Raw genomic sequence first — 255,588 nt, forward strand, 5'->3', positions numbered from 1 at the left:
TAGACTATGTATGTACAATGATATTAATGATATTTCCATATTAGTCATGTTATGAAAGAAGAATCAGATTAATTTATTACAGTTAGATACAGATTTCTTGTTGAAAACTAAAAATAAATCAATTTTTAAAAAAGAAGAATCAAAATAAAAGGGAAAAAACATGAGAAAGAAAAAACAAACAAATAAAAAAAGAAAAAATAGTATACTTTGATTAGCATTCACATTCCATAGTTCTTTCTCTGTATATGAACAGCATTTTCCATCATGAGTCCCTTAGAATTGTCTTAGATCATTGTATTGCTGAGTAGAGCTAAGTCTATCAAAGCTGGTCATCACACAATGTTGCTGTTACTGTGTACAACGTTCTCACAGGACTGTTACGATGATCAAAATGTGAAATTTGCTCTGCTACAAACCTTAGAGTGGTAATTTTAAGGATGTCAGCTGTTATTATCAACTCCAGGTTTATAATATGCTCTGATCTGTTCATACCCATTGTGTGGTTTCCCATTGCCCCTGGGATGTTTCTCAGATTCAGTTCATGGAAGGCTGCAGTATTCCATGACTTGAAGCCATAAAATAGCACTGGAAGATTATTGGTATTAAAAAGATGGTCCTGCATTTCAGAGAGAAGTTTGGGAGGTCATTAAAATGACTGTAATTTCTTCAGGACTATCTACTTTCTTTCTCTAGTTCGTGTTCTTGTTTTTTTCTATTCTGGGTCCTTTTCTCTTCTTTCTCTATGTTATTTCTCATGAATATATTATCAAGTGCCATGGGTTCAATTATCAGCTCTATGCAAATGAGTCATAAATCTATATATCCATCTTTAGTCTCTCTCCTGAGCTCTACATGACCTGTTTGACATCTTCACTTAGATGTTCTGTATACATTGCAAACATTTCCAAAACAAAACTGGTTATCTCCCCCTCAGACTCTCTCTTCTTTCTAACTTTCTTATTTCAGACCTCCAACCTATCAGTGAGTTAGCGGAAGCATGTGAAGACTTTCCTCAGAAGAATGGGCAGATGAGAACAATATGTTCCAATGCCCATGAAGACAGCTGAAAAAGTTGCTGTGGAGTGCTTAGAACTCAGTCAGACATTGAAAACAGCAAAGGCATCCACTGCCTACTGGGTCACTGTCAGTTGTCTTGACTTTTGGCCTACCACTAGGACTTCAGTGACTGGAAGAGAAAGTGAGGCTGATGACCTTGCACAACTCTGCCTCTCTAAAATCTAATTCATATGCAAGTCAAGACATCACCCATCACATCGTGAAGTCATCAGTCCTTTTTAAAATGAAGGATGAACAACAACTTCTATGTAGGCTACCACCATCCTCCCACTCACCCAGATTTGCATCCCTGGAGTCATTCCTAGTTCTCCCTTCATTATTTTTCCTCATAACCCATCAATGACTAAATCCTGCTCTTTCAACCCTCACGACATCTCTTGCATTTATTGTTTTCTTTTCACTCACAGGGCTACCGCCTATGTTTAGGTTCTCCATGACTTTTAGCTGGATGATTGCAAAGGGTTTCTAATTAGTTTCCCCTGCTTGCAGTCTCTCTCTTCACCAACCTGTTCTCTACACAGCTGTGATATTCTTTCTCTTTTTTGCAGATATATATGCGTTGTTCCCTCTTAAACCCATTCCCAATGAGAGTAGGGTTCCAGAACTACCAGTCCTCTTGCCCCATCTCTGTGTCAGTTGTTCCTTATTTGTATAAGATAATTACCCCTTTTAGCCATTCCTAAATAGTTTTCCTTTTCGAAACCATACCATACTTGAGTCTATCACAATCTTTCTTACAGACTACCCAATTACGAATAACAATCTTAGACATATATTTTGCATTTCCTCATATAAAAGGCAAACAGTCTATCCTTATTGAGTCCCTTGTAATTAGTCTTTCGTATGTACTTTATTTTTCTCTTGACTCTTGTATACCAAATCTTCTATTAAGTTCAGGTTTTTGTTGTGTTTTTTTAAACAAAATCTTGAAAGTCTGACAATTCATTAAATATCCATTTTTTTTCCCACTCAGGTTTATGCTTAGCTTTGCTGGGAATGATATTTTTGGTTAGAAGCCCAATTCTTTTGCTCTTTGAGGAGAAAGGGAGAGGTAGAATGCTGTTATTTATCTCACATAAAAGAGGCAAGAAAAAGCTTTTACAGTGAAGGGGACGAGTGAGGGGGAATGAGTGAACCTTGCTCATCAGATTTGGCTTAAGAGGGGAATAACATAATGATAATATTTAATATCATTTTTGGACTTTAATAGGGGCCAGAGCTTGAATTGAGAAGAACCTGGACCTAACAGTTTCTTTGTTCTCTGAAGTAAACTCAGAGAATACCTCTTCCTATGTCAACAAAATCAGATGGGATTGACTTAGCATTCCTTACGAGACCCTTAACCCAAGACACTTCCTTGAATAATGGGATGTTTTCCATATCTTAATATTTTGTGTACATATACTATGTTATGGCAGGTTAATGGTAAAGAAAATACAGATATCTTGGGTAGTAATTTCAATTGAAACTTTGTCAACTCTGTTATCTTATTGTATTTACAACCTATACAATTAAGAAATTCCTTTCTTATGATCTAGTTAATCACTCATGCAGATCATAAATGTGAAGGACACAGACCACCTTGGATTGTCCTAAAACAGATTTAAGCCTGGTCATTCTTAGTCAGTCAGACTTAGTCAGTCAGAATTATTTTCTGGCTTTGTGATCACATAATCACCAGCTTTAAGGGAATATATTGTATGCGTTTAGTCTGTTTGCTTTTCTTAACCAAACTTTCAGGTCAACAATACACACTCAATTGAGTATGGAAATCTAACTTACCGTACAGAAAAGTAGGGGGGAAGGGGAGAAGAGGGGGTAATAGAAGGAAAGACAGATTGGGGGAGGTAATCAGAACAAACACTTTTGAGGAGACAGAGGGTCAAAGGAAAGAATAGAATGAATGGGGGGGGCAGATAGGATGGAGGAAAATAGAATTAGTCTTTCACAATATGACTATTATGGAAGAGATTTGCATAACTACACATGTACAACCTATACCAAATTGCTTGCCCTCTCAATGAGAGTGGAGGGGGGGGAGAAAGGGAGAGAATTAGGAACTCAAAGTTTTAAAAAAAGAATGTTAAAAGTTGTTTTTACATGCAATTGGAAAATAAGATACACAAGCATTGGGGTATGGAAATCTAGCTTACCCTACAGGAAAATAGAAGGGGAAGGGGATAGAGAAGGGGTGGGAGTGATAGAAGGGATGGCAGATTGAGGGAAGGGGTAATCAGAATTCATGCCTTCATGGGGTGGAGGGAGGGGAGAAATGGGGAGAAAATTTGGAACTCAAAATCTTGTGGAAGTGAATGTTGAAAACTAAAATAAACAAATAAATTGAAGTGTGAAAAAAAAAAGTTTTCCTCCAGGATAAAATATTTCTGTGCACATACTGCACCTTGATTAAGGTTGGGGTCTGTGGGTAAAACTCTATTGAAAAGGATTAGACTGACATTTGTGACTGGCAGCTTTTTGATGGCCACACAGATGTAGTTGCCATAGTGTTCCTCAGTGATGTTGGTCATCATCAGGAGGTACTGACCCTAAATACTTTTAATCTCGAGGCCATTAGCACTGTTTATCCTGGTACCATCTCTGTACTGCTCCAAGTCAGGTGCAGGCACTGTGGAAGCCTCACATTTTCTAGAAGCTTGTTGCCTTGTGGTCATTACTCTTGGACTCTGTGATAGTGGGAGGATAGTTCACAGGGACCTTGACTTGTTTGACCTCTGCTGAGGAAATCTCACTGGCAACTTTGCACGCATATTTGTCTGAGTGCTCCCTTGTGAAGCCAAGAATCTCCAGGTACTTTTCTTCTTCAAATTCTCTTCCTTGATTTGGAGAGGGCATGGGGCTGAGACAGTCACCCCACATCGGGTGGCCAGGAATAATGAGGTCCAGGGGCACTTCAATATATTGGGGTGCAAGGTCGTCCCAAAAGAATTTGCTCAGACTGTCTCCAAATCAAGTAAAGGCATTTATTGGTGGTAAAACACAATACAACAGGCCAAGCACAACACACCAAGGAATCTCCTCTGACCCTTAAGGGAGATGCCCATCAAGGGAGACCCCAGCTTAAGGGGAATGCCCTCCACTTAAGGAAGATGCTCCAACAAACTTTTTCAAAAGCAATATTTGTGACATCAAAAGGATTGTTTGCATTTTGCAAAGTGCAGAGCTGCTTACAGAATTTCTAAAAGGATAAAGCTTTATTTGGAGAAACAATGTTGCTACCTGGGAGCTACTTATGTCCTTGAAATTATAAGTGATAAATCATATTCAAAGAAACTGTGGATGGAATGATTTCCCTTGCAGATGGTAAGTGGGAAGGATAATTGCTCAAAGGTTTGAAGACTTTTGTGATTAATTGAGAAACTAAAGATCTTTCTATTTTGCATTGCAAACAAAGCAACAAGTATTTACAATGCTCATTTGATTTACAAATATTTGACACTTTTAACTTAACCCATGTTAGGGAAGATTTGTTCTTTTTCAAAGCTTTAGGTGGCAATGCCATATGAAGAAAAAATTTCAATATAATTGATTATTTTAAATAAATTTTGTGTGTAAGAGAATTGTATTGAATTTTGCACTGATGAAACTCATTCCCAGTCACTACCAGTGTATGTAGGTGTATGAGCACTAGTTAAAAATGTGGCCCCTCATGTAATTTGACACATTTCATGCTTTGTAATCACTTGTACCAAGGAATATGACTGAGGAACTACAGACAGTCTTTCCAAGTTGTGACAAAAGTAATCAACTTTACCAAAAAAATCCAGTCTATTAAAAGGAAAATTCTTTGGAAATTGTATGATAATATTAGAGCATGTGGCTGATGGCCTGCATCCCCACGTGACTTGGTGACAATGGTGAAAAATAAAGACACAGGCAGGCGGGAGAAGAGGGAAAAGATAGGGCAACTCCATTTATTGATCTTGATCCGAGGGTTAGGGTATTTATAGATAGAAACTGCAAGTCTACATGACATTCTACTCATCTCCCATCCTAATAATTTGGCCAGTCTTATTGTCTTAAAGATTGCTAGCCTAGAGGGCGTCTATTTTACATATCCCTTGTATTCTGTAGTTCTCTTATTTATCTCAGTTGGAGACAGCAACCTGGGTGGGTGGGGGGGGGCCTGGAGAGCCATTCTGGATGATAATGAGTACAGTCTCAAAGAACAGTTTCCCCAAAGGTCTATCCTGAACTTGCCAACAGCACTCCATTCTGGCCCTCAACAAGGGCAGAATATAATGCTCTTCTGTTATCCAGTGCAAACCATTTTGAGCCCCGTAAGAACTGAGAAAAACCTAAAACCTGGATTGACCAATCAGGAGAAAGACATTTTTGGCCCACTCTGAGCTTAACCTATCATGATGCCTTGTGTGCTCTGACATAACCAACATGCTTTGCTTTGCTCTCTGAGTGAACCAAAATGCCCCTCCCTCTGTTAGCAGCTATAAGGGAAGATGAAGGTGACCAGGAGAATTCTTCTGTTTATGACTGACCAGAACAGGACACCTTGAACTGAACACTCTCTTGAATAATGAGACGTTTTCTTATTTTAGTATTTTATGGACACTTGTTATGATATATATCTATATCTATAAATATAGTCATGTTAATGATAAAAGAAACACAGGCATCCTACATCTATAATTTCAATTGACATTTTGACATTCTCTTATCCTATTGTATTTACAATCTTTCCAATTAATAAATTCTTTTCTCATATTATGGTTAACATATATGGAGACTATAATTTTGGCTGACATAGGCATCCTGATCCAAGAAGGAAGGGAGGGGTGAGAGGGAATTACTCTGAAGATGTAAGGCCCCCTTTGTCTATCCATCCTTGGCCTCTTTCCCACAATGAACTCCCATGTATATCTCTATATGCATGTTCCACCAGCTTTGAGAGAAACTAACATGCACATGCAATCTAATTTTGTTTGTTCTTCTTACAACAAACTCAGTAATGGTTGACATGAGAAACCTGTTAGGGTATTAGGCTAAAAATTAAAAATAGCTACTTTTCATACTGATATCAAAAGTAAAGGTGAAACATTAATTTTATAACAAAAGTTTCCCTGTGAAATGTTTATTTGGTAGATAATTTTGAAAAAATTGGCTCTCTAAATAAATCAGTGAAAAATCTTCAAATTCATATTATAATCCAGAAAGATAAAGACACAACATTTATCAAAAGTTAGTGCTATGGATACGTTTACTAGATGATAATATTATGTTTCCCAATTTTAAAAAATATCCTATAAATGAAATGGAAGAAATTTTTTTTTTTAAAAAGCAAAGAAAAAAGAAGGAAGTAAAGACTTGCTTATATATCACTTACTGGTCTTATTTGGATTATGAGTAAATAAAGAGTTTATTAAGTGAAGGGATACAACTTTACTATTATTCACAACATCTGTGAAATAAGCTTTTTTGCTATCACTGGTGGAGAAAATATTGATTATGAGCATTACAAGAAATTATTAGTAGATGTATCAGTGATAACTGAGAAACTTTTCACTGGAAAACAAAGCCATTTATTACATTAATGTTATTATGGGTTATTACATAAGTATGACAAATGTAAAGGATTTTTAACAAATATGTGATTATATTTGTTATGTGTTTAAGATATTTTTATGTTATAAAAATAATAAATCCTTAATTTTGACTAATAATGTGAGCTAATAAAATTATTTGTATGATTTTATGAAAGGGTCTTTGTTTAGTCGTTTCAGACTTTTGGTGACCCCATTTAGGTATTTTTGGCAAAGATACTGTAGTGGTTTGCCATTTCCTTCTCCAGCTCATTTTACAGATGAGGAAACTGAGGCAGACAGTGTTAAGTCACGTGCCCACAGTCACCCAGCTAGTAATTGTCTGAGGTTGGAATTCAAATCAGGTCCTCTTGAGTCCAGGCCCAGCATTCTATCCACTGCACCGCCTAACTGCCTCTCCTTCTTTTCTTTATACAGAAAGTATAGTCTCCTATTCTTCTCTTGTGGGGCAGCTAGGCGGTGCAGTGAATAGAGTGCTGTGCCTGAGTTCAAATCTAGTTTCATACAATTGACACTAGCTGGGTAACTGCGGGCAAGTCACTTAACTTCTATTGCCTCTACAAAAAAAGAAAAATGGAGGGGAAGGGGAGCATCTCTATATAAAGATTGGACCAGCTGGCTCAGAAAATAGTGTAAAGTGGAGGTGGGGGCAAAAGAAGGAAGTAAAAGTGGATATATACAAAAGAAATTCAAAATGATCCCTTCTCTCTCATGGCACTAGTAAGTGGGGGGATTAGAATAAGTCTTTTATACCAAGGGGCACTTGTATTTCCCAAGATCATATAAATTGATGAGCAAGAGTTCAAGCTCAAATTCCAGAAGTTCTAAATCCTGGGTTCCCACCAGTCCTTCTGACTTTATGATATAAGCCCCAAGTCTCTGGTGGACAGCAACCTTAGGGGGCTCAAGTCTTACCTAGGGCCTACAAATGCCTTCCAGAACCTCTTTGGAGAAGGTTTCACAACCTCTTGAAAGGGAATTCAGAGATGCCAGTGAGACCTGGCTCCTACACTAACATACAGATAAAGTATCTCCCTTCAAAATCTGGATCTTTATCAAAAGCCCCAGGAGTGGGCAGAGGTCTAGATTCCAAGTCAGAGAGCCCATACCAAACTCTGCCCTTACCTACTGGTCTGTTCTAGAGTAGCTAGGAGGTGGGATGGTGGTGATTAAAGGGTAGATAATCTTTGAAGTCCCTTCCAGCCTCTGATAATCTCTGATACTATGACCTTGAGCAGTCCCTTGGTTTCTCAGTTTCTCTTCTCTGCAAAAACAGTGTGTTGAATTCTATGACTTTTAAAATCATTTCAGGGCAAGTCAGCATATAAAGAACCAGGGATTTCAAATTAGAGGTTGTTGTTGAATTGTTTCAGCCCTGTCCAAATCTGCTTCCTCTTTTTATTGTTTTCTGGGCAAAGTTACTGGAGTGGTTTGCCATTTCCTTCTCTAGCCCATTTTATAGATGGGCAAATGGGGTTAAGTGACTTGCCCAAGGTCACATGGCTAGTAAGTGTCTGAGGTCAGATTTGAACTCAGGAAGATGAATCTTCCTGATTGCAAGCCCAAAGCTCTATTCCCCACCTAGCTGCCCTCAAACTCAGATGACCTGGGTTCAAATCCCTGCAGCCATTTATTACATGGTGGAGTATGGGCAAAATTGGACAATTATCACCTTGTACATCATTCAAAATGCCAGGCTGGAAGAATAAAAAATCAGAATTAAGGTTGCCAAGAGAAATATCAACAATCTCAGATATGTAGAAGATACCACTCTGATAGAAGAAAGTGAAGAAGAATTAGGAAGAGTCTCAATGAGAGTGGAGGAGAGTTTAAAAGCTGGTTTGAAGCTTAACATCCAAGAACCTAAAATCTTGGCACCTGGTCCCATTATTTCCTGGCAAATAGAGAAGAAATGGAAGTAGAGTATGATTTTATATTCTTGGGCTCAAAGATCACAGCAGATAGTGACTGCAGCCATGAAATAAAAAGATACTTGCTCCTTGGAAGGAAAGCTATGGGATATCACACTAAAAAGTAGAGACATCACCTTGCCAACAAAGGTCCATACAGTCAAAGCTATGGTTTTTTCAATAGGAACGTGTGACTGTGAGAGTTGTATTATAAGGGAAGCTGAGTGCCACACAATTGATGCTTTTAAACTGAGGTGTTGGAGAAGACTTTTGAGAGTCCCTTGGACAGCAAGGAGATCAGATCAGTCAAAACTCAAAGAAATTAATTCAGACTATCCACTGGAAAGTCAAATACTGGAGCTAAAGCTTAAATACTTTGACCACATAATGAGAAGACAGAACTTTTTGGAAAAGACTCTGGTATTGGGAAAGATTGAAGGCAAATAGTATCATGGAAACATGAACATGAGCTTGGATAGATTTAGGAGATAGTGGAAGTCAGAAGGACCTGGTATGCTATAGACCATGAAGTCACAAAGAGTTAGACACAACTGGATAACAAGAACAAAAATGAGCAGATGAGAGGCTTGGACTAAATAACCTCTTCAATCCCTTCCAGCTCCAAGGCTATGATTCTTGGTCCCTTCCAGCTATGGCATTCCAAGATTCTGAGATCCTTCCCTTCTTCAGGGTCTGGCCCTGGGTCAACAGCTACCTAAACTCCAGTTGTCCTGCCTCATCACTCCTTCCTTTCCAGTCCCAGGGCTCTGACTCCTGGGGGTAAGAGAGTCCCAGTTTCCTCTTCTATAGATTGGAAGATGTCTCCACAAGACCTTTCTAGGTCTCTATCCTCTAACATGCTTGCCTTCTTTTTAGCTAAAAACGGTCTAAATTGGCCAGGAAAGCCTATTTCATCTTCTGTAGTAAGTCTATCAATCAAACCATCAAGAAAGAATTATTCATTGCCTCTTACATGCCAGGCATTGTGGTGTGCCTGGCATTCCGTCAACCACTGGGGGATACCAAAAGAGGCAAAAGATGGTTCCTACCCTCGAGGAATTTATAATCTAATGGGGAAAACAATATGGAAGTATTTACAAGGCAAGCTATGTCCAGAATAAACAGGAAACAATCAGTAAACATTTATTATCCTCTAGCTTACTGAGTGCCCAGCACAATGCCGATCCATAGGGGGCAAAAATGGACAGCAAACTACATACACATAAAGGAGAAACCGTTTTTCAAACATTTATGAAGCGCCTGCTGTGTGCAAGCACTGTTCTGCGTGCTGGGTATGCAGCAAGGAGGAAAGGACAGCTTCCTGCCCTGGAGCTTACAATATTGATACAGAACACAAGAGAAAAAATGCACACAAAGTTAGCCACATAAAGGAGAAATACAAAAGACAAAAAAGATTTACTGGAATTAAAAGTTAAGGAAGACTTCCTGTAGAAAAGGTCCAACAAGAGGAGCCTAGCAGCTCTCGTCCTTCCCACGTGGCAGCCCAAAGCGACGCCCGTCTCCCTAGCCCTCTCCCGCGATCAGCGTCTGAACTGACCAAGTCCCCGCCTCCGGCGGGGCGGGGCGGGGCGGGGCGGGGCGGGGCGGGGCCGCGCACGCGCGCCACCTGCCTCCCGGGGGCTCCAGCACCGCCGGAGAGCAGGCGGCCCATCCCACCATTCCTTGTTTCCCTCCTCCTCCCTCCCGCTCTCCGCCCCCTCCACCCCCGCCATGCCCCCGCCCCCACCGTGGACTACAAGCCCCAGAATGCCCCGCGGCAGGCTCCTTTCTCCTCCCCTCCCCTAACCGTCCCGTGCCGTTCCTCCGCCCCGCTCGGGGTAGACTGCACAGGCGGCGGCGGTGGCGGCGGGGGCCGTGGGCCAGGTGAGCGCGACTTCCGGAGGAAACGGCCGAGGCGACTGCTGCTGCGGGGCCGAGGAGGTGAGTGAGGCGGGGACTGGGAAGAGATCCCCGGGGGGCTAGAGGAACGGCTCCCGGGCGCTGGCCCGCGCGCCCGGGCCGGGGCCTCGGCCGTTGGTCCTCTGTCCGACTCCGGCTCCGGCTGCGCTCCACACGGCCGCCCCAGCCCCGATCTCACGGGCGCTTTTGTTCGGGCCCCCCGCGGGGTGGGCGCGCGGGAGATCGGGGCCGCGAAGGCACGGTCCGCGGCGGATCCTGTTACGGTAACAGGAGCGGGTCAAAGTCCGGCCACAGAACCCAGCCTGCCGCCCGCTGCAGCCTCCTCCCTCCCACGCCCGCTGGGGTCCCGGGGCCTCGGCCGAGGACGTAACTGTCTGGGGGGCTCCTTTCCCGGGAAGGGAGAGCCCCCGGGGTCGCCTGTCCGGGGGACTTGGAGCCTCAGACCCATCCCTTTGGAGGGGGGCGGGGTGTCGGATCAGGTGGGCCTGGGCCCTTCCTGCTGGACCGTTTGCCCCTTGAGGGGAGGGGAGTCTTCGGCCGCCCCCTCTCACTTTGGTCCCTCCCCAGCGTCTGGCACCTTACACACGCGTGTCTAGCGCCTAGAGTCGTTGACTGACTCATCGATTCTTACCGGGGGTGCGAAATGCAACCCACCCCATGAGGACTTTTGAGGAGAGCTCAGGACTAGGGCCCCTGGAGGATCTGAGGGGAGGTCAGAACTGGAACCCCAGGAGGACCCTGGGAGCATGGGAACATGGACCTGCTGAAGGTTCAAGCTGGAGCCACCGAGTCCACCTTCAGTGATTTATAAGGGAGGGCCAGGCAGCGTTCCCTGTCCTTGGAGGGCAGCCTTCGACTCTTCTCGCCCTGCCAAAACTCCTCCCACCTCCATCCCCACTCCCCCAAACCATTTTCCTTTCCCGTTTTTGTGTAAAACAACAACAAAAAAGTTAAAAGAATGAGGCTGTGAGTTAAAGGCCCTGATTTAGGGAGAAAACAGAAACCCAGTGACTTTAGAAAGCCAAGAAAAGATACCAGTGTGCAGCTTTTAGTTAGGAGGTCAGAAGTTATTTTGAAAGAAGAAAAATGTGAATTCTTATCAGAAATTGGGGAATGCCATATGTTCAAAGGAAATTTGGTCACCTACCTTTAAGGCATTCTTAAATGCCTGGTCAGTCTCTTAGGCAGGATCTTAATAATGAGTGTTGTCAGATTCAGTTTAAGGAGAGGCATTCTAGAGCAACTGATTTCTATCACTTATTTAGTATTTCCAATCCCAGGCCTGGAGAAGTTTTGAGGCTAGCTTACTTTATGTAGCAACAGTAGGTTCCTCTATGTCTTCAGCTTATGTCGGGAAAGCTGAGAGAAGTCAAGTTAAGTCTTATGGCTTGTATCCACTTGCTGGGAACTCTTAATGGAAAAGGGAATTATGTACTGTGGGATCTCTGGACTACATTACAGTTGAGTTGTATAGGATGGGGTTGTTGTTGTTCAGTAGTGTTGGACTCTTCATGACTCCATTTGAGGTTTTCTTGGCACAGATTCTGGAGTGGTTTGGCATTTCTTTCTCCAGCTTATTTTATAGATGAGGAACTAACGCAGAGAGGGTTAAGGGACTTGCCCAGCATCACACAGGTAGTAAGTGTCTGAGGTTGGATTTGAACTCAGGAAGAAGAGTCTTCCTGATTTCAGGATGGACATTCTGTCCACTGTGACACCTAGACCAGGAAGTTAGCTCCTTTCCTCTTCCCATCCCTTACGTCTTTAAGTCTCCCATTTGCCTGCTTTTGACTGTTTTGACCTATCAGCACACCTAATTAGAAAGCCTTTCTGCTCTCCATTCATCTTTCTTGGAGAAGCAACCGCAGAATTAGTTGAGATTTTGGAAATTTTCAAAGGCATATCATGAAGGGATGCTAATGAATGAACAGATCATTGTCGTCCATCAACTGGCAGTGATGATGGTATGGCAGCCACCCTGCTCATCCTGAACTAGAGTTTTTGATGGGGAAAAATCTAATATAAAAGGAAAGATTGCCCATAAAATGAAGAGCGGTTGGGAGAAATTGAAACTTTGTGTCTGTAAAGCCTTATGGGACCGATTTCTGGAACAGCAATGAAAGAATGTTAGGGGTACAGTGCAGTGTGGTATGGTGGAAAGAGTGGTGGTTGACCCTAGAGTCAGAAGACCTGGGTTCAAATCCCGCCTCTGATGCTTGCAAACTCTGTTGCCCGAACTGACTTGAGGTCCTTGAACCTCGTGGGGCTAGATGCCCTTAGAGGTTTCTTCTGCCTTTAATACTGTGTCCTCCACAATTGTTTCTCTTAATTTTCTGCATGTGTCGTGAGGCAATGTTCTTATGTTCAAATGAATACAGTGGCTCCTTATTGACTGAGGAATTAAATAGAAACTTTATCTTAACATTCCAGGGATAATCTGACTCCCCAGTACCTTTCCGGCTTTATCTTCTTGTGCTGTGTATCATATAATCTATATTCAAGCCAACCTGGATGTATTACTGCCCCCCATTCTCTCATAATGCCCTGCATTCCAGTAATGAACTCACAGCCTCTCAGCCTTCCTTCTATTGCCATCTCTGCTTGTTGAAATCCCCTTTCCTTCAAAGTTTGAGTCAGGTGCCACATCATACTTTCCCTATTCCCCACTCCTTCCTTCACTCTTCCTTCCATAGCTGGAACTGATCTCCCTCCTCAAATTTCTAGCGCCTTTCACTAGGTGAACACTTAATAGATGTTTCTTGAATTGTATCGTGATTCCTTTGGACTTAGGCTCAGGGCCAGCCATTCTTTCTGTAATGCTGTTGATTTCAGAAGTTCTGGGGATAAGGGTTCAGACTGCTAATTTTGATGAATATTACTATATTAAAGAGGTACTTATTAACAGATGTGTCAATGAATGCATTTAAAAAGCTATCCACCTTGAAATTCTAGTGGAAAGAACTATAAATCTTTATTTAGCCCCTTTATTCATTGCCATCTATGCTTTTGGTTTTCTGTTTACTGTCTGATGGGGGGCGGGGGGAGAAATACAAAAATACATAGTAGAATATGTTACTATTAGGGAAAAAACGTGGTAAATACAAAGGAGAGGAGGTCCAAAATACTTAGGAGAATTCGCAAAGCCTGCTTCCTTTAATGTTCTTTTTCTGGGCACTTGAAATTAATTCCAGACTAGCAATTAAGATCTGGACCTATGTCAGTGCAGGCCATGATGTGATCAGCAGGAGTAACTTTTCTTTCACCCTTCTTATTTTAAAATTCTCCTTGATAGAATGTGTGACGTGCCTTTGTAAATGAACTGACAAAATTAGTGCCCACTTTTTAATCTGTGGAAGCTCTTTTTAAAAAATGTTATATCCATATGATGGGATTTCTTTTTCAAGTTCAGTGGTGTTCAGCTTGCTTCCACAGGAATTAATTGAGTTATTTTGCGGTTCAGCTGAAACTAGATGAGAGCAATGCATTCTTGTAAGTTAATTGAATAAGTAAAACTACAGCCCTCTTTGGAGACGATACAGGAATGGACAATAACCAGTCATGTGACTAAAGGTAAAAGTCATTTTTCTTCTCTGGACCTCCTCCTCTTCTTTTAAGTATGGGTTGCTTATATGATCCCAGAACTCAGTTTTGTCATCAGATGACCTATTTGACTTTTTAGCCATGGGTAGTTTTTGGTAGTCATTCTTTTCAAATCATCAGGCAGATTTTAAGCTCCTGCTGTGTTCAGGGGCAGCAAGAGTGTACCGCCTGGGAGTCAGTAAGACCTGAGTTCACATGCTGCCTCAGACACCAGCTGGGTAACCCTGGGCAAGTCCCTTCACCCTGTTTGCCTTAGTTTCCTCATCTGACAAACCACTTTGGCAAGAGTTGGACACAACTGAAACTACCGAGCTGAATGGTTTTTAGGGGCGTGTGCCAGTCTTTGGGCAAGATAGAAATAAGCGCCATCCCTGCCTTAATAGCACTTATGTAGTAAGTAGGGACTCTGTGGCGCCAAGCAAGTAAATATCCCATAAAATGGAATTTAAGGGGGAGAGGCAGCATGTTGGCATGTGAGGTTGGAGGAGGGCAGATGAATTCACTTGGTAAGATTATGTTGCTAGTGACATCTTGTTAAACTTGGTCAGCAAGCACAGAATTTATCTCATGAAATAGGACTTTAAGGTATGTAAAGCTTTACTTGTTGATTTGATGATGATGATAATGATTAAGCCCTACCAACTCTCATTTATTTCCCCTTATTTTCCCTCTGTTCTAGCTTAACTGGACTCTTTCTTAGCTATTTGTTGAACTTAGTTTGCCATTTCCCACCTTTATATTTGCTTAGTCCACAAATACTTTCCCTTCCCATCATTCTATCATAATCTTATTGCTTATAGGCTGAGGTCATATAGTAACCCTCCTCTGTGAAGCCTTCCTTGATCCTTGATGTCCTTGCTGAATGTAGCTGTTGTTTCCTCAGATTTTTTTTCCTATGTTATATAGTCCGGATTTTACTTCTGTCCCTATCATGCTTTGCTTAGTCATTTATACCTCTCTGAGTATGTCATTTCCTTACAAGTAGAAAGTAATTTCTTCTTTGAAGGGTTTTTAACACAGTGCTTTGCCCATAGTAAGTGGTTAGCAAATGTTTATGAGTTTAATTTGTCAAAAATGTATACTTATTAACTGTGTTACCCCTAGTTAACTTGACCTCTCTGAGCCTCATTTATAATGAGAATAATAGTCTTAGTTCTCTGGTGGTTCTGTGTGTGACCAATGGGATGCTTCTAGGAGACAGCTGGCTGGGACGTTCTGGTCATAAAATGATACCACATATTTATTTAGCATCTTATGACTTACAGAATGCTATATAAATAAAAACAATACAAGTCTGTCTTCCACTAGCTCATTGTGGTGAAAGCTCTGCCATCAGAGAGAGAGCTCTGGCAAGCTGGACTGAGTTGGGCATGGTATGAGTACGGAGCTTACCCAGTTAAGTAGGGAGAGGCTCATCAACACGGGGTTGGTGACTAGGTGACAAAGTCTTTGGCAGCCAGGAAAGAAAAGGCTCTCCACATTTCTAGGACAACCACTCAAAGCAAATACTCTCTGAATGGTAGATGAGGGCAGCATCTTCACTTGCAGAAAGGTAACATGCTTTGAGTCCTGCATAGAAAAGGACTGATCTGGTCATCAGATTTATATCAGATTGATCACTTTGGGAATGACTTAAATAAAGGTCATAAAGTAGTAGACTTTTGACTGAGAATTTAATATGCTATACATATGTATAGCATATTATATCTTTACTCTTTTGGGTACTTAGTCTTGACTTCCTCCATTTCAGTCCTCCTGGTGTTTCATTATGTGGTGGAAAGTTTGGCTGTGCCAATGGAACCTGAATTTTGGCACATCCTACTAATCTGGAAAGACTTTGAATATGCCTTGGTGATGGACTGACTCAGTGCGTGTTGACTTAAGTTTGGACAGGGCCATAACCAGGTTGGACACAACAATAAATTTTTAGCCTCAGCAATTCTTATAGATAAACTGTAGCAGGGCAGATGCTTTTGTTGGTAGAAGGAGTTGTACTTGATGAAATCATTGGGGTTCATTCCTCAGAGTTGGAAGGGGTTCCAGAGACTCCCATCTGGTCCAGCCTCCTTTGGTTGTTTTTTCAAATGAGAAAACCAAGGCTCAGAAGGATTAAATTTCTTTCCCTGGGTCCCACAGGTAGTAAACATCATAGTGGGTCTTTTGAAACCAGGTCTTCTGACTCCAAGGTCATTGTTCTTTCTATTGTACGATGACATGTTGAGCTATCATTTGGAATCACAGACCATTCAGGGCTAGAAAATCATGACTTTCGGGAGCATATTGGTGCAATACCAGGAAAAGTTTCCCGAGAACGAGAGCAAATAGTCTGGGTCATTTCTTGAGTTAGTGAGTTGCCCTCCCTGGGCGTGTTCAAGCAGAGTCTGCATGATCATCATTTAGACTGAATTCTTCTGCAGAGGAGAATCACGTTCCGCTCTTTCAGATTTGATAATTCTTGGTTTTGCCAGCTAGGAAAGAGTCACAAAAGCATGACTAGGCTGTTTTCATGTGAAGCATGATAGCTGGCGTTTGCCTTGGGGCTTTCAGCCCTCCTGTACATTTGCTCATTTGAACCTCTCTCTTTCACAGTGGAAGAAGCTGGGGCTCAGAGAGTTATGGTCAGTCATACAGCGAGTGTGCTGCAGAGCTGGGTGCTCCTGCTGTTTATTGTGTGACACGGGGAGAAGGCAGCATGTTCTAGTGGAGGGGGTGCTGGATTTGGAGTCGGGAGATCTGTGTTCAGATTCTGGCTCTGCTACTTACTGTCCTTGTAATCTTGAGTAAATCGCTCTTGGCTGTAAAGTGGGGAGGTTGGATTCAGGAATGGGGAACCTGCCTCCTCCAGGCCAAATAAAGCACAACACGATTTGTTCTGTGAAGTTTGGATTCAGTCAAAGGGCCACACTTGAGGACCTAGAGGGCAACATGAGGCCTCAAGTCCCCAGCTTCCTCATCCCTAGTTAGGTGATTTCTAAGGTCCCTTTCAGCTCTAAATCTGTGATTCTGTGATCTATTCCTGTCACATGAGAATAAAAACATTTATATGAATTTGAAAAGGAAAAATACTACTTTAAGAGTATTGAACATTGACCCTGCCTTCCAAAATCAGAAGCCTTTCTTATACCACAGAGGTTTGTTATCAAATCCAAAGGAGAGATGCCTATTTTGAAAAATAGCAAGATACCAATAAACCTGAAAACTGACCTTTGTTGCCTCAGTAGGATTTTTTGTGAGAAATTAAGTGTTATTTTGTCAAAGTTTTTGTTTAGTAATATCAACTTGTGCTATTCAGATTTTCCACAAATTTAACAAAAGCTTAAAAATGCTCATGATCATTAAACATCAATAAGGTTGCTTTGTTAAATCTCTTTGATACCATTCTTATCTATTCTCCCTTTATGGAGAATGACTATCATTCATTCAGACCTGTAGAATGCAAAATTGTCCTGCGTGATTGTCATTTTAGTAAATGAGACTGCCAGAAAAAGTGAGCCACAGATAAAAGAGATTGGTTGAAGGGAAGAGAAAGACAGATTTATAACCAAAAATTTCTGAGGAGCTGTTTAAAGAGGAAGTGAAATTGTGGTGTTTGGTATAGGCAGACAAGGAAGAGACAGTTGGAACAGGACACTCTTCACACTAACACTTTGCGACAAAACTTCTCTGTTACATGTAAAGTGTCAAATGTGAGTTGTGACAGCCTGAGAGTTTTGACTTTTTAACTCAACATCTTCTACTTATTATATTTGACTAAAGAAAATAAAGTGATAGGAGATATACAATAGGGTACCAACAGAAAGTAAGTCTTCTGAATATTGGGCCCCAGTATTCAGTGATAAGTGTGAACATTGAATTTATGTTGAGCCAGCTAGTCAGTTTTGACATTATAATGTTCCTGGGTGCTTCATTTGGGTGCTTACAGAAAATAAAAACTAATCTTGAATCCCAGATCTTGGTAGTGAATGCTTGCATGATTTGTTTAAGGCTCGTTGTTATGTTGTTAAAATATTTAATTTCATTGCATTGGCTGGAAAATAGGACTCAAAAGTATGAATATGAGTGAAGCCAGTCAGTATTTATTAAGCATGTAAAATATGCTTAGTGCAGTGATAGGCTTTATAAGGGGAATATAAACATGGCCATGTGGGGAAAAAAAAAAGGCAGTCTTCTCTCTAAATCCATGCCTTCTGTCTTTGGAGGCGGAGAGCATCATGAGTCCTCTGAAGCGGTGGTTGATCTGAGACCCTCTGTCAGTCACAGTTGTTTATCTTTACAATATTGTTGCTATTGCATTAATTGCTCTCCTTCTGTAGACCAAGAAGTCAACCTTTTTTGGTATTATAGACCCCTTTTGCAGTTTAGGATCCCCTTCTCAGAATACTTTTAAATGTTTCTAAGTACATAAAATAAAACAAAAGGGTTTCAAAAGAAATGAAAGATTAGTGAAAATAAAGATGTGATTTTTTCATACTTTATTTCACAGATTCTCTGAAATCTGTTCTATCCACTGGTTCCAGGTTAAGAGCCCCGGTGTAGAAAGAAAAGAGAGGTTCATGGAAAAAGGCTTGAGGTAGGAGGGGTTGTGACAGGGATGAAGTTTCAACAAAGAAGACTGAGAAGGAATGCTCAGAAAGGTGGTAGACAGTAGGAAACCCAAGAAAGGGCATTGGCACAAAAACACAGGGAGAAGGTAATCACCAGTGACAGATACTGCAGAGAGGTTCAAGATGAGGAGTGAGGAAAGGGGATTAAGTTTGGTAACTTTGGAGAGATCAGGTCTAGTTGAATGATGGGATCTGAAGCCACATTGTACAGTTAGAAGAGAGGAGTGGGAGTGCAGAGTAGGTTTTTCAAAGTTTAGCTGAGAATGGGAGAAGAGATGTTTAGCAGGAACATTGAAACCTAGAAAGTTTTTTTTAAGAATGAGGGAAACATGGCCATGCTTGTAGCTACTCAGAAGGAGTTAGTAAATAAGGAGAGTTTGAAGATAAGAGAGGGGAGGGGGATGATAGAAAGGGCAGTCTGCCCCATCATGATGATAGGGATCAGATCAGATTAGGGTTAGGAGGGACTTTAGAGAATGGCTAGACCCAAACCACCTCTAACTGAAACTCAGCCCAATGGAGGAATTTACCCAAGATTTCACACGCTATGCGGAAGAGCTGTGTGATTTGAGCCTAACTCTTCTGTCTTCGAATTTATTGCTTTTCCCAAATACTGCTCTGCCTCTTAGAATGAAAGCATGTTTTGTGCACATCATCCAGACAACTAAGGAAACAATGTAATAATTGGCCTACATCGTATAGTGCTCTTTAGTAGACTTTATGAATTCCAGAATTCTGACTGAATGGGGAAGTCCTAACAGTGATCTAAAGCATTTGGTAAAGAAATACTTTTTAACTTGTCTGGGCCTCTCTCAAGGCTATGTAAGCTGGGAAAATGTGCGAAGGCAAATGTGCTAGGTAACTGTTCTCTCTTAACCAAAAGAGATTTACGGTGCTATAGTGAAGAGTGTGGTTACTGTTGTTTCTAACTTATGAAATCAGAGTTGTTTTTGTCCCAATCTGGGTGTGAAGCAAACAGTTTTAAAAATTTTGCTGAGTTATTTGCTCAATTTATTACTTCCCAGAGGTAGCAGACTTTTCTTGGCCACAACTCAGTTTCATTGATATGGAATGTTGGGGAAAAGGGGCAGGAGGGAAATGAGGTGTAAAACAACTCCAGGGTGAGTGATGTAGAAAACATTTAGTGGAAACAAAATTTAATCTTACAAAATTTTAGGAAGAAATCTATTATTGTTTGAGATTTTGTAAATAGGAGACAAGTTTGGCACATCAGTTATGGAAATTTGATACTTTTGAATCTCTAAATTCTACAATTTGTGTCGACAATTAGGACTTAATGGATGAGCCTTCTCAATATCCTAGGCTTGTAATGCCAGAAAGGAGTTCTATTTAGGTCTCTGTTTTGCATTTGAAAGGTTTTGCCTTTCACGCTTCTTTGTGATCTTTCACTCTTCTTGTGATCAGTTCTTCAAAATAGATTTCTGTCTAGAGTCATTGACAGTGAGTCCAAAGATTTGAAGTTTTTAGGAGACCCTTTGCCATTCCCTGCAACCCTGGGTAAATCAGTTCACGTCTCTGGGCACCAGTTTCCTTGTCTGTCAGTTGAGTCTATGAGAGGACATTTCCAACCAATTAACAAGTATTTATTTATTTTTTTCTTATTAAACACATTTTCACATTAGTCATGTTGCATAGAATATTAAAACAAATGGTAGAAACCATAAGAAAAACCAAACCAAAACATACCAAAATAGAAAATAGTTTGCTTCATTCTGAGTTCTGACTTTATAGTTCTAACTCTGGATTATGGATGGTATTTTGCATCAAGAGTCCTTTGGAAATGTTTTAGGTCCATGCATTGCTGTGACAGTCTAAATCTGTTATAAACAGTCCTCACACACTGTGGCTTAACAAGTATTTATTAAGCATCTACTATGTGCCAAACACTGTTAGGCACAGGAAGTACTGAAATTCTTTTAAATAGGAGCTCTTGAATTAAACAGTGTTTTTTTTTTTTTTTTTAGGGGAGTGGGAAACAAGGCTAATAAGAAATATTCAAACTACTTAGATCCAAGGTTTCTCTAAATTTTAAAGATGAAACCAAGGGTAGAGTAATATTTTTGAATTACAAGATTCTACTTGTTTCCACAAAGATTTTTGCCTCCATACATTGGGGGTTAAGATGACCTGAGTTTTTTTCTAGCTCTATCAAATATTTTTTGCTCTTGAATTTAAAATAGTTAAACTGCTTAGAATTTTTAAGAGTGATATCCTAGATTTCGGTTGTGGTGTTTCTTGAGAGGAACTGGACCAGCATGAAATGTTTCTACTTTTTATCAGTGAACCACACCTCTTCAGATAGCTATTCATAATACCACTCAATGTTTACCATGTTGGCCATAAGCAATGCAATGTTTAACTAAAGGGAGGTGCTGACTTTTCTTAGAGGGGAAAATTAATACTGTTTTTTATGTTAACTTTCCTGTAGAATGTTAAGCTTCTAACAGTTTTGGTTAGAAGTTTTTTGAAATTTCTAAGTCTAACTTAACTGAATTGACTCTTAAATTAGGAAGTTAAGCTACTTTATTTAAAAGTAAAGGTCTTAATTATGTTAACATATGAGTCTTTATATTGTTCCAGGTTCTTTTATGATCTCTACTCTATGTACATATTTTTAATATAGCAGTAAGCTGCTCCAAACTTGTTTTGTGACCTGGAACTCTGACTTGTAGCTGAAATCTCCCATGTTTTTTCTCCCTCTCTAGAATGTGAGCTCCCTGAGAGCAGATTGATTTACTATTCTCTCTGTATCCTCAGCACTTAACAAAGCACTTTGCACATAGTAGGCCCTAAGTAAATGTTTTTTAATTCATTCATTCTGCAGTTTTGGTTTAGTGTATTTTGGTTAAAAAGGGTTTTCTTTAACCAACCAACTCTAGATGGGAGGGTGTTGGATTGATTTGACATGTATTTTTGAAGTCCCCTAGGGTTAGAATTGGGATTGATTGTAGAATTCCACCTGCTGTGAGCCTCATGCCCCCTTGTCAGCATCAGCTCCCCTCACTTCCCAGGTTTGTTCCAACAATAAAATCAGTGTGTAAAGATGGGCATCTCTTCTAGTTTTCTTTTATGTATATCTCCAAGGGATGTAGTCCAAATTCTTGTCATTTTTAACTGACCCAGATTGACTTTTTAAGACAAGTAACTAAACCTTTTGAGTTTGTCTGTGCCTTTTTAGGGGATATGAATTTGTCACTTAAGAATTTTAAATCTGACTTGTGAAGAAGCTCTTTATAATTTGTCTCATTCATCATGATAGATCAAGGACAAGGTAAAGAAAAATTCTTCTAAACTATAGTTTCCTTTGTTTGCCACCCCTGTACTGATGGTATCATAGTGATGAATATGTCAGACAAATGATTGAGTGATGTTGGTGGACAAGCATTTATTGTATGTTTAGTTGTTGCTAGGATACAAAGAAAGGCAAAAGGGCAGACCTTGCCCTTCAGGAGTACGCTGTTTAATGGGGAAGACAGTGTGTAAATAACAAGGTACATGGCAGAGCTGCACAGAGAAGGTGGTAGTTAACCTTGGAGAAGCAAGCATCAGCACTCGGAGGTGACTGAAGCCGGAAAAGCTGAAGTACAGACGTTTCCTCCCAACACCCCAGGGCACTCTCTCAATCCTCTGCCTTTCTGCCCTTGGGGAGAGTGGACTCAAACTTAAAATAGCTTCTACAAAGTATTCATCCAGCCAGCTTCACTTCAGAATGCAGCACAGCTGATGGATAAATCGGGCTCCATCCTCTTGGCCTTTCTCTGTGTCTCCAGCACAGTGCCTGGAATGGAGGAGTAAACACTTGAAGATATTTTGTTAACTAAGAAATGGAAACTGAAGGCGTTGGTGGCCATAGTTTGGCAAATGAAGAGACAAATTACTTTGGATGAATGTGATGGCATACTCTTGTACTGTAAGAGATGAGGAGGGGGAAAGTTTCAGAGGAAACTGGGAATGCACTTGGGATGTGTCCACAACGTTGAGAAAGGTCCTGGAGGGTAGAGTGTTTCATCTCTGCACCTAGTGCAAGTGTTAATAAAAGCTTTAATGGCTTAAACACTAACTTTTGGAAACACTCTGTATGTGTTTGTTCATTTATTGATGGATTCTCCTTTGTTTGTGATGCATTGCTGTCTACTCCTACCTGTCATCAGCCTCTCCATTGTCTTTTGGGTGACCCTCAGTTTCCCAACTCTGTCCATTTGTACTCTCTCTCAAAGAAAGACAAATTACAGAACATCTCAGTCAGTAGGTCTAACTGTGAATCATTGTCTGGGTTACAGGCATTTTTCCCCTCTTATTTTTTTGTGTGGATAATTAAGCCCAAACTCCAGAAGTGATTGTGAATCTTGTCTAGGACAATCAGCAGTGTTCTGGGGCATGATAGTCAGCTCAGTGTTATCTGTAAACAAGGACACGTGGAGCATCCAGCCATTTCACCTTCCTTACTTGGTATCAGAACTCCTCTATGACAGGGGAGAATACTTTGAGGGAACCTGTCTCTGATTAAAAAGTCTTTTTTTATTTCACTTAATAGTATTTTGTTTTTTCCAATTACATGTAAGGATAGTTTTCAACATTGACTTTCATGAGATTTTGAGTTCCAAATTTTTTTCTCCCTCCTTTCTCTCCCCTTTCCCCAGATTGCGTGTAGTCTGATATAAACTATACATATACAATCATATAAACATATTTCCACATTAGTCATATTGTGAAAGAAGTGATTAAAAGGTCTTGAACACATTTGAGCTATGCAGGCAGCAGGGTGGTATAATAAGAGTACTGGACCTGCTTAGTAAATGTTTATTGACTTGAATTGTATTGTTCAGTGAAAAGAGACTTTAAGTAGTGAAGGTAGAGTAGTGCCACAGTGATTCTGCTCCATTCTTGTTTGGGCCTGAATGAGTTAGTGATGAGAGACTTTGCAGTCCAGCCTGTTCATTATCTGAAGGGAGCATTAGTCCTCTAGAAATTGACTGCAGGCTGGTGATGCTTGTTGGATTATAAGTCTGGATCCCTGAAGTTCACGGTTCCCCCTGAAAAATACTCTGTAATCACATATCAGGCAGCTGGCAGGCTCTGCTGTATTAGAGGAGTTTGCAAAATCCACTTACCCTTTTTTAAGCTATAACTACAGTTGAAGCACATTATTTTCAACAGCTATCAGTTCGAACTGAGATTGGAGTTAACAGGATAGAAGCCCCCAAAATTGAGACATTAAATTACCCTATTGTTATCCTATTCAGAATTTTCCTTTGTAACTAAAATGACTAATTTGGTTGCATGTGGGGAACTGATTCCAAAATTCACTTGTACTCCTCCCTATTAGCATTTTCTCAGGTAACTTATTGAATTTCTTCTTCTCTCCCCCCCTCCTCCCAATGATCCCCTTTCTTTGAGTCTTAACTCAGTGAAAACTTTTTTTGCTTGATGAGTTTTCTTGGGAATAAGAAAAGTGAAGTTTTATTTTTAATCTGTATTTGAGAGGCAACATGATACAGTTCACCGCCCCCTCCCCCCCCATTCAGAGTGTGACCTTAATCTCTCTGTGCCCCAGGCAGCTCTCCTTTCTACTCTCCCCTCACATAACCACTCAGTTGCCAAATTGTCATCCGTCCCCTTCTTTCTAATTTCACATAGCCCAGGTCAGGGTCTCATCACTTTTCTCTCACCTGGACTATTTCACTAACTTCCTAATTGGTTCCTTGCCTTGTGCCTCACCCCATTGCAATCTATTCTCCACACAGTTTCCAAAATGGTTTTTCTAAAGTTCAGCTCTGATCATGTCACTTCCTCTACTTAGTCAACTCAACTCTGGCTTCCTATTACCATCTAGGAACAAATAGAAACTTTTCTATTTGACACTTAAAGACCTTTTTCCCACATGCCTTTCCAACCATACTACTCTTCCTCTCCTTCAAACACACTGAAATCCAGACAGACTGTTTTTCATGCTTTTCTTGTGCTTGGCACTCCACTGTATGTGCTTTGCATGAGCTGTCCCTCCTAGCTAGAATGCATATCCTCCTCACTTGCTTCTTGGAATCTCTAGTTTCCTTTGAGGTTCAGTTCACATGCCCCCCCCCCCCCCACCAATTATATTCTAGCTGTTTTGTACAGATTATATTTCACAGCTACTATACCTTCCCATATTGTCTTCTTCAGTTACATTGCAAGCTCTTAGAGGACAGAGACTTTTCCCACATTTTTGTCTTTGCCCAGCACCCGGCACACAGGATCTGGGACATAGTAGTTACTTAGTAAATATTTTTTGTTGCATTGACAGTGTTCTCTCTGCCAATGAAATAATAAATCTAGTCCCCAAACTGAAAATTTTAAATTTATTGCTAATTTTTATTTTTGCTCAGCAGATACTTCCAAACAAACCATGTTACAATGTACATTCCCAGCCCCCAGTTTACTGATTGTTTATAGAAAGAAGGGATGTGTTTTTTAACTTTTTGTAGGACTAAAAAAGGGACAAGGAGGCATCTAGGTGGCTCAATAGATGGAGCACTGGGCCTGGAGTGAGGAAGGCCGGAGTTCAGATTAAGCCTCAGACACTCACCTGGGCAAATCATTCAACTTCCATTTATCTTAATCCACTGGAGAAGGAAATGGAAACCGCTCTAGTATTTTTCCCAGCAAAACCCCATGAACTGTCCATGGGGTCATGAAGAGTCAGGCAGGATTGAACAACAACATTGTTTTGAGGAATATGGGGTTGGTATCATTGGAGTCAGACTCACAGGAATAAGAGAAGCTGGAAGGGAAAACATTGGACCTATATGGCTGGAACCAGAAGATCTGATTTTATTGTCTTAATTCTGTCATTACTAAGATCTGAACCATTGGGCATGTCACTTGAATAGTTTCCTAATCTGTAAAATGAGAATAATAACATTTATATTACCAACATAAAGGGTGATAATGTAAGGAACCTCTTTAAAGTACTATTAAATGTGAGTTATTATTAATTATCGTTGGGACTTTATTGGTCGTTGAGGCCAAATCCCTCATTTTACAAATGGAGAAACTGAGGCTCAGAGGTTAAATGATCTATTCAAAGTCATATAGCTAGGAATTCAGAATGGTTGGGACTTAGAACTAAGCTGGTGTGGTCTGTTTAAAATTTCCTAGTACAGGACTCCACCTCCCTCTCCCCTATTATATTATTTTCCCAAGATCACTAAAGTTTTGTTTCTTAGCAATAAACTGTTTTCAGTCTTCCAGTTTTAAACTAAAAAAACCTTTTGGGAAAAAAACTGAGCTCTTTATATTTACTCAAGATCTGACATGGTCCTATTCTCAGTTAATCATCAACCAGGCAGCTCAATTTTCCATGCTCATGGAATTGTCTAACATTTTTTCTTGTCCTGGTGCTTAATCTCCCACAACAGCAGTTTTTGGTTAGGTAATGGAAAATCTTTATGATAGTTGTCCTCTGTAAATGCTAAAATTAAAATGCCTTTACTAAATCTACTAATTTGAAGATTTCCCTGTCAGTGAATGAATGCCAAAAGGCTGTTTGAAAGCTTACCCAATGCATTTCTCATCTTCCAGTCCTTGTTGGCATTAGTCTGGTTTTTTTGGTTTGTTTGTTTTTGTTTTGTAACTCGTACATTTTTAGACGTAAGGAGAAGCAAGATTCTTTTTCCTCAGCGGTATCTTAGCGTGGCAGAGAGCAGAAGTAAAGGAAACAAGGCCAAGAGGAATATTAAGAGGGTATCTTTAGGTTGAAGTAACTAGAAAAATGGGACAATTAGATGACACAATGGATAGAGTGCTGGCCTAAAGTCAGGAAGACTCTTCTTCCTGAGTTCAGATCTGTCCTCACACTTATTAGCTGTGTGATCCTGAGTGGATTACTTCACTGTCTCAGTTTCCTCATCTGTAAAATGAGCTGGAAAAGGAAATGGCAAACCACTCCAGTATCTTTGCCAAGAAAACCCTAAAGGGGGTCACGAAGAATTGGACACAACTGAAAAATAACTGAATAAAAACAACTAGAAAAAAGAATTTGCAGCTGTACTGGAAAGAGGAGAGGCAGGTGGTTTCTAGGACTAACTGGGACTTGCCATCCATGTGTACGTCTCCACCTTCTTTTCCTGCCCTAACTCTGCTTTCCACTGGGTGGCAGCAACTTTCCAGTTTTGAGTAACTAAGCAATTCCATTGGTCCTTTGTGGTTCGGGTATCTGGGCTGGTAGGTGGCACAGTCAATAGAGTGCTGGCCCTGGAGTCATGAAGACCTGAGTTTAAATTCAGCCTCAGATATACTCACTAGCTGTGTGACCCCGTTTGCCTCAGTTCCTCATCTGTAAAATGAGCTGGAGAATGAAATGGCAAATACTCCAGTATCTTTGCCAAGAAAACCCTTAATGGGGTCACAGAGAGTCAAACATGACTGAAACAACTCAACACCAAATTTCAGGCATCTGGTCAGATAGTCATGTGTTTGGAGATGTTTTTATTTTTAATATAATAAAATGTGTTGCGTCACATAAATTGAGTTTGGTTGTGGTGAATGATTGGTGAATCTCTATAGTCTGTGTGACAAGATATTTAAATTTTTTGAATTGATATTCATGAATGATATTCGTCTATAGTTTTGTGTTTTGTCCTTCCCTGGTTTAGGTATCAGAGCCATATTTATCTCATACAAGGAATCAGACAGAAATTTGTGTAGTATTGGTACTAATTGGTCTCTAAAAGTTTGATAGAATTCTCCTGTGAATCCATCAGGAAAGACCATGGTTTGGTATCTTTGGTAGTTTCTTTATAGCTAGTTCTTTTTCTGTGTTTGAATAATTTAAGATCTCTATTTAGTCTTCTATAAATTTGGATGTTTTGTATTTTTGAAGGTATTCTGTCTCTTTTAAATTCTTAGTTTTGTTAGTATATAACTGTGCATAATAGAGTAAGGTTTAAAAAATAAGGGTTTTTTATTCATGTCTACTATTTTCTACATCATCTTAGTTATCCCAAATATCCCTTCCACAACTCCTTCCAGAGAGCCATCCTGTGTAAAAAATAGTCCTTTTTAAAGACAAAAAAGAAAAAAAAAGAGGGAAAAAAAATCATCACAACTGATGAATATATTGAAAAAGTCCAAAAACATGTGCAGTGTGTGACATCCTAACTCCATGAAAGGATAGGTTGTGAGTATCTTCTCATATCTCTACATTTGAGCCCTGCTTTGTCTTGATAATTTTGTAAAACTCACTTTTGGCTTTCTGTAAATGTGGGTGGTTCTCTACTTCATTCTGTATCAGTTCATGTAGATCTTTCCATGTTTCTCTGTATTTATCATATACATAGTTTCTTATAGCACAGTAATAATCCATTACATTTATGTACCATGCTTTATTTAGCCATTCCTCAGCTGATGGGTATCTACTTTGTGTCTTATTCTTTGCCATTACAAGATGTGCTGCTATAAATGATTTGATATAAATGAGGTAACTGCCTAATAGGTTCTGATAATTATTTTTATTTCTTCTGGTTATGGTTTTTTTTTTTTTGGTTTCACATTTATATGTTATTTGTCACCCCATCCTTGTGAGTCACTGTTTGATTTTATTTTTAGATCTGTAGTGCCTAGTACAGTCTTTGTACATAAGAGGCCCTTAATAAATTCTTGTTGATTGATTGATAGGGAAACATGAATAATCTAGTTTGACTGGAGAGAAGACTTAAAGAGATGTGTAGTGAAATAAACGTGGCAAAGCAGGTTTTTGTCAGATTCTAGATAGTTTTGAATGCCTGGTTATAGAGTTAATTTTTTATTTGGAAGGCATTTTAGACCGCTGGAGGATTTTGATCAGACTTGTACATTATGGTAGACATGAAGATTAGAGGTAGAAAGAGTAATTATGAGGCTGTCATAGTAAGCTAGGCAAGAGGTTATGAATTCCTTGTATCTTGAGTAGGATATTTGCAGTGAGAGTATAAATGAGGGTTCCCATAGCGAGTGAGGACTAGAGTTGGATTAAGACTTGAGCTTTCTGACCCATAGGGTTTTAAAATTCAACTTCTCTAGTTCACCTTCATTTGTGAATGTGCCACCATCCTTTCCTTGTAGAACAACCATCTTTTAAAACGAAGAAAAAAGGAAGAAGTGTAGTAACTAGTATATATGTATATAACCAGTATATTGTATATCATGTATGACTAATATATATGTTACATATGTACCCGGAGTCTGATAGTATATTTTCATTGTTCTTTTGCCTGTCCACCATACCACACCTATCCTTGAGTTTGCAAGGGAAATAGAAGCAGTTGTCAATATTTTCAGAAGTGTTCCTGTGTCCTGACCTCTAGTTATGTAGTCTTTTCCATAGATCATAACCACTGAGGAGAAGGTAAGTAGATTCTCTTGATATCATCGCCAATTACTGACCCATAGCACTCTGCATATTCTTTCTTGTTATGACTGATTTGTTAAATCTTGCCTTCTTCCAAAAAAAATGTTCATAACTTTATCAAAGACTGTCTCATTGATTGTCAAAGTGTATCTTTGACACTGTCCATATGATTTTTTATTTCCTCTACATACAGGTTCATAATTTTTTCCCAGGTGATTAGATTCTGCCTTTAGAAAATGGCTGACATCACTTTTGGAATATAGGTTGCAGTAAATAATTTATTAAGTGGTGTATGTTACAGTACAGTACACTCAAATGTTTGTTGCCAATCAAGGTGACAGGGTCAGTTTCTCTTGTACCATTGCATAGAGAGAAGAGGTGACAATTAATTAGGACTTAGTATATGCTTTGGGGGCAGTTAGGTGGTGCTGTGGATAGAGTGCCTGGAGTCCCTAAGACTCATCTTCATGAATTCGGTTCTGGCCCCAGATACTAGCATCGTGATCCTGGACAAGTCACTTAACCTTATTTGTCTCAGTTTCCTCATCTGTCAGATGAGCTGGAGAAGGAAGTGGCAAACCACTCCAGTATCTTTGCCAAGAAAACCTCATACGGGGTGATAGAGAGTCAGACCCTACTGAAACAACAGAACAACAACATATGCTTTCACCCTTGCCTTATTGTTCCCATGTCTTTCTGTTAGTTCAGGGTCCTCAATATTAAAAAATTCTAAGAAGAAAATATGCAGGAAAATGAGCGGGACCAAGGACCCTGTGGAGAGGTGGGGAGACCACTGATTTTGCAATCAGGGAGTAGTGTGGATAATGACAACAGTAGTGATAGCTAACATTTATAGAGTGCTTTTAGGTTTTCGGAGTGCTTTATAAATAGTCTCATATGATGTTCATAACAACTCTAGATGCTATTATCATCTTCATTTTACTGATGAGGAAACTGATCCAAAGATAAGTTATGTGACTTGCCCCAGGGTCATGATTTGGAATATCAAGGGAAATGACTAAAAGAAGGAAAGATGAAAGGAGAATAGCACTTTCAGACTTCATGCTATATTATAAAACAGCAGTCATCAAAACTATCACGTATTGATTGAAGAACAGCAAGATAGATCAGTGGAACAGAGTAGACAAGGGAGATTCAGAAGCTATAGAACTCAATAACCTGGTGTTTAATAAAGTAGAAAACATGAGTTACTTTGGGAAGGACTCCTTATTTGATAAAAACTACTGGGAAAACTGGAAGACAGTCTGGCAGAAATTAGGCTTAGACCAATACCTCACACCATACACTGTAAGTGGATATGTGACCTTAATATAAAAGATCATACTATAAAAAAATTATGGGAGAAACAGATCATATACCTCTCATAGCTATGGGTAAGACATATTTTCTTAGCCAAAGGAGATAGAAACGATTAGAAAAGATAACACATAACTTTTGACTAATTGAAACTGAAAAGCTTCTGCCCAGATAACATTTAATGCATCTAGGATAAGAAGGGAAGTGGTCAAATTGGAAAAAAAAAAACTCTTTGCATCAAACTTCTCTGATAAAGATTTGGTATCCAAGAAAAAAATAATTTATAACAAACAGTTCTTGATTTCCATAAGTGAACCATTCTGCTACTATGTAGTAGTTTGTACATAATGCAGATTTGCCCACAGACATGTGGAAGGGAGGCAGAGAGGGAAGAAGGAAAGCCTCTGATGAATATAATGGAATATTGCTGTGCTGTAAGAAATTATGCCTGTGATGAATAGAAGGAAGCATGTAAAGAGCTAAAGGAAATGATGCAAAATGAAGTAAACAGAGTCAAGAAAACAATATGTACAGTGACTAAAACAGTGTAAATTGAAAGAACAATGATAACATCAAAAATTGAAAGTAAATTGAGAAGGAAGGGGTAGTTTTAGGAATGAAGATGATGAATTCAGTTTTGGATACTTGAATTTAAGGTGCTAATTGGACATCCAAGTAAAAATGTCTAGTGGGAAAATGAAGTTGCAGGATTGGCTTTGAGGAAGAATATTAGGGCTAAAGATAATAGTTTTCAGAATCATCTGCATGGGCATAATTGAGTTAGTTGCAGTGGTTAAGATCACTAAAAGAGTGTGTGTGTGTGTGTGTGTGTGTGTGTGTGTGTGTGTGTGTGTATCAGACAATAAGAGGGAAAGATGGAAAAAGGTTGTGTCTTGGACTGAGGGCTCTTTGGTAGACCCTCATTTTGAATGGGGAGGGTGGAGAGAGAAAAAAAGGATGGAAAAGGAAGATAGATGAACCACTGAAGAGGACTGAATGAGAAGCAGCAACTGGTCAGAGATGTGGGAGGAAAACCACGAGAGAAAAGAATCCTGTAATGACAGAATCTGGGAATTGGAAGGAGCCTCACAAACCCTGTAGTAGTGTAACAAGCCAAGGGAGGAGGATGGTATCTAGGCCTTCATATTTAATAACTTAATAAAAGGAATGGTTAGTTTTGAAAGAATGGTTTTCACTGAGTGATATGGATTGGGAAACCTGATTGCAATAGGTTGAGGAAGGAATGAGTGAGTAGAGAGAAAGTAGAAGCCCCAAGTGGATTTTTTTTAAAATAAATTTTATGTGTATGTCTTTCTCCCCCCTCCACTTAACAGTATTTTTTCCAATTACTTGCAAAGACACTTTTCAGCATTTACTTTTATGTAAAATTTTGAGTTCTAGGGGGCGGAGCCAAGATTGCAGAGTCAAGATGGCGGAGTAGAAAGACACACAAAGGCAGGCTCTCCCCACACAGCCCATAAAACACCTGTAGAGAGGGCCTCTCAACAAATTTTGGAGCAGCAGAAGTGGAGAACAACAGAGTGGAGGAGATTTCCAGCCCAGTGTGACCTGAAAGGCTCAAGAGAAATGTCTGTTGCACCGGATGCGGAGTGAAACCCAGCCCAGTCTTCGCCACCTGGCATGGCTCGCGAATAGCCCTCGGGAGTAGAATCCCCAGTCCCAGTGGCAGCTGTTCCCAGATCCCTCAATCCACAGGCGCTGAAGGTCGGTGACAGGGTTTTTTCAGCTGGCTGTGAAGGGAAAAGGGCCTTCCCATAGCTCCGGTCTCAGGCAGTGGCCAGCCGCAGAAGCCACATCAGGCAGGCGGCAGCAGTTCTCACAGCAGCCTGCATCCATTGTTGGATCGGAAAATCCCCTGGGCGCACTGAGGAGCTGAATATTACCTCAGCCCTGTGTAGAGGCCCTGAGGGAGCTGGCAGAACTGGAGGCCAGGTGTCTGTGGAGAGGTGAATGCTAAGGTTCTGGGCATAAAAATCCCTCTGTGTGCCCAGACCAGTACACACTTGATTGTACCACCTTGGAGGAACTGAGATCTCAACAGATTCCCAGAGTATATCCTGCTCTTGACAAAGGACCCAAAAGTCAAGTGACTGGTTGGGAAAATGCCCCAAAAAGGGAAAAAAAATAAGACTAAAGAAGGTTACTTTCTTGGTGAATAGATATCTCCTCTCATCCTTTCTGATGAGGAAGAACAATGCTTACCATCAGGGAAAGACATAAAAGTCAAGACTTCTGTATCCCAAACATCCAAAATAAATATTCAGTGGTCTCAGGCCATGGAAGAGCTCAAAAAGGATTTTGAAAATCAAGTTAGAGAGGTGGAGGAAAAACTGGGAAGATAAATGAAAGAGATGCAAGAAAAGCATGAAAAGCAGGTCAACACCTTGCTAAAGGAGACCCAAAAAAATGCTGAAGAAAATAACACCTTGAAAAATAGGCTAACTCAATTGGCAAAAGAGGTTCAAAAAGCCAGTGAGGAGAAGAATGCTTTCCAAAGCAGAATTAGCCAAATGGAAAAGGAAGTCCAAAAGCTCACTGAAGAAAATAGTTCTTTCAAAATTAGAATGGAACAGATGGAAGCCAATGACTTTATGAGAAACCGAGAACTCACAAAATAAAACCAAAAGAATGAAAAAATGGAAGATAATGTGAAATATCTAATTAAAAAAACAACTGGCCTGGAAAATAGATCCAGGAGAGACAATTTAAAAATTATGGGCCTACCTGAAAGCCATGATCAAAAAAAGAGCCTAGACATCATCTTTAATGAAATTATCAAGGAAAACTGCCTTGATATTCTAGAACCAGGGGGCAAAGTAAATATTCAAGGAATCCACAGAACACCGCCTGAAAGAGATCCAAAAAGAGAAACTCCTAGGAACATTGTGGCCAAATTCCAGAGTTCCCTGGTCAAGGAGAAAATACTGCAAGCAGCTAAAAAGAAACAATTCAAGTATTGTGGAAATGCAATCAGGATAACACAAGATCTAGCAGCTTCGACATTAAGGGATTGAAGGGCATGGAATAGGATATTCCAGAGGTCAAAGGAACTAGGACTAAAACCAAGAATCACCTACCCAGCAAAACTGAATATAATACTTCAGGGGAAAAAATGGTCTTTCAATGAAATAGAGGACTTTCAAGCATTCTTGATGAAAAGACTAGAGCTGAAAAGAAAATTTGACTTTCAAACACAAGAATGAAGAGAAGCATGAAAAGGTAAACAGCAAAGAGAAGTCATAAGGGACTTACTAAAGTTGAACTGTTTACATTCTTACAGGGAAAGACAGTATTTGTAACTCTTGAAACTTTTTTCAGTATCTGGGTAGTTGGTGGGATTACACACACACACACACACACACACATACATACACACAGAGAGCACAGGGTGAATTGAATAGGATGGGATCATATCTTAAAAAAATGAAATTAAGGGGTGAGAGAGATATATTGGGAGGAGAAAGGGAGAAATGGAATGGGGCAAATTATCTCTCACAAAAGAGGCAAGCAAAAGACTTATTAGTGGAGGGAAAAAGGGGGAGGTGAGAGGAAAAACACGAAGCTTACTCATCACATTTGACTAAAAGAAGGAATAAAATGCACACTCATTTTGGTATGAAAACCTATCTTACAATACAGGAAAGTGGGGGATAAGGGGATAAGCAGGGTGGGGGGGATAATGGAAGGGAGGGCAATGGGAGGAGGGAGCAATTTGAAGTCAACACTCTTGGGGAGGGACAGGATCAAAAGAGAGAATAGAAGCAATGCGGGGCAGGGTAGGATGGAGGGAAATATAGTTAGTCTTACACAACATGACTATTATGGAAGTCATTTGCAAAACTACACAGATATGGCCTATATTGAATTGCTTGCCTTCCCAAAGGGAATGGGTGGGGAGGGAGGGATGAAGAGAAGTTGGAACTCAAAGTTTTAGGAACAACTGTTGAGTATTGTTCTTGCAACTAGGAAATAAGAAATACAGGTAGTGGGGTATAGAAATTTATTTTGCCCTACAGGACAAAAAGAGAAGATGGGGATAAGGGAAGGGAGAGATGTTAGAAGAGCGGGCAGATTGGTGATAGTGGTAATTAGAATGCTTGGCGTTTTGAGGTGGGGGGAGGGGAGAAATGGAGAGAAAATTTGGAACCCAAAATTTTGTGAAAATGAATGTTGAAAACTTAAATAAATTTAAATACCAAAATAAATAAATAAATAAATAAATGTTTTAACCTGACACCTTCAATAAAAAAAGATTTTGAGTTCCAAATTTTTTTTCTTCTTTCCTCCCTCCCCTCCTCAAGATGGCAAGCAATCTGATAGAGGTTATATATGTACAGTCACATTAAAACATATTTCTACATTAGTTACGTTGTGAAAGAAAGATCAGAACAAAAGGAAAAACCACTAGAAAAAAAAAACAAAAAAGAGAAAATAGTATTCTACGATCTCCACTCAGACTCCATAGTTCTTTCTCTGGATGTGGAGAGCATTTTCCATCGGGAGCCTTTTGGAATTGTCTTAGATTGTATTGCTGAGAAGAGCACAGTGTTGCTGTTACCGTGTATACTGTTCTCCTTCTTCTGCTCACTTCACTCAGCATCAGTTCGTGTAAATCTTTTTTTTTTTTTAAATGTATCTTACTTTTTTATTTTAATTAATTTATTTAACTTTTAACATTCATTTTAACAAAATTTTGGGTTACAAATTTTCTCCCCTTTTCTCCCCCCCCCAAACACCAAGCATTCTAATTGCCCCTATGCCCAATCTGCTCTCTCTTCTATCATCCCTCTCTGCCCTTGTCTCCATCTTCTCTTTTGTCCTGTAGGGCCAGATAACTTTCTATACCCCTTTACCTGTATTTCTTATTTCCTAGTGGCAAGAACATTTCTTGACAATTGTTCCTAACACTTTGAGTTCCAACTTCTTTAGCTCCCTCCCTCCCCACCCCTTCCCTTTGGAAGGCAAGCAATTCAATATAGGCCAAATCTGTGTAGTTTTGCAAATGACTTCCATAATAGTTGTGTTGTATAAGACTAACTATATTTCCCTCCATCCTATCCTGTCCCCCATGACTTCTATTCTCTTTTGATCCTATCCCTCCCCATGAGTGTCGACCTCAAATTGCTCCCTCCTCCCCATGCCCTCCCTTCCATCATCCCCCCCACCCTGCTTATCCCCTTATCCCCCACTTTCCTGTATTGTAAGATAGGTTTTCATACCAAAATGAGTGTGCATTTTATTCCTTCCTTTAGTGGAATGTGATGAGAGTAAACTTCATGTTTTTCTCTCACCTCCCCTCTTTATCCCTCCACTAATAAGTCTTTTGCTTGCCTCTTTTATGAGAGATAATTTGCCCCATTCTATTTCTCCCTTTCTCCTCCCAATATATTTCTCTCTCACTGCTTGATTTCATTTTTTTAAGATATGATCCCATCCTCTTCAATTCATTCTGTGCACTCTGTCTCTATGTGTGTGTGCATGTGCATGTGCATGTGCATGTGTGTGTGTGTAATCCCACCCAGTACCCAGATACTGAATAGTTTCAAGAGTTACAAATATTGTCTTTCCATGTAGGAATGTAAACAGTTCAACTTTAGTAAGTCCCTTATGACTTCTCTTTGCTATTTACTTTTTCATGCTTCTCTTCATTCTTGTGTTTGAAAGTCAAATTTTCTTTTCAGCTCTGGTCTTTTCATCAAGAATGCTTGAAAATCCTCTATTTCATTGAAGGACCAATTTTTTCCCTGAAGTATTATACTCAGTTTTGCTGGGTAGGTGATTCTTGGTTTTAGTCCTAGTTCCTTGGACTTCTGGAATATCCTATTCCATGCCCTTCGATCCCTTAATGTAGAGGCTGCTAGATCTTGTGTTATCCTGATTGTATTTCCACAATACTTGAATTGTTTCTTTTTAGCTGCTTGCAATATTTTCTCCTTGACCAGGGAACTCTGGAATTTGGCCACAATGTTCCTAGGAGTTTCTCTTTTTGGATCTCTTTCAGGCGGTGATCAGTGGATTCCTTGAATACTTATTTTGCCCTCTGGTTCTAAAATCTCAGGGCAGTTTTCCTTGATAATTTCATTAAAGATGATGCCTAGGCTCTTTTTTTGATCATGGCTTTCAGGTAGGCCCATAATTTTTAAATTGTCTCTCCTGGATCTATTTTCCAGGTCAGTTGTTTTTCCAATGAGATATTTCACATTATCTTCCATTTTTTCATTCTTTTGGTTTGTTTTGTGATTTCTTGGTTTCTCATAAAGTCATTAGCCTCCATCTGTTCCATTCTAATTTTGAAAGAACTGTTTTCTTCAGTGAGCTTTTGAATCTCCTTTTCCATTTGGCTAATTCTGCTTTTGAAAGCATTCTTCTCCTCATTGACTTTTTGAACCTCTTTTGCCAATTAAGTTAGTCTATTTTTCAAGGTGTTATTTCTTCAGCGTTTTTTTGGGTCTCCTTTAGCAGGGTGCTGACCTGCTGTTCATGCTTTGACTTCATGTCTTTCATTTCTCTTCCCAGTTTTTCCTCCACCTCTCTAACTTGATTTTCAAAATTCTTTTTGAGCTCTTCCATGGCCTGAGCCCAGTGGGTGGGCTGGGACACAGAAGCCTTGACTTCTGTGTCTTTGCCTGATGGTAAGCATTGTTCTTCCTCACCAGCAAGGAAGGGAGGAAATGCCTGTTCACCAAGAAAGTAACTTTCTATAGTCTTATTTCTTTTCCCTTTTCTGGGCATTTTCCCAGCCAGTGACTTGACCTCTGAATATTTTCCTCACACCCACCTCGCCTCCTGATCCTCCCAGCCAGCGCTTGGGGTCTGAGATTCAAATGCTGCTCCCCAGCCTCGGGGCTTCGGCAGGGGCAGGGCTGCTATTCAGTGTGAGATTAAGTTCAGGTGCTCAGGTTGGGGCAGGGCCGCCTCTTGGGCTCAGTTCCCTCAGGGGGTTTATGCACAGATCTTCAACAATGGATCCAGGCTCCTGCCTGCTTGGGGAGCCCTGGCCTGCCGCTCCCTCAGCTTCTGCCTCCCGAGGGGGCCTGAGTTATGGGGGCACCCCACTCCCCTCTCGACCCGCCAAAGAGACCCTCTCACCGACCCCCGTCACCTGTGGGTGGAGGGACCTGCGTGGCCACTGGAGATCCCATCCCTGAAGCCTGCTCGGATCTGTTCCTCTCGGTGCCGTGGCAGGGCTGGGCTGGGCTCTGTGTCGGCAGCGCGACAGACCTTTTGCGAGAGGTTTGCAGGTCCCTCTGGAACAGAAATCTCCTTCGTTCCACTGTTCTGTGGCCTCACTGCTCCAGAATTCGCCGTGAGTTACTTTATACAGATGTTCTATGGGTTGTGGGTTCAGACCTATGTGTATGTGCGTCTTTCTACTCCGCCATCTTGGCTCCACCCCTCGTGTAAATCTTTCCAGGTTTTTCTGAAGTCTTCATGTTCTTCATTTCTTATAGCACAGCAATATTGCATTACATTCATATTACCACAACTTGTTCAGCTATTCCAAATTGATAGGCCTCCCCTTGATTTCCAATTTTTTGCCATGTGAATGTCTTTTAAAAAGTTATTTCCACTTTCCATTGTATCTCTCCCTCCCAGACAGCTGTCTTCTATAATGAAGAAAAAAGAGAGGGAAAGAATTCAGCCAATCTCACCTATATATATCATATAATTTATATAGTCTGACATGATATGTAGTGTCCCCAACCTTTTAAAAAAATGGGGAGTTGGGGCTATGTTTTCATCTCTTCTTGGGTCCAAGCTTGCTTCTTATAATTTTGCAGCATCAGATTTTTATTATTTTTGCTTTTCCGTTCAAGTTAGTGTCATCATGGTCCATATTGTTTACTCATTCTGCTTATTTCATCAATTCATATAAGATTTTCCTGTTTCCGTATCTGTCATTTTCACCATTTCTACAGTGGAGTGATAATCCTTTATGTTTACTTAGCACAGTTTATTTAGTTATTCCCAACTGATGGGATATTTTTTTTTTCCAGTTCTTGCTTGCTACAAAAAGTGCTTCTATAAATATTTTGGACATTTTTTTTTGTTATTGATCTGTCTTCATTATATACTTAATACAGTAATCCTTTCTACATCATGACTTTATCCATCATGGTTTCAATATATCATGGATTGGTATAAGAAATTAAATGGGAATTTTGGGGGAGTTTTGTGGAAGCCACAGGCAACACCCAGAGGCTGGTAGATGACACAGAACCTATAACCAAATACTAATCCAAATTTTACAATTAGGTACTGTAAATACCCCAGAAAAGAAAAAGAACAAATTCAGACGACTTCTCTGATACAAATGAAATATTTTACACTGATTTTCTAGTCGGGGATGGGGGGGGGGTGCCGTGCCTGTTACCCCTGGCCACCCAGATGTGAAAGCAATAATTGGAATAGAAGTAGAAGCTCTGGGCCATACTTTTGGGCCATTTGAGTCATTCTTTTTGCATAATTCTAGTAAGTAGCAAATAGATTTCTCTTTTTATGAAAATTGGTCCAAATCACTGATAAGAGAAACGTGAATGAAAACAACCCTGAGATTTTTATTTTATACTGAAAAATTGGCATAGGTGATAAAATGGGAATATAGTTGGTTCTGCATTAGCTGTTGGAGGACAGAGACTAAATACATAGTTGGGAGAGCTGTGAATTGGTACAGAACTTCTGAAAACCAATTAGAATTTTGTAAGAAAATTAATTAGCTCTTCCTGTTCTTTGACCCAGCAGTCCTGCTACTGGATATATATTCAGAGGAGGTCAGTGACAGAAGTTCCATATAGGCAAAAATGTTTATAGCAGTAGTAGAGGTGAGGTCTGAGAAGAGTTGTAGCAAGAAGGAAAGGAACTTGCAGGAGATTAAGATGAGAAAGAATGGGATCAGACAGTTAACTGGGACAGAAATCTTCGCAAGTATAAACTTCTTCTATCCAAAGTGTATAAGGAGCTGATTCAGATTTATAAATCCTAAGAGCCATTTCGCAGTAGATCAAAAGGTCACAAGGTAGGAGCTGGCATTTTTCTTTTTTTTTTTTATTTTTTTATTTTTTTTTTTTTATTAATTTTTTTATTTTTTTAATGTTTAACAATCATTGCCATACAATTGCGATTTTATCCCTCCCCACCCACCCCCCACTACCTCCCTCCCTCCCCACGACTGCATACAATTCTGTATAGATTCTACATATACTTTCCTATTGAGTATATTTTCACTATAGTCATGCTATGTAGTCAGACTAAGATAAATGAAAGAATCCATATAACAAATCAGAACATGATACACAAACAGATACACATACACAAACATGATCTGCTACATTATGTGAGTGACTTCCATATTTCTCTCTCTGAGTGTGGAAGGCATTTTGCCTTGAGGTCCACCATTGGGATTTTTTTTTTTTTCAGAAGTTCTTGTGTTATTACAAAAATCTAAGTCTACCAGAAAAAACTCTCACACACTGTGGTTGTTGCTGTGCATAAAGTTCTCCTGGTTCTGCTCCTTTCACTCAGCATCAGGTCATATAAGTCCTTCCAGGCCTCTCTGAAGTCTTCTTGTTCATCATTTCTTATGGCACAATAGTACTCCATTACATTCATATACCATAATTTATTCAGCCATTCCCCAATTGATGGACATCCCCTTGACTTCCAGTTTTTGGCAACTACATAGAGTGCTGCTATAAATATTTTTGTACATGTGGGACCCTTTCCCATTTTTATGATCTCTTGGGGATATAGTCCTAGTAGCGATATTGCTGGGTCAAAGGGTATGCACATTTCTGTAGCCCTTTGGGCATAGTTCCAAATTGCTCTCCAGAATGGTTGGATGCGCTCACAGGAGCTGGCATTTTTCAAACAGAGAAACAGAAGATATCAACAACCATACGAAAAGAGGCTCTGAATTACTAATAATTAAGAGAAATGCACATTAAAGCAACTTTGAGATTCTGTTTCATACCCATCAGACTGGCTGGCAAAAATGGGAGGAGGAATATGACAAAGGTTGAAGGGATTGTAAGTAGCAAGGGGCCCTCATGCAGTGGTATATCCCTGCCTTTCATACATATTGACTTTGAAAACCGCAGATAAACGTGACCTGTGTCATATTGTATTTTTATTTGCTTTGTTAAACATTTCTCAGTTACATTTTGATCTGATTCTGGCCATGAGTTCTTCACCTTTACACTAGTATAAAATTGGTCCAGCCATTCTAGAAAGCAAATTGGAGCTGTACCCTCAGACTTGGAAGCTTCCCATTCCTCAATCCAATTAGTTAACACAGATTGGAGCTGACCTACCATTCTTAGCTTAAAATATATTCTTCCTTTTGACAGAATGTTCATTCCAGCTAAGTGGCTAGCAGAGGACTGAATTAGGAGCAATGGATATATTTCCAAGAGAGAAAATTTCAGCTTGATGTCAGGAAAAATTTGCCATTAATTAGACCAACCAAAGATGGAAGGGGCTGTCCCTGCAAGCGTCAGTTTCTTCTTTATTGGAATACTCCAAGCAGAGGCTAGATGACCACTTGTTGGGTATTTGGTGAATGGGGCTCTTTCAGGGCGGGATTGGATTGATTAGATGGTCCAAGACTGGAAAGATAAAGATGGAGGAAAGGGCATATTTGGACTTGTGACGGTTAAAAATTGGATGAGCACAACTCTAACCTAAGCCTCAGTTTATTCATTTGTTAAATCAGAGAATTGGACTTAATGCTCTCTAAATCTCTTCATAATCCCCAAATTTGTGATTTATGATGATTTGAAAAGGAGTTCACCATGTCCCTTTTTTGAAGACTTGTTTTTCTGCTCTAGCAGGCTGAAGGTATGAGTTAGTTAAGAATTAAACCCATGAAATACCAACCTGAAGCAGCAAAGACCAAAGTTAAAGTCAGATTATCAGGCAGTATTAGAAATGTAGAGGCCAAAGTCTGAGGAAGAGAGGAGGCAGAGGAGTGGAATGGAATACCGATGGTTAGTGGTAAGGAAGGCCTCTATCCATTATTCCACTTTCGGGTGAAGACAGGCTCTCAACTGATCCCAACTGGAAGGTTATCTTTTACTTGTCCAGCTTATTCCATTGCTAGTGCTGACATTCCTAGTGTCCTCGAATTAGAGAACATCTTTAAAGTTTGGCAAAGACAGTTTTAAGAAAAATAGAAGGAAATGATGCTTCTAGGACAGATAGTAGCAAACTTAGGCACTCCTTACCCAGAGAGGCAGTATGGTCTGAAAACTCTGGTTTTAGAGGGCTTAGATAAATTTGTACAGGTTAATTTCAAAATACTATACTTTTTAAAAAGGGAAGTAAAGTACTTTTTAGATTTACCTCAAAGAAGGCATCTTCTTGATGCCTCTATCAGGTTAAAAACTGGTCTGGATGGATCTGTTGATCAATCAACATTTATGAAGAACAGCTTTATGCCAGGTAGGCACTGTGCCAATTTTGGGGATACAAAAAGAGGTAAAAAACAATCCTTACCCTCAAGTGTATGACCTGATGGAATCTTTAGCCTTATATAACATCTTCAACCTTATTGGCTTTTCATATATATGTAGCAGTTTCTTAATTGTTTTCAGGTGTATAAGGGGAATTCTCATGTTACTTAAAACTTGTAAAATCTTGATTTGAGGGATGAATTGTGTCTTTTTCTTATATCTGAAGTATGCTCTGTTGAAGGCCAGACCTTTTTCATTTTCCTGTTTTGATGGAAAAAGGACCTGGGTTCAGGCGTTCTATGCTACATCTATAAAATGGAGGAGATGGACAGATAATCTCTAAAGATCCTCTAAATCTCTACCCACTAATCCCTTTCTTTTGGGAAGGTTAATCACACATTTTAATAAAATTCAGCAAAGATAAGGGTAAATTATTATGTGTAAAACATTGTTCTAGGAACTTGGAACACATAATACCAGAACAATCTCTATCTTCAAGTGGTAATTCTATTAAGTAGAGTTTACATTTTAAGTAAGGTTGTATTGTCAAATTATACACAAGTGGCCATTGGCCTTGAGTTAGGAAAATATGTTTAAATTTCTGTCTGCTTGCATTCCACAATAAGTGCTAGGTGCCTAAATTCAGTCAGCACTTTCCATGAGTTGTTAAGGTCTAATGAAGGTATGTGACCTTTCAGAAACAATGTGCCAGATTTACATTTATCTGTGTGCTGTGTGGAATACTTTAGGAAAAAAAGCTTTATGAAGTCATGTTCTATAGAATCAGAAGGTTTAGGTTAGTCTAAAACTGCATGGGACTAGAAGTCAGGAGATGCAGGTCCTGAGTCCTGCTCTTCCTCTAACACCCATTTGGACCCATGAGTAAAAATGTCATGAGTAAAAAAATCTCGAGTCTGTTTCCTCATGTGTGGAATCAGAGGTGTGGCTACATGTCATACATTGAGAGCTGGGGAGGATCACAAATATCATTTCATCCAACTCCTTAATTTTATAGATGAGGGAGCAAAGGACCAGAGAAGCAAAAAGCTTTGCCCAAAGTTACAGATGTAGTAAATGATCAAATCTGACTGAAGGACAAAGGACTGTAGATTTAGAATTGAAAAGAGTTCAGACTAACTAGACCAATATTTTTGATTTTACCTGTGAGGAAACTAAGTCTCAGTAAAGTTGGGACCTGCTCCAGGATACACAATAAGAAGGGTCAGAAGTGGGAATTTAAACTCAGGTCCTCTGACACCAAAGACAGTGTTCTTTCTAGTTTGTATAACTAAATCATGTAAATGCTTCAGTGATTCTTCATCATGAAATCATACTTGCCACATTGAATATTGTGCATACCTTTGATCACTCATCCATTTTTTTTCAAATTTAGTTTATTTATTGGCCAAAGACACATGGTGCATTTCAACTACTCGGTGCTGATGAAAGCACATTGATTTGTCATAAGGACATGACCCAGGAGAGATGGACTGAACACTTCCATAGTATTCTCAACAGACCATCATCAATCAGTGCTGAAGCCATTAACCATTTACCTCTGGTTGAAGTCAGTTCCTCTCTAGCCAAATTTCCAACTGAAGAAGAGTTTTTGAATGCCATTAGGCATGCTGATCTTTCACCTGGAAAGTGGTCATCTACCTGACAGCTAGTGTGACTTCAGAAGGGGCTGAGGAAGAGGGGTTATGGTGTGTGCTGCTTGACAACCCTAGGAGAAATGTCAGGCTCAGAACGGACATCTGTACACAATATTTGTCGATCTGACTAAGACCTTTGATACTATTGGTTGTGAGAAAATTTATGAAAAATTATGTCAAAATTTGGTTGCCCAGAGAAGTTTATCAGTGTTATGTTTCACTTTCCTGATGGCATGCTTGCCCAGGTTCTGGATAGTGGACAGTGTTCTTGCACTTTCCCAGACCTCAGTGGAGTAAAACAAGACTGTCTGCTTGCTCCCATGCTTGTTAAAAAGCGTGATGTTTTTGGCCATGTTGTCAGATGCCTTCAGTGAGGACAAACATAGCATCAAACTCGGCTCCTGTATTGATGATAAACTATTTAACTTGATTAAACTTCAGTCTAAGACTAAAGTGGAGGGAGAATTGGTACACGATTTTTTTTTTTTTTGCAGATGATTGTACACTCAGTGTGGCCTCTGAAGCAGAGATGCAACAAAGTATGGATTGATTTTCTGCTGCTTGTGCTAATTTTGGCCTAACAACACCAAGAAAAAACAGGTACTCTACCAACCAGCGCCACACCATGCACATGTGGAACCAGTGGTAATAACAAATGGAGAAGTTTTGAATGCTGTGGATAAATTCAGTTATCTTGGTAATGTACTTTCTAGGGATGTACACATTGATAATGAGGTTGATGACTCATTGTCAGAGCTAGCTCAGTGTTTGGGAGGCTCTGAAGGAAAGTATAGGAGAGGAGATATTAGACTGACTACCAAACTGAAGTTCTGCAGAGTCGTTGTGCTGAGCTCATTGTATGCCTGTGAAACTTGGACAGTTTACCAGTGAAACTTTGAAGTATACCAGTATCATGCCAGGAAACTGAATTGCTTCCATTTGAATTAGCTTAGAAAGACTCTGAAGATCACCTGGCGATAAGATACTAGACTGCCAAACATTCCAACTCTACTAAGGAGAGTGCAACTTTCATGGGCTGGCCACATTGTTCAAATGCTAAACATATGCTTGCCTAAAAGCATACTATTTTATGGAAAACTCACCCATGGCAAGTGCTCATGTGGTGGTCAGAAGAAGTGATACAAGGACACTCTCAAGGTTTCTCTTAAGAACTTTGGAATGGATTGCATGACATAGGAAACATTAGCACAGGACCACCCAGGATAGCATGCCTGCCTCAGAAGGTGCTGTGCTCTATGAGCAAAGCAGAATTGAGTAGCTCAAAAGAAATGTGATGTGCTGATTTAGAGAATCCACCCCAAATGTTCATGCGGACTACTTGTGCCCAACCTGTGGTAGAGCATTGCAAGCTTGTATTGGTCTGATCAGCTTTGGACAATTGGACATACAGTAACTTGACTCTAACATAGTGATAGAGCCTATAAGTAACTATAGATCTGTAAGATTTATTCTTTTCTTCCTCCCCCATCTTAATGACTTGTCACTCCTTCTCTTCTTAACAATAAGATCTATCTGAAAGTGTAAAAGGAAGCCTTAAGAGGTAGCAGTTGACGTCACTGGAGGTGTCAGCAAGTCAAGGACTCCATCCCACAGTGCCAGGAACCTTTCTTGAATTCTCTTGACAATGTGTTCATACCAGTGGATCAGTTTTTTCCTTGTTGTGGCTATCCTTTTATTAAAGGGATTTGTTTTGTGAAGCTTGGATTCAATTAAAGGGCCACACTTGAGGACCTAAAGGACCTATGTGGCCTTGGGGCCACAGGTTTCCCACCCCCAGACTAGCCCATCTCTTTTTTGGGTCATATATTCCTCCAGTAACATACTTTATGTTACTTCATTTTAAATATGTTGCAGCTTGTTGACATGTATTGTGTATGTACCCCCTCCATTTCCCTTTGAGTAATTCTTGAGTTTAGTTCTGCGATCCTTCTATGGAGAATATTCTGTGATTTCCATTTGTATGATGTCACTGTAAGAATATCACTGTTGAAAAGATGGGTCTGAAGTATTGTAGTTGATGTCAACATCATCATCATCATCATCTTTTAGAAACAATGCAGTTTCCAAAAGGTGGTCTTGTGTGCCTTTTCCCTCCTGTTTAATTATGGATTTAGCTCACTATACACGTGCAGTGTTGGTACAAGATAGTTGTACTGATACAAACTGATGAGTTGTCCATCCAACAGCTTTCACAGCACATGGCCTCTATTATCTCAGTAGAATAGGTGGTAACCCTCTTTTGAGAGGGATTACAGAGGAGGTGGTTTAGGAAATAAGAAGAAAGAAAAACCAAAGGAGGAAAAGCCATGAGTCCTGGTTCCCCTTCCTTGGAGGTCTTCAAGCAAAAGCTGAGTCATTATTTGTTGGGAATCCTTTAGAAAAATTTGGATTAAATAGGACTGGAGAAGTCACTTTACCTCCAAGTACCTCTTTCCTTAGCTATAAAAAAAGGAATAATGATATTTAAACTACATGTCTTGTTGTTATTTGTCCTTCATTCTCACAGAAGATCAGTTGGATTTAAGTGAGGCGGGGCTGTGTGAAGTCACCAGCCTCATACTCTCCTCTCCTCTAGAGCCATCTGGATTCAGTGGCAAGATATAGATCAAGATGATTGCCCTGGATTCAGTGGGAGACCTTGGCCTTATTAACATGTAACTCACAGAGTTGTCGTAAACAGACTTTTATCCTTCCCAACTTCCCAACAATACCTTTGGAATTTGCTAATTGTTCTTTGCTTATAGTTTACACATTGAAAGACAAGATTACATATGCTACACAGGTGTAATACAGTCTATGTCTTAAAAATATTTGTAAGCCAAAAGGAATGCTGTGAAGGTAAATAAATATGAACAAAAACTGGATGCAAATGCAGAAATGCATGATGACTGTTGGAAATAAACTCTGCATAGTGAGAGAAGGAGTCCTTCAAGTGAGATCTGAGTTATGTTTGAAAGGCTAGGAAGATTTGGCTTGGTAGATGGAATGAGGGATCTTGTAGCAAAGACTCAAGGTAAAGGGATGGGGCATGTTCTTGAAGATACAAAGGAGAGGAAGTAGGTGGAGGTAAACTGATGGGACTGTTGGGACTGGGTAAGGAAGAAATTTTAAGCCTATGGTTAGTTGAATTATGATTTAAGAGAAGTGTTGAAAGTTCTACATTTTAAGAAGGAAAATAAAATGATCGTGCAGCACTGGGTAAGGTTCTTTTTTTTTTTTTCCACCACTGATAAGTAAGGTGTACTGATAGGATGGAGGTAAAGAGGAGGGAGTGAGAATCAGGGATATATACCTTTTAAGATTAGGATTGTAAACAGACTGGATGTCTCAGAAGTCTTAGTTTTAAGTTATTAAAGCTACTAAAGTTATCGAAGGTTAAAACTGCACCAAGATTTTTGGGACATCATATATATAGACTCAGGACTTAGGGGAAGGAATTGTAAGCAACATCCAGTTGATAAATAAGGGTTGTGGTTTGTTTTGTTTTGTTTTTTTCTTTTTAAGTGATTAAATTGCCTTTATTTAAATGTACAAGGAGTAGTAGAAGTTTAGATTTTGAGAAAACTTAGTATAATACTTTTGTTTGTTTGTTTTAGGAACTAGAGCAGTCCCACTTGTTCCCTCCCATCAAAGCTGGTTAGTCGTGGCATGGAAGATCCTTTTGGTAAGCCCCTCCTGCATTTTGCTATCACTTGTCATCTTTGTTACTAATTTTAGCTTCTGTGTTAATGACAAATTGAAGTTTCTCATCATCATTACAAAACAGTAACTGGAAAGGTGAAACGTAAAACACTTTAGAACAGACTCAAGAAGCAACATGTCATATACCATAAGTAAAAGGAATTAAAAATTCCTTATCTTAATCATCTAGTAACCTCATCTGTACTAGTATTGGGTTAGAAAGTAATCCAGTTCAACTCAGTCAACATTTATTAAGCACTTACTATGTGCCAGGCATTGTGCTGCTAAGTGCTGGGATACAAATATGGGGGGATGGAAGGGAAAGACATCCCAGACATAAAGAAGCTTACAGTTGAATGGAGAAAGATGACACATAAGAGGAAGACCAAAAGGTGGAAGGGAGGCAAGCAGAGACCCACTAAGGGGAAAGGAAAAGTTATCTGGAACATCCTGAGCTGTCCATAAAGTGCAGCTTCTGTCTCCAACCTCCAGCCTCCCATCACAATGGAAAGGCAGCTCAGGGGACTGATGAGAAGCTGCCACTGGCAGAATGTTTTTCAGAAGCAGACCTAAGCATAGAACAAACATTCACCTTGAGCTTTCCCATTTTGCATCATCCTCTGTCTCCAGTACGGTAGAAGATTTCCTTTTTATCTCTGTACCCCAAAGAGGTACAGAGGTACTCCTTTGCATGGAGTAGACACCTCATCTCTTTTGTTGAAGTGAAATGAATTCAGTTTACTCTTTTGTCAGCTCCTTATGCTGTCACTTTAATTCTGCTGGTTGTCAATATGGTTAAGTGATTGTGAATGTAAACAAATGTTACTTTCTGGGTTTTCCTGATTTTTATTTCTAGACAGTAGGATGTATCCTAGAATGCCACAACTGTTGATGTCAATAAGGACCTCCTATATTAAAATGGAAATCACTTGGAAAATGATAACTTCCTAATTCTAAATGGTGAAAGAAGTAGTTACTAAGGAACTGGAAAGAAAACCTCATGTTTTCTTTCTTGATATTTCTGCTGAGGTTACTGGCTGGTTCTGCAGTGACATAAGGGAAGAAAAACCAGGGTTTTGCCATTATTGATGTTAATTTTATGAAGAGCTCACAAGCCCTCACATCTCCCCTACCAAAAGGGTGTGGGGAGGGTGACTATAAATTTATATTCTATTGGTTACTTTGTAACCAATGGAAACTGTGATACCAGAGCCTTTGATGAGATTCTTAGGTAAAATGGAGGATCATTAGGACTTTTCTGTAGAGAATTGGTAATATACAGATCATGAATAGCTTCTACTTTACCTTGAAAGGATAACTGTTTTTAGAAACCATGAAAAGAAATAAAAAGACCTAGAATTCCTGTACTTGATGACTAACATAATTGAATTTCCATAGAAAATTCTTGGGGCTTTGGCAGAATTGGTTCCTGAAGGGGACAGGACTACTGAAACCATCAGCATGTATGTATGTCCCAGGTATGGGACATCAGTCTGACCTTGGGGAGTTGGTCTGATCATTAGTTGGAACACTAGAGGGCAGGCGTTACCTCATTCGTAGAATTAGAGAATAGTGGCCAAGGCAATTGGCCCAGATACTTTAAGGCTAACCTTTCTTTTGGGTGATAAATGTTGGAGAAGTTATCGGAACTGTTGTTTGTTTGCTTCATAAAGTCCCAAACATTTAAACTAGAAATGGCCCAAGTAAATCAGAGTAACACCAAGAATTGTGACTGAAAACTTAATTCTATTTGTTGTTGTGCCCCACTCCCTTAACAAGTGGTGGTTTATGACAACTAGAGAGTTATTGATATAATAGGCAAGAATAATTACTAGGACTGTATTCTAAAGAGATCAGAAAAAGAGAAGGACCAAATGTAAAAAGTATTAATGTAGTGGCAAAGAATTTCAGACTAAGAGGCTGTTCATAGGACTGAATAGATTAAAATTATAATATATATAATTATAATGAAATACAATTGTGCCATCCGAATGATGAAATGATGGTTTCAGAGAATTTCAGTATGAGCTGATTCAGAGTAAAGTTAGCAGAACCAGGTGAACAATTTGTACAGGAACCAAAACGTTGTAAAAAGAACAACTGTGAGAAACTTAAGATATTTATCATAAATGTTGTGATGACCAATCATAATTTGAGAGTAACTGAATTATTCCCTTCCTCACAGAACGTAAAGGGTGCTACATGCATTTACGTGGCTACAATGGGAATTTGTTTTGTTTGACTCGTCATTTTTCTTGTGTTTGGTTTTTCTTCTTTGTTCAGTTTGGGGTGGGGATGGGAGGTGTGAGGAAGAGAATATAAATGTTATTAATTGAAATTTTTTTAATATGCGTGGATTGAAAAATTATTTCAAGTTCAAAGAAATAGCCTGCATTTTGTATAATTTTTAACTTATAATCATATACATTCAATTAATTTTAAAGAAAATACTATCCCACATTTCTAAGACTACCCTTATCATATTCTTATTTCCTTTCCTCTCTGTATGTTGGATTTGCTTGTTTTCCATTTGTTTTTAGAAAGTGTACTTGTATTTAAGGACTCTATTTACAAGGTTGTGTTTTAAGGATAAGGATCTATTCATTAGAACACCTGTTTCCTAGAGGTTAATTATTTTTTAAGGTTGGGAAAAGCATTTTACAAACTATTATGCGGATAAGGGTATTAAAAGGACTTTGTTATACCTCCTAAAAAAGAGATTTTAACTATATAGTTTAACTATACATCACTGATTACACTGTTCCTAACATTTGAATTTTTTTTTTTTACTGTATTCGGAGAATATGTTAACATTGGTTTAATGTGGGGTTACCTGAGGAATATGTATTTCTTACTTTCTTTTGTGTCGCTTCAGAAGTCCATTCACCCATATGTGAATATCATGTAGTTTTCAGTTACTTTTCTTTTAAAATTCCTTTTCTCCCAGTTTCTCACTTGTCTTGACTGGTTCAGACGTTTATATTTCTTTCAGTCTTCATCTCTGTTTTAATCATTCACTATTGTTTTATCAGCTTCTCCTTTTCCAGACTTAATTTTCCTCCCATCCACCTAAAAGAACATAGGAATTACTGTTGTATCCCAATAAAGGAGGTAAAAGGAGACAGTGCAAGATGTTGCAGTGGGTAAAGTTTCTCAGAGTTCCTCAATTTTTAATTTTATTGATGCTTTTAAAAAAAACAGTAGTCACTTTCCAGTAACACCCTCCCACACCCACACGTGTAGAACATTACCTGGTAACAAAGAAGAAAATACGTTGACCATCTTGAATGTGTTACTGGGATCCCACTCATAGTCTGCCACCTCTCAGCTAAGAAATGGGTGGTAATGCAGGCCTGTGGAATCAAGATGATCAAGATGGATCATTTTATTGATCTGAATTCTGATGTGCTTTAGTGTTATTTTCCTATAGTAGTCATTGTGACTTCAGTTCATAAATGTCTTTCCAGTTATCCCGAAATTCTTCATTTGCAGTTGTTTGTTTGTTTGTTTTTCTGGCTCATTAAAATGTTGCAGAGAGGAGAACCGGAAGCAAATTTAGACTTGCTCTTGAGGAAAAGCTTCACATATACAGCTGTCCGGAAATGTCCTGGTTTCCCTTCATTGTAGGTCTTTAAGCAGAGACTCTGCTAGATGATCACTTGTCAGGGATGTTATGGTGGCGTTCACAGATTCATGGATTTAGAGGCAGGGACCTTAGATGCTATTAAATCCAACCCCTTCCTGTTACAGATGAGAAAACTGATGGACAGAGAGCTTGAAGTATTGCCCAGGGTCACACAGCTTGTAAGTGTTTGATGCAGGTGCAAGCTCAAGGCTTCCTGACTCTAAGTACATTGCCACTACACCAAGTGTTGGAGTCGATGGCCATTAAGGTCCTTTCTACCTCTCAAATGCTGACTCTGATGATTTCATTATGCTCATATATTATAACTTATTTAGCTATTCCCCTGCCTTGTTTCTGTTTTTTGTTGCTGCAGAAAGTATGACTATGGATATTTTGGTGATTATGGCATTTTTCCTTCTGTCTTTGACCTCACTGGGTTAGAGGGTTTCTTGGATATCATAATTTTAAAACCCCAAAAAATTGATATAAAAGGTTTCCCTCCCAAATACCAGCTTTCCTTTTTATTCCAGTTGTATTGGTTTATTTGATGTGAGAGATTTTTGCTTTTACGTAATCAATTTTTACAGTTTTGTCTTTTCTTGTTTCCATTCTCCCTTGTTTTATTGTGTGTTTCCCCCAAACCATGGATCTGAAGGTAAGCTCTTCCTGTGTCTCCTGTTTTCTCCTAAGGTGATGTTTTGTGTGTAGGGTGCTTGTCCCATTAGAGCTTCTTCTGGCTCAGTCCAAGGTGCTGCTTGGAACCTCCTTTGGCCAAAGTGCTTCCCCGTTTTCCTAGCAGTTTCTCCTGGAATACTAGGGAGTCCTTTCCTGCCGTTGGTTTTCTCTGCTTCTATCAGTCATCATTGTCTTGTTTGAGGTCTCTTCCCATTCTTGTGTATCTAGCGTTTCCAAATCTCATTGCATTTCTTTTCTCTGGAAAATTAAGACTGTTGTACTTTCAAGAGATTACAACAATTTCTCATTATTTTTCCTCATTATTTTAAGTATAATTTGTGTTCCTTGATATTCTCCAATTTTTCCTTTTATGTGTGGTCTGATTAGCCTACTACAATCTTTGTGATAGGTCACCTTTTTTGGGCCACAGTTTCCTAACCTGGTACATTATCTTTAAGATTCCGTGATTCTAAATCGTGTCATAACTTTTATATTTTTTTCTCAATGTTCAGCTTTATCCTAAACAAATTTGAACAATTTCCTCCAAATAAAACAAATTAGGTAAACAGCCTGACTCCTACTTAACCTCACTCTGGAGAAAATCAGTTTAGATTGCACATAATAGGTAAGCTTCTTGAGCTTAGGAGCACTTCTTAATGGAATTCTATTATGCTATATGGGCACTTATTAAATGCAGTTCAGTTAAGCTAATGTTTATCAAATACCTGCTTTTGTACCAAGATTTTAGTCAAAGCTTATGCATTTACTATATTCTAATTTGTATAATATTTGTGTTTTATCACCTCCCATCCCAAACTCACTAAATTATAGGTTCCTTGAGATTAGGGACTATGTCTTATTTACCTTTCTGCCTGTTTCATTAAAAAAAAAATCTTGTGCTTTCTTTATCTGAATTGTAAACAATTCTTTGATAAAGAGATTTTGTTTCCTTATTGTTGCTCAAGTGCAATTTTGAACTGTCTTGAATGCTCATGGGAAATGAGTTTGTGTTGTTTTGTTTGAAATATGAGATTTAACAATAACACATTCCTTTCCTCCCTCCCCTTCAAGAACAGGGGTGGGGGGATGATTAGGTTAATTAGTTTTGAGATCCTGTTGCTGAGGTAGAGAAATTGTGTACAGCAAAAATCCCTCCCACTTGAAAATAATTAAATTAGGCATTTAAAATTATAAATGCTCAGAGATTAAAAAGATGATTGAGTGAAGATAATCTGGTTCTTTCTCTGAGTCAAAAGTGTGAAGAAAGAGAGCATTCCTGTCATAGGGCAGAAAGGCTCTGATGTGGGAGGTGGGAGTTTTGGGTGTGAGGAATAGTAAGCCAATGTGAATGGATTGTAGGGATTATAAGAAGGCAGGAAAGGGCCAGGCCATGAGTAAATGCCCAGATTCTGTCTTTTTATGTAAAATGTATATGTTAGTTAACATTTGTATAGCATTTATGATAAACCAGAACTGTGCTATGTGCTTTATAATGATTATCTCATCTGATGATCATAGCAACCCAGAGAAGCAGATGCATTATTGTCTCCATTTTACAGATAAGGAAACTTGAAGGAAACAGGTTAAGTGACCAGGTTTGAATTCAGGTCTCAGCCTTTTCAGGGCTGCACATCCAATCCTTGGTATCCACCTGATTCACCCAACCCTCATCTGTGGCTCCAAGAAGCTGTAGCATGCTCATGGGTTGCACCCTTGTAAGCTGTCTCAGCAAACAGGGTAAACCAGATTAAGGGTGACTGACAGGCCTCAAACCCATCAGTGACTTAGGGAGAACGTCTACCCGAAGCACGTGAAGACTTTTCCTGTGAGAATGGGTGGATGAGAACAATTTGTTCAAATGACCCTGAAGTTGGCTGAAGCACTTCGAACTTGGTCAAGACGTCAAAGATAACCAAGACTATCCATTGTGTCCTGGACCATCCCCAGTCATCTTGATTTTTGTCTTACCACTGGACTTCAGTGACTCTGGAAGAGAGAGTGAGGCTGACAACTTTGAAACTTTGCCTCACTTAAATCCAATTCACATATAGGTCAAGACATTACCTTGCGACATCCTTGGGAAGTCACAAGACACCCACCCCTCCCCACAACAACAAACGATGATTAAGCACCTATGTGCCAGACCCTTTGCTAAGTGCTAGGGATACAAAGAAAGGCCAAAGACTCCCCCAGGGAGTTTGCTGTTTATTGAAGGGGAAGACTGCATAGCTAAAGAAAGCCAGAAAGGGGTGAGTTGGGGGGGGGGGGAGAGCAGTGAGAAATGACTAGATTGTAACCTTCTGTCCTTTCTTTAATGGAGGTTTTGGGAGTAACTCTTCACTGCAGCTCAGAGTCATAGGGGTAGAGGGTACTGAGGTTTTAGTACCAAGGTTGAAGAGATCTTACAAGATGATTACTGATTGTTTAACCTCTCTGACTGACTTGACTTCTCTTAGGTTGGGCAGTTCTTGTACAGGCTTAAAAATACTCTCACTTTCATTTAGTTGGTCTTTCATAGATAAAATTGATCCTTGGACCTATGTTACCTTTTCTTAGGCATCAGAATTGGAGTCTAAAAGGCACCATTGAAGTGTAGAAGAAAAAAATTAATACTATACTGTGTATTTTAGGGACATCTGTAAGAAACAATTTTTATTCCTTTAACATTGTTCTAAATCCAAGCATTTTCTGCTTATAGAGAGAAATGTCCAAATTTGCTTAACCATACCACACCTTCCTCCTTTCCGTGCCCTGGGACACATCTCTACTCTAATATTATTTGAGATAAACTTTTATAGGAATCTTGAACATAAATTAAAATACAATGTTGGGCTAACAGAATAGTAGTTATTAATTTATTCCTATTCAGAAGATTCTCTTTAAAGACAGAAAGATCCCCTTCCTTGGGATTAATATCACCATTCATTCTGAGTAACTAAAGAGGATGCTTTCCTTGCTGGGTCCCAGGTCAGTTGCTTCAGGTGATGGGAAACTAGCCTAGAGGTAAGTTTGTTTTTTACTATTTAGGAGGCAAGGCTAAACTTTTGCTCTACTCTTTTTCCTAAGGGAACAATCTGGAAAATGTTTTAGGTTAGAGAAATATTTATTTTTAAAAGTTGCTGGGGAAATTACATTTTTAATATGCTTCTATAATATACACCTATAAATGTAGAGTTCTGCTGACATTTTTCAGTATATTTGTAGACAATATGCTACTTTTAATTCTCATTTCTAATTTTCATTTTGTCTAACTTAGCATTTTTGTCATATTTCATTTTTACATTGTTTTACAATAGCCATTAGGATCTTTGGTGGCACAGTGACTAGAGTGCTGACCTGAAATCAGAAAGATTCTTCAAGTTCAAATCCAGCTTCATACACTAACTCTGTGATTCTGGACAACTCACTTAAGCCTGTTTGCCTCAGTTTCCTCATCTGTAAAATGAGTTGGAGAAGGAAATGGCAAACCACTTTAGTAGCTTTGCCAAGAAAACCCCAAATGGGGTCACCAAGATCTGAACAACAATAGCAGCTGTTGCTCTATTGTCAAGCATGTATAGATTTTTTTTTTATCTGTATTATGTGTCAGTACTTGGGGATGATCAGTGATATTTCAGTATCTTGGTGAAGTTTTTTATTAATAAAGCTTAGAAAGTAGAGGAAGAAAACTAATAACTGGTGGATCTTGGGAAAGGAAAGCCTATGCCACTTGTTACAAGTAGTTTTAGTGAGATGACTGGAAAATTTAGGACCTGGCATTGCACTATCTATTAAAGTCTTTAACATCTATTATTCAGAGTTATGAAAGGTGATAGATAATGCATGCTTGGTTGGGCAAGTCTAGTGATAATACTAATTTAATGTTACATGAACTCAGATATGTCTTGGCATATAGGCAGTGTGTTAGTGTTTTTGTATATCGGGGACATAGATGTGGCTACATATGTCATAACATTATACATACATAAGATAGTATTTCTTATTGCAAGAACTCAATTTTATAATGTATTTAACTGGTGTAGTTAATTTATCATTATCTGTAATAAATACTTATTGACTTAGTTGGAATTGAAGATTTTAGTCAGGGAAGCTTTTCTCCTAGGAAAATATCTTGGCTTTCAGAGACTAATGAAATCCGGGTGTGTGTGTCTGTGTGTCTGTGTGTCTGTGTCTGTGTAAGCAAATCAGTACCTTGCCACTGCACCCAGCCTCATTTAACTTGCATGTTATGGCATCACCTTCCTAATGTCATGATCTATCTGAAATTTTCCTTTTTCTTATATTTCTTAAGAAATCTTTGTACTCCCTTTGAAGAGATCTTTGTACTCCCTTTGAGAATATGGTTTCCAGTAATACTGCCATTTAGTCTTAGTATTATCTTTGTTTATTCATTACTTGTGCTTTGAGTATTTAATTGGATTTTCTTCCTCTTGAATTCCATGAATTCCTCTTGAATTCTTTGGTCTTCTTGAAATGTTTATATTCCTAGTAATTTCTTGACTCTTTTCTCCTTTAATGGGTATTGCCACTCCTCCCTCCCTTTCTGGCCTCCAAATTGAGATGCTTACAGCTTTCATTGCTGTATTTGGAGGGAAATGGCAAATAAAAGAATGTTCAACTGTAGGGTAGATGGAAGAACCTCGAAATCCAAAGTATACAGCCATGGGCAGCTGGCAAGGCCCAGGGATGCTTGGTTTACAACTGTACGTCAGATAATAGTGGGGATCTACAAGGGTATAGAGGCAGGTTAGAGAGTGAAGCCTACAGGGCCTTAGAAGGCAGATGCAGTACTAATGGCTGGAAGTCCAATCACTTCTTTTTACTGATAAACTAAAGTGAAGTGCTTACGTGTGTGATACGTTCTCTTGGACTCAGTTTCCTCATCAATTAAACAGAATTTTCTGATTGATACAAAGTGGTCTCTCCACCTACAGCAGGTGATGCAGGTAGCAAAACTCAAGCTAGCATTTAAATATTCGATTAGTAGAGGATAAGGAATGGTTTGGGGAATGGGAAGAAGAGATGATAGGCGTGTGGTCTAAACTCAAAGAAATTTTGGAGTAACTTGCTTTGATGTTCTGCCCAGCCCATTGAACAAGCATATATTATATGCCTTCCTTGCATATGGCACAACTCCCTTCCATATGCCAGAGTACTCCAAGCACAGCATTTGTTTTTCCTATGGTATCTTTGAAATGGATAAAATGATTCTGGCTTTGCTACAGCCAGGCAGTCACTAGAAAGGTACAGAGTAATGAGGGAAAGCAGATTCAAGTTGGATGTAGTCCAGAGCTGTCAAATCCTTTATCTTAATGGAGTGTGACTGGAGCCAGATTAAAATGTAATTTGGAAATGTTTCACAAGATAAAAATATAATCTAACATAGATAATGTTAATTTGTGGTTTTCCAAGTCAGTATGCACCTGTGTTTCTATTTGCGTTAAACACCTCTGGTGCAATATATAGGATTTGATTGATCAAAATAAACCAATCCTGAGGAATATGAATTGGGAAGAAGCTTATTCCTCTACAGAGTTCTGGATTTTCTAATGAGAAACTTTCTCTGTCATGCCCCAGAATCCACTTCTTCCTGGTAGCTTACTCCAACCTTGAAATTCACACATTGGAAATACATCCTGTATTTGAAGCCTTTCCTTCTGAATTGATGGCTTTTTCCAGAACCCCCATTTAAGGAATGACTGGGCCATCCGTGTCTTCTTCTTCAGGTTGCACTCCAGACTTTATCTACCATTCCCCCAACTTAGTTATCTCCTTTTCAGCTTTTTATTATTTTATTTTATTAGAATATAAACTCCCCGAGGACAAGTACTATCTTTCTGCTTGTATTCCCAGCTCTTAGCACAGTGCCTGGTATGGAGAAAGTGCTTAATATGTTTGTTAACTGACTGACTGAGGAACCAAAAAATACAGAAATCTTAAGATAGAGGTTTCCAAACTTATTTGGCCTACTGCCCCCTTAAAAAAAAAAAATTACCGCTTCCCTGGAAATTTGCTTTCTTTAGCTCTTTAACAGTTAGGTTTTATTTTATTTTTTTTGAAATTTGCATCATTTAAAAAAATATAAAATGTATTTTTTAAATGATGCATCCTAAATTTAATAATTTTTTGTAAATTTGTGGGGTTTTTCCTTGCATTGAAATTTTGATGATGCAGTATTATATCACGTAACCGTATACTGTTGTGAACACTATATGTGAACTCACATATTCCTCCCTGTTCATGCTGGACTTCACAGCAATGTGTTACATGCTAGCATGCCAATACTTGCTTGTTAAGATGTGTTGGTGGACTTGACCACTGATTGGTTATAACTAGCATTTTGTGTGTTTATTTGGAAAACAGTGTAATCACTACAACTTTAACTGTTACACAAAAGGTGAAACATGTTATGAATGTTTTTTTCAAAATTTGCTTCTTTCTTTATGCTTCCAACGCCCCCTTACTATTCAATGCCTCTCAATTGCACCTGAGGCTACTACCGCACTGTCCCCCAGGGGGCAGTATCGCCCACTTTGGGAAGCTATACCTTAAGATATACATAATATAACAATATCCAGTGTTGGACTTTACATTTATCCTTACTGAATTTCTTATTAGGTTAAAAAATTTCTTATATGGTTAAAAAAACATCCTAAGTACAGGATTGGGTAAGGCATATTTAAATTGCAGTTTATCAGAAAAAGACCTGATTTATAGCTTATTATGAATATATGAGCCAGCTGTGTGATTAGTCAAAAAGCTAATGAGATCTTGGATTGCATTATAAAAGAATTGCAGCATGTAGGAATAAGGAGATGATATTGCTTTGAGACTCCATCTTATGATTTTTTTTTAAGGGAGTGGCTAGGATGATGACTTCAGAAACAAATAAAAGGGCCAAAGACAAAACAACTGTTTGTAGTAAGGAAACTGCTTTACTTAAGATGCAAACTGTTTTAGTGGGAACTTTGTGACATAAGTTTGCATTACCACTTTTACAAATGTTTTCCAGCTAGTCTTCCTTATAACAGCATAAAACCATGTCTTATAAGCTGGCAAACTAATTCACTGTGCTTTGGAGATGTGAAATTGATTCAGCCACTTTACAAAACACTTTGGAATTTTGGAGAGGAAAAAAAGTTACTAAATTGTTCAGACATAACTTGTTATTCAATAATTTCACTGTGGGGCTTACTTAATCAAGATTGTTAAAAGCAAGAAAAAAACTTTTTATAGTAAAAATTTTCTCAATAGCCTTAGTTGTAATAGCAAAAGACTAGAAACAAGCCATGTGCCCAACCACTAGGAAGTAGTTGAATAAATTGTGGTGTAAAATCACCTCATCACAGAATTTTAGAGTTGGAAGGTGAATCAATGGTCATCTAGACTAAACTATACCAGGGGAAAAACTCCATTATAACATACTGCAAAGTGATCAGCTCTTCTTTGCTTGAAGACCTCCAAGAAAGGGCAGCCTACTCCCCTCCTAAGGTAGTTCACTGTGCTCTTAGACAGCTATAAATGTGAGGAGGCTTTTTCTAACATGAAGCTTGATTGCCCCTCTCCATACTACCCTGGGTTCTGTTCTCTGAGGCTGAAAAGAATAAATCTAATCTTTCATCCACATAACAGTCCTTCAAGCATAGCTATCACTTGTACCCCTCTTCCAAGCTTCTCTTCTGGTTCCCTTAGCCTATAATCCTACGACATCAGTTTCAAGGCCTTTTATCCTAGTTGTCTTTCATTTCTGTAGCTTATCACATTGTGCCTCAAACTGAACACAACACTATCCTAGCAGACGGGAGATTCTTGATCCACTGATCAAGGATTTAGGAAGGAGGAAGCATTTGGTTTTTGGTTTCTCTTTAAAAGCATTCTTTGACTTAGCATTTTTACTATCCTATCTTCACTGGTGAAACTTGTAGTCAAAACTCAGGCAGGAGAAGGGGAGAAAGTAAAGGGTTTGAAGTCATCTCTAGATAATGGTTGATTAATTCTACAAATGTTCTGTAAGCGTTTCTCTTAAGAGACATAGAAGAACAAAGGCTATTTTGTTTGTTTGTTTTACTTAGTTTTTGTAAATCTGGAAGTATGCACAGCTTCATAAAAAGAATCTGTTTTTTAGAAGGAAATACAGAATTTAGTTTGTAGTAGCAGAGGGAGAAGATTCCTCTCTTGTGAGGATTTTTTGTAAATTCATTACAATATGGTATTTATCTAAAAGATTGGACCTAAAAACTCTAAAATCATAAATCAAAATCTATAACCAAAAAAGATTCTAAGAGAATCTTTGGAATAGAACTCTCTCATCCTATGTGAAGATGCCCAACTTGAAAGCTTTGCTTGACAAACAGGTCTAATAAGACCAGTGAGATCATTATCCTGATGCATTGTGGCCTAAGGAGTAAATGAAGGTTAGAGAATTGCAATTTTTTTCTTAACATTGACTGTTCTTAAATATAACAGTTTGATACCAAATTATATTTAACTTTTTAAACAAAAGTTATTTGGAAATAGTGTGGGGTGATGCAAAAAAATTTTTTTTTAAATTGGAAGATACGTAAGACTCCCTCTCTGATTGTGTTCAAATTACTTGGACCTCTGGACCAGGTTTTTCTCTCTGAACCTTATTTTCCCCACTGTAAAATTAAAAGGTTGGACTACATAACCTGTTGTTGAGTCATTTTGGTTGTTTTTGACTCCTTGTGACCTGGGGTTTTCTTGTCAGAGCTACGGGAGTGGTCTGCCATTTCCTTCTCCAGCTCATTTTACAGATGGAGAAACTGAGGCAAACAGGGTTTAAGTGACTTGTCCAGGGTCACCCAGCTAGGAAGTATCTGAGACCAGATTTGACTTCAGGCCCAGTGCTCTATGCACCATGGCCACATAACCTCTACTTTCCTTTAAAATTCTTATATTTAAATGCATATCTATATACAAATTAGGTATTGGTGAAGAATTTATTTCCCTAAGACTTAACTATGGGAGGAGCCAGGATATCCCCTGCAGGGCACAGTAGAGAATACCCTGGATTCATGGGACCTTAATCCAGGCTCTGCTCTTTATTCCCTGGATGGTCTTGTCAAGTCACTTAGCTTCTCTCTGTTCCTCATCTGTAAAATGAGAAAGTTGAACTCAGTGGCCTTAGAGTGCCAGCTCTAATTCTATAATCATGTCATTTAACTGGCTTTTATCATGTTTTGGCTTTTCTCAAAAACCCAGATGTCTTGTGCCAAACTTGTATTTTTCTCAGGTAAAAACATTTTTCTTTGTAATTCTGCTGGAACTATAATAGCATATAAATACTAAATATTGATTTCCTTGAAAAATTAAACTGACTCTGATCTAGTTAGCCAGGCATACAAAAGATATGTAAGTATCACATCTCCTTTTTCCCCCCTTCTTTCTGAATCTTGATATCTACACTTTGCCAGCAGAGCACAAGCCCTGGCAGATCCTCCTTAAGCTGGAAAGACTGTGAGGTTGGCCTGGTAATAGGCTATATCTATGGTCTGAGGATCAGTCAAGCCAGGGGCTCATCTGCAGGATGGCCACAAATTTTTTGGCCTGCAGTAATTATCAAAGGCTTATAGAGAGTTTGTGATGTTCCTCAGTAGAAGGAGTACCCATACTGACAATTAGAGATTCTTGAAATCGATGAAGAAATTTCAAGAAATAACAAAGTATCTTAGTGTGTTAGATTTTTCTACTTTAAATCTATTACCTTGTTGTTGTTTGTCCTTCATTCTTGCAGAGGACCATGACATCAGGGAGGTGATGCCATGACATGCAAGTGAATTGGGTTTAAGTGAGGGAAGGCTGTACAAGGTCACTTATCTCATTTTCTCCTCTGGAGCCATCTGAGTTCAGTGGTGAGATATAGATCAGGATGACTGGAGATGGCCCTGTTATTCCTTAGTGTAACTCTGAATATATGTTCAGCTTTCCATTGTCCCTGTAACTGTAATGGAAGCTAAGGTCTAGAGAGTCTGAATTCAGTGGATCATCCAAACATCATTTTGGTTTGACTTCAAAATTCATTTGCCCTGTACTTGATCCTAGAGATCTCTGCTTTGAACTCTCATATTTGGGTTGGGGTTATATTGGTATGACATGGATGAGCTACTTATGGATAATAGAGAAGTGTAATTGATGAATCATTTGCAAAACAAGGGCTATTGAAACTTCTAGGTGTGGGTGTTTCTGGTTCCTTTACATTCATTGCCTTTGAGTCACTTGGTAACCATGTGTTCATTACTCAGAAATATTATGTGATAGCTATGTCTTTTTCTCATGTTATTATCAGTTGTATTGAGATCTTATTAGATAAAGTATAAGTGCAGCTAAGTGAAAATATTGTTATTTTAATAATCTTCAGATCTTGAATATATACCTGGTGAATATCTTGTGTTTTTCTATTTTCTTTTTTAAGGTTTCCCTTGATCTCCTCTTGTAATGAGTTTGAGGCCTGCCTGAGGTATGATTTACAGCTGATAAGGACAGTAAAAATCACTTAGTACAATCTTTTCACTTTATAGATGAGGAAACTGAGGCCCAGAGTAGGGAAAGAATTTCTCTGAGGTAATACAGTATTTAGTACTGGAATCTGTATCTCCTGATTCTTAGCACATTGTTTCATATCCATATAGGCTAGAATACAAATGTTTCTTTGAGCTTTTATTCCTGCCTCTCTTAATAATGTAAAGCTACCCAGCAGGTACTGCTTTTGCTATTCACTGTCTTCTCCAGTATATCCTTCACACCATTGTCCTGTGTCTCTTCCTTGTGCACCAGTCTCATCAAATCACTTCTGCTCAGAAACTCTTTCAAGGTGTTCTATTATTGCCTGCTGAGCAAAATCCAAAATTTTTAGTCTAATATTGTAGACACTCCACAATCTGGCATCAACTTGACTTCCCATGTTTACCCCACTGTGGACTTGAACCCAGTTGGATTTGCCCTAACAAAATGCTGCCATCCTTTAGAGACAGCTCAGACAAAGCCTTCCTGCCAATCAGAAGAGATCTCTCTGTCCTAGTACCTTGCATAGTACTTCATTCACAACTCAGTGCACTTGTCTTGTTCTCTTTATATTATATACCCAGAATCTCAGTTGGCAAGCATTTCAGAAGTCATTTAATTTAGTATATAGCAGAAAAAGGGCTAAAGTTGGAATTAGAATTCCAAAGTTAAACTCCGAGCACTTCCATTTAATAGCTGTATGACCTTTAGCAACTTGATCCATTTGGATCCTTCGTTACCTTAAAATGGTGTTAATGATGTCATCCCCTTCACTACTTTCATCTCAGGATTTTGAGTGTCTGCAAGTGCTTTGTGAGCCACAAAGGTCAGCTCTTATTATTGTCATTGTTAGTGGACAGTCTTAAGGAATATTGTGACTCAGGCATCATTACAGAAGATTGGTATTGTCGAAAGCATCCCTTCTCTGCTTATGTGACCTTGGGGAAAGTCCCTTAATATCTCTGAGCCTCACTTTCCTCTTCTAGTAATAAGGAGGTTGAATTACACTCTCCTTTGGGAGCCCTTGTGGCCATAAAATACTATAAGATGTGGGTTCTTAACCTGGGGGGGTTATGAATTTATTTTAAAAAATATTTTGATAACTATTTGAATACAGTTGGTTTCCTTTGTAACCCCATATGGTTTATTTAATATATTCAGAAACATTATTCTGAGAACAGCTTCAAAGGTTTCACCAATTGCAAGAGGGGTTCAGAGCAGAAAAATGCATAAGTGCCCCTGCTCTCAGTCTTGGTGTAATAAAAAAATTATACTGGATTTTCAGGCAGTTATGTTAGTTTGACCTTGCTCATGCCACTTATTTCTTGTGTGACCTGAAGCAAATCCCTTAGCCTCTCCAGGTGTCAGTTTCTTCATCTATTCAGTATTAATATTAGAAGAGATGGTGTCTGTGGTCCCTTACAGCTCTGAATCTGATCTTGTGGCAAGAAATGCATGCTTTTCCTTCCCAATTAAAAAAAATTCTGGTTTTAATATACATCAACAGAAATGAGCTTTTCCAAAAATAACAGTAGAACAGAAAGAGAATTTTAAACATAAAACTCCCAATTTCTGTTATATACAGCTTGCAGAAAAATTCTCTCTTCCAGCCCTACTTTCCAGTTGAATACTTCCAGGAAGGTGATTGTAAGGGAATGCAGGTATCCCTTCTCCATCAAAATGTTAATATGACCCATTACCAATGATGAGGAGGCAAGCCCAGGGACCTGTCTGTCAATCCTCAAGAAGATGCAATCTGGCTAGTTTTTTAAGTGCCACATCCCCCACCTCTGTAGTAGCCACACCTGCTAAAGATCTGGAAAGGAAAATTATCTCCACCAGAGGCCTTGTAATTGTCAAATGGCTCCACATTAGAAATGGCTGTGGTTTTATCTGGGGAAATTACACTAAAGAAGATCTATTGCCAACTACACCCTAAGAACCCTAGAGCCTTTCTTTTGTCTGATTTGCAGTTGAAAGCTTCTCAGTGTGTTGTCTCCATTTAGACTTGGAGCAAAGACTCTCTTACTTTTTCTGTTCAATCCCAATAGCCTAGTACAGTGCTATATTCATTTATTGATTTGTTCATGATGAAGGCAAAATGATTTATCTTTCTTGCCACCTAACACAGAACTCTGCACATAGTAGACCCTTAATTAAATGTCTGGTATGTAACATAGTGCCCAGCACATAGGTGCTTTAGTAGATGCTTGTTAAATGAATCAAAGAATGAGTGTATGGTGCCTTTAATTAAATGTAGAACAGCGGAGGGAGGGTAAGTGGTATGAGCTGATCCATAAAAGCATGTGAGCAACAAGGAGTCAGTTGAAACTATTCTACTGAGGAATATTTAGCATATTTCAACTCTGTACTGGTGTTAGTTTGATTTCTGTTTATATTACTTCTTGGTTAAGTAACAGTGCTCTGTTTTTAACTAGTGACTTGCAAAGTATTTTATTATTTTAGGCCAAAGTTCTTTAATCTCCTTCATAGCCACTCATTCAGTCCATGGAAAGGGTTGGGATTTGTGATTCAGAAGAACAGTTCAGGATTGAGGGAGGCAGCATGGTATAATGGAAATTGCACTGGATCCAGAACCAGAGGACCTGTTTTTGAATTCCAGCTCTGCTTCTTACTACTTCTGAACCTTGAGTAAGTCACTTTTCTTCTCTGATCCTTAGTTTCCTCCTCTATAAAATGAAGGTGTTAGATGAGATATCTAGTTGTAAATCTTTATTTTTGTTTTTTAATCTTAATTGAACAAGCACTAAATATAATGGATCACTTTCATATATACTTTTAGTAGATCAGAAAAAGAGGACTGCACATAAATTGCGGCTCTCCACCATATACAACTTGCTTTTCTTCTGAAATGTATAATAAATTTAATATGTAACTTACAAAGCTGTCCTGCTTGTCTGTGGTTCTTTCTGGCCTTGCTTCTCTTCTGTACAGTACATTTGGGAAAAAAATGTGCCGGTGGCCCTTTTTTCTTTATAGAAGGCTTCCTTTTCCCTGCCCTTCCCATTCCTTCCTACATCCTCATTGGGGCAGAGGAGAGAGAAAAAGAAAACCCTTGTAATAAATATGCATAGTTAAGCAAAACTGATTTCCATGGCTGTGTCTAAAAATGTGTGTTCGGTTTTACAACTTGAGTACATCAGCTCTCTGTCAGAAAATACTGTCATGTGCCATCCTTGGTTCTTTGGAATCATGGTAGGTCACCACACTGAATGTAGTTGTTAATTCTTACAGAGTTGTTTTCATAGTGTTGTTGTTGTACAATCGGTTCTAGTTATGCTCACTTCATCCTGCATCAGTTCATACAGTTCTTCCCAGGCTTCTCTGAAACTTTCCCAGTTCTCATCTCCTACAGCACAGCAGTATTCCCTCACGTGTGTATGGCTTTGATTCTTATAAATTTGAATCAGTTTCTTATTATCGTGGATACGAGATCTTTCTTAGAGGAATTTGGTTAAAGTTTTTTTTACCCCTGAGTTGTTGCGCTTTTTAAGTACATTGATTTGTTTGGAGCAAAATCTTTTTAAATTTTGTTTTCTCTGCTCTTCTCTATGTTTTGTTTGAGCATGAATTCTTGCCTTGTACAGAGTTGTAAGCAGTACTTTCTTCCTTGTTTCCTTGTTTATGGTGGGACTTTTCATATCATGCATTTAAGTCATATATCTGTCTGAGGCTTATTTCAGTATATGGTGTGAAGTGTTTGTCTAATCCTAATTTCTATCAGTTTGCTTTCCAGTTTTATCAGTAGTTTTTGTCAGATACTGTTAGTTTCTGCCCTATTTTCTTTTTCCTATATACTCTTTCACTTGGTAATGCCATCACTTCTCATGGATTCAGTTATCTCTGCTGATGATGATCACATCTCTTTATCCAGCCCCAACCTCTCTGTAGACTTATAATCTCATGTCTCCAGCTATCTATTGGACATCTTAAATTGGATGTCCTTTTGACATCTTAAACTATTTTGAACTAACAACTTAAAATATGTCCAAAACTTAACTCATTTCCCCCAAAAAACTTACCTTACTTCCTGCCTTCCCTGTTACTGTAATGAGTACCATCATCCTTTCAGTTGCCCAACATTCCCAACTCCCGTATCATCCTGGGTACCTTATTGTCTCACTCTGCCCGCCTCCCATGTTCAGTGTGCTCCCACTGCTCAGTTCTATGATCCTGACATTTCTCAGATGCACCGTCTTCTCTTCTCTGACACTGCCAGTTGACCTCTCTGCCTCAGGTGTCTCCTCCTTCCAGTTTATCTTCCATTCATCTTTCAAAGTGATTTTCCCAAAGTTTAGGTCAGACCAGGTCACCTCCTTCTCAATAAACTCTGGTAAGCTCCCTGTCACCTCCAGGATGACATAGAAAAAATCCTGTTTGGCATTAAAAAAGTCCTTTATAACCAGTCTTCTAATACCTTTCTCCCCTTTACATTCTCTACTGTCCATGGACAGTGGCCTCCTGGATTTCTTACACAAGACATTTTATTTCCCACTTCCAAGCGTTTTCAGTGGTTGTCTCCCTTGCCTCGAATTCTGTTCCTTCTCACCTCTGCCTTCTGGCTTCCTTCAAGTGTGAACTAAAATCCTGTCGTTCCCCTTCCCCCCCGCCCTTTTTTTCTAATCCCTTCCTTCTGTTAATTATTTACAATTTATCCTCTGTGTAGCTTGCTTAGTTATTTGCATTTGTATCTCCTATGCTTAGCATAGTGCCTGGCACACAGTGGATACTTAAAAAATATTGATTGATTGACTCAGCAGCTGGAATCTTTAGATTTTTTTAACTTTCATCTTTTAGGAATAGGCATTTTTATTTGCTCCTGTGCCTTGCTTAGTTCCTTCTTTGTAGAATTACTAATATTTGACTTCTTTCTGTCACAGAAAAAGAGATCAATAACAAATTCTTTTGGGTCTTTATAATTTACAGAATGTGTTTATACTGCTTTGAAGCAGGTCTTATCATTTATCCCAATTTTGAAAGTGAGGAAATTGGGAGTCATAGATTATGTGGGCATCCCTATGATATGGAATCTAGCCGGCGTCAGTAAAGGGAATTGATCCCAAGCCACATTGTAGATGAGACCTCAACAAATTGGAACTTATCTGGAGGAGGGCAATGAAGATAGTGAGAACTAGAAACTGTACTTTATAAGGATTGCTTGAAGGAGATGGGGATGAAGAGAAGATTTCTGCGTAATAACTGCCTTCTTTATTTAAAATGACCTCATGTGAAAGAGAGATTTGACTTAGTCTGTGTGGTCCCAGAAAGCAGAAGTAGAAGCAGTTGTTGGAGTTTGCACAGAGGAAGGAAAAATATCCAACAATTAAAGGCATCTCAAAGTGGACTGGGCTGTCTGGGGTGTTAGGGGCCCCCTCATTAGAAGTCATCAAAGGATCAGTAACCATTTGTGGAGTGTATTATACAAGAAATTTCTTGCTTAAGTACAGTGTGAACCAGTTGGCCTCTGAGGTCCTTTCCAGTTCTGTGATTCTATGACTCTTTTTTAGTTTAGTATTCATTCTTCTCTTTTAGGGCTAAGTATAGCATTGTAGTTTGTTTTCAGTTTTTTCTGGAACCAAAGCAATGATTCGACTCCATTAGAATGTAGTGTTGGTAGTGGTATGGCACTGAGCGTATAGGAGGAGAAAGTTCTCCTACAAAGAAAATAAGGAATTATTAGGTGCTTTTAACTATAGTTACAAATTATGGCATGGTTTCTGAGTCAATATTCTTTAAAAATTCCTTTTCTTTGGCGTGATTTGGAAACTTAATAATTTTACACTGCACAATAGTCATCACTTTTTCTCTTGAAATGATTCCAAAGCAGAGTGGTTCTATCACTGAGAAACTAATGACCTCAGTACAAATTTCCTCCCTATCCTGGACCTGTATTTCTTCATCTGCAAAATGAGGGAGCTGGACAAGTTGATCTTTATGTTTAACATAATTTCCACCCTTAGGATATTATACGTCTTGATATGTTATTATATTATATTATATGTAGCATATTATAATGGAAAGACCACATTGAACTTGGCAATCAAACGTTTCATTCTCACTTTTGACATTTACTGTGTGGTAGTAGCCAAAACATATATTATCGATTTAATAGTACCTGTACCGTATACTTCACAGGGTCATTGTGATGTAAACTATAAAACCCTGTAGAAATAAGAATTGTTACTTTGAGATTCCTTCCAGCTCTAATATCGTATGGACTTAGAATTCTACTAAGGTCGGAAGTAGGGATGTGATTGGGTGTATCATCGAGAAACCAGTTTATCTGCTTATTGCCTCTAGTTTGTGATAGAGGAAGTTTCTAATACAGACAAAATATTACACTTCGATTGTATGTTATTGTTGTTATTATCTGAACTGTTGACAATCAAGATGGATTTTAATGTTAGAACAGTGATGTTGAATAATATTGTTTAGCATTGATAATTTAAAAGAATTGAATAATATCAGAGCTAAGAGACTCTAGAGAATCATTGAATCTAAACAACATGTTTTAACTGAGCCCTTGAGAAGCGAATTGATTATCTGAAACACACTCCAATAGATTAGTTTCAGGATCAGGAGTTGTAACTGAGGTCTCCTGAATACAAAGCCCAGGCTCTCTTTACTAAACCAGAGTTCTTTTTTGTCGAGACCTTGATTTTGAGCAAAATTTGTAGATTTAATTTTAATATTTACATCCATATTTTTGCACTTATTACTTCACATTGACAGGGTTTCTCTTTTTATAATATCTTCTTGAAGATAGTCTTATGGGTGTCATATGGCAACTATTATACCTTCCTATAAATTTCCTTCTCTGAAGCAGATGTTAGGGATTTGACCATAGAGGGAAGAACACAGAACTGGGAGTTAAGAGACCTTGTTTAGGGACTATGAGCTAAGATAATTGCCTGACAAGAAACAGACCATCCAGCTCCCACACACACCTTACTCCAACAAAACCCTGAAATTTGTACTTGGCTACATCGTGATCAGCAAAGCCACTGAGTAATTATAGTGTCTTTTTCCACCTCGGCACTTCACAAAAAGTCAGCTAGAAGTCCATAGGAAATAGAAAAGGGAACTGTCGTTAAAACCATTGCCAGATTAGTCATGCAAGCCTTTGGCCTTCCAGCATAACCATAGGCATCCCAGAGGATCCATGTCCTTAGACATCCAGAGTGGAGACCTTCTTCCTCCCCTGAAAGCCTTGGAAAGATTGGAAATTCAAAATGATTCAGAAAGATCTTGGGTATCAGCACAATTTTTAATAAGAACAACATTGTAAGAAAAACAACTTTGAATGACTTAAGAAGTCTGATCAATGCAATGGCAAGCCTTGTCTCAGTGGAGCTACAATGAAACGTTTTACCTACCTCCTAACAGGAAAGATGGTCTGTAATGTGAACAGAGACATGTATTTTTGAACATTGTCTCTATAAATTCTTTTTGTTTGACTGCATGTTACAAGGATTTTTTTTCTCTGTTTTTTAACGGGAAAGAATGTTGCAAATGATGAACAAAAAGATGGCCATTGAAACATTTTTTAAAAACACACAATATAAGGAAGTTCAAAAGGAAGCAAAGACGTAGGACAATTTTGAAAGTAACATGTAGACTATGTCATGCTCTGAAAAAGGAAGCAGTATGAAATGAAGATTCGGAGTATCATACACTTTTTGTGTTGTTTCTATATATGGAAATGACATTTTTACCCAGCTATTTTAGTTTGGAATAAAAAAAAAAATTAAGTTAAAAGAGAAGTGATCTTTCTCCATTTCCTAGTCCTGCATTTTATTACTGACTAGATGTGTAGAATATTGGGGGTTAGAGGAAGAATCTCTTCTATATGAATTGGCACTGTATCCTTGCAGAATATCCTTTCCTTGCTATATCTAAGTAAATCTCATTTTGTTAAGTATTTATTAAGTATTTGTTAAGGTCTTTGAATATCTCACTTTACTCCAACATTGAACCTGAATTATCAGACCAGCTTGAGTCAGGCCTGGCCTGCAATATTTGGTGTAGATGATGACATTTTGGCCCATATCATGGTTGAAATAGATTAATGAAAGGTAAATGCACAGGATGGCTTGATGCCCAGACATGAGAGCTTGTATCCCATGGCAAGAGTCTCTTACTAGTGCCATACTGAGAATCGTCTTATGGAGCCTCAATGTCTCTGTCCCTTAGGATGCTCCATAGACCCCATAGAAGTAGATCCTCCCACACGCCACCATCTTTCCCCAAGGGAAAGTAGAACACTGCTTACCACTAGCTTACTAATTCTATCCACTAAGGCAGTGATACTACCCTTTAACACTAAGAATATAGTCTCTCTCTGCTGAAGTTGCTGGGTCAGTTTACTTTCATTTTCCTTGTATTGGCAATCTAGTCTGGCTTTTCTAGGACTGTTAAGAATACTCAGGGAATGTTTTCCCTGGGCATTATCCTCCTCCACATCAACCTATTTTTGCTTTCACAGGAAAGCAAAGACAAGTAAGAACCAGCAAGCTTTTATTTATTAAGCACTTCCTGCATGACAGGCATTGTTCTTAGTGCTGCAGATAGTGTGAAAACACAAGGGTTGGTCAAGCAACTTACATTTTAATGAGGATGTAGGGTAGGAGGCAGCATGTACATCATTATATACAAGGTACCTAAAGAAAGGGGATATGGAAGGCATCTTAGAGTGGAAGGCATAGCAGCTAGAAGAGAAAATATTCAGAACCGTGATAGTCTCTTACAAGAATGTCAGGCATTATGGGGACAGAATTTCCCAACCCTCTAGTGAATAACTTCATCCATCAGCCTCAATCCAAGAAGCTAACAGCGGCTACCCAGGAACTGATTCTCCATCTACATGAGTCTCTTTGTCAGTTTCTCTGCTGCATATTTATTAAAGCTTTTAGGAGAGGACCTTATTCAAACCTTTGACCTGATTGATGGCATCCAGCTCCATGACACAATGAAATCAAGGTCTATTAGGCCCTGTCTCACAAATTGTACCTGACAGGAGCAGCCAAGAAGCTCACAGCTGGAAAGTCAGCCAGGTGCAGGTCATAGAAATCAATTCTTTGCAAACTGGCTTTGATGTTATAACATTTCCTTTGCACCATGTTGACCAGCTTTAAAGGGTTCCCATGTTATTCATATTCTCCTTAGTCACCACTTGGTTCAAAACTTTCAAGATGAGATTTGTTTCTTATTCAACACAAAGCTGACAATCTTGAGGGTTTTCCCACATAATTTTGATGTGGAGAATGAATCCAAGTAATGATGGGATTGGACTTCACCATATAAAAGCGTTTTATGTTGAAAACACTAGGTGACCTTTCTGATGCAGAGTGAGAGCCTGTCTTCCTTCCTTGAAATCTCTGCCTGAGTCATGAGTTCTCATGTGAGGTAGAATGTCTAGATTGCTCAAGTGCACACTGGGAAGAAGGATGGGAGCTTGCCTTTAGTTGAAATTGCACCGATTGGGCCTGTGGATAGAATTTCCTAGAGCCACTTGGCCTTCCCACAGCCCTGTATCTGGTTTGGAAATGAATGCACCTTTTCCTGTACCAGTTTCTGTATTACATCTTGTAATCTCTTCATCTCCCTGACTTGGGAAGAAACAGGAGAAGGAGCATTATGGGGTGAAGGGGCTGGGAGAATATTTGCAGAACACATAGAAATCTGTGGAGACCATGATGCTAATAAAGTGATCAGACTGCAGGCCAGAGAGGGAAAACTTCAAAAATGCTCAGTCTCAGGATGTACTGAGGTTACTGAAGGAAGTGCAGGATAACAAAACAAGGTTTATTAAGTTGGGCAAAAAGAGTTTTTTGTTTTGTTTTGTGTTTTTAGTTTTATATGCATTTAATAGTTTACCATTTGGTACAATAAGATTTTTAATATGCAGAAATAATATGAGTAAATTTTGTTTTACACAGTCTGAGCACAAACAAATACATTCCTTTACTGATTTTTAAAAAATGGTGTCAGTATCTTCAGTCTGGGGAACTGTTTTCTCTAATTATAACCTCGACATTATTCTTATGAAATCAGTGCTTGCCTTTATGTCAGTGTCTGGATCAACTTCTATTAACTTGAAGATTTGGGAAAAGAGAAGTTTCAAGAAACCACTGGTGAGCATGACTGGAAGAACAACAATGAGCCATGGAAAGAAAGTGTAGCTGCTCCCCTCTTTTGTGCTTCATTTTTTTCTCTGCCCAGAAGAATGATCTCTGGTCCTGAAAAGGATGAAGCAGAAATATCTCAAAAGGCATTCATATTCGTAATGTGTAGAGAGGTGTTAAGAGAGTACCCAGCAGCTCTTAAGCAATTCAGGTAGGCAGGCTGAGCTGGACGACATTCCATGTTACTGAAGAAACTGGCAGTCATGATGTTTATAACTATATGAGCTAAACTTATATTCCTGTGGTAAAATTCTGTACATTACAGTCAGTGTCTAAAGAAGAAGACAGCAGTGACAAAGAACCACCATGACTTAGGATGAAAAATTAACAGAGGTGATTCTGGAGGCTTTCTGACTGTTTTTTGCCAGCATTCCCTTCTACTATGGCGTTTTAAAACATCAGAATTGTTTTTCAGTGTACCCACCCACCCAACCCTCCCTTATAGCAAACAGAAGTTTGAGCAAATCCCAACTAACAAAAGAAATGTCTGACAATGTTGATGCAGTGTCCACAATCACAACTCTCCTTCCACTTTTTGACAAGTTAATTAATATGACTGCAGGAGCTTTTGGCATTGGTTTCTATACCATATTTGTAATTTTTATGGCAGGATTATATTCCAGTGCTTTGTATGCCTCATTTTGTTTAACTGTTGAACTGGTATCCATTAATGGACACCACTTTGTTTCCAGTTTTTTGCAACTACAAAGAATGGTGATGTGAATATTTCATCATATATGTGGTCCTTTTATTTGTCATTGACTTCTTTCTAATATATTCCCAATAATGGATTGGATTGATCAACAGCTTTTCCAGCATAATTTGAAATTGTTTTTTCAGAACTGTTAGACAAATTCATAGATAGCTAATAATGCATTAGTGTTCCTATTTCTCCACCCTCCAACATTCACTATTTTTTTCTCTTATTATCTTTGTTAATTTGATGGATTTAAGTGGTGGAGTCAGGCATTTACAAGTATTTATGTGCCAGAGACTGTGCTAAGTTCTGGGAATGCAAAGAAAGGTAAAAGACAATCTCTGCTCTCAAAGAGTTCATGGTCTAATGAAGCTATTTTATGCTTGTTTCTCTTCTTTCTTCATGTCATGATTGATAACCTTTTAACTTCTTCTCCATGGAAAAGTGGTCACAATTTGTCAGTTCCTTACATATCTTGGGTGTTAGACTTATCAGAAGTATTTGATAAGATTTCACCTCCATCAGTAGTTTCACTTCTTACACTAGTTGTATTGAGTTTGCTAGGATAAAAAGTCTTTTCATCTTTTTGTAATCAAAATTATTTATTATGATTACCTCTATTCTACTGATTATGAATTTTCCCTTTAGCCACAATTTTGAAAAGCACTCTTCCTTCTACTTGCTAATTTTTTAATGAGCCCCTCCTAATTTGGAGCTTATAGTGGTATATTTTAAGATGGTATTTGAAACCTATTTTCTGTCAAACTGCTTTCTGGTTTTCCCAGCAAATTTTTTTCTCAAATAAAATTTTACTGATTTTTTTTTTTTTAATCGCCTAAATTTTCACCTGTATCCTTCCTTTTTCCCCTTCTCAGAGAGCCATTCCTTCTAGCAACAACAGAAGTTGTTATTGAATAGGGAGTTACTCCTGTGTAAATTCTGGTATTGAGTTTCTTGAACATTGGGGCTACTGTATTTGATTGCTTCTGTGTGTTGCTTGTGTAATCTGTAACACTGGTCTACATTTTTATTTAATAAGTAACAACAAACATTTTCTATGAATACTATATTTCAAACTATCCTTTTAGCCGTAATTCTTAGATCATATAATTTTACTTGTTTTTATTTTTTTCCTTGAGATACCAGACCTCTGTTCTTCCAAATGTATTTTGTTCATTTATTTCTGTAAAGTAATCCCTTTCCCTATTATTATTCGACACAGTTCTAGGCATGCTAATTATAACAATAAGATGAAAGGGAAATTAAAGATAGAAACATTGTTAGAAAGGAGGCACAATTTGGAGATAATATGTTTCATGTATTTTTTTTAAAAGGAAATTTTCATTTTCAGTTCCAAATTCTATCCCTTCCGCCTCTCTCCTGCCCCCTGCATTCATTGAGAAGGCAAGAAATGATACTCATTTATATGTACAAAATTATGCAAAACATGTTTCCATAATATAATATGATTTGTTTAGAAAAAAATTTTTAAACATTGTCTAAGGCTTCAGTAAAATAGCGGAATATAAAATAAGTTCATGAAAATCATCACAATTCTATACAAGCCTAACAAAAATAGAAGTAAATAATAGGAATTAGAGCTCCATTGAAAACTACAATTGCATAAAATATCTGGTGATTACCACTTTAGATTTTAATTAATATATCTATAAGATACTATAGAATTAGAGGAAATCATAAATAGATTCATTATTTATTATTAGGTCAAGCCAATATAATAAAAATGACAGTTTTAGTTAAACTAATTCATAGATTCAGTCCTACACATGTATAGCCTGTATTGAAATGCTTGCCTTCTCAGTGGGAATGGGGAGGGAGGGAGGGAGGAAGAGAAGTTGGAATTCAAAGTATTAGAAACGAATGTTGAGAATTATTATTGCATGTAACTGGGAAATAAGAAACACAGGTAATAGAGTATAGAAATTTATCTTGCCCTATAAGAAAAGAGAGAAGATGGAGTTAAGGGAAGGGTGGGGTGTGATAGAAGGGAGGGTATATTGAGGGAAAGGGTAATCAATTTTGTGAAAATGAATGTCGAAATCTAAAAATAAATAAATCCAATAAAACAAAAAAATTAAATAAAAAAATTTAGGCCTATACCAATTAATCTATCAAGGAATTACTTTATAGAACTTAACAAAATAGTAATAAAATTTGTTTGGAAGAGATAATTCTAGAACTTACATTCATTTTCCTAATACTATGCTTATTTGTGTACATGGTGTATACTTCTAGTTAAGCTTCTTGAGCTTGGAGACTGTTTATTTTTGTGTTTGTTTTCCCCAGCATCCAGCAAGGTGCCTTATTAATAGTAGGCACTCAATAAATATTTCTTTAATTGCATTGACTAACCTCACCTCCCTCCCTTCCCCCACCTTTTTTTTTGAACCAGGCTACTAGATGGATTGACCAGGTAACTACTCTAGATGGTATTACCTAGGGATTAGCAAAGCGTTGAGTAGAGTCATGCTAGTCTTCCAGACACAATGTAGAAATATATATTTGGGTTTTATGGTAATGCAGTGAAGATTGGGACTGGTTTGATGACTGGACTCTGTCATTAATGATTTTGATTAGATGTCAGCTTGGAAGAATTGCCACTGGAGTATGTCCCCTGGTGTTCCATGCTCTGCCCAGTGCTATTAAATTTTTTTAGTAAAAATTTGGTTAAAGGCATGTAGGTGACAAGTGTATCAAATTTGCAAATGATATTACCAAGCTAGAAGGGATGGTAGTAAAAGATCTTGCTAGACTTGAAGTTGGGGCAAAATCTAATCTGATGAAATTTGAATAAAGATAATTTCAGAAATAATGGTTTAAAATCCCACCTCTATCACTTCCTTTCTACAATCGAGGTACTCAACCTCTCCAGTCTCAGTTTCCTTATTTGCAAAATGAGTGGGTTGTAATAGCCATTGCCTCTAAGAGCCCTTTCAGCTCTAACTCTGTCATTCTATATTCTTGCACGTAGTTTGAATAAATAACTTCACAAGGATAAAATAGGGATGGCATGGGTAGACAATTAGTGGTCAGAAAAAGATAATGGTGCTTTATTGAGCAGCAAACTCAGTAAGAGTCAATGTTGTGATATGGCAACCAGAAAGCTAATACTAAGAGAGTTTAGGCTGGCTGCATTAGAGATGTACACAATCCTTACTAAATGTCTGGTGATTGATTTGTCATGTTCTTGCTGTTTTCTGCATTGTTCAGATTATATCTGGAGTATTATTTTTACTTCTGGATGCTACAGTTTAGGAGGGACATTAATATGAGGAAAAATGGGTGGATATTTCAAGGAGGCAAATTGGAGGTTCATATTAGGAAGTCCTCACTAACAGAGCTTTTCAAAAGTGCAATAGGATGCCTTAGTAGGCTTGGATTATTCTTTATAGGAAGTCTTCAAGCAGGGACTAGTTGGTCACTTATTGGGCAGGTACTTTTAGAAATTTTTGTTCAAGTATGGGTTGGACTCGATGGTATTTTAGGGCCCTTTCAAATCAGTGATTCATTTGTACAAGGATGAACTCATTATCCCTTCCTCTTGTAACATTTCATGACTATCTGAAGTTTTATTCTATGCTCAAAGACAGAAAATAATTCTGTTATTTGGAACAGAGAGATTCATGGGATAGAGATTGATGGGATCCAGAATTAGATAGATGAATTTTTAGTAGAGATGAAAATTAAGAAATTAAATTTTACCACCAGCTAGAAACATTGGGTATTCACAGGTCGCCTGGTGAATTAATTGACTGAGCTAAAAACTGGAGCCCGTGTTTCTGAGCTCCAAGTGCATTATTCTCACTGCTCTCATAAACTTATTTGCATGCCTTTTTATTCTGAAAATGCCAGCTTTAAGAAAACAGGTACAACAAGCCCCAGGCTTGCCTTCCAGATATAAGTTTGAAGTTGTACTGCTGGCACAACTTCACCTTCCTTCTCTTTAAACTCAAATTACTATGTTGTGAATACCAAAACATATGTGTTACTTCATACCTGTCATTAATGTGGGTGGATAAGATATGAAACCAGCACTGTATACAAATAAGCATGACACCCCTTAGTGTTCTCTAAAGAGCTGTGGTGGTCAGTTTGTCAGAAGTTAGATCATTTTTCCAAGGTAGGCAAAAGATACTGAAGGAGAGATTTTGTTGAATGATTGTTGTGCATATATCACAGTTTGGAGATGTAGTAAAAATAATATTGGATTGGAAGTTGGGGGACCTGGGTTCTAGTCCCAGATCTCCTTATTGACTCTGTGACCCTGAGCAAGACACTTCATCTTTGTGGGGTCTCAGTTTTATTATCTGTAAAATAAGGAAGTCCAAGGCTCTAATATTATGCAATTCTAGTATTAGAGGTTAGGTCGGATGAATATTTGGAAGTAACAAGAATTCTTTGACTCCCATTGTCCATCATTTTTCTTTCTCTGTCAGCTTAATTCTTAGAAGCTGTTCACATAATAACATGCATTCCTTTGTAGGTCTTGATTCATAACCCAAGTATTCACACAATAACTTTCTCTTCTCTGAAAATGATTGTTGTTTGCCTAGTGATGTTATCAGTTACTGAGATTTGATCGTCTTGAGAATGGAACTAGATACCTGTGTCATAAAAACTCTGTAGGACTTTCAGGCTTGGTTAGTTAGAATGACAGCCTCTGGTTACTATATCCCTTCTGCTGACTGGGTAGTCAAGGACAGTCTAGAATCTGAAGCCAACTGGACAGTATATGGGACTGGAAAAGTTGAGTATGGAGAGGGAGACAGGACTGTGCTAAGAGGAGAAGGCTACAGGTCAACACTTTGAAGGTTTGAGAAAGAATTTCCATGCCTTACATGCCAGATTGTTGCTGTTGAGACGTTTCGGTGATGTACAACTTTGCAACCCCATTTTCTTGGCAGAGATACTGAAGTAGTTTGCCATTTCATTCTCTAGCTCATTTTACAGGTGAGGGTAACTGAGGCAGACAGGATTAGTGTCTTGCCCTGGGTCACATAGCTAGTAAGTTCTTTTTTTTTTTTTTTTTTTTTTTTTTTTATTTTTTTTTTATTTTTTTTTTTTTATTAAATTTATTTATTTAACTTTTAACATTCATTTTCACAAAATTTTGGGTTACAAATTTTCTCCCCTTTTATCCCCTCCCCCCCCAAACACCAAGCATTCTAATTGCCCCTATGACCAATCTGCTCTCTCTTCTATCATCCCTCTCTGCCCTTGTCTCCATCTTCTCTTTTGTCCTGTAGGGGCAGATAGCTTTCTATACCCCTTTACCTGTTTTTCTTATTTCCTAGTGGCAAGAACATTACTCGACAGTTGATCCTAACACTTTGAGTTCCAACTTCTCTTCCTCCCTCCCTCCCCACCCCTTCCCTTTGGAAGGCAAGCAATTCAATATAGGCCATATCTGTGTAGTTTTGCAAATGACTTCCATAATAGTTGTGTTGTATAGGACTAACTATATTTCCCTCCATCCTATCCTGTCCCCCATTACTTCTATTCTCTTTTGATCCTATCCCTCCCCATGAGTGTCGACCTCGAATTGCACTCTCCTCCTCATGCCCTGCCTTCTATCATCCCCCCCACCCTGCTTGTCCCCTTATCCCCCACTTTCCTGTATTGTGAGATAGGTTTTCCTACCAAAATGAGTGTGCACTTTATTCTTTTCTTTAGTGGAATGTAATGAGAGTAGACTTCATGTTTTTCCCTCACCTCCCCTCTTTATCCCTCCACTAATGAGTCTTTTGATTGCCTCTTTTATGAAAGATAATTTGCCCCATTCAATTTCTCCCTTTTTCTTCCCAATATTTTTCTCTCTCACTGCTTGATTTCATTTTGTTTTAAAGATATGATCCCAACCTATTCAATTCACTCTGTGCACTCTGTCTCTATGTATGTGAGCGTGTGTGCATGTGTAATCCCACCCAGTACCCAGATACTGAAATGTTTCAAGAGTTACAAATATTGTCTTTCCATGTAGGAATGTAAACAGTTCAGCTTTAGTAAGTCCCTTATGACTTCACTTTGCTGTTCACCTTTTCATGGTTCTCTTCATTCTTGTGTTTGAAAGTCAAATTTTCTTTTCAGCTCTGGTCTTTTCATCAAGAATACTTGAAAATCCTCTATTTCATTGAAAGACCATTTTTTCCCCTGAAGTATTATAGTCAGTTTTGCTGGGTAGGTGATTCTTGGTTTTAGTCCTAGTTCCTTTGACTTCTGGAATATACTGTTCCATGCCCTTCGATCCCTTAATGTAGAGGCTGCTAGATCTTGTGTTATCCTGATTGTATTTCCACAATACTTGAACTGTTTCTCTCTAGCTGCCTGCAGTATTTTCTCCTTGACCTGGGAACTCTGGAATTTGGCCACAATGTTCCTAGGAGTTTCTCTTTTTGGATCTCTTTCAGGCGGTGTTCTGTGGATTCCTTGAATATTTATTTTGCCCTCTGGTTCTAGAATCTCAGGGCAGTTTTCCTTGATAATTTCATGAAGGATGATGTCTAGGCTCTTCTTTTGATCGTGGCTTTCAGGTAGTCCCATAATTTTTAAATTGTCTCTCCTGGATCTATTTTCCAGGTCTGTTGTTTTTCCAATGAGATATTTCACATTATCTTCCATTTTTCCATTCTTCTCTCTTTGTTCTGTGATTTCTTGGTTTTGCATAAAGTCATTAGCCTCCATCTGTGCCATTCTAATTTTGAAAGAACTATTTTCTTCAGTGAGCTTTTGAATCTCCTTTTCCATTTGGCTAATTCTGCTTTTGAAAGCATTCTTCTCCTCATTGGCTTTTTGAACCTCTTTTGCCAATTGAGTTAGGCTAGTTTTTAAGGTGTTAATTTCTTCAACATTTTTTTGGGTCTCCCTTAGCAGGGAGCTGATCTGCTGTTCATGCTTTGACTTCATGTCTCTCATTTCTCTTCCCAGCTTTTCCTCCACCTCTCTAACTTGATTTACAAAATTCTTTTTGAGCTCTTCCATGGCCTGAGCCCATTGTGTGGGCTGGGACACAGAAGCCTTGATTTCTGTGTCTTTGCCTAATGGTAAGCATTGTTCTTCCTCATCAGAAAGGAAGGGAGGAAATGCCTGTTCGCCAAGAAAGTAACCTTCTATAGTCTTATTTCTTTTCCCTTTTCTGGGCATTTTCCCAGCCAGTGACTTGACCTCTGAATATTTTCCTCACACCCACCTCACCTCCTGATCCTCCCAGCCCGTGTTTGTGGTCTGAGATTCAAATGCTGCTTCCAGCCTCAGGGCTTTTGGCGGGGGCAGGGCTGCTATTCAGTATGAGATTATGATCTGGTGCTGAGATCAGGGCGGGGCCACCTCTCAGGCTCAGTTCCCTCAGGGGGTTTATGCACAGACCTTCCACAATGGATTCAGGCTCCCGCCCGCTTGGGGAGCCCCTGTCTGCAGCCGCCTCTCAGCTTCTACCTCCCGGGGGGGGGCCTGAATTATGGGGGCACCCCACTCCCCTCTCGACCCGCCAAAGAGACTCTCTCACCCACCCCTGTCACCTGTGGGTGGAGGGACTTGTGCGGCCGCTGGAGATCCCGTCCCTGAAGCCTGCTCGGATCTGTTTCTCTCGGTGCCGCAGCCGTGGCCGCAGCAGGTCTGGGCTGGGCTTTGTGTCTGCAGCGCGACGGAGCTTTTGCGAGAGGTTTGCAGATCCCTCTGTGGGTGGAGGGACCCGCGTGGCCGCTGGAGATCCTGTCTGTGAAGCCTGCTCGGATCTTTTCCTCTCGGTGCCGCGGCCGCAGCAGGGCTGCACTCAGCTCCCAGTCCCGGCGCCCAGTCCGCAGCGCGAAGGACCCCCCCGCGAGAGGTTTGCAGGTCTCTCTGGAACAGAAATCTCCCTCGCTCCAATGTTCCGTGGCCTCTGGGTGCGGAATTCGCCCTGAGTTACTTCCCTGTAGCCATTCTATGGGTTGTGGGTTCAGAGCTATGTGTATGTGCGTCTTTCTACTCCGCCATCTTGGCTCCGCCCCCGCTAGTAAGTTCTGAGGCCAGATTTGAATTCAGGTCTTTCTGACTGCAGGTCCTACGCTTAAAGGGGAAGTGTTATCAACATATTAACAGTCTGCAACAGTCCCAAAAAACTCAGAGCTAATCATTATAAGATCATAAATTTAGAGCTGCAAGGGAACTTAGAGTTATCGAGGCCACTCCACTCTTATTTTACTGAGGAGGAAACCAAGTCTGAAAGAGGTTAAATGACTCATCAAATGTCACATAGTGAATAGCAGAGCTTGTATTTGAACCTGTCTTTTGGCTGCCAATCTTGTCCTCTTTCCTACCTTTTTTTCCATATTTGAATGCTCATTTGTACAATGATTTTCCAAAGTTTGTTGACCTGAAGGAGTGTTCTTTTATTCCTTTGCACTTTTTGTTTCCTTAGTGAGACAATAATAAATTCAGAAATGACCAGCCCAGCGTCCCTATGTGGGGCTCTTAACTTCTATCTTGGGAAATGATTTTTAAAAAAAAATAGTTGGAAGATATTAACACCCTTAAATATTGGAGGTGTTTCAGATCAAGTACGTGTGATGAAAAAATTACCTTTTACTGGAATTAGTAATGGAACCCGTTTTGAGAGAGAGAGAAAGAAAGGTTCTGCTGAATTTATTTTGATTGTGCTAGTTTTGTTGTAACTTACATTGCTTGAAATCATTGGGAATGTGTTTATAAAGCACTTCTTTGTGACACTTCTAAGTTGTACAAGTATGACTATCTTGTCAGTTACTCACTGGAGTAGGCCGGGCTCGTAAGTGTTGAAGCTAGGAAGCTGAATCCCAGATCCTCTCTTGAATCTTAAGCTCTTCTTAGTACACCATACCATCCATCCTGTTTATAATTATTGTCAGGCCATCCTACTTTACCCTTAGCGCCTCTCATTGAAGCTCCACCTTCTTGGGATACTTTAGGGTAGAAGAAAGTAATATGCAGAATTATAATTACTAAGCACTTATTTCTCTAGGATAATCTAATTTACATCAATAATCCAGTTAATAACAATATAAAATTGAACATATGTAATGTATAATAGCAGAGAATTGAAAATAATTTATAGTAACTATGGAATGGGTTAACAAATGACATTTGAGTGTACTGGAAAGTTTTATCCCAGTAAGACATGGTAAATATGTAGATAATAGAGAAATGTGGAAAAAAATGAAATCATGCTAAAGAATCTGGAAAAAAGATCAGAGTGGAGCATGGAAACAGTTTCGTTTAACCTACATTTGTTTAGCCCCAGCCATGTGCCAGACCATTTAACTTCTTACACAGTTCCAATAAAATTGAAGCCAATAATTCTCATGCTTCTCATTAGCTAGTGGACAGCTAGGCTTTCTCATCTGCTTCTATGCCCTGTGGTCTTCTGGCACCGTCACCTGATTATGTGACCTAATGACCCCTAGCTCTGCCATCTGCTCTGCGACTGATCCCTTCAGCCTTGTGGCCTTTTCCATCCACCCTGCAGCCAAAACTTTTATATGTTTTCTTCTGTTATTGGGATGGTCTTGAGAGCATGCACTTGTCTCTCTTTAAAATTTGTATTTCTAGCACTTAGCATGGGCCTTGGCACATAGTAAATGCTTAATAAATGTTTGCATTCACCCATTCCAGACACTTTAACAAAAACAAAATATTTATCGCCCCTGAGACCTTGCATTGGAGAGGGGTGTGTGTGCGCTAATAACATGGACACAATAAATTCATAAAAATTATACAAAATGTAGGAGAGAACTGTAAACTAAGGAGTTTGGGGAATGACTGAACAAAATATGATATAGGAAAGAAATGATGAAAGGGATAATTCTAGAGAAACCTGGGAAGACTTGTATGAACTGATGCAGGGTCAAATGAGCAGACATTATAAAGACAACTCTAATCAATGCAGGGACCAACCATAATTCCAGAGGTGCCACCGTCCACCTCCTGCCAGAGAGGTGATGGAGTCCCAGTGCAGAATGAGACGTACATACATGTATTTCACACCTTTTTTGACTTGGCTAATGTAGAAATTTGTTTTCTTTGACTGTATCTGGTATGAGTTTTGATTTTTCCCTTTTTCACTTTGGGGCGGGGGGGGGTGGGTGGGACTGGAGCTTGGAGAACAGAGAATCGGCTATAGATAGGTTGCCAAAGAAAAACAAAAAAGGGTCATTGCAGCAGTTTTATAAATTGACAGAAGGGAAATAGATGAATGTCCAGGAGGAATCACAGACAAGAATATTGGCATGTGGGTGAGAGAGTTGGCTATCAAATATTGGTATAGTGGAGACTTTAGAAAAATAAATGCCTCTGTAAGATCTGTGTTACTGTATAAAAGATTTTAACACCATTGGAACAAATGTGATCTGTGTCAAGTTATTAACTCAATAAGAAGTAAAAAAGAAGCCTTTGGCTCGTAGGAAGCATAGCTTTAAGTTACCAGCACATGTGTGCATTAAGCCACCGTCCTAAGGAAACTTAACCTAGAATATCACCAGTGAAAGTACGTTGGGATCTCTTTGTCTAAAGGAGTGAAGCCTAAGAAACTGCTACTAAGATATCCTGAAATGGAGCTGCCAGTATAGAAAGGGTGTTATGATATAGGCAGCGAGGTGGAGCCCTAGTGCGCAGAGCACTGACCCTGGAGTCACATGTTGCAGGTTCAGTTCAGCCTCAGATACTGCCTAGCTATGTGATCCTGTACAAATCATTTAACCTCTTTCAGCCTCAGTTTTCTCATCTGAAAAATGAGGATAATAATAGGCCTTACCTCTCAGGTTTGTTTGTGAGATTCAAATGAAATAAGAGGTGCCTAGCATACAGTAGGCTGTGTGAACGTTAGTCATTGTTATTGTGCCCCATTAGTGTCGACCTGCTGGTTGATAAGTGATAGATCCTCTTTCCCTGCCATGACTAGAACTTTCTGTGAGTAGTGCAATGGAAAAAGCCCTGGACCAAAAAACAAATAAATTAGAAAACAAGGACCACTTGCTGTGTGACAAATGTGGCAAATGACTGACTTACTGTAAGCCTGTTTCCAGATCTGTCAAAAGAAGGTTAGAGTTGGTTCATCTATTATTGTATATTTCCTACAAGTGGTTTCCCAAGAATTTCTCACTTAAGTGCCTCTTGGTGATTGTATTTGATCTGAGAGGTAATAGGGAGCCACTGGAGTTTATTAAGGGAAGGCCTACTTTTGAAGAACCTGGTTCAAACTGGATTCTGTGTTGCCATCTATAAAAAATCAAGTCATTTCAGCCATAGATTCTTCTAAATAAATTTCTCCGGATTTCTCATCAGAAACCCCTTGAACTGTTGGTTTTCAATAGTAATACTTTTGTAATTTATCTTTTCTCTTTGGAAGTTCTGTTGTTAAGTAGTTTCATTGTGTCTGACCCTTCATGACCTCGCTTGGGGTTTTTTTGGCAGAGACACTGTAGTGGTTTGCCATTTCCTTCTCCAGCTCATTTTACAGATGAGGAGACTGAGGCAAATAGGGTTAAGAGACCTGCCCAGGGACACATCTAGTGTCTGAGGCAGGGTTTGAATTCAGAAAGATGAGTCTTCCTTCCAGTGCTCTGTGCATTATGGCACCACCTAGCTGCCGTTTAGATTCCTCATCAATTGAACAAGGTTCAGTTTTCCCCTTGTCTTATCTTATGAGAATAATAAGAGAAAAATATTGCTAGTTTATTTAAAGAGCATCCAGCTTCTGATTTGGCTTCTTGCCCCAAATACCTTTTCTGCCAAATTCTCTGTATACAATTACAGAATTTCAGATTAGGAGATCTAGGAAGGGACCATCTGTTGTTCTAATCATTCCTCAAGACCAGTGGCTCCTTACTTGGCATGTCTTTCTTTTGAAGAGAAACCCGTTACCCTGGAAAGCAGCTACTTCCACTTTGGACATTTGTAAATGCTGAGGAAACTTTTCCCAATATTGAGTGGGAAATCTAGATCTGCTTCTTTGCAGCATCCCTGCTGCTTCTGTACTTTAGGGCCAAGCAGAACAGGACTAATCTTTGTTCCACAGGACAGCCATGTAAGTACTTAAACACACATTTCCTGAGGCTTCTCCAGGCTAAGCATCTCCGGTAATACTGAGTTTCCCAAAATTGTACACCATTTCTGGGATATTGAAAAATGAAGTACCTCACTTGGGGGTGTTGGAGGGGAGTAACACATTTACTCTCCTGCTCACTGATGTTCTCTTTAATATTAGCACATATAATATCTCATGTTAGTATATGTGTTTTTCTTATGGGTTAGACCATAATAATACCCAAGAGTTGTCTCCTTTCCTGTGGGGTTGAAATGGGACATTCCCATTTGTAAACTCTCCTGAAGGAAGTCTTGTTCAGTGCCTCATGGGGAGTAGCAGGAAGGCTCTGTAAGTAGAGTAAAAGCTGCAGCACATCTTACCAAGACGCAAGATTTTGAAATGCCAGTTCAGGGAAAGATTGCCAGATTCCCTTGGAGTTAGAAAATGTGGGTTTGAGTCTTGGTTAAGTGACTCTATGCCTTGGTTTCCTTATCATGTAAAATGTGTATAATACTTAATTATTTGCCTCATAAAGTGGCTTTGAGCAAAGTACTTTGTAAACTGTTGTTATATGAGAAATAGAAGCTTCTATTTTTTCTTTTCACATACCCATTCATATTGATCCAAATCTTGTTCCCCAAATAGATAACACATGTTGCCATGGCTAATAGAAATCTCTTCAGAGCTTCTGTTCAGAAATACTGATTTAAACTACAGGTTACTGGAGCATAACATTTAGTATTTGCAAGTTATCTTTTCTTGAAGGAAGGAGAGATAGAATTCTTGGGGATATTTTAGATTTTGTTGTTTTCATCACTGAACTGCTGGTCCTGGATTCAGGAAGACCTGAGTTCAAATCTGGCCTCAGATATGTACTCACTATCTTACCCTAGGCCAGTCTCCTAACGCCTGTTTGCCTTAGTTTCCTCAATTGTTAATGTTGATAATAACAGCACCTACTTCCCAGGCTGGTTGTGAGGATCAAATGAGATGATATTTGTAAAGCACTGAGCACAGTGCTGGGCACATAGGTGCTGTGTAAATGCTTATTCCCTTCCCTCATTGGACCACAGGATGTTTTCATGCTTGACCTTTCTTCTGACATCTTTAGATTGTCTCAAGTTCAGATGTAGAATACTATCCTAGTTAAACTTCCCGGTGTCGTAGCCATTCATTTACATATTCATGTAAAATGAAGTATCCAGTCCAAAATAATATGGTCCCAAAGCTTTTGGTTTGACACTTCAAGACTTAAATATGATATGGAATATTATTATATTTGTCTTCATAGTTGTGATGCAAAGCGTACAGCAGTTAAATAGCGTTTGCCAATTTATCAGGGAACTATATATTTTAAGAAACATTTCTTCTAAAGATGGACCTATTAACCATAATTGTATCCAGTGAGCTGGTGCTCTGGTGTTCCTAGTACATGAGATAATTCCTATTTACAGGTTTTTGTTCAGTTTTAACTTCTGATTTGTTTTTAGTGCATGCATTAAATATCAATTTCGATATCAGTTACTATGGGCCAGGCACTGTGCTTAGCGCTTTGCTATTATCTCATTGGATGACCTGGCAAGGTAGATGCTGTTTTTAACTCCATTTTACACATGAGGAAACTGAGGCTGACAAAGCTGAAGTGACTTGCCCAGGGTCATACGGCTAGTAAGTGTCTGAAGCCAGATTAGAATGCAGCTCTTCCTGACTCCAGGCCCAGTGCTGTATGTACTTTGCCACAAATGGAATGTTTAAGAAAAAAGTTTTGTTTTCTATTCTGTATGTTAGAAACCTTTCTTAATTCTGTTAATTGCATTCGAATTTGAGTATGTTATTGTGTGGATAAGGACTTGTCTTTGCTCAAGAATGAGCCTTCGTTTTTCAGAGTGTTTTGGTATCCAAGAGTACGCAAGCCTATGATCTTAGCTCTCTTGTATCTTCCCAAACTGTCACTTAGATGAGCGTCTGCTCTAATTAATCACCTGCTCTTCATTACTCTGGTGTTTGTATTGTCTCATCCTTCAGTGAAACATCTTACAAACTACTCCGCTTTACACTCCCAGGTCTGAGCCTTGTGAGTTGCAGCCAAGTCTAATATAATAAAAGGGGGTGGGGGTGATGATAATTCGGGTTATACAGCTCAGCAGCTACGATGTCATTGGCAGGCAGTCTCCTCCCCTTCCTGAATTTCAGCTCTACCCTGCACACAGTGGAATGACAGGCATTCCTGTGTGAGCAGAGCTGGCATGAAGGCATATTTGTGAGCTCTACAAGTGTCCCAGCTGAGGAGAGGAAGAGTGAAAACTCCTGTAAATCAACTGACATTATGTCCTTTCCTGAGATGAGGCAGTAACCTGGCCGCATGGGCTACCCATCTCCTTCTGGCATTGTGAAAGGCGTTTGTTTCTGCCAGGATAGTTTGCTGTTGAGAGCACCATCAGACTAAATCTAACCATGGGGCAAGCTGTCGTCTCTGGACCGGTAAATCCAGCTGCAGTTGGTGAGTAATGAAAGACAAAAGAAATGGAAACAATCCTGACTGAGAGCAAAGCAGATTTGCAGGTGACTCCAAGGATGATCTAGGGGGAATGTGAGAGTTTGACATTTCTCTCGAGATATTAGTAATTTTCTTAAGAATGAATGAAAATTGAGAAGCTGTTTCTCTTCTGTTTGCTTTCTTTGCCATTCATCATTTTCTCGGTAGGAGTTTTCATGTTATCTTGCTGGCTGACGGGTCCATTGGGCCAGACAGGTAATGGGACCATTACTTGAGAGTGCAGTAGACAACACAAGGAGAACCCAAGTATTTGACAGGAGTAGAATACTTAGAAGATAGGTGTGGCATTGAAACAGCTGATAGGCTATGATCTCTATAAAAAGGGATGGGGCACTTTTAAGACAAGGCTAAACTTTTGGAGTCAGGTAAAGTATGTAATATATATATATTTTTAATATGGCAAGCCTTTTCCCCTTTGTTTTCTGTCTTCACCATTTTTTCCATTTTCAAACTCAGTGTTCTAGATTTGAAACACTCTTCCCCTCTGTGAAACCTTGACCACTCTGACATTCGGTGACTGTTGCTCTAGGTTCAAATCTCACAAATGAAATCTGATGCCTTCCTTAGCTCAAAGCTATTTCCTTAGACTTCGGGGCTATTTTTTAAACCCCAGTGGCTGAATGGAGAGGAATGGCTTAACTGGAGGAATTGGTTTTTATTGAATGGTTTGTTTAAGGATTACTAAAAAATAAGCAAGGTGAAGAAATGCCAATAAATCATCTCTTCCTGGTTGTTGGGTTTTGATATTTTTTTTTTATATATAAATAATCTTCTCTGGGATTTTAAAAGTGGTAGAAAAACAGACTGTTCAGTCCTGGATGGCTTTCTGTCAAGACATTGACAATTTAAAGTAGAGAAAGAGAGAGAGTGTGGGGGTGTCTTTGATAATTCTCCCAGTTGTCATTCAGTTTTTTAGTATTAGGGTTTCCAAAGGCAGTGCTTTCATCTGAACGCTTCCAAAGTTTTCACAGGAATGCTTTTCTTGTTTTGCGGAAACTGGTGCACAGAGATCCCCCTGTGAGTCAGAAACAGTTTTTAGAACTGAAGTCAGGACTTGACTCATTCTGTTTCAATCACCAGGGCTGGGTCTATACTAACCTAATAACTCACTTTGGGGCTAGTGAAGTGATTTGTGCTGTAGAAACAGCAGGCTAAACAACCAAGTTTTTCAGTTGAGTTTGGTAAAAACTATGAAAAAAACCCATATAATACCAGGGACTTAGGTCTTTTTATATCATTTGTTAATTTAAAAGTGAAAGAATTTTGGAAAGTTTGGTGCTCTTTCTGTATAGGTGGAAGGTAGTGGGCCTGTGAATGAGTACACAAACCAGTGAATCAAGAGTTACCTAGAAATAAATAAGAAGGATAAAGATGGATATGAATGAAGTGAAAGGAAAGGTCATTAGATACCCTAAGCCAGAGAAAAATGAAGATGATGAGAGCAGTATTAGCTATTGAGTGTTACTTACAACTTTTACTAGCTAGCTACCTAGAAACAAAATCAGCCTTGGGATGTCTTGTGTCCTTCCCCTTGAATCCTAAGTCTCATCACCACTTCCTGGTGTATATGTTGCAGGGGGATCTTTTTGGTGTCTAATGTGGCCTATGCTGCTGAAGGCCTTTCAGAGTCTGTGAAAAGGAATTTTATATAACAAAGTTAATTTTCCTATTCTGATACTTTTCTTTCTGTCAAATGTGATTGACAATTTTACTGTTTGGTTTTTAAGGGAAAGAATATCATGGATATATTGTTTGAAGGTACAGTTTAGAGCTTATATTTGAAGGGAATACTGAATTTCAGGTAGCCTAAGACTCTGCCTTGAAAGTTTCGGTGGGTATGTAAATCACGTTTCTCACTTGTGTGGAGCGCAGTTCTTCTTCCACACTGAAGAAGGCAGTGAGTGTGGTAGTAGATATGATCTCAGTGACTCTTCCAGAGGGCAGATATGGCAAATAAATTAGGAGTTTTCATTAGTTTTCTAATAGATATTAGAGATGAAAAGTAACCTAGTGTAGCACACAGAAGTTAGATGTCATAGTTAGAAGGAACTTTAGAACATGCAGTGATAAAGCACAGGGTGCTAGATAGAGCATTTAGGGGTCTTAAATATCATCTAATTCAGTGATTCCCAACTTTTTCTGTATGGGAAACCCTTTTTGAAAATAAAAAAAAAATTCACAGACATCCTCCATAAGAGAGCTGAAATTGTAATACTCAAAATGCAGTGACACACAGAGATTGCTTCATCACTTGCTTATAGCCCCTGCTTCCTGGGGATTGCATAGGAATAATGAGGACCATTTATCTGCTCTCTTCCTCTCATTTTACAAATGAGGAAATTATGTTTAGGTTTTTTGTTCAAGTTCACCTATAGTGCTCAGCTCTCCTAATTTCTGATATAGAACTTTTGCTCTTTCTACTTCTACAATCATTTATTTCCTCTTACCACATACAAAACACTGAATCATCCTCTGGGCAAGATAGGAAAATTTTAAGATTCCTGCGCATATGCATCACAAAATCTAGCAGGGAAATACAATACCTGTACAAGTAACTATAATGGAAGGTCACATATGTGCATAAGAGGTGACCCGTGAGAACTAGGTGAGGTCCCAAATGGAAAGGATTATTTTGACTCGGGGTGTCAAGGAAGCACTCCGTAGAGGAGATAGCCTTCATGCAGGGCTGAAGGTCCTGAAGGATGGATTAGACAGGCAGAGGTGGAGGGAGAGCATTCCATGAAAAAGAATGTTGGAAATGCAATACTGGTCCAAGTAGATGCCACAAAAAGCAAGTGATGCCCCTGTCTACAGCTTAGTGCAGCTGGAAAGGAGCAGTAGGAGAGAAGCATGAGAAAATAGGTTGCCGCTGGCTTGGCAGTAGATAACACAAATAAATGAGAAGTTGAATAACAATGAAAAAGCTTTACATGACAATTCTAGGATACCGGTGCTGTTCTCAAAGGTGCATCGACTCTTCCCTTCTTGGAGATTAGTAGCGTGTACAATTTAACGTGAAACACCTCTAAAAGTTCTGTCAGAGCAGCCAAGCAGTATAAAGAATGGTCACCCTAAAATGATGAATCTCGAACGCCTACAGCTTTACAACAGATGCTGAGTCCAGAATTAAACCACACCCTTAAACAAAAATTGCCTATGTTAATTCATATTAAAGAGTTACCCTGTAAGTGAAATAGATCTCTACCAGCTCTGCCTACAGATTTGCAGAGATAAATCCAGAGTGAGTAATTCTTTGCACTTCCTGTTCAACAACATAAAAACTCTCTGTACATAGAGAGTCCTTTATTATGTACCATATCAAAGCAGGTATGCTAATTAATACATGTCCTAAAATTAGTCACAAGACCAAAGAATTTTTATAAGCTCTGCCCAGTCAGTCCACACTATCTTTTCTTCCCTACTGGCCCATATTTTTTCCATCCTTTTGCTTTTTCCTTTCATTCTTTCTACCCTCTTCTTTCCTCAGCTTTTCCAACTTCTTTCCAAATTGAAGCAAACCTCTTAAGTTGTCTGAGCCTTCATTTCCTCCTTTTAGGCTCCTGGAATTTAGAATTGAAAGGTACCTTAGGGAAAATCACTCTTAAGTCGGCCCCCTCATTTGACAGCGAAGAAAATTGAGGTTCTGAGAAGGCATCTGATTGCCCAAGGTTACACAGGCCGTAAACAAATCCAGGCTTGGAATCAATTCTGTCTCCACATATTTTGTTTTTTTCACAATGCCATAGTACTTCTCCAGGAGCTCTCTCAATTCCTTATTAGCTTCTGTGAACAAGTATTCCTCATATCAGTACTTTTGATAATCCATACTGAAAAATTTTCTATAGGGGAATTACCAAAGTTTGTGTTTGTTCTCCTGGCCTTACATCCAAGAATGCAGGCATTACCAGAGGACTAGGGAGAGGCTTTCATACACCATGTCTTCTCTTCCCTCTACCACTGGTTTTTGTGCATTCTGTTTTCCTCATGATACTGGAAATTGCACAAGGAGGACAGGGTAGATCTCAACCACCATTCCCCACGTCTTTCTTTAAGCCTGCACTTTCTGGATGCATTCAAATGAACTGAGAGGGGGAATAGGTAACAAATGGAAAAATGTGAGGCAGCAGAATAGAATGGATAGATAGAGGAGCTGAATTCAAATCCTGCATCAGATTAGTAATAGGTGTTGAGAAGAATCCCCACCTCCAAAATGACCACAGTGCATAGCTATTTTCTGAATCATGGGGAAAACCTACAATAGGAGTTCTCTGAGGAAGAGGAAATAGGCATAGTTTTCCTATCTCATCTAGAATCCAGCAGGAAAGAGCATCTCAGAATCTTCTTGTGAGTTCCTTTGACCATCCAGAAAGGATTTCCGGTTCAGCTAGAGCACTGGGATACAATCCCCACCCTGCTCCTGTCACTACAATGACACTAGTCACAGGATGGTAGTTATTGATCTGATATTCTCCTTGCAAAATAAAATTTGGAAAGGTTTTGGACCTCAACGTTTTTTGGTAACTTTCCACTAGTGAATGAATACTCATATCCTTCATCGTGTATAATTTTAAAAAACCTTCATGTAGAATTTTGGTCCCAAAATATATCTCCATCAAATTGTCTGATTTGGGAGTGTTTCCTTTCAACCCAGGCTTCTGTAGAAAACTGTATTTCCAGATAACTCAAGTTATGACCTGGTTGTACTAGTAGGAAGAAAGAGCTCCCTCCCTATTCCTCTCTAGCTGTTTCTTTACCTCAAACAGTTGGGGGATGGGGGATTGCTTTCTGATTCAAGGTGATTAATTCAACGGACTGCTTTCAAGGTGATTTGCTATTCTACCAAAACATTGACTTGTGCTACCTACCTATTGACCGGTGGTTGCTTTACTTCTGTATTTTTGTTAGTTTTTCCTTCCACCCCAAATCAAATTGTAAGACTCTTATAAAAGGCAAAGGTGAATGAGTACAATAGTGTTGTGTGCTTTTCTTACGAGTACTATAAGTTCATCTCCATTTTTTTAACTCTGACATCATAAAAATGTTGTGCACAGTAGGAAGATTCATTTCTGTCCAAATGAATCTGTAATCTAATTATAATAAGAACTGTCAAATATTGGGATAGGTAAGGACCTTAAAGATCATCCAGTCTCCCCTCTCCTTGAAGCATCTCAGTAAGTCATCACTGTTAGGGTGGAGTTCACAGCAGTAGAGAGCTTACCCCTCTGCTGGGCCAGTCTGCTTTTCAGTAGTTCTAATAATTAACAAATTCTCCTTCTATCAAGTCTGACTCTACCTCCCAGCCATCCTCCACTCTTTGGTCCTGACTCAGCCCTTTGGTACCCTCTTCTGTGATAGCCACTGTCTTCCAGTGTTTGAAGGGCTATGTCCTCTCCTTGTTCCCCAAGTTGTTCGGTATTTTCCTTCAGGCTAATATTGTGAAGAAGCATGTAATATAGTGGAAAAATCACTGTCCTTGGGAACTTGATTTTTTTGTCTATGGCCCCACACACATGACTCTGATGCTGGGCAAGTCTCTCTGGGCCATGGTTCTCTCTTGTGTAACAGGTGGGACTGGACTAGACAATCCATCTCTAAGGTTCTTTCTATGACATACGCTCGATGTCCACGTTAGTATGTGTGCAAGTATATGCACGGTTGTATTTTAAATGTCCCCTTCAGCATCCTTGCCCTGCCTTGGACATCCCCTAGCATTTTAGCTTCCCAGAATGGAGCATGGTGCTTCCTTGTATGGTTTGGCCACAGTTTTGACAGTGTGTACGCTTCTATCCACACGACACAGAGTTACATAGTGAAAACCTGAACATAGTGGGTGCTGCCCAATCTTTGGACATTCCAATGTTTGAATAAAGATGAAACTAAGTGGTTACTGGCAGGATTCATGGGTGAAAGCAGGCAACTTGTTGCTTTTTCAGTGACTGGCATTTAACCCAATAAAAAGGTACAGACTTTATTCCCTATTACCTTTCCCTCAGCCACTTCACGGCTTTAAATTCACTTCCATAATTTGTGAGGTATTGACTGTGCTGGGCCCTCTCAGGCAGTGATATCAATGTCAGATGGAAGCGGGGGCCGCTACAGAAGCATCCCGGGGAGTGCACAGTAACAATTTTAAAATGTAATGTTATATATACTTTGGGAGGAGAAGGGACTTACCCAAAGTCAAACAAAAGTTGTTATGAGGTGGAAGGGTGGGAGAGGCGGGGAAATGCTGAGGCTTGAGAATGGGAAAAAAATATTATTTTGATTTGGGGTTTCTTGTTCCTTTAAAGTTTTCTTCACTTACATAGAAATTGTATGTTTTGTTACTTTGGTTCTGCTTTATTTACTCTTTCTCCTATATTTCATTAAATGGTTCTTTTGTTAGCTTTCCACCAGTTTTGAGAGCTTATGTTCATATCCTTCACTACTTCTGTATTACCAGGTATATGGTAGTGGTGGGCAAGTCAATTGTCACATGACTCCACCTACCCATCCCAGTGACAGCCTTAGACCTAAGCTCCTTCTCCCCACATGTTGTATAACCCTTGAGGGCAGGAACTGCCTCACTTTTTTAGCCCCAGTGTTCAATACTAGGAATATCGTATGTGCTTGGGCTTATTGATTGATGAACCTCACCAATTCATAGAATCATGTTTTTAGAGTTAGAAGTGGTTGTAAAGGTAATTTTATAAATGAGGCAACCAAAGTCTAAAGGGTAGTTAAATGATTTGCCCAAATCCCCAAACTAGTAAGAGCTTTGAAACTGGATTTGAACCCCACTTTAATTGACTCCAAGTGTAGCATCCCATCCTATACAAGCAAATCTCAAACTGTTCAGTCCCACAATCCCTTTGCATTCTTAAATATTATCCAGGAACTGCCACCCCCCGAGGTTTTGTGTAAGTGGGCTGTATCTATCAATATTTGTCACGGAGATTTAAACAGATAAAATTTAAAAATATTTATTAAATCATTGAAAATAATAATAAATTCATTATGTTGACATAAATACATATTTGCCTTTGTTGAAATCAGCTAGATTTTAATTCCCACTTTTTTTTTAGTCTGTTACATTATAATATTTTGGTTGGAATATATGAAGAAAATGTAGTCTCATGGTCTTGGGGACCCCCAGGTCACAGTGGACCACAATTTGAGGATGACTGCACAACCTCGTGCCTTAAATACTGTTTTGTATTTTGTAATACTCCCTATGTCCTTGTAATCTGATTCAGGAAAAGATTACAACTTATAGCTATGAGAAAAAAATTGCTTTATCTATGCCCTACCAGACAGAATTAGCTATTAATTGGTTGCAAGTGGACACCATCTTTGTCCTTGGGCAGATTCCTAACTCTCTTTTTATTTCTCCATCCCCAAATATAATATCTCCTAATGTATTTTTGTTAGTTACTACTTTCAAAATTCTTTGAAGATGAAAAAGTGCCAAGCATTATATATTAGTAGTATATATCTGCTAAAAACAAGTTCACCTCCTAGAAATTTATGTTGGAGCAGCTAACTTGAGCTGCTAAACTTTTGTTAGCCAATAAAGGTTAGGTGTTAGAGTAGGAAGTATAACATACTGTTCTGTACGTAGGTGATTCATTCTCCACTGAGCTATCATCTGACTTTCAGCATTTCCTTTCTGTGAGCCTCAGTTTCCTCCTCTGTAACACGAGAGACTGTTGGACTAGATGATCTCTGAGATCCCCTGCAGCTCTGGTAGCCTATGATTTTGTAAAGAAATAATCAAGACACTATGATAAACTAGAAAATGAAACATCAAGGTTTAAAAGGGAAGTATTAGAGAAGAGAACTCCAAACTGTAATTTGGTTTAGTTATCTTTTACCTCCTTCCTCCAAAGGCGCCAAGTCTTCCTTCTTGTCACCTGCAGCTACATGACTCAGAATATGAGGGGTTTTCTTAGGGCCTATGATCATTCAAGCAGCAGCTCACATCCTAGACTCCATTTTCTAGCAAACAAAAAGATCAAGAAGGAAACCACCTTTTTCCTTATTTTTCAGAAAATGAGGATTGCATCCATAAGGCCCCATTCTATCGTCTAACTCCTTTGAAAGGTCAGCTAAACGCAGGTTTATGTTAGAAGAGAATAAGTATCAGGAAAGCAAAAACAGCTGAGGTGTTGTGAACAAATGATTTGTGAGCAAATGAGGTTACTAACAGTTTCAAGCATGCCTCCTTTTACTGTTCCACCCTCTAATTACCATACACCCAGAGAACTGCTGGCACAGTTGCTTCATCATATAAAAACAAGAGATTGGTGATTTTGAGATACCTGGTGGTGCTTTCCCTGGGTACTTACCAACTGGTTCATCTGCAGTGGGCTCTGCTCAAGTTTGCAAATTCAGATTTAGTGTGAGAAACTGGAACTGCTGAGAGGTAGGATGCTAATTGTTCCAAGATCTATATGAGAATCACTGCTTCTGGTAGATGACAGTTATGTCATAAATGTCTTAGTTCTCCTAGAACCTGTATCACCTTGCATTACATATCCTGTAGCTGTTTTAAAAAAGTTTTTTGGATCTAATTATTATTAATAATAATCACAGCTAACATTTACATGACACTTTAAGATTTACAAAACATTTCATGTTATCTCATTTGAATTAAGGGAAACTAAAATAACGTGCATATATGTGAAACTGCAAATATCTGATACATGTACATGCATAATATCTTTATTCTAGAAATATAGATTAAATGTGATTTTTAAAGCTGCTCTGCTTATCTATGATTCCCTCTGGCCTTCTGTTGTCTTCTGTGCTTTTAAAATACACTTCAGTGCCCTTCTTAATTTCCTCTTTTTCTTTAGGGAGAACTCTAGCACTAGATCCTCCTAGCCACACCAAATTGACGAACAATAAAACCCCGGTGACATTGGCTGTGAATGTCCGTCTCATTCTGAGCTTGAGTCCACTAAACTCTGGCAAGAGTGTAAAAGGAGATACTTGAAAATGAGTATTTACATTTCCAGCTGCTAGTTGCTTCAATGAGCATCTAAATTTGAGAAAATAACTTGCCTAATAAGAAGATTAATGTGGTTAATATTTTAGGCATGTAATTTTTTTTGTTGCCTCAGGTGAGAAATAGTTACGTTTTATGAAAATCTAATGTTTTGGAGTATAAACTGCCGGAAAGATTTATTGACTAAGTATTCTGTAGAAGTTTGCAGGCCTCAACATCATCTGAAGTTGATTTAGCTGTATTTGGAATGCTTTCTTCATGAACATTAGTCATGAAAAAAGAGCAGCACAGTAGGTAAGCTCGAACTTGGCCATTGAAGCTTAAAGTTTTGAAGGTAAACAGAGAGGGGGGTCATGTTTCAGTCAGGTCTAGGCTCCTAGAGTCCAGAGATTGTTTACATCTTTTGTGATCCTGGATCTGCTACCTTGCCCTTCGTTGACTGGGCTCTCAAATGCTTGTTGAATTGAGTTGACTTCGAGGCCTTTGCAGGACCTCACCATTTCTTCAGACCTAGATATTGTCTCATAATCACTTTAAAATATGTATGTGAATTGAGTGTGCTGAAAGGCACAAGTGAGTCAGTCTCCCCCCCCGCCCCCACCAGGGAAGGTAGCAATGTCAGCCACAAGTCTCATTAGCTGACCTGGTTTCTGGGCTCCTTGGGGCAAATGCCCATCGACTTGAATCAATGTATTAAAGGCTCCAGTGGTGGTAGCAATTGGATTTAAGTGGCTTCTTGACAAAAGTGGTGTGTATGACATGAAGCTGAGCAGTCTCTAATTCTTCTCAAATATGGGATTTAGGAATGGACTTACCAGGTGATTTTATATTAAGCATTCTTCATGAATTCATTTAATGCCTACAGACTGTGTATATTGAGCTGCATTAGGAGCCATCGCCTCCAGAAGTTCAGTCTTGATGTGGCAGAGCAAGATTTGAATGCAACCTCTGTGGCTCTCTTAGCTGCATGTAGTGTGACCTTGGGCAAACAAGTCATTTGATTTTCCTGGGCCCCAGTTTCCTCAGCTTGAGATCTCTGCCAACTCTGGCTTTTCTTCTTAAATTCTAAGCAGCTTAGTTCTGTCTCTTTGTAACTGCCTCAATTGAGGTCAGAGGAATTTTCAACAGTGTCTTCTGTTGGGCAGAAATATTGTATAGAATGGTAGTTGAAAATGTAAATGAAGCTGAAGCTTCAAGCTCATTCATTCTCTACATAATGTTATGTGAAGATTTTGATTATAATGGGATTAATCTGCAATGAAACTGAATTGTTGAATTGCGAATTGTGTCCCATTGCCACAGATTGGTTACAGGGTAGGCCTGGCTCACCTTTTGTGGGGAGGAATTGCTTCTGGGTCCTTTAAGGCCCCGAAGATTGGTTGGGGGCCAGCTGAGGTATGACTTCCTAACCTTCCTTCCTTCCCTACTTGAAGTTTTAGTGAGCTCAGCTCAGGTGAAGTATGAGGAGTGGCAGCTTCCGCCCTCAGAGACCATGCAGTGTAAAGCGCCCAGAACTTTCTTTGGAGACAGAAAAACCTGCACTAGCTTCCTGTGACTGGTCTGGGCTGATTGTCCAGTTTCTGAGCCTCAGTTTTTTCATCTGTAAAGTGAGAATAATACTTGTGGTTCTTACTTCATATCGTTGGGAGACTAAAAGGAGACAGTACGTGTCAAGTTCTTTTTAAATATAGTGTAAATGACAATTATTATACAGAATACCTTGTAGAATCATGAAACTGTAGCTTTCCTCTGGCTATTAATGAATGGGCGTTGCCTCGCCCTAAGTGAGCACCTGCAGAGACCTTGGCCTAAAGGACCCACGGTCTCCCAGTGCACCCTGGGCCATCTCCAGTCATCCTGAGGAATATCTGGATTCAGATGGCTCTGGAGGAGAAGTGAGGTTGGTGACCTACACAGCCCTCTCTCACTCAAAACAAAGTCAAGTGCAAGTGATGTCATCATTTCTCTGATGGCGTGGTCTTCTTCTGCAACAAAGGACAAACACAAGCTTAAAGATACTGGAGGAAGTGTCTGACCTTTTTTCTTGAGTAGCTGATGAAGTTGCTTCCTCTTATGGACAGTTTTCAAATTAGATCTTTGTATGAGAAGCACTATTATCTCTTCACACTATCTCAGCAGAGTGGGTGGGAAGAGCCTCTCAGGGCTTTATTTTTATTTTTATTTTTCAACATTCACTTCCATAAGATTTTGACTTCCAAATTTTCTCACCATCTCTCCCCTCCTCCTACCCTAAGATGGCATGTAATTTGATATAGGTTCTGTTTACACATTCATATTAAACCTATTTTCACATTAGTAATTTTGTAAAGAAGAAATAGAACCAGTGAGAGAAACCACAAGAAAGCAGAAACAAGTCAAAGAAGAGAGAGAGCAGATAATATGCTTCAATCTGCATTCAGACTCCATAGCTCTTTTCCTGGATGTTGATAGCATTTTCTATCATGAATCCTTTGGATTTGTCTTGGATTCTTTCATTGCTAAGATGAGGTAAGTATCAAAGTTAGTTATCGCACATTGTGGCTGTTACTGTGTACAGTGTTCTCCTGGCTCTGTTCTCAGTGCTTTATTTTAATCAGTCATGGGTGTTGCTTTTAAATGACAGAAAGATTGGTTTCCAAAGCACTCCTAGACCAGTTTCCACCTGAAACACCTAAGAGGGTGACTCTGGGAGTCCTGTTTGTCTCTCCCGCAGACCTTATCAAAGGCAAGCACTAGCTGTCTCAACTTGAACTGAGGCTGCAGAAAGAAGGTACAAACAAGGGTGGATAACAGCCATTAACGGAGACTTCAGATGTGAGAATGTTGATTAGAAGTAGAAAAGGCAAGCTTCAGGGTTGATGTGAAAGTATCTAGTCCCTAATATAAGTGCAGCCACATCACAGTGGTGTTAGAGAAAACATATCAAATTGCAAAAAATTAAAAATTAAAAATCTTCATGGTTAACTCAGTAGACAACGTTGATGATAGGCTGTTAATGCAGCTTCTTTTTATCAGTCAGTGAATAACAGGTTTAGTTGCCTTGTTTGTTTACACTCTCTTTATTATTTTGTTTAATTGTTTTAGGATCTGGCTTCCCCCCCCCCCCCCATTGATTTTGTTTGTAAGTTTGCTTTGTTTTTATTTTTGCCTATACCGCCTTCCTTTGGTTCTTATTCCTATAGACAAATGACTTTTTCAACAAGAGTCAAAACAAAATGTATCAACAACTTGAAACCTGGCAGTATAGATCAATGATCGTTGCTACAGGGCACAATGAAGTTGTTGCCAATTCTGATCCGCTCGGCCTTTGCTATGGAGCACCGCAATCAGCTTTGGGCATGCAGAAACCAAGATTTAATTGTCTTTCCCCTCTAAGAGCTTGCATTCTGTTGAGGATAAATAATGCACACACACAGCTAATTACAAACTGTTAGAAAGTAAATATAAGTTAACCTCTAAGGGAGGGAGGCAGCTGGAGGGTATGGAGGAAATGGGACTTGATCTGAACTTTGAAAACTAGAGATTCTAAGAAGCACAGGTAAGGAAGGGAGGGCACCTTGTGTCATCTGCACATTTGGTAAGCATGTATGCCTTTAATTGGTGACATAGCAGAGGGCCTAGAACAGACCCCAGCCTACTTCATTAGAGACCTTCTGAGTTGATATAAAACTATCAATAAATAACTTTCTAGGTGGGTAGAGTAACTGAATGTGGGGGGGAGGGGTCACAAAAAATTTGGCAACAGTAAAAGGTTTCTCAACGTGCAGTGATCAAAAATTAATTCAAAATCAAACGTGTCATGAATCCGAGGTGTTTTGGGCAGTGCTTGTCCGTGTTTCATTGCACAGCTTCATCGCGGCCTTGATTCTGAACACACATCATGCGCATTTTGCATTGCACGTACTGTCACACAAGTCGGCGCCACAAAACTTCCAGAAGCACCTCTCGGCTCAGAATCCAGACTATCATATGTTTTGAATTGCAGTATTTTTACTATATATACCAAATCATTAAATGAATTTTGGCTTGGAATGAGGGTAGAATTTCCAGCAGTTTCTGAAATGGCCCTAAACATACTTCTGTCATTTTGTATTATGTATTTATGCAAAATGGTATTCTTAGCATTGACAATTATAAAATCAAAATATTGATCAACTCTGAAAAATGTTGAAGTGCTGCATGTTGCAATATCAAATATTCTACCAAGATTTGATTCTTTATGTAAAAGTAAACAAGCAAATCATTCATTATTAAGCAAATTTGCTTTCATCTTTAATAATGGTAAAATATGTATACCAAGAACTGTTTTAAAATAAATGTCTTATGATTTATTATCAGTAAATGTTTGATTTGTATACCTGTTTTATATACCCATATATCCAGGGTCTCGTAGAAATTTCTCCAGCGAAAAGGGGTCTTGAGTGTAAAAAGTTTAAGAAGCCCTGCTCTAGATCACCCATTCATCTAGTTTTTTTCCTCCAAAAATAATTGGTATATTATGTTTCTACATCACCTACATTTCCCACTGTATCTCTCCTCCACCCCACCATAGACATCCCTTATAAGAAAGAATTTAAAAAGAGAAAGGAAGAAAAATCAGTGAAACTAATCAGCATATTGAAAAGGTCTGATTTTATCGACAGGGTTCTATATCCATGGCCCACCGTCTCTGTAAAGAAAGTGAGGGAAGATACCTTCTCTTGTCTCTTCTTTGAGATCAGGCTTGATTATCCCAATTTCACATGATTCCGTCTGGATTGACTATTTTGTTTATATTGCTATATTCATTCTTTCTTTTAACTCTTTCTCGTAGTTATCCCGCTCCATCCTATGAATTGAGTTACTTTTTCTTGGTAGATTCTGCCCAGATTTGTTTATTCAACTCATCTCCCTCATGAGCTTCAGTCCTAAGCCCCACAGCAGGCTTTGAGACATTCACACTGCATGCTCTGGAGGCATCTCAGACTCTCCATGTGCAAAATAGAACTTAGCATCTGGCTTTCCCTCCCCACTAACCCCCAAAACAAACAAACCTGCCCCTTTTCCAAATTTCCCATTACCCCAAGGGTACCCCTATTCTCTCAGTCACCCATGTTTGAAACCTGTTATCCTGGATTCCTCATTCTCATTCATCTTACATAGTTAATCAGTTGCTGAATACCTCTCACATGTGTCCTCACACAGGTTACCACCCTTGTTCAGGCTCCCAGCACCTCTTACCAGGACAACTGAGAGACTCCTCTTTGGTCTTCCTGCGTCAAGCCTCACTTCATTGGCTTCCCATTGCCTCAGAGTTATGTCAAATGTAAACTCCAGTTTGGCGTTTCAAACTTTTTACATGCCAGTCCCTGCTTACCTTTCTGATCTTCTTAAACATTTACTCCCATCCCCACAGTCTGGCATCTAGCCAGAGGCCAACCTGCTTGCTGTTTCATACCCGTCATACTTGCTGCTTTTTCCGAACCTTTGCACTTGCCTGGATTGCTCTCCTTCCTTATTTTCATTTTTCACAATCCCTTGTGTTCAAGGCTCAATTCAAGTGCCATCTTCTATATTAGCCTTTCATTATCTCTCCTGGCTTCTAGTACTCTTATGTCCCATAACCATTTTAGATAATGTGTGTAATGTGTGTAATGTGTGTATGTGTGTTGTAGTGTTGTACAAATTAACTGGGCACAGTAGAATTATTAAGTATGTTGTTAGATCATTTTTCAGTCATATCCAACTCTTCTTGATCCCATTTGGGGTTTTGTTTTACTGGAGTCATTTCCTTCTCTAGTACATTTTACAGATGAGAAAACTGAGGCAAACAGTTAAGTGACTTGCCCACAGTCACACATTAATAAAATGTCTGATGCCAGATTTGAATTCAGGAAGAGGAATCTTCCTGACCCTAGGCCCATCACTCTATTAACTGTGCCACCTACCCGCCCTTCAGTATATTGGTTTATCATAAAATCTTCAAAAATATATGCAGTATATTTTCCTTTTGCTATAGTCACTTCATATGATTTGGCCTCAAGTTCATAAGATTTTGACATATTCTTTCTTTATCATGAAACCCCCCCATTGATTGCATTTGTCTACCTGTGGCAAAGAGTCCATTTTTTTTCCAAGTCTAGCCTTGATTAATATATTTATATCTTGTGTTTTTTCAATTAATAAGCATTTTTTCTTTCTTCCCCTAATTAAAAAAAAGAAAAATAGAACCCTAATATCCTTGTAACAAAGGTGGATAGTAAAGCAAACCAAACTAACTATGCTAGTCACAATCAAAAATGTATTGTCTTGTTCAGCTCTTTGAGGCCATCACTCCTTGTTAGGAGGTGGGCATTATGCTTCATGGTTGATTCTCTGGAATCATGGTTGGTGTTTGAGTTCAGAGTTTGAAAATTTGAAAGTTTGTCTTTGCAGTATTGCTCTTATTACATAACTGTCCTCCTGGTTCTGCTCACTTCACTTTGCATTGGTTCATACAAGTCTTTCCAGGTTTCTTTAAAACCTTCCCCTAATTTTTTACAACCAAATACTATCCCGTTGTATTCATATGCCATAGTTTGTTTGACTCTTCACCAGTGGGCAAACCTGCCATAGAGTCTCAGATAAGTTCCCAGGCCATGGAAGCATGAGGGATTATCTGCCTCTCTTATCTTTAGTGACTTGTAGCATATTGTAGCATCTCTTCTCTATTTGGGAATTTCTGTAATACCAGGACAGTTCTGTTGATATGGTGAATTCCATCAATAGTAACAAGACATCTGTGCCCACAGAAAATGAAACCTCAAAGTGAATATGCCTGCATCAACTGGACTGCTTTTTTTTTTTAATTTGTATTTATTGGATACTCAGTCACAAAGGGAATTATTTTTATTCATAAAGCAAACTGCAGAAATAAAACTTAACAAATTTTTTTAAATTAACAGTTAAACTTTTAATCAAACTCCCTTCCCATATAATGCAAAACAACAACCTTTTAAACCTTAACTTCTTGGCCAAAAAAAGCATCTTTCAGATGTGCACCCCTGATCATGATCCTGATCTGTGGCACAAAGGCCTGGCAGTAGAGTTTAAAGATTGATTAACCAGACTTGTGACAATGGTTTTTGGTTTTGAATGAAAAACTGAGTTGAGCTTTGGTGGTAAAATATTGAAAATCCCACATAATGTCCAGTGCAGGCCATTAGAGGAAGCTTTAATATTTTTAAATAGCTCTCTAGAGTTTCCCTCCCAACAACCCTATGGGTCACTGTAAGCAATACTATTGCCATCCCCATATTACATCTGAGTAAACTGATGCTCTGAGAGGTAGCATGACTTAGCCACAGTCATGCAGCCTAAGAATCAGAGCCTGGGTCTGCTAATCTCAAAGCCAACTTACCTTCGCTCTACCAAATAATTGTTTGTCATTTATAAATTTTGAACACTTTAAGCACATTTTTCCCTTTGACCGTCACAGCATCCCTGTGAGGAGGTATTGTATGGTTCTGGTGTTGCAATCCATATTTTACAATGAGGAAAATGAAATTCAGAACTTGACTTTGACCCGGCCCACCTTGCTCTCCATCTTAGATCAAGGACTCCTAGCCAGGTCTCTTGACTTTAAATGATGCTAGACATTCTCCCAATACTCCATGCAGCTGAGTCCCAAACTAGAGTTACATTAAATTCTGTACTATATCTATTTGTATTCTAATAACATTCAAGTGCATTTGCTTTAGAGACAGCATAGTGTATTAGACCACTGAATAGTTAGATGACACTGCTGTTGGATGACTTTGATACTTAGAGAGGAAAACTCATGACCTCTCCAAGTACTGGTTCCCTTACCTTTAAAATGGCCCTGAGGACCTACAGGTTGTCTTCAAGTGAGATTACGTCTATATGTTTACTTTGCAAACCTGGATAGTACCGTATCAGCATTATTATCATTATTGTGTTCAGGAAAGCTCGCTGTGAACTGTGAAGGTGTCTAAAATATGAACTATTAATATGTTTCCACTCAAGACCTACTCCAGTGACTCATTAGAAAGTCGAGATGACTTTGGGTTCTCTTAGGCCATGCTAGCAGAAGACAATCCCTGGCAGGCTCTGCCAGGCTGTAGAGACTTCAAGTTATAGTATAGGCCTTAGAATATGTGACTATCAGGATTTCACCACCAGGCTTTGTTTTAGGTACCTTTCCCTACCTTCCTTTATCTCTTAGCTCCCTTTTATTTACTGTCTTTGCCTATTAAATGTAGGCTTCTTAAGGATAAGAGCTTTTTTATTTTTTAAAATTTTTTTGGCTTATGTTTTCTGCCTAGGGCACTTCCTAGCACATGGGTGCCTAAAAAATGCATTTTGATTTGACTTGATGGATTGTACATCTGCTGTGGGAGGACCTGACTATCTTTAGTTCCAAAAAGCTCATCAGCAAGGGTGAACAAAGGATAATGTCTTTTTTTTTTTAATGGCAAGTGCCACAGACAATACTGTGAACCTCAGTGGGGTTCACATTCTGAATCCGATGAAGGATTGGCCACCCATTAAATCATAAGTTCTTGATGTCTTCTGATATTTTATTAGATATATTTATTAGAGTAAAAACTCTAATACTTCATTGCATGACAAATTCTCAAAATACTGAAATATTATCAATAAAGAATTGTGTCAATTAAGATTCCCATGAATGAGGTAGAAATAAAAACCATGCGACTTTAATTTAACCATGCCTTGGTGATGTCTCTCTCTCCAACTCTTCCCATACACCTTTGCTCCGTTTGTGGATCACTCCATGACAAAGCAGCACTCTAGGCCTACCACATTGCCTGCCATATCCCAAGCACTTTGCCAGATGCTGGGAATACAAAGGAGAAGAAAACAATACAAGTACAGACAAAGTAAATACAAGCAAAATCAACACAAGGTCATTTGGGGGCAGGATCAGCTTTTCGGTAGATGGTGAAGCCTTACGTGGGAGGTGGCATTGGATCTGATACCCAGTCTGTGTCTATGAATCCAGGTAAACCTTGCAGTTTGTAGCTAGATTCTCTCAGATTGTTTGGGTGGTGTAAAGCCATCCCAGCCATTCACTATCTAAAAGACTGGTGGTGCATGTTTTTCAAAGTGTCATCAGAATATTCTGGCACCGATTTCCTGCATGACTTTTAGCAAATCAATTCTCAGTGGGTCTTAGTGCTCTGATCTGTAAAGGGTGAAACAATCACCACCACCATAGTGCTTCTTATCTGTGATTTTCTCTTTTTTGAAAAAATCTTGTCAGTGGCATTAAAGCAGGCAGTCTCCTTTTTTCTTTAGCCTAAGTCTTATTCTTTTAACCAAAACATCATGTTGTTGCATACAGAGAAGAAATTGTTTTAAGCATTATGTTTTCTTCTGGGCTTGGTGTACGTAATACATACTTTTTTTTCTTAAGGTAGAAATTCAGCTTAAATGTTAGCACTGTGTTTTTGTTTGTTTTGTGTTTTAAACATGATCTCCGCTCCATGCTCCCTTCTCCCAACTCCACTAAGCTTCCTCTAGAGAAGGCTGGGACAGGAGGTGGGGTGCAGAGCCTCATTGTGCGGCTTCCTGCCTGCCTTCCTGAGCTTTTGTTGCTCTTGGCCCAGCTGGAGCTGCCTTCCTCCTCCCATTGCAGCACATTTACCAAGCCCAGCGTGTTTAGCTCTTCCCATGGGTTGGGACCCTCTGCTCTTACTTCTACCCTGAGATTTCTTGTCTTGCCCCAGAGAAAGTTTACTAGAGCTCTACAAGCCCTCTCAGTGAGATGCAGCACTGAGACCTGGAAGACCTAGATTAAGGCCCCACTCTGCCATTTACTAGCTTGGAAATCTCAGGCAAATTAAATCACTTAATTGATCTGAGCCTCAGTGGTGAAGCAAGGATATCTCACTACCTACCATCACAGTCTTTGTGATGAATGAAAGAACCTTATCTTGTTAATTCAGAATGTTAACTGATACTCTTGTGGTGGTGGTGGTGATTGTTTGACTGTTTACAGATCAGGACACCAAGACTCAGTAAAAACTGATTTGCTAAAAGTCATGCAGGAAATCCGTGTCAGAACCAGTACATTTTATTTAACTTAGGTCTCTTTGACTTCTAGTTTCTTAGTCTTTCCTATTTTTGTTAATCCATTTTCATTAAAATACAGTCAGGGCCATTCCTGGACAATATTATAGTTAGAAAGTTTGGGAGCCTTAATGTTTCTTCTTCCTCCTCTTTTTAAAAATGCATCCACTTTTTCTTCTTTCTCTCCTCCTCCTTTTTTGTGAAGGAGGAAAGTGAACCAATAAAACTAATTCATATCAACTTAATTCCCTTCCCCAGACTTCAGTTTCCTCATCTTTTCAATGAGCACATTAAAATAGATCATTTCCATGACCTTCTCTGCCCTAGAAGTCTGGGAGTTTGAAGCTAGTAACTTTTGTATGAATATTTTTATTTTAACAGAGAAGGATGAGAACTGTTCATTAGCTAATATGAAGTTATGATCTTTTAATGATGGAGGATGGGGGAGCAAATTTGGGGTTCTTAACTGTCCTCCTGAGAGCACCTCAAATCACACCAAGTGCCAGTTACCTCCTTCATAAAAGAGAAAGGGAATGAGGTTTGAGGCTGTTCATTTATCCCACGTTATTATTGTTATTACAGTACAGCTATAAGATGTATAAAAGTATTTATAGCAACTCTTTTTTTGGTGGCCAAGAATTGGAAATTGAGGGGATGCTCCTCAATTGGGAATGGCTGAACAAATTATGGTATATGAATGTAATGGGGATATGCTTATTCCATAAGAAATGATACTTTCGAAAAACCTGGAAAGACTCACATGAACTGATGCTGAGTGAAGGGGTAGAGCCAAGAGAGCACTGTACACAGTAACAGCCACATTGTTCGATGACTAACTTTGATAGACTTAGCTCTTCTCAGCAATGCAATGATCTGAAACAACTCCAAAAGACTCATGGTGGGAAATGCTCTCCATATCCAGAAAAGAACTATGGAGTCTAAATGCAGAGAGAAACAGACTATTTGCTCTCTCTTTTTGTTGCTGTTTTTTGTTTCTTGTGGTTTCTCCCATTGGGTCTAATTCTTCTTTATAACATGAGCATTATGAAAATATGATTAATATAAATGTATATGTAGAACCTATATCAGATTGTATGCCATCTTGGGGTGGAGTGCAAGGAGGGAGGGGGGGGTGGAAATTTGGAACTCAAAATCTTATGGAAGTGCATGTTGAAAGCTAAAATAAATAAATTTTTTTAAAAAGCGAAACACAATACAGCTATGGTGGAGCATATAGAGAAGGCCTCAGAAAACACCCACCCTTATATTCCTGCTCTGTCACTCAGTAGAGAGTCACCTCTCTCTGAGACAGTTTTTTCATCTTTAAAGTATGGGTGATAATCGTCATCCTGCCCACTTCTCAAGGTTGTTGTCAGCCAAGAGAGTATCAAATGAGATAATTTATGACAAGCTCTTTGTCAATAATAAAGTGTCTTATAAATGTCAACATTTCTTATTCCTTTATCAGGAGATTATATGTAACATCCAGGAAGGCAGCAAACATTCTGTTGGTTCTTGAAGACTGCTCATAGTGGTGATACTTCAGTGAATTTTTGACCCCTAGGCCAGTGACTCTGGGCACAGAACTCTAGGGGAACCCAAGGAAGACCTCCAAGGGCCTCTCCATCCTTTGTGATGGAGATAGAACTGGGGCTTGTGGATGTAAAATCTGGGGACATGCCCTAAGACAGAATTAGTGTGCAACTTTGCTTATGCTTCAAGATTTGGGTACATAGAAAAATCACTTTTCCCTTTCTTATCTTTCTTTTATAGAGGAAGCAGATCATCAACCAGCAGGCCCAGGGATGGTCATGGATGGCCTGGAATCTGGTGAAATTACTCCGCCCACCAAGAGGAAAAGTAAGTTCTCAGGCTTTGGCAAAATCTTCAAACCCTGGAAATGGAGGAAAAAAAAAAGCAGTGACAAATTCAAAGAAACATCAGAAGGTGAGTTAGAAGACCTTGTGACCCAAAGTAAGGTGTTCTTTGTTTTGGAAGTGCTTAGCCTCTTTCTTTTATCCCCATCTGCATGTAACTGCCTGGTGGGGGTGGGAATTTAACCACAGGAACTAAATAGGCAAGTAGTTATTGGTGTTCATTCAGCAGGGGGTACTGGTAGCCCCACATTCAAGAGAGTTGGCATTTGGGTGGAATCGGGGTTTAAGTGGATTGAGTTACTGATTTATCAAGGAGAAGCAGTCAGCCTTAAATTTCCCACCTAAAAATTAGAAGAAACATCATATTACAAAATTTAAGTTTAAAAAATAACTTCATAAGGCTATAACCTTTATTTTAGAAATAGAATGAGCACATCTTAGGATTGTTGTGCAGAACAAATAAAATAACAGTCAGTTAATAGGCATTTATTTAAGCACTTAATATTTGCTAAGCATGAGGGATGTAAAGAAAACAAAACAGAGTCCCTGCCCTCAAGAAACTTAAATTCTAGTGAGGGAAATAGCATAAAAATAACTACGTTCTTATAAGATAAATACAGTGTAAATGGGAGGTAGTCTCAAAGGGAAAGCCAAAGGGGGAGGAAGACTAGGAAGGTATCAAGTTCTTTGTATTTACTCATAAAGTGGTGACATTGTTACGATACTAATACATATGTTTACCATTTTCCCAATAGTATGTTGTTTTTTAGCTGTTTTAGTTATGTCCAACTCTTCCTGATCTCATTTGGGGTTTTCTTGACAAAGATCCTGGAGTGGTTTGCCATTTCCTTCTCTAGCTCATTTTTTAAATGAGGAAACTGAGGGAAACAGGGTTCCCTCAGTTGCCCAGGGTCACCCAGCTAATATCTAAGGCTAGATTTGAACTCAGGTTTTCCTGACTCCAGGCCCAGGCTCTATCCACTACACCACCTAGCCACCCATTAATATAGGGGATTGTAAAGGTATATTTTTTTCTATTCTAATCATAAACCTATAGAATTCTAGAACTGCAGGGCACCATGGAACTGCATGGAACACAATGGGAAACCTGAAGGAGACCTGAGAACACAGATAATTAGAGCTGGAACCCAGACTGTGTAAGCTGGAAAAGCCCTTAAGCCTCTGTAGCCAGCAGCTCTCCTCCCTCACTTTTACCATGAGAAAGGGAAATAATAAATAAGGCTCCTGAGTTTGAAGTAATTTAAAGTCATCTGGGTGACCCTCTGACCCTTGCAGAGTATGAAAGCTTGATTGAACCACAGAATTTTTTTGCCCAGGGATAAAGCTAAACCATCACTGCCTGGTTCTGAATTCTAGTTTCCAATTATTCCAATAATTCCAATCTCAGTTCTAGAGCGGAAAATATCCATGCGAAAGCCAAGAGAGGAGCTGGTTAGAAGAGGGCTTCTGTTGGAGGACCCTGTGCATGGTGAGTTTGCATGTGCGTGCTTGGTGTGGGCTGAGTTGTCTTTTGTTCTTTAATTGAAGAACACAGCTAATTGCTCCCTCCTCCCAAATCAGAGCCAATACTCCTTCCTTCTCTGGTGATAATCTGTGCCTGGCATATGGCCCATCTGGTCAAGAATTCCCTGAGGAAATGGTTCCGTGGTGCCTGGTGCATCCTCCTGCCCCGCGCCAGCTCCAGTATTGGGTGTCGCTTCCCGCCCTTTGTCTCCGTGGGTATCTGTGCCCATCTTTGCCACTCTCATCCTTCTCTGCTTTTTTATCACAGAGATTCAAGCATTACAAGTCTCACATTATCCTTGGACTTGTGTTGCTTTTTTCTCTGTGGGAGTTCTTTATAAAATGTTTTGATTTGAAATGAAGGAAATGACTGCATTTATTTTGAATTTTTTTTTTTAAAGCAGAACACTATAAGGGAAATCCTTAAACCAGTTTTTGAAAACACTGTAATATAGCTCAAAAATGGATAGAAACTAGTGATGAAAAATCTCAGTGGATCTTTTCCCAGTGTTAGCGAAGGATAATTATGTGTGTGTACCTTTTTTCTCTAATTAAAATGAACAGTTAAGAAATTTTAGAGAGAGAGGGGGGACCTTAGGGTCTTGTAGTCTAACCTCTTTTATTTTACAGATGTGGAAACTGAGACCCAGAGAGAAAAAAAATGATTTGTCTAAATTTAAATAGTTATTGGCGATATTGGTACCCATGTCTTCAGCCCCTTAATTCTGAGTTCTTTTTATTACATCCTGAAGACTCTCATGCTTTCATGAACGTGTCGTTAATTTCGTTCAGGCTTTGTGTATGTCTTCATATACTAGTCATTTCACTCTGTCATCATGCCTTCCTTTTATTGAACCCGTCTTTGTACCATATAATAATAATAACTGAGAAAGGGGAAATGAGTTTTACCTTCACCTTTTATCTTCCATTTTCCAAGACCAAGATTGTCGTTGTAATTAATCCAGGCTCACTTGAATGTACATAGCCATTTCATTCATATTCGTTATCAGAAAATCTTTCAGGTGTTTAGGTGGTCAGACTCCAGGTCCCATATCTTACTTTAAGTAGGTCTTTGTCCCTTATTTCTTGCGTGTGCTATCCCACCCTCCTTGTGGCTTCTGCCTGTGTCCTTCACAGCAGATCCCATCCAGCATCAGTTCCTTATTTCCTGGTTGATCTTCAGGTCCCCTGTGCCAGCCCTCCATGCCATGTCTACTTGCTTTTGGCTTGAGTCGTTTGGAGCCTTGCAAGTGCACGGAGTGAAGCCTAAATCTGGTCTGCTGTGTTTTACACCCCAGCAGAAACCTGCTACAGGAATTGGTATCAGGCTGTGTGCTAGGGTGGGGTGGGAGGGTGTCTTTATTTTTTGGCTTTACAGTAGGTCTGGTCTGACCAGTACAATATTACATTTTTTATAGGCTTTATGGATCCTTTTTCAGTATTTGCAACACTGGAGAAATAGCTGGTTTTAGTTAAAAGATCCCTGAATTTAGAGTCATATGATATGGGTTCAAGTCCTGACTCTCACACTTACTAGATGGTGTGGGACTTTGAGCCTCATTTTCCTTATCTGTAAAGGGGAGGATAGCAACATTGTACTTTGAGCCTCACGGGGTTTTGTAGGAGACTGCTTTTAGGAGAATTAGAAATTTGTAAGCTGCTCTTGTATTTATTGATATTGCTTGTCTCTGTCCTGGCAAGTACTACAGTAACCAAGTAATTTGGAGACCAGCATTGGCAGTTCAAGTTGGAATTGTTTAAATGAAATTCCTCTTGTCATATTAGAATATCCGCTAAAAGGGAATGGGCTTTTAGCAGGCTGTCAGCTACTACTGTCTTGTTAATGAAATTCATACTTTTTTACTGCTTGGAGGTTAATGATTATTTTGTGTTGTACTCCTGTATTTTTAAAAACTCAACTACCCTTTTTCTTCTCTTTCTTTTTGCCTTTTGATTGTCATATTTCCTTTCCTTTTTTAAAATAGCAAAATCCCCTGGAAATGTAATCAGAGAAACCTAATTGCTGGACAGGACCTCAGCGATCATAATCCACTGCCCTTCTCTTAGAAGTACCAAAGCCTGAAGGGAAAAGCAATATACCCCAGGTTATACAGACACATTAGGGAGGAGCTAGGACCAGAATCCAGATCTCCTGACCCAAGATGCTTTCCACTGCCCCAGATTTCCTCCTCTCTAATGGGTGCCTGAACTATGAGAAAAAAGACTAATTTGTAAAATACATTTTAATGTACTGGCTGCCAGCTTCTACTATCCATGATCACTTTCTAACTCATCCTTTGGTTGTTTGAGATGTGATGGTTGCTTTCCAGTACCCTGTTGGCAGATGGGAAGGAAAAGCAATTTTTATGATTGGCAGGGGTGGGCTGCTCTCAGGAGTGCTATAGTATGTGACCCTCAAATTTCTGATACCCACAAAAACATGAATAGGCCAGCTCCTGCAAAACACACTGGGTACATCCCCATAATCCTGCCAGCACAGTGAGTGGTTTCTAGGAGTTGCGTCTCTTTTATTTCTTTCTCTTCCTGTCCCAGAACTCACTTGTTTTCTGGAGGAGTCTCTCCATGGCAATATAAACTTCTGTCATCTCTGACAGTGCACAATTTGATACCAGCACCATACTCACTCACACAGTCTAGTGGACCCTCATGTTAGTCATGTTTTTATCAGGCTCCCAAGATGAAAATCAGCAAGGGTTTAGATAAAAAGGAGTTAACATCAGTAGAATGTGTGGTATAAGAAAGCTTGTACAACAGTGACTTTTCTCCCCATAGATCATTGTTGGTTTCTTCATTTCAGTGCCTTTTTTTTTCTCTGCCTCACAGGTGGAGAAGATTCTAGGAAGTTCAGCCATACTTCATTGAAGAATGGCCACACCATTCCCATTGGGAATGCAGGGCCTTCTCATCCTGGCCAGATGGAGGAGGAGCTGGGAAGGATAACGAAGTTTAAGAAGCCTTTTCCGGGAGAGGAAACAAAGGTGCCACCCGGTGAGCACACAGTGGAGCTAGGCTCTGGGTCTGGAACAGAGGCAGCAAAGCCTGCATTTGTCTGACTGATGGCGAAAGTGAGAACAGAGTTGAGTGGAATTGTACCTTGATCACTCCTCTGCCTACCTCGCGGTAAAAATAGTTTTTCAGAAGAGAAACCGCCAAATGGTAAGCAGCAGTGGGGAGGGAAAAATAAGGAGACCTGTTATACAGGGCCTGAATGAATTAACTCTCTTTTCAAACTGACTCCTTCTGACTCCACCAGTTCTCATCTCCTTTAACAAAACAACAACTTTGTTTCACAGGCTCATCCGGAAGCCAGCCCAGTTCTGAAGTGGAACCCATTCCCGAGCCAGCACCCAAGCCACTTTTACCCCGACCCAAAAGACCCCTGTCATCTTCTCAGGAAGAAAACGATGGACAAGCAGACGCCTCCGCTGGTGACAGCACTGCAAGGACTGTTTCCTCCTCCTCCTCCTCCTCCACCTCTTCTTCCTCTTCCTCCACAGTACCCACTGCCAACACTGCGACCCCAGCCCTAGCAAAGACAGTTAGTTCCTCCAGCACCCCTTCCCCAGCTCCCAGGACTCTGCCTGCTGTTCCTGTCAGCACTAACACGACTGCTACCTTGAACATGACCCACAATGCCCCTGCCAAGCAGCCCCCCGTCCCTCCCCCTAAACCAGCTAACAGAAATAGTAACCCTGTTATTGGTAAGTGACTCGAAAAGCTATCATTAGCCACAGGTTAGGGAAATTTGATTAGTCATTAACAAGAGAAAAATAGATTTGTTTTTAAACAAAATATTGTCATATGTATGCCACACTTTTATGTACAGGCATATGAATGTGTATGTAATAATATGGTTGTTAAATTTACTTGAATATGGGAAAACTTTAGCAACCTTGTCTAGGTATGAAAACTGAATCGTGGGACCAGAAGATTTTACCATGACAATGCTTCCTTTTGACTGATAAGTGTTCTTGAGGGTCCAGATGCACCGGGATGACGTAAATGTATAAACATCTATAAATTTATGTGAATGAATAAGGAAATCTCTAATATTTGAGATTTCATTTAGAACATTGCAGGAAAATAAGAAGTCATGTTATGAGGCCCCAGCTGGCATCCTTTAGGTGGCTATAATTCTGGCTGAGAAGGCAGACCCAGGGGCATGAAGAAGAAATTAAGAGAGGTTTGTTTTTTTCAATCTGATGAAAAAACTTGCTAATAAGAAGGAAAGGTGAGGGACTTTCTGAGAAGTGTATTGCATTCCCTGTCATTGGAGTTCTTCAGAGAGAGGCTAGAGCATGACTGATAGAGAGAATTAGCTTGATTGCTTTAAAAAAGATTCCCAGTCAGATTCTGGGTTGAGCAGGATGACCTATCCAGGGGTGAGGAACCTGTGACCTTCTGGGTCCTTGGGTGTGGCCTTTTGATGGAGTGGAGTCCATGTTTTACAGAACAAATCTTTTTATTAAGGGGATTTATTCTGTGAAATTTGGATTCAGTCACAGGGTTGCACTTAAGGACTTAAAGGGCCACATGTGGCCACAAGGCTGCAGGTTCTCCACCCTTGATATGCAGTGTCTCCCAGCCTTCATTAGGATCCTAAGAATTATTATTTGGAAAATGGTTAGAATTGTGTTGATCAGTGATCCAGTGATAAATGAGAGGTGTGTTGAACCTATTCAACTGGATTTTACTAACTTAAAAGCCTAAGTTTGAATAGAGCTTGGTTCACATATGAATTTGTATCAGTTTATCAAATATATTCTCTTGTAATACTCCCTGGTTTTGGGAACCGTATCTCTTGAAGTTTGGATTAAGACTGATATGCCTGAGCACCCACATGAAGGTTGAAGGTTCTAATTGAGCTATCTTTGAGAAACTTTTAAAGTACTTATCATTATTGTGACTTTCTCCATAGCTTTTCTGGTTTGTGCTGCTTGTTATTACAGTTTAATGAAAATGTTTAACTAACATTTCAACCCTGCTTATCTGCTTAGCCCAGCTGGACTATATATGACCTGTAACTTATGGACCCAGCTTTCAATTAGCCAGCTGGATAGTCGATAGTCTAAAAACAGACTAACAAATATTACCTTAAGCATATATAAAACTATACATACAAGTACATGTGTTACAAAAGGATTTCAGTCATTTCAAAATTACCAGTGGGACTGAAAAGGTACCCAGTAATAAAGTGAACACCCCATACGTCGTTGTTTCAACTTTGAAGAGGAAAAGAATTGGTGACTGGGTGAGAACAGGAATGGGGTGGTGAGGGATGGTTGTTAGATGCAGATACATGAAGGGCTCTTTTGGGAGAAAGACACTGGACTTGATTCCATGTGGTGTCAAGAACAGAATTTGGGGGGAAGTTTTAGACTGGGCCTGCTCGTTGTAGTTGCAGCTGGCCAGAAAGGGGGTTGGGCTGCTTTAAAAGGTGGTAAACCACCCACAATCCAGCAGAGGGGATGGTGTCAACAGAAATGGTGCTTTTGATTGGATGGATAGATGACCTCTGAGGGACCTCCTGTAGTCTAACCTTTATCTGTTTCATTCCTCTTGCCTTTTTTCCAACCTCTGCTCCCTCCCCTTGCCTCTGGGCTGTTGTAGAACCAGAGGAGATGATCCTTGTAAGCAACTATGGGACTAGGTGTCTTCACTTAGCAGTTTGGACACATCTAGGAGAGGCAGGGACTAACTCTCACCTTGTTCTGAGTAAATAACAGGGACTTAGGACTGGAAACACAATCTCACCACTTGTGGCGTACAGCTGTTATGATTGTTTTCAGTTTGCCACAATAAGGGGAGTCTTTTTTTTTTTTTAATTTTAAGTGACAAAATTGGAACATTTTCACATTCATTTCAGACTCCTTTAGATCCTAGCTTCCTTGAATGCCAGAGCAGGTTGAAGGTTTTCTTAATCAGTGAGGGGCAAGGGTGGGGAAGGCAGTGTAGTACTGACAGTGATTTTCCAGGGGATCAGTCCTCAACTTCCTCTACTTGAAAGTTTTTACGCATAATTAGGGAATAGCAAATGAGTTTGTTAGGATTGTCACGATGGGGTGGGGTAACTAGAGGAGGGGGTTTGGGAACAGGTCTCAGATGGTTTGTCATCCCTGCCTCAGTTTTATTGAGTCACCCTATAAGATTCAAAGAACTTCTAAGTATTCTTTCTCCAATACCTCCATTGATGCTGAGCTTTACGCACAGCAGCTCTGTGAGAACAACTGGGCAGGTATTTTCCCATTTTTATGGATGAGGAAACAGAGGGTGAAAGTGGCCAGCCTTTAGTCACAACTAATCAAGGTCAGGTTTCCTTATTATTCCCAAGTTCAGTGTTCTTGCCAATATAGAACAGGAAGAGAAGGTTCAGTCTGTTCTGTGGTAAGAAAATTGGAGACCCCAAACCTCACTACCTTATTATCCAGAGTCACACTGGTAACTCTACCTTATCTAAAGTCACACAGGCTAGCCCCACTTAGTTTAAAATGAAAAAACTCCAGGTCCCTGGACTGGGGCTGAGACTAGGATGCTCATTTCATTGACATAGGCCTGGTGAGTCCATCCTTCTACTAATATCCATCAACCTCTTCTCTTCATTTGCCTGGAGCATTGAGCGGTTCAGTGATTTACCCAAGTTCATATAGGTGGTTAATTATTTGAACTAAATCCTCTGACTCCAAATATAAATACTTCAGTGTACTGCACTGGTTTCTGTAATTCCCAGAAATATTTCATTATTACTGTGAGCCCAAAAGTAAAAATTTCTCTTAAAAGATAGGAGAGTAACATGAAATTCCCTGAACTGGAAGTGAAAACCTCCTGTGCACTATATCCTTTTCGTCATATAAGGAACTCCTAATCCAAAACCAAAATATAAGATGAGTCAGTCTCTGGTTTTGGTTAACAATTCTCATATTTTTCAAAATTCATGTTAATAGCTTCTGGAATTACTTCCACTTGTAAAGATTACACCTTATCTTTATAATGGTGTCCACTAAACTATCAAAAGACCTAGAGGAAGACCATTGTGCTAATATTTTGATAGTTGTAAAATCTTCCCCTCTCCCCCCCAACCTTTTCTGTATTTGTTAAGGATGCTCTGCATTTGAAAGTTTCACTAAGTAATTTTGGAAACATTTGGCTTGAGAAAATGTTTCCATAATTTTTATTCACCTGGATATTGAAACAGCTAGTTGGCACAGGGCCTGGAATCAGGAAGACCCAAGTTCAAATCCAGCTTCAGACTCTTATTCCATATGTGACCCTGGGCAAACCACTCCAGTATCTCTGCCACAAAAACTCCAAATGGGGTCAGAAAGATTTGGATAGTACTGAAATGACTTGTGTTAATGGTTAACATGACATAACGTGATGTTTAGTTGGATTGCAGTAGCAACCAAGGCCTGATAGTTGATGTGTATTTTCATGAAGTCAAAATCTTGGGCAAGGTTTACTTGGCCCTCAGTCAGATTCCCAGGGAGTATGAATTGAGGGGTTGTCTGTGTTGGGCTACTTGAGGGGATTCGGTGCTTTGGGGTATGAGTTACAAATGCTGAGTTGGGAAGGAGTGGGAGAAGACAGAGTATGGGTAGACTACCAGAGACCAGCCTCATCTTCTGAACACTTTTCTTTTAGTTGATGCAAACCCTGAGTGTTTTTATATGTTCTGGGGGACTTTCTTGAGGCATTTTCTCTAGGGGACCTTCTTGGGATTGTGAGAGTTAGCACTGGAGCTGGAAAGAGCCCTGGGGAATTGTAGGGCAGCTAGGTAGAGAAGTGGAGAAAGTGCCAGGCTTGGAGTCCAGAAGACTCATCTTAAGTTCAGATCTGGCCTCTGACACTTAATATCTGTGACATTTCATAGAAGTGAATAAGAAAGTCACTTCACCCTGTTTGCCTCAGTTTCCTCATCTATAAAGTGAGCTGGAGAAGGAAATGATGAATCACTCCAGTATCTTTGCCAAGAAAACCTCAAATGGAGTCACTAAGAGTTCATGTGACTGAAAGGACTGAACAACACACACCGTTGGAATCCATAAACTCCTGCTATGGTGTATGGACTTGAGTAACTATTGAAATTGGAGCAAGAGAAAGGTGGAAGAAATAGGAATCCTGAGGCTTCTCTGCTAGTTCTGACTCAGCGCTGATTGGCCACGTGCTTGTGGGCAAGTCCCTTAACTTCAGTGAACCTCAGTTTCTTCTATAATGTGGCATTGATAATGTCTACCTTTCTGTATCCTTACAACTTAAGTTAATCGGATAATATGTGTGTGCACTGGGAAGTTTTGCTAGGAAGAGTTATGTAAATGAAGGATATTTTTGATGTCATTCCATCCTACCATGCAAATGGCAAGTTATCTGTGTAGGTTGCTTCTAGCATTTGTTTTGCTGTTGTGCCTTTTTGTTTTAGTTGATTACAAAAGAAAGGATCTCCGAGGAATTCTTTGTCTTTATGATCCCTTTCACACTTAATCAGCTACTTTTATCTGAATCAGTATCAGAACAAAAACTATTATCTTGGGTAGGAAACAAAATTCACCATCTACAAAGTGTCTTGGAAATAGACCTTTTCTAAGAAATCTTACAATTTATCTTTTTCTCCTTTTTTTTAAGTGAATTTTGCTTTGGAATGAAATGTCTAAAGCTACTAATAAGGTGGTGAAATTCAGTAATTTATCTAAATAACTAAGATTTGTATCCTTTTGTTGCAGTAGTTAGGCTCATTGCCTATTCTGATTATATCCATCTCTAAATTCCAAGTTAAATTAAGGTGTTTCTATTCCCTTTACAGCTGAACTTTCACAAGCAATCAACAGTGGCACATTGCTGGCAAAGCCATCCCCACCTTTACCACCCAAGAGAGGGATTCCGCCTCCTCTGATGCCTCCCTTGGAGTCTGCTGCCACCGCAACAAAATCTTCAAGTGGTCAGAGGGAGAGGACCAATTCCTCTGCTTCCAATTCAGTCCAAATGATCCCACCTCCCTCCCCTTCTCCCCCTCTGCCTACTCATATACCTCCTGAACCCCCATGTTCTCCTCCATTGCCTCCTAAGACTCTTCAAATTGTGCCAGAAATTGAGCACCCACCCTCCCTAGAACTCCCCGCTGAAGTCCCAACGCTGGAAGATCAGGCCTTAGAAGTGCCCAAGAGGACACCTGAGCAGAGCTTTGGAGAGTCCTTCTTACCCTCTCGGCTGCCCCCACTTCCACTGCACATCCGCATCCAGCAAGCCTTGACCTCCCCTCTGCCCATCACTCCCCCATTGGAGGAGTCTCAGAGAGCTCATTCCTTGCTATTTGAGAACAGCAAAGGCTTTTCTGAAGACAGTGGTACTCTGGGTCGGACCAGGTCGCTTCCTATCACTATTGAAATGCTTAAAGTGTGAGTGCCATTTAAGTCTTTCATAATATCTACACCTCTCCCCTTCAAGATAGCATTGAAGGGAGAATTATAATAATGTACGTGAATGTTTTGATGTTTAGAAAAATTAGTTTGGAAAGAATTTTCTCTTCGGTCAGGCTTGTGATTTTGTCTCTTAGGCATCACCCATTAAGGTAACACCTACTCTTCAACTTAGAATCTTAATCATTCTTTCTGCTTTTGGAGGTAGTAGGGGTTAAGTGACTTGCCCAGGGTCACACAGCTAGTAAGTGTCTCAGGTCCTCTAGACTTCAAGGCCAGTGCACTATCCATTGTGCCACCCAGCTGCCTCAGAGCAGGCAGTTGTAATGCTTCCTGTGTCATGGCCCCTTTAGCCCCATGATCTGAGGAAACATCAGAATAACATGTTTAAATGCATACAATAAAATGCAGGGGTTTATAGAAGAAGCCAATTGTGTTGACATAGTCACCAAAATATTTTTAGAAAAGGTCTGCACCCTTCATTAAGGACTCTTGTTTTAGAGAGTTATTTGGGCTGTTCACAGTGAGATGACTTGCCCTCAGAAACCCAGTCAGTGTCTTACTTGGAGATTAAACTTCACCTGGTTCTCTCCGACTCTGAGTCTCTCTCTCCAGCTACTATACATGTCCTTGCTGTTCCTTACAAAAAAGTCTATTTGAAGATCATTTTAAAATGAATTTTCCTATGTATTTTTAAAGTAGACATTTTTTTCTCCTCACATCACTCGAATTTAAAAATATGAAAAACAAAACCCTTGGAATAAATATGTATGCATAGTCAAAGCAAATTCCTGTATTGACGGTGCTCAAAATGTCTCTGATCTTTATGTGTAGAATTTTGAAATAGAAAAGTTTATGTTAATAGATGAGTGTTTCTTGGTTCCAACAAGGAAGGATGTTCTAATAAGGCCCTACAGTCATCCTTTCCTTGGTGGAGGTTTTTAGTTTGGCCCAAAAGTTGCAAGCCCCTCTGCAAGTACAAAGTCAACCCAGTCATTAATTAGGAAAGGTTTTGGTTTCCAGCCTTCTCCAAGCAAAGCTGTGCCTCTTGCTTCCTCCTCCCAGCATTAAAAAGTGTGTTCAAGCCAATATTTGTTCTTGCATGATTTACCCGTTTCTCACAAATGCTGAGAACAGTTCTGACTGTGGATTCACATCATTTGGTGCCCTTGAAGACTGTAGTTTGCTGACATCTAGAGAGCGTTCTCAAGGATACGGAGACGTTCATCTGCACCATTCAAAAACTTTTTTGCTTCAGCTGTATCATTTGCACTCACAAGTATTCGAGTCAGGCCCTCCACAGTAGGCAGAGGCAGTTTGGGAACTTGGAAGAAACTGTGAATAATGCTTTTGTAAACGTAATATTTTATTTTTTCCCAGTTACATGAAAAACAATTTTTAATATTTTGAATTCCAAATTCTCTCCTTCCCCCCTGTCCTTGAGAAGGCAAGCAATTTTATATGCTTTTGTATATACTTTTTACATGTGTAGTCATGTTGTAAATTTACAAACCTAAAAAAGAAAAACCAGGAAAAATAAAGTAAAAAGAGGATGTTTCAGTCTGCATTCAGACTCCATCAGTTCTTTCTCTCAAGGTGGAATAGCATTTTTCATCACAAGTCCTTTGGAATTGTCCTGGATCACAGTTGTGCAGAGAATTAGCTATTGATTAGCTAGTCACTCCCAACTGATCCTTGTATAATATTGCTGTTACTGTGTGCAGTGTTCTCCTGGTTCTGCTTATTTCATTTTGCATCAATTCATAGAAGTCCAGTTCATAGAAGGTTTTTCTGAAAGTATCCTACTTGCCATTTCACTATATTCCATCACAGTCATGTGTCACAGCTTGTTCAGCAGTTCCCCAATTAATGGACATCCCTTCAATTTTCAGTTCTTTGCCACCACGAAAAGAGCTGTTACAAATATTTTTGTGCATGTAGGTCCTTTTCCCTTTTTTTTTTGTAATCTTTTTGAGATACAGACCTAGTAGTGATATTCCCAGGCCAAAGGGTATATAATAGAATGACTTTATAGTCCTTTGGGCATGGTTCCATATGGCTCTCCCCAGTTGTTGGATCAGTGCACAACTCTACCAGCAGCACATGAGTATGTGAATAATGTTAAATCTGCAGTGTAGGAGAGAAAAAGTTGATTTTTCATCTCATTGCCCTCTCTTCTTCCTTAGACATGATCAGCATTTTGCTCTATTACAGTCTTAGAAACCAGAACAATCTCATATGTCACTATAGTGAATTGTAGAGATCATGATAGTCTGGGGCAAAGAGAAGCCTAGGTAGGAGTTTCTCAGAAAAACTGTTATAGGTGATTGAGGAAATTAGCATTTGATGCTAATGAGCATTTGTTAGGGCCTATTTCTCAGTTTTCAGAATTTTTCTCTGATATATAATCAGTTAACTTGTTCTAGAAAAGAATAATTATGCTAATTTGTTAGTCCAGACGATGAAGAAGAAGAGGAAGATGATCAGCCTTGTCCATCAGCCTACGTTGGTGATGTGGCATCTGCCACAGTCATTCCTAAACTCATACCACAGAGTGTGCAGGAGGAAGAAGAAGAAAAGGAGAGTGACTCTGATTCTGAGGGCCCCATTTTGTACAAAGATGAAGAAGATGAAGATGAAAGCCAACACAGTAAGAAAGGGGAGAATTTGTTTAGAGAGGGGATAGATGGTGTTTTTCTCATCAGTCACACTGACTATGGTCTCAGTAGCGACAGTAAAGCACTCGAACTCTTCTCACGTGATCCTTAATGTATCTCCCCTTGCTGGCATGTTGAAGGAGGTCAGCTGGACTTAGAGTTTGTACTTATGTGGTACTGTTGTTGGGTGTTTGTATGGGACTTTGGCAAGGCTGATGGTTAGAAGAAAAGCTGAAATGTAGATTTCCTGTGACACATGAGGCAGAATGACAGAAGCATCAAGAGCAGCAAAGCCTCTGCTCACGTTCTCCTTCTAGCCCTGAACTCGACATTTAGTCCTGGGCAGGTGCTTGGCCTCTCCATACGCTCAGTTGCAAAGCAGTTGCTGACCTCCTTTAAGAAAGGGAGTTTCCAACATCAATAAAGTGAAAACCGTGATCTGTCTCCCACAGTGATCCTTGTCCCAGGTGGTACTTGCTTCTGTTTCATTACATCACCATTCCTGCAGGAGCCAAAAAGCATGCATAAATAATTGGATAATATACCATAGCTTAATTTTTAAAAAGAGAGCAGGGTTGGAGAGTAGCTCTGGCCAAAAAACAAAAAAGATAGGGGCAAATTGACATGAAAGAGCATCTTCCAAGCAAGTCTCTGGGCCTTGGAAATGATCAGCTCTTCCCATCTGGGTGGAGGCATCTCCATTTTTCCTGGCTGAGCAATAAGGGATGCTCTAATGTCTTCCATTTACCCCTGTTTGAGAAGAGTTATTTTCCTGAAGTTTTTCTATAAGCAAGTTCTTTTCCCCCTCCTTTGTCTCTCTCCCTGTTTCTGGTTATTTTGTAAATATCTAATCTAGACCTTGGAACTCCTCATATTGGAAATAATTTTCTGTAAGGTTCATTTATTCTACTAGGCTTGTCCATTACAGGAATATGATAAGATTTTTCACCTTTATCTCCAACTCAAATGAATTTTTAAATGCCACTCCCAATATCTGCTCCATTTCTAGTCATCCCAGAGTGCTTGGGTGGGGATGTACCAGGACTTTTCACAGCATGGAATTGAGTAACAGAAAGAAGTCCAATGTAAGGGGTTTCCCAGCAACTGTGTTACCTGTTTTAGATTGGGCTCTCCTCACTCAAGGAGAGAGAAAGGGAAGAATGGGAAGATTTGGGGGGCCTGATCCTCTCAGTATCTTCTTAAAGTTTTTTTGGCTCCTGTGTGCCCATGCGAACAAAGTGATGGCTTCTCGTTGTGCCTTTGTGTTCCTGACTGAAGCCCCACGTCTGCATGCCTTTTGGTTGTAGAGAAAGTTGGCAGGGTAGGGGTCCTCTTTGTGTGCCTCATTCCAAATGAAATACTGGCTTTCACCCTAACCATACTTTTCTGTTCCCTCCATATTCTCCAGGTGCTCTGGCTAACAAAGTGAAAAGGAAAGATACTCTGGCCATGAAGATAAATAGCAAACCTAGTGAACCAGACCTGGACCTGAACTCTTGGCCTCGAAAGAGCAAAGAGGAGTGGAATGAAATCCGACATCAGATTGGGAATACATTGATTAGGTAGGAAATAGATGAGATTCCTCTTGTCTTCCTGTCCTGCTCTTCCATTTCTGCTGACCTCCAGTCTCTCATCTCCAGCTGCCTTCCAGACATCTTGAACTGGATGACCAGTAGGCATCTTAAACTCAATATGTCTCAGTCAGAATTCATTGTCTTTTCCCCTAAACCCTCCCTCCCTCCTGCCTTCCCAGCCCGGGAGTCCTCCTGGATTCCTCATTAGCTCACTCTCCTCGTCTCTTCTTTCTTCTCCCACCTCTCATGTCCAGGTTGTTGCCAATGCCTGCCTATTGAGTCCACCTTGGCAACATCTCTCAAATATTCCTTCTTAATGGTGAAGTGCTTTGAATTTCAAACAGAAGAGTTTGTATCGGATTCTATAGGCAGGCCCCGAATCTGGCTAAACAGAGGAATGGTATGGGTGGGTGTGTGTGTGGGTGTGTGTGTGTGTGTGTGTGTAAGAGAGAGAGTGAGAGACCGATTTGTTTCAGTCATAAGTCTGGCAGAAGCAGTCTTTTGAAAATTCATTTATATACTAATTTCAAACATTTCTAATGCGCAGAAATGTCTATGATTACATAGTCCATCCCCCACCCTACTCCTTTGCTCTTGGACAACTCTAATACAAGAGAATTTGAAGTAAAGTTAGTATGGGTTTTAAACAAGTAAAAAGTCATCGTGTGGTACAGTTTTACTTTAGCGTTTACTCCGTCTTATTGAGCAAAAGCCACTTAATCTACTTCCAAAAGTACTTAATTCCTCTGCCACACTCTGAAAGATGCAAAAGGATTCCCTCTGATCTGTATCCTGATCCCTTCAGGGGAGGGAAAGCTAGTACTGCCCTTAGGGAGATCCTTGCTTCCTTCTGGGAATGGGGAAGCCCATGATTTTCATTAGTCCAGAGGTGTTTCTGGTCCTAAATTTATCACCTTTAATCCATACTCCAGAGTTTTACCTTTGGTTCTTGACCTTTTTCACACTTTATAAAGGGAAAAATCAGGAAAGAGACTTTAGACTTGAGAAATGTTTACTATTTTTTTTTGTTCAACTAAAAAGGTTTTTCATATGTTTGCCCAACTGTGAAACACCCATGTGGAGTTGTCATTTAGACATATGTGGGACTGGATGGAGTTCGATAGATAAAGGAGGATCAAGTATGTAGATTTAGGCATTATATCTGCAAATATGCTAGTTGACTCCATGGGAGCTGATGATCTTTATCCAAGAATATAGAGAAAGAACGAGAGATCCCAACACAAAGCCTTCGGCAGAGGAGACCCAGATGCTGAGCTTGCAGAAAAGGACCATGAGACAGTAGAATCAGGATGGCCCATAGACTTAGCAGGAAGGCAGTCACCCTTGGGAACCTTGCAAAGAGACATTAAGACCTTACCCTTACCCTTCGTGGTCCTATTGCAAAGACCTTGCTGCCTGAACCTTGGTGTTCTTATCGAAGTCCCCCAACATTAAAAGGCCTTATTGTCAACAACAGCTGAAAAACTTGGATGAAAGCTGCTGTACAGTACATTTAAGGTGCCTTTATCTGACCATCCCATTTTCATGGATGGAATGTGCTGCTTTCTCCCTGATTCTGTTGTGTTATCAGTGATAGAAAAGCCTTAATGCCTCCTTTGTCCTTCTAGGCGGCTGAGTCAGAGACCAACGGCAGAAGAACTGGAACAGAGGAACATCCTCCAGCGTGAGTGACAGCTTTCACTGTAACTAAACTGTGCTGGGGTGTTTGGGGGGGTTTTGTACTTTGTATGTTTTGCTTCAATTGTGACTAAGTTTCATTACACAGAAGCAAAATTAAGAACAAAGAGGAGGGAAATGTTTACTTGCCACCTTGGGAAATATTCCTATGAAGTGTTGTTTCCCTTAAGAATTGGGACACCTGGAGTAGGACCCCAGCAAAGTACCTGAAACTCTCTATCCCTTTATCTTTTCATCTGTGCAGTAGTGTAACATTGGACCTAACTAGGTCCCAAGGCTGGTACAAAGAAAGTTCTTTGTTCAACTTGAAGCATCCCAGAATGATGGAGGTGGTGATCATCACAGTAGCTAATGTTTCTGTGGTGCTTGAAGAGTTACAAAACACTTTAGATACAATGGAATCATTTTTTGTTTAAATCCATGGAACCTGTCACCTAGATGACTTTGTATGTTAGGATACTTTTCAGAAAGTTACTATTTTAGTACCTATCTTAAGTACTGGGAGAATCTATGAGATTCCCCTTGTGTGTTTTCTTTGCAAATGTAGCAACAAGGATTTGAACTGAAGTTGAAGTCCCTGTGAGAGTTTTGTTGAGTTACCTTTGTTTTGAGGGAGAGTGTGCTAGGGGGTGTTGAGACAGAGGTGTTTGTGGGCAAAAACACAAAGCAGCAGGCCCTGAGCTCCCCCAGGTGGCCGTATCTCTGCTCCCTTTTGCTCCCCAGAATTTCTCAAAGCTTTATACTCCATTCAGAAACAGGGCTTTGTCTCCTGTCTATTTGGCGTGTTCTCTGAGTTTGTGGTAGGCTGGCGTTAGAAAGCAGGCCAGGGTATCCCCAAGAGACTTTATGTTCGTGCTTCGCTGGAATGATGGTGTTACTTACATGTGACACATTGTGGTTCACAAAGCGCTTTCACGTCTGCTATCTCTTTTTAGATCCCACAGGAAACCTGAAAGGCAGTTAGGATAGCTGTTTCATCCTCATTTATATACATGATCAGACATGTTTACAACATTTGCAGACACACGTACATATGCACATACGTATATATCTTGCTTTGTTGTTTGAAACATGCCTTAGAAGTGTTAGCTCATTTTAGCTTATCAACAACCCCGGAAGGAGATCAGGCAACAGATCTTTTTAACTGGCTGCTATGTGTCAGGTACTGTTCTTATTCAAAGAAGGTTGAAAGACCATCCCTGCCATCAAGGAGCACCCAGTCAGTTTAATGACAGAGACAGACCAGCTCTGTGCAGAGTAAAGTGGAGATAGTCATCGGAAACTAAGCCCAAGAATTACGGGGCACCCAGAAAGACTCCTTGCAGAAGATTGGATTTAGAAGTTAAGAGGAACAGATGATGAGAAATAGCTTTCCAAGCATGGTGGAAAGCCCAAGAAAATGCTTGGAGTCTGGAGGTATCGAGTGTTTTTGGAGGAAGAGTAGTGAAGTCTGTGTCACTGAACTCAGAGTAGGTGGGGCCATGGGGCACAAGGAGACTGGAAAACTTGGAAAGGTCTTGTTTCTGGGGGGTTTATATTTGATCCGGGAAGTGATCAGGAGCTTCTAGAGTTTATGAAATTGGACAGGGTGGGTGCAGTTTGCCACTCAGTCTTATCCTTTAGGAAGATCAGTTTGGCTTTTGAGTGGAGGATGGGCCAGAGTGGACAGAGACTTGTAGCAGACACCGACCAGCAGGCTACTGCATTACATCAAGTGTGAGGTGATAAGGGCTTGTTCCACAGTAGAGACTGTGTCAGTGGCAAAAGGGGGCGTGTAGAAAAGATGTTGTGAAGGGAGAATCAGAAGACTGTGCATCATCTGATTGTGATCCCTGTTTTACAGATGAGAAAACTGAAGTATAGAAAGGACAAATAACTTACATAGGGTCACATTCCTGCTAATAGGCAGATTTAGAACTCCACGTTGAAGATTATTTTTACTATAGTATGCAGCTATTATTTGAGTGTAAGAAGATCTGAGACGTTCTTCATGTGATCTTAAACCCCATTCATGTACTTGGTAAACTTTAAAGCATGGGAACCCAATTTCTGACCACAGGGGACTCATTTTTTACAAGTGTACTCTATGTGAATTTTTGGTGCCAATTAAAAAACATTTAGTATGATAACTGGGGATTAATGTTTTCTGCAAATTGAATTTTTAAAAATTAATATTATTATTTCCCATCCTGATTGCAGCCAAAAATGAAGCTGACCGGCAAGCAGAAAAACGAGAAATCAAACGTCGACTCACCAGGAAGGTACAACAATGCAGCTCCTGTGCATTTTAGCTCTTGGTTGTATCCTGCCGTACAAGAGTGCTATATAGATAAGAACTGATTAGCTGCTTTTCTACCTGACAGAGAGGGAGTATCTTGGGAAATGATTGTGCTGCAATAACAATTGTATTTTTAGGTTGAAAAAGGTGTAACTGATTTGCTTTGCTGAACTGGATTTTTTTGGAGGAGTTTTGCTTCAGATCTTTCCTCCATAAGAAGGTTCATTGGGTAGAGAAGTGGATTATCAGAAATGAATGTGATATAAATACCAAAAACATCAATGGACCTAAATTTTAAAAGTACAGTTAGACAGTAATTTGTGTGAAAATTGAATTTCAGTGGCCCTTGTTCTCACCAAGTCCCCAGGGGACTGGCATACCATCTCAAGGCTCGTTTATTCTCAGAGCACCTAAACAAGGCAGGTGATGGCCTGCTGCCTTACCATGGGAGGGCGTCTGAAGGAACATCAGGCCCAGTTCTGGGCACCTGTCTCAGGGAGAGCTTTGATAAGTTAGCTGGGTGTCCAAGGATGGTGACCAGATGTCTAAGACAGATAGAGCTACATCCTATGAGGATCTGTGTTGTGAAGAGAGGTCTTAGGACATGCCTCCTGGCCATCCTTAAGGGTGTGAAGGCTTGTCATATACAAGAAAGCTTCAACTTGTTTTGCTTGGCTCCAAAAGAAGCATCTTAGAATCATGGGTCTAGTGGACAAAATCAGGAAGGCCTGGGTTCAGAACCTTCCTTGGACACTTGCTAGGGCTGTGGGGCCCTGACAAGGCCCTTAACTGCTCTGGGCCCCAGTTTCTTCATCTGTGAGATCAAGGGTCTAGAGCTGATATCCTCTGAGGTCCCTTCCAGCTCTGAATCTGTGAGCCTATAAATTAGAGAGACAGAGTTTGGAAATCCAAAAAAGAGTGGAATACTTGATGAGGTCATTTGTTCAGCATCAGCGGAAGCCAAATCAGCCCACGTTGGGTCCGTGAGAGAGCAGGGTCGTGTTTGGCTCTGCTCTGTACTGGCTGACCACAGAGCTGCTTTCCCATACCATTTCTATTATTCACAGCAATTCAGAGGAGAAAGACTGTGGCTCTTCCTCCTAGGGAATCTTACATATGCCGAGCACCTGTCTGCTCTGTGTCTTAAACTGCTGTCGTTTTAAAATCAGTGAGAGAGGAAGACAGCAGGAAATATTGGGGAAAGGACAGTGTGCTCCAGTTGTGGAGAGACATTCTTCAGGGTTGGAATGGTCTCAGCTGATGATGGCTGCAGGTTGTAAGACACTCTGAAGGGGTCAAAAGTTTTAAGTTTACAAAGCCCTGTACTAGATGACCCTAGACTGGGTTGGGGAACCTGCTGCCTGAATTTGTTCTGTGATGTTTGGATTCCATCGAAGGGCTGCACTTGAGGACCTAGAGGGCCACATGTGGCCTTGAGGCCACAGGTTCCCCACCCCTGCCCTAGACACTTCAGGAAGCATAGAAGAGATCAAGCCTTCTCTTTTCCCCATTTCCCCAAGCAGTTGTGAAACAGATGGACCAACTTAGATAGAAGAATGAATAGAAACACTTCGTTTGGTGCTTGGTGGAGAGCAGTTAACCCAGATGTGCTGTGACCTTCACATGTATAATCACCTTTTGTTTAAAATAAACTCTTTATAAACACAGGAAACATTGCTGTTTATTTCTGGGTAGTCTACTCTCTTTATATAGGTGTGTGTATAGTTGTAGTCTTTTGAAATATATAAATACATAGTCAGCTCTTAATCGGTGCTTGGTACCTAATATCTAGTGTTAAAATGAGGCTAATACACTCTTTTCTTCTTTCAGCTTAGTCAGAGGCCTACAGTCGCTGAACTCTTAGCCAGGAAAATCCTGAGATTTAATGAGTATGTCGAGGTAACTGATGCTCAGGACTATGACCGACGAGCTGACAAACCCTGGACAAAGTTAACCCCTGCTGACAAGGTAGTTGGAAAACCTTTTACTTTTTGCCCAGTGGTTAAAGTTACCAGCCTGGAGTCAGGAATACGCATCTTCCTGAGTTCAAATCTAGCCTCAGACACTTCTTAGCTGTGTGACCCTGGGCACCTCACCCTGTTTGCCTCAGTTTCCTCATCTGTAAAATGAACTAAAGACAGAAAAGGCAAAACAGTCCAGTGTCTCTGCCAAGAAGCCCCAAGTGGGGTTACAGGGAGTCAGACACAAGTGAAAAATCTAAAGCATAACACCAGATGTACTCACTGGAAGAATTGTCCATAGAACAGAAGACATTTCCTTCTCTTGGGATTATGTACTCTTTGTCCAGGTTCACTTGCTGTATGACCTTGGCCAAGGCCTGATCATTTTTCTTTTGTCAAATTTGGGGCTGACTATAGAGGACTCAGTGGCCATTGTTCCTAATTCCATGACTTCTTCTTCCATGTGTGTATTGTAGTTTCTTTCTATGAAAACCTCTCCTTGGACCAGCTCCTCTGCCATCACCTCCATAAAACGTACCTGATTCCCTAAGGGAAAGCATCTTCTCTCCCTCTGCTCTCTAATTTTCCTTGCACTTAGTCTGGTTCTCTTCTTTGCCCAATGACACTTATTTGTGTTTACCACAGGATATCACCTCTCATAGATTCCAAGTTCTCTAAAGTCAGGGACTACTTCATTTTTTCTCTCTTTATACCCAACACCTAGTACAGTGCCTTAATAATTGATTACAGTCACATAGTATTGGCAGAGTGTTTTATACATACTTTCTTATTTGTTTTTCAGCCTCATGAAATAGATTCAGTTATTATCCTTATTTTACAGATGATGAAACAGAGAAAGTAATTGACTTGTGCAGTCACATAGCCAATAAGTATCTCAATTGAGATTGAGTTCCTGATTCCAAGTCCAGTACTCCACCCACTACCCCATACTTTGTGTTTACAACTGTTTCATAAATGGTTGTAGAATTGGGCATTTTTATCAGCCATGCTGAATTGTAAATGTGCAAAGCTCTTTTTCTCCATTTCACTGATAGATCTATTCTATCACCTTGACTCTGGCCAAGACTATGATTGTGGCTAGGAGAAAAGCAACTAAAAACCTCTTTCTGTCTTCTCTGCAGGCTGCCATTCGAAAAGAACTTAATGAGTTTAAAAGTTCAGAGATGGAAGTTCATGAAGACAGCAAACATTTTACACGGTAAGAGACAAAGAATCCCCTTTAGCCATTCAAGACAATAAAGTAAGAAAGAATCATTTAAAAATTTGGGGAATCCTAAAACAGCCAGAATGGCCATCGTTTAGTAAATTTTTAGCACCTGCTGCATAACCGGCACAGTCCTAAGCTCTGGGATACAAATGTAATTTAAAAAAAAAGACAGTCCCTGACTTGAAGGAGCTTATAATCTATTAGGAGTCAGCCAATCACCAAAGGAAGCTTTGGACAGAGGTGGACCGGGCCAGGGCATGATGTAGAAGTCCAGATACAGCTGGGGAGGAAAGGTGTGCTGAGCCCCCTCTTTAAATAGAGGCCCTGGACCCCACCCACGGCCCTGAACTCCAATCCGAGGGACACGGGGGACCTGTGGTATGTGAGGACCAGGCCAGTTCAATCTTGCTTTATAATGAGATTTCCCAATCATGACAGGAAAACTCAGTGAGTCTAGAAAACCCCAGTATTAGAGGTCTCGTTGTCCCAGCTGGATTAGAAGTGAAGAAACATTACCTTCCTGCTCTAGAGCTGTTTCCTCATCACTAACCACCTAGGTGAGGAAATCAATCTAGATCTCATCTGAGGTTCATTCCGGAGCCAACTGTGTGTGCTATGAGAGTTTCAGTGTAGTTGGCCTTTCTCACCTCCAGCTTTCCAGCTGGCTGCTCATGGCTATTCCTTTTCTCCTGTGTTGGGACCTAGTGCCCCAGGCCAGGTGGAAGAGGAGTAGGTCTATTCGCTGCCCTCCATTCTGACATCCAGGTAGTCTCCTTACCTCTTCCAAATCCTTATTGCTATTGTTGCCCCCCCCCCCCCGTGTCAGTTTCCCTTCTTTCCGTACCTGGCTCCTAGTCTTCTCCACCTCACACACACCTGGGGACTTCACTGTATATATTGCCCTCCTCCCCAACACCCTGGGCCTTCAAACTCTCATGACCTCCATCTTCAGTTCACCTCAGCCACACATAGGAATGTTCATGCCCTTGCTCTGGCCTTCGCTTAAATGTTCCATATGTTGGAAGGAATTCTGAAATTCCTTTCTCCCACCCCAAGCTCCTGTTGTCTTATTATTATAAATGTTGGTCAGTTCAGTCCTACCCTAATCACTACCCTTTAATCTCTTGACCCATTTTGCACCTTGCCAGACTGAATTCACTTACAAATGATGTTACCCAGTTGCTCTAAGTCTTCTCCTCTCTTTTCAAACTTCCTGTGATACCTTCCCTTCACCCCTGCTCCCTCCTACTTCACTCAGAAAATAGGGGTCATCTATAATGCACCCCCATTCTACACGCCCGACCTCCTCTCCCAGCCCTTATGGCAGCCTTCTATCCTTCATCATTATTGCTCTTTAGCTTCTGGTCATTCCTTGTTCCTCTCCTCTTTCTCTACAAGCTTGCCAAGGCCTCCCCCTTTCTAAAAAAGGGGATGTTGTCCTGTGTCTGTCTCTGCTCTTTTTCACAGTCAGGCTCGTAGAAGGAAGGGTCACTATTTGTGGCTTCCATTTCCCCAGCTCTCATTCTCTTTGGTCCCTTATGTTTGGTTTTGAACTCTTTCCCTTTCCTGAAACTGCTCTCTGTGAGACTGCCTGTGTTCTCCTAAGTGCCAGTAAGTCTGCTTTGTCAGACCTCATCCCACGTTATCTATGCAAGCAGCATACAACACTGCTGACCATCCTCTCCTCCCCTTTTAGCCTGTGCTTGCCTCCTTAAGGTAGAGCTGGCCCAAGTTATCCCTACGTTACTCCAGCTGCTACAAGAAGAGCAGTATTCTGCCTGCTCATTGTAACCTCTCTTTTGGTCTAATGTCCCCAAAAGCCTTGTCCAGGGGCTTTCATCTCTTCTCTCTTCCTTGGTGTGCGCGTGTTGCAGCCTCAGTTTCCTAAAGTCATCTTATACTCAACATGTCCAAAATGGAATTCATTTTCCCCAGAATTCATCTGGACCCAAGCTTCCTTGGGCCTGGCCACCACCATCTTTCTGATCGCTTAGTTGTACAGTCTCTTAGGATCCTATTTGAGAGCCAAGGATGGAGAGCAACAACAGTCCCTCTCCTCCCCCCATGTTTGCCATTGTTTGCCAGGTCTTTATGATTTTACTCCCATGGCATTCTTCAGAGCCCTTCGCTTCCCCCCAGTGCACCTTCTGGGCTGGTTCTCTTCTTTCCCCCAGCCAGTGTCAGGAGCTTCCTGTTTCTCCTCTCTCCAGCTCATCCTCCACCCAGCTGCCAAACAGAATTCCTAAACACAGATAGAACCATGGCATGTTCCTTTTCAGAAGCTTTTAGCTGATCCTTAGGGTCACTGAAAAGAAAACTCAGGCACCTGAGATTAAAAACCCTTCACAATATTATTTTTTCAAAACTGGCCTACTTAGCTGTTGCTTGTAAATTACATCCCATCTCTTCCTTCTGTGCTTAGCACAGAGGGTGCCCCATATCTGCCACATAGTCCTCTTTCATCCCAGGCTTCCTTCAAAGGACAGCTCTTCAGGGAGCCTTTTCGTGATTCTCCACTCCCAATTGTTAGTGCTTTCATGGTCTTCTTCCCCCCGCCCCAACTTTATTTTTCTCTGATCTCTTTATTCCTCTCGTTTCTCTTCACATCACCAACCCTCCCAGAAAGCATAGAGCCTGTGAGGTTTTGATCTTTCTGTCCCCTGTGCCTAGCAGTGTTCATTGTATACAGTAGGCTCTGATTAAATAGTTAAAATAAGCGTTCCCCGATGGGAGCTGTCCTTCTAACGCTGGTTAGCAGCAGTCATTTTGGCTATAGAAGGCATTTATAGAAAACAGTTGATTTGAAAAGGTTCAGTGAAGCTGGTCTAAAAAAACCTATTTTTCATATCTATCAAAATTGTGACAGAGCAGCCCCAAAATCTAATGGGATCTTTTTTTTTTATGGTTTTTTTGTTTGTTTGTTTGTTTTTGGAGGGGGAAATGCAAGGCAATTGAGGTTAAGTGACTTGCCCGAGGTCATACAGCTAGTAAGTGTCAAGCGTCTGAGGCCGGATTTGAACTCAGGTCCTCCTGCCTCCAGGTCCCATGCTCTGTTCACTGTACCATCTAGCTGCCCCCAATGGGATCTTAAGCTGTAGTGATACAAATCTAGAACAAGGAGGGTTCTGTTTATTTGCCTCTGGGTACTCTGTTATTTTAAAATTGGAATGCGTACTGGAAAGGGGGACCAGATTGCTGAGGAGACTGGAAATCATGCTGTAGAAGAGTTAACTGAAGAATCTTCACTATTTACCCTGAAGAAAAGGAAGGGGGGGCAGGGAGGAGGGACCAAGATCTGAATGGCTTTTTCTTGAGAAAGAGGTTGCTGTTCTTTTGTCTGGCACCTGGAGGGCAGAGCTCAAGACTAATGGGTAGAAGATGGCAGAGCAGATTTCATCCTAACTGAAGGGATGAGTCATTGAAGCTGTCCATACACTAAATGGGCTGGCTTGGAAGGAGCCTGGGAACTGCTTGGTGTGGCCAGGGTAGTGCTGCTGTGGTTGGGCCTCAAGGGTTGAATGGGGGGAATTTTAAGGTCTTTCAGGAGACACTTGGGGAGAGGTTCTGTGGCCCTGGTGAAGCCACATCAGCCTGCCCACCTTAGCCTTACGTTACTACAGATGCTGGACAGGAACAGAGTGTTAGTCATGTGCACTTGTTGTAACTTGCCTTTTGTCTACCTGGTTTTAGCTTCCATCGACCATGATGCTGACTTGGGGGAAGAGTTTAAAGGCCCCCAAAACAGGGCTGCTTTCCTGCTTCAGTCTCTCGATACATGGAAGACCCTTTAGTTCTCCACATCATGTCCACAGATGGACTCTCCATAGTTCTAAGGTGGATGGCATCTCTCTGAATGTAGCATTTCACTGGAACAAATGATCGGAAGGACCCTGGGGCCAGACTGAACACTATAGATCAGTGCTTTCCTGCCTTTGTGGACTGCATCTCACACTTCAAGGAGAGCCCAAAGTTCTTGGGAGGATTTTCAGGTTGTACATTTTGCTGCCCTGTGTGGATGCGTTCTGGCACTGCTAGTGTAATGCCCTGCCCAGCAGCATCTTGGCAGAATCCCTGCAACCCAGCTGGCGAAGAGACTGGAGCTGGCAGCTCCTGCCTCATGGGAAAAAGACAAGCTGCCCCTCCTTCTTCCAACTCAGCAGTTGCCAGGACATACAGGGAAGGTCTTGTGGCCCACTACAAGGGTATGTCATTAACTAAGGCCAGTCGGAAAGCACCGTCTTATACCTCTCGTCACCCAGCAATACTCTCTTCCTCTGACTGTTGGGCCTAAAAGGATGCCCATGATCCATTGACGCTTACACTTTGACACAATCAGCCAGGTTCTTCTTTGTAAATAGTCTTGAAGATGGTGGGAACATCTGTTTTTCCTGTTGGGCTTTGGTTTATTGGTTTAATCTGAGCTGCAACACCACATTCTGAGTTGGTGAAATGGGAAATGTGTATATATTTTCTTGATGCAAAAACAAAACAAAAAACTACCCCACAGGTAGGCAGGAAACTGACACAAATAGGACTTCTGTATGATCGCTTTTGTATTTGATTGTACCAAATGATAGGCTGAATCACTACTGACCAAGAACTGTGTTCTCCTGCAGAGCCAAGCTGGATCAGTTCTGTGGGCAGGGACCCTCACTTACCACCAGCCAGAAGCACAATCATGCCCAGTGGGCTGTGTCTCACCAAATCAAGTGACAGGACTTGAGGGAAAAATAAAAAGTGGAATCATGCACTGCTGCCCTCTCTCGTTCCAAGGGCAGTCGACCTTCTCCTGCTGCATTTGCCTTTTGCGTCCTTATCACTTCTCCTCCCTTCATCTCTCCCCAGCCGCTCAAACCTCAGCTCATTTCTCTTCTAGAAATGAGAGCATATGTATGTACCTAGTGCCTAGACCCTGTTTGACATCCCAGCCCCAGCTCTGTTCCACAAAGGGGTCTCATTCTTGTTAGTCATTTTTGCTATGTCTTAATGAATGACTCAGATGTTCTTAGGTCTTTTTGAAAACCATGGAACCTCCTTTATATCTCTCATATTCATACCCATAAGAGGGGAAAAAATGAGTCCTGCTCCCACTGATGAATGTGGTTTTGTGGTTTGTTTGGTGTGGCATTTTTTTTTTTTTATTTTGCAATGTGTGCCAGTTTCCTAGATGGTTTTCTCCTCTTGTCCTCTCCAATGCCCAACTGTATTCTGCTGGAATCCCTTTCCACATCAGTATGTCAGTGTGAAGCCTACTGTGAAATTATTTGAATTTCAGGTCTCAACAAAGGGCTAAAGTGACCTTTTAAGGAAGTGTTTCTTTGGAGGGTGAGGGGTCAGTAACAGTTGTTGAGGTGTGGGTGCTGTGTCATGTCTCATGGTAAGATTTAGGGTGACAATGGGAAGGCCAATGATGTCAGCTGAAGGCAGGTGGGCCCACATGAGTACCCGCTCACATGTCTTTTCTTATCATTCTGTCTGCCTGAGGCATGTTTGAAGCCACGTCTCCAGCTGAATAAAGCCCACACCAGCATTCTCTGGGATTTGAGATGTTTGTAACTTTCCTCTCACTGCCTTTACTTTCCAATCCAAAGGTGCCAAGCTGGTACCAGGTTTGGTGTCCTGGGTTACCAGTCTGTCTTCTGTGTGCCACCAGGGAGCCCCATTAACCTTTCATCTCAGTCATGTCCTTCTGGGGGGTGGGGGGACCCAATATTTTTCAGGGTTTTTTTATACAATGAATTTTGAATTCCCTTTTCCCTATAATTATCAAAAATTCACATAATGTAAAGAAGAGATAAAGTTCTTTCTAGAAAACCTGGTATTTTAGACTTCAGAAAGCTTTCTTGATGTACAAAATCTCTTTGTAGAACAAATAATTACATTGTATATCAGTCTTATCAATAAATATTAATTATTAAAGTATAGATTTTTTTAATGTCCTGTTTTATACACAAATCCTGTGCTGTCCTTTGTTGGTCTGTGATGTTAACCTTTTATGTAATAGTTGAGCAGAGAGTTTATCCAAATTAAAACTTACATTAATAGTAATAATAATTTCTGATAAAAAAACTAACAATTATTGGTCCAAACTTGGGCCGGTGAATAAACAAGACCTTTGAAAGAGGAAGAGCTATTTGGTATACACTTACGCCAAATTTTGATGGTACTAAACCAAATTTCCACTTTAAAATATATGTATCTCACACTATACTAAGATAAGCTCCCAAAAGGTACATGATTTAGACGTAACAGGTGACCTTATAAATTAGAGGGGGTATAGATATATATAGATAGATATATATAGATATAGATATGCATAGGTGTATTACATGTGGGCAGTGTTGTATGGTTTGGGACAGAAGGACCACTACAGCAACTTACCATTTCCACATTCTCATAGAGGCAAATGAGATGCCAGGGGACCAATGCTCTCAGCCCTGAGCAGCTCAGTGGAGAATAAAGCCAACGGGAGTATATGCCTATAAGCTGCATTTCTGATTTTACAGGTCAAATTGGATGTGGAGAAAGTGCAGCCTGTACTTGGAGCCATGTAGTAGCAGTTACTCAGTGCTTAGAGTTCCAGTATGCTTTGATATATAGTATATTTTTTGATTCTCACCCTAAACCAGTGTGATAGGGTTTGCAGGTCCCTATTTTGCAGATTTGGAAACTGAGACTTTAGTGCTGTGATTTTACCAAAGATACGATAGTCCCGGAAAGCCCAGCCATTTATCTCATACTCTAGGACCCTCTCCAGAATGGAATTCCATATACATTGAGTGCCTATGTTCAAAGTACTGGGGATACAGAAGTGAAAAACGCCCATCTTTGCTCATGGTGCGTTTTTATCAGGAAGGTAGGACATGTACACAAACCACTCAGTCAACCTTTGTGATGTGTTAGGCAGCCCTTGCCCTCAAGGAACTTACTGGATGAGACAATATGCAAACGGCTATTGACAATTATTGATTACAGTGGTTGACTATAAGCGCCAGGCCTTCTTGGAAGAGCCCCAAATCTCTGAACTACTATGGAGCTAGCATGGACTCCAGGGATTTTGCCCTGGCTAACAGACTACTCTGAACAAGAGGAAACCATCCAGTCATGTCCCAATAAAAACCTCAAGTTAAACTCATCCTGAAAGATGAGGTTCAACCTATCCCTGAATCTTCGGACCCTTCCTGTCCTCTGTAAAAATTCAACGTTGTATTTATCATTTAGGAGTACCATGGCCAATTGTGTCACATCATTTCCCCAAAGACTTAGGTTTCCATGAAATTGTTAACTTAGCATGAATGGGTAATTTGTTACCTGAGGGAGGTTACAAGGCCTCATATGTCCAAACTTACTACAATACATACTGATGACTTTTTTTCCCTATCAAGGCTGTTTTCAAAATGCTTCTATTTTAGTGCATATATCACCCCATGAATTAATTGAATGAATGAACCCTAGCACCCTGAGATTACTATGGCATAATATCCTTCCAGCAAAGAGGTTTAGAGGGAAAGGAATAAGAGACATTTAAGTTTCAGTGCCCCAGCCCCGATCACATCCTGGTGTTGATGGGACTTGCACAGCTCAATGAAACTGTGCAGAATCACCCAAAATGTCCAGGTCATAGTAGAGAGTTCAAACAAAAGGCAATCCACTGGAAAAAGAAATGGCAAACCACTCCAGTATCTGCCAAGGAAATCCCACTGATAGTAACAAAATGATAGATGTCATTGAAAGAGGAGCTCCTCAGGTTGGAAGGTGTCCAGTACTCTACTGGGGAACAATGGAGGACAACTACAGGTAGCTCCAGAACTAATGAAACAGCTGGGCCAAAGCCATGCATCTGATGACAAAAGGAAGGTGATATTGTAATGGTCAATACTGCATAGGAACCTGGAATGTAAGATTGATGAATTTATAAGCTGGGTGTGGTCAAAAATGAGATGGAAAAATGAAACATTGAAATCTTGGGCATCAAAGAATTTAAATGGACAAGAAGGGGTGAATTTAATTCCAATGTTCACTGTATATATGCTTTGGGCAAAAATCCCTTAGAAGAAATGGAGTGGCCCTCCTAGGCAAAAAAAAGCAGCACTGGGGCATAAGCTCAAAAATGACTGAATATCAAACTGTTCCACATCACAATGATACAAGTCTGTGCTCCAACCACTGATGCCCAAAAGGCCAAAGTTCATCAGTTCTTTGAAAACTTATAAAATCTAGAAGTAACACCTCCAAACGATGCCACTTTCATCATAGGGGTTTGGAATGCTAAAGTAAGAAATCAAAAGATAAATGGTGGATAGGTAGGTGGTGCAATGGTTAGAGCACTGGCCCTGAAGTCAGGAGGACCAGAGTTCAAATTTGACCTTAAACTCTTGACACTTAAAAGCTGCGTGATCCTAGGCAAGTCACACAACCCTGATTGCCTCACCAAAATATATATATATGTATGTATGTATATATATATATACACACATATATGTATGTATATACACATATGTATGTGTGTATATATACACATATATGTGTGTATATATGTATATGTGTGTATGTATACATACACACATACATATACACATTTGGAATAACAGGCAAGTTTGACCTTGGAGTACAAAAATGGAGCAGAGAGGAATAGTTTTGTCAAGATAACTCAATGATCATAGCACTTTTTCAACAACTCAATACGTGGAAATTGCCAGATAGTAAATATGGAAATCAAATTGATTTATACTTTGCAACCAAAGGTGGAGAAGCTTTATATAATCAGTGAGATCAAGAACTGGAACTGACAGTGATTCATGTTATGAGCTTCTTAGTGGAAAAATTAGACTTAAATTGAAGAAAGTGGGAAAAGCATCAGACCATGTAGGTAAGACCTAAGTAACACCCCTCATAAATACGAAGTAGAGATGATGACTAGATTTAAGGGATTAGATCTGCTAGATAGCATGTCTAAAGAACTATGGACAGAGCTTTGCAATATTGTACAGGAGGCAGCAACAAGAAACATCCCCCCCCCCCCCCAAAATGGCTGTCTGATAAGGAAAGAAAGAAAACAAAAGGGAAAGAAGATATGGGAAGATACACCCAACTGCAAGACATCTCTTCAAAAAAAATTAGAATAATCATGGGAGTGTTTCATGCGAAAATGGGCATGATAAAAGACAAAAATGGTGGGGACTTAACAGAAGCAAAAGAAGTTAAGAACAGGTGGCAGGAATACACAAAAAAATATATCACCAACAAAACCCTGCAAAAAGATATAGTAAGAAATACTCCATTTAAAATAACTGGGAATATACCTACCAAGACAAACCCTAAAATTACATGAACGTAATTATAAAATGACATTTATACAAAAAAAAGGTCATATCTAAATAACTGGAGAGTCATTGTTCATGGATGGGTAGAGCTAATATAATAAAAATGACAATTCTACCTAAACTAATTTACTTATTCAATGCCATCATAATTACCAAAAAAAAAAGTTATTGAACTAGGAAAAATAATGTAGAAGAACAAAAGGTCAAGAATATCAAAAGAATTCATGAAAAAATGTAAAGGAAGGAGATTTAGGAGTACTTAAGCTAGATTATATAGCAGTAATTATCAAAACTATCTGGTACTGGCTAAGAAATAGAGAGCTGGATCAGGAGAGGGAGAATACATGGTAGTCTTCCTGACTGCAGACCTGAGGTGGGCTCCAACAAAGGTAACTGAGGCAAAGCTCTGAACATATGTTCAATATCTTAGAGACCCTAAGTAAATGGGATGCAAGACCTTCTTCATCACTGCTCACTGTGCATGGGCTTTTACTGACATTGAAAGTTCACCAATGGGCACTGCAAATTCATGCTTGATCAAGAGAGATGTCCATCAACCTTTGCTACTTTTGTCAGCAGTATTCAGGGGCTTTCCACAGGTTATGAAACCCTGTCAGCTAGGTTTTACACCTTCCACTGCACATCTCACCAGGGGCTTTCCATAGAAAAACATCAGTAACTAATGCCCTGTGGAAAGATGGTCAGCAGGCATTTTCCATAATTCATATGAACCTTATTTCAAGCATGAAACATTTAGGAAACAGGGTAGGAGTGTCAGTGTTACAGCAGCACAAGCTAAAATAAATCCTTATAAGAGGCCTAAATAATACAGCATAAGTCTATCCTATAAAATCAATCCTAAGTAATTAATCCAATACATGGTAGATTAATTAATCATAATTCTAATTCTTACAGAATTAATTAACATAACTGTCAGGCCTAGAGGCCTAAGGGCTACCCGAGTCTTTCCTTACCTGTCACAGGTCTTCGGCTGGCCAAACCGGATAAACATATGAGAGAAGAGACTTTCCAGAATCGAACAAGGGTTAGGCTTTATTCAGGGTCTTGGTTACATGTGCAGGGTGAATTCTTCCTCAGGAGAGAGGAATCCTCTTCCCAAGGAGGCAAAGATCTTACAGTAAGAGATTGGAAATGGGAGTGGAAGAAGGGAGAGGGGAGAGGGAAGAGGGGCCTTCTGTCCTCTAAGGGCCCCTCAGCGCTAAGTGCGCCTTCAGGCTTTCCTGACCCTACTTAAGCTCTCCCGCCACATAGTTTGCACCTGAATACCGTGCCTGTTCTCAGCCCTTAGACAACAATAGGTGTGCTCAGAGCATGGATTAATCTCGAGGGCAGGGATGCTCTCCCCAGCAAGTTTCCCACGGGGAAGAGGCGGAAATGCACGAGATAGCCCGGGTCTCACACCTCAATTCCCAGCTGTTCCCTGGGGGGCCTCATGAGAACTCTAAGGTTTAGAAGTCCTCACTTTTACCTGCCTGAGACTGTCCACATGGAACTGAGCTTACACCCCCAACACATAACCAACTCAAATTTAATTCTGTTTTTCTTAACACACTCACTAATACCCATTAAATCACAAGGAACTGAATAAATTGAGTAGGGGTACCAAAATTATTCTTACATCATCACTCTATCCACTGTACCATCTAGCTGCCTAAGAGATAAGAACAAAACAATCTTCATCCTCAAGGAGTAGTTTATCAGGCAGAAAGTCACATGTATGTGTGTATGTGTATATATATAGAGAGAGAGAGGGAGAAACATGTATATATGTAGACACGTGTGTATGAGTGCATGTGTATATGTACACAAATATAAAATGTATACATAAGAGTGATTGATCAGAATTTACTTCTGTAAATATTAGACTGGAAGTCAGTACAAGAGACGATCCAGGCAAGAGATAATGGAACCTTATCTTGGCATCACATGGCAAAATACAGAAAGAAGCAAGCAAGCAAGTATTTCTGCTGACTGCTTTTACAAATATCATCCCCTTTTTACAGTTGAGGAAACCAAGATAGAGAGAGGTGAAGTGACTCACCTAGGGTCACACAGCTAGTAAGTGTCAGAAGCCATATTTGAACTCAGGTGGTCCTACCTCCAGGCCACATGCGCTATCCACTGAGCTACACAGTAGAATCAAACCAATGTAGGAGATACTAAGTAGGGAGAAGTAGCATGTCTCACGTCAAGCTCTCATTCATCTTCAGCATAATCTCCCTCTTCCCATTAGCTCCTCATCTGACATCTCATTTTTGTCTTTAAATCCCCATTGCAGCAGACATAGTTCATATTTAATAAATGCTAGTTGATTGATCTGCCTATAAAACACATTTATGTTTCCCTAATAACTTCATCTTTCTATCCCATTCATCTTTATCTCTTGTCTCCCCTTTGTTACTAAGCCTCTAGAAAGAAAAAAAATTATAACTTATGATTCTACCTCCTTACCACCCAGTCTTACCTCAAATTATTCTTTTTTTGTAATTTTTAAATTTATTTTAAACTTCAATATAAAATGAGAAAAGAAAAAACATTACCATGTACACAGGAGGACATGAGAGGATTCAATTTAAAACAACAAATTTCCATTTCAAGAAAACCTACATAATAAATACTACACATTGTATCCAAAGCTGCCTAGCTTTTCTTTGCTTCCCCACTGACTTTCTTTTGTTCTCTACAGGGCACTTTTTACTTTATTTTTTCCCCTCCCTCCTACTCTTATCCTAAAGAAGTCTACAATTAAGCATGGATACATAGAGATATAGATATATCTATAAACATATGCATATACATATCTATATACATAGATATCTATACACACACACATATACATGGGTATCTATAATCATACATATATGTAAGACCATACTATGCTTATTTCCACTTGTTAATCTGTTCCTCTGAAAGTGGATAGCCTCTTCCTTCAAAAGTCCAAGTCTTTCCATGTTTTTCTAAATCTTACCTCAAATTAGTGTTCCAACCCCACCACTACTGAACTGCTCTGAGGTCTCAGTGATGGCCTGGTTACTAAATCCAATGGTCTTTTCTTAGTCCTCATGCCTTTAGGGTTCACTGAGCATCAGAGACATCCCACTCCATATGGCTCTCTTCTGACTTTGACCAATCCTTCCCTTCTTCTTGTTCTCTTTCCTATCCATTAAGGTGAGTATTTCTGAGATTCTCTTCTCTCTGGCAATCTCATTCATTTCTATGAGATTCAATTCTTCCTCAATGACTCTGACTTCTATATACATGGTCCTGATGTCTTTGGTGTCTAACCAAGCTCTAAGTGCTCCACATCTCCTGCTTCATCTGTCTTCATGGCTGTTGGAACAAATTGTTCTCATTCGCCCATTCCACCAGAGGAAGTCTTCACATGTTTGGGTGAGTTTGAGAACCCTTGGTTACCCTCAACCTGGTTTGGCCCATCTGCTGAAACAGGTTACTGGGGTGTGGCAGCTGCACATGCTGCAGCTTCTTGGAGCCACAGGTGAGAGTTAGGTGGAACAGGTGGACACCAAAGGTAGAAAGAGCCCCAAAAAGGGCTTGGCAGCCATCACACTAAAGGTACTGGTCCTCCCTGAACACACCCTACAGAATTTACCAGCAACATAGTTCATCTACCTCTAAGAAGGCAGTATTTAATTCCAGCAAAAGCAAAATACAAGTAAAGCTTAGAGAAATGGAGGATTCCTGGCTCAGTAAGAAGGCAGATGAAGTTCAGTTTTATGCTGATAGTAACAATCCAAAGCACTTTTATGATTCCCTGAAAGCTATTTATGGACCAAAAATATATGGTGCATCACAACTACTCAGTCCTGATGGAGCCACATTGATTAGTGATAAGGACATGATCCTAGAGAGATGGGCTGAGCACTTCCATAGTGTTCTCAACAGACCACTGTCAATCAATGCTGAGGCCATTGACCGTTTACCTCAGGTTGAAGTCAATCCCTCCTTAATTGAACTTCCAACTGAAGAAGGGATTTTGAGAGCCATTAGGCTCCTTTCATGTGGCAAAGCATCTGGTGCTGATTCTATTCCAGCTGATATTTATAAGGTAGAGGGACCATTACTCATACAAAAGCTGACTGAAATTTTCCAGGTTATATGGCAAGAGGAGGTTATCCCCCCAAGAGTTCAAGGATGCCTCCATTATCCATCTCTGTAAGGGTAAAGGGAATAGTAGTCCTGTGACAATCACAGGGGGATCTCTCTCCCTTAGTCACTGCTGACAAGATTCTTGCTAGAGTCCTCCTTAATAGGCTGATCCTTCACCTGGAAAATGGTCATATACCTGAGAGTCAGTGTGGCTTCAGAAAAGGCTGAGAAACAGTCGATATGGTGTTTGCTGCCCAACCACTCTGGGAGAAATGCCAGGAGCAGAGCAGAGGTCTGTACACAACATTTGTAGATCTGACCAAGGCCTTTGACATTGTTAGTTGTGAGGGCTTATAGAAAATTAAGTCAAAATTTGGCTACCCAGAGGAGTTCATCCATATTGTACATCAATTTCATGATGGCATGGTTGCCCAGGTTCTGGATAATGGACAATGCTCTTGTGTCTTCCCAGTCACCAGTGGAGTGAAACAGGGCTGTGTGCTTGCTCCCATGCTTTTTAGCATGATGTTTTCAGCCATGCTGACAAATGCTTTCAATGAGGATGAACACAGCATCAAAGTCAACTACCACACTGATGACAAGTTCTTCAATTTGAAAAGTCTACAAGACAAGACCAAAGTGGAGGGAGTGTTGGTGCATGATTTTGTGTTTGCAGATGATTGTGGAGTCAATGCAGCCACTGAAGCTGAGATTCAACAAAATATGGATCAATTCTCTGCTGCCTATGCTAATTTTGGTCTAATAATACCAAGAAAACACAGGTGCTCCATCAGCCACCACCACACCATCCATACGTGGAACCATCAGTTACAACAAATGGAGAAGTTTTGAATGCTGTGGATAAGTTCACTTACCTTGGTAGTGTACTTTCCAAGGATGTACACATTGACAATGAGGTTGAGGCACACATTGCCAGAACTAACTCAGTGTTTGGGAGGCTCCAATGAAAAGTTTGGGAGAGAAGAGGTATTAGACTGACTACCAAATTGAAGGTCTACAGAGCCGTTGTGCTGACCTCATTGTTGTGTGTCTGTGAAACATGGACAGTCTACCAGTGCCATGCCAGGAAACTTAATCACTTCCATTTGAACTGTCTTAGGAAGATTCTGAGGATCACCTGGCAGGATAAGGTACCAGACACTGAAGCCCTTACTTGAGCTGAACTGCCAAGTATTCAAACTGTGCTTCAGAGAGTGCAACTCTGATGGCCTGGCCACGTTGTTCAAATGCAAAATGTACCTTGCCAAAAAGACTGTTTTATGGAGACCTTACATGGGGCAGGCAATCACATGGTGGTCAGAAGAAGTGATAGAAGGATACTCTCAAGGTCTCTCTCAAGAACTTTGGATCTGATTGTGCAACATGGGAGACACTGGCTCAGGACCTCTCAGCATGGTATGCCCACATCAGAAAAGGTGCTGTGCTTTATGAGCAAAGCAGAATTGAGAGAGCACAAAGTAAATGTGGGATGCGCAAATTTGGGATATCCATCCCAAATATTCACATGGATTGTCTGTGCCCAACCTGTGGTAGAGCATTCTGAGCTTATATTGGTCTGATCAGCCACAGTCAGACACACTTGAAATCTCACCTTATCATGGTGTTGTCATTTTGGTACTCTTTGAAGACGAAGGACAACAACCAACATGGTCCTGATCTTTCAGCTCTGACCATCTATAGGTCACTACCACCTTAATGTCCTCCCCAGCATCTCAAATTCAACACATCAAATCATGTTTTCTCCTAAATTTGCATTTTCTCCTATTACTTTTTCTCTTAAACTTAACCCCTTCCACTATTCATTCACTTTGTTGTGGGTGAATGAGATTTGGAACTTGGAATTCCAAGCAAGTCCTTTATTAAAAGCATGGAATCTAGTAACAACTCCAATTGCACCAAAACAAAACAAAAAAACAAAACACCAACCAGAAATTGCCTTTTATACTCTGATGTGTCTTCTAGTTGGCTTAACAGCACATCATTTGGCTCTTCCTTGGCAATCCCAAGTGGTGGATATTTTAATGAGGAGGAGAGTCATTACTTTACCTTTGGGAGGAGAAGGACTCACCCTCAGGTGGGTGGATCAATCTATTGCTGTGGAAAATGATTTTCAAGTGTGGCTGACTCCCTCTGGCACTTTAGGGATGGAATGTTTACTGGTTTATAAAACCCAGTTTGTCTCTGGGTTTATGAAACCCAACTTGGCCAGTAAAACATAAACCATCTCTACCAGGTTTTTACTGGCTTAGTCTCTTTTTTTAATTTTCAGAGCAGATCATCCCAAATCTTGATAAGGGAAAGAACAAAGACCAATTTGTCTCTGGGGAGGACCTAGCTAAGGCTGACTTTTTGTTTCCAAAGTAGGGGTCCCTGTCCAGGTTGATGCCTTGGAGGCTAGGAGAGGTCTGGAGCTGGGCTAGGAGATGGGCGATTTAAATAGACAATGGGATATTACAGATTAATATTAAAAATCAAATCATATACCATAATATTAAATTTCCTCAGAATTTAGATGTGTTCAATGCTAACCAAGCAGCCCTACTCCCTGAAACGTCTCCTTCAGTATACATAGAAAAGCTACAGATATACTCAAAAGGAATCAGCTTGCACCTGAGCAGTACTGCTGTCTCCTAAAGCCATAGAATTCAGTAAAAATGACCAGAGAGATGGGCAAGTTGAACATCTTAGGACAGAGCTTTCTCACCTCCTGACAGAGAGGTAGTGGAGTTAGGATGCAGAGGGAGACAAAGATAGGACAGGACCAAGGCAGAAAATCAGTTGGCTTGAGTATGCATATTTCTTACAAGGGTTAGGGTTTGGTTGCTTGTTTGTTTTTCCAATGTGCAGGGGGGGGGGGGGGGGGGGACAGGGGAAAGAGAGAAAATTAATTTTTATTCTTTAAAAAATTTTTTTTATTAGAAAAAAAGGAAAAAAAATGGTTGGGTTGAACTTTATATCCTCAGAGTTCCCTTGCATCTATGCATCGTGGTATCAACTTCCTGATGCCATGGTCCTCTTCGAGAATGAAGGACAGACAGCAACAACCCTGGAAATTCGACAATTCTAAAAACATTTAGTAAACACTATGTACAGGCAGCAGAGACAGAAAAAGAGACTCTCTGCACAAGGGCTTACATTGAGGCAGGGGCCCCAAGAAGGGTTTGAACATAGAGGCTGCTAAGTATGATGGAAAGTAATTTGAAAAATGAGAGGAGAAGAGGGGGAGCCTATTGTCACAGGAAACTGGCAATCGCTCTAAGTCTGGACGTGATTTATTGTCATGTGGATTGGACTTAAGAAAGTGTTTAGACAGATTTTCTTAAAAATGTGTGTGAAGACTGATGTGGAAATATGTTTTACATTATTTTACTTGTATAATCTATATCAGATTGTTTGTTGTCTTGGACAGGGAGAGGAGACAGAGGAAAAGAGGGAGAAAAATTTGGAACTTAATTTTTTTCCAGTGGAGGGGAGTAAGAGATAAAAGTAATACTTGCTAATTGGAAAAATATAATTAAAATTTTAAAGTAATAATAGTCCAAGCAAGAGTCCCAGGGAGTAGATGAAAGAAGAGGATGGAGAAGAATGAAACTGTTGAGCCATCAGAGTTGGGAGAGCTGGTTCAGATTTGAAGGAATTCACTTAGACCTCTTTAGCCAATGGGAGCATTATTGATGCAAAAGCACATGGACCTGAGATTTGGCAAGGAGCTAAAACAAAGGCACTGATACAGGAAAAGAACTAGACACATAGACAGAAAGCTATACAGTCTGTAGGATGATGATGTAATTTTTAGGGCTTCTAAAGGGGGTTGGAGATCTAGGGACAGGATAAGTACAAACAAGGTGAAGAAGGTGACTGCTTGTAAGGTAAGGAAAAGTCATGAGGCAGGATGAAGAAGATGAATGAATGACAGGAGAGGGAACACAGGATAAGGAGGACAAAAACAATTCTTTTGGTACAAGTTGTATGATATTTCAAAATAAGGGGGAAAGGGCATTATGATATTCTCAAGTTACAGAGAGGGCCTCAAACCCTCTCAGAGAGCTTGGGAAAGTGACCCGTACTGACCCTTAGGGCATCGTTTGTATCCACATCAGAACTAATGAGGAGTGGGACCAAACCTGATAAAAAGTCAGTAAAAGGAGAAGTAACAAGGAAAAGGGAGTTTTCCCCTTATGAAAGGTGACTGAACCATTAGAATTGGAGGAGCAGGACATAGGGATTCGCCAGTTGCCTTCCTCGCTTTTCTTATCAAAGCTATTACTCATATACTCCAACATTTTCAGAATTCCTGATTACTTCAAACTGGCATTCAAGGCCTTCCATGCCCTGATGCCATCCTCTCTTTTCAGCCTTCCTTCTCTTCCTTCATCTCCATCCACTCCTTTTTTGACCCCTATAGAACACACCTAGCACTTCCCTGCCTCTTTCCTTTGCTTTGTCTTGAATGTTCTTGCCTTGTGCTCTTCAGCTGTTGAATTCCTACACAGCCTTTCAAGACCTACTAAAATGGCACCTCCTCTAGGAAGCCTTCCTTCCTCCTTCTCCAAGGTCTACAACCTGCCCTTATAGACCTACTACATAGCACTTCTTATGAAATATTGTTCATTAGCAGGATCTTCAGGTATCAATTCCCTCACTCCTAGACAGTAAACTCAACAAGAGAAGAGACAATGTTCTACCTAAACATTCCATTTACAAGAACCCTGAGACAGTACTCTGCAGACAGAATACAAGAAGGAATTCTTTCCACCTGTGCATATCACAAATCACAGCCATCTAGGAGTAAGTCATAGACATTGTCTCAACATACTAGGGTCATAGAGTGGCCACGCAGCTAGAAAGGATCAGAAGCAGTACTCGAATTCAGCTCTTCTCATCTTCAAGTACATCATTGTACTTTACAAAATTATTATTTATTTTTAACATTCATTTTTTAAAGAAAATTCTGAGTTCTGAATTTTCTCTCCCTCCCACCCCTCCCCCACCCACTGAGAAGGCAAGATATGTGATATCAATTATACATGTGAAATAATGTAAAATATATTTCCATATTAGTTATAATTTTAAAAAGCAAGAAAAATAAAGAAAGTTTAAAAACTGTGCTTCAATCTGCACTCAGACTCCATTGATTCTCTCTCTGAAGGTGGATAGCGTTTTTTTTTGTCATCAGCCCTTCACCATTGTCTTGGATCATTGTATTACTAAGATTGGTAAATCATTCACAGTTGATCATCACACAATTCACTGGAGGTGTATCTTTGGTGTGAGGGCTTACCAAGCCCTTTTCAGGGCTGTTCATCCACCTTTGCTGTCTACCTTTTCCCAACTCTCACCTGTGGCTCCAAGAAAGCAGTAGTTTAACCAGCAAACACACCTTGGTAAAATTGTCTTGGCAGATGGGATAAACCAGATTGAAGGTAACAGGCCTCAAATCTGTTGGTGAGTTAGGAGAATATACAGGTAGAATGGGTAGATGAGAACAGTTTGTTCCAATAGTCATGAAAATGGTTGAAACAAGCATACTGGAGTGCTTAGAGACTGGTCAGACACTGGAGATGCCAAAGTCATCCACTGCATCCCAGGTCATGCCTTTTTATCTTGACTTTTGTCTTGCCACTGGACTCCCAAAAGTCTGGAAGACTTTTGTGCAACTATTCCTCACTTAAATACAAGTCACCCTTGAGTCAAGACATCACCCCATAACATCATTGGTCCTCTTTGAAATGAAGGACAAACAATATAAAAGGATGTTGTTATTACTGAGTATAATATTCTCCTGGTTCTGTTCACTTTACTTTGCATCAGTTCATGTAAGTCTTTCCAGGCTTTTCTGAAATCAGCCTGTTCATCGCAGAAATATTCGATTACATTTATATACCACAACTTGCTCAACTATTCCCCAGTGGATGGGCATCCCCTCAATTTCCAATTCTTTGCCACCTCAAAAAGAGCTGCTATAAATATTTTTATACATATAAGTCCTTTTCATTTTTCTTTGATGTCTTTGGGATACAGACCTAGTAGTGGCATTGCTGGATTAAAGAGTATATTTTTCCTTTCCTTCCTATAAAGAGTATATATTTCCTTTTCTGTCATATTAGCCAATCTGATAGGTGTGAAGTGGTACCTCAGAGTTGTTTTAACTTGCATTCCTCTAATGCATAGTGATTTAGACTCTAGAGCATTTTTTATATGATTATAGGTAGTTTTGATTTCTTCTGAAAACTGACTTCATATCCTTTGACCATTTATCAATTAGGGAATAACTTGGGGTTGTTGTGTTTTTTATAAATTTGGTCAAGTCCATCATGATGATGATGATGGTGATGGTGATGGTGATGATGGTGATGTCAGGCTTCCTTTGTTAGTAAACATTAGTTAGTAAAAATATTGTTAGCTTTAAGGTTTATAAAGCACTTTAAAAGTATTATGCTATGCCCTGATGCAAAGTAAAGTGAGCAGAACTAGGAAAACATTTTACATAGTAACAGCAAAATTGTTCAATGCTCGGCTGTGACTGACTTAGCTCTTCTAAGCTAATAAATACAGTGATCCAAGACAATTCCAAAAGACTCATGATGGAAATGCTATCCACACCCAGAGAAAGAACTGATGGCAGCTGAATGGAGATCGAAGCAAGCTATTTTCACTTCATTTTTTTTGGTGGTTTTTTCCTTTTCTTCTGTGTCTTCTTTCGCAACATAACTAATATAGAAATATGTTTTACATGATTGAACATTTATAACCTATTTTAAATTACTTACTGTCTTCCCTTAGGGAAGGAGAAAGGGAGGGAAGAAAGGAGAAAATTTGGAACTCAAAATTCTACATAAAAATGAATATTAAAAATTGTCTTTACAAGTAATTGGAAAAAATAAAATACTTTAAAGGACAAAAATAAAGACCCTCCTACCTATATAAAAAAAAAGCATTATGCTATTTTCACAACCAAAGAAGGTAGGTGCTATTATTATTGCCAGATGGAAAAACTGAGACATACATAAGCGTGGTAAGTCTTGCCCAGGATCACACAGCCAGTACCTGGCTGAGGCCAGATTTGAACTCAGTAGTTTCTGACTCCACGTACACCCCTCTATTCACTGTACCACCTAAGTGCCCTTAACAAATAGTTTTCAAGTGAATGATGTTTGCCTTCAGTCCAGTTCTAGCATTGGAAACCAAAAAAAGGCTTCATTCCAGTTCCCATGCTGCTAAACTAGGCAATCATACAAACCAGCTTCACTACAAATTTGCATTCTCTCTCTCATCTGGGCCCATTACAGCAGCCAATGCTGCAATGCTCTGTGGTCGCCTTTCCAGACCTCCTTCTCTCCAAAATTGTCCCACACCACGAGCTCATCCTGCCTAGGCAGGAGGCAACCTCGCCTCCTAGTGGACTGAGAAAACCAACAGAAGAAAGCTGCCGTGAGCTTCCTTCTCTCCTACACACCATCCTTCAAAATGCCTCTTCATCGTCCTTCATTCTCTCTTCCTTTCTATAGTCTCTGATGAAGAGATAGACCTTCTCTCTGTAAAGTGTGATTGAATTTTGTTTCTCCAGAAATTATATTTAAACAGAAATCATAATTCATACTTATGGGTAACGACAGAGACAAAATTGCTTGTGGTAAGGCAGCAGGAGAGGAGTGCTGGCTACCTGGAAATTAGCGTATCTACTACTTTTCTTGGCAGTTGTCTATATGTCAAAGACAACTGCCAGGTCAGATCTAATTCACAAAAGATGGGGATAGGGCCATAAACCCACCTTTGTCATTGATATATCCTCAAACTCACAGTTTCTGTTAATTCCTGTGGCAACTGAAAATTTCTATTTTTCTGCTATCTGATGCAGACATATAGACTAAAAACATAAAGAAAAAGATGTAATCAAGGGGTGGGATTTAGTGAACCCTGGACCAATGGGGTTCAAGCCATGAAATTCAAATCTGGATGAATTATAAAGGCTTATGTAACTAGTTTGGGCCTGGCTCTGTTTGGAGGCCTAATTACCCATTTTGGGATATAAAATAAAACTTTCTTATTTCTAAACTGACTCATGGACAGATAGAATTCTTGGTTATTTCTAACAACCTTCCAAGGATGACGTGCTCTTGATCAGATCAGTTTCCTCCTTTTGGTTCTGACCTCCTACATCATTTCTTCCCTTTCTCTGATCTTCTATCTCTCTTGTCCTTTAGGTCTTTCCTCAGCACCGACAAATGTGAGCAAATCTCCACCATCCTTCAAATAAGGACGACCCATGCTGTCCCCTCCAGGCCTTGTACTATGCTTCTTTTCCCTTGTACAGCCAAACTTCTAAAAAGAGCTGTTTATATTCCTCACCTCCACAGTCCCTTGCAGGATGGTTCTGAACACATCCCTCTATTGAAACTGTCGTCTCCACAGCTACCAGTATTCTCAACTGCTAAAATCAATGGCCGTTTCTCAGGCCTCATTTCTGCCCTCTCCTCTTGGATGCTCTTTCTGTTTGACTTCCAGGACAATTCTCTCTCTTGGTTCTCTTTCCAGCTCTCTGGCCTTTCCTTCTCAGTTTCTTTTGCTGGATCATCAGCCTCCCCTTGGCTGCCATCACCCAAGATTGTCATGGGCCCTCTTCTATTTCTTCTCTACCATCTTTCCCTTGACAGTCGATAATCATTTCTTTACAGATGACTTCCAACTATCTGTAATATCCATATGTGTATAACGTTTACTCATCATCATAATAACTAGCATTTATACAGCACCTGTTGTGTGCCAGGCACTGGGCTACGCCATTTATAATCATTATCTCTTGATTCTCACAATAACTCTGGTTGTTGAGAAAACTACAAAGGCCAGTGGAGGTTAAGTGACTTGTCCAAGGTTACACAGCTAGCCTCTGAGAACAGATTTGAACTCAGGTCTTTCAGACTCCAGGCCCAGCACTGTATACATTGCACCACCTAGATCCACATGTACATGAGTAAATGAAATAGCAAAAAAGCATTTTCCAACTTAATAGTACTTTTTTTTCCAATTCCATGCAGAAATATTTTTTAACATTCACTTTTACAAGATTTTGAATTCCAAATCTTTTCTCCCCCCTTCCCCTCCCCAAGATGATGATATAGGCTCTGCATGTACAATCATATTAATCATTCCCACATTCGTCAGGTTGTGAAAGAAGAATCAGAACAAAAGGGAAAAACTTTAAAAAAGCATTTTTAAGCAGTTACTGTGTACTTAGGGAGCTTAGGGAGGGAAGGAAGGGAACGAGGAATATTAAGTACCTACTATGTGCCATCTCATTTGATCTATACAACTATCTCCATTTTACAGTTGAGGAAACTAAGGTAGGGAAAGGTAAAGTGACTTGCCCAGGACCAGTAAGTATCTGAAGCTAAATTTGAACTCAGGTCTTCCCAACTGTTTTTCTAACTCCAGGTTCAGCATTCTATTCACTGTGTCTCTAATTGCCATTATGGAAGAAAATAGACAAGTGATGCAGTCTCTGCTCTAAAGGAGCTCACAATTTAATTGATGGAAACAGCATCAGAGAGAATGTGCACTGTAAGGTAGATGGAAGGACCCAATGAGTCTTTAATATTTGTATTTTTCCAATTAAATGTAAAAACAATTTTTTATATTCATTTTTTTTAAATTTTGAGTTCCAAATCCTCTCCTTTTCTCCTTCTCCTCCCCTCTTATTGAGAAAGCACGCAATTTGATATAGTCTGTACATGTGCAGTCATACAAAACATTATTCCATAGCTGTCCCAAGAACATTAGTGTCCTCATTTTCCTACAAACCTTCAACATTTATCATTTCTCTTTTTGGTCATATTAGCCAATTTGAAAGGTGTGGGGTGGTGCCTTAGAGTTCTTTTAATTTTCATTTCTCTAATCAATAGTGATTTAGAGCATTTTTTCATATGACTATAGATAGCTTTGATTTCTTTGAAAACTACTTGTTCATAGCCTTTGACCATTTGTCAACTGGGGAATGATTTATATTCTTATAAATTTGACTCAGTTCTCTATATGTTTAAGAATTGAGGGCTTTGTCAGTGAAATTTGCTGTAAATTTTGCCCCCATTTTCTACTTCTAATCTTTGCTGCATTGGTTTTGTTTGTGCAAAATTTTTTTAATCTAATGTAGTCAAAATTATCCATTTTACATTCTATAGTGCTATCTGCTGTTTGGTTATAAATTCTTCCCTTTTCCACAGATCTGACAGGTAAACTATTCCACACTCCCTAAATTTGCTTATGGTATCACCCTTTAGATCCAAATCTTGTAATCCACTCAGCTATCCACTTCTATTTTGTGGGTGAGTTCATCCCATTCACATTCACAGTTCTGATTACTAACTGTGTATTTCCCTCCATCCTACTTTTCCCTCTTTTTATCCTCTCTCTGTCTCCTTTCACCTTCTCCCTAGTCAAAAGTGCTTTGCTACCACCTCCCCCAATCTCTCTTGCTTTCTATGGGGTCAAGTGATGCTTTAGGGAAATTTCCATGGATAAAACCATATCTGTTTCTGATGTTAAATCATTTGACAGTACCTTGCCAACAGATTGGAAATAGGATATAAGATATTGGATATAGGGGGAGACAGTGAAGAGTACAGGATGACCCCTAGGTTGAGAGCCTGAGGTACTGAGAGGATGGTATTGTCCTCTACAGTAAAAACGAAGGGAGAAGAGAGGAGAGAATTTAGGGGCAAAGAGAATGATTTTAGATTTGGACATGTTGAGTTTAAGACATCTACTGGAAATCCAGTTTGAGCTATCTGAAAGGCAGTTGGAGATTCAAGATCAGAGGTCCTCAAAGACGATGAGGCAAGAAAGGTAGATTTGATGTGACCATTGTCTTTTATCTCTTGATTGCCCCACCTGCTTCCCACCCAAACCCTCCATTGTCTGCTATCTCCTGATAGCCTCCAGCTGTTTCCAGCCTTTGACCCTCCTTGGATTCCCTCCTTGGACTTCTCCTCAAGACCCTTCCTAAACCCCTCCTCCCATCACCCTGGACTACCAGACCACCCCCCAGATCCCTCCTATACTCTTTTCTGTATTTAAGTCCATCTTGCCTCCATGAAGGCGCTCAGATGCAATCCAGCTCAGACTCTGTCTAGCTGGGATTGTGTCTGGCCCGCTTGTGAATACAAGCCTTACAAAAGCTTAGGCTCCTTAAGAGGCAACCCAATTAGGCAAATCCTTAATAAACTTTGTTTTCTTTGACTTTAAAAAAAAAAAAAGAAAGGTAGATTTGAGAATCATCAGAATAGAGATGTAACTAAATCCATAGGAGTTCATGAGTTCTTCAAAGTGTAGTTAACCAAGTCAAGAGGGAGAGAGAAAAGGTCCCCAAGGCCTGTGGAATGCTTATCCTCCTTAGAACTTAAGCTCCCTGTGAGTATGGATTACCTTTCAACTTGTATTATACAAGTATAACCCAGCATTTAGCACTGTGCCTGCCACATCGTAGATACTTAATAAATACTTGTTGATTGACAGGCTGACAGGAGAGTTATTCCCTGGGATGTCTTCTCACTTTTTTTTGAGTGTACCATTCTCTGCTGCCACCTCATTGGCCTCCTCCATTGAGAAGACCTCAAACTTCCTGTGTTCTCTGAGCCTTCAATTTCCTGCTAGGCACACACTAACTCTACCCACTGTGCCCTGTGGAATGCTTATTCCATAGGCACAAACTTCTTAAATCTTTTCCCTTCCCACTCCTTCTGTCTAACTCATATTAAAACCTGGCTTTCCTCTGATAATATTTAATATAAATGTTAGACTTTAATAAGGGTCAAAGTTTGAATTAAGAAGAGCCTGGACCTAATAGTCTCCTTTGCTTAGAGGATGCCTTTTGATGGGCAAATAGGACTTCCTTATCAGACCCTTCTTCTAGCATCCTAGTGTTAAGAGAAAAACACAAATACCTTGGGGTGTGACTTCAGCTTTGTCAAACTTTGTTAAGATAAACAACTTCAAAGGCCTGTTTAGGAGAGGATATCTGTTATCCCGGTGATGGGACTTTTTCCTTATCTTAAATCACAGAGACATGCTATGGAAAGAAGATGCCCATAGCTTGGGATCATAAAACTCAACTGACGACACTTTGTTTACAATGTGTTTATCTAAGAGAACTCCTTCCTCATGGCAAAATATACTTAAGACAGTCAATTTCTGTACTAAGTCAGCCAGTTCTGATCCTGGCTCCATAGTGCTATGTTACCGTTTTCTTTATGGGGAATTGATTAATTAATTAAATCATAAAATGTATGCATTTAGCCTGTTGCCTTTTCTCTAACAAAGTTTTGAGGTCAGCACCTCTGATCACATAGGATCCCTGGCCACCCTTTATATCACTGGCTGTACTTTCATTAATTCTCTTTAGTTGTGGTGGGGAGTTTGGAATACTCCTCCCCATTGCTACTTCCTAGTTTTCCCCCTTCCTTCATCACTTAGTAACCTCTGTTCCTTGGGGTTCATGTTATCCATATCTGCCACCCAGTAAAAATTCTGGTAAGCTGTTGTCTACAGATCTCAAGTCACTCCCCTTCCTCCCCCAATGAGTTTAATAACTGCATTACAGTTTTTCTCTCCTCCCCAACTCTTGCCCTCATACTCAACATATAGATTGATTCTCCCTCAAATACCCTAAGTTTAGTGACTTTGGTGGGGCATAGTTCTAGGTTGTTTTCCAGAGTGCACTAGTTGTGAATCTGTGTGTTTTTTTAATTGTAGCCTCTCCAACAATTGTTAAAGGTGACAAAAATTAAATAGACCTAACTAAGTATAGGTACATATTTATTACTCATGCCAGTGTAATAAAAATTATACTACCCAAATTGATTTAATTATTCATTGCCATACCAAACAACCACAGCTCCCAGGGTCATCTCTAGTCCTTCTGATCTATATCTTGCCACTGGACCCAAATAGCTCTGAAAAAGAAAGTGAGACTGGTGACTTTGCACTGTCCTCCCTCACTTAAATCCAATTCACTTGCATGTTATGGTATCACTTTCCTGATGTCATGGTCCTCTTCAAGAACAAAGGACAAATAACAACCTCTGTGAGTAGTAGTAGGAGCTGCTGACTAGAGACCCAACTGGAACTGGCCAGTTGGGCAACATAACTCTTCCTTCCTTCCTTCCTTCCTTCCTTCCTTCCTTCCTTCCTTCCTTCCTTCCTTCCTTCCTTCCTTCTTTCACCTCTCTCTCTCTCCTTTCCCTTCCCTTCTCTTCCCACTGTCCACAAAGGGTATCATACCCTTGCCTGCTAGTGCTCTGACCAAAGGAATGTAAATTTTGATCACTGAAACCTTGCAGGCTGTTTTGGGGCTTATGGTCTAGATTTTTTTTCATTAAGGACCACGCCTAAACCCAAATCACTCTGGCACTCATTGATTGGCCAACAATAGTCCCAGGCCAAGCCTCACTTGGTCATTATTTGAGCCCTGATTGATTCAGAGTGAATGTAAATAGTAATTGTTTCTGTTTTGGCCAGAAACTCTGAGGGCCTTTCCCTCCCAGATTGATTCATTTTTTATTCTCTGGTTCATTTCTTACCTAGCCTTAATCACTTATTGTGCATTTTTTCCATCAAACTGAGACCTGTTAAAGACCTTAGCTTAAAAAGGACAAGGTCTCCCACTGCATCCAGGGCCATTTCCAGTCATCCTGATCTGTATCTTGCCACTGGACCCAGATGACTCTGGAGAAGAAAGTCAGGCTGGTGACTTTGCACAGTCCTCCCTCAGTTAAATCCAACTCACTTGCATGTCACCTCTCTGATGTCATGGTCCCCTTTCGAGAATGAAGGACAAATAACAGCTAACCTCCTCACAAAAGCTATCTCCAATAGCTACCTCCACTTTCTTTCCTCACCCTCTTCTTCAGATCTTAAGATCTGGAGTCTGACCTTATCATTCCACCAAAACTGCTGTCTACAAAGTTACTAACAGACAACAACAATGACCTCTTAGTTGCCAAAGCCTTTTCTCAATTCTCATTTTCCTTTCCCTCTCTGTGGCTTTTCTGTTGATCACCCTCTCCTCCTTCATACTCACTTCTCTCTAGGATTTTGAGGTACCACTCTCTCCTGGTTCCCCTCCTACCTTACTAACCACTGTCTTTTCTTCCTGGATCCTCTTCCAAATCATGCCCATAGGTGTCCCACAGGGCTCCGTCCTGAGCTCTCTTCTCTTCTCCTTCTATACTACTTCACCTGGTGATCTCATCAGCTGCCATGGATTTAATAATCATCTCTATGTTGATGATTCTCAAATCTACTTTTCCTACTCCATCTTCTCTGCTGATCTCCAATCTCACCTTTCCAACTGCCTTTCAGACATCTCAAACTGGGTGTCCAGGAGACATCTTAAACTCAATATCTCCAAAACAGAACTCATGATCTATCCCCCTAATCCCTTCTTCCTTGCTACCTTCTCGGTTATTGTAGAGGGCAACAGCATTCTCCTCAGGCTCCCAACCTAGAAGTCCTCTTGTATACTGTTGACCTGAAAACTTTGTTAAGAAAAGGCAACATGGCTAAATGCATACATTTTATGATTTAATTAATTAATTGATCAATTCCCCATAAAGAAAACAGTTACATAGCGCTATGGACTCAGAGGTGACTCTGACTACCTAGTACAGAAATTATCTGTCTTAAGTACATTTTGCCATGAGAAAGAAACTCTCCTAATTAAGCAAATCATAAATTCAGTAAGACAGGACAATTAACAAAGCAATGTCAGTCAGGTCTTGAGATTCCAAGCTGGGTAAACATATGTCCCAGGTGGTAAGGAAATCCCACCACTAGTAAGTGGCAGGCTTCCTGCCCCAAACAGGTAACTGACACAGGAAAGGGCAAACAATGTTCAATAGAAACCCAGGATGCCTATTTTTTCTTTACCATTAATATCCCATAACATAGTATGTGTCCATTATTCAAGATATGTCATAACATCGTATGTGTCTATAGATAATAAGATATAAAGGGAAGTCCCATTATTCAATATATGTCATAGGTTAAAGGTCTCCCAAGGAGTGCAGAGTCAGCTTTGGCTGGCTTTTGCTGACATAGGAAGAGGCATTCTCTGAGTTTGCTTCAGAGAGAACAAAGAGATTATTCCAAAATTTTATATTAAACATTATCAATACCTTTACTATCTCTTACTCCCCGTATCCAAGTTATGGTCAAGACCTGTAGATTTCACCTTTGCACCATCTCTCCAATATGCTCCTTTCTTTCTTCTGACACTGCCGCCATTCTGATGCAGGTTCTCATCATCAAACACTAAAGCGATTGTCTTAAAACACAGATCCTATCCCCCCCCCCCCCACCTTACTCTATAACTATAAACTCCACTGGCTCCCTATTGCCTCCAGGATCAAATACAAAATTCTATTTGCCACTTGAAACCCTTCATAATCTCGCCTTCTCTTACCTTTCCATCTTCTTTATCCCTTACTCCCTGACATGTCCTCTTCTATCCAGTGACATTGGCTTCCTGGCTATTGCTACAACAAGATATTCCACCTCTCCATATTCTCTGGTTGTCCCCTATGCCTGGAATGCTCTCCCTTCTCAGCTCCAACTACTGACCTGCCTGGCTTCCTTTAAGTCAGGACTAAAATCCCATCTCCTACAGGAAGTCTTCCCCAACCCCTTTTAATTCCAATGCCTTCTTTCTGTTAATTATCTCCTATTTATGCTGTATACAACTTACTTTGGATGTATTTGCCCATTGTCTCCCCCTTTAGATTCTGAACTCCTTCAGGACAGAGACTGAATTTTGCCACCTTTTGTATCTCAAATTCTTGGCACAGTATAGGGTCCACAGAAGGCACTTAATACATGTTTATTGATGCATTATATATCTTATCTTCTTTCAGATGTAAGCTCTTTTCTATTTATATCTCCAGCCCATGGTACACTTTTTTGCACACAGGAAGAGCTAAATAAATGTTTTTTTCATTCATTCGTTTATAATAGAGTCCCTGACTTTAAAGTTCCAGGAGCCTCGAGCTCAGATCCTGCGACCCTGGGCAAGTTAATTTACATCTGTCTGAGTTTCCCCATCGGTAAAATGGGGATAGTAACAGCCCCTCCCACTCAGGGTTCCCGAGGATCAAAGGAGATACCTGTAAAGCCCTTGGCAAGCTTAAGAGGGGCAATTAAATGGAAGCTAATCCATGCTTGCACGAGGAGGTGTGGACCTGAATTAATAATCCTTGAGTACAAGGATTCTTTTATTTTCCTCTCTGCTCTTACAGCACAGTTGGCACTTAATAAATGCTTTCTTAAATGAACTGAAAGTCAGGGCTCTAAGGAAAAGAGTAACCTTCATTTTCCTCCACTCAGCACAAGGTAGGCGCCTGAGCTACAATGTAGCCAAACCACTTTGGCTCCCCGCCGCAAGGCGCACCTGGGAAACAAACTTAAAAAAAAAAAAAAAAGCCCAACCGAAGGAGCTCACGGACAGATATCTCGCGAGATTTCTCGATCCTGTCGTGCGACTGTCGCCATTTCTTTCGTCACTTCCGCCCCAAGCTACTTCGAACTCTCGCGGTGCGACGCCAAAATGTGCGCCTGCTCAGAAGCCGCTGCGCGCCCCAATCCGGGTATAAATGGGCGTGCTCAGGGGGTGCTTCTCTCTTTCGGCGGTGACGGTGGAGTTGTTTTGTCAGTCGTAGAGGTAAGTAAGGGTGTGGCTCTGTCAGCCTCTACCCTGGTCTCTCCGCATGCCTGCCCCCTGCCCCCTGCCCCCTGCCCCCTGCCCCCTGCCCCCTGGCTCCGGCTTTCTCTTTCGGATCCCCTTTTTTCTCCTTCCCTTTTTAGCTGCAGGAAAAGTTTGGCCGCCATGCGGCCGCCGCCAAGGCGCGTGCGCAGAGCCTCCCGCTCATGCCTGGGTCCCCATCCCACCCGCTCCCCGGGGCCCTCGAGCCCCATCCGCCGTCACCCCCGGCCGGGCCGGCGGCTGCCCAGCAGCAGGGGGCCGGCCGGTGCAAGGGGCCCGAAGCTGGGCAGGACCGAGTTCTAATCCGACCTCAGAATATCAAATGTGAGATAACGTTTGTAAAGTCTGCGGTACCTCCCTGGTACGCAGGAGGTGTTTAATGTTTATTCCTTCTCCAGGAAAGACTTGTTTCAGTTCGTTCAGTAAAGGCCCCTTAGTAACGCGTGCTAGCGTGCGTAGTGACTGGGGATTGATTCCTCCCCCCAGTGGTTCACGGCTGAAGAGTGGGAGGCACCCGGGGGCATCCAGCTGGTCTCTTAACCTCAGTGTCCACGTCTTTGTTAGGGGGTAGTAATATGCCGCAGATTGGGGGGAAGCACTAAAGTAATACGTAAACAGGCGGTGGAAGACGTGATCCCAGCCCTCAGGGAGCTTCCTTAGTCGCCAGGCTGCAGTGGGGAGGAAAGGGGCGGAAAGGAATGGCGTAGAAGCTGTTACACCGGTGGAGAAGGTGGGCACCGCGCCTCTGATAGGCTTCAGAAGTCGCTGGGTGCTGAGCCCATGCTGGGGAATGGGAGCCATGTGTGAAAACCACAGCCACGTGGGGATGTAGTACCCCCTATAGGGAGCAGTTAAGTACGGGTGGCTGTAATGGAATGTGTTAGAGTGGGATGGAGTAACTGAAAGAGCTTAAAGTGCCAGGAGAGACCTCTTCACAGAGACTGAAGTTTATTGATCAGGGGAGTGGCTTGATCAAATGTGTAATCTTTATGTAAGGAAAGAAGGGGGGGGGCACCTGGCAGTGTAAAAGTAACGGTTTACAGTGGCTGGACTCAGTACAACTAACCTTCAGATAGGATTTGACTCAGTATTTAGAGGAATCTTGTAAAAAAATTTCTACTCCGAATCCTCTTGGAGGGGCCAAGTGTTGTGGAAATCATTTCCATATCTCTACAAAGAAAAGTTTGTCTTGGAGCCCTTCTGCCATGGGTGGGATCTTTGGGCATGCTTAAGGGAATGACCTATGTTTGTAGGAAATAACTGATTGACAAGGCTATATGTACAAAATTCAGTGGGTCGTTTCAATTTTTGTTGAGTCAGTTAAATCTCCCTTGAATATCCAACGTGGATATCCTGGCTAGATGAGCCCAGGCTCTGTCCAGGTGGCGAAAGGGAGCGTAGGGCCCTTGCCCTAAGACGTACAGTCCCATTCCACAACGTTGGATATCAAGCCGGGCCTTGTGTCTGCACCTGCATATTCCTAAACCTTCTCAGAGTCTTTGGACTGTGACTGAGGAGACAAACCATGCAGGAAACAACTGTTATTGCTTCAGTAACTTGCACGCTGAACCTAGATAGGATATTTTTTTTGTTCTTTCTTGCTTTGAAAATCTCTTTCCTCTTGCTCTTTAGGGTTTTCATAACAGACAAGTCTGGAAAACAGCTGGGGTGAGTTGACATTTTCTTAAAGATGTGGCGCTATTAATAATTTCATTGTTATCTTTGGGAGGTATTTAAAACATTGCCTGTAGAAGCTGATATTTTTCAGTCAACCTGTGGAAAACGTATTAGTTAACTAGACATTGGAGTCATAGCACTTTCCCATAAATTGTAATTGGTAACTTAGCATCATCTGGAGTTGAATCCTCTACGTCGGATCATGTGTCAAGTTTTAGTTTGATGTTCCTTTTTTAATATCTTTCAATATCCAACGTGGATACCCTGGAGAGATGAACCTCTCCAGGCTGTCTGTGTGGCGGGAGGGAGTGTAGGGCTCTTGCCCTGTGACATAAAGTCCCATTCCACAACGTTGGATATCAAGCTGGGCCTTGTGTCTGCACCTGCATATTCCTAAACCTTCTCAGAGTCTTTGAACTGTGACTGAGGAGACAAACCATGCAGGAAACAGCACTGTCCCAGAGTATTGTTACATAGTTTGATGTTGGGATAGGACTAAATTATTCTTTCTCTTTTTTTCAGTATTGTCTTAGCGTGGAGTGTTTCTTCTTGACAATAGGTGAGTGATTCTTATTTTTTTCCTGCTCGGAGCTTGTCACTTGTCACTTGTCTTAAGTCATCCATTCCAACGTGGATATCCTGAGGATCACTCCCCAGGCTCTGTCCAGGTGGCGAAAGGGAGCGTAGGGCCCTTGCCCTAAGACGTACAGTCCCATTCCACAACGTTGGATATCAAGCCGGGCCTTGTGTCTGCACCTGCATATTCCTAAACCTTCTCAGGGTCTTTGGACTGTGACTGAGGAGACAAACCATGCAGGGAACAACTTGAATTTAACATAATTATTGCTGGTTATTGGTGTGTATTATTGGGGTTGTAAAACATGTTTGTTTTTTTTTAATTTTTTTAGGTAAGAACAGGATTTTAAAACATGTCTCAGCAGCTTGTGATGTTACTTGGGATCAAGTGGTCATACATATATGCTTTTATTGACCCAAGGCTGACCCCACCTTATATCTTGTGGTTTTAAAAATGGCTATTTCTCCAGTGAAACATGTAGAAGTTATAGCTCTTAAAGAGCATGCTTCAATGACTGTTACAGATACTGCAGAAGCTCTTTGTATAGGTAGGTCAAGTATTTCAAGAATCATTCAAGTGCACAACGAAACCGGATCAGTCTTCCCCAAGGCGCAAAGGTAAGTGTGGTAGAAAAAGGAAAACAACACCAAGTATTGACAACCATTTGCTGCAATGTAGTCTAATTAATCCTCAGAAAACAAGTAGAGACCTTCAGAGGGACCTGGCAGCTGGAGGAGTTGTAATTGATTCTTCAACAGTATGGCGTAGGCTTCTTGAGATCTGGATAATATCTTACTGGACCAGTAAGAAAGCAGCTGTTAACCACATCTGTGGAGAAAAAACCACTTATGGGCAAGACAATACAAAGACTGGAATGTTGAAGATTGGGAAACAGTAATTTTTACTGATAAAACTCACTTTTTCATTCAGGGTTCTGTGGAAATGTTTTGGGGTTTTTTCACTTCCAGTGGGCCTGGAGGTCTTCTCTCCATTGAGGCACCAATGAACCCTGATAAGTATAGTGATGTACTGAAAAGCCCGATTATTCCAGAACTGTATAAAATCTCAGATGGGAGTGCTTAAATATTGTTTTGTGTCATGTAGCATCTCCAAAAAAGTTGTTAAATTTATCCATGAGATGGAGATAAGCATGCTTCAGTAGCCTGGGAACTCACCTGACTTGAATCTCATCACAGACCTATGGGAGAGAATCAAAGTTAGACCTAGAGAAATGATTGCCCATGAAAGGCATACTTGATAGCCAACGTGAAAAAAGTATTGTTTCATGATGAAGAATTACAAAATAATGTGTCAATCTTGTCCATTCCATGCCAAGTCATATAAAGCAGGTGATTGCAGCAAAAGGTGGACATGTTTATTAAAAGTTGCATGTTGGAGATGAGAAGCGTTGTAAGGTTTATTGTGTATACATTAAATAAATTGTATGATTTTAGTTGTCCTCAATGATTTGCGCACAACTGTTGGTATGTATGTGTCCTTGGTAAGGTTTTATTCCCTTAGAATGATGATGGTTGATCCACTTAACTTTTAAACAGTTTTTAGCTAGTAATCAGGTACTGAGATAACCAGTGTGGATGATCTTTAAAGAAACAGACTTGGCCCAGTTGTCAGAATTTTACTGAGTCTAACAAGCAGTATTGGTCTTCTGAAAACAGGAGAAAATGAAAGGAGTAGTAAGTATTAGTGAGGAGTGGGGATTCAGTAATCTGGCTCCAGCCTTTAGCTTTAGTAGCAGTGTGCGTTCAGGATGCAGAAAGGAAATGTGGGTAAATAAAGTGGAGTGGGAAGTCAAGGGGGCTGAGTTGCCTGTTATGGCTGTTGGTATGACTCCTATTGGTATGACTATTCCAAAGGGCTGGGCTCTGAGAAGATTTAGGAAAATGCAGGTGTAGACACAAGGCCCAGCTTGATGTCCAACATTGTGGAATGGGACTCTTGTCACAGGGCAAGAGAGCTCCAGAGCCTACTCATCAAACTTGAAGCAACTCCTTTTTCACATTTGTTCCTTGGAATGTACCTCTTTGTAACATTTAGAATCTTAACTGTTCAGGGCTCAGCTCTGAAGCCTATTCCTGATGCCCCTTTAAGTCAGAAGAACCATTATATTCAAGTGGGCCAATCGGTCACAAAGGTGGGGAACTAAGTATTGGGACCAAATGTTGGCTTAAACTTCTCTGTATCCCTATTGCTTCTAGTAGCAAATGTAAAATAAACCTTCCCTGGTCCTCCTCAGCACTCCATCCTACCTCCCTGTTTTCCTATCGTCTCTGCCTCTTGAAATTTCTGCTTTAGTCTTGCCTCAAACCCCACTACGCGGACATCTTCCTGATCACTCCTGAGGCTTTGCACGCAGTAAGCACCCGGTATGTTTTATAGCATTGTCACAATTTCCTCATACTGCCTGCAGAATGTGTATGATGTCTCGTAACCTCAGGCAGTTTGCCCCATGCCTGGCATTAACACCTGATGGGAAGTTCTGCTACTTACCTGGACATACTGGTGTATGGTGCTTGATAGATGTGATATCAAAAATCCTAGGTTTACAAAGATAGGACCTGAAAATTTGCATTTCTCTTCAAAGTCCAGGTAGAGACCAAAGGTGTGAACCACTCTTATACTATAGATGTATATAAGTCTTTCTAGGCCTCTCTGAAGTCTTCCTGTTCATCATTTCTTATAGCACAATAGTATTTCATTACATTCATATACCATCATTTATTCAGTCATTCCCCAGTTGATGGGCATCTCCTTGATCTCCAGTTTTTGGCCATCACAAAGAGCTGCTATAAATATTTTTGTACATGTGGGACTCTCTGCCATTTTTATGATCTCTTGGTGATATGATCCTAGAAGCTTTATTGCTGGGCCAAGGGGCTGCACATTTTTGTAGCCCTTTGGGTATAATTCCAAACTGCTCTCCAGAATGGTTGGATCAGCTCACAGCTCTAACTATGAATTAGTGTTCCAACTCTCCCAAATCTTCAACATTTATCATTTCTGTTTTGTCATGTTTAGTTACAGAAATCTTGACTTTCAGTCCTTTCTTTGGAATCCACTGCAAACTGTACTTTGACATTTAATATAAAACCTACTTAACAATTTGCCGACTTTGCCATTACCTCTTGTCACAGTTGTACTTTGAAATTAGCCTAATGCTTCGAATGCACCTCCTAACATTTAGAATCATAAACTTTTCAGGACTCAGTTCTGAAGCCTTCCCAGATGCCCTCCAAAACTATATATTGTATGTCTAGGTGGACTGATAATTCACAAAGGTGGGGAAGGGCTCTTGGGACCAAATGTTGGCTTTAGTCCACCATCAGATTTCTTTCTACACTACTGTATAATTATAAGCCATGGGGATGGAGTGAGTTATAGCGCATCAAAATTGACTTCCCTAAACCCTTCCCCCACCAGGATTGCATAGGCATTGTGGGCCAGTTCAGGGTCATCCTCCAGTCTTGACTGATCTGGAATCCCTGACGTTTGCTATTTAGTATTAGCCTTAGTCAAAACAGGTGAACATAAAAAATTAGAAGGCATACATACAGGCCACCCAGGAAGTGCAAGGGACAGACTTGGTTATTTACCTGGATCAGGAAAGGCAATCTTCCTCTCTGCTGTGCAGTTTCACCCCAGCCAGTTTTCCACCTGGATCAATACTCTTACCCTTGTTCCTGTGGCTGCCCTGTACCTCCTTCCTTAGTCCAGGGCACCTAGGGCTCTTGAGGAAATGTTGCTTGCTAAGGTCAGGCACCAGTTGTGGGCCACAGACCACACAGAAATTGGGTGTCTAGCTGTCTCCCATATAAATTCAAGTCAGTTCCCTGTGCCCTTCACCAAGTGTCAGTACCCACTTCCCCTTTTGCCATCATAGTTACCAGTCCCCTATTTCAGAATTACATTTCAAAGTGACTATTCCTTTGTACCACCCCCAGCAACACCATCTTCCCTGTTAGGAAGCCTGGTAATGGAGGTTGACACCTTATCCAAGACCTCCATGCCATTAATTTCATTGTTCTACCTCACTCACATGTAGTCCGTAATCCCCATAATCTGTCATCCCTTATTCCTGTGCAGCACCTTTTCTGTCTCTGTGCACCCCTTGAACCTTTTTGCTTCTACTTGTGAAGGATGACAAAAACCTCAGGATTTCACTAGATGTCCCTCATCCTCCCAAGTTTTGTATGACAACCCTGCCTTATTCACCCTTATCACTCAGTACTCCAGTATATAAATGGCCTGCTCTGCTCTCTGAATTAACTTTGAGGGAGAGATGTCATAGCACTCTCCACATTTCTAGCTTTGAATAGTGGTAAGGCTTGCCGTCTAAAAGTTCCTTGGACACTTCATATGCCATTATACTGTTTCCCTTGATGCTATATAAACCCAAGCTATCCATGGTTTTCCCATCCCATCCAAAAGGCAACTTCAGACTTTCTTCACTGGTTATTGCTGATCCTGTATAGCCAAATTTTCTGTTTGAGCCCGCCCACTGCCAAAGTCTCTGTCACTTTTGACTGGTGAAGAAGCACAAGACCTCCCTCTCTGTTCCCCCCAGCTCTTGGCTGGCCTCATTTATGTGGAAGGAGGAGGGGATCATTACCGACCAGTAGGACATAGCAAACAACTGGATGTGGTAGCCAGTGGCCTACCCTGCCCAAGCAGTACTGTCCCTATACCTGGGACTCGGACAAAGTGAGGACATCATATTTGACTCTGCAGTAACACTTCTTGCACTCCATGAGGCTGAACCCCTCTTAAATTCATATCACACTCAATACTCAACCAAGCAACCAGTGGACAAAAATTGAACCCCAGCTACTGATGCAGACCATCAGAAAGACTTAATGGACTGAATCCTGCCCAAGTGTTTATAAACTGCCTATCCTTGAAACAGGTAAGTCTGTAAGAGACTTGGAGTCTAACCCCATGGACCATAACTGCCTCATAAGCCTGGACCACCTGCTGACTCTGGTGCGACCACCTCCCAGAGACACCTGTTCCAGATGGCCAAGCTCATCGTTTTGACGGACAGCTCCCGCAGGAGGTCCAAGGGACAAGTTTCTGCAGGTTATGGTATCACCATGGCAACTGAGGTGCTGCCCTAGGCTCACTGTGCACAATAGGCAGGGATAGAAGCATCAGGCGCCTGTGAACTGGGAAAGGGGCTGAAATTGAATATCTACACAAAGAGCAGGTATGCCTCTGGGGTGGTCCATGACTTTGCAATGCTATGGAAGCAGTGAGGATTCTTAACCTTCACCGGACAGCCCATAAAGAACTCTTATGGTCTAGATGGTCTGCTACTCCCAAAGCAGGTGGTTTGTCAAAGCTGCTGTCACTAATGAACCCACTCCTGAGACCTGAGGGAATCTACTGGCTGACCAAGACAGCCCTCTCACCCCTGATTCCTATAATGCTTGCACCCTCACTAACCTAGGAGCTTTAACAAGAGGCCCAGTCCTTGATCTCCAGAAATAATGCACCAATGGTAACTAAAAGGGTGTTCCCCAGACTGAAGTGGAGCTTTGGTAACATGGACACTTGAGTTGTTTTCCCCCTCCACCTGCACTGACCACTGCTGAGCCACCTGCATTACCTGTACCTGATAAGCTTTATGAACTTTCTTCTCAACATAGGTGGGGAGTTTCAAAAAAAGTGGCTGAGGAAGTGGTGTCCAAATGTCAGTCCTGTCCCCTATACAACCCCCCTGAGACTGTCAAGCCTCCTCAAGGCTGCTTTCCACTCCCTTCTTTGCCCTGTGAGACCTAACAGATTGGTTTCATCTAGCTGCCCCCATGCTGAGGATAGAAGTTCACCCTGGTTATGTTTTGTGTATGTATGTTTTCCACCTGGGTAGAGGTCTTCCTGTGTCGGGTGACCACCATAGTGGTTGTAGGGAGGGCCCTATGTGAACACATCCATTATTTAGGGGTCTCACAGGAGGTTCCTGGTGATCAGAAAACCCACTTTACAGGCCAGGGGATCAGGGTGATCCTGGAGACCTGAGGAAGCTGCCAGCACCTGCAATGTGCTTACTACCCTCTGATCTCAGGGCTGGTTGAGAGAACTATTGGGGTGTTGAAGGGATTACTAGGGAAACTCACCTCTGGATTCCAGGCACCCTAGATCAAAGTTTGCCCCATTGCTCTCCTTGCTGTCAGGTCACAACCTGTCCATAAGATCAAATTTTCCCTGTATGAGGTTGTCATCAGGTCACCCTCCCTTCCCCTCCCTCAGCAGATCTTTCCCCACTCTCATTGCATTGTCTTTGGGGAATATTGTGTCAAGCTTAGTGAACAGATTCATCAGGTTTAAGATCTTGGCTCTCATTTCCTAAGTCTGATGCCTGAAGCCAGCTCACCCATCCCCTGGCAACTGAGTATACTGAAAACACCACCTGTGGAAGCATTCCCATGAACCCCGGGTGGAAGGGGCCTTTCCAGGTGCTGCTCACAACCTCCTCTGCCCCCAGATTCCAGGGGATAGACTCATTCATTCATCTGTCACACCTAAAGACTGCCCCCGCTCCTGAGTGGATTTCTGAACTTACTGGAGGCCTTGTCCTATGAAGAAGACATCTGAGGTATCCCTTCAAAAATCTGGACTAGGCCAGTGAGAAGAGAGGCTCCTTCCCTTTTTTTTCATCCTTATAAGCCATATGCTGTTTGCCCATATCTCTTGGCCACATATCTTTGGTTTTGGTTTGCTTTGGCTGTATTATTTTCTTCTAACATGCCCCTCACTCCCCGTACCTTGGGTTTCCTTTCAGCCTGCTCCTTCTGCTTGTTTATAGTTGTCTTGCAAAACCCAAATCTGCCTAGCCCTCAACAGCACTCAGGGCCCTGTTTTTACTAGAGCCACCTTGGTCTCTTTGGCACCCCCTGCAGCTTTTTGCTATGTATCAAATCACACCTCTGGCACCCTGTAGGGAACCTTGATCCATCCTGGTGCAACTACACTATTTGGGTTCATCCTGGTGAACCTTAGCCAGCCACTGGAGGGGGGCTGACTTCATGGTATGTAGCCCTGCCTTCTCCTTGGATCCTAGGAACCAATACAACCCAAGGGGCCTCTGACCATAAGCTCTGCTCAGGTCGACCCACTAGGTTAGGTGTCACCCTGTCACAGTGACTGGTTCCTGGTTAACACCACTTTCTCTACTGGGGCCTGCCTGAAGCTCTGGCCTGACAGAACAGGAGCAGAAACTATCTTTTGGGACTAGTATCAGGGGTACCTCTGGGCAGAACATGGTTATGGCCCAACATCTAATGGCTCCCCTAACAATCCCTGTCTGAACCCTTCTATGGGCATGCTTCTCTCAGCCCTGGCTCCTGTACAGTGGCAGGGGCACACATAAAAAGGCCACTATCAATTGTTTCCCTGGCTCCCTTACATTCTCCCTTACCCTACTATCATCTCTAGGCATGTTTTTTTGTGTAGAACCTCTCTTTACCAAACTTTCCCTCCCCAGTGGACTGGGCTACGTACCATTGTTCATGCTGTGCCTGACTTCTTGTATATTCCAGGCACCACGCTAGTGCCCCTGACTCTCCAAGACCTTGTAACCATGGTTTCCTACGCCTGGGGCATGTCCCACCGCTCCCAGTGCTTGTCCCAAGCCCTACCCCTTGTCGCTGTAGGGGGCAGTATCCAGGCCCCTGCTAGGACTGTAGTAGGAGGTCTGATTTCCACAAATGAGGTTTTCAAGAATCTATCCTGACAAATGGCTGACATGAACAACCAGAAAGCTCTCGAAACCCAGAGCGATGTCTGTGCCTTCTTCAATAAGGAATGCTGTCTTATCGTTGACAACTCCCAAGAGATACAGGATATTGCAAACCGATTTTGTGCTCTTTCCAAACTGTTAAGGGAACCAGCGGCAGAGACCCAATGGAATGACGTATTCAGCTCTCTTTCCCCTGGAGTGGGTGTTCTGATCATATCCCTCCTGCTTTCCGCTCCTGGGATTCTTACTGTCCTTGCTTTCATCTTTCTTGGGGCCTGGTTGTGGCTGGCCTTAGCCCATAAGTCCTCTGCCACCCAGGTGAATGAAATTACCCAGCCCATAATTGTACCTCCTTGTTCTGCCAGACAGATCCAAAAGGGGAGAATGTGAAAACAGGCAGACTCCTGGTTAAGCAAGCAAGGACTGTTAGAAATACCCCTCCCCCTCTGATGAAGAGGATGGCTCTGCCTCTTTGAGCCTTGCTTTTCCTGACAGTTCTTTAAGGCCAAATCTGAGGGCTGCAAGGAGCATTCCACTGCCTTACCCACTTATAGGACTCTGGGGACTTTCCATCCTGACCATCTTCCATGTTCCCTGTATGTGAGGAGTGTCCTGACTTCTGTGAAATGTGGGAAATGGAAACAAACCTGAGGAACAGTGGGGGCCAGGACAGGGCCATTCCCACCCAGCTTTGTTTTTGTCTTTATACTCCGTACAGCCTAACCCAAAGCAAGCTCAGTTTTGCCTGCAGCTCTGCATGCAGCCTGCCAGTTTGAGAGAAATAAATTGTGCATACAACCTAATTCTGTTTGTCTTTCTTGGATCAAAATCCAGGATTGACAAAAGGGAGGAGCACCGGAGGAACCGCAGACTTGGGCATCCTTAAAGGGAAAGTTGGAAACCACTGGGGAGGGAAAATGTGATAGAGCAATCAGCATTGGGGTGGTGGGGTGGAGGTATGGATAATCTAAAGGACAGGCTTAGAGAATTCATGCATTCCACAAACATTAAGTACTTGTACTATGTAGAAGGCCCTGTGCTTCTTATGGAAAAAGCAAAAAAATCCATAAATTAATTCATGAAATGTATATTGTGCTTTGAGAGTCCACGAAGAAAGGATCACTCCCAATGAGTACCTCCCTGGAGGCTTAGTACTGGGGATGCAGAGAAAAACATAAGACAGTCCCTGCCCTCAAAAAGATTACAATGCCAAAAGGCTAGAAATGGCAGCAAGGAGGGTATCCCCCCAGCTCTGCCCAGTGGCAAGATGAAGTCCTTCGGGAGGGTGGGGAAATTGGTTTGAGTTGTAAATTTCGAGTTGAGTTCACCTTGCAGAATGGTGAGTTTGTGGAGGTGATGAAGCCTAGCAAAGTAGCTGAGTAGGAAATGAAATGAATTCCCTGGGTGCTATCCTGGTACGCAATGGAGGAGCTCTCTAATATCCATCCACCCCTTCTCTCCAACCAGAGGAAAGGTGGGGGCTCAGGGGTGCTGAAGGAGGTATGACTTCCTGAGTAGATTTCTTCTTACAGAGGGATTAGATGATAAGAATCAGAAAAATAGCCAGCTGGAAATGATGAAAATTCCTCAAATTCCATCTTTAAATAGTGTGCCTGTTCGTCCTTCCTTGCCAAAGAAGACTGTGCCATCGGAGAAATGATGACATGACTTGCACTTGACTTTGTTTTGAATGAGGGAGGGCTGTGCAGGTCACCAGCCTCACCTCTCCTCCTCCAGAGCCATCTGAATCCAGTGACCAGATATTCATCAGGATGACGGGAGATGACCCAGGATGGGCAGTTGGGGATAAGTGACTTGCCCAAGGTCACCCTGCTAGCGATCTCCAAGGTGTGCATTACAGGCACAGGGAACCAAGGTGAATGAAGCCGGCATAACTGGGCCTTCGACCGCGCTTCTGCTGCGCAGGGTTCTCAGAGGCCAAACGGTCCAACCCCATGCCTTCATAATACCGATTGCTACGAGGTTAATCGCAGGTAGGATCTTCCGGCTCCAGAGCCAGGGTTCTCCTGCTGGCTCTAAGATTCGGAGAGGGAAGGGACCTTGAGACGTATTTCAAAGGGGTCCGAGGAAGCTGGGCATCATCTGGACAGGCATTGATTAGCCTCTCCTACAACACGGCAGGTACTGTGCGCTAAACACTGGGCAAACCCAATCTCATTTCAATCTGATCCACATTTAGGAAGTGCCTGCTGCGTGCCAGCTAAGCGCCGGACCATTTGTTCCTCACGGTCACCCTGGGGGCGGTTCTTGGCCCGTTCTGCGGCTGAGAGGACAGGCAAGCTGAGGCTCGTTACACTCAGCGCCTGAGCTTCGCGCTTCGGGAGGAGAGCGGTGACCCCTTCCCTCGGAATCACCATCTGGATAACGCGCTCGGCCCCAACCAGGCGGCTGCACTCCCCGGGCTAGCCAGCAGGGGTCGCCCACTTTGTTAGCTTTCATTCTCCCGCCCCCAACAGCGCGAACCGCAGGGCGCATGCGTGAGAGCAGTTCGCGGCCCGGCCTGGAGAGTAGGGGAGTTCCGTTTGGCCCACCTGCATTGAGGTAAAAACACCCTGGGATCTAGACCGCAGGACGGAGCTGAGGGTCTGCCGGGTACGGCTATAAGCCCGGCTTCTGCTGGCTGTGTGGTGGGCGGGCGGGGGACCGGCGCCCGGCACCGAGAGGGGTGGAAGAGTTCGGCGCCGCGCGGCCCCCACGTGAAACCCGCCGGAGGAGGAAGCGGCGTCCGCGTGTGCACAGCCCCTCCCCCCGGCCGCCGCATCTCGGGGCGGGCAGCGCCTCGTGCGCGCGCGCCGTCTGCCCCGCTCCGCACGTCCCCGGGAAGGGCGCGTGCGCCGGGCTTGGAAGGTCCCCGGGAAAAGCGCGTGCGCCGCGCTTAGGGGTCCCCGGGAAGGGCGCGTGCTCCGCGCTTAGGGGGTCCCCGGGAAAAGCGCGTGCGCCGCGCTTAGGGGTCCCCGGGAAAAGCGCGTGCGCCGCGCTTAGGGGTCCCCGGGAAGGGCGCGTGCGCCGCCCTGAGGGGTCCCCGGGACGGGCGCGTGCGCCGCGCTGAGGGGTCCCCGGGAAAAGCGCGTGCGCCGCGCTTAGGGGGTCCCCGGGAAGGGCGCGTGCGCCGCGCTTAGGGGTCCCCGGGACGGGCGCGTGCGCCGCGCTTAGGGGCTCCCCTCGCTTGGAAGGACACTCGGCGCTCCGCTGGAGGTGCCCCCGCGGCCCTTTCCCCGCCGACGAGCTCGTTGGCGCGCTCCCGCCGCGTGTGCTCTCGGGTCCTCCCCTTGAGCGCTTGCACCAGGCGGGAAATTTCAAATCGCTGTCTGTCTGAGTCGCGGGAAGCTGGCGGGAGCGGACGGGAGGACGGCGGAGGGAGGGTCCGCCTCGCGGCCGGCCCAGGGTCGGGCGTGGCTTCCTTTTTCGCTCCCCTCCCCCCGAAGCCCCGCGGCAGCCGTGACGCGGAGCCTTCTGGGCACACAAATCTGAGAGACGTGGTCCTGGAGGAGAAGAGGGGAGATGGCCGGCTCCTTCGGTGGCGTGGCCTCCGGCCTCGGAAGCCTAGGCTCCATAACCTGAGGCTCTGGGAGATGGAAGGGCTGGGCCGTGGAGACTACCCCTTTGGAGGCCCCTGAAGTCCAGTCGCCTGGTTCCGGAGACCTCAGCCAGAGCTCTCCGGCAGAACTTCTCACACAGTTAGGTTTTTCAGCCTGAGACGGGCCAGGAGGTGCGGAGAGCACCGTCATCTCCTCCTAAATGAGAGCCAGGGTGTAGAGCCTTGCAGGAGGACAGGGGGGTCACTTTTAGGGCTCGAGGCCCTCAGAGACCACAGGACATTCGTTGTCAGCTCCTTTGGAGGGATGGGAGGGGAAGGGGGCGAGGCAGCGGACTCTGGAGTGCGTGTGCCTGAGGAAGGGGCATCCAGCCAGAGGAGACAGACCCAGAACGTGTGCCCGGCCGTGGTTTGATTGAACATGACCAGTTGTCCAGCAGGAAGCAGCGCAGCCCTGCCTAGACAGCCCCATCTTGTTTTCCCCTTTAAAATGAAAGGTTTGATGGTCTCTGGGTCCCTTTCAGGGCTGGTTCTGACCTTCCTCCCTGATGCAAGTAACAATGGATAGAGTCTTTAGGGATCTTTGCAACACTTGTTCAGTTGTATCAGTCTCTGTGATCCCATTTTGGAATTTTCTTGGCAAAACACTGGAGTGGTTCACCATTTCCTCCTCCAGCTCATTTTACAGATGAGGAAACTGAGGCAAGTAAAGTTTAGTAACTTGCCCAGAGTCACACAGCTAGTAAGTGTTAGGCCAGATTTGAACTCAGAAAGAAGTCTTATGACTTCATAAAATGCTTATTTTGCCTTGTTTCCTTCTCAAGGTATTCATTTCCTTATCTGTAGAAAACGATGAAGGGCATTCAGGAGAGAAGTGGGATAGGGATTGAGTGGTTTCTGGGATCTCATCTGATAGGTATGGTTCTGCGATAGGTAGAGACCAGGATGGCTGAGGAGGGAGAAAAGGTACTCTGCTCCAAGCTATGTGTAGAGTACAAGGCCCTTCAGCCAGAGAAGGTGTGTGTATAGACCCTCACATAGTTTTGTTTTTCTTTCAGTATGCTCTGTTCCACTGTCCTGGAGGTATTCACTTTGTCTATTCACAGTGCCTGGAACTTGTTAAATGTCCATTTAACAAATATCGGAATTGGAAAAGACCTTAGAACCGGGAAATGTCAGATGGAGGAGAGATGTGAGAACACGGAATGATTCCCAGGCCTAGTCTAGCATCATCAATTGCCTTTTGGGCAACTCAGACTGGATGTCTCGTGGGCAGCTTAGACTCACTATGTCCGGAATAGATCTTAGTATCTTTGCCCCAAGCCCTCCTGTCTTCCAGACTGCCCTGTTATTGTGAAAGGTACCACTCTTCCCTTAGTTGCTCAGGCTGGAACCTCAGTCTCAGGCTTGATTCCTCCCTGGCACTCACTTCACATATTCAGTCTTGTTATGTTCACATCTGTCATATCCACTCACCCAGCTGCCCCACAGTGCAGGTGGCTCCCCTGACCCAATTCTTTCACTGTTCCACTATGTCCTTTTACTCACCTGTCACAATGATGTTCCTAATATACATTTCTGACCATGTCACACTTCCCATCCATTCTAGACATTACATTATTTCTAGGATCAAGTGGAAAATCTTCTATTTGTGCATTTAAATCATTTTACCACCTGCACTTCCTGCCTTTGCAGTCTTTTTACACATTACTCTTTTCTGGAACTTTGCAGATCCCTCCTGCCTGTAATGCTCTCCCTCCTTAGCTCTATCTCCTGATGGCCCTGGCTTGCTTCTCAAATTCTCCTTTCAGCAGGAGGCCTTTTCCAGTCTCCTTCCTCCCCTCAGACATTCCTACAACTTGTGTGTGTACATTCTGAAGCTCATGCATTGGACAACATTAGGCACCTGCCTAAGTGCTGGACCCTTCTGGCTTCAGAGTGATTATCAATAGTAACTGTTGCTGAGTAACTTAGCTCCTTCTCTCTTGTCTGTCTCCCCCTCCCCTTCCTCCTCTCCAAAGGAAGGTAAATTTGGATGGGTGTTACCTCACCCTATGTGAGTACCTGAATAGACCTTGGCCTAAAGGGGCCAGTGCATCCTGGGTCATCTCCAGTCATCCTGATGAATATCTGGTCACTGGATTCAGATGACTCTGGAGAAATGAGCCTGGTGACCTGTATAGCCCTCCCTCACTCAAAACAAAGTCAAGTGCAAGTTTCTGATGGCATGGTCTTCTTCAGCAATGAAGGACAAACACACACTTTTCCCTGTTGTCTCCTCCATTAGAATGTAAGATCCTTGAGGGCAGGCACCATCTTTTTCCTTTTTTTTGTATATCTGATACTGAACCCAGTGCCTGGCACATTCTTGTGGGTAGACACATAGAGCCATAAAGCAACCAGACCCATATATAACAAAGTTCTAATTACCTTGCAGCTAGGTGGAGCAGTGAGTAGAGTGCCAGGCTTGGAGTAAAGAACACCTGAGTTCAAACAGACCTCACGTTTATTAGCTGCGTGATCCTGGCAAGTCACATAACTGCTCTTTGCCTTAGTTTCCTCAACTAACTCACTCACACATAATAAATTTCATGTAAATAGTGTTTGGCTGTTATTAATTATACATAACAAATGGGTTTAGAGACAGGGAATGGGGTTGGTGAGTGTCCTTCATTCTCTGCTTTTTAGATTTAGCAGGTAAGGAGAAAATAGCTGCAGGAGTCAAGTGTCGTCTTTTAAGAAGGTCAGGGATGTTTGAAAACAGTGTAGGAGAGGAAGGAAGGGAGGGAGGGAGGGGAGGAGTACGGGAGTATACGTTAAACCCTTAAAACACTTCAGTAAAAGCTTGGAATACCAATTCAAAAGTGAGACCGTCAAGGAGCTTACTTTCTAATGGGAGAAACCATATAATATATAATTGTAGTATATATTTATATATATTATTATATAGTATTAATATAATATATAATATATGCAATTATACATTATAATTCTATGTATTATAACACATAATAGTTATATATAATAATAATATACATAATAAACCACATAATAGGAGAGTATTCTTGGAAGATTAGTTGAGCCACTGGATGGCTGATTAACATGCTCTTTTCAGAATTAAGGAGGATGGATACTGATTTGACTGATTTGATTCTGCCCAGTGCAGGAGATGGAGAGAACCTGAAAACAGCAGCAGTTGAGGGTTGGGGTGGCAAGATGACCAGGGTGACCAGTTGGTTTGCACGACCATCCTTGTCTGGGACCTGCCAGACAAAGTAAACAAGATGAGTTTGTTGTCATTGTCAATGGGGAATTGTCACTCCCCAATCTAGACAGCTGAATCCTAAGGCTAGAGTTCCAAAAATGGGTAGATTCACTGCCCTAGGGTCTAGCTGTTGGGGGCAGATGGGCAGCCACCTGACTTGGGTGAAGGGCTGCGTGGGATGGGAAGCATTTTCTTTTTAGAGTCCAATTATACCAGAGTCCAACTCAAATGCTCCTTAGGTCTGTGACTCAGGACAAGTCCCTGCACCTCAGAACTAAGATTTTCTTAACTGTAAAATGGAGATGCTATTTGCTTGTACTGCCTGGGTTGTTGTGAGGAAAGTGTTCTGTAAACCTTAAAGCACTATTGACACCAGAATTAGGACTGTGACAGAGAGAGGCAGCTTTGCATAGTGGATAGAGATCCAGCCTGGTCAAACTCAGCCCCATTAAAAAAATATTACAAGTGTTGATGCTGGTTTTCAACATTGTTGGAAAGAAAAATGTTGATGCTGGTTTTCAACATTGTTGAAAAGAAAAATGTTGAAAACATCTCTTCTCACTATCCCCTTCCTTCTTTCTTGGAAGTAAAAAAAATACAATTGAGCAAAACAGACCTAATTGTTGACCATGTGTGATAGTATGTGCTGTAAGCCAAGCCGGTAGTACATCCTGTCTGGGCAGATCAGTCCTCTGGAGTCAGAAATGGTCTCTGCCCTGGTCTCAGTTCTGATGTCTGCTGCGGAGGATATGGTGCCCAGCATTCTCTAGGCTCTGTTTACTTCATCCTGCATCAGCCTACAACTTGCCTAAGTCTCCACAAATTCCACTGAATTCCTTGTAGTCTTTGTTTCTCATGATTCTGTAGTACTTGTGTGCCACGGCTTCTTTACTCTTAATTTCACTGCCTCCCAAAAGTGCAGCTGTAAATATTTTTAATATTTATTGTTATTAATTGTATTTATTGTATTATTTTATTGTTACATTGTGAACTTCTAGTTGTTTGCTTCCCAGTCTCATTTTAGAGAAACCCAACATTGGATATAGATCTACATGTGGAATCATACAGTACATACTTCCTATATCATTTCTTTTCTCTTCCTAAGTCCTTTGTAGTTAATTCGACCATCATGTTGCTCAGAATAGCTTAACCATTCACAGTTATTCTTCTAACAATATTGCTGTTATCGTATACAGCGTTCTTTTGGTTCTGTTCATTTCACTCTACATTATTTCAATCAAGTCTTGCCATCTTTTTCTAAAATTAATCTGCTTGTTATTTCTTACAGAGCAGTAATATTGCATTTGCAGGCAGGGGAAGTCACTGTGTTAGCTTATAGACAGCTGGCTGTGGATCTAGGAAGACCTGCATCGTGCCAGATTCCTTTCCAGAATGGTTGGACAAATCCGCAGGTCCTTCTGCAGCCCCTTCAGAGTTGACTGTTGGCCATACTTTGTCCCTTTTGCCAATTTCCAGAGTGTGAGAGGAAACCTTAGGGTCATTTTGATTTGTGTTTCTATTAGTGATTCCAAGCATTTTTTCTTAGCAAGTTGGCACTGGCAATTCTTCTGAGAATGTCTTTTCTTTGATAGGTCACTATTCCAGCATAATTTCTATTGACTTCTCCAAAATGGATGGAGCAGTACATAATTCCACATAATTCGAGCCATCATGGAAGACTGGGCATGTCTTCCTGCCATTTCTGCATTTCTCTGTAGCTGGGGGTTGGGTCCCAGTTGCTAGGGCTATCATCACTTTGCTGATGCCCACAGCAAGAGTCAGGCATTGGCAGGCTTGCCTTCAGACCTTTCATTCCCTCCTTTTCAATCCTAAATACGCAGGGTCCCTTGCAGATTAGACATCCTGGGTCTTCCCACTCTTCTTGCCTTGCAACAAGGCCCATACATGTTATTGGGAGTGCCAGTGATTAATAAGGCCTTGGCTTTGATTTTTTTCAGGTCTCCAATATGCCAGCCAAACGCTTGAACAAGAGAAATTCTCCAGCAGAAAATGCCACCATAGAAAGTAAAAAAGTAAAAGGTAATTCATTTGAATGAGCCATTATTAACTGTCTGCTGAATGCCAGGTGCTGTGCTAGGGATACAAAAATGACAAAAAAAAAATGATACTTCCTGAAAGGTCTTACCGCTCTCCTAAGGGGGAGGCCACATATGCACATGTCAGTGTAGCATGAGACCTCTCTGTGATATCACACCATCTCCATGCCCCCAACAGCATTAGGTACCCTTGGGAATGTTTGATGCCACTACTCTGTGGACCCTTAGCTTCCCTGACCAAGTGGAACTAAAGCAATGGAGCTTTCTGATATCTCAGTCACTGAGGCAGGGATGGGGAGGGAGAGGAAAGGGAATTGGCTGCTTAGGACATTAGTAGTAGAGCTGACAGAGAATGTCAAGAGTTGGGAAGGGCCTTAGAACAGAGAATGTCAGAGCTGGGAGGGCCCTTAGAACACAGGATGTCAGAACTGGGAGGGCCCTTAGAACACAGGATGTCAGATGTGGGGGGGGCCTCAGAACACAGAGTGTCAGATGGGAGGGTGGGGGCCTTAGAACTAGAATGGGGCCTTAGAAACTATCCTGGTCCAATTCCCTTATTGTACAGATGAAGAAACTGAAGACCAAGGAGGTAAGATGGCTTTGCCAGTGTCACATAGATAATCAGTGGCAGAGGCAGGACTGGTCTCCTGTTCCTATTTCAGATTCTTTCCACTTTGCCCCACTGAGGCTACTTAGAAAGGGGCATCTCTTTATTATACCACATGCACACCTTCCAATTCTGTTTGCTCGGTTTTGCAAGGGAGGATTGTGGGGGAGGGGGGCTGATATTCCAGGACCAGCCAAGGTGGGTTGATTCTGTGAGCACAGAAGGTAGGAGGAAGGAATGCTGCCCTTGGGGTGTCTGGCTTCTCAGCAGCTGATAAACTCAGACTCTGTTTCTTCCTAATGCTGCGGCAGACGCCAGTCCACCAAACACAAGTAAGAGCTGTAACTTCTTGATGTTCATCCCTGCCCTCCCTCTCCTTGCCTGGCCTCAATCCTTCCAAAATACAGCTTAGCTGATCCCTACCTTTTGGGCTTAGGGGGAGAGAGGTGACAGCTGCTGCTTGCCTTTGTCCTTCTTCCCCTGCTGGTCCAGCTGCCTGTCCTGTCCCATGCGGTATAGCAAATGACAGAGAGTGTGAGTGGTTGGGGTGTACAGGAACAGGACATCTTGGAGATGAGGCCTTTATTGAACTACTGGCAAAATGCCGGCCCCATAAAGGGAGATAGTACAAGCATTATTATTCCCATCTCACAAATCAAGAGACTGAGGGTGAATGAGACGGTGGCTTGCTGAAGATCCCATATGGTAGAGGCAGGGCTATCAGAGGGAGGTCCAGTGCGCAGAATCTTGTCCCGTAGACTCCCACTGTCTTTGCTTACCCTAGACCACCTGAGATGGGTATGTCCCTTTAACTGTCTTAATCTGCCCCCACACTAGGGAATGAGTTGGGGGGTGGGGGGGTTGAGTTGGTTTGTTTTTTTTTTTTTTTGAATGATGTCTAACAGGTTTTGGGATCATAAGAGGAGTCAGGGTCCTAGGCAGCCCTCAGAAGCTTTCATCTACATTTGACTGGGTGGGTGTGGCTCTGTCCAATGTAGGGTCTGAGCTCCCTGTGCCAAGCACAGGGTTAGGGCTACCCTCCTGATTTTCTGCCTCCATACCTTTGCTCTCCGCACTGCCTTGGACTCCCAACAACGCTCCCCAGGCCTGGACTTTGGGACTCACCTGGACATTGCCACACCTTTTATTGCCCTGAACTGTAGCAGACTTTCAGTTTTCTGCTTTGTGGCTTTGGCCCCCTTCCATGTCCTGGATCTCTGGATTGTCAAGGAATCTTGGGCCACATTAACCCAAGACAAGACCAGTTAGGAAAATAAAGCCGCCCAAAATAATGAGAACTAGTAAGTAGGATTCTAGTGTGCTAGCTCCCACACTCATAGTTCTGTCTCTTCCAAGGCCAAATAGAAGGGACTGCGAGCTTATCTGGCTGCCTTCTGTTGAGAACTGTTTTTCTGCAAAGGTTCCTGGTCAGGAGCTTGGAGCCTTGGCTGATACAGGAAAACAGGCCCATCCCCCCTTGCTCCCCAAGTGAGCTCTCTTGTTCTCTGAGCATTTCCCCCTTTTTTTCTCTCCTCCTCTGTCTGTTGGGGCTCCAGTCTGCCACAGGTCTCATCGAACGGAAGCAGGCTTGGTGCTGACGCTGGGCCAGGGGGACGTGGGCCAGCTGGGGCTCGGCGAGGACGTGATAGAGAGGAAGAGACCAGCCCTGGTCACCATGCCTGAAGGCATCGTGCAGGCTGAAGCTGGAGGGATGCATACCGTGTGTCTGGGCAAGAGTGGTAAGGTGAGTACATGGGGGAACAAACAAGTGGAGAGTGAGAGAAACCTCCCAGATGTTAGGGTAGATGAATTAGTACAGGGTTCTGATCTCCCTTCCTACTGCCACCTTTCACCTCTACTGAGTAGTCTTTGTAGCAGGTACATCCATGGCCACTAGTATGGTCCCCCTGTGGCCAGAGTGATGGCTGACTGAACTCAGAAGGGGCAGTTGCCATTGAGCCAGAGGGCCTGAGTGGTAACTGAACCATCCCCTTCAGCCATCCACCCAGAATTCATGATAGGAAACATCCAGCCCATTGTATGGAGCCCCCCGTCTGGGGTTGACAACTGGGTTTATGTTCTGGGCACAGGTCTACACCTTTGGCTGCAATGACGAGGGTGCCCTGGGAAGGGACACCAGCGTAGAAGGCTCAGAGACCATTCCAGGGGTAGTGGATCTGTCGGAGAAGGTGGTGCAAGTTTCAGCTGGAGACAGCCACACTGCAGCACTCACTGAGGATGGGCGAGTTTTCCTGTGGGGCTCCTTCCGGGTAAGGCCACCACCACCTCGTGTCCTGGGAAGAATTGCAGGGTCTGGGAGAGGTGAGGTATTGTGCTAGTGGTAGTGACAGGAAGGAAGTTCTCATCCCAGCTCTGAGTCTGAATGCCAGAGAATGAAAGCGATTGGCACACAGCCTAAGGTCATGTACACAGTTGGTGACAGAGCCTGGGCCAGGTCCTGGAACCCAGATCTCTTTACACTGTGCAGACCAATGTTCTTTGACTACACATGACTTGTCTCCCAGGTCAGAGGACCACCCTCTAGGCAGGCTGGTAAGAAGAGAAGAGATTCAGGTTGTAGTTGAAATGCCATCTTTGTCCTTTACGGGTTTCCAGTCCAGTGGGCAGGTGGGTAAACAGGTAGAAAATTCCTGAATGGCAAAATATCCTTATCCAGAGGGTTGGGAAAATGGGAGCCAATCCGGGCTTTAGAAGGGGACAGTTCAGGAAAGCTTCCTGTGATCTTTTTTGGTTGATATATTAAAATGCTTTATTGATACTTCTTTTTATTACATTGCTGTCACTTCCAAATGATACTCCCTCCCCATAGTGCCCTCCCTGGTGACAAAGAATTCTAATTATAGTCAAGAGGGATCACTGTTTTGATCCAAATTAATGGAGTTTACAGTGTTGCTTTCCTTTGTATTAATGGAGTCATTTAATCATAGGTGTCAAATTCAAATAGAAGGGCATCCCTATGGGTCCCATATTGACTTGGTTATCTACATTGTATTTCTCTTTACTTTGTTTCATATTAATTATGTATTCTGCCCACTCCATTGCTTGTGACACTGGTTACGCTTCTGATGTAGATTGTTCTCCTGCTCCATCTTCACCGTATGTCGGAGTTTCCCTTTGTTTCAATGAATTCCTCAGATTAGTCATTTCCAGAGGCACAGTAACAGGCCATTATCCTACTTATTATGTGCTAGCCTTGGAGCACTTTCCCCAGCCTCTGGCTCCTGTTTTGCTGCTGCTTTGTTTCTTGCTACCACAAATAGTGCCGATGTTAATAATGGGGTGGGTCTCTGAATTTGACTCTCTTGGAGTATATGGGGTTGTGGTAGAGTGTACAGTATGCTGGACTGGAAGTCAGGAGGATTGATTTCTGCTTCAGACCTACCTTCTGAGATTGTCATAAGGATCAGATGATAGGGTGTCTGTAAAGCTCTTCCCAAACCTTAAGGTGTTTTGTAAAGGTGAGCTACAGCTAAGATCAGGCACAATTTCTAATGTTGTTCCAAACTGTTCTCCAGAACCATCAGCCTGAGAAGACTTCATATAGTTGGTGACCAGAGCTGGGATTTAACAAAGGAGGCAGGAGATGTGGGGCAAGCAGAAAAGGGACAGGGGGTGCTTCAGACTCTAGTGTGTGGGCCAGCAGAGAAGGAGAAAACTGGGTGGAAGAGGAAGGAGAAGGCATGGGAGAAGTGACATGTCATCTCCCATCCCCACCCACAGGACAATAATGGAGTCATTGGTCTCCTAGAGCCCATGAAGAAAAGCATGGTCCCTATACAGGTCAAGCTGGAGGTGCCTGTGATCAAGGTGGCATCAGGTAAATGCAGAACCCTGGATGGACCCTGGCCCCAGCATGATTGAGAAATTGTAGAACCATAAAGTAGCTTGGGGACCAAGAATTTGTAGGACCTTAGAACACAAAATGTCAGAGCTAGGAAGGCCCTTAGAATACCATGTCAGAGCTGGGAGGGGCATTGGAGACTATTTAACCCAACCTGCTCATTTTATAAATGAAAGAGGTCCAGAGAGGGAACAGGACTGACCTAGGGTCACAGAGATTAGTGGTAGGCTGTATGTTGAGCTAAAATGTGTATTTCAGGCTGGCAGAGATAACCTCCTCAGGTAACCCTTTGGCCCTTCCCTGAGGATTGCACTAGCAAAGTCTTGGCTGCCCGGGATCCCCAAGCTTCCCTTCTCTCTCCCCCAGGCAACGATCACCTGGTGATGCTGACAGTGGACGGCAACCTGTACACGTCAGGCTGTGGGGAGCAGGGCCAACTGGGCCGGGTGCCTGAGTTCTTTGCCAACCGTGGGGGCCGAAAGGGACTTGGTAAGTGACTTTGGCTGCTCTGCTTTGCACAGGTTTTGTCATAGGCAAAGTTGACCCTAAGGATAAGGCTGAGTCCTACTTTTTCCATGGAATCTCTTAGGTTCTGGAAAGCATCTTCTGACTCTGCCTTAGCTGAGCTATTCCCCCAATCTCCCTTCCACATCCTTCTGTATTCTTTGGGGTGAGCCACAGGATTGAATGAATAGATAGTATAAGATTGAATATGTAGATAGAATTCTGGAAGAAATCAGGCCTTCTTCATAATGGTTGAATATCCTTTGGCCCAAGACATTGGGCCTTTTGGGGATTATGTCTAGCTGGAACTGTTTGAGTAAAATTCAGTATCTGGGTTGAAATGACCAATCTGTAGTCTACAGGGTTGAAACTGAGGAGGGTGTGGGGAGGTTCTGATCCCTAAGTTCTCTTACTACCTAGGAGCAAGTAGTGTTCAGCAGGACTGCCCCATAGCTGGCCAAATAGGAGATTGGTTGCCATGTCTGTATTCGCTCTTCTGCCTCCCCCCCCCAATTTTCTCTGCTGTTACCCATGCTCTGCTTCTTCACTCCCATGCAGAGCGACTGCTAGTTCCCCAGTGTGTGCTGCTGAAGTCCAAAGGCCATCGGGGTGCAGTCCTCTTCCAGGATGCCTTCTGTGGGGCATATTTCACTTTCGCCGTCAGCCGTGAGGGCCACGTTTATGGTTTTGGCCTCTCCAACTACCACCAGCTTGGTGAGTCTGAGTGTCCTCTGTGGTGACTTAGACATCCCCAGGTTTGCCCATAGTTCACCTGAGGACTGTGCCTAGGACTTCTTCCCTTCTCCAAGTCCTCCTCAGGCCCAGTGGCTCTCAGTGACATCCTGCAGGAGGTGATGGGATAGATTCATAGGGTCCAGGAAGGGATTTCAGAAGCAAGCTCTCTCATTTTACTGATAAGGCAACTGAGGCCCTTGCAGGTTCTGTGACTTGCTAAAAGTGCCATCAGTGGTGGGATTTGAACCCAAGCCCTCTTACTCCCAGCCCAGAGTTCTTTGTACTATGTGTGCTGCTTCATATCATGCTGGGTTGGCTTTGGGATACAGGCTCCCATTGGCAAGGCAGCCTGTCCATCTTCCCTAGTCTATTGGGTTTCTCATGCAAACACCCAGCACAGTTTGTGTCTCTGACTTCTCTTATGCTGGGTACCATGGACAAGGAGTAAGCCAGGAAAGGAGGTCAGACTGAGGATTTCCATTAACCGTAGCTATGAGAAGCTGACTTGCCAGCCTCTCAGCCTCTTTTGTGTGAGGGACCTCCCCTTCCTATTTGGGCAGATGGGAGAAAGCAGTGGACCCCTTCTCAGAATAACATGTTTAAATGCGCAGAATAAAATAAATCAGGTGATCAGGGAAACAAATTATATTGGAATGCATTTGTTGAAATAATTTTTTAAAAAACAAATTTTGTGATATAGTCATATGCTTTATTAGTACATTAAGTAACAAGAAAACATTTCAAATATAGGCACTTTAAAGGTGAAATTTATTTCTTTTGTCAGGAAAGTCATAGGTGGTGCTTATACTTCCCTTGATTTGTTGCCTGTGTTCATAATAGAAGGAAATGTTCTATTTCACTTAAAGCTTAGTGAAAATAAAGATGTAATAATTTTTCCACCCACGTTCATAGACTCCTTGGCACTCTGTTGACCTCAGCTTGAGAGCTGCTGCTCTACAGAGATACTGCATGAGGTTGCCAGCACATTGCAGCTACGTTGTAATGTCCAGAGTCAAACAAAATACTGACCATCTCCATCACTGAAAAATAGTCTCGCTGTAACGTGTTCCAAGTCCCTGAGACTGCACTAGACTTTTCTCCCTGTGTTCAGTGGCCCTTCTTTGCTCAACCCTAGTCTTTTAATTCCCTAAGACACATTTCTAGGCCTTGGTAAAGCCTGATACATAGGCTTGATAGTATGAATTTTGAATGCATCTCCCTTTCGTAGCATTGTTTTCATAGAACTCACTGACCCTGATGATGTTTCACCTGACACTACATTTTTGTAGGATCAGTTAATGATGTCAGTCAGGATATGTCTCTAGAGCCTTTGTCCATTCTAGACGCAGGCTGCAGTCTCTGGGCATAGAGAACAAGGACTGTTAGGTAATGTGGAAGTTATCGGGGAAGAAAGTCTGGCAGAATTCAAGGCCAGAGGGATCAAGTGGGGGCAGAACAGACATCAGGAAGTGACCTCACTCCTTGTCTTGCTGACGTCCCTGTGGGATGGGAGTTCTCAACCTTTTTTGACAACTATTTCAATACAGTTTCCTTTATAATCCTACATATTTTTTTATTGTGCATTTAAAGATGTTACTTGAGAAGGAGTTCATAGGCTTCATCAGACACTGCCAAAAGGCTCTATAATATAACAGAAATGCTATAGCAATCAGACACTGTGCTTCCCTTCACTCTTAAGCTGTGCACCATGTCTCTTACCTGTTGGGTGAGAGGTGGGGCTCTTCCCAGTTTGCCTCGTTTGTCTGTAGCTGTTCTGTATCCTGGTTCTTTCGACCCCACTGGGAAGGGCCATAAGCCATTTGCCCTCAAAGACCTCCCATGGGAAGGGGCCAAAAGAATCATGCTTGATCATCTGACTTGGGGTCTCCCCCCAGGTACTCCAAGCACAGAGCCTTGCTTTGCTCCCCAGAATCTGACATCGTTCAAGAACTCCACCAAATCCTGGGTGGGCTTCTCTGGAGGGCAGCATCACACAGTTTGTTTGGACTCAGAAGGTAAGCTGCTTTGGGGGGTGGGGCTCACTGAGCATCATGGTGGTAGTTTGTGGGTTTATAAGGTCAGTCAACCAGCCCATGAGTATTTATTAACCAGCTACTGAGAATACAAGTACTAAGATGGGGGGGGGGGGAGGGCACACTCTCTCTTTCTTCTTTCCTCTCCCCTCGGCTTCTTCAGAGTCCCTCAAGTGATCAGGCTGAGGGATATATATGAGGCAATTCCTTGGGCACTCCCAGCTTTGGGATACAGCTTATATTCCTATGGGACAGTTGACTCCCACCAAAGGTGTTGATTGGTCCTTCTTCCCTCCTAGTCCCTTCTTCCATGTAACCACACCCTTGAAGGGGGCAGGCACCAGCTTTTCCAAACTCTCCCTGGAACCATGGAATGCGAGATCCTGAGCCCCAAGAAGGCCTAAACTTAGGGTTGGGGAGAGGGAGGGTGACAGGGTCCAGTGGTGTCCGCCTGTGCTTCTCACCAATCCATGATTCTCCCCTGACCCCAGGTAAAGTGTACAGCCTGGGCAGGGCTGAATATGGGCGCCTGGGCCTCGGGGCAGGAGCAGAGGAGAAGAGCAGTCCAACCCTCATTCCAAAACTGCCTCTGGTCTCATCTGTTGCCTGCGGTGCTTCGGTTGGCTATGCTGTAGCCAAGGATGGTAAGTGGGGGGCAGTCTGCTGGTCACTCACTGAGCCCCCCTGGAGATTCTTTTGAGTCCTGCTGACTGGGGGTGGGAAATATCCAAATTTAGTCTCTGCCTTTCAGGAACTTGAGGTCCAAACGTGTGAAACCATGAACTGGGATCAGTTTGTGATTAAGAGTTTGAGTGAGGATGGTGTGGTGTAAGTGTCTCAGGAGCAGACGGGGATGGATAATCTGGGCCTGATCTGGTACTCACTGGGCACACATCTCTAAAATGAGACCTTGGAAGAAACAGAATGATGGCGTCATCTTAGCCCCCATCAGGAGGCATGCCAGTCTTTCCTCTTTGACTCCTGCTTTCTCCCTGGACCTCTGTCACAGGTGGAGGGTGAGCAGCAGGCCCAAAACCAGGGACCCTTGCAGTCCTTGGGGACCACACCCCTGATTGAAAGTGGCCACATTCCCATATTTTAGTAGGACGTCCAGAGCCAATTGCAACACTCCCCCCCCACAAAGAAATTAATGTCAATAAGTCTGGCTTTGTATATACTTTGTTTGCTTTTGCAAATAATGAGAAAGTTGGACTAGACACCTTGTAAGGTTTCTTCCTGCACCTTTGAGAAAGACACAAAGGTGGTGTGGGGGCAGTGAGCAGAGGGGAGGCTGGCCCAATGGGAGTCGGAGGTCCTCACTGAGGAGGAGACAAAAATAGGGCTGAGGAGTTTTGATGGACTGTATCATGTCAGCAGGGGGAGCCACAAGAGCTAGAAGTCCTGCTTCGTCTGTGTCTAGAACATTGATTTGGTGACCTGTGTGGTGTGGTTAGGACTGTACTATGACACTGGAGCTGAGGGAGTGGGGAATAAACAGACACACTGGGCTTTGCAGCCCACAGGGATCTCGTGGGGTTCTGGGCAGGTCATGTCTGTGAGGAGTCTCACGGTGAGTGCATTTTCTCTAAGGATGAGACCATGTGGCTCTCGGGAGGCTCAGTGCTCTAGGAGGTAAGAGAGATGGAGGAAGGGAGGGGACGGAAGAGGGCTTGGCATCTCAGGTCTGTAGGGTGTAAGCATGGGGCTTGGTTGGGAATTTTTGTGGGGCAAGGCGCTCACCCCCACCTTTTTTCCTCCCCTCTCCCTATAGGCCGAGCGTTTGCCTGGGGCATGGGCACCAACTTCCAGCTGGGCACAGGAGAGGATGATGACGTCTGGAGCCCAGTGGTGATGGGGGGCAAACAGCTGGAGAACCGGGTCGTTCTGTCTGTGTCCAGTGGGGGGCAGCACACAGTCTTACTGGTCAGAAACAAGGAGCAGAGTTGATAAAACCGTTAATGAAACTGTCTGCTCTCCCTCCCCCCTCCTCCATGGGAAAGATATGACTCCTTCAGCTGTCAGCAGAAAACCTCCATCTACAGACCTTTACTTTCCCCTCCAGCAGCAGAAATGGAATCTTGGCTCTTTTAGGGAATTGTCTTAGGAACATCAAGATGAAGGGATTGCATTAAAATACGCAAAGAATGAATGGATGGACATTTCCCACCTCGGAGCTGCTTTCTCTTCTGTCTACTCTTCATCTCCCTTTAGGCCCCTTCACCCTGGCCTCCCTCTGACTTTGGGTTCACTGGAAGAATGTGATTGGAAGCCCCATAGGTCCTCTCTCCCACACGGCCTTCCCCACTCATACCCCCCCACCAAGAAGCCAGAGCTTTCTCCCTTTTGCTATCCAGTTCACATGATTTAAAGTCATTCACTGAACAACTGGCTTTGTTTCCCCATCACTCCGTCCCTGTATCCACAGCTGTTATCTTGCTGACCCCTTCCCCATCCATCTGGGACTGTCAGTTAAGGACAAGGCTTACCCACTTGCCAGAAGGGGAACTGGGCCAAGGTTGATCCCCAGAACCTCAACCAGGCATCTTGCCCCGGGTCCCCCAGGGAGGGGCCTGGCCAGAAAAAGGAAGACACTAGACAGGTAAATGGCAGGGCTCAGGATGTGGACCCGGCTGCTGCCCTTTGGCTCACAGCTTCCCCCAGGACAGTGAGCGTCCATGCCATGGAGGCAAGGCAAGGCAGACCTGGTGGGCCAAGAAAAGAAACCAAGTGACATTTTCCACACTCTAGCACGGATGGCCTGAGTATCTCTCATTCATCATTCCCCACAGCCCAGTCTGAGGCCCTGCTACCCACTGACTTCCTGCAGCCAGATTCCAAATATCATGAATGGCAATTGTGTTTTTCTGGGAAGGAGAACTACCTTTTTATAAATTAATTTATAACAACATGAAAGTGGAAGGGATGTGTAGGTATGGGAGGCGGGGGAGGCTGGTCCTTGAGGGAGGGGAACATCATTTTGTATAGTAGCTCAGAAAAATAGTTTTGATTGTTTTTTTTTAAAAGAGTTTAAAGTATTTTGGTCAGGGAGAGTAAGATCTTTTAACACTGAATAAATTGAGGTGGGTTTTTTTTTGTTTGTTTTTTTAAGGAATGGATCTGTTCTCATCTTTGCTCCATAAAGGGGTAAAGTTTGCAGTAAGGGCAAGGGGAAGGGAGGATTCTGCATCCATGTGAATCTTAGCATCTAAGAGGACTGATTCTCCAGATCTCTTGGCCTCAGATGAGCTTTACGGACAATCCTTAAAAATAATACTACATGAAGTCAAATCTGTCTAGTAGCATGCTTGCCTGATGCTGCAGGGCCTGTTCCTGTTCATCGCGTAGGTGGTACCTTATGTTCCTAGTACTGTTAAAGCTTCGTCTTAGGTAGGAAGATGAGGCTTAAGAGTTCTGACTCTTAACATTCGGCTTTCCGTTTTTGGGCAAATACTTCTACTTTTCTGGGCCTCCGTTTTCATGAGAGCCTATCATTTAGAACTGGAAGGCATCATCAATTGTAATCCCCTCATTTTACAGAGATGGGAACTGAATCCTAGAGAAGTCTGCTGCCTTACCCAGGGTCACAGCTAGTCATTGGTAGAACTGGGATTCAATTCTGCTGAATCCAAGCCCTGAGCTATTTTTCTCCTTCTCTACCCTTTCCATACTCTCAACCTGGGAATAATCAGATTTATCCCATCTACCTGCCAGAGATGTTAAGAAAATAGTTTAGATACCATAAAATACTGTATTGCCCCGAGCTGTGGTTATCATAGAGATATATGTTACAATTTTTATTCTTAAATATTTGGCTAAGCAGGAGTAAGGTAGATGCCACAAGTCATGGGGGAGATCGTAGCATCTACAGCTAGAAGGGACCTTAGGTGTCCTTAGGTTTAATTCTATCCCCCTCATTTTCCATAGGAAGAAACTGCTCGGGGTCCCAAGTCCAGGAGGGCATTCCAACTCAGGAAAGCTGCTTTTGTGTAGAATACTTAATCCATGTGGTCAACCACAGGAAATTAGGGCCTTACTGCTAAACCCAGCCCCAGGAGGGACGCCAGACTCACCAAGAGAACTAAAGTCCAGTTGGTGGATCTCAAAGTATAGTGTCTTCTATCTCTAATCTGTTTAAGTCATTCTCTTCCATGACCTACTAATGATACCTAGACCCCTCTTAAAGTTTTGGGGATATCCAGAATAAGTGATCAGAAAGAGAATGTGGCCTCCTGTGTTGAATTGTCCTATTTAGTTGTCCTTGAGAAGCATCCTGGCAGATTGGAAGAAAATTATTATCTGCTCTTGTTTTGGATAGGCCTGAGATTAACTGGCTTAAAATTTCTGGTGTTTGGTACAGGCATGACAAAGGTGTCTTTGGACTTTGCAGCTAGATGATGCTTGCTCACGGCTGAGCCTGAATAGGAGGAAGGAAGCTCCAAGCCTGTCAGTGGAACAGGGTATGTGGAGAGCATTAGATTTGGAGTGAGAAGTTGCGGATTTGACTCCTGGCTTACTCTTTCAGTAATTTATTGACCTTGGGCATGTTGTTAAAATGGTTAACGTAGCAGATTTCTAAGGGTCGATGTCCATACATCTATTACTTAGCTTCTTGTTTTTTCATCTGTGAAACCCATTTATCTTTCTGATCCCTCTCAAAGGGCTAGGAGATCCCAGTGTCTGTGAAAGTATTCTTTGCTTACGATAATTTTCGATCATAAAGTGGCTAACAATCTACACAAATACAACCAAACAAAGAGTGAGGAATGAAATCTCCAATGAAACCATGGAATCCAAATTATTTTTTCAAAAAAATACATAAATGTGACAAAATGGTAACGAACCTTGTGCTTGGTGTCTCCTTCCCATTTCTTTTGCGTCTCTGTTTGTTTAAAAGTTCACTGTTTTTTTCATATGTGATTCTGTATGTTATGATTCCATTGTAGGCAGCTTAGTGAGTAGAAAGAGACTACTCAGGTCAGAAGATTTGGGTTTATTTCTTAGCTCCAACTCTTTCTACCTTGGGTCACTCCTGGCAAGCCTCAGTTTTCTCATCTCCAAAATGAGGATAATAAGGGAGATGTTATGGTACCCACCCTCATAAAGCACTTAGGCATCAGTTAATAGGTATTTATTAAGCACTTACCATGTATCAGGCATTGTGCTAAGTACTGGAGATACAGAAAAACGCAAAAACAAGGTCTCTGCCCTCATGGAACCCACATTCTAGAGGGTAGGACCACATCAAATTAACTGCACATATAGGATATATACATACCAAAACATTTATATACATATGAATAGTAGATGGAAAGTAAACTCAGAGAGAGGGTGCTAGGGCAGACTGGGAAAGGCCTGCACAAGGTGGGATTTGAGCTGAATCTTGAAGGAAACCAGGGCATTTGGGATGCAGAGGGAAAGAGGGAGAACATTCCAGGCTTGGAGAATGATAGTGCAAAATTCATGGAATCAGGAGATGGAATGTTGTATGTGAGAAAGAACTAGTCAGCCATTTAGCTGGATCATAATGTGTGGAAAGGAGTAAACTATAGAGGGCTTTAAATAGGAAATTTCATATTCGATCTTACAGTAATAGGGAGACAGAAATTTGTTGAGTACTGAGGGAAGGGGGGGGTGTAGATGTTAATGATCAAATTTATTTTAGGAAAATCACTTTGGCATCTGTATGAAAAATGGATTGGAATGAAGAGAAATGAGGCAGAGAGGCTCTTGGAATGGTCCAGAAGTGATGAGAACCTGTATTAGGGTAATGACTGGACGAAGAGGACGTATAGGAGGGATGATTATGAAGACAAATGACAAGGTTTTGCAAAGGCCTGGATAAGTAGAGTAATGAGGAGCAGAGGATAGAACTAAGTTTATGAGCCTAGGTGACTGACAGTATGATGACACACTCAATGGTAGTATGGATGTTACTAATGTTACTAATATAATATCAAAGAAGGAGAGAGTTTGGGGGGAAAGATGATGAATTCTGTTTTGGCTATAATGAATTTGAGATACCTTTAATACATCCAATTTGAGATTTCAAAAGGCAATCGGTGATGTGGGACTGAAACTCAGAAAAGATGTGAGGGGGTGGTTATATGGATGTGGGAATCATCTGTAGATAGAAGATAATTGAACAAAAAGAAGCTTATGAGATCATCACGTTACAAGACAACAGTCTTGGGGGGAGAACTTCGATTTCCGCAAAGTTGATAGGCATTGCCATTGTTGAAGATCCAACCAAGAGGGCAAAATCACACAGGAGGACAGCAAAGTCAAATGCTACAGAGGTCAAGAAGGGAGTAATCCAAGGCTGAGGTTGGGCAAGGGCTGATTTAGGATTGGACAAGGGAGCAAGGCATTTAAATATAGAAGATATGGTAGAACTGAACTTATTCATGAAGAGGATGAGACAAACAGTGAAGAGTGGCCAATAATGGGGTTGCTGTTCAACCTTCTTTCTGGAAGAGGACCAGTGGTATCACAAGAGTGGTGACTTGCATGTGAACTGGATTTAAGTGAGGCAGGGCTGTGCAAAGTTGTCAGCCTCACTCTCTACTGTGATGGCCTGGGAAAGAACTGAGGGCCACTCCTCAATAGAAATCACAGTGACAACAAAGAACAGGATGAGAGGACATATGTTATAGCAAAAGATGGAATGATTAAAGTATGATCAGATAAAGGAATTGTGGAATTCATAATGGTGAAAGTGTAACATTTGTGGCTGTTGGCAAGATTGAGGGCATGATCAGCTCTACTTTGCTGAAATGGAATGAAGGCTTGTAAGTTAGGGGAACTGAGTAGATTAAGGAACTGGGATGTTAAGGATATTTGAGGAAGCATCTATTCATGCACTGAAGTCCACTAGTATGAGGGCAGGAGTTGGGGAGGAGAGAAAGACTGTCAGGCATTGAACTTACTGAGGAAGGAAAAGTTCCCTAGGAATGGATAGCTAATGAGCATTAGAGTCTGGATTGGGTCATAAATTTGGACAGCATGAACCTCACAGAAGGTTGCTGAGTTATAGAGGTAGAGAGGAAATTTAGAAGTGACAGTGGACAACAATGAGTATTTCAACTCCCCCATCCACAACCAGTGAGTCAAGGAGTATGATGAAAGTGCAGCCAGCTCTGGAAAGGGATGCCATGCCATCAGGATGGAACCAAATCTTGGGGAGACACAGAAGATGGAAAAAGAGACAGAAAGCTCTTAAGGATGAAAGGAAGTTTGCTAATTATGGAGCAGGCATGGTGAGGGAGCATAGTGAAAGTGGGACAGATCTGGAGTGGGATATTGGGGAGGAGGAAGGTTAAATTTGAGGTTTGTCCATGGGAAATAGGATTCAGAATCAGTGCGATGGAGAGTGTATGGGGGTTTAGGGATATGGAGGTTATAATAACTGAAAAAAGAATTCAGGAAATATATTACTGGTTGGAGACACATCCATTGAGGGCTGCAATTGATTAGACTGCAAAGTCCTACCTGAAGATACTTCAGAGCTGTCAGTGAAGTGTCCTGAGGATGCTGGGGGCCTCTCTCTCAAGCAGGCAGGAGCAGGCTGGGGCATATATGACCCTAGGATAGTCCTATTAAATGGAAGGAATTCAGTCAGTCAACATGCACTTATTAAGAGCTTACTAAGGATCAGATACCTTGCTAAATACTGACAGAAGGAGAAAGACAGGTCTTACCCTCAAGGAGTGAGCTAACATTCTAATGGAGGAAAACAATACTGATGTGTGATTTCCAGGGCTGGACTGAGCTTCCAGCATGAGGAGGATTCTGGGTGATGGTAGTCCAAAGTGTAGTCCAGAGATAAATTAACTGTGCAAAGTGGGTAGCAGAAAGGAAATAGGGATTGACAGTAGAATCAGCTCCCTGAATCACCTGTATATAAGACTCCCAACTTACTTGGCCTGCTGCCCCATTTAAAAAAAAATTACTCAGGGCCCCCCTGGAAATTACTTTCTTTTAACCCTTTAATGGTTTTTGATTTGTTTTGTAAAATTCACATCATTTCAGAAATGACCCCCAACCCTCTCCTATTCCTCATCGTTCTGTCACTTCCCAGAGGGTAATATTGTCCATTTGGGAACATATGCAAGACTATTTGAATATGAAGGCTTGGAGGCAAGTGACTGGGATCCTGTGCTGGGAGGGACTTGGAATAAAGCAGATGGAGGGTCATTGAAGTATTTTTATTATTTTTAAAATAATATTTTCCTTTTTCCCAGTTATCCGTGAAGGCAGTTTCTAACAATGGAAGCATTTTTAAAAATGCACCAAGAACAGGAAGAATCCCTGAAAAGCAGGCTTTTATTAGGTACTTCAGAGAAGCAGTCAGTTCGGTGCTTTTTTCCAGCCCTGTCCGACCCTCTTGGGGGGGTTTCTTGGCAGACTTCCTGGAGCAGTCTGCCATTTCCTCCTCCAGCTCACTTTACAAACGGGGAAACAGAGGCACACAGGGTGAAGTGACTTGGCCAGGGTCATGCAGCTAGGCCAGACATGAACTCATGAAGATGAGACTGCCGGACCCCAGGCCGCCCGAAGAAATCTCTAGCTGTAGATAATTAATAATAGGTAATTAAGAGAGACTTGCAGTTTCACCTACGTCTTTCTGCTCCACTAGACACGTGGAAAGACCCGTGTTATTTGATGTTTGCTAAGTGCAAAACAGAAAAAAAAATGAAAATCGATCAATCATCAATCTAACCCGCCCACCCAGGATCCTAGGCCGGCCCTCCTCCCAGGAATGCTAACCGAGCATGCGCACTCGTTAACATTCCGCTCCTCCCACTCGGAAGGAAATGGAGTCTGGTCACGCCCCTAAGCGTCAGTCTCCTGGAACGTCCAAGCCCCGCCCACTCGGAGCAGAATCTGGATTCGTCCCGCCCCCCTCCCTGCCCCGGGAAGCGACGGCGGATGTGAGGGCTGAGCATGCGCCCTCGGCGGCGGCGCATGCTCAGTGGCGTGGGCCGAGTCGGTGCGTGCGCGGCCGGCGCCTCGGCCTCCCAGAGCCTTGGGCCGCGCGGGGTCGCGCGGGCATGGCGGCTTCCCTGTGGATGGGGGACGTAAGTGAGCACGCACGGGGAGGCCGAGGGTGCGCGGGCGGAGCTGCGGGCGGGCGGGAGGGGCACGAGGGGGTGGGGTGGGGTAAGAGGCAGGCCCCCCCCCCCCCCCTCCCTTGGTGGCGCCCGGAGCCGAGCGCTACCCTGGGGGATGGGAGGGACTTGGGTTCGAATCCCGTCTCTGGCTCTTCCTCCTCAAGTCATGTAACTTCCCCGGGCCTCAGCTTCCACCTCTGGAAAATGGGCTCTTGTGGACGTGGGGGCAAAAGGCTTGGGGTAGTTGTTATGTGCTACCCTCACCCGTCACAGTTTAGGGTTATTAGAGATGAGTGCGGGGGGCCTTGAGCCCGAAAGTGACCCCCAAAGAGATGGGAGTAGCATCCTGACAGTTAAAATAGCCAGGATGAAAGAGAGAGAAACAGACAGGCATCAATTAAGCACTTACTGTATACCAGATGCAACATTTATTAAGCACCTACTGTGTGCCAAGCACTGCTCTAAGCGATTGGGGGGTGGGGGCGGGACGGTTACTGAGACCCGAAAACCAAGCTGTCCTTACTCTCGGGGTTTCTATTCTAATGGGGAAGACCACACGTAAAGGGGGAGGGGCTTGATCCCCATCAAACTAAAGAAAAGCTGGATCTTACGTAGAGTTCATTGTTTGGTGTTTGAAGCTCTCAAAAGCCTGGCCCCTTCCTGCCTTTCCTGGCTTCTTACATTTGCTTATCCCCCGTAATTATGGTGCAGTGGACACGGAACTACCTACTTTGTGGTTCCTCCAAATATCCAGACTCCAGACCTTTGCACTTGGTTGTTTCCCAGTGATTGGAAGGCTCTCCCTCCTCACCTTCCACTCTTAGCTTCCCTAGCTTCTTTCAAGATAATGCAATGCCACCTTGGGCAGGAAACCTTCCTTCTCTGTCTCTTCCCCCTCCCTCCCTCCAGTATTAGTACCTTCCTCCTGCAATTGCCTTCCTTTTACATTGTATATATTATGTACCTGCCTAGTTATTTATGTATCCATCTTCCCTACTAGAATGTGAGCTTCTTGGCACATTGAGTTTGGAAACCAATTTGAAATGAATGCAAACAAAGTGACTAAAATGTCCATACCTTTTAATCCAGAGATTCCACTTAAAGGTTTCTATCCCCAAAAGTCCCCCACGCCCACCCCTAAGTATTGATAGCAGCACTTTTTTGTGGTAACAAAGAATTAGGAAAAAAAAGTAGTTGCTCTTGGTTTGGAGGAGAATCTCAGACGCATATTGTGGGCCATGAATGCGGTTGTGATATTTAAATAGAATATTACTGAGCCGTAAGGAATGAGGACAATGATAAATAGGAGAAGCATGAGAAGATCTATATGAACTGATACAGTCAGTCAGTGAACAAACATTTATTAAGCACCTACTATGTGACAGGCACTGTGCTAAATTCTAGAATACGTGGAGCAGAGCCCCCAAAATTATGGCAACACAAATGGAAAGAACCACCACCAAAAATGTTAAATTATTGTAAAATTACAAAGCCCAAACATGTCAACCTGGAAGCTTGGTTAAAAGAGGCAAACAGGCTGAGTGATATGTTAATACATATAGTTTATTCCCTGTAAGCTAGTCTAAGCTAGTGAATTTGTACAAGGAGCCAAAATGTAAGTTCTGACTGTCTGATACAAGAATGACCAGACTTAAATCTGCTTTAGGACAATCCCAGGTTGTCTGTGTCTCTCAGATTTATGGTCTCTATACATGTTTAACTATACCATGAGAAAGGAATTTTCTTAGTTGAATAAATTGTAAATACAAAGATAAGAGAGTTGACAACGTGTCAATTGAAATTACTACCCAGGATATCTTGTTTTCTTTACCAGTAACATGCCATATGTAGTATATGTCCACAAAATATTAAGATATGGAAACAGTCCCATTATTCAAGATTAGCATCTTGGGTTAAGGGTCACATCCTTAAACAGAGTGAAAATACCCATCTGACCTTGTTGACATAGGAATTTTCTGAGTTTACTCAGAGAACAAAGAGACTTGTTTGTCCAGGCTCTTCTTCTGATTGGTTAATTCAGGCTCTGGCCCTTATTAAAGTCCAAAAATGATATTAAATGATTATCACATGACTTCAAAGAAGACATGAGAAGATACCCTTAGCCTACCCCATTGCTATGGTGGGAGGTTCACAAACATTGGATATGTTTTTAGATTGTTTTTCATATATGTATCCATTCGGCTGATTTGTTTGTCTTTAAACATATTGTTTGTTATGTGGAAGAGCTCTCTGGGAGTGGGGAGCAGAGAGGATACTGGAGAAGATTTTGCTGATATAAAAAAGACCAAAATAAAGGGTTTTGTTTTATTTTTATTTTTTTAGAGAATGTGAAATCCCTGAGGGACTGTGTTTGCTTTTCTTTGTAGCCCCCATTCTTAGCACCTAGTAAGCACTTAATAAATACTTGCTGATTGATGGGTTTGGTTGATTGAATATACCAGACATTGGACTAGGTGCTTAGAGAAGCTTGCATTCTACTGGAGGTAGTGACCACCAGTCTGTAGATGCAAAGTAAATACTTTTGTGTGGGAGGAGACATTAACAACAGAGGAAATCCAGAAGGGCCCCCTGTAAGAAATAGTACTGGTCTAAGCTTCAAAGAGAGGTAGGGCTTAAAGGTTTACGAACTGTTTTCATTTAATTCTCACTCAGAACACGTCATTGATTTTTTCTCATTGGATCCTCAGCACAACCCTGTGAAGTATCTAGGGTGGTGTTAGGTCCATTTTACAAATGAGAAACAGACTGAGAGAGGCAAGCACGTGCTTGCCTGGGGCCACACATCTAGGAAGGGTTAGGAATGAGATTCAGAGCCAGGTTTTCGTGCCTTGAAGTCTATTTGGCCTTGGCAAGTAGGTATTCCAGGTATTATTTCTGTATTTCAAATGAGAAATGTTTCAGAAAAACATGTCATTGGCAGTCTTGAGGAAGGCAGGCGTGGCTTCTCCCCAGCTGCTGGAGGCAGGGTCAAGGTTAGGGTGGGGGGATGCCTTCTTCCTGGATTCCCCCATGGTGCTGGTTTTTCTTGCAGCTGGAACCCTACATGGATGAAAACTTTATCTCCAGAGCTTTCGCCACCATGGGAGAGACCGTTCTGAGCGTTAAAATCATCCGCAACAGGCTCACCGGGTACTGTATTTTCCAAGCTGCTTCTGTTATGAGGATTCTGAAATGGTTTATTGGTGCTCTCTTCTCTTCTTACATCCCTATCACTTTCTCTCCCAGTAGAACTCTACTTTGTAACAAATAAATAGGGTCAAGCAAAGCAAATCAATGTGGCTGTGGCTGAAAATATATGTCTCCTTTCACCCCTGTAGTCTACCACCACTCTTCCAAGAGGTCAGAGGGCACCAGGACAGCCAGTATGCATCAGAGGTGGGACTTGAACTCCAAGCTTCTTGACTCAAGTTCAACCTTTTATCTACATCAGTCTGTGTCTCTGTTTCAGTTATTTCTTGAATGGACTTTATTTTTTCAAATTTAAAAATTAAACTAAGCTTTATTTAAAAGTTAAAATTCTTTCCCTCCTACCTCCCCACTCCCACTCACATTACCCAATGGATAAACAAGAAAAATAAAAATCCCATTGAAACATGTTGTGGACAAGCTTTTTATTGTGTAGTTTGACCCTAACCCTGTGTGGCTCAGAGACCAGACCCGTTGCTTAGAGACCAATTTACACATTGGCCATGTCAAAAATAACTCATTCCCAACTCTAAGTCTGTCACTTCTCTGTCAGGGATGGGTAACATGTTTTATCATCAGAAGTCCTCTGGAATTGTAGTGGGTGGTTGTGTTGATCAGAGTTTCTAAGCCTTTTGGAGTTTTGTCTCTACAATGTTGCAGTTATTTCTCCTGGTTCTGCTCACTTCACTTTGCTTCGGTTCATACAAGTCTTCCCAGGTTTTTCTGAAGCCATCCCCTTCATCATTTCTTATAGCACAATAGTATTCCATCACAATCATATGCCACAACTTGTTTGGCCATTTATTGAGGGGCATCCCCTCCATTTTCAAGGAGAAATAACTATAATATTGTAGAGACAACTCTGAAAGACTTAAAAACCGATCAACAGAATGACCCACTACAACTCTGTTATTTCTCCACAGAAAGAGCTGCTGTGAACATTTTGGATACACAGGTCCTTTTCCTTTTTATTTGGAGTATAGACCTACACGTGGTATAATTTAATAGCTAATTTGGGGCCCAGTTCCAAAGTGCTCTCTAGAATGATTGGACTAGTCCCTGGCTCCACCAACAGCCCATGAAGGGACCTGTTTTTACACACAGCTCATCCAGCGTTTGCCATTTTCCTTTTTTGTCAGCTTTGACACTCTGATGACTATGAGGTGGTACCTCAGTTGCTTTAATTTACGTATCTGTAATGATTATTGACTTAGAGCATTTTTTTTTCATCTGGCTCTTGATAGCTTGGGTTTTTTCTTACAAAACTGTCTATTCTTATCCTGTAACCTCCTATGATCTCCAGTGACAGGAAGCTCACAAGTACATCAATGTTAGAGAAATGTATTTTAGAGAATCTTCTCCTGTATTGACATGAAATCTACTTCTTTGTAACTTCATGGGACCATGGATTTAAAGTTGGAAGGGACCTCAGAATACCTTGGACAATCTTCTCATTTTATTTTATTTTTTTCCCCTTAGTTTAGAAATAAGGAAACTTGAGGCCCAGGTGGTTTAAAAGTGACTTGCCCAAGGTCACAAAGGTAGTATGCATCAGAGGTGGGATTTGAACTCGGGTCCTCTGAGGAGTCCCCCTGGTCTTTCAGACATTTTCATTTTTATTGGCATTCTGAGACAGAACCAGAGCAGAGAGAAGGGAAACCCAGGTGAATAAGTCACTACTCCTCTCTGGAACTCAGTTTCCCTATCTGTCAAATATGGATGACCTCAAATGAGTTCCCCTCCAGTTCAAAACTGAATGATTTGTTCAGAACTTTATACTTTTCAGAGTAGCTTTGTATAGGACTGTAGCTAGAAGGCCAGTAGTGGCACAGTAGAGAGAATGCTGGACCTAGAGTCAGGAACACTTGAATTTAAATCCAGCCCCAGGTACTTACTAGCTGTATGACCCCATGGCAAATCACTTCACCCTGTTTGCCTCAGTTCCCCCATATATAAAGTGGGGATAATAAATAAAAGTGCCTACCTCCCAGGGGTGTTGTGAGGATCAAATAAGACAGCATTTTTAAAGTGCTTAGCACCGGGCCTGGCCTCTAGTAGGTACTAAATAAATGTTTGCTATTATTAGCTATTATTGTTACTGGCAGTGTGGCCCTGGTAAAGTCATTTAACCACTGACTGCCTTAGTTTCCTTATCTGTAAAACAGGGATAGTGATATCATCTACTCCCCTGAGGTACTTTGAGGATCAAGTGAGATGTTTGTAAAGTGCTTTGCTAAGCCTAAAGTGCTGTATAAATGATAGTTGCAAGAAAACCATCTGTACGAGGCAGGTGAGGGAACCATAACTGATCAGCAATTCATGTGAAAAAGATCTGAGATGCTTAGGGGACTGCAAGCTCAGTGTGAGCTAACAATGTGATGTGGCAGGCAGAAAAACAAATGCTCATTTGATCTTAGGCTGTGTTGTTAGAGGCACATCCAGGGTGAAGGAAGTGACAGTCCTGCTGCCATCAGTGCTGGCCAGACACACCTGGTGGCCTGCTTCCATTCTGAGTGCCTCGTTTGAGGAAGGTACCATGACTGGATGGAGTTTATTCTAGAAAGGGCTGCCACAGTGGGTAGGAACTGGGGACCATAGGAGGATCACAAGTAATAACTGTCATAAAGCCTTTGCAGGCTGGTAATAGCAAAGAGGGATGAGCCTTCTTCTGCTTGGCCCCAGAGGAGAGAACAAGGGACAACTGGAGGACATTGTAGAGAGGCAGGTTTCAGTTCAACAGGGCCCAACGTGCTAAAATGCAGAGCTATCCCAAAGCAGAGCAGCCTGGCTTGGGAAGCAGTGAATCCTTCCTCCCCACAAGTGTTTGGTACAGGTTGGATCCATGACCTGGTGTACAGGTTGGATCCATGACCTGGTGTAAGCAGAGTCGTGATCCTGTATGGGATGGGTGAGATGAACTTTGGGCATCTTCCCAACTCGAATTCTCTGCTGCTAGGAAATGATCTCTCTTGCAGTTACCTTGGGAGCTGGAGAGTGTTCCATCATTTGAGGTATTGAAATATACCTCATCCCAGAGGCTGAGAGGCTGTCAAGGGGATTCTCATGCAGGAAATGTTTATGATTCTGTGACTTCGCTTTGCCAACCCATCCCCTGCTCTTACCACCAACAATAACACTGATATTCGTATATATAGGTGAGAGGCTGTGTGGTAGAATGGAGAGACCTGTAATTCCACCCCAGACCAACACTGTCTTGTGAGCAAATCTCTTCATGGCTCTTTGTTGTATGCAGTTCCCCAAGACTAGGAGTTGCTAGAAAGGTGTTGAGTTGCATCTGGTGAAGGCCAGCTCCTCACCTGAGATCAGTATAATCACAGGTATAATCTCTATCTCTTTGCATCTATGAATCACCCTAGCCACATGTCCAGAAGTCACAAGTCAAGCCTCACCTCTGATACAACCTGATTGTGTGACCCTGGGCAGGTCATTCACCTGCTCTGAGCCCCCAGGCAACACTTTAAGTTGTTGAATAATTCTTAATGATTCCCCATCAAATTATGTCCATTAAGATCCGGTTAGGGCCAGTTAGGGCCCAGTTTCCTTCCACAGAACTGTAGAATCTGAGTTGGGAGGGCCTTGGAGATCAACTTGTCCAGTTAGCAAGTGAAGAAACTGAGGCCAGAGGCTCTGGGACACTCAGGTCTTGTCTTTGAGCTGGCAGTTAAACTCGTGTACTCTAGCCACCTCAGTTTAGCCTCCTTCTCAGAAAGGAAATAAGCTTCTCACCCTAACCCTGATCTCACCTTCCTTTCTCTCCAGGATCCCTGCTGGCTACTGCTTTGTGGAATTTGCTGATCTGGCCACAGCTGAGAAGTGTTTGCATAAAATAAATGGAAAACCCCTCCCTGGAGCCACACCAGTAAGGACCATGAGTTTGTCCCGGGAGCCAGAGTGAGATGCTAGGTCACAGGGTAGATGTGACATAGGCCAAGAGGAAAATGCCTGTAGCTGGCAGCAGCCAGCCCCTAGGCAGCACACCTGCTCTGCCAAGAGTTAGAGAGGTTCCCTGACCTGCCTGTGGCCTCACAGTGAGTAAGTGTTGGAGGAAGGGTCCAAAACCAAGACCTTGCAGTGCAGAACTTGTGTCCATGCCAATACCCTCTGTTGGCCCTAAGTGGAGCGATGATAATCCCTCTTGTTGTAGGGCGGTGAGGAAGGGCTTTCTGTCCACAATCTCATTTGTTCCTTGAAGCAGGCCTGTAGGGTAGGGAGTGCAAGTGTCATTATTCCCATTTTACAGATGATGAAACTGAGGCTCAGAGAGGTTTACTGACTTGCCTAAGGTTCACCTAGCTTGTAAGTGGTGGAGCTGGAACTTGAACCCAGGTTTCCTGACTCCCCAGTCCAGGGTTCTTTCCACTGCACCACCCCACGCTGTACCAAGTTGGCATACCAGTGAGTACATCCATGGTTATTTCATGCCTCTTCTGAATGTTGTTTGACCCTAGAGTGACCCTCCCCTGACCCTGCCCTATTGTTTCAGGCAAAACGTTTTAAACTGAACTACGCCACTTATGGGAAACAACCGGATAACAGGTGAGTCCAGGAGAGGTTCCAGGCTGCTCCCTGTTCTGTCGCCCTAACCATGGGTGCTGGGCCCAGCCTGTGGCGGCATTGGGAGCATACCCAGAAAGGACCCCAGAGCCTTGTGTGGTTGAGCTTCACATGACGTCCAGCTGTGACTACGTCCAGCCCCCAGCTTGTTTTTTCTGCTGTAAATGTCTTCCTTGAGGTTATGGTCCATGGATTCTCCTTCTTGGGTCTTGGATCCCTTCCCCTCTACACATGTGCATGCATGAACATATACACATGGATACACATGGAGTATATTTATTTTTGTTTTGGCAAGGGGTAGGAGGGGGAGTGGATAAGACTGCCTCATTCTCAGTATAAATTTTAGAGGAGACTATAGCTCTGAGAATGCCTCCTGGGCTCAGGATTCCCTAGTTACTCCTCTCTGGAACCCTGCAGAGTTACTCATAACTTCACTGCTGCCATGTCTCCCCAGGATGCTATGGCATGAAGCATGGGGCCTGCTGGAACTAGGATTCTGAGCAGTGGGGGAAGCTTCTCCTGGATGACCAGGAGGGTCAGCAGAAGGTCAAGGCTTCCCACCAGGCCCCAGAGGAAGGGCACACTGGAGCGGATTAGGTCAACAGGCTCTTCCTAGCTCTCCTGTGCCCCTGGTCTCTGATTATGTCCTTCTCTCTCCCTCAGCCCAGAGTACTCCCTCTTTGTAAGGGACCTCAGCCCAGACGTGGATGATGGCATGCTCTATGAATTCTTTGTTAAAGTCTACCCCTCATGTCGAGGAGGCAAGGTGGTCCTGGACCAGGCAGGAATCTCTAAGTAAGACTTTCACCCCCTTCCTCTATCCCCATGTCTTCCCCCTTCAGAACAGCTATCAGAATTATGAAGAAAGTTAACAGGCCAGGATGAGGCAGAACATGTGAGCTTAGGGGTATCAGGGCCAAATGAACACTAGTCCCTGCAGTGAGGATCTTCAGGCTCTGAGCAGATTAATCCAGGGAGGAGAGGGGTATGATTCATAAAACCCAAGGGAGAATACAAGGCTCCAAAGGACTTTTGCTTTGCTGAGCTTAATCAAATGGATTTCACAAAATGTCAGAGCTAAGAGGGGACCCTTAGAACATAGGATGTCAGAGCTGGGAGGGCCCTTAGAACACAGGATGTCAGGGCTGGGAGGGTCCTTATAATACAGACTGGCAAAGCTGAGAGAGGGACCTAAAGGTTGTCTAGTCTAAGGCATTCATTTTAGAAGTAGAAGAGGGAAAGTGACTTCTGCAGGGTCACACAATGGGCCAGCAGGACTAGGATCCTGGTTTCTTGGCTCCCTGTCCAGGGTTGTTGGCCTTTGTCTTTGCTGCCTTGTTCCCCTTCATCTCCCAAGGCCAACCCCACCAGACTATGAAGGCTGCTCCAAGAACATGCTCATGTCCTTGCTCTAGATTTCAGTTCCCTTGTTTTTGAAATGAAGAAACTGTTTAAAACGAGGAAACTCTTAAATGTCTTTCCTTGTCCAGCATCCTGTGGTGCTGTATCTAAATTTTTCCTAAACCTATCTTTACCCACTCTGGGCCTCAGTTTCCTCTTCTGAAGGTGATATTGGACCACACTTCTGTTAGGGGAATATTTCTGGAGTAGGTTTAAAAGCTCATGTTAGGAAAGTGCTGGAGAGAGAGGGAGGGTCAGCCCCGTTCACATGGCATGTGTTGGCTGTGGAGTTCTTGGGCACATGAAAGACCCCTTCACTTTGAACATCATCCCTGCCCTGGCTGGTCACAACCAAAGGGAGGATAATAAAGCACTGGCTCTGCAGGCAAGAAGGATGCAGGTGGGGGTTCATCCTAAAGTATCTGGGCTTACATTTGTATTCTGAGAAACATCTTCACAGAAGTGACCCAGAATCGCAGCCTTCTCCCTCAGAGCCGTCCCTACCATGCAGTCTTGGTGGGCTGCTGTATCCTAAACCAGCTGCACAAGCCTGAGACCCCCAGATAGAGTCCTGTTTGTGTGGCTGAGGCCACAGAGAACCACCACACCTTTTCTCCTGTCATGCTGACATATGTGCCTGGCATGAACCCAAGTCTCCCTAAGGACCTTTTCACTTTGGAGCACAACCATTGGTTCTGGTGTGTTAGAGATTCCCCCCAGGCTCAGGTTCAAGGCTACTTGTGGCCACAGAGAACATTTCTAGAATAGTATCTTTTCTCTCCAGCTCCTTATTCATTTACTCAGTGAGAATTTGAGCACCTCATCTTGTGTTAGGCCTTGTGGCAATATGGAGAAGGATAAGACATTTGAAATGGTTAAATAAAAGCCAGACCAGGGGCAAGAAATGTCTCAAGGCAGCCTGTGATGTGGTGCCCAGTGAGAGGTCTGGGTAATTAGTGCCCTGAGGTCAGAGGGAAGCAAAGAGCTCCAGACCCAGAAACTAGGAAGGCTCCTTAGGGAGCTGGGATTTGAACTTGGCTGTGAATGTTGGGGAAAATTTGCCTACGAGTGTGGGCAGAGACCATTCCAGGGAAGAGCAACATGAACAGAGGGAGATTTATGTGTGTTCAGCTGATTAGGGAGGGCAAGGCTAGGAGGCAAAGCATTATGGGAGATTGAAATAAGATTCTGAGTTCCTCCAGGTCCCAGTCAGGAATCCTCTGTGGTTTTGACAGTCTTACCCACTGCCCTGGAAGACCCGAGCACAGCCCAATGTGGCCACCTGGGACTGAACTGAAGCTTCTTCCTCCAGGGGTTATGGCTTCGTGAAATTCACAGATGAGCTGGAACAGAAGCGGGCCCTGACTGAGTGCCAAGGGGCAGTGGGGCTAGGTTCGAAGCCAGTGCGCCTGAGTGTGGCTATCCCCAAGGCGTAAGTTCCTGGCCTGGGCAGGGGAAGGGGAGGTATTCATGACATTCTTGCCCCAGGATTCTGCATCTCTTTGGTTAGCTCTCTGCTGGAAAGGGTGATGTAGAGATGTATGGGACCTCAGGTCATTTAGACCAACAATCCCCTCCTTTGAAAATCAGGCAGCAGGTCCCAACATCACACAGATTTGAACCTGGGCCCTCCTGCTGTACCTATACCCCACTGACTGGCTGCAAAGGTCTCCCCCTCCTACTTCACTGCTCCAAAAGGACTTCCTTCCTGTACTCAAGGCTGTATGTATGCTAGAAGCTCAAGACCCTCACTCTTCAAAACCAACCACAGATTTGGTGATGGGTGCCTGAGCCTGGGTCTTTGAAGAAGGGATCTGGGTTGGCTGGTCAGCCCCTCAAAGGACACTGACCTTGCCTGGATCCCATCCCCTCCTTCTTTCCCTTTTCTCCCCATCAGGGGTTTGTAGGCAGCAGTGCAGAAGGGTGCTTTTGGCCTCCTAGGTCTCCCTCAATCTCAGGTAGAGGATGGAGAGTTCAGGGTGGGGTGCCGCACTCACCCAGGATCCATCACTTACCATTGGGTGACCTTGGGCACGTCAGATCTCAGGTCTTCGTGTACAGAGTGAAAAGGTTGGCCCAGATGAGCTCGGAGGGTCCTTCTGGTTCTCAGTCTAGGATTCTCTGGTTAGTGACCCTTAGGAAGGAGGTCAGGCCTGTCAGTGTGCTGGGCAGCAGCTCGCTAAATCTAAGGGGACCTCAGAGCAGGAGGACAGGATGACAGAGGTTTGTCAACTCTCCTTTATCCATTCCCTGTGTCCTAAGGAACAGAGTGAAGCCCATGGAATACAGCCAGATGTACAGCTATAGTCTCAACCAGTATTATCAGCAGTACCAGAATTACTATGCACAGTGGGGTTACGACCAGAACACCGGCAGCTACAGCTACAGCTACCCACAGTATGGCTACACTCAGAGCACCATGCAGGTACCTCTGCCTTGGCATACCCAGCCTGGCTGGGTGAGGAAGAGGGAAGGAAGGAGGCCAGGGAGGGAGCCCTGGGTTTGGGCTTCCCCGTGGTGGAAGGGCAGGGAGGGCTCCATGTGGAAGCAAATGGTCACACAGTGGAGGGAGGGGGACCCGCTTAAAGAAAGTCTTTAAGAAAGAATGGTTCTGGACAAACTTGGGGAGGGTGAGAAAAGACCATCTTGTTCTCTTCCTGGTGATCACACATGACTTCTGGGTGACATCCTCTGTATTGAGCGGTTGTCTTTATTTCCTTTTCACTGGCAACATGAACATGTTCAAAAGTTCCTATAATACACTGGAGTTGACATTTTGAAAAGAAAGTGTTGGGGACGGGGTCCAAGGTCTCAAAGCACCCCCCATGCTAGAGCTGCCCTCTTTAGCAGTGGTTGTGGATTTCTGGGGGCTCTCACATATCTCTTCCCCCTCCCTTTTACAGACATACGAAGAAGTTGGGGACGATGCATTGGAAGGTAAGGTGCTTCTTTCCCATTCTTTGATGCTTGTCCTTCCCCCACCAAGGCTCCTACAGGCCCTGGCTCTGCTACCACCTCAGCCCCATCATTCTATTTTTCTGTTCTTCAAAGCCAAGTTAAAAGTCTACCAAAGTCAGAATTTGAACCTAGGTTTCCTGACTCTGGGGCTCCAGTTCTCATCCCTACACTTTGCTACCTCAGTAGTGTCTGGCTAAGGGAATGGAACAGCTGATTACCCTGGAAACTTGGAGAATTATACTTTCTGGTGTTGGCCATGAAGCCTGAGAGCTGAGAATGTCCACAGTGTTTCAAGGGCTCTCACTCCAAACGCAGCTCCTGCAGCAGCCACTAGCTGGGGCCCATAAAGGCCAAACTCACAAATCCTCCAGGCTCCCCAGAGCCTCTCCCCACCCACTCAACTGTTAGAGATGCATGTCCCAGACAGCTTCAGCAAAAACATAACCAAGGGACAGCTGGAACAGCGACAGGGGCTGACTGTGTGCCGCATTCCTCGGAGGTGGCCCCTGCCTCTCTGTCCATCATGGGGTGAAGGGTAAGATTGGTCATTGTGGTGTGTTGTGGCAGCACCGTCTCAGACCACTGCTAATCCAAGTAGAGGCATTTATTGAGGCTTGATGCCCCTCAAAAGCATCTAAGTTCCAAGAGGAACCAGCAACTTAGTAAGACCACACAGGCAAATTCATAGTGTGATGATGCTGATTTACACAACAGAAATTATGAATATTCAGAAGGCAGGAGGGATTTGATAAGGGATTAGGTAATGGGAAGGGGGTCCCTTCTGTGGGTCGGTGGTCAAATATCCTGGTCGTGCTGCTCTCTGATTGGCTAGCTATTGTAATCATGTCTGGTCAAGATGGATAGGTAGCTAGGCTGAGCCTGTCTTGGGCTAAATGGAGCACATAATTGTGGTTGAGTACAAGAACACATCTGTTCAAATATGTGAATTGGATCTAGGGACAGTGGCTGTATTGAGTTGGGGGGCCTGAGGTGTGGGGTGTGGTTGAAGCCAGATTGTGTGGTCAGACCAGGGCTTGGTGGCTGTTCAGTGGGGCCCATGAGGAAGTTAGAATGTTGGGGCTGGGGGCGGCTATATGAGGATTCCTCAGTCTTGAGCTTTCTCTAAGTGCTGTTTTGCTTAACGTTATTGTAGTCATGTGTGCATAGCGTTCCCGTAGTTCTGCTTTCATTCTGCATCAGATCATAGATGTCTTCTCATGATTTACTCTCAGATAACTTTTTTAGAAGTTTCATGAACACATTTTTTTTCCTAACTAAATCTTATTTCAATTATCAAACTTTTTTTCCTCCTTGTTCCTCCTCCCACCCCTCAAATAAAGGGAAAAAAACCAAAAACCCTTGTCATAAGTAAGCACAGTCTGAGAAAACAAATTTCCATATTGGTCATGACCACAAATGTGTGCCCCATTTTTGCACCTTCTCTCCTCTCTTTCAGGAGACAGGCACCTCTTTCACCACTGATCTTCTCCAGTCATGCTTGATCAGAGTTCTTAAGTCGTCCAGAATCATTAGGAACATGTTTCTTAAAAACATTTTTTGTGTTTTTCTACCTCACCGTCCTAAACGGTAGGCGCACCATCCTACTAACCACAGTGTTACACGTGTGATTTTGAATTAGAAAGTGCTTTGGGGAATAGTCAGAGATATGAAGGAGGTTCACCAAAACTTGATTTTCAAGCCACAGCTACACACCTACACACCTGCCTTTGCTAGTCTGATGAAAGGAAATAGAGGAAAATTAGGTTTGATTCAACTGATATTAAGTGTATAGTGTGCCAGGTGTATTATCAGCTCTGCCCTCGAGGAGAGAAATAAACATACAGTAGTCTCCAGAGGGAGAGAGTATTGCCCACCAGGAGGCTCACCAGGAAAAACCTCCCATTGGCAGCAGCATCTGTGTTGTGCTTTGAAGGAATCTAGGGACTTGAGAAGGTGACTGAGGCAGGTGAACATTCCAGCTATAGAGGCCCGCCTGCTGCTGAAGAGGCCTGGCCATGGGGCAAGCTAGTGATAGGGAGTAGGACCTCTCTCCCTCCTCTGTCTGCAAGAAAACCACTGGCTGCCTTGTGCACACACTTAGGAAGAGGCAGGTGGGTCCAGAGGAAAGGACACATTGGCTGCAATCAGACAACCCAAGTTCAGATTTGGCCTTTGGAACTAACAGTGGGATTTGGGCCAGTCGGTGGTGCCTCCTTGGGCCTTACCTTCTTCATCTCTAAAATGGGGGCATTGGACTAGATGACCTCCAAGGTCTCAATTGTGTGGTTAAATTTTATGGTGCCATAAATGTGAGCTTTTCTCAGTTTTTCGGTAACTTGGGAGTCAGTGAGTTCTGACCCCGATAGCCATGGCCCCTTATTCTCTAAGTGCAGTCTGGGCCAGCATAGCTGCTTAGAAGAGCTTACAAGTCTGTTGGGGAAACAGCATGTTTGCATGTAACTAAGTACATACAAAGTTTTTGCCAAGTACACAAGGCCATTCAAGAGCAGGGCTAGGCCAGGAACTTGCAATGTCCAGGATGGGGGGATGAGGGGGGTCTGGAGCCCAGAGGTGGTAAGGAGGGAGGCAGTGCACTCCAGGCACTGGGGACACGCTGGCCTCTATTACATTGACAGCAGGTTAGATGTACATTTCAACATGTGAAGGATTTTAGAGGCAGTGTGGTGTGGTCCATGACCTCCTGCCTTGACCCCTCAGTGCCTGGGGAACTCTCTTAAGGCTGTGGAGTAAAGGCACACCTGCCCTGGTAGGCATCCTGTCATTTAGGGATGCCCTCACCAGTGAAATCAGGGGTCCAGCCCTGTTGGCTGTCTCTCAAGTGTTCTTGATAAGTTCTCAGGCCCCTCCCTCCCTCCGTATCCCATCATGATTCTTGGTCCTTTCATTCCTACTTATTTTTCTTGCGATCCTGCTGTGTACTTTTTAAATTTAAGTTGCTTATTATTTGCATGTGCCTCAGCTGATAAATTCTCATTATTCATCTTTAAAAATGGTGCTCCACCCTAGGTAACTGGGCTGCTGCAATGAAGAGTGGAGCCTGGCATTAGGAAGACCACTATTCAAATCTAGCCTCAGATACTAGCTGTGTTGTCTGACCATGGGCAAGGCACTTAACCTGACTGCCTCAGTTTCCTCAGCTGTAGAATGGGGATCATAATCGTACCTATTTTACAGGGTACATTGAGGGTCAAATGAGATACACAAAGTAGCTGCCTAATACTTATTCCCTTTCCCCAACACTTCAAGCCAAGAACCTTTCTGACTGCTAGATAATGAAATATTGGGTCACTCATATAGGTAGACAGGCAGACAGCAGTCTCTCCTAACACGTTCATTTTCCTAACTGTCCAGACCCAACGCCCCAGCTGGATGTGAATGAAGCCAACAAAGAGTTCATGGAACAGAGTGAGGAGCTCTACGATGCTATGATGAACTGTCATTGGCAGCCTTTGGACACTGTCTCATCAGAGATCCCCCCGGTGATGTAGCCTGGATGAGCTGGGAGCTCAGTGCCTCTGCAAGGACTAAGGGGACAAGAGGAACATGGGAAACTTTTAACCTTTTTCAAATGTAATTTATAAAATTTTAACATTTGCTCAGATAGCAAATACACTCCAATTGACATTAAAGGGAGGCCTTCATTTTCCTGTAGGAATGGGACTTTGGGGGATGGGCTCCCCTTCCCTTCCCAATGGGGGCCTTGGTGGCAAGCTCGCAGCCCCACCTCAGAAGTCAACCTGAAGGATTGGAATCTCAAAGCCTTAAAAAATGGCTGGTGCTGGGCTTTCCTGGGGGAAAGGGCAGTAAGAAATTGCTGAACACTTGTTTAGTGCTACTTGGAAAATCTGAATGTAACTGATGGGTGAAGCTCTCTGGATTTTGAGTAACTGACAAAATTAACTATGTGAGGTAACTATCGGATGTGTTTATTCAGGGAGCATTTCCCCAAAAGGCTCCAAAGAGCCCTGCAACATTATGGTGTGCTTCCTAATGAGCTTGGATTCTTCTCCAATAATAAAGTTGCCCATTAAAGTTTGCAGTATTTGCGTAATGACTTTCATTCATAAGTTCCAAAGGATACCAGAGAACCTCCCCAAAATCATGGCTAATTGTCCTTGTTGGCTTCACTTGTTTCCACATTTTTCAGAGGAAAAAAAAAAACTAAAACTAAGCACACAAAAATTCAATCTTTCTATTTGTTTATTGAAATAAAAACAAGTAACAAAAAACCCCACTTTCCACCCAATTATTCAAAACCAATGTGATTTGATTCAGCTTTTCCTGAAAGAATTCAAAAGATATTTATCAAAAAGAAACGTGGATTATTCCTCAACATCTTGTTGTAAAGGTCAAGCAGGGTTTTCTGTAGGGAGAAAAAGCAGAAACATAAATCAGCAAGCTCTTAAACTGGACCCAAGCTCATGGGTAATTGTGTTTGGACCTGGTCTCAGTCCCATATCCGCAAGTATCATCCAAGTCATGTCCACCAGATTGAGATTCATCCTTGACCAGTCACAATCTATATTCCAACTGCCCCACCCCCAATTTGGGCTGAATCCAAGGGGCCTACAGGTTGTCCCCCAGTAGTGCCTGCCAATCCCTGCACTCCCGAGTGGAGGGGCTCATACTGCTTGGGGGTCAGCACAGGGGGACAGAACTATGTCTGACATCATGACAAAGCACATGCACTGTGGGATCACTGTTAGGACCACAGCCTCAGCACAAAACTGATTTCCCAGTGACTCAGGACTCACCTGATAAAACCTGATCCAGCAGAAAGTAAGCAGGTATCCTTGGCCTGTGCTCAAGACTTGCTTTTTGGCACTAAGATGAAAAAAAGAGATAACCTGAATGCTCTAAATCCAACTGTGAAATTCAAGCTTGAAGTACCAGACTTGTCCTTGAACCTTCAAGACCAGAGAACAAGTTATCTGGGCAGAAAGAGAACCAAGCCATTGTAGTGACTGATAAAAGTTAGTTCTCCTACATAAAATTTCTTCCCCATACCTGTCCCTGTATTTATAAATATAGGAAAGTTGAGTGGCAGCTACAGATACCAAGTGACCTGGGCTGTCAAAGTCTTTCCAACATGTTCTCGCATGTAGTTGGAGACCCTGCGGCTACTTCAAGCCACAGCCCTTGATGAGACATGCTGGTGCTTCTCATTATTTAGAACGTAAATCCAAGTTCACTTTGGGTCATGTGCTGGCACTGGGACAGGGATGGGGGCACTCCCCTCCATGTCCGGTCTATCTTTTCAGGGCTAGGAGTTCATGTGAGCACACTAGCTACCCATTCGGGCCATTCCCTCATCCTAGAAATGCCCTTTTAATAGCCAAGTGACGGGGTGGAGACCCTGCCACCACATTCAGTACCCGGCACTCACAAATTAAGACTAACAAACCTCAATGACGGCGGTCGTCGGGAGGCTGATTAACCTCTGACCCCGCCAGAGCGGTGAGATCCTCACCTCCCCTTCGGCTCGGCCTCGGTACCCAGTGTTCCTGGAAAGGAGGGGAGAACAGCCGGAGTGAAGAGATTCCACGGAGGCTCTCCAGCGCCAGCCCCCCACGCTCCGAGGGAAACCTGGGTTCGAGGTCGAGGCACGGGACGGCGCCCCTCGGTCGCTGATCTGGGAAGTGGGGTGCCCCCGCCAAGCCGGCCTGCGGCTTGTCTTTTCCCATAATGTTGCCGTCCTACCACGGGGTCCGGCAGAACGACGACCGTCGGGAAACTGTCGCTCTGGGCTCCTTTCTGACCGTCACAGCTATGGCGGAGCTGCGGCGGCTTCGATGAGGGCCGGGGGAGGGCGGCTCCTGGCGGGCCGCCTCCGGGGGCTCCGCGGGCACCACGCGGCAGACGGACGCGGAGGGCCGGCGCTGGGCCTGGCCTGGCCTCCCCCTCCCTCCCTCCCCCCAGCCCGCGGAGGGCCAGAACACACCGGAACGGCGCCGAGCCCGCCTTCCTCCCCTGTTCTAAAGGCCTCGGCCTCGGGAGGGATCTGACCCCATCGCTTCATCTTAGGGAGAAGAAAACTGAGGCCCCCTCCCTGCTTCAAGCCCCATCTGCAGAGCCCCGGCAGGAGTCGCACACGCACCTGGCCCTGGGGCTGAGGCCTACTCACCTCTTCCAGAGGGAAAACCATCCACCGCCCGGTCCTCGGGTCTGGGTCACGTGCGTGTGCGCTTACGGAGCGCTTGGAGGCGCCCTGCCGCTCTCTTCGCGCATGCCCAGTGTGCATCGCTCCCGCGCAGGCCTCAGCCATGCTCTCGGTAAGCAGGCAGGCCGCTCTTCTGGCTACGCATTCTGCATGCGGCACCTCGAGGAGCCCTAGAGGAGCCCTGGAGCCGGTGAGGCCCTCTCTCAGAGTGCAGAAAGCCGAGGATGGATACAGTCACACTTCCGAGCATCGTGGAGCGAAAGGACGAACGTCCAGCGGGCAGTCCTTTATAAAGCCACAGGCCCCGCCCCCTCCTGCCCCTTGGCGATTGGCTATCGACGGGGCGCGCGACGCCGCAGGACTCCTGGGAGTTGTAGTTCTGGTTGGCTGCGCAGATGAGCGACCCCCTGCGGGACCTCTGGCTGCAGCACGCTCGGCACGTATAGACCCGGCGCCTTTGTCCATTTCAGGCTCCTGGGATGCCTTACAGTTTTGTCTTAGGATCGAGAAGACCCGTGTTTGAATTGCAGCTCGGTGGCGCACTTGCTGTGCGACCCTGGGCAAGTCGTCCAGCGCCCTGATCTCAGTTTTCTCATCTGTAAAGTGGGGATACTGTAGAAATTGTCAGCGTCCAGTGTTTTAAAAACCTTAAATCGCTTTATGGGTCACCGGCTGTTTTCGGGGGTCCTTTGGTAAAGCATCGCTCTGGCCCCCTCCCACCGATGGCTGTGCCTGTCTGCCCCGTCCGCCCCGAAGCCAGAAGAGCTCCACCTCGCCTCCCGACTCCGCTCTGCAGTCCCTGGGTTTCTGGGTCACCGTTTCCAGTTAGATTCTTGGCTGTGCTTGAGCAGGAGCACTCATCTCCGCCCACCGTGCCTTTGCACCGGCTGGTGGTCTCCGTACCCTCCGCCTTCTGGCTTCCCCAAGTCACACCCTTTGTAAGAAGCCTCTCCTGGAGTCAGTCCCCTTCCCTAGCCCCTCCCGTCCCCCCTCTGCTCACTGAATGAAGGTGTAATCTTGTACGTTACAGCCATGCTGTGTGCCCAGTAAGGCACACGCTCCCGGGGCGCATCTTAGTATATGCTTGTGGACTTGACTTAATCCAGACCCCCTCCATGCTGTTCCAGCTCCCCAGTCTTCAAGGTCCCCACCCCAACTCCGACGTCCACTTTTGGTTCTGGGAATAATCACCAAATCACCTCCCCCCCATCCCACCCCATCCCACTCAACCAGTCCCTCCATGGCTCCACTGACCATCCCTGGGATTGCCCTGATGAAGCAGAGGTTCTGGGCCACCCTCTCAAACGCCAGGAGTGTTCCCCTGTTAAAACCTAAGCTGCCTGTGAGCAGGGATGCTCTTTGCTTTTGCATTTTCTCTTCCCCAAGCTTAGCATACAGCCTGGCATCATGGATTAATTTATTCATTCATTCAATTCACCATCACCCAGGAAAACCCAACTTCACCCGCATAATTAGACACAAAAAAGCTCTAAAAAGCTGGGTTAAGGGACTCGCCCAGGGTGGCACAGCTAGTGAGGGTACATCTGAACTCAGGAAGACCATCTTCCTGATTCTGAACCCGGTGCTCTAATCCACTGTGTCACCTAGTGACCTGATAGGGAGGTGTGCACATGCTATTGATGGGATCTAGTCTAGAGGGTTCCGTTTGCTGGGAGAAGCTGGGTATCAGGGCAAGGGGAGGTATTAGACCCATGCTGGGAGGTACTCTGAGACCTGTGTACTGGTGCACCATAAATTGGCACCAACTGGCAGCTTTGTCAATCATTTCTTTTTTCCCCAATTTATTATTTATTTATTTATTTTTAGTTTTCGACATTCACATTGTTGACGTGAAAACTTGGTTAAAGAAAAGGCAACAGGCTAAATACATACATTTTATGATTAAATTAATTAATTAATCAGTTCCCTATTAAAGAAAACGGTAACATAATGCATTATGGAGCCAGAAAAATGTTCTGGCTACCGATACAAAGAACTAGGCAGCCTTAAATCTGTTTTAGGACAAAGAAGTGTTCTGTGTCCTTCAGATTTATGGTCTCCATAAGTGATTAATTAGACCATTAGAAAGGAATTTCTTAATTGCATAGGTTGTAAATGCAATAAGATAACAGTTTGACAAAGTTTCACATAGAAATTACAACCCAAGATGTCTGTGTTTTCTTTACCATTAACATGCCATAACATAGTATATGTCTACAAATATTAAGATATGGAAAACGTCCCATTGTTCAAGATAGTGTCTTAGGTTTAAGGTCTCTTAAAGAATGTTAAGTCAGCCCTGGCTGGCTTTTGTTGACATAGGAAGAGGCATTCTCTGAGTTTGCTTCAGAGAGAACAAAGGGATTATTCCAAAATATTATATTAAACATTATCATTACCTCCTTTTGGTCAAAGGCAAGCCGAAGGCTTCGCCTGTAGACCAACAAAGATATTTAAAAAAACCTCTAAATAACCAGTAGTGTGAGAGTTTACTCTTCATGCAAGTCTGGTCCAAGTTCTTGGGAAAGCTGTCTGTGTCTGATGGCATCTTCTTCAGGCCTCTTCAAAATTGGAGGGCACGATCCACTCAGGAGCAGGGGCAATGGAGGGGACAGATGGATCCAAGAGTCTATACAGAAAACTTGACAGGGTCTCCCAGAAAACATGATCTGATAATTGAGAGGAAATAATACAATATAGTTAACATGGCTAAAGGCACTTAGCACTAGTTCAGTTTCCCAGCCATGCAGGGATAGGTTCGAACAACACAGTGAAGTTTGTTTTCATTTCACAAATTGCATTTTCACATTAAGTCAGGTGCAGATTAAAACTTAGATGGCTCACAATAGACTAGTTTTAGAAGGGAGATTTACATGTCACCAATATAAACAATGCAATTATTATTTCAATGTTATTTGAACATTAAGTTCCTTGTATCCCAGTAATCCATTCTTAATTTTCATTTAAACAAAACTTTTTGAATCCCAGATTTCTCATGTAGTTATCTCATACCTACATATCTTTTCTTTGATAATAGGTTCTATTTTTGGGATAGTTCAAAAAGAGAATTCTGCCTTTCTGGTTCAAATCTAGAAGTTCCCAGATACTTCTGACAATATAAATTAGTACAATTACTTAAAATTTGTTCTCCGTTTTTGAAATTTAAGAAAATTTCGGTTCACATTATTTGCTGTTTCTGTCTTTACCTAAATCTTGTACCTGGAGTAAGAATCTTTTAAAATGCGAGGGTTCAACTATAAAATGAACTCATCTGCCTTTTAAATTATTGGACAGATATTTTAACAGAGAAGAAATAATTTCACTTCCTTTTACTACTATCCTGTACAAATTTTATGCAAAAATCCAAATTTGAGATCTTATTATCAAAAGCATGACAAATTTTAGAAGTCAATCATATGCATTTGCATATAATTCTTAGAGGAATCAGGCTGATCCTGTGGTTTTTCCTCAAAATTTGCTACTCTATTTAATTAGACATCTATCACATTACATCTTTGTCTTATTACCTGATCTAATCATTTCCTCGAAGTTATCTCTATATTATATATATTTATTTGGCCGGGAATATAGGTTAAAGTTGTAAACTATTCATTCCTGCACCCCATTACAATAACTCAGAGATGCTCCTATTTCCATTTATTATTTGATAGACTTAGTATTGTACTTTCAGAACTTCTTAATTACAAAGATTTGCTATAAAAGAAAAAGAGGGACAATGTTAACAGAAGGAAAGGATCTCCTTAGTTCTGGTTGATTGCAGGAATAAGCCATTATCTGACATGTAATCATGAGGTGCTGAAAGCAGGGCTTAGAGGTAATCAGGTGGGGGATTTCTTTTCTCAGAAAGGAAATAGCACATTTGGGAAATAAAGTTAGGAAGATCCTACCTAGGCTGTGTCCAAGGTCGTCTTCAAAACCTTTCCAAGCATCCACCGTTAGCCTGCAGCACATGTCAATTGGCTTTATGATAACTTAGACAAGTATTCCTGTAATCAGAGCTTCAAACAATAGTAAATTGGAGTCCCAGTCTTCTGTAGCAAATAAATATTGGCTGGTATCCCTCAGATAAAATACTTCCTCATACTTTTAACCATCTGAAACTGACACAAAAGTATCCAGAACAACTCTCTAGGAGCAAGAGGGGTTTGGATAACCGATATTTATCCCCAAATCTTATCTACCTTTAATAGTTTCAATCAGAACTTAATTTACCTTTCCAAATCTCTCAGTCCTGTTATCCAGATTATTCCATTTGCTTTTACATTTTAACCATAAGACAAGATAGCTCATAAGTTATTACTTTTTACTAGCATAACTGTACTGGAATCTCACTCCAGCTTAAACAAAGCAAAAAGGATAATGGCTAAATTTATAGTTTGATGGAATTATGTCTTTGTTTCACAAGTTGTTATTCTTCCCTAATTATACTCACCCTGGAAGAATGAGATACTTCAGGAATCAAATCTTTTACTTATAATAAATTCAAACGCAAACTTTAACTCTGACTTAGGCCATAGAATGACTACATATTCAGATCAAAACAGCTTAATTTAACAGTATATCATTTTGAAGCTTTAGTAGGCCTTCTAAGAATCACACATGATTTTTCAAAACATTTCTTCTAAAAGTATTTACCTTCTTTAAAAACAGTTTAAAATTTACTCTGATGTTCACTAAACTCTTATGAAGAAAACTAGTTGGAAACTTTTAAAATGCTTGATTTCTTTTCTTAAGCAAAAATAAACCTTTAAAACTGGAATTCATTAAAGCTGAGTTGTTACAAAAATGTCCTTAAATAATATGAATTTCCAAAGTATTATAATAAACTGAATTCTTAATTATTACAGTATTCTTAGATATGAAACTGACTCACAAAAAAACACTGTTGCTTTTAAAATCCTTTTTTAAACAATGGGAACATCTTAAGGTGAGTCTTAAGTAATTTACATAAATTTCTGCCCATGTTCTAATTTCAGATAAAAAAATATTAGATTTTCCAGTAAGATTACACAAAAGGCTCACGTTTTGCTGGTAGCTTGTTATTGACCACAGAAATTTGCTATAGAAGGAAAAAGCAGGGACATATGACATACAAAATATGACAGGATAAAACATCCTTTTACTCTGTTTGAATTCAGATAAGAGTGAAATTATCCAGTCATACAGTATCTGTTTCATAGCAGACTCAGGAATAGTCAGGTGAAAAACATTCCTTTTTAAAGGAACACAATAGGGAAACTGAGCCAGGGGGATCCCATCCTAGATTGAGTTTAGAATTGTCCCCTTGGTGTTTCCTTTCCAGATACAAACTTCACCTGTTAACAGTGGAGGATCACATTCCCTCTGAGTAGCTTGTGGCATTTGTCTCAGATACTGATTTAATGCAGACAACTATACCCAAATTCAAACGCAAAACAAAAATAGTTATGGTCCCAAATGCCTTTACCTTAAACAGCAAGTCTCACTAGTCACAACTTAAGAGTCAGATAACAGTTATTTCCACTCTCTTGAAGTTACAATAAACAATAAAGATTTACCAGGACACACACACACATAAGGGATTCCATTTAACATCTTTCCTTCTCAAATTTAAAACTTGTCCTGATGTAAAAGCCAATTATTAAAAATTCTCTCCATCTATTACAACTTCTGTGCAAGTAATATTCATTGTTTAGAATTTGCATTAACCAACCAAATTCCTTAACTAGGACTGATGATCTTACCCACAGGAATGGGAGAACTGTTCTGAATGAACAGAAGGAATTTAAATAAAGTTTTCACTCCATTCCCTCCTTTCCATACACAGGAATCACTTAACAATGTTAGGTTTCAACATTCAAACAGTAATCCCAAATAACTTAGTTAACAATCCTACAACTTCATAGAAGACAGTCAAATTGTTAAGCTTTAACTTTTTTTTTTTTAACACACAATGGTGAAAATACCTGATTTTCTAAATGGCAATTACAAAACATTATAAGACAAAGTTAGCAGTCCTGATAAAGTGACATAACTGGTTTACACAATTTCCCCAACATCTTTTAGTTTCAACAAAATTCAGATTAAAAATTGCTTTGTCTAACACTATTTCTAGATTACAGTGGTCACTCAATTTTCACAATCTAAGAGAAATTCAGAAATACAATCCTAGAAATGCAGTTTTAACACAACAATAACTACAGATGGTATAATTTGCATTTCCAGAAATTATTGATCTTATTACTTTTGGCAATTAAAACCACTTCAAAGGTAACAATTTCATTAGAGAGATAATAATGCTGTATGTAACATATACCAGTAGTTACGTTAAGCATTTTACAATCATTTTATCATTTTGATCCCATAACAAACAAGCATAATTGTTTCTACAAATCAGAAAATGGGTCAAATAGAGATAAAATACCTTTTGCAACTGAACAGAGAAGTGAAGCTTACCACGAGCAGAGAAACCAATGTCCTAGCGGTGGTAAATTTTGTAGGCAGAGTGTAGAGAATGCTCGCTACAGGCCTGATTCTTCCACATTTACCAATCCCCCCCACAGCAGCAGAATTTACTGAGCCCCTAATGCGATATGCAGCTGCTGGGACAGGGTGGGCAGAATGTCTAGGACCTAGGTGGCATTTCCAGGCTTTACCTAGAAAGGTGGGCTACCCACAATCTTAGGGGTAATTTCAAATGATCAGTTCCTGAAATATTTCTGATTAATTTCACAACATACAAATCTGCTAAAATGATTTTACCTAAGATGATCTAACTTTCCGTTGTAATTCCAGGTTGGCCAGACCAGAACAACAAGGAAAAGTGTTAAAATTTTGTTTATTTATTTCCCTAGCTGCAGCCCTTGAAGTCTGGCTGCTTGCATTTAAATCTTACAAGATAACACACTCATTCACAGCACACGTGATACAGACAGGGATATACACCAGCAGACAAACTGATAACAGGACAAATAAAACGGTAGCTCACAAAAAACAACCCAGAGAGAGAAGGCAATCAGAAGCTTGCTAGAAATCCCCATCATGAATTGGCTATTATCATTCTGAGGAAAGGGGGTTGCAAGAATCCAGGGTCTGATAATAAAGGGGAATCCTTCAGCCTTTGCTCAGAGCACCCCTGTGGTCTTTGGAGGGTTGGGGAGCCTTGGTGCCCCAAAGTTTCTGACTGTCTTAAAGGAACAAACAGGCCCCATGGAAATAGGTTCAGGCCTTTAGTTCTTAGGTGGATTGTAACTGTCCTCTTCAGGACCAGAGCCCTTACGGGAAAGCGGGGAGGGGGAATGGGGAGGAGGGAGGCAACAGAGGCTTGAACAGAAGCTGCCTTCCTCAGGTCTAAGGTAGGGGAAGGCGATGGGGAAAGATTGCATCTAGGTGCCGTCAGTTTCCCCAGATCAGAGGCCTTCAAGGGGAGGGGGAGGAAGGAAGGGGTGAGGAATAGGACGGAGGGAGTGAAGGGAAGGACAGACTGGAGCCCTTGAAGAAGAAAGGATTTTTGCCAGGATATGGCTAGGTGCTGAAGCAGCTCCCAGCCTTACAGGGAAGAGGCTACCTGTCTTTTGTTCTCACTCAGCCAAGTCAGCAAGTCCAAGAGGAAACATTCTCGCTGCTGGCTAGTTGTTTTGTTGGCCTTTCTTAATTTGGTTGTAAGATAAAGTAACTTTGACCAGTCCAAAAGAGCCCTGTGGTGGCCAACATAATTTAGGGCTATCTTTAGTTGATTAACACTAGTGGTAGTAATACCTGTGATCATCAGGTTGGTAACAGCTTGGCATACTAGAAGCCGGGGGTCTTGTCAGCCGGATTTCTACTTTTAGTTTTTGACTGACCCATAGCTAGCTGATTTCCCTAGATGGATCTTCAAAGGAGACCTAATTAATACAGAGGCGATTTAACTCAGGATGGTCTCTGTCCTGCAGTTATCTTTAAAGGGAATTTTTGAGTCCTTTGGAAGCTGGGAATGGAAGGACTTACCCCAACCCCGTCAAGGCCCAGGACTCTAGGAAAAAAGGTTCCTACTGGCGCCAGAGTCCTGGTATTGGTGAGATGAGGAAATGTCCATTCGGTTCCTCAGTTCCAATCCATGTTTGGGCGCCATAACTGTTGACCTGAAAACTTGGTTAAAGAAAAGGCAACAGGCTAAATACATACATTTTATGATTTAATTAATTAATTAATCAATTCCCTATTAAAGAAAACAGTAACATAATGCATTATGGAGCCAGAAAAATGTTCTGGCTACCAATACAAAGAATTGGGCAGCCTTAAATCTGTTTTAGGACAAAGAAGTATTCCGTATCCTTCAGATTTATGGTCTCCATAAGTGATTAACTAGACCATTAGAAAGGAATTTCTTAATTGCATAGGTTGTAAATACAATAAGATAACAGTTTGATGAAGTATCACATAGAAATTATGACCCAAGATGTCTGTGGTTTTTTTGCCACTAACATGCCATAACATAATATATGTCTACAAATATCAAGCTATGGAATATGTCCCATTATTCAAGATAGTATCTTAGGTTAAAGGTCTCTTAAGGAATGTTAAGTCAGCCCTGGCTGGCTTTTGTTGACATAGAAAGAGGCATTCTCTGAGTTTGCTTTAGAGAGAACAAAGGGATTATTCCAAAATTTTATATTAAACATTATCAACATCCATAAGTTTTAAATTTTCTCTTCCTCTCTCCCTGCTCCTTCCCCAAGAAGGCATGCAATCTGAGATGGACCCTATACATACATTCCTATTAACAATACATACCCTATACATATGGACCCTATACATACATTCCTATTAACAGTCATGTTGCCTAGAAAAATTATAACAAATGGGAGGGATGGAGTTCAGACTCTGGGAACCTCCCTCAACTTCCCTAGAATCTCCCCACCTGGTCTTTCATAGTCAGATTCATTTCATACTCAGATCCCTTGCCCTTGACCTACTCTGGCCTTCCATTGTGAGTTACCTCTTGATTGCCCCACCTATATCCCACCCAAGCCCTGCATTGTGTGCTTCCAGCTGTTTCACCCCCTGGATTACATCACCAGTTACCCCAATCCCATCAAGATCCTCCTTTGACCCTCCTCCCAGACCACTAGACCACTTCTAGATCTTGCCTATGGACTTTTTCTATTTAAGTTCCATCTTGCCTCCACAAAGGTGCTCAGATTCAATCCAGCTCAGACTGTCTAGCTGGTATTCTATCTGGCCCTCTTGTGAATACAAGCGTTACAAATGCTTAGGCTCCTTAAGAGTCAACCCAGTATGGTGAATCTTTAATAAACTTTTTGGCTTTAAGAAGGCTTGAGTCGAATTCATTTAACCAGGACCTGGCATGTCAGTATTTTGGGGTCCTCAGCACCCCTAAACCTCAACAAAAGAAACTATGAGAAAGAAAAAGCAAAGCAAAACAAAAAAAGAAAATAGTCGGCTTCTCTCTGCATTCCAACTTCTCTGGATGTGGATGGCATTTTCCATCATGGATCCTTTAGAATTGTTTAGGTCCTTGGATTGCTGAAAAGGGCTAAGTCTATCAAAATCAATCCTTCCACACTGTAGTTGTTTCTGTGAACAGTGTTTTCCTGGTTCTGCTCCCTTCACTCAGCATCAGTTCATATAAGTCTTTCCAGGATTTTCTGAAGTCTGCCTGTTCATCATTTCTCATAGCACAATAGTATTCTATTACATTCATATAGTACAACTTGTTCAGTCATTCCTCAATTGATGGGCATCCCCTCGATTTCCAGTTCTTGGCCACCACAAAAACAGATGCTATATTTTTGTACACATGGGTCCCTTTCCCATTTTATGATCTCTTTGGAGTACAGTTCTAGAAATGGTATTGCTGGGTCAAAGGGTATGCACATTTTTATAGCCCTTTGGGCAAAGTTCCACATTACTATCCAGAATGGTTAGATCAGCTCACAGCTCCACCAACAATGAATTAGTGTTCCAACTCTCCCACATTTCCAACATTTATCATCTTCCTGTGTTGTCATGTTAGCCAATCTGATAGGTGTGATGTGGTACCTCAGAGTTGTTCTGATTTGCATCTCTCTAATCAATAGTGATTTAGACCATTTTTTCATATGACTATAGATAGCTTTAATTTCTTCCTCTGAAAACTGCTTGTTCATGTCCTTTGACCATTTATCATTTGGGGAATGACTTGTATTCTTGCAAATTTGACTCAGTTCTCTATATATTTTAGAAATGAGGCCTTTACATGTTTGTACTATTTGTACTATTGTGGGAGGACAGGTCAAGAGAGAGAATGGAATAAATGGAGGGCAGGATAGGAAAGAGAGAAATGTGGTTAGTCTTTTACAACATAACTATTATTGAAGTGCTTTTCATTGTTACACATGTACGACCTATATGGAATCGCTTGTTTTCTCAATGAGGGTGGGTGGGGAGGGAGAGAATATAGAACTCAAAGCTTTAATAATAAATGTTAAAAATTGTTTTAGCATGCAACTGGAAATTAAGATATACAGGCAATGGACCATAGAAATCTATTTTTGCCCTACAGGAAAATAGAGGGAAAGGGGGATAGAAGAAGGGTGGGTAATAGAAGGGAGGACAGACTGGAGGAAGGGTGTCTGGAGTGCATGCTATCCTGGGGTGGGAGGTGGAGAAATTTTTGAATTCAAATTCTTGCGGAAGTGAGTGTTGAGAACTGAAAAATAAATAAGTTATATATTCATTTAAAAAAAAGGAAAAAAATGAGGCCTTTATCAGAAACACTAGTTGTGAAAATTCTCAGTTTTCTGCTTCCCTTCTAATCTTGGTTGCATTGGCTTTGTTTGTGCAAAAACTTTTCAATTTAATGTAATCAAAATTATCCATTTTGCATTTCATTATGTTCTTTATCTCTTATTTGGACTATTAGTTATTTCTGGGCCACAGATCCAGGGTGGACTGAAGAGGAGGACTTAAATCTCAGGGTGATCTTCTGGGCTGAGACATGGTTCCAGGCCCTTGGTTAATTGTACTGGCCTAAATCAGGAGCAAGTTCAGATACAAGGTGACTTGGACCCCAGGAGCAAAGCAGCATCTCAGTTCCAACTTCTAGCCCCTTCTGAAACCTGAAAAGGAATAATTAGGCTAAGAAGACCAGACCAAAAGGAAACCTTCGGTTCTCTCAGTCTGAAAGCAAGAGAACTGTCCAACTGGCTGATCCTGGCAGCAGTCCACTATTGCTCAGACCCAGCCTAACTCAGGAACTTACAGAATTCAGATCAGAAGGGCAGCAGTCAATCTTAGCCCTGGATCAGAACATGATGGGAGAGCTAAGAACATACTGGCCTACAGCCTGAGATGTCCCTGAGAGAACCCCAAGTAAGTAGCAACAGAATCCACTGACACCTCCTCTCCAGAAGTCCACAGAGTCTGTTCCTAATATCAAGTCCAAAGTCAGATGGAAGAATGAACAAACAAAAAAAGAATCCTACCATAAAATTCCATTATGGTGACAGGAATACTCAAGACATGAATCCAGAAAAAGTGAATGACTCCAAAATGTTCACAAATAAAACCTCGAAGCAAAACAGAGCTTGGGCACTAATTCAACTAGATTTTCTATGAGAGATGAAACAAGAGTTAAAAAAAAAAGTTTTTTGTTTTTTGGTAAATGAAATGAAAGAGTTAGAGGAAAAATTGGAAAAGAAATGAGAACTATGAAAGAACTGGAAAGAATTGACAGCTTGGCACAAAAGATACAAAATCTTGTAGAAGCAACAAACTTCCAGAAAAATAGAAGAAAATGTAAGGTATCTCATAGTAAAAACAACTGCCCTGGAAAATAGATCAAAGAGAAAAATATTAAAGGATTATTGGAATACCTGAATACCATGACCAATAAAATAGTCTAGATATCATATTTCAAGAAATCTTTTTATATAATATTTTATTCCCCAATTACATGTTAAAATAATTTTTAAATATTTATGGGATTATTTAAGTTTTGAGTTCCCTTTATGTGTAAATTGTGTGCCCATTTTGACCTTATCTTGGTATTTATTGTGAATATTGTCTTGGGGAGTGAGAAGGGGAAGAAGGAAGAGAAAAAAATTCAAAATCTTATAAAAGTGAATTTTGAGAACTGTCTTTATATGTAATTGGAACAACTAAAATACTGTTAAGTGGGGGAAAAATAGAACTATTATCTGTTCTCTGCTCTCATACTAAATCTGGACCTCTCTGTTTCTTTGCAGAAACAAGAGGGTTGGAATAAGGTGATGCCCCAGGTCTCCCTCCTTCCCTTGGTGAGTCTGTGAAATTTGGGTTCAGCTCAGCCTCAGTTTGAAGAGTTAGATGAGCCTTCCCCTGTGACCTTGAGCAAGTCCTTTCTCTTTTAGGTCAATCAGTCAAAGCATTTTTAAAAAGTCAATTTTGTTTTATTTTCAGGTCCCAATTCTCTCCCCACTACCTCCCGGTCTCCCACCCACTGAAAAAGCAAGAAAAACAAAATCTTTGCCTCAAGTGAGACAAATTTCTGATTCAGTGGGGTCGCTTCCAAAATACGCTTCAGTCTGAACTCTGACTTCATCACCTCTGTCTGGGGGTGGATGGCTTTCGAGTCCTTTGGAATTGTGGTTGGTCACTTTTCAACAATCCTTTATTAACGACTTACTATGTGCTACACATGGTGCCAAGGTTGACTAGCCACCATCTCAGAGGACCAGTGATGAAACATACTAGCCATTTCCTGACAGAGACGTGAAGGACTCAAAATGTAGAATAAAACATATTTCTGGTCATGACTATTGTAGGAATTTGCTTCACCTGATTATGCATATGTGTTACAAACATTCAATTTTTCATTTTTTTTTTCTTTTTCCCGATGGAGTGGGGAAGAGAAGGGAGGTGGGAAGTAGGGATTTAGTAATCCTCCAGAAAAAGAAAAGAAAGAATAAAGGGTCATGAAGAATGCTTTTAAATGCTCAGAAAAGAAGCAACAGAGGGTAGGAACCCCCAGCGCCTGCTGACTAGGGTTCACTTAAGTCATGGTGGACTGCCTTGGCCATGGCCAGCAGCCAACAGCCGACAAGCACTTATTACGGGCCAGGCACTGGGGATACAAAGAAAGTCAAAAATCAATCCTTCTTCCCAAGGAGTCTCATGGGGGAGAGAAAGATGCGGACACCTCTGCAGGAACAACATGTGCACAGAGTCCACTGGAGATAAGCCACAGAGGACCGGCACAAGCGCCTGGGGGCCTGGGAAAGGCTTCTGGTTTTGAGTTGCTTCCCTCTCCAGCTGGTTTTCCATCCAGCTGAGGTTTGTACATCCGTCAGGTTTCTATTTTATATGGATTTCAGAAATATATAAGAAATGTTGCCTTCTCCTTTAAGCTCTTAGAGGCCGGTTTTGTCCTGGATCCCCAGCGGGTGGAGCCCGGGTCTCGCTTGGTCAGAAACTCCTCCATTCACACATCTGGAAAGAACCTCCTAAGTGCTTTTCCGAGCGGAGGGGCTGTCATTTTGGTGTTTGTATCACCTTAGTGTGGCCCGGAGACCCTAATACAATGCGTGTGATTGACTGATTGATTGATTCTCTACCTGTAAAACGAGTGTTAGACCGCACCATCTCCAAGAATCCTTCCAGCTCTGGGATAAGTTCCCCACGAGGGGAACCGGAGGGGACGCCTAGCCCAGCTGGGGGAGGGCCCTGGGGCGGGACCGAGGTCTCCCAGACACTAGGGTCTCAGTTTCATTTCTCACGGCGCTCCAAATTCCGCGGGCGCTGTCCCTTTTAATTCTCGGAACCCGGGTCCTCCGAGGTGGCTCCGGCCGCCGGGCTTCAGCGGCTCGGCTCCCGTGCTCCCCATCGTGGGTCCCACCACCCCACCCGAAGCCGCCCTCTGAGGCTCTGCTCCGGTCCGTTCCATTAATCGCTGCCCAGCCCCATCGGCAGCTCCAGATTCCTCCCGCATCCTACCTGCAGGAGGCTTAGCTCGGGTCCGCCCCGTGTGTCCCTGGCTCAGCGGCTCCGCTTCGGGCCGCCCCGTCCGCACAGCTCCGAGACCCGATGGAGGGGCGATACCAGCTCGCGTCCGACCAGCTCCAGCTCCGCGTCTTGTTGCTGGGGGACGCAGACGTGGGCAAGACTTCGCTGCTGAGGCGCTATGTGGAGGGAGACTTGTGGGCTGATGCGCCCCCCAGCTCTACGGTGGGCGTCGAGTTCTACAGCCGCATGCTGGAGCTGGCCTCGGGTCCGAGAGTCAAGCTGCAGCTGTGGGACACGGCAGGCCACGAACGCTACAGGTCCGAGGGAGCAAAGACGGGCGAGAGTACAGAGTGAGGGCGGCTACTGGAGGGGGATCACTTGGGGCTGGAAGGGACCCTATGGACCATCTACCCCAAGCCCCTCATCTTGCAGCCGGGGAATCTTGAGTGTCAGGGAAGGGAGGTGACTTTTGTCTGAGGGCACTCTGGTGAGGGGAAGAGTCTGATTCTAAGCTAGGACCCTTGCTGCAGAAGCGGGCTGAGTGGTAATGGTGAGTTCCAGTTCTGCCGCTGCTGTCGCTTGTGTCCTTGGGTAAGCGGCTAAAGCCTCCGAGCCCGGATTTCTCTAGTTCTATCATGGGAGTATTGGTAGTTGGAAGTGGAGGGTGGGAGGAGAGGTGAGAGTGAATCATAGAGAGCCGGATGTGATGAGGTCCTCCCCATTTTGCAGATGAGGAAAGTAAGGTTCAGGTATTCTGAGAACAAATTTATAATGATCAGGCTTTTCTATAGTGTTTTAGGTCCTTTAATTTGATTTCCTCACAATCCAACAGGCATTTATTAAGTGCCCACTATATTCCTTGGGTTATAGGTGCTGGAGATAAAAAGAAACAAACAAAAAATCTCTGCTTTCATTTTACATTACAACCCAATAAAGAAGGTTATGCACACTTTATCTCAGGGGAAACAGCCCTGGATTGGCTTCCAGGAAGTCCTGGATTCCAATCCTGTTTCTTGGGTTTATTAACAGTGTGACCTTGGGCAAATCACTTCCCCTTCAGTCTTCTATTCTGCAGAATGAGAGGATTGGACCAGACCCCCTTTGAGGTTCTCATCATTGATCCTGTTCCTTGATGGCCCCTGAAATCCTTTTCAACTGTGTCTGGGTCCTTATGATCCTATTCTGCTTAGAGGTGACCATTGAGAGCCATCACTGGGGCTCCTTTTCAGATGACCTGAAGACATGGGTAGGGGCTTATGGAGAGCTGTAGAAGATGACGGGTTGAAGGCAAAGGGTCCCAGTTAGGGAGGAGTGGGGGTCAGTGTATCTGTCAGCTAGATCCTCAGAAGTACAGGTCTTCCCTCCCAGTACCAGCAACCAGAAGAGATTTTCACTGGTATTTCAGAGGACTATCTCCTTGAGACATAAATCTTAGCTTAGGAGTTTTCTTTCCTCCTTCCATAGTAGATCTGGGGTACCAGACCTTACCTGTCTCTCTGTCTTCTCCCCAACTCCCAGGAGCATAACTCGTTCCTTCTACCGGAATACAGCAGGTGTCCTACTGGTCTTTGATGTGACCAACAGGGAGTCCTTTGACCACATACAAGACTGGTACCAGCAGGTGTCATCCGTGCAGGGCCTGGACAAGGTTATCTTCCTACTGATTGGCCACAAGAGTGATCTGCAGCAGGCTCGTCAGGTGTCAAGCAAGGAAGCAGAAAATTTAGCTGCAGTTTTGGGCATGTCTTTCCTGGAGACCTCAGCCAAGACCAACAGCAATGTCACTCTGGCCTTTGAAACCCTTTTCCATGACATCCAGCAGGGCCTCCAGAATGGGGAGATCAAAGTGGATGGAATCTGGGGAGGAGTCAGGGTCATTGACAGAGCCCAGCCTCCTCTAAACCAGAGGAGAAAAAAGCCTTCTCAGCAATGTCTTTGTTGACATCACCCAAGGTGGATGGAACTGACATGGAGAACCAAACTTCCTCAGGACTTGGAGAAACTCAAAACTGGAAAGAATTTTAGTTCATCTGATCCAGTGCCCTCATTTTACAAAGGAAAATAGTGAAGCCCAGAGAAGGTCAGTTACTTGCCCAAGGTCACACAGCTAGTTGGTGAAATCCCCTGACATGGAAATCTAATGCTATCTGTTATGTTGAGCTGCTTCTCAGAACACAGAGACCATCCTATCACTATTTCTGTGAGAAAAGGCCAGCAGGCCAGGTTGCCCTTGGGTCCACATTGACATCTGGCAGAAGACAGAGAGGCCCCATTGCCTCTAAGATAAAATGATAAAAGGAGCCAAGATGGCGGATTGGTAATTGCTATCTCCCTCCTCTTGTTGACCTTGACAAGCCTAGAGAATATCTCCCCTGGAAAAACCCTGAAACAGTGGGAGCAGTAGACTCTCAGCCTGTGAGGCTAGGAAGATCGCTAAGGAGGGTGCCTCTTGCTGTGACTGAAAGGGACCAGTGCAGGAAAGAGCTGTCCCAGACAGCCCCACCTCAGCAAACTGGGAGAAGATCCTGAGCCCCAGGAGTGTGAAGCCACCAATTGCCAACACCAGGGCCCCAGGCATGCCTCAGCACCCCAGGGGAATTGGGAAGACACTAGAGCAGACGGGATCACAAACTTCTGAGCTTGCATATGCTCTAGCTCAACAGAGGAGGGCTCACTTCCTGTGGCCAGACCACCCCTCCCCCACACTTAACAAGCTAGCTCCAGGGTAACTCTGGGGAAATCTAAAAAGACCTCACCTGGTCTCTGCTTTCCAATGCCAGCCAGCTCAGCACCAGGTAAGCTGCAGCATTTTGGCTTCTAGCTGAAAGAACCAGAGGCCACAACACACAAAGCCTCAAGTTCTAGGCACAAGAACTATGGGACAGAGCCCCCTGTGCCCCAGATGCAGTGATCTATTTTAAAAGCCAGGAAAAGGGTGACTATAATGAGTAAGAAGCAAAGCAGAAAAGAAAAGACCATAGAATCTTTCTATGGGGACCAAAACACAAATACCAAAGAGGTCAGCATTGAGACTGTACTCCCATCTGAAACTTCAGAAGGGAATATGAACTGGTCTGAAGCACAAAGAACTTTCTTAGAAGAGCTCAGGAAGGATTTTAAAAGCCATGTTAGAGAAATAGAAGAAAAACTAACCAATGACTTAAAAAATATGACAAAAGAAATCACAGAAGAATTTAAAAGGACAATTGCACAAATGGAAAAGGAAGTATAAAACCTAACTGGAGAAAATAACTCCTTAAAAGGAACAACTGGACAGATGGAAAAGGAGATACAAAAGTTAACTGAAGAAAACAATTTGATAAAAATTAGAATAGGGCAAATAGAAGATAATGACTCTATGAGACATCAAGAATCAGTCAAGTAGAATCTAAAGAATGAAAAGATAGAAGAAAATGTAAAATATCTAATAGGAAAAACAACTGACCTGGAAAATAGATCCAGGAGAGGAAAGCTAAGGATTATTGGTCTACCAGAAAGCCATAATGAAAAAAGAGCCTGGATGATATCATACAGGAAATCATCAAGGAAAATTGGCCAGAAGCTCTAGATCCAGAGGGCAAAATAGTCATAGAAAGAATCCACTGTTCACCTCCTGAAAGGGACCCCAAACTAAAAACACCAAGGAATATCATTGCCAGATTCCAGAACTATCAAGTGAAGGAGAAAATGCTGCAGACAGCCAGAAAGAAACAATTCAAATATTGAGGAGCTACAGTCAGGATCACATAAGACCTTGAAGCTTCTACATTAAAAGATCAAAGGAATTGGAATATGATATTATACACAGCAAAGAAGCTGGGACTACAACCAAGGATTAATTACCCAGCAAAGCTGAGCATAATATTTCAGGCAAGGAGATGGACATTCAGTGAAATAAGGGATTTCTAGACTTTCCTGATAAAAAGGCCAGAACTCAATTGAAAATTCGATCTTCAAATGCAGGTCTCAAGAGAGGCATAAAAAGGTAAACGGGAAAAAACTTATTACTCAATATGGGCAAATTGTTTACATCCCTATAAGGGAAGATGATACTTGTTAATCTTGAGAATTGTATATCTATTATGAAATATAAAACAGATATACATAGAGGGAGTGGGTATAAATTAAATGATGTGATGATAACAAATGTGATTTAAGGGTGCAAAGGGATTGTAATGGGAGATGTGAAAAGGAGGAGGCAGAAAAAAATAAATTCTATCACAGGAAGAGGCACAAAAATACATTACAGTAGAGGGAAAGAGGGGAGGGAGATGAGCATTGTTTGAGAGGTACTCTCCTCTGATTGGATTCAAGGAGGAGACAACAAATTCAGTTACGTATAGAACTACAACTAGCTCTATAGGCAGTAGGAGGGGAAGGGGGAAATAAAAGGGAGGGAAGAAGTAGTAAGGAAAAAGGGGATTAAAAGGGAGGAGGGCTGAAAGAAGGGAGGGAAGACTGAGGGAGGCAGAGGTCAAAAATTAGAACAATTGTGGAGAGAAAGGAAGAAGGGAGAAATAAAAGCATAAGCAAGGGGAAAGGGGATGGAGGGAAAGACCCAGAGAGTAATCATAACTGTGAATGTGAATGGGATGAACTCTCCTATAAAATGAAGACAGATAGCAGAGTGGATTAAAAACCATAATCCAGCAATATATTGTTTACAAGAAACATATTTGAAACAGGGGCATACACACAGGGTAAAGGTACAAGGTTGGAGCAGAATATTTTGTGCTTTAGCTGATGTAAAAAAAGCAGGAGTAGTGATCCTAATCTCAGACAAAGCAAAAGTAGAAATAGATCTAATCAAAAGGGATAAGGAAGGAAACTACATCCTGCTCAAAGGCACCATAGATAATGAAACAATTTCATTACTAAACATGTATGCTCCAAGTGATATAGCATCCAGATTCTTAGAGGAGAGGTTGGGGGACTTGAAGGAAGAAATAGACAGCAAAACTATACTAGTGGAGGACCTCAACCTCCCCCTCTCTGAACTTGATAAATCTAACCTCAAAATAAACAAGAAAGAAGTTAAGGAGGTGAATAAAACTGGATAACGTAGATATGATAGATCTCTGGAGAAAATTGAATGGGGATAGAAAGGAATATACCTTTTTCTCAGCAGTACATGGCACATATACAAAAACTGATCATGTACTAGGCCATAAAAACCTCACAATCCAGTGCAGAAAGGCAGATAGTCAATGTATCCTTCTCAGATCATAATGCAATGAAAATATGTATTCAAAGGCCACGGAAATATAAACCGAACACTAACTGGAAACTAAACAATCTAATCCTCAACAATGAGTGGGTTAAACAACAAATTATAGAAACAATCAACATCTTCATTCAAGAGAATGACAATAATGAGACAATCTACCAAATCTTTTGGGAAACTGCAAAAGCAGTTCTTAGGGGAAGTTTTATGTCTTTGAATGCCTACCTGAATAAAATAGAGAAAGAGGAGATCAATGAATTGGATATGCAGTTGAAAAAGCTCGAAAAAGAACAAATTGAAAATCCCCAAGTAAATACCAAATTAGAAACACTGAAAAACAAAGGAGAGATTAATAAAATTGAAATTGAGAAAACTATGGAACTTATAAATAATTCTAAGAGTTGGTTTTATGAAAAAAACAATAAAATTGACAAACCTTTGATCAATTTGATTTAAAAAAGAAGGAAGAAAACCAAATTGAAGGAATTAGAATAGGCAAAGAAGAAACTAAGTTATCACTCTTTGCAGATGATATGATAATATACTTAGAGAATCCCAGAGAATCAAGTTAAAAACTACTTGAAATAATAAACAACTTAGGCAAAGTTGCAGGTTACAAAATAAACCCACATAAATCATCTGCATTTCTATATATTACTAACAAAGCCCAACAGCAAGAGATAGAAAGAGAAATCCTGTTTAAATCTACAGTAGACACTATAAAATATCTGGGAGTCTACCTGCCAAAACAAACCCAGGGATTGTATGAACACAATTACAAAATACTATTTGCACAAATAAAGTCAGATCTAAGTAAATGGAAAAACTTCAGTTTCTTGTGAGTAGGCTGAGCTAATATAATAAAAATGACAACTCTACCTAAATTAATTTACTTATTCAGTGCCATAACAATGAAACTACCAGATAATTATTTCTACAGCCAGAAAAAATAATATCAAAATTCATCTAGAAGAACAAAAGTTCCAAAATGTCAAGGGAACTAATGAAAAGAAATGCTAAGGAAGGTGGCCTAGTCCTACCAGATCTCAAATTGTATGATAAAGCAGCAATCATCAAAACCACTTGGTAGGGGCTAAAAAAACAGAGGGGTAGACCAATGGAATAGGTTAGGTACTCAAGATACAGTAGTTACTGAATATAGCAATCTACAGTTTGATAAGCCCAAGGACCCCAGCTTCTGGGATAAGAACTTACTGTTTGACAAAAATTGCTGGAGAAACTGGATAAGAGTGTGGTGGAAACTGGGCATAGACCAGTGCCTGACACCATACACAAGAATAAAGTCCAAATGGATATATGATCTAGGTTTAAAGATTGATACTATAAACAAATTAGGGTAGCAAGGAATAGTGTATTTGTCAGATCTATGGAGAATGGAGAAATTTATGACCAAACAAGAGATAGGGAACATTATGAAGTGCAAAATGGATAATTTTGATTACATTAAATTGAAAAGTTTTTGCACAAACAAACCCAATGCAACCAAGATTAGGAGGGAAGCAGAAAACTGGGAAAGAATTTTTGCAACTAGTGCCTGTGATAAAGGCCTCATTTCTAAAATATATAGAGAACTGAGTCAAATGTACAAGAACACAAGTCATTCCCCAATTGATAAATGGTCAAAGGATATGAACAGGGAATTTTCAGAGGAAGAAATTAAGCTATCTATAATCATATGAAAAAATGGTCTAAATCACTATTGATTAGAGAGATGCAAATCAAAACAACTCTGAGGTACCACATTACACCTAACAGATTGGCTAACATGACAGAAAAGGAAGATGATAAGTGCTGGAGAGGATGTGGGAGAGTTGGAACACTAATTCATTATTGGTGGAGCTGTGAGCTGGAGAGCAATTTGGAACTATGCCCAAAATGCACAGAAATGTGCATACTCTTTGACCCAGAAATATCACTTCTGGGACTGCATCCCAAAGAGATCATAGAAAGTCTTATGATATTCTTTATTTTTTCCCAAAATTTATTGATTAATTAATTTATTTTCAGTTTTCAACACTCACTTTCATAAGTTTTGGATTTTCTCCCCAAGATGGCATGCGACTTATGAGATTCTTTAAAAGATAAAAGCAAGCTATATGCCATAGAGATTCTCATTTTCTCTTATTAAAAAAAAAGTAAAGAGATCACAGAAATGGGAAAGGGTCCTATACGTACAAAAATATTTATAGCAGCTCTTTGTGGTGGCCAAAAACTGAAAATCAAGGGGATACCCATCAGTTGGGGAATGGCTGAACAAGTTGTAGTATATGAATGTAATGGAATGCTATTGTGCTATAAGAAATGATGAACAGGAAGACTTCAGAGAAGCCCGGAAAGACTTCTATGAACTGATGCTGAGTGAAAGGAGCAGAACCAGGAGAACTTTGTACACAGCAACAACCACAGTGTGTGAGGAATTTTTCTAGTAGACTTAGTACTTCATTGAAATGCATGGACTTAAAAAATTTCCAATGGACTCTTGAGGCAAAATGCCTTCCACATCCAGAGAAAGAACTATGGAATTGGATCGCAGATAGAAACAGACCATTTTCTTTTGTATTATTTTTTTTCTGTTTTATGGTTTCACCCATTCATTTTAATTCTTCCATGCAACATACATTTAATAGGAATATACATGTAGAGCCCATGTAAGGTTGTACACTGTCTCAGGGAGGGAGTGGGGAGAGAGTGGAAAAAAATCTAAGATATATGGAAGTGATTGTCGAACACAGAAAGCAAATAAAATAATTCAATTTAAAAAAAGATAAAATGATAATAGTCAACTTTTATGCAGTCCTTTAAGGTTTAGGGGTAGCCAATTGGATGGGCCTGGAGTCAGGAAGAATCATCTTCCTGGGTTCAAATCTGGCCTCAGACACTTACTAACTGTGGGACCCTGGGCAAGTCACTTGATCCTGTTTGCCTCAGTTTCCTCCTCTGTCAAATGAGCTGGAGAAAGAAATAGCAAACCACTCTAGTATCTTTGTCAAAAAAACCCCAAATGAAGTTGGACATGTCTGAAATGCCTAAATGACGATAACAACAAATTAAGGTTTTATAAACGGTCTTTCAAATATTATCTCATTTGATCCTCACATCAACCCTGGGAGGCTGGTGCTACTATGATGTCATTTTACATGAGGAAACCGAGGCAGACAGTAGTTAAGTGACTTGTCCATGGTCACCCAGCTAGTAAATAAATCTGAGGTCAGATTTGAAATCAGGTCCTCCTAACTTGAGGCCCAGCACTCTGTCCACTCCAGCACCTTGCTGCCTGAGTAGGAAGTCCTCAGCTTGGCATATAAAGTCTTCCAGAGTTGGAATCATTGTCCCTTATTCATCATTGCCTACATTTTATCTGCTCTCCGTTCTAATCACACTGGCCAGCTAACACACTGGCAGGTGGAACGTTTCCATCTCTGTGGCCCTCCTTCGACCATTATAATCCTATAGCATTCTTTAGGGCTCAACTCCAGGTAACCTTCTTCATTCTTATTTCTGTCCAAGGAAGTGGATGTTCTCTCCCCGCTCAGAGAACTGTAGGGATGCATCTCTCTGTACATCTTGTATACCTTCCCATTCGAATTGAGGGCTGAAATTTTTTTCTTCCTTTTCAAGGTTCCCAACCCAGAACCTTGAACTCAGTAGGCCCTTAATAAGTACTTCTTAGGTGTAATCGGAATCCCACTTCTGAGAGAGACTAAACAGAAGGCTAGAAGTGCCCTAGGGAGCCCCCACTAGGTGAGGGAAAGGTTTTAAAAAGAAAAAGCCCTTTCAAATCCCAGCCCCCTGGAATGTCTAATTTCAATTTTCTTCTTCATTATAAACTTAATAATTTTTAATAGCATTTATTTGGTTTTCAACATTTACTTTTATAAGATTTTGAATTCCAAATTTTTTTCTCCCTCTTCCCCAAGATGGCAAGCAATCTGATATAATATGATCTGTACAATCATATTAAACATATTTCCACATTAGTCATGTTATAAATGAATAATCAGAACAAAAGGGAAAAACCACAAGAAAAAAACACAGTAAAAACTAGAATGCTTTGATTCAGAACTCCATAGTTCTTTCTCTGGATGTGGATAGCATTTTCCAACATTTTTGGAATTGTCTTAGATCATTTATCACTGCAAAGAGCCAAGTTTATCAAAGTTCATCATCATACAATATTTCTGTTACTATGTACGATGTTCTCCTGGTTCTGCTCACTTCACTCAGCAGCCTATGAACTTAATAATATCACCCAAGTATAAGCGTTTGCCTTCCAGAGTTGTGAACTTCTGTTATAGTCTAGTTGTTTTTTTAAAGCCACATTAAATTTAACAAAGTAGTAACAAATTTGTCCCTGCTGTGCCTCCTTCTGAACTTCTCGGTTCAATGTATTTTTTAAAAGAATGTTTTATTGTTGATTTTCATTCCCCACATCTCAGTCACTACCCACTAACTCATCCCTCATTGTAACTTAAATACAGTCAAGTAAAACCCAACAACACATTAGCTAGGTATATCTCATTCAGCGTCCCTGGTCCACCACCTCTCTGCCAAGAGATAATGATGAGGCTGACTTCTGCCCAGCCACTAATGAGAGCCTTGCCTAAATCTAAATCTGTCCAGTAACAGGGGGACTCTATCTGTTGACAAGAAAACCTTGTTATTTTCTGTGTACGTGAATAACCTCTATGGTTTGTTCCCATATTTTTGAATGTTGTAAGTTAAATTCATTAGTTTGTGACCACATCTCTGCACTATTTTGTAAAGTATCCAACACACCTACTTTCTCTTCCTGATATCCTTCCCTGTGACTAACTGCCCATGTCCTCCCACCCATAGCTGAGTGCCCAAAACTTGTGTATGAAACAAGTGTCTGTCTTTTCTCCAATTGCCAGTACTCCTTCCAGGGCTAGCCCACTGCTTTTGAGTCAATAAAGCCCTCTTGACTAGAAGAACCTCCACCCTGGATTCTTTCCAGACTACCTGACTCAGAACCTCATCTGCCTGGTTAAGAAGAGGCATGGTCCATCATTAGTTCTCTGAACTTAGTACAGGTCGCTCCACTGACCAGAACTCTGGTATCTTTTGAGGTTGTTTTCCTTTGCTTTATTGTGGTCATTATGTAAACTTTCCCCCTGGTTCTCTCATTTTATTCTATGTCAGTTCTTACGTCTCACAACATTTATCTGAGCCAGTCTTATACGTTCATTATAGTCAGCTAAGATTTGCAAAGTGATTTACAAATACTGTCTCAATGGATCTTCACAACACCCTGTGAGGCAGGTGTTATTATTCTCCATCTTATAGATGAAGAAACAGACTGAGAAAGGTTAAGTGACTTGTCCAGGGTCAGCTACCCTAATTTATCCAGTCATTCCCAGTTGATGGTATACACCACCCCTCTTTTTTTTAAATTTCCAGTTCTTCCCCGGAGGGTCTGCAGAAACCTCTCCCTTACTGCTCATGACCCTGAGGCTGGAGGAAGGTCTCAGTTCAGGCTGAGTTACTGTTTGATCATGCTCAGAACCTTTCTAGATCAGCCACATTCTGTTAGCCAGTCTGGGCCTGTCAATAACAAGGGCTGGAAGCCTCAGACAAGTTTTATTAGGGGGTGGGAAGGGAGGGAGGGAGGGAAGGAGGACAAGAGGAAAGCTTTTCTCTTTAGGTCTGGGTCCCTGCCAGGGCTCAGACAGTCCTCAATGTGAGGGTGAGGAGGAAGTCAGCCTCTGCCATAGCCCCTTCTCCCTTGGGCTATTTGAACTCCAGGTTCATCCCAAGACACACCAGGGTACATAAATAGGAAAGTCATTTGGGTCCAAACCACCTAAGTCACATGGTGGGGAGTTTCGGGTTTCCAAAGTCTTTCTTGGAGAGAAGCAGCCAGTGACTCCCTCCTCCCTCTCCCTTCCTCTCCTCGAAAATGTAGGTGGTTTTGGCAAGACAAAAAAATTTTTTGGGAAGGGCCTTCGGTGAAAGGAAGGACTGAGCCTGTGAATGTCATTGAGGGAGAGAGACCTAACCCTAACCGAGCAAGATTACCTTTACAGCGTCCGGGCTTAGAGAACTCCCTGGGAAGTCCACCGGTTAAGCAACTTGGCAGTTGGGTGGAACAGTGGATAGAGCTGAACGTGGCATCAGGAAAACCTGAGTTCAAATCTGCCATAGACACTTAGTAGCTATGTCACTCTGGGGGAGTCGCTTCACCTCTACCTCAGTTTCCCCAATTGTAAAATGGGGATATTTAATAATAATAATAGCACCTATCTCCCAGGGATGTTGTGAGGATCACACGACATAATTTTCATAAAATGCTTAGGCGAGACTTGTCTCCTTCCATCAGCTGGGCAGTCACTGAATGAGGAGAATTGACAACTTCACAAGGAATTTACTTTGTCCAGGGAATTTCACATTATTTAAGAGACCAGAGAGAAGGGGGAGTATCACCTCATTCTCTAGATTTTTCACCACAAGCAGCCTTGCCCCTTAAGGGTGTCCTTCCTATCACTTTCCAGTTCCCCTTTATATGCTGTCCATCAGAACAAAAGCTCTTTGAAGTTAGGGACTAGATTTTGCTTGTATTTTCACCTCTAGCACTTAGCACTCTACTTGGCCACCTAGTAAGCACTTAATAAATCTCTCTCTCTCTCTCTCTTTCTCTCTCTCTCTCTCTCTCTCTCTCTCTCTCTCTCTCTCTCTCTCTCTCTCTCTCTCTCTCTCTCTCTCTCCCCCCCTCTCTCTCATTCCCTCCCCTCTCTCCCTTCCTCCCTCTCTGGCACATGCTGGCCAATATTTAACAACCAGCTCTCCAAAAACAAAATCCATACCTATATCCACAACACATTTTTAAGTTTTAATCTGAATCATTATTAACATTTTCTCTGACAACCAACAAAACAATCAGTTGAGCGCTGATTTGTGTGTATGTGAGATATGTGTTAACTTAATTACATAATTCACTATGTTTTAGCTTCGAATGCAACCACCAGTCAAGCCAATTCTGTTGACTAGACCCTTATCATCTCCACTCCCATGACCCAAGTTACCCCAAGGGTCCTTGGCTACCAGCTCCTCAGCACTTTGTCAGTGCTGCTACTTTGGTTTGGAAAAGAAGTTTTTGTTAAAAATCCCAGGTGGCCACATGTCAGGTGCCTGACAGCTAGGAGCCATCTCTGTCTTTTCAAGTTTGGATAGGTGATTCTAGGGATTCTGTGTTCTAAGGCCCGGTTAAACAATGACATGTCTGAAACCCATTTTTTACTTGTTGGTAAAACTTTTATAACAAAAGTTGCTTGAGATCTAACCTGATTCCTCTTTCTTTTATATTTTTCTCCCTTCTGCCTTTCCAAGAAAAACTTCTTGATCAGAGGTGGGTGGACAGTGATAGAAGGGAGAGCAGATTGGGGGAAGGGATAATCAGAATGGCTGCAATTTTGGGGTGGGAGGAGAGGAGAGATGGGCAGAAAATTTGGATTTCAAAATCTTGTGGAAGTGGATGTGGAAAACTAAAAAAAAATTAATTAAAAAAAAAAAAAGAAAAAAACTGCTTGAAGCCAGGGAATAAGCAACACTGTTCAGAGGAAAGAATGTGTACATTTTATCGGTCTGAAGTAGATTCTGACTGGGAAACATTGACCTTCCAGGCCCTGTACACTTTCCTTTATTTTTTCTTTTAAATCCTTAAATTTTTTCCCCCAGGTACATGTAAGGATAATTTTCATCCATTGTTTTGTAAGTTTTTGAGTTTCAAATTTTTCTCCCCCACTCCCTTCCCTCCCTGAGACAGCAAGCAATCTGATACAGGTTATGCATGTGCCATCATGTCAAACATATTTCTACATTTAGTTATGTTGTGAAAGAAGAAACAGAACAAAAGGAAAAAGCCGTGAAAAGTAAAAACAAAAAAAAGGTGAAAATAATCTGCTTCCATCTGCATTTAGCCTCCATCAGTTCTTTCTCTGGAGGTGGATAACATTTCCCATCAGGAGTCTTTTGGAATTGTCTTGGATCATTATATTGCTAAGAAGAGCTAACCCTAAATTTATAGCTGATTATCGTACGGTGTTGCCGTTACTGTATACAGTGTTCTCCTGGTTCTGCTCACTTCACTCAGCATCAGTTCATGTAAATCTTTCCAGGTTTTTCTGAAATCCACCTGTTCATCATTTTTATGAAACAATAGTATTCCATTATATTCATATCCACAACGTGTTCAGCCATTTCCCAATGGATGGGCATCCCTTCAATTTCCAGTTTTTTCAGGCCTTGTACTCTCTGTTCTGAGGTCAGAGGTTCATAGAGATAGGAAGAACATTAGAGGCTACCTGGTCCAACCCTTAGTTTTACAGCTGAGGAAACCGAGGCTCAGAGAAGGGAAATTATCCATCCAAGGTCATATGAGGCTGATAATTCAGTTCATTTCAATAACCATGTATTAGGAGCCTACTGTGTGGTAGAATAGTGCTGGGCATTGGAGGCATAGGGCAAACAAAAATGATAATTGCTAAGGGGTATACAGTGCCTGCCGTGCACCAGGCCCTGGGCCTATAAGCACTATAAATATGACATCGTTTGATCCTCACAACAACCCTGGGTCGTAAGTGCTATTACCCCCATTTTACGGATGAGTAAATTGAGATAAGTGGAAGTTAAATGACTTGCCAGGGGTCATACAAGCTAGCAAGTATCTAAAGCTTTGAAATTAGGTCTTCTCAATTCCAGGCCCTATGCTCTAACCACTGTACCATCTAGCAGCCTCAAAGAGTTTACATTGTGCTAGAGTTTAAATCTAGGTCTTCTGAGTCTAGGGCCAGGATACTTGTAGCCAGACCACAATTTTGCGATCTTCTAAGGTCCTCCCAGCTCTGACATTCTGTGTTCTAAGAGCCCTCCCAGCTCTGACGTTCCATGATACTACCATCTATTACCACCTCAGACATCTCAAGGGAGGAACAGGAGCCCAGAGAGGTAAGTAAATCCTTATACCTAAGATTATCTCATCAGTCTCAGTGAAGAGAAATAAAAACCATGGGTTTTGGCCTAGTTAATGATATGGAAAATGGGAACTGCAGGAATGACTCTTGTCTGACGCCATCTCCGGTGTTAGCTCACACACCATCTACCTTCTCTGAGTCTTCATTTACTCTGGCACTGTTCCTATGTCAGCCATGAATGGGAGATGAGGCAGACATCAGGTCACATAGCAGCTGGCCCTTGACTCCAAGGGAGACAGAAACTGGGGGCATACAAGAGGATGGCGAGACTGAGAATAAATAAGGTAAGTGCTTTGGGAATCTTAGTGAACTGAAATAATCATTGAGAGCTGACCGGAGTCCAAGGGGCTCCCAAACTCATGGAAAAGTCACTAGGTGAGACAAACTTCTTCAGATAAAGATCACAGAATTCCTGGAATATGAAAGAGGCTGTAGAATCCAGAAAGTCAGAGCTGGGAGAGTCCTAGAACAGAGAATGTCAGAGCTGGGAGGGCCCTTAGAACACAGGATGTCAGAGCTGGGAGAGATTTTTGAAGAGGGTGTTAGAGGTGGCCTACACATCAGCTCATTCAGTCCAATGTGCTCCTTTGAAAGAAAGCTGAAGACCAGGAGAATGTCCAAGGTCACACAGGCAGTACCTACAGTTCTTTTCTTTGCTTCCTTCTCATGTGAGAAGTCCTTCTACCTTCCTGGAGCAAGGACAGAGCTCACCACTGGGGCAAGCTTCACAAACCTCCACTGCAGATAAGTTTCATGTTAGGAATCCTCAGCTGAAGTGGAGGATGGGGGGGGGGGGGGGGCTTCCCCTCTCCCAGAGAAGGGGCCCTTGTGCTACTGTTTTTGGCTTCCTGGATGAGGCCAGAGAGGTGAGAAGCTGGGGACAGGCCTTTCTCCCCACTTGTAGGTTTGGGTCTGTTGACCTGAAAACTTTGTTAAAGAAAAGGCAACAGGCTAAATGCATACATTTTATGATTTAATTAATTAATTGATCAATTCCCTATTAAAGAAAACGGTAACATAATGCATTATGGAGCCAGAAATGTTCTGGCTCCCCAGTGCAGAAATCTTCTGGCTTATATACATTTTGCTGTGAGAAAGGAACTCTCCTAGTTAAATTTAGTAAGACAAGACAATTAACAAAGTAATGTTGGTCAGGCCTTGCAATTCCAGGCTGGGTAAACATATGTCTCGGTGACAAGGAAGGAAATCCCACCACTAGTAAGTGGCAGCCTTCCTGACCTAAACAGATAACTGACATAGGAAAGGATAAACAATGTTCAATAGAAATTACGACCTAAGATGTCTATATTTTCTTTACCATTGATATGCCATAACATAGTATGTGTCTATAGATAACAAGACACAAAGGAAAGTCCCATCACTCAAGACAGCGTCCCAGGTCAAAGGTCTCCCAAGGAATGCAGAGTCAGCCTTGGTTGGCTTTTGCTGACATAGGAAGAGGCATTATCTGAGTTTGCTTCAGAGAGAACAGAGATTATTCCAAAATTTTATATTAAACATTATCAGGTCCCACCATTAGAAATCCATAAGAACCCCAAGAGAAGATCCCTGCTCATCCCCAGCACACAGAGAAGCCAGTTCTGGCCTCTCAACACACTATGCTCAGTGGCAACCCTGGGCCACCTTCACACTTTGTGCCCCACCAGATCACTGCCGGGATCCTTCTGGCTTTCTCCCATAAAGGGTGTGATTCCCATCAGTAGCCCCTTCAATATCAGACCATGAGGCCAAACCATTATCTTGGGGCCAAGCCCTGGTTCCTGCTCTGGAGGGCTTCACTGTTCAATCTGAGGGCCTTCTCTGCTTCCCTGAGCCCATCCAGACACTTGAACTGATGCTCCAGAGATAGGGAAGCAGAGAAAGCCCCAGGTTTTAATTGCTGAGCCAAGACTTTTCTTAATTCCCTATTGTTGTTCAGAGCCAGAATTAGTATGGGTGCAGCCCCAGCCTTGCCCCAGGGGCCAACATGGGGGGAAGGGGGGAAGTCTGTGCTATACTTTCTTCCTCTCATTCCTATGTCCTTCACCTAGGTCAGACAATTGCCTCTCCCATATACTTCCTACCTCTTTTTCTGTTTCCTTCACCACTTCCTCAGCCTTGATTGGGGCTGTAAATCGTGACAGAGGCCTCAAATCCAGGGATGGGTGAGGAGGGGATTAGAATGTGGTTCCAGGATAAAGACAGTATACACTGGCTGCTTCTTCACTTTCCTGCTAGAGTAAACTCAATCTTGGACCTCCCCAGTCTTTATCATCTTCTGTTGTCCCTTTATTTTCTTAATCCAGCCTTTTTTTTTTTGTCAGGGTAATGGGGGTTAAGCGACTTGCCCATGGTCACACAGCTAGTAAGTGTCTGAGGTTGGATTTCAACTCAGGTTCTCCTAACTCCAGGGTTTGTGCTCTATCCACTGCGCTCCATCCTTCTTGGTAATTCCAGATAAAGTATAGGGTTTGGAGTCAAGAAGCCACGAGTTCAAATCCCCGCAGATGTGTATCAGCTATGTTGCCTTGGGCAACATTAAACCTCTCTGGGCCCCAGCTTTTTCATCTGTATAAAGAAGGAGCTGGATCTTCTAAGATCCCTTGCAACTCTAAATCTAGGATTCTATGATTCCTTTCTGCCTAGAGCTCTTCTCACATTCTCTCCATCTCCTGGTTAAACTTAGCTTTATAAAAAGTTTTAATTTTATCTTTTATTATGAACTTAGCATCAAATGAACATGAGCATTTCAATAAAAAAGACCGTAAAAGAGGATAGTATATGAAATTTTAGACTCCAGTTTTTTAAAATGTGTGTTACATTTAACACAATAAAACAACCTTGTCCTGCTTTCTGTTCCCTTCTAAGCTTCCTCTGTTTTCTATACTTTAAAAAGCTCCATTGCTGTCTTCTCTTTTGTTTTGTTTTTGCTTTCACTATCACTACACACCAACTCTGTCCCCTTTCCAAAGAGATTTTTTCCCGTATAGCCGATAAGAACAGTCAAGCAACACATGTGGACACCTTGGCCGTGTGAAGGGAATTATGATTTTCACATTAATTGACACGATAGATGTAATGAATACATAATAATTTAGATTCCTCAGGAGACTCTGGCTTGGGAGTCAGAGACCTACAATGCATCTTGAAATGACCAATCCAACCCTTGACGAGGCTCTCATTCTCCCTACATACCTGTGCCTGTGGACATTAAGTGAAGTTGTTGAGGTTCAGGGGTGCTGGGGACGCTGAAATACCAACATGTCGGGTCCTGCTCGAATGAATTCAACTCAAGCCTTCTTAAAGCCAAAGAAAGACAAAGTTTATTAAAGATTGGCCATATTGGGTTGACTCTTAAGAAGCCTAAGCATTTGTAACATTTGTATTCACAAGATGGCCAGATAGAGTCTTAGCTAGACAGAGTCTGAGCTGGATTGAATCTGAGCACCTTCATGGAGGCAAGATGGAACTTAAATATAGAAAAGACTGTAGGAGGGATCTGGGGGTGATCTGGTAGTCTAGGGTGATGGGGGGAGGGGTTTAGGGAGGGTGTTGAGGAGAAGTCCAAATAGGACCTCAATGGAACTGGAGTGACTGGTCAAGGATTGGAAACAGCTGGAGGAAATCAGGAGATATCAGACAATTGAGGGCTTGGGTAGGAAGCAGGTGGAGCAATCCAGAGGTCTTGATGGGAATGACCAGTACCCTGGAGTGAATACATATTGGATAGAGGGAGGATCTTGATGGGAGTGGGGAATGGGATTTTGTTAGGATCAAGGGTGGGGAATGCCACAGAGACTTGGGTACGGGAAAAGCCCATGGGCCTCTGGAGACTGCCCGATCAAATGGGAAGATTAGATTTGAGTAAGAAAGGTCAGATTAAGTGGGAAGATTCAAGGGGAGTTCAGGGAGGTTCCCAGTGTCAGAACCCCATCAATGTGAATCGAAGATTGTAGAACCTGTTTCCATCACAGAACTCTGGTCCTGCACTCCACTCAGTAATGACTCCCAAAGACTTGAAACAATATTGTTACCACAGGACTCTGAACACCTATGTTGTGGACTCTTGGGCTTATCATGGGGAACTGCTTAAGCACTAGAAATAATTGTTTTATAATCCACCTTCCCTCTTTCCCCACTTGTGATTTATGTATATAAGCTGTGCCTTTACTCCAGCAGAGACAGCATTCTTCACTCTGAAACTGATTAATTAAGTTGCTACTTGATTCTTGGAACTCCTGTCTTCAAATCCTCTTTGTTCAACTCGAAGTATTCACAGGTTAGAGACCAGAGACCAGTCCTTTCCAAACTACATTTAAAATTCTGTTAACAGCTATTACTAAGAGTCTATGTCTTTTTCTGTTCTCCTAGTTCCATCACTTCCCTGTCAAAAGGCAGGAGGCAGGCAGGCTTCATTATCAGTTTTCTGAAGTCAAAGCTAGGATGCATCCAAGTTCTGAAACTTTTTGAGGTGTTTTTACCTCACACACTGCATCAGTTCATACAAGTCTTCCCAGGTTTCTCTGAAACTGTCTTTAAACCTAGCTTTTTCCTGAAGACATCTCATCTCTTGGCACTCTCTCCAAGACTGGCTTCTCCTCCCCTCTCAATCCTTGACACTCACTTCCAGGAGGAGGGGTTAACTCACTCCTGGTCATCCCCTCTGTCAGGCCCTATCTCTTTCACAACCACTTTTCTCCCTTTTCAAGGTTCACCAAATCCTGCCTGGCTCCTTGTTGGTGACATCTAGGAATCTGCATGTTATTGTCTCTCCTTCCTAGGAAGTTCATCATCTGCCTCATAGCTTTCTTCTCTCCTTCAATCCCCCAAAAAACTCACCATGGCTTTTAGGTTGCTCAGCCTCCTTTATTTTCATGACTTCTGCTCTCCTGTCTTGTCCAGCCCTACACAGGAGTAATCTCACCTTAGGAACCATAGCTCACTGATGGAAGAACTTTCAGTGGTCATCCAGCCTTTGCTTTAAGACCTTCATTGATTGGGAGGGGGAGGTGGTCCTCACATCCCAAAGCATCCCACTCTACTCTGGGTCAGCTCTAATAATTACCAATCATCATCAGCATTATCATCATTAATATTTAAATAGTGCTTACTTTATGCCAGGCACTGTGCTAAGTTCTTTTCAATTATTATTTCATCCTCATGACAACCGTGGGAGGTAGGTGCCATTATTTAGCGTATGAAGAAATAGGAACAAAGAGAGGTTAAGTGACTTACTCAGGGTCACATAGCTAGTAAGTGGCTGGATTTGAACTCAGGTCTCTTCCTGAGATTCTTCTGGATTCCTGAATTCTCCAGCACTCTATCCACTGAGCCACCCAGCTGTTTTAGCCTAATATAAGGACTGGCTGGCCCCAGATGTCAAACCATGCTCCACTTTCAAAGCTTATTCAGTTATCCAGACATTTAATCCATCTTAACCCTCTGTTGCCAGGTATGAATCCCTCTCATCTCCTTCCCTGTACCCCCGAATTGTACCTCTTTATATGCCCCCAAATGTCTTGTCTCCCGCTCTTAGAAAATAAGCTCCCTCCCAAGCTTGGTGCCAGGCTCTGCTGCAATTACATGCCTGAAACAAGATGGTGAAGGTCAGAGGCAATGGATTTGGTCATACTGAGTGCCTGGTGATCAGGGCTGCATTATGGCCATCAATGACCCCTTCATTGACCTCAGCTACATGGTTTAGATGTTTCAGTTCAAGGGTACTCTCAAGGCTAAGAATGGAAACCTGGTAATCAATGGGAAAGCCATCATCATCTTCCAGAAGTGGGATCCCAGCAATATTAAATGAGGAGGAACTGAGCATGTTGTAGAGTCCACTAGTGTTTTTACCACCATGGACAAGGCCAGGGTCACTCGAAGGGTGGTGCCAAGAAGTCCATTATCTTTGCCCCTTCTGCTAATGCCTCAGTGTTCATGATGGGAGTGAACCATGAGAAATACAACAATTCCTTTAAAACTGTCAGTAATGACACCTGCACTGCCAAGTGCTTGGCCCCCTTGGCCAAGGTAATTCATGACAACTTTGGCAGTGTTGAAGGATTCATGACCACACTCCAGTTATCCAGGTTGGCCACCCTGGAGCCATCTTGAATTCTGCCTTCACTTTACATACTGTTGCCAAATCTGGTGGAGTCCACTTCCTCAGCTGTTCCATTTACATAGCCTCTACTCCATTTACATAGCCTCTACTCTAGTCCAGGCCCATCCTACTTCCCAACCCCAGAGCCCTTTCCCCCACCCCATGCTGGCTTCTTATTCTTGTTCTTGTGGGACTTGCTGACCCAGCACATCCTGTGTACCTAAGGAAGGATATAGTTCTAAGTGTCAGGTCTTTCTGACACTAACCCATGATCTACCTTTCCACTATGCTGCCTCTCCCTAATGCTGGGGGAAAAAGAGGCTGGTGGAGACTGTGGCCTCCTGCCTTGTACCAGAGTTGGAAGGAACTCGTGTGCTCTGTCCCTGAGAGGAAGGGGTCCACTGAGGGAGGCTGGCCAATGTTGGGAGGCCTAGGAGGAGCAGGTGGGGACTCTGAAGTCCAACTCCATCCTCTGTGGAAGTATCAATCTGTGGACTGGTATTGACGCATCTGTGGTTTTGGGAGCTTGACTTAGGATTCTGACTGTAGGTTTCCAGAGCACCACAGAAAGGGCACTTTGCTGGTCTGTTACCTTAGACAAATCACTTAAGCTCTGAGCCTCGGTTTGCTTATCTCGAAAATGGGCCAATGACATTCCACTTCTCACCTCTTTGTGGTTGAGAAGATAGGGCTTTGCACACTGCTGGATATAGATGTGGGTTACTTTATCCTCCTCACCCAGGATCAAATGAGATCATAAATCCAGAGTACTTTGTAAACTATAAAGCTTTACTAGACACCATCCTCCATTACTTGGTACAAATCGAGACTTGGCAGCCTGCTTGCTGCAGTCATGGCTCAGGTACACCTCCCCACAGAGAGCATAGCAAACTCCAGGAATGAGCATTCAGGGTCATGAGTGCAAAGTCTTCTCTTCCCTACCCCCTCAGCCTAACAAGGCTTTGCCTCATGACTCCTTTCACTGAAGCCCTCATAAACTCTCTCCAAGGGTGCCCTTAGAACTTTGCCTTAATTCCCCCGAGGAAAGGCCCTTGGGGTATCTGGTCATGCCTGGGATCTACTCAGGCTGCTGGGGACTGATGCTCCAGCCCCATTTCCCACCAAATGCTGGAAATCCCCTGAGTAATGAGATCACAGACCTGGGCCAAGGCCAAGGTCAAGGGAGGAGGAGTGGGAGGGGGAGGGAGATGTCCTTAAGCCTGAATCAGCCTAGACTTAGTAGGGGGAGGCAGTGCCTCTGAGGTTCCCCACACTGACTCAGTGGCAGCATTCTGGATCGAGAGCAGAAACAGCTCTTGGTTTGTTGTCTGAATACTCGTTCTTCTGCTTACTGCTTATGGGAGCTCATGTTAAAAAGGGCACAGGAATCAAGACAAGGACCTGGGTTTAAATTCTACTTGTGCCACTTAGTTGCTTTAGGGCCTTGGGCAGATTGCTTCTGGGGGTCCTCAGTTTCCTCCTCTGTAAAATGAAGGGGCCAATTTCTAAGGTTCCTTCTAGCATTAAGCCCTTAGATGTCATGATGGGAGTGGAACTATGGGGAGCTGGGATCTCTGCCCTGGGGGAGTCTTGGCTCCTGGATCTGGCAAAGAGAGATGGAGACGTTTCAAATGACGCTTCAGGACTTTCTCTGTTACTGAACACTGGGTGTGTCCCTGGATGTTGGGACCCAGGATTTCTCCTCCCCTCTCTGCATGTACAAACCTGCTGTGTTCTGAAGCTGCCCAGTCCCCAGAACCTTCTTTACTGCTCCTGGTGGGAGCTCCCCACCTCCTCTGATGGCTCCGACCCTGCCCATGGATGCCCTCTGGAAGTACCAGTTCCGCCTTATCCTCCTGGGTGACTCTACGGTGGGCAAGTCCTCCCTGCTGAGACGTTACACTGAGGGCGTCTTTGTGGACTGTATCGACCAGACAGTAGGAGTTGATTTCTACGTACACTTTGTGGAAGTGGAGCCTGGGGTCCAGGTGAAGCTACAGTTCTGGGACACAGCAGGCCAGGAGCGATTCAGGTGACTATGTCCTAGGAGGGGCTTATGATGTACCTGTCATTTTGTCCTTATATGACCTTGGACAGGTCTCCCTCTCTCCCCTTGTGGAGGCCTGTTTTCCTTTCCACAGAATGAGGGGCTAATGTGAGAGGGTCTTCTAGGCCCCTTCCAGCTCCAAGAGTCTAGGAAACCAGAATACTTATGGGTGAGGGTGGTATAAGGGGCTGGACAGTTCCTGAGGCAGGTGCCAGATGGGGCTAGAAAGTGGGGTGAGAGAATGAGGGTAAGGAGGTGTAACGGCACAGGAGGTGAGGGAAAGTAGATCATGGGCCTAGAGGAGAGCTGCCTCACAGCCTGATCCTGGCTCCCAGGTTATCCTAGGCCCTCCAGTGCTGGAGCCCAGACCTGCTCCCTGGGCTCCTGCACTCTGTCATGGTATGAGTAGGGCTGGGCCTTGCCTTTTTTTCGTCCCCTCCCATTCATTCCCCTGCCAGCTGTAGCTGCAGAGATTCAGTGGCTCTGGGGTTCTCTATAGAAAAGAAATTGTCAATCGTAGAAGGTGTATAGGGAGGGAATCTGATTCCCCCTTCTTAAAGGTGGAGTCGGGAACACAGGCAGAGGGGCTGGGAGACCTTGGTCCCCCTGTGGTTGGGATTAATGGCTTTCCTCTCTTGCTGCCCTTGGGGCTTGACAACACTTCTTATTTCCTTTTAACCCTCTGCCTGCCCAGGACAGTGAAATGACTACTGAGAATGCCCTGAAAGTCGCTGGATAATATCAGATTTTTTTTTTTTTTTTGGCTTTTTATCTCTCTCCTCCTGCCTCCCTCCCACAGTGCCTAGAAGAGTGCTGGGCATTCAGATGCTTTTGGTCCCCCTCTAGCACTCACAGGATGTCCTGTTCTTTTCTTCCAACCTCTTTCTTCTACCACCAACATTAGATATCTGCATCATGGGCAGGAGTTCGAGCATGGGAGAGGGAGAAACAAAATGCTGGCAAACCGGGAGTCAGAAAGACTTGAGTTTGAATCCTCCCTGACACTTAGGAGCAGATTTAGAGCTGGAAGTGGCCTCTGAGGCCTCCTATCAACTGATCAATCAGTCAACATTTATTAAGCACCTACTATGTGCAAAACACAGGGAATAAAAAAAAGTCAAAAGATAGTCCCTGCTCTAAAGAAGCTTACAATCTAATGGGGGAGAGAGCGTGCACATATGTAAACATATATGTTATGTACACATATATAATTTATACACACACATATACATATATGTATACACACAATATGTATATATATACATGTGTCTATCCATGTGTGTATATATTGTATATACAGGATACACAGGAAATAATCAGCAGAGGGAAGGCACTGGAATTCAGAGGGATTGGGGAAGGCTTCCTGTAGGAGGTGGGATTTTACTTGGAATTTGAAGCCAGGGAGGTCAGTAGGTGGAGAAGAGGGGGCAGTGTTCCAGGCAAGGGAGACAGCCAGAAAGTCTGTCCAGAGCCTAGAGACAGAGAGTCTTTTCCAGTCTGACATTCATTTCACTGACCTGAGAACCGAGGCCCAGGAAACTGTGACTTGCCCAAGGTCACACAGGTCAGCGGGATTTGAAGTAGGTTCAGGTTTTCTGATTTCAGAACCTGGATCTTTCCATTACACAATTTTGCCTCCTTACTAGATGTGTCACCCAGCTCAAGTCATTCAACATTTCTGAGTCTCTGTTTCCCCATAAACAATGAGAGAGATACAAGTACCAAGCCTTACGGGGCTATTTATTGCAAGGACCAAATGAGATCAAATATGAAGCATTACACAAATAGAAGTTATTAGGGTATTATTTTGTCTTGCCCAGGTAGGGAAGGTGTGATAGATGGAATCTGAGAGATGGAAAAATTGGGGCAAGAGAGGTAAGGTGACTTGCAAAAGCTGTGGGAGGAGGTCTCGACTCTAGGCCAGTCCCTTTCAATTCACCTCCCTTGCCTTCACGACCTGTGCCCCTACACCTTTCTTTTGACACAGAGAAGTGACTGAATTTCTTTCTGGTGAGGCAGGTCAGTGACTCGATCTTACTACCGAAACTCAGCAGGTGGGCTGTTGCTGTTCGACGTGGCCAACCGAGCATCTTTTGAGAACATTCCCAAATGGCACGAGGAGGTCATGGAGAAAGTGAAGCCCTTTGGCATTGTCTTCCTAGTGGTGGGGCACAAGAGTGACCTGGTGGCTGAGAGACAAGTGACCCCTGAGGAGGGAGAGAAGTTGGCCTCCTCACTGGGGGCCCGCTATGTGGAGACCTCAGCCAAGATCGATAGCAATGTCACCTTGGCCATCCAGCTGCTCACTCAAGACATCTATGAGGCCGTAAAAAAGGGGACCATGGGCCCAAGCACAGAGTGGGATGGGGTGAAGAGCCGGGTGCCAGGCCATCCTGGGCAGCAAGAGACAAAGGACAGCGGTGGGGAAGGTTGGAAATGTCCATGCTGGTGACTCACTGAATGTCACACTGCGTTTCAGAGGTGACAGCTCTCGTCCTCACCTTTTTACATGCCTGAAGCATGGTGCCCTCCCTTTTCTTGAGGGGAAGGAATATTTCCTGTTTCTTTCTTCCCTACTCCCCTCTCACTAAGGCTAGGCACATGGAAAGCACTTAAAAAATGCTCCATGAAGCAAATTCCCAGTTACCTGGTGGTTGACTTAGCTGTTTCCAGGGTAACTTTTTCCACAACATCAAACGATCAACAGCACCAGAGGTACCATGGAATCAAATGGATTGCTACTCACTAGCTTTGTGTTCTTGGATGAGTTGTTTCACTTCTCAGCCTTAGTTTTTCTCATCTGTAAAATGAGCCTCAATAATGCAATAAGCTAATTAATACTTCAGTTAATAAAGTGGGTTAATGCCGGCTCCTCTCATAGGCTTATCATGAAGATAAGCAACTTCTTGTAGGAGCGATTGGATTTATTAGGTTTCTTGGTCCTAGCTCACTGGCCCTAGTCTTGACCGATAGTTTTCAGACTTGTCTTACCTGCTTAGTTGATTTCCCTTCTTATTAGCCATATAGGAATGACTTAATGAGAACTTCTATAGAAAACAGCAATGACCTCACAAGATCCCTTCTTCTAGTGCTAATTCTGTGCGACTTGGAAGTAAAATTTCCCCTTATTTAAAAAAGGTCCTGTCTCACTTTTTTTTAGCATCTACCTCAAGTGGGAAATGGGGTGATTGACTGTAAATGTTTAAGTGAACAAAGCTGGAGCATGGCCTAACACAGAGAGCACAGGGTGGATCAGAGTTCCAGCAGGGTCAGGGAGCTCCTTCGCTGCTCTGTTCCCTGACGCCATAAGGCACGTTGTAACCCACCACCAGCCCACCACCTCCCAGGCCAATCCCAGTTTGAACTAGGCACTGATCCCAAAGGAGGTAGGGAACAAAGATGGTCTTGGTGAACCCCATTTCCTGGGATGTTCCCGCCTTGGTGATCCTGGTCATAGTAGATTTCAATCTTAACCCATTGACTTGCACGTGGCCCTGTCTGTACCCCTGGATTTATTAGGTTTCTTGGTTTTTGGTCACTGGCCCTAGAATTAATTGCTAGTTTTCTGAATTCAGTCTTACCTGACTACTCAAGATAGGAAACTCCTTTGACAACAACCTAATAAATTCATGATGCAAATGTAAGACACTTTGGGTTTTTCCATTCCCTGGTTCCCAACTCTGGTGAGGAGCTGGGGCTTTGGTTTTACGAGAGCCTTTGCCTCTAGGTCTAGCATCTTCCCTTTGGATCATACTTCCTTCAATATCAACTAATTTCTGGAGGAAAGCAGAGCTGGTAGAGGTGGGGAAATGCATGTGGTGAAAGAAGCAGCTAGTTCACTAGTTTCACTTGGAGTTCACTCCAAGGAAAGGAGAAAGGCCCAGGAATCCACCAGTTCTAGAGAGGTCACGCATTTGGACCCACCAGCCTTTCCCAAGCTGCCTGTGATCTCTCTAGGTAGGCTTGCATATCTGATTCTTCCAATTTGAAGTGGGTGGGATGAAAGGATGGGGATGGTGGTCTTCAGCCTATATTACTACACACACACACACACACACACACACACATACACACACACACACACACACACACACACACACACACACTATACATATGTATATATTATCA

General features: G+C 41.9%; 5 protein-coding genes and 6 non-coding genes across 26 annotated transcripts; 8 read left to right on the plus strand and 3 right to left on the minus strand.

Moving 5' to 3' along the window:
- Positions 1-10,357: 10,357 nt before the first annotated feature.
- Positions 10,358-136,763, plus strand: PHACTR4 (phosphatase and actin regulator 4). 8 transcript variants are annotated; one of them, XM_072609570.1, is made up of 15 exons: positions 10,380-10,504; positions 44,012-44,117; positions 47,135-47,202; positions 108,388-108,561; positions 109,900-109,980; positions 112,860-113,024; positions 113,330-113,737; positions 118,831-119,422; positions 121,897-122,093; positions 123,509-123,662; positions 125,303-125,358; positions 127,572-127,633; positions 129,481-129,618; positions 130,754-130,830; positions 134,530-136,763. In XM_072609570.1, the coding sequence occupies exons 3-15, from the start codon at positions 47,187-47,189 to the stop codon at positions 134,543-134,545; spliced, it is 2,136 nt and encodes a 711-aa protein (XP_072465671.1). In that variant the 5' UTR covers positions 10,380-10,504; positions 44,012-44,117; positions 47,135-47,186; the 3' UTR covers positions 134,546-136,763. The 8 variants fall into 8 exon arrangements, with proteins under 8 accessions (XP_072465677.1, XP_072465671.1, XP_072465672.1 ...); XM_072609573.1 differs by lacking the exons at positions 10,380-10,504; positions 44,012-44,117 and adding exons at positions 61,952-61,996; positions 64,507-64,692; XM_072609571.1 differs by lacking the exon at positions 44,012-44,117 and having other exon boundaries at positions 10,396-10,504.
- A 24,176-nt stretch (positions 136,764-160,939) lies between these two features.
- On the plus strand, positions 160,940-192,524 carry RCC1 (regulator of chromosome condensation 1). 4 transcript variants are annotated; one of them, XM_072609577.1, is made up of 12 exons: positions 160,940-161,016; positions 162,691-162,726; positions 163,258-163,294; positions 179,845-179,926; positions 182,107-182,294; positions 182,641-182,820; positions 184,292-184,388; positions 184,779-184,901; positions 185,475-185,630; positions 187,547-187,666; positions 188,176-188,328; positions 189,456-190,775. In XM_072609577.1, exons 4-12 carry the CDS (start codon positions 179,854-179,856, stop codon positions 189,629-189,631), a joined length of 1,266 nt encoding a protein of 421 aa, XP_072465678.1. In that variant the 5' UTR covers positions 160,940-161,016; positions 162,691-162,726; positions 163,258-163,294; positions 179,845-179,853; the 3' UTR covers positions 189,632-190,775. The 4 variants fall into 4 exon arrangements, with proteins under 4 accessions (XP_072465678.1, XP_072465681.1, XP_072465680.1 ...); XM_072609580.1 differs by lacking the exon at positions 160,940-161,016 and adding an exon at positions 161,337-161,382; XM_072609579.1 differs by lacking the exon at positions 160,940-161,016 and having other exon boundaries at positions 162,595-162,726.
- LOC140509367 (small nucleolar RNA SNORA73 family) lies at positions 162,398-162,598 on the plus strand. The gene has a single exon (XR_011968692.1). It is a non-coding gene; the product is annotated as a small nucleolar RNA SNORA73 family (small nucleolar RNA).
- On the plus strand, positions 162,986-163,188 carry LOC140509369 (small nucleolar RNA SNORA73 family). Its single transcript, XR_011968694.1, has one exon. It is a non-coding gene; the product is annotated as a small nucleolar RNA SNORA73 family (small nucleolar RNA).
- Positions 163,361-163,561, plus strand: LOC140509368 (small nucleolar RNA SNORA73 family). Its single transcript, XR_011968693.1, has one exon. It is a non-coding gene; the product is annotated as a small nucleolar RNA SNORA73 family (small nucleolar RNA).
- A 4,085-nt stretch (positions 192,525-196,609) lies between the features above and the next one.
- On the plus strand, positions 196,610-212,998 carry TRNAU1AP (tRNA selenocysteine 1 associated protein 1). 6 transcript variants are annotated; one of them, XM_072609583.1, is made up of 9 exons: positions 196,637-196,761; positions 199,847-199,944; positions 203,782-203,881; positions 204,506-204,558; positions 205,240-205,371; positions 207,290-207,409; positions 208,240-208,402; positions 208,881-208,914; positions 212,308-212,998. In XM_072609583.1, the coding sequence occupies exons 1-9, from the start codon at positions 196,735-196,737 to the stop codon at positions 212,442-212,444; spliced, it is 864 nt and encodes a 287-aa protein (XP_072465684.1). In that variant the 5' UTR covers positions 196,637-196,734; the 3' UTR covers positions 212,445-212,998. The 6 variants fall into 6 exon arrangements, with proteins under 6 accessions (XP_072465682.1, XP_072465683.1, XP_072465686.1 ...); XM_072609584.1 differs by having other exon boundaries at positions 208,246-208,402; XM_072609581.1 differs by lacking the exon at positions 199,847-199,944 and having other exon boundaries at positions 196,610-196,761.
- A 397-nt stretch (positions 212,999-213,395) lies between these two features.
- Positions 213,396-213,469, minus strand: LOC140509406 (small nucleolar RNA SNORD99). The gene has a single exon (XR_011968730.1). It is a non-coding gene; the product is annotated as a small nucleolar RNA SNORD99 (small nucleolar RNA).
- Positions 213,470-213,979: 510 nt separating this feature from the next.
- LOC140509387 (small nucleolar RNA SNORA44) lies at positions 213,980-214,111 on the minus strand. The gene has a single exon (XR_011968711.1). It is a non-coding gene; the product is annotated as a small nucleolar RNA SNORA44 (small nucleolar RNA).
- A 513-nt stretch (positions 214,112-214,624) lies between these two features.
- Positions 214,625-214,760, minus strand: LOC140509379 (small nucleolar RNA SNORA16B/SNORA16A family). Its single transcript, XR_011968704.1, has one exon. It is a non-coding gene; the product is annotated as a small nucleolar RNA SNORA16B/SNORA16A family (small nucleolar RNA).
- A 14,018-nt stretch (positions 214,761-228,778) lies between these two features.
- RAB42 (RAB42, member RAS oncogene family) lies at positions 228,779-231,378 on the plus strand. The gene is made up of 2 exons (XM_072616509.1): positions 228,779-229,398; positions 230,600-231,378. Exons 1-2 carry the CDS (start codon positions 229,163-229,165, stop codon positions 231,021-231,023), a joined length of 660 nt encoding a protein of 219 aa, XP_072472610.1. The 5' UTR covers positions 228,779-229,162; the 3' UTR covers positions 231,024-231,378.
- A 19,752-nt stretch (positions 231,379-251,130) lies between these two features.
- LOC140504531 (ras-related protein Rab-39B-like) lies at positions 251,131-254,012 on the plus strand. The gene is made up of 2 exons (XM_072609588.1): positions 251,131-251,445; positions 253,480-254,012. The coding sequence occupies exons 1-2, from the start codon at positions 251,213-251,215 to the stop codon at positions 253,910-253,912; spliced, it is 666 nt and encodes a 221-aa protein (XP_072465689.1). The 5' UTR covers positions 251,131-251,212; the 3' UTR covers positions 253,913-254,012.
- Positions 254,013-255,588: the final 1,576 nt, after the last annotated feature.

The sequence above is a fragment of the Notamacropus eugenii genome, chromosome 5 (genome assembly GCF_028372415.1).
Source record: "Notamacropus eugenii isolate mMacEug1 chromosome 5, mMacEug1.pri_v2, whole genome shotgun sequence".
NCBI classification, from domain to species: Eukaryota; Metazoa; Chordata; class Mammalia; order Diprotodontia; family Macropodidae; genus Notamacropus; species Notamacropus eugenii.

What these genes read in the sequence shown, in the direction of transcription:
- PHACTR4 (XM_072609569.1), top strand. Translation starts at nt 87,452, where the DNA reads ATGGGGCAAGCTGTCGTCTCTGGACCGGTAAATCCAGCTGCAGTTG. An exon ending in GGTAAATCCAGCTGCAGTTG is followed by an intron (nt 87,498 to 108,387) that starts GTGAGTAATGAA and finishes TTTCTTTTATAG; the next exon opens with AGGAAGCAGATCATCAACCA. An exon ending in ATTCAAAGAAACATCAGAAG is followed by an intron (nt 108,562 to 109,899) that starts GTGAGTTAGAAG and finishes TTCCAATCTCAG; the next exon opens with TTCTAGAGCGGAAAATATCC.
- RCC1 (XM_072609577.1), top strand. Translation starts at nt 179,854, where the DNA reads ATGCCAGCCAAACGCTTGAACAAGAGAAATTCTCCAGCAGAAAATGCC. An exon ending in TGGGGGCCGAAAGGGACTTG is followed by an intron (nt 184,902 to 185,474) that starts GTAAGTGACTTT and finishes ACTCCCATGCAG; the next exon opens with AGCGACTGCTAGTTCCCCAG. An exon ending in CTCCAACTACCACCAGCTTG is followed by an intron (nt 185,631 to 187,546) that starts GTGAGTCTGAGT and finishes GTCTCCCCCCAG; the next exon opens with GTACTCCAAGCACAGAGCCT.
- TRNAU1AP (XM_072609581.1), top strand. Translation starts at nt 196,628, where the DNA reads ATGCGCCCTCGGCGGCGGCGCATGCTCAGTGGCGTGGGCCGAGTCGGT. An exon ending in CTTCCCTGTGGATGGGGGAC is followed by an intron (nt 196,762 to 203,781) that starts GTAAGTGAGCAC and finishes CTTTCTCTCCAG; the next exon opens with GATCCCTGCTGGCTACTGCT. An exon ending in CCCTCCCTGGAGCCACACCA is followed by an intron (nt 203,882 to 204,505) that starts GTAAGGACCATG and finishes CTATTGTTTCAG; the next exon opens with GCAAAACGTTTTAAACTGAA.
- RAB42 (XM_072616509.1), top strand. Translation starts at nt 229,163, where the DNA reads ATGGAGGGGCGATACCAGCTCGCGTCCGACCAGCTCCAGCTCCGCGTC. An exon ending in GCAGGCCACGAACGCTACAG is followed by an intron (nt 229,399 to 230,599) that starts GTCCGAGGGAGC and finishes CCCAACTCCCAG; the next exon opens with GAGCATAACTCGTTCCTTCT.
- LOC140504531 (XM_072609588.1), top strand. Translation starts at nt 251,213, where the DNA reads ATGGCTCCGACCCTGCCCATGGATGCCCTCTGGAAGTACCAGTTCCGC. An exon ending in GCAGGCCAGGAGCGATTCAG is followed by an intron (nt 251,446 to 253,479) that starts GTGACTATGTCC and finishes CTGGTGAGGCAG; the next exon opens with GTCAGTGACTCGATCTTACT.